This window comes from Delphinapterus leucas, chromosome 11, assembly GCF_059928025.1.
Source record: "Delphinapterus leucas isolate spDelLeu-1000000601 "Yukka" chromosome 11, BTC_Dleu_Yukka2, whole genome shotgun sequence".
Classification (NCBI taxonomy): domain Eukaryota; kingdom Metazoa; phylum Chordata; class Mammalia; order Artiodactyla; family Monodontidae; genus Delphinapterus; species Delphinapterus leucas.
Window position 1 is genome coordinate 44,725,001 of NC_143139.1, and position 247,500 is coordinate 44,972,500.

General features: G+C 53.4%; 14 protein-coding genes across 51 annotated transcripts in view; 6 read left to right on the top strand and 8 right to left on the bottom strand.

Annotated features, from left to right (window-relative positions):
* The first annotated feature begins 1,775 nt into the window (after nucleotides 1–1,775).
* On the top strand, nucleotides 1,776–3,285 carry ACKR5 (atypical chemokine receptor 5). Its single transcript, XM_022571452.3, has one exon. It carries the CDS (start codon nucleotides 1,954–1,956, stop codon nucleotides 3,283–3,285), a length of 1,332 nt encoding a protein of 443 aa, XP_022427160.3. The 5' UTR covers nucleotides 1,776–1,953.
* A 53-nt stretch (nucleotides 3,286–3,338) lies between these two features.
* Nucleotides 3,339–13,465, bottom strand: ZBTB39 (zinc finger and BTB domain containing 39). The gene is made up of 2 exons (XM_022571794.3): nucleotides 13,355–13,465; nucleotides 3,339–11,813 (listed from the first exon to the last, which is right to left on the bottom strand). Exon 2 carries the CDS (start codon nucleotides 11,767–11,769, stop codon nucleotides 9,634–9,636), a length of 2,136 nt encoding a protein of 711 aa, XP_022427502.2. The 5' UTR covers nucleotides 11,770–11,813; nucleotides 13,355–13,465; the 3' UTR covers nucleotides 3,339–9,633.
* Nucleotides 13,245–18,103, top strand: LOC149748018 (uncharacterized). Its single transcript, XM_089920897.1, is given in 2 exon segments — nucleotides 13,245–13,761; nucleotides 13,764–18,103. Coding segments are annotated over 2 exon segments (738 nt in total). The 3' UTR covers nucleotides 13,985–18,103.
* Nucleotides 18,104–21,095: 2,992 nt separating this feature from the next.
* TAC3 (tachykinin precursor 3) lies at nucleotides 21,096–29,836 on the bottom strand. Its single transcript, XM_089920899.1, has 6 exons — nucleotides 27,171–29,836; nucleotides 24,669–24,777; nucleotides 24,447–24,476; nucleotides 23,900–23,953; nucleotides 23,423–23,497; nucleotides 21,096–21,348 (listed from the first exon to the last, which is right to left on the bottom strand). Exons 1-5 carry the CDS (start codon nucleotides 27,483–27,485, stop codon nucleotides 23,424–23,426), a joined length of 582 nt encoding a protein of 193 aa, XP_089777025.1. The 5' UTR covers nucleotides 27,486–29,836; the 3' UTR covers nucleotides 21,096–21,348; nucleotide 23,423.
* Nucleotide 29,837: 1 nt separating this feature from the next.
* Nucleotides 29,838–58,100, bottom strand: MYO1A (myosin IA). The gene is made up of 27 exons (XM_022571793.3): nucleotides 51,466–58,100; nucleotides 51,244–51,359; nucleotides 50,886–50,980; nucleotides 50,588–50,692; nucleotides 50,348–50,394; nucleotides 50,145–50,208; nucleotides 49,845–49,943; nucleotides 47,711–47,814; nucleotides 47,448–47,595; nucleotides 46,854–46,972; nucleotides 46,687–46,773; nucleotides 45,271–45,336; nucleotides 45,023–45,127; nucleotides 42,892–42,954; nucleotides 42,485–42,685; nucleotides 42,085–42,311; nucleotides 41,520–41,720; nucleotides 41,164–41,257; nucleotides 40,558–40,707; nucleotides 40,380–40,448; nucleotides 39,861–39,935; nucleotides 35,461–35,592; nucleotides 34,726–34,832; nucleotides 34,202–34,334; nucleotides 33,935–34,087; nucleotides 33,629–33,756; nucleotides 29,838–33,353 (listed from the first exon to the last, which is right to left on the bottom strand). The coding sequence occupies exons 1-27, from the start codon at nucleotides 51,577–51,579 to the stop codon at nucleotides 33,227–33,229; spliced, it is 3,129 nt and encodes a 1,042-aa protein (XP_022427501.3). The 5' UTR covers nucleotides 51,580–58,100; the 3' UTR covers nucleotides 29,838–33,226.
* Nucleotides 58,101–58,183: 83 nt separating this feature from the next.
* Nucleotides 58,184–78,010, bottom strand: NEMP1 (nuclear envelope integral membrane protein 1). 4 transcript variants are annotated; one of them, XM_089920896.1, is made up of 10 exons: nucleotides 77,828–78,010; nucleotides 72,426–72,511; nucleotides 70,602–70,709; nucleotides 69,183–69,402; nucleotides 67,736–67,808; nucleotides 66,256–66,349; nucleotides 65,670–65,784; nucleotides 64,726–64,951; nucleotides 63,427–63,600; nucleotides 58,184–62,691 (listed from the first exon to the last, which is right to left on the bottom strand). In XM_089920896.1, exons 1-10 carry the CDS (start codon nucleotides 77,964–77,966, stop codon nucleotides 62,508–62,510), a joined length of 1,419 nt encoding a protein of 472 aa, XP_089777022.1. In that variant the 5' UTR covers nucleotides 77,967–78,010; the 3' UTR covers nucleotides 58,184–62,507. The 4 variants fall into 4 exon arrangements, with proteins under 4 accessions (XP_089777022.1, XP_022427500.1, XP_022427499.1 ...); XM_022571792.3 differs by lacking the exon at nucleotides 72,426–72,511 and having other exon boundaries at nucleotides 70,602–70,726; nucleotides 77,840–77,995; XM_022571791.3 differs by lacking the exons at nucleotides 72,426–72,511; nucleotides 77,828–78,010 and adding an exon at nucleotides 77,594–77,808 and having other exon boundaries at nucleotides 70,602–70,726.
* An 8,509-nt stretch (nucleotides 78,011–86,519) lies between these two features.
* NAB2 (NGFI-A binding protein 2) lies at nucleotides 86,520–92,449 on the top strand. The gene is made up of 7 exons (XM_022571788.3): nucleotides 86,520–86,797; nucleotides 88,251–89,124; nucleotides 89,466–89,599; nucleotides 89,936–89,987; nucleotides 90,081–90,213; nucleotides 90,428–90,619; nucleotides 91,589–92,449. Exons 1-7 carry the CDS (start codon nucleotides 86,715–86,717, stop codon nucleotides 91,696–91,698), a joined length of 1,578 nt encoding a protein of 525 aa, XP_022427496.1. The 5' UTR covers nucleotides 86,520–86,714; the 3' UTR covers nucleotides 91,699–92,449.
* On the bottom strand, nucleotides 92,389–106,640 carry STAT6 (signal transducer and activator of transcription 6). Of its 4 annotated transcripts, none has more exons than XM_030763043.2 (24): nucleotides 106,496–106,640; nucleotides 105,715–106,038; nucleotides 102,981–103,117; nucleotides 102,431–102,569; nucleotides 102,052–102,135; nucleotides 101,493–101,631; nucleotides 101,314–101,366; nucleotides 100,993–101,141; nucleotides 100,572–100,826; nucleotides 100,272–100,403; nucleotides 99,962–100,150; nucleotides 99,543–99,630; nucleotides 99,296–99,418; nucleotides 98,606–98,698; nucleotides 97,693–97,899; nucleotides 96,411–96,505; nucleotides 96,178–96,314; nucleotides 95,692–95,838; nucleotides 95,411–95,510; nucleotides 95,194–95,304; nucleotides 94,908–95,000; nucleotides 94,039–94,104; nucleotides 93,806–93,934; nucleotides 92,389–93,727 (listed from the first exon to the last, which is right to left on the bottom strand). In XM_030763043.2, exons 3-24 carry the CDS (start codon nucleotides 103,094–103,096, stop codon nucleotides 93,538–93,540), a joined length of 2,835 nt encoding a protein of 944 aa, XP_030618903.1. In that variant the 5' UTR covers nucleotides 103,097–103,117; nucleotides 105,715–106,038; nucleotides 106,496–106,640; the 3' UTR covers nucleotides 92,389–93,537. The 4 variants fall into 4 exon arrangements, with proteins under 4 accessions (XP_030618903.1, XP_030618904.1, XP_030618905.1 ...); XM_030763044.2 differs by having other exon boundaries at nucleotides 95,411–95,474; nucleotides 106,496–106,635; XM_030763045.2 differs by lacking the exon at nucleotides 100,572–100,826 and having other exon boundaries at nucleotides 106,496–106,631.
* Nucleotides 106,641–120,002: 13,362 nt separating this feature from the next.
* Nucleotides 120,003–199,713, top strand: LRP1 (LDL receptor related protein 1). Of its 5 annotated transcripts, none has more exons than XM_089920890.1 (89): nucleotides 120,003–120,567; nucleotides 128,815–128,937; nucleotides 131,491–131,628; nucleotides 133,699–133,818; nucleotides 135,342–135,470; nucleotides 135,591–135,854; nucleotides 144,915–145,077; nucleotides 145,187–145,409; nucleotides 146,444–146,633; nucleotides 147,101–147,244; nucleotides 148,427–148,663; nucleotides 150,117–150,297; nucleotides 151,167–151,389; nucleotides 152,522–152,723; nucleotides 153,072–153,197; nucleotides 155,280–155,420; nucleotides 155,511–155,636; nucleotides 156,061–156,177; nucleotides 156,639–156,719; nucleotides 158,321–158,488; nucleotides 161,850–162,032; nucleotides 162,446–162,646; nucleotides 163,609–163,854; nucleotides 164,059–164,256; nucleotides 165,562–165,766; nucleotides 165,952–166,116; nucleotides 166,707–166,951; nucleotides 167,162–167,293; nucleotides 167,575–167,802; nucleotides 168,056–168,230; nucleotides 168,317–168,411; nucleotides 168,675–168,824; nucleotides 168,946–169,086; nucleotides 169,371–169,505; nucleotides 170,973–171,104; nucleotides 171,365–171,499; nucleotides 171,691–171,820; nucleotides 171,939–172,065; nucleotides 172,426–172,577; nucleotides 172,669–172,793; nucleotides 173,073–173,450; nucleotides 174,851–175,040; nucleotides 178,306–178,510; nucleotides 178,878–179,070; nucleotides 179,664–179,789; nucleotides 179,997–180,125; nucleotides 180,396–180,515; nucleotides 180,730–180,843; nucleotides 181,069–181,296; nucleotides 181,374–181,496; nucleotides 181,832–181,948; nucleotides 182,111–182,239; nucleotides 182,464–182,586; nucleotides 182,666–182,806; nucleotides 182,904–183,094; nucleotides 183,966–184,149; nucleotides 184,309–184,394; nucleotides 184,756–184,875; nucleotides 185,306–185,493; nucleotides 185,630–185,835; nucleotides 186,379–186,567; nucleotides 187,163–187,311; nucleotides 187,729–187,822; nucleotides 187,937–188,053; nucleotides 188,279–188,398; nucleotides 188,746–188,868; nucleotides 189,024–189,149; nucleotides 189,521–189,637; nucleotides 190,327–190,433; nucleotides 190,537–190,669; nucleotides 191,284–191,403; nucleotides 191,571–191,693; nucleotides 192,028–192,168; nucleotides 192,251–192,385; nucleotides 192,464–192,583; nucleotides 193,604–193,872; nucleotides 194,345–194,523; nucleotides 195,002–195,108; nucleotides 195,356–195,472; nucleotides 195,935–196,111; nucleotides 196,256–196,396; nucleotides 196,516–196,689; nucleotides 196,935–197,096; nucleotides 197,506–197,680; nucleotides 197,828–197,929; nucleotides 198,083–198,147; nucleotides 198,251–198,341; nucleotides 198,408–198,585; nucleotides 198,751–199,713. In XM_089920890.1, exons 1-89 carry the CDS (start codon nucleotides 120,501–120,503, stop codon nucleotides 198,889–198,891), a joined length of 13,746 nt encoding a protein of 4,581 aa, XP_089777016.1. In that variant the 5' UTR covers nucleotides 120,003–120,500; the 3' UTR covers nucleotides 198,892–199,713. The 5 variants fall into 5 exon arrangements, with proteins under 5 accessions (XP_089777016.1, XP_089777017.1, XP_089777019.1 ...); XM_089920891.1 differs by having other exon boundaries at nucleotides 198,441–198,585; XM_089920893.1 differs by having other exon boundaries at nucleotides 180,730–180,840; nucleotides 181,147–181,296.
* A 3,469-nt stretch (nucleotides 199,714–203,182) lies between these two features.
* On the top strand, nucleotides 203,183–213,043 carry NXPH4 (neurexophilin 4). The gene is made up of 2 exons (XM_022571450.2): nucleotides 203,183–203,377; nucleotides 211,083–213,043. The coding sequence occupies exons 1-2, from the start codon at nucleotides 203,321–203,323 to the stop codon at nucleotides 211,944–211,946; spliced, it is 921 nt and encodes a 306-aa protein (XP_022427158.2). The 5' UTR covers nucleotides 203,183–203,320; the 3' UTR covers nucleotides 211,947–213,043.
* Nucleotides 213,044–215,188: 2,145 nt separating this feature from the next.
* SHMT2 (serine hydroxymethyltransferase 2) lies at nucleotides 215,189–220,137 on the top strand. 3 transcript variants are annotated; one of them, XM_089920904.1, is made up of 12 exons: nucleotides 215,189–215,328; nucleotides 216,318–216,515; nucleotides 217,012–217,091; nucleotides 217,272–217,472; nucleotides 217,767–217,848; nucleotides 217,907–218,056; nucleotides 218,183–218,322; nucleotides 218,639–218,804; nucleotides 219,001–219,100; nucleotides 219,185–219,340; nucleotides 219,421–219,528; nucleotides 219,651–220,137. In XM_089920904.1, exons 1-12 carry the CDS (start codon nucleotides 215,296–215,298, stop codon nucleotides 219,776–219,778), a joined length of 1,542 nt encoding a protein of 513 aa, XP_089777030.1. In that variant the 5' UTR covers nucleotides 215,189–215,295; the 3' UTR covers nucleotides 219,779–220,137. The 3 variants fall into 3 exon arrangements, with proteins under 3 accessions (XP_089777030.1, XP_022427487.1, XP_089777031.1); XM_022571779.3 differs by having other exon boundaries at nucleotides 215,192–215,328; nucleotides 217,934–218,056; XM_089920905.1 differs by having other exon boundaries at nucleotides 215,224–215,328; nucleotides 215,552–216,515.
* Nucleotides 220,138–220,310: 173 nt separating this feature from the next.
* COXFA4L2 (cytochrome c oxidase hypoxia associated subunit FA4L2) lies at nucleotides 220,311–223,642 on the bottom strand. Of its 2 annotated transcripts, none has more exons than XM_089920908.1 (4): nucleotides 222,698–223,642; nucleotides 222,038–222,163; nucleotides 221,178–221,238; nucleotides 220,311–221,054 (listed from the first exon to the last, which is right to left on the bottom strand). In XM_089920908.1, the coding sequence occupies exons 1-4, from the start codon at nucleotides 222,802–222,804 to the stop codon at nucleotides 220,998–221,000; spliced, it is 351 nt and encodes a 116-aa protein (XP_089777034.1). In that variant the 5' UTR covers nucleotides 222,805–223,642; the 3' UTR covers nucleotides 220,311–220,997. The 2 variants fall into 2 exon arrangements, with proteins under 2 accessions (XP_089777034.1, XP_022427490.1); XM_022571782.3 differs by lacking the exon at nucleotides 222,698–223,642 and adding an exon at nucleotides 222,489–222,635 and having other exon boundaries at nucleotides 222,038–222,126.
* Nucleotides 223,643–228,633: 4,991 nt separating this feature from the next.
* STAC3 (SH3 and cysteine rich domain 3) lies at nucleotides 228,634–236,857 on the bottom strand. 2 transcript variants are annotated; one of them, XM_022571776.3, is made up of 12 exons: nucleotides 235,239–236,857; nucleotides 234,430–234,490; nucleotides 233,906–234,167; nucleotides 233,565–233,662; nucleotides 233,279–233,351; nucleotides 232,066–232,163; nucleotides 230,635–230,701; nucleotides 230,403–230,452; nucleotides 230,033–230,118; nucleotides 229,812–229,863; nucleotides 229,585–229,722; nucleotides 228,634–229,406 (listed from the first exon to the last, which is right to left on the bottom strand). In XM_022571776.3, the coding sequence occupies exons 2-12, from the start codon at nucleotides 234,487–234,489 to the stop codon at nucleotides 229,308–229,310; spliced, it is 1,083 nt and encodes a 360-aa protein (XP_022427484.1). In that variant the 5' UTR covers nucleotide 234,490; nucleotides 235,239–236,857; the 3' UTR covers nucleotides 228,634–229,307. The 2 variants fall into 2 exon arrangements, with proteins under 2 accessions (XP_022427484.1, XP_089777032.1); XM_089920906.1 differs by lacking the exons at nucleotides 233,565–233,662; nucleotides 233,906–234,167; nucleotides 234,430–234,490; nucleotides 235,239–236,857 and adding an exon at nucleotides 232,375–232,596 and having other exon boundaries at nucleotides 233,279–233,297.
* A 104-nt stretch (nucleotides 236,858–236,961) lies between these two features.
* The window catches only part of R3HDM2 (R3H domain containing 2), a 152,450-nt gene continuing 141,911 nt past the window's right edge, over nucleotides 236,962–247,500 (bottom strand). For all 24 annotated transcript variants that reach the window (XM_022571757.2, XM_022571771.3, XM_022571769.3 and 21 more), the window contains 5 exons: nucleotides 242,316–242,485; nucleotides 241,156–241,303; nucleotides 239,864–239,961; nucleotides 239,429–239,513; nucleotides 236,962–238,526 (listed from right to left, as the gene is read on the bottom strand). In XM_022571757.2, the coding sequence (XP_022427465.1) occupies nucleotides 238,186–238,526; nucleotides 239,429–239,513; nucleotides 239,864–239,961; nucleotides 241,156–241,303; nucleotides 242,316–242,485 (842 nt within the window). In that variant the 3' untranslated portion in view covers nucleotides 236,962–238,185. The remainder of the gene's footprint in view (nucleotides 238,527–239,428; nucleotides 239,514–239,863; nucleotides 239,962–241,155; nucleotides 241,304–242,315; nucleotides 242,486–247,500) is intronic.

A 247,500-nucleotide genomic window follows, 5' to 3' on the forward strand; every position in this document is an offset into this window, starting at 1 on the left:
CAAGGTCCTACTGTACAGCATAGGGAACTATATTCAATATCTTATAATAAACCATGATGGAAAAGAATATGAAAAAGAATATATATATATATATAAACCTGAATCACCTTGCTATACACCAGAAACTAACACAACATTGTAAATCAACTATATTTCAATAAAAAAAAATTTTAACATTATGCTAAGTGAAAAAAAAAACAGACACAAAGGTCACATGCATGACTTGACTGATATTAAATACGCTTAATAGGTAAATCCACAGAGACAGAAAGCAGAAGGGTGGTTACCAGTTGGCTGCCAGGAGCTGAGGGGAGAGGGGACCTGAGACTGCATGCTTAATGGGTGTGGTGTTTTCTTTTGGGGTGATGAAAATATTTTGGAATTAGATAGAAGTGGTGGTTGCTCAACAATGTGAATACTAAATGCCATTGAATTGTAAACTCTAAAATAGTTAATATTGTCATAGGGATCTCACCTCGATTAAATTTAATCCCCTCCAGCCAGCACACCCCTGGCCCTACAGCCTACAAAACATGGGCCCAGCTCCAGGCGGTTCTGCTCTCTTTTTGCTGCTGCTGTGTGGCTTGTGTGAGACAGGCAACGTCTCTGGATAAGGAAGCCCATCCTCCCTCCCCGCAGAGGTACCTCAGGGATCAAATGACTAACTGAGGTGAAAGAGCTCTGAGAAGCAGGATGCTCTGCTGACACGATGCTCACCAACAACACAAATCCAGGGACTCCAAGCTTTCCCCTTGGCTTGGAGGGAGAGAGAAGCCTGGTGTCTGTCTTCTCTCTCTCTCCCTCTCTCTCTCCTCCACACTTGGCCAGAGCAGTATGAGCTGTAGGGGGGAGAGTGCTGTTCTCCTTCCCCTCCCCATCCAGGAGTCTCCCCGAAGCTCAACACAGCCCCTTCCCCACCCACATTCAGTCTACCTCTCTCTCCAGATTCTCACCTCAGATCACAAAGTGAAGGCTGGGGGAACGCAGGGGTGGCCATTCAGCAAAAGAGCCAGAGTGATTACGTCTGAATAATTTTCAGATTTATTTTAGCCCTCCCACTCCCATCCAGTTCTGCTTCAGTAGGTATCAAGACAGACAGGGGAGAGTGGGATGCCAATCCCATTTATCGGGTGGCAAATACATACATACGTAAAGCATTAGCACGTCACTTTGATGGCTCATTTAATTCTCACAGACACCCGTATTAGTAGATACTGTTGCTGTCCCATTTTGCAGAGGAGAGAACTGAGGCTTAAAGAGGTAAATTCACACAGCCACAGGAGTCTGGAATTTAACGCTTGCAGCCTGACTCCTCCCTGTCACCGCTACACTGGATGTTGTGCTGTGACTTCCCCTCTAACTGGATTGGGGGAAGGCAGGAAAAACCCCGACCCTCTCCCACAGAGCCTCAGCCAGTGATACTGCTTCCCGGATGAGAAGGGCGGCCCTGAAGCCCGCAGCAAAGCCAGCCCCACGGCCACGGTCCCTCCAGCCTCCCCGCAGCTCCACAGCAGTCCAGACCTGCCGGCCCTCCAGGACCGGAGGTGCTCCCAACAGGGAAACTCAGGTGAGTGTTGCCCTCTCTCAGGGAAGAAGGCAGTGGAGTTTGGAGACGATTGACTTTCCTGCACGATCCACAGATGTTCCCAGGGATGAACTGGAAGTGTGTGTGTCTGTGTCTGTGTCTGTGTATGTGTGTCCCATACACAAGGCCCAAATAGCAAGACAGAGCAAGAGCCCCTAAGGAAGGCCTGTGTGAAAGGGCCAAAGGGTGAAGCGCCAGGAGAGAAGTGGAGGTTGAGCCCACCTGGGCTGGAGGAGGGCGGGACTGGCCTGGCCGGGGAGAAAGCGTTTGGCCTCTGGTCTCTCCCACCACTGAGACCCCTTAACAATATATTTGTGTTCGTGGGTTAAAGCCGGCAGTGAGTCGTGTGCTATTTATTCACGGTTTGAATGTTACACTTCCCTTTCTTGCCTCTTCAGACGCAGGATCTTTCCCCGAAGCCTCCTGGCCCCTGTGGCCTGCGACCTTGGGAACACCAGGCTGCTTTCGAGGCCTCCTCTCTCTTCCAACCCTCCCTTCTCCCCACTAGGCACTCGCTGGTCCTCATGTCGGCCCCGGGGCCCAGCGTGGCGCCCGCCAGCGAGGCGGGAGAGATCCACAACTGGACGGAACTGCTCCACTTCTTCAACCACACCCTGCCCGAGTGCCACATGGAGCTCAGCGAGAGCACCAAGCGAGTGGCCCTCTTCGTGCTCTACCTGGCTGTCTTCGTGGTCGGGCTGGTGGAGAACCTCCTGGTGATCTGCGTCAACTGGCGCGGGGCGGCCCGCGCAGGGCTGCTGCGCCTCTACGTCCTCAACATGGCCATCGCCGACCTGGGCATCGTCCTGTCCCTGCCCGTGTGGATGCTGGAGGTCACGCTGGACTACACCTGGCTCTGGGGCAGCTTCTCCTGCCGCTTCACTCACTACTTCTACTTTGCCAACATGTACAGCAGCATCTTCTTCCTGGTGTGCCTCAGCATCGACCGCTACGTCACCCTCACCAACGCCTCTCCCTCCTGGCAGCGCCACCAGCATCGAGGGCGGCGGGTCGTGTGCGCCGGGGTCTGGGTCCTCTCGGCCCTCATCCCGCTGCCCGAGGTGGTCCACATCCGGCTGGTGGAGAGCTTTGAGCCCATGTGCCTCTTCATGGCGCCCTTTGAAACGTACAGCACATGGGCCCTGGCGGTGGCCCTGTCCACCACCGTCCTGGGCTTCCTGCTGCCCTTCCCTCTCATTGCGGTCTTCAACGTGCTGACGGCCTGCCGGCTTCGGCGGGCAGGACAGCCTGAGGGCCGGCGCCACTGCCTGCTGGTGTGTGCCTACATTGCCGTCTTTGTCACCTGCTGGCTGCCCTACCATGTGACCCTGCTGCTGACCACACTGCACGGGACCCACATCTCCCTCCACTGCTATCTGGCCCACCTGCTCTACTTCTTCTACGACATCATTGACTGCTTCTCCATGCTCCACTGCGTCGTCAACCCCATCCTGTACAACTTTCTCAGCCCGAGCTTCCGGGGCCGGCTGCTCAACGCTGTGGTCCATTACCTTCCCAAGGTCCAGGCCAGGGAAGGCAGACATGCTTCCTCCTCCTCCTCCTCCACCCAGCATTCCATCGTCATCACCAAGGAGGGCAGCCAGCCCCCTGCAGCCAGCCCCCGCCACCACCCAAGCCTGAACTTCCAGGCAGCAGACACCCCACCCACCTCTGCTCCTCGGGCTCTTACAGCCAGCTGAGGAAGATTCCAGTCTCCTCTACCAGCCAAGTAGAAAGCTGGAAGTGTAGGTGAGAGATTGGGGGGGGTGGGGGGGCAGGGGGAGAGGGTCAGAGCCCTCATGGCCGAATTTTGAGTATGTCTTAAAATATTGAAGTCGGGGGATGGGGTGGGAGGCAGGGAGGGAGAGGGAACGGGTCCTTGGCGTTGTACCATTCGACACGGTCCCTGTGCCGAAGGGAGACACGCAGGGGAAAAGGAGAAATAAAGAATAGAGACAGACATGACTCTGGATCTCTGAAAAAGTCTGCACTGCAAGCTGGGACTGGGAAGGGAGCTGAAGCTAAAGAGATGCTCAGCAGAAACCAGATGCACCCGTTTCAGAAACCACCCTGGCCGGAAAGAGTGAGCTCCACAGGAACCCCACACAACTTTCCTTTTGTGTTTGTGCTTGTTGATCTCCTAGCACACATGTAGGCTACAGGGACAAGAGGCCAGAGGCCAAGGAGCCAGGAGGCCTCAGGAGGCTGTTTCCTAGCAGTGCATCCTCAGTGTGATGATAAATGGAGGGGGTGGGCGGTGGGGACAGCAGGGGCGGGGTGAAGCTGAGGTCTGAGACAGGCACCCTGCAGCTGGGCCAGCTCGAGGATTCTCCACCCCCGCCATGCAGGAAAGGGCTCCATTTCCTTGCTGATACTCTCCCCTTTGTCCATCCTGATCCCCTCCCCCCAAAGCAGAGGAGCTGTCCCAGAGTCCACGCTCCCCGTAGCCCATCTTCCCCCAGCTCTGGGTCTAGCAGGTTTCCAGACTTCTACCCTCAGTCCCTCCCTTTCTCTCCAGATCATAGGAAAATATCAAGACATCCACTCTGGGAGCAGACTTCGGGACAGGCAGCAGCAGGCACTGACAAGTGCTCTGTCCCTCAGCCTTTGCCCCTGCACGGGGTGGGGAGGTGGAAATCTTCCAATTCTGTCACAGGGCAGAGTTCTGGTGTTCTTGTGAGTCAGGTCTCACCCTCAGGCTTCTTTCTTCCTGGCCAAGTCGCCTCATAATTTTCCTGTCCAGCAACTTCTATGAACACTTGTCCTATAGACAGGAAAAGAAGTCCTCTTGTTAACAAGGAGGTCTTCTGGAAAGGGCTCATTTATCAGTTTGGGAAACTAGGACCACGTCCATGAAGCACTCTGACTGAAGTAGAGCCTAAGAGCAGGTCCCAGCCCACCAGTGCCGAACCCTCGGCCTCTCCATCCTGCCTGTGGAGAACGAAAGGTTTGTGGACACAGTCACTGAGACCTTCTGTCCTGCTCAAGTGCTCAGTATGTCAGGAATGTTTAACTTGGAATAACCACTCGCTGACCTAGAGCACCATCTCCTCTGCACTTAGAAATCTGAGCCTGTATTCACCAGATGCATTAAACATGTGCTCCAGCGGTGTATGAACCCGTTTGTCAGGAGCACAGAGGGAAATCTGTCTAACTCCCCCTGCTCATTGGGCCCAAACCTGAAAAAGGGCCTTTTCTTTTCTTTTTTTTAAGAGTCTTAACTCTTCAAACAGCTGCTTGGTGGCACAGACCTGAAACCTTTTTCAGCCAGGGGAGTTTGGGTTGTGACTTGGCGCTGCAGTAAGGGCTGAACCTAACAATGCACAGAATGCATTAGAAAGACTTTCCTCACTTGTGCCCACATAAAAACCCAGGCCAGATCCAATGCCCTTATCACTGACCCCTCCGACTCAGGGTCCAAAAGTTGTCTCAAGGAAACCCAGTTTTACATCTCTGTCACATCCCAGATTACCTGAGGCCACTTTCCCAACATCTTCTCTTCTCATGGACTCCATTTTGGCAACCAGTGACCACCCTGGCAGCACAAATACTTCCTTAGGGCCTGAGAGGAGAACTCGTGTGCTGACAGCAGCAAGGCCCTCTGCTCTACATTTGCAGAGCACTGATGGGGGCCTGGGCCCAAGCAGTGTGCTCTGAGACCAAATGGACCACATCACACCCTAACTTCTAGAGAGGTCTGTCTCTTCTCTGTGGGGGAACATTTGTTACCAACCTCATGAAATCATGCCGAACCTCCGCCCCCTTCTCTGAATCTGCCTCTCTCCACTCTGACATATCACGTCGTGGTGAATTAAATGGCACTGGCAAGACAATCTGCGGCCAAATCTCTGGTCCAACCAGACATTAGCAGAGTCCCACTGCTCTCTCTGGGCCAACAGAAGATTCCCCCAGAGATGGTCCCTCTGAAAAGGTTGGGCCATTGAGTTAATTTTCCACGAAAAGCAGATCAAGTCCGGGGAATTCCAGCTACAGGAAAGGAAAATGTGCACCTGAAAGAATGCTGGCACCTGCTGAGCAGAATACTGCTACTGAAAGGGTGATGGCCCAGATCCTCTCAACCCTGAGGGATGAGCATGATCACAGTAAATGAGAAAAGAATTCCCATTTCAAATTTCCTTTTTTTATTCTAAATAAAAACCACACTTTGTGCCGAACAATGGAATATAAAAGAATCAGATGTACAACGATTTTAGACATCTACTATTTGGGGGAAAAAGTTTACAAAATATACAAAACTTTACAGCAATAGATAGTAAACACTTAAATATTAGGAGGTCAGTACTTATTAATTTAATGGAAGGAGTTAAGACGTCAACAATTTTTCTTGGTTTCAAAAGAGATTTAGCTAGTAGAGGTGGGAGGGGAGGGTGGACTGGACAGGGGAAGGGTGTTAAAGAAACATCCAAGGTAAAAGTTTCCTTTTCATTCTGATGTTAAGTTTACCATGAGTTATCACGTTGAAATCAACGCTGTGTGCCCTGCTTCCTGATTCATTCAGCGCAGGATTTAGGGAAAAGGACACGTGGGGACTCCCACATGGGCAGATTTCTCCACACAGCCCACTTCCATGCCACCAAAATCATGCCCATCTATGAAGGAATTGAAATTCACTTCCTAAATTGAGTAGTCTGGGGACTAGGGCACAGCAGGTGGCCAGAGGAGGAAGAAAATCCACCAGCAGCAAAACCTGACTGGGGAGATGGTATTTAAGCTCAAAGGTTATCCTAGAGACAAAAGGGTACTGACAGAGCAGAAGAAAGTCAGAAAGAATTTTTATCCATTTCCTGACCCCCCACCCCCACCTCCTTTCTTCCCAACTAGCCATGAACTAGTGACTCCACTTAAAATTTAGGACCGAATACCAGGGTACAGCGGAGCTCCCCAGCAGGTGCTGTGGCATCAGTGAGCCGCGGGCGGGCCGGAGGAGCAGCAGGATACGGACCCCGTCCTCCGGCCACAGCAGCTGTCTACAGTGTGCCGTTAGAGTACCACCGTTTTCCCTTAGGAAAAGAGTTGGGGACGGCCTCGTGTTTGCTTTAATGCTCTAGCCGCCATCTTGAGATTCTTAATAATTTTTAAACAAAGGGCTCTGTAAATTATGTAGCTGGTCCTGAGTACAGAACAAGAAAAAGGGAGAAAAGGGAGAAGAAAAGACATTCAAGGATCAAACAGAACTTTGGAACGATACAGCAGGAGACAGTGCTAAACTGGGCTCCAGGGCAGAGAGGGCAACAAAATCCAAAGAACAGTTGAAAAAATTTTAAATTCAAAATACAATTAATACCTTCCACCAGGTATCCTACAGCACCCTTTGCCACAATATAGTGTTTCAAGTAAAACAGTGCAGAAAAGGGTGAGCTGGTGGCAGAGGCAGCAAACATGACTCCAAACAGAGGAAGGGTTGAGGTGCGAACATGGGGGACACGCAGGGGAACAGGGTTTGGTCAATGAGCCTCATGAGCTACTGACCTGCTACATGTCTGACTGCAACCAGCCGGGCCACCCTGGCTGACCACTTTGCCTCAGGAGGATCAGGGGGTGCAGTTTCTTGTTTAGTGTTTCAGGGGCAAAGTTTCAAGGACCTGCTTTTTGGTTTACTGGCGAAAAGGGAAAACTTCACAGTTTCAGGTTAAGTGTACAGACTACCCAGCAACCATGATATCCTCTGTTAAGGAAGAGGGTTTCTCCAGCATATTGATCCATTCTCAGCTACCTGGCTGGGTCCCAGTGAGTATCCCCACTCTCAGTTCCGGCCCTTCAAAACTCAGTCCTCACCAACAATCTGGGAGAAACCACTCAGGCTTGAAAAGCTTAGCAGATAAGTGACTGTAGTCTTTTACACACCTTCCTTCTTAATCGTGTAATGGTCAGCGTGGGAAGAAAGGGAGCAGTCAGTCAGGGAAGAAGTGTCAGCACTGCTTTCTGACAAGAATGTCCCAGGGGAACATTTAACTAGTTGGATTCAGACGCTGAAAGGTGGCCACTTGACAAGTCCCTTCATGTAATGGTCACCCCACCAGATAGCCATGCACACAAACTCAGAGGCTTTATCAGTTTAGGGCTGGGGAGAGAGGCAGCAGGTCCAACAGGGACAGAGCTTTGGTTTACTTGTATGTCTTATTATAGCTTCCCAACTTTAGGAAGGATGAGAAAATATGCAAAAAGGTCCTTCATGTGACTTGATCCCCTCAACCCAGTGCCCAACCTACTCAATCAGAGGACGGAAAGGGGATGGAAGGCCTAGGGATTTAACAAGCCTCAACTTTCTAGAATGTACATCCATTACCTAAATGGTTCCCTGGGTCTATTCTGCAAAAGACTATCTGGAGAGAAAGAAAAGAATTTGCTTGTTTAAAGGCTTGACCTGTTCTCCCCTAGTTTTAGCCCCCGTTTCCCAAATATCTGGCCAGGATTGTCCCCTGGAATATGGCTACTTGCTGGGGAGAAGCTCATTTTCCTGAAGTCTCTTATCCAAGAGATGCTGGGTAATATGTACACAAAAACAAAAATAAATAAATATTAATGTCCAAAAAGGCCTTGTGAGTTAACTAAAACCACTTGCTTGTAAAACAGACTGGGGTGCTGCTGAGTCCCACGAGGGGCTGTATCAGGGCCGAGGCCAGGGACCCCCAGAGCTCGCCTGAGCAGGTGAGGTAGTATGGGTTACTGAGGTGCCACCTTGTGAGATGCGAGATCCGAGGGCCCTCTCCCTCAAGCCTTCTTTGGGTAAGACCCCTCAAAAAGGCAACTAAGAACGGAGCCAATCAGCACCCCAGGACTGGGCAGACCCATTCCCGAGTCACCTAGGGAGGGCCTGAACCAGCTGCTGGTCAATAGCGCCCCCTGGTGGCGACACAATGGCAGATCAGGATAAATTCCAGCAGGTCAAAGGGGAGCTGCCAAAGCTCTGGCCCAGTTAGCACAAAGTATTAACAACAGGTTACCTGACTGGGACAGACAGACACACATCCCGCTACAAACCACCAGTTACTCGGGTCCCTTTAATCCTGCAGGGCTCACAGTCCACCACTCCACCTCATGGGGTCTTCTCATCCACGCTATAGGCCAAACACACTTCTAGGTGGGAGACTGGATGTAAATTAAGGCAAGGCTGCTGCTTCAGAGACATCCCCACCTCTCCACCAGGAAACTCAAGGTCGATGGACGTGGCCAGATGACAGAGGATTACATCAAAGCGGCTCCCTGTCCTTTCTGCCCACAGGGAAGGCCTGACGTCCCGGGCCATCACTCCATAAAATTGTGTTTCTTTGGAATTGAGGAGAAAAGAGAAAACCTCCCTTCCTGTCCATCCAGGCTGCCACTTCCGGCAGCACTGCAGGACACCCCTTCTGGCTGGCAAGGATTCATCCCAAAGCCTTCTGACCTAAACAGAACGCTTTGTCCCCAGTTTGGATCTAGCTGCCAAGAGATTTTACTGTCCAATCAGCAGATTCGAGCCATGGAACAAGCAGGACCCTCCATCCCTGACCCCTTTCCCCTGCTGAGGGCTGGGACTGGCACCTGAGGTGAGCTGCCCTGCTGACCAGTCTTTTCTGAATGACCACATTCCCAAAATCTCTCTCATAGCTGGTTGTCCCGGTTGGAGGTCTGGCAGTAATACCCACGGTGAAAACCTCTCTCCACCTCCTCTGTTCAGTGAGGCTGTTGGTTGGATTCTTAGCAGCATAAAACCTATCAGTAAACTAAAACTCGAGCGGCTGGGGAAGGGGATCTAGTTGACACCAACTGCCTGACGAGATCCCAAAACCAGCCTCAAAAGAATCAAAAACACAGCCCTCCATGGGCAAGAACAGGTAAGGAGGTAAACATGATATAGGGCCGTTGTTCTCAAAAACAGTAACAGTGTTCATGTGCTATTTCTTCTTTCTTCTTTTTTCAACACAGGACAGAACAGAACCCCTAGCAAGGCAAAACTGTAACTTCAGCTGGGGAGGGACCAACAGCCATTAGAAAACCAACGTCCTGGCTGCTGCCTGGGAGCTCCCCCTGGCTCTGCTGTGACCCAGTCAGCTGTCCAGGTTCTTTTCGGCCTCTTTGGAATGGATAATGTACATGAAGGTCTGCTCAATGGTGAAGTCAGGCGGGAGGCTGCCTTTGTGCACGCCGACGTGCTTGCTCATGAGGTTAAGGGTGGAGCTGTAGTGGCCACAGACCGTGCAGCGATACATGAGGGCCCCCGAGTGCGTCTTCAGGTGGCATTTGATGGTCGAGCGGCCTCGGAAGAACTTGTGGCACACCTTACACTGGTACGGCTTCTCGCCCGTGTGGATCCGCCGGTGGTAGTTGAACTCACTCGTGTGGGCAAACCTTTTGCCACACACCTTGCAGCTATACTTGCTATTCCCAGGTTGGCCCTGCAGCACCAGCTCCTCATTCAGGAACTCCTCAGCCGGCAGCTTCCGCTTCTGGAGAGCTGGGTGCTGTAGCCCCAAACCAGGCCGTGCGTCAAGGCCACTGTTGCATTTGTGCTGGCTGACGTGGTAGCGATAGGCAGCCTCCGACTTGAAGCTCTGGCTGCACAAGTGACAGTGGAAGAGGGCGTCTTCCAGGCTTTGGTGCACAGCCATGTGCTTCTCCAGGAGAGGCCAGTCCACAAAGCTGTTCGCACAGACAGAGCAGGAGAAGACTGAGATACCGAGATGGGAGAGTGTGTGCCACATGAGGCTGCAGAGGTTGAGGTGGCGCTGGTCACAGACGCTGCAGGCCTGGCCCTTCAGGTTCAGATGGTCAAGGATGTGGCCCCGGACCACGTGGAAATCTTTGGCCAATGCCTTCCCGCAGGCAGCACACTGCAGCTCTGCGGAGGCTGCCCCTGAAAAGAGACCCAGCTTCCCAGGCAGGGGGTCGTTGGGGTGGACGATGATGTTGTTCTCAAATATTCCATCCCGTCGGTGGAGGGTCAGCTGCCACTGGGTAAAGAACTTAGTTTCACACATGTCGCAGGAGAAGAGGAAAATACCAATGTGGGACAGAACATGGGTCACCCGGGAGTTTCGGTCCTGGAAGTGGGTCTCACAGACCTTGCAGTTGCCAGTCAGCAGGTCCACATGGTCCCGAGCATGCTGTCGGATCAGTTGAATGTTGGGCTCTAGAACTTTCTTGCATACCTGGCAGGGCATGGCCTTATTCTCTCGGTTGTCACTCTCTCCAAAAGTCAGCTCGTCCTCACTGTCATCACTCAACTCAATCACCTCCTCAGCTGTGCCTGTCTCCTCGGTGGGGTCTTCAAACTGCAAGTCATCATCCCCCAGGTCCTCCAGCTGGAGCTCATCCATCTGCCCAAAGCTCGGGTCTTTGGGGTGGTCGCTATTGCTCAGACAGGCGTTGGTCCCAGTGGTGATGTCTATTGCATTGTCGGGGGTGAAGAAACTGTTTTTACTGAAGTCTCCATTGCTCTGGACTTTGTATGGCTGGCAGGACCTTGTGCTGGTTTGGATGCCCATGCTGACAGTGCCTAGGACTGGCTGGGTCACCACACTGGGAACGGACGTGAATGGAGCAGGGGCATCATGGTCTTCTGTCTTTGGCGGCAGTGGCTGCTGCGGCAGAGGCAGGCTATGGTTAGTGTCACTGGTAACGTTTCTCTCTTCCTCTTTATAGTTTCCTCCAGCATCACTAGGCAACGCATAGTTTCGATCAGGACCAAAGTGCTCCCCCCCACCCCTGAGTTCTCCAAGGGGATGGGCTGGTTCTGCTGAGCTACAGCTCAGGGTACTGGAATGGCTCTCACTGGTGCCGGTCAGGGGCTTGGCCACAGCAGTGTTCTCCAGGTCAGGAAAGGTGGAGTGACAGGCCCGGAGAAGATCCTCCATACCCAGTCGCTCAGCTACCTCGTAAATGACCCCAACGTTGATCAGGTCCGTGAAGAGCTCTGACGTGTAGACAAAGCTCAGAATCTTCTCAAAGTTGGCGGGGGTGATGAAGTCTACCACATAGGTCCTGGCAGCATCAAGCCCAGTGTTCAGGAAGAGGTTCTGGAAGTAGCCAGCTGCGCAGGCCAGCACGGCTTTGTGGGCTGGGAAGGAGCGGCTCCCCACTACGATGGTGACATCACACATGGTCTCGGAGAGCCGGCACTTGTTGAGTTCCTTCAGCAGGTTGTTGGGGTGGTTGGTGCTTTGCAGTTTGATCCTCATGCCCATCTTAGCAGCTCCTATGACGTTGCCTCCTTATCAGCACGGTTAATCTGTGGACAGCAAAAGGAAAAGGTGGATGGCCAAACACACCCCTGCCGGTGAGGAGTTCTGCAGGACGAAATGCCACCAGTCTGCACGTTTCCAAGCCCTGGGCGGAGAGCAAGAGTGAATGGACAGACACCTGCTCCATTCTGCTCGGGGCAAGGACAGCAAAAGTGACAGGGCAGTGACCCCTCTCCCTGCATACTCCCAAAGACAAGAGTTGTCACAACAAAATCCAAAACTATTGAAAAAAATCTGATGGGTTGGTCTTTAAGAGTAAGAGAAGCTGTAGGCCTGGGTGGACAGAAGCTAGTGCCTTAAAGCCAAGCCAGAAGCATCCTCTCGACACAATCTTATACTTCATTACCAGAGCAACTGGTTCTAATTTTTCTCATATTAAATGCCTAATTTCTTCCTGAATCCAGGCTTTCCTATCTCACTAAGTATATTCTCTTCGCTTATGATGCCAAATGCCATATACATACTTGAACACAATTATCAAGCTCCATTACCTGTTGGGGACAAGATAAGGATGTTCTACCCTTTAGTTTCCTATCATTGCTGTGATCGTTCAGGCCGTAAAAAAATCTCTTGCTTATTCTTGAGTTCCCATCTCTCCCTACCTATGCTACCTGCCTCCCCTCTTGTCTCTCCATAGCCCAGAGCCATTCAGATACTGCTCTATCACATTCTCTGTATGCTGTGGATGAAGTTAAAACACTCAGACACCAGAGAAGTAAGGCAAAGCAGAACACCACTGTGACATTTAATATTACCTAAATATGCTTCAATTTTTCTTCCCACCCTTTTCAGGATTTATGCTTATGTTGACCAGAAATAAGAGATATACCTGATGCCATAAGAAGGCATCTAATTACATAGGTAAGTCCTAAAGGCTTGCTCAGTACCACTTTTTCCCCTTTTTGAGTCCTGCCCGCCAGAAAGAAGACAAACTAGTTGCCTTCTCTCTCGGCCTCACGACTCGCCCTGGGCAACACAGACCCTTTCTTCACCTCACCACATTCGACTAACTCCCAACTTTTTCTGGGGCCCAGGAAGCTTCTGAGCATTGCTGGGTACCAGCCAAGCATCTCCCGGGCCCTGGTGGCCACACATCAGCGGTCAGTAGGTCCGGACACCGGGAAGCCCAAGCGGGCAGTGGGAGGGGACGGATTCGGAACTTCGGAGAAGGCACCCCAACAATCCCGCGGCGCCGCCGTCTCCCCTCTGGAGGGTCGAATCCGAGAGGAAGGGCGTTGGATCTGGCTGGGGCACTCCATCTGGGAGGCATCGAGCACTTCGGTCCCTCCCCAAACAGCGGGGGAATTCCTCAGGGCGACCTCGGGCGGGGACGGGGGGTGGCGGCGGGGAGCGGGGTCGGATGGGGATCGAGGGGATAGGCGGCGGGGCCGGCCAGGGTCGGCGCGCGGCCGGGGAGGATGGGTCCGGCCGAGGGGAGCGGGCAGGAGGGAGCCAAGCGAGAGCGAGAGAAAGGCCGGGACGGGGGTCGGGCCTCGGCCGGGGCAGCCCTCGGCCGGACCGCGCTTACCCGGCTCCGCGGGGCTCGAGCACCATCGCCGCCGCCGCCTCACACAAAGGCCCCGGCCCGCCGTGCCCGGCCCGACAAGGAGGCGGCGCCGCCGGCCGCGGCCAGACTCTCCATCCGCCGCGCCGCTCGCCGCACCGGCCCGGGCCGCCCCCACCGCCCGGCCCGCAGCGCCCCCCGCCGTCCCGGAGGAGGCAGCGCCCCCCGCCGCTCGGCCGCAGCGCCCCCAGCCGCGCAGGAGGAGGCAGCGCCCCCTCAAGGCGGGGCCGGGCGCGAGGCCAGCGGGCCAAAGCCGCCGAGCCTCCGGCCGCCCTCACCCCTCGCGCCCCCTCCGCTTCCCCGCCCGGCCCTCGCGCTACCTGGGACCCTCGGCCCCACCTCCAACCCCCGCGCGGCCCAGGGACCGCCGCCGCCGGGCCCCGCGGGCAACTGTGAGGACGTTTCCAACACCCCCATCCCCAACCCAGGCCTGGCTTTTCTGAAGCACTGATCCTCCGTCTGCAGGACCACTCCCTCCTCGCGCTGGCACCTGGAGAAGTGAAAAACCCTATCCCAGCTCTAAGCTTGAATCGGCTTCCCTGTTCCACATCTCACATTCCCAGAAGTTTACTCTCAGAACGTCTGCTGTTGTAGTTTTACACGAAGTTGTGAGGCTGTTTGATTAATTTACGTCTCCTCCACCAGGCAGTGACCTTCCTGAAGGCAGGGCGCCGTGGTTCTGCACACTACCGCGTCCCTGCGCTTCCCACACGCTTCTGGTTCATATGATAGGTGCTTAACAAAGCTTGTTTGAATGAATGAACAAGTACTTTTGGGTCCCTGGTGGAGAACCCTCTGGAAGTTCACTGTGGACCCTCCTTCCAGCTAGGTGGGCAAATGAAGGAATTCACAGGATCCTACTGCACCTTGGCAGCACAGGCCTGTTCCCGGCAGCTTGTCCTCCCTGGAGGGGAGCAGAACTTGACACCTCGACATATGCCTCTTTGGCATAAGGATTATTTTTAAGAAGCAGCAGACAGGGGAGAAGCTCTGAAAAGTGAGTAGAAGTTACGCTTTTGTAAAAGATATTTACATTTATAAGGGAAATGTCCATTTGCAAGGTACCTCTCTGTACCAGGAAGAGAAGGGTTACTAAATGTCTAGAAACTCTTAGTTTTTCTGGGTATCTCCCATGTATACAGGAAGTATACATGTTGTTAAACTTCTGTTTCTTTTTTCCTTTTAATCTGTCTTTTATTATTTACTCAGCCAGGAACCTCAAAGGGTGAGGGAGAATTATTTTTCCTCCCCTACTTCCTCAACTCATTTTCAGCTCAGTTTCTCTGCTTCCACCCACCCTTCTCCTTTAGTGCAGCAGTTACCCTCCAAATCTTCTCCCCAGATGCTCCTGCCCAAGAATTGTTATCAAACTGAGACTACTTGAGTTTAACTGAGAGATGTGATCAAAATTTAAGGCATTGGCACCATTACCAGCGATCAGTCTGAAGTTCTCATCACAGCTTTTACTGTGACATTCACAGGTCATGAAGGTTTTTTGGCTGAATCTCTGTGGTATTCACAGGTCACGACTTCAGGCTCACAGTTTTTTAGCTGGTCATATTTTTTATTCCCTTTTTGGTGTTCCAGTCTTAGGGAGATCATTTGCTTGGTGGTTAGCAACTGACAACATGCATTTAAAGCTTTTAAGAGAATACAGGAGGCTTCCTTGGTGGCGCAGTGGTTAAGAATCCGCCTGCCAATGCAGGACACACGGGTTCGAACCCTGGTCCGGGAAGATCCCACGTGCTGCAGAGCAACTAAGCCTGAGTGCCACAACTACTGAGCCTGTGCTCTAGAGCCCGTGAGCCACAACTACTGAAGCCTGTGTGCCTAGAGCCCATGCTCTGCTGCAAGAGAAGCCACTGCAATGAGGAACCTGCACACAGCAAGGAAGAGCAGCCCCCACTCACCGCAACTAGAGAAAGCCTGCGTGCAAGCAACGAACACCCAACACAGCCATAAATAAATGAATTTATTTTTTAAAAAAAGAGAGAGAGAGAATACAGGGCACAAGGAGACTACTATAACGATTATAAGCAGGACAATTCCCAATGTCTAGAGTGCACTTCAGAGCCATGGTCCCCAAGACCCAAAGCAATCAAAATCAAACAAGTCAAAGAAAGACCCCATTAGAGGAGTCACCTTTTTAAGCCAAGTGGCTTGTTCAGTAATCTTATGCAGCTGAGTTTCAACTTCCCCAGAAGTGTTCATTTAGGTACAGTGGGTGGTGGTGGCCATAGCACAGATACCTCCTTGTTCAGCTAAAAGAAAATCAAGAACAACTTTGGCTGGAGAGTCTAAGGATTTTTGTTGGGCAGGCATTAGTTTAGCAGCACATTCAGGAAAATCTTTAAGAGTTAAGGAGAGATTTCTGATCACAACCTCATCTGTACTCACTCCTAACCAGGAGTAGAGGGACCTGCCAAAGGAAGCAAATCCTGAATCACGAAAGCCTCCTGGTAGGTCCTTTCTAATTTGATGATGTAAATTCAGGGAAGTTGACCCAATAAGGTGTCTCAGTTTGTCTGTGAACAGTCAGGGGCACAGTTACATAACCTAAAAGGCATTGCCCAGTTATGCACTAGCCATCCAGGCATTCCTAGGCCCAAGGAGAATGACAACCACCACAGACAAAGATTAATTCTGTCAGGGCACAAACCAGTTCTGCTAAGGTGGCACTATTAATGGTCAGATCAGAGTTTTTATGACAAAACCAGCAGTCTGAAATGTTATCCCCCTTAGCAATGGCCTGGGACATATGGATGATGATGTCATCTTTCCAGACCAATGACAGAGTAAAGGAAAGAAAGAAAAGAAGTAAGGGTTTCAAGTTTAGTTAAAGTAGGAAGTCTTGATCTGATGTCTTGGGTGGAAGAAGTTTACATCAATGTCAGCTACCCCTCTTCTTTGTCAATTTGATTTTGAGGTCTCCAGCTGGTGTGCAGTTCCTAAAATCAGAAGGAGCCCTTTTTAATTAGGAGCTGTGGACCCAACGTTCAAGTTCCTGAAGTTTGGCTGCCATCCGGGTAAGACCTGGTATAGTCCCTTCCAAGGAGTTTCAAGGGCATTCTATTAGTGATTATTAGTGATTATTAGGTTATTAGTGATTCCAAATTAGAAGGGTGGGAGAAAATTGGAAACATTGGTTTGGAGAGTTGTAGCCAGATATTTGAGGAAACTAGAAGAATTCAGGATCTAGTTTAGTTTTCAAGTATATTACAAAACCTCAAAGATAACTAACAGAATTAGAATCTAATATTTACAAAGGTTAAAACATAATTTTTCTTTCTACAATCACCCCATTTCCCCCCAAATATAACACAACAATTTGTTTGAATTTAACTTGGCCTGATTAGTTACATAAGTGCAACAAGAGTAGTGATTGACCATATAAGCTCTTTTTTAAGACTGCTTTACTAGGAGTTTCAGATTGAACTCTTAAAAGCCTCTGAAGCCAGGAAGCCAAGCCAAGGATTGCCATCAGATTTTACCTGAAAAACCTGTAGTTTGGGTGAATTCTCCTCTTCTCAAGGTCCTGAAAATATCCTGGGGTTCCTGGACCTGCTGGGAAATGACCTTCCTTACTTACATGGTAAGACTGCCAGGAACCCTGTAAGTAGAGTACCAAGCCAATTTTTCCAAGGGGCTTTACTGGCCTTATAAAGTCAACCTTAGTTCCTTAAAGCTACCTAGTCATATCTGAGTCTATGCACATTTCTCTTAACTATGACATTTCAGTCAAAGCCTTGATAATGTAGCCAGCGTTTCTAATTGCATCCTGTTACAAGGAGAGCAGATTTTTATTGGACTTATGCAAATAACTAATCATATTGCCCTGAGAAGAATACTCAAGAGCTTCTGAATTCTGACAGGATCAGGTAGGGAGAAAAAGTACATGTTTCATCTTTGTTTACAAAGGTATATGTTACCAAATTGCTGTAAATCATAGATAGCTTAAGAAAAAAAAGGTTTTCTTAAATTTAGAAAAACAAAACATTAAGGGACCAGCAATGTTGCAAACAAAAAAGTCGTAAAATTTTTAATTCTTCTCCTCAGTTATTCAGTCCCATGTAAGTAATACTTGTTCTGCTTGAATCCAGTTTTTCCATTAGTTCTGGAAATTCTTACCTTGTTCAGTTATATGCTCTTAAAGTTATCATAAACCTGTACTTACCAAAGTCCTTTCCATGAATCTTCTTGAAAATGACGTACTTTTGCAGCTGGTGTTGAAGAATTTGCATAAGGCCTTTAAGAACAATCTCTTTTCCAGTGTTTCCATTGATTACAACTGAACATCAATCCCTGGGGCAGCATTTTGATGATGGACACCTAGGAGGATGTAATAGGGGAGGCCTAGGTGTTGTTCTAGATACCTTTTGTGTTTTTAGTAAGATTTTGCCATTTTTGTAGATATTTATAGCTTCTGGAACCATCGTTCTTAGACATAAAATAGGCAGGTATGCCAGAAGGTGGCATGCTTGACTCTTTGGAGCTTAAGGATCCTGTTATATTTTTAGCTAAGATTTTGGGTCTCTTGGAGCCAAACTAATACCTAAGAGGGATGTGCCACTGGGTTGGAGATTGTGTGGTGTTTTACAAGTGTACCTCATTGCATGGAAATTTTATTGAGTTTGGCATCAATCTAACCCATTCTATGACCAAATTATCCTAACATGGGAGTCTTTTGGTTAGGTGAGCACTCTAACAGTTGTTTTTGTTGTTTTGTTTTATTTTTTTCTAACAGCTTTTAAGTGCTCATCAATTTTTGTAACTTTATGGCTTCCAAGATTCCCATTAACAATAGCCTTTATCTACACTAAGCGAGACAAACAAACATGTGCATCTTAACACACCAGCAGTAACCAAGAGATGTTACTGCAGCTTGGCCAAGGAAAGTCCCTGTGTGCACCACCAATAATTCCCATGGAACTGGGGACTGGAAAAAAGATTGAACCAGCAGACCCCAAACAATGGGGATTGCAGACTGGTTCCAAACAAATATGAAACTGCAGACCAAACCACCAGCAGTTCCCTGTGTGGGATCTGGGTACAAACCAGCAGCTGGGATTTTCTGCTCAAGTGGGGGAATTGTGGTCTGAACCACAATTGGGGGGAATTGGGTTCTGGATGGAATCATCTGGTAGCTCAAGCTGACCTGTGCCAGATGGGAAAGTCAATTAGATCAGGAGCTTGACACAGAGAGTGGAGCTCAGAGCTGAGAGGAACTTACTGGTGGCCCTTGGAAACAATGAGAGAGACACAGAACTCAAAAGAGTTTTCAGGGACCATGCCTACGTTTCCCGTTGAGTTGTTAACAAACCCCCTAAAGGTATAGATTAAAGTTTATACTGTTTATACTTGTGATATTGTGATTTATAATAAAATATATATATATGGTCATTACCCCCATTTCTAGCACAGAACTCCTAAAACACTTGGAATTTCCTAAGTGATGAGAGCCATAAAGATATCTTTTGTTATGCTATCGAGTGACTTTGGGACTGCACCTAAAGATGGGGACTGGTCTCCAGGAGAACCAACTTTATGGTTAAAAGGTTGGAACTTTCATTCCTAAGCCCCTGACCTCCAGGGAGGGAAGAGGGCCTGGAGGTTGAATCAATTATCGTTGGTCAATGGTTTAATCAATCATACCTATGTAATAAAACTTCCATAAAGTCCTAAAGGAACTGGGTTTGGAGAGCTTCCAGGTTGGTGAAAATGTAGAGATTCAAGGAGAGGAGGGTGGCATGCTCAGAGAGAGCATGGAAGCTCCACACCCTGTTCCCCATGCCTTGCCTTATGCCTCTCTTCCATCTGGTGTTCCTAAGTTATATCCTTTTATAATAAACTGGTGATCTAGTGAGTAAACAGGTTTCCTGAGTTCTGTGAACCACACTAGCAAATTAATGGAACTCAAGGAGAGGGTTGTGGGAACCTCCAACCTGTAGAGAGTTAACAACCTGGGCTTAAGATTGGATCTGAAGGAGGGGTGGGGGTGGGGGACGTCTTGTAGGACTGAGCCCTCAACCTGTGGAATCTGATACTATCTCCAGGTAGATAATGTTGGAGCACTGCTTGTTGGTGTGGGAAATCTCCCCCTCCACACACTGAATTGGGTCTAGAACCTTTAATACCGAAGTCTTTAAAGTAAATCATCATGTAATAACAATAGCACACATATGCAAAGCTAACTGGAGAAGGGCCAGGAATTCAGCCCAAGGTCTTTTTGACCAGGTCCCCTTAGGCATCAACATCTTTACAACAGGAAGAAGAAGGCCAGGATTCCTTCACACATTCTCCAAGCACAAAAACAGAAATCCAATTTAAGGTTTGTCTTCATTTTGCCTGGAATGCCCAGTACTGCAATTTTCATTAGTCCCACCAGAGAGCAACCTTTCTACACTTATGCTCCTACTTGGCAAGAACAGAACCACCTCGTGAAGCTTTCATGACCCAAATAAATTCCCCAGACTCTGCAAAATTACCCCACTTTTAAACCGTCTAGGTAGATCATTTTGAAAAGCCAACAATATAACGCGTTGGAAAAAGGCTTGAGGATTTGGGGTGAGGGTATTCTTTGACCTCTAGCAATAAACCTGACACCAGAGATACTGAGGTGAGCGCCCGCACCATAGAGCTGTGGGTCCAAAGTTGCCCCAGTCAGGTTCTGGGAAGAGAGCACTTTCACTGGGGTGAAGGACCTGCAGGAACTGGTCTCTGGCTCCATGGCCCTGACTTTACACAGCCTTGGGAGAACTGAGTGTCGACTTTGTATCAGGGTGGTTCAGGGCCATGGCCAAGTCCCCTACACCGGGCTAAGACAGGGAGCCTGAGGACTTCCCAGGCTGTTCCATTAGGGTACAGAACTCCCCTTGGGATCAGTGGGCTGTGATAGCTAGCACATCAGATTAATAAAAGACACCCACACACACCTCATTTAAGTGCCTTATGTACACTGCAGACTACTAGACCAGCATTACAGGGGCTGGTAAGAGTTGCATCACAGAAGAGTAGGAAATAAATGTTTTCCCTTTATAACTGGCCACCACTAAAAAGATCTGCTCTCCTCTTTCTCAGCCCCTATAGTAACTTCCCTGTCTATGCCCCACCCTAGCAAGATCAAGTGCTGTTTGCTTGTCTAAAGCCCTGCTACAATGTAAACTCTGTTTACGGATCACCATCTTATCCACACGACCTGTTGCAGGATCCAAGTTCAATATTCGGTGACAGAAAAATAGTACAGTGCTTGGATGCACCCTCCTCTGGGCTGGATCTTCGCACAGCCTTGACCCCACTTCTCTTCTTTGAGTAGGATTCAGGGACTGATGTCTCCCAGGCCCATCCTGGAAATACAGACAAGCCATTCAGAATATCTGTACTTCTTTATCTAAATCTGGTCTGCGAAAGTCTTTGAGTGCTAGAAACCATCTTCCAAATTCATTTCTCCTTTTAATCACTAAATAAATCTTCTGATACCAATTGTATGAAGCAAGGAGTAAGACACTGTTGGGGAAACCAATATGTGTACAAAATAAAGATACTTCCATTTATATATGATATATGTGTGTGTATCATATATATATATTTGTGTATGTGTGTGTGATGTAGCTGCAAGAGTCAAGAAAGAGGAAAACCCACCCACCAACCCACCAACCAAATACATCACTCTGGGTCATAATATGTAAAAATTCTTTATTGTTGAGGCGTGGAGAGAGACATCATATTTTTAGGATGCTACAGAAACTCCAGGGCAACCTATAGTCAATGCCTGCAGGGACTGGGGCGGCTCACTAGGCAGTTTCTACAGCGGGTGGGGTAGAGGGTTGGAGAAGGGGTCAAAGCCCAGGAGTGTTACAAGGATGTGGGAGAGGAAGGGAAATAGGAGTGCGTGCACCTGGGGATTGGGAGAGGGTGACAGATGTCTTCACGATGCAGCCCAGGAGTCCAGAAGTGGAGTGCTGAGGACCAAAAAAAGAAGAAATCACATCTCTGTCCTGTAAAACTCCCACCAACCACCCACTGGGGAGGTGGGGGAGAAAGGGAGGGGCATCTGTAAGGGAGAAGTAGAGAGAATGGAAGTCTTAACCCTCAGCTATCCCTGTAGTCTTTGAACTAGAGGACCGAAGTCTCCTAGCCACAGGTGCATGCGTCTTCCCAGCTTCCATGTTTATCACGCTATGGTCTGAGGGGCCCATGCAGAAAGAAGTACTGGCAAAGTTCATAGCATCCTGGCATCCCTATGAGCCAGGCATACACACAGCCCTGTCCAATGCACCCTGGCACTAATGCTCCCCTGGCCTCACTCAGTCCCTCCTCCTCTTTCCAGAAACCTCCCAGAGGAAGGACAGGCCCAGGGATCACTTCCTTTTTCAGCAGTTTCACATGAATGAGATAAGATGGCACAATGATCTGTGTTGATCCATCTCATCTAACCTCCTTTAAATGCCAGCCCCCAGGGACCTAAGTGTCTATTCTTCCCAGCACCTAACAGGTTGAGAATGCACCATCAGTGGTGAGATTATGAGGGCTGCAATTATGGGCCTGGTCCCTCTGAAAGAGCCTACGTTCACCAGAAAGCATTACAAGTAGATTTCCACGATGCACTTGTTTCTGCCATTTGTATAAAATACTATGGCAAAATTGCACTGTAGTTATCTTTATGGTTGATGCATAACGTTGGGGAGTGTATATCATCCAGATATAGCCGCCCGTATAATTATCTGACCGTCAGCAGGACTGAAATAACAGTCTAATGACAGCAAAATGATACAGTAAGTACCATGTAATCAGTGAGTTACGGTTATTACGGCTTTTTGTACCCTCTCACCCAACACTGAATGGGGGGCCAGACCCGGTCTCTGGGCCCGGGGAGTCACACATAGGCAGTTTCATTGAGAACCTGCTCCTGGTCCTTGGGGCTCCCTTGAGACCAATGAGTGTGGGTAACAGGGCCACAGAGAGAGGGGCAGGAGTCTCTGTGAAGACTGAGCCTTCCTGATCCCTCTCCTTTCCTCCCCTGACACCTTCAGTGGAAGCCAGTGCAAAGAAAGCCATCAGTGAGCTGCTATTGCTGTGTGTGGGAAGATGGTGTCGAGGCAGACGGTTCCGTGTTTTGACAAGACACTTCCCCGGGGGACTCACGCTTGCATACCAAGTGGAAGAGCTGTCAGCCCACTCGGGCCCAGGGTCCAGCCCAGACAGCTCCAGGCAGACAGACCGGAGCCCGCCAGGGTCAACACTGGGACCTTCCCCACACTTCCCAGACTACAGTCACAATAAAGCCAACACACAGCACTGTGTGCCAGGCACTGTTCTGAACACTTTACCTAGACTCAAAACCACAGCCCTGCAAGGTAATACTATGACCCCTGTTGTTCAGATGAGGAAATTGAGGCACAGAAGGGTTTTGTAACCTGGCCAAGGGACACAGCTAGTGAGTGGCAGGATTCGAACTCAGGCCATGCTCATATTCATTACACTGCACAGAGCGATTAAGATATGGTTTCCAGCTACTCCCCATTAGATTTCAGAGTTTGTTGCATTTCTTGCTAAATCACCCTTGCAAATAACTATATAGTGGACCCAGTAACCCGAGATTCTGAATGATCTGAATGGTTTCAGCCTGCCTGGGAAGCAAAATGCTTCACCTGTGAATAGATGTGGTACCTGTAATTATCAGATGATGGTCTGTCCACCTTTTGCACAAATCACAAGAATGGAGTCCAAACAAGAGAAGCTGCTCATCAAAGAAACCCCAGGGGAAACCCCTCCCTTGCCATTTCCTACCACTCAGCCATAAGCAGGGATCCATGAGACTGGAAAGAGATGAGAAACAGGGTGTGTGTGTGTCTGTGTGTGTGTGATCACAGGCAAGCACACACTTCTAAGTGTCAGGCACTGGTAGTGTATTTAGGCCATTAATTATGAGCATTAATACCCATAGCATCAGAGGAAATGCTCCAATGCTCCTCTGGCAACCTACTCCCCCCACATACACACACACAGCCCCCTCTCCTCTCCCTAAGTACTTACTTCATTCCACATTGGAGGGATACTTGAAGGTGCCAAAGCTGGGGACGTTCTCTTGGTTCACATCAATAGGATTGTCTGTGGTGAAGTAAACAGTGTAGTTAGGAGGGATTTTTTTGCATATGACCTTCACCCTGACCCAATAGCAAAGGGCTGGCTATGAAGGACAGCTTTGGAAGACAGAGTTGGGAAGTAGACGGATGCTCTGTTTGGGAGATGGGGGCGGGGGGCGGGGGAGAAGCAGAGCTTGCCTGACCCCCTCCCAGCTACAGCAGAACTACCTTATAAAGGTCTCCGTCCTGTGCTCCCGGGGAGGGCTGGACTGTGGACCCAAGCCGATTGGGTAGAAGGGGCAGAGGAACCCTCACTGTAGCTAAGAAAAGTCCTGTCTTTCCCTCTGGTGACAAATATGAAGCAGCTGACTTCTGCTACATCTTTGCCAGCACCCTAGCCCTTCCACCGACCTCCACATCTTCCTACCTGGCTGGATGTTCCTCTTGCCCATGAGACCCACAAAGAAGTCATGCATGTCACCTGCAGAAACAGGGCCAACATTTTCAGCGGTGATAGTGAGGGGCTGATACATTTCCCCAGACATGTGTCAAGACTTCTGAGGTTGGGCTTCTGGTCTCTGTTTCAGTGTCTCACCACAGCTTACTCCCCGCAGTTAGCAGGCTGTCCCCTAGGCCCACCCTCTCTGTCTACCTCTCCCTCCCCCACATTTCGAGAACTCTCTGAAATTCTCCCACCCAACAGGTGCCTGGCTTAGAATCTTCACAGCCACCAAGAGATCCTCTTGGTTCCCACTAACCTACCAGTGGAGGGAGACTCCACCGTGCCCCGCACACCTGCTTCCTCTGGCTCTCAGCGGCCTCTCCCGTTCAGGAAAGGCTGGCTGAGCAGTTGCAGCTGGCATGCTGTTTGCGCCAGCTGAGCCGGGGCCAGCCGAAATAGTCACTGTGCCCTGTGCCCATGGAGCTCTAGGCAAGTGGTCAGCAGAGATCAGGAGGGAGAAGAGGCTACTCACGTTTCTGGGGAAGTGACGACTCCTTAGGACCTGTGAAGCAAGAACAAGCATGTAACTGGGGAAAGGAATCTGCAAAGTGATGATTAGAGGGGGTTCAGATCACAGCCCTCAATAATTCACTAAGCCATCTCCAGTCTCCTTCCCACGCGAAGGGGTCTCCCAGGCCTATTTAATCTTCAGAATCCTGCCCCACACGCCCCTCTGCCCGGGGCTGCTTCCTACCCACGCTAGCCTTGCTCAGCATTTTGAGCAATCCATCTAGGGAGACTGAGCGGCTGTCATCGAGTCTCCGGAGCAACGACGGGGGCAGCTGGTAGAGATTCGAGTCCTTCTGGGGAGAGAAACAAAGAGGGCTGAGGAGGAGGCTCACACCCAATCCACTCACTCTTTCCCCACAAGAAATGGCCTCTTCTTGAGCTCATCACAGCTGAACTTAACATCCTATTTCTTTCAGGATTTCCTCTGGTTTACGGTAGAAGCGAAGTAGGCTCTCAAAGTGTGGTCCATGGACCAGCAGCATCGCCGCTGGGAGCTTGTTAAAAATACATAATCTTGGTCTACGCCAGACCTACTGAGACAGAATCTGCATCTTACCCAGGCCCCCAGGTGACTCATAGGCACAGCAAGGTTTGGGAAGCACATGTAAAGGGAACACATTGGGCATCCCTGTAGGCCGACCAACTGTCCCGGTTTGCCCAGGTATGTGGGGCTTTCAGTGTTCAAGCTGGGACAGTCCCCGGAAAGCTGGGAGTTGGTCATGCTATATCCCAAGCTCAAAGGGGGCTGACCCTTGGGGCCCCCTCCCAGCTCCTGCCACCTCTCAGTGAGAAGAGCCATTGGTTCTTTTCTCCCTGGCACACCCGGAACCCGTTTGACCAACGATGTGGTTTCCCCACTAAGTGAATGAGCCAGGAATTCCCGCACTCACAAGAAAGGCTCATCAGACGGAGCTAGTGTCCTCTGGTCTGTGCTCCATGATTGAGTCACAGACAGGACTCGGTCCTGGGGACAGGTGGGGGTAGGCAGTCAGGGCCACCAGCAATCCTGAAATTGCCCCCACTCTTCACTGTGTCCGTGGATGTTTCTCTCCCTGCGTTTCCCACCACCTCGCCCTCTCTTTTCTTCTCCATCAGGTTTCTGCCTCTGTTTTTGTCCCCCTCTCCCCTCTCTCCCCTGGATTTAGAATTTCACGCAGGCAGCACGCTCAGAATGAAGCCTCTTCTTCCCCTCCACAGATGAACCCCATTCTAGACCTGCTGCCAAACAGGGGTTCTTTCTCATCTTGGTGGTTTTTCTTTTTTAGCAACTTGGGCACAGCAGGATGGTTGGTGGGCACACATCACACACCCAGTTTATTGCGGCTGCAGAGAGATAATGACAATTGATCATGTTTGGAGATTTTCACCTTGAATCTCAGCGGTTCCTCTCTCTCCAGAGCCTAGGGGTCCTTGGGCGGCTGAGCACACGCAGATGGGCATTTACCCAGGATGCACCCACACACGTGCCAACCTGGCTGCCCAGGCACACATACATCCTACTCCCGTTCCGTCCCAATTTCCCTCATCCTCTCGGACCTGCAGGGAGAAGGGGCAGGATGGCAATCTCTATTTTGTTGACCAAGAGGGGCAAGGTCTCAAAGCAAGTTTGTCTCAGACCCAGATATTCTGACTGTCTCCAGCTGGAACTTGGGGCTCCAAACACAGTGTCCGGCCCATACCTGGCACTCGCTGTGTGTTTTTTGAACTGGTTCTGGTCTTTTGGAGCTCGTGCAACTACTGCAAGGATGCCAGCCTATCATACCTTGGGACACCTCTCCAGCTGGATGAGGGCTGGTGATCTCTCTCTTTGCCCAGCCCACAACTTCCCACGCAGCCACTTCCCCAAATTGTTCAAATAGTCTGCGCACCTCCTGTAATGAGATGCTGAACAGATCTGAGCTGGAGAGGCAGTTAGACTTCACACACTGAATATGTAGTAAGTTCCACATGTAATCATCTTAAAAACATTCGCACCAGTGTAACTGCTGTCTTGTCAAAACCTTGAGAAGACTTCCTCCCTGCTCTCCCCCAGCACCCCTACCCTGACATCTCCTACTCTTTTTCTTAGATGAACTTTGGAAATTGGGGCCCAACCTGTTTTGTGGGGTCTTTTCCTATCTTGACTAAGCAGAGGCTAGAGGGGGACATGGGAGAGGAGGGAAGAAAGGGTTGGAATGTTAGGAGCACCTGAGGTTATTGGGGCTGGGTGAGCAGGGGATAAGGGAATTTATTTGAATTTTGAAAAAAAAAATACATATAGCTGATAGGTAAAAGAGCACACAAATGACTATTGGGGAGAGAAGTTCTGACTGTGTTTCATACCATCCAGGAAGTGGGGAGGATCTGCCCCCCTGCAAAGGGACAGAACCTGAGCTGGACCATAGGGAACCTGAGACAACGCTATCCTACCCCTCACAGTACCACCCGATCACCAGGTCACCACACAACCAACCAAACAACATATTAGTGCCGCACATTTTATGTACAAGGTGTCAAAGACACGCAGAGGGACAGAGACACTGACAGACATACTGGGAGAACATGAGGCCACTGGAGAGGCTGGGCTGTCCAACCCTCTGATGGGTAACTCCCAACCCGCCCGTCCCACCTTCCTCCCTACCACGGTGGGACAGGCAGAGTGCAGCCTTATGATGCCAGGCTGGGTGAGCCAGAGTGGGTGCCTTACCTTGCTGTGGCTCCCACCAGGCACCACCTGTTCCTGTGACTCCTCACACACTGCCCCCAAACTCCGAGCCAAGCTGAGGGCCAGGATAACTGCAAACAGCAGGGCACTCCTCATGATGCCTAGGAGTGCAGACGGACAGGACAGAGGGAAGGCAAGGAGGAGGAGGACACAACACAGGTGCAAACATGGGAGACATTCATGACTAGCAGCCTGGCTTGACCCTGCTTCCCCAGCCCCCAACTCTCCCGCCCAAGCCTTAGTCTGGGAGAGTCTCTGAGCTGGGAGGCGCTCAGTTTCCCTGCTCCCCCACCACATATTTCCCCAGGATATGCACCTGACAATGAGCAATGGCGCAATAATGTGGGGGACTCTAGCCTCCCAGGGAAGATAATAGATTTATAGGACGTGCATGGGTCAATTTCCTTAGTCGGCTTGAGGAGGGATCCTGGGTGCTATTTTCCAGCCCTAGGTACCCCAAGACTTAGGCAAAAACTTTCTAATATAGGAAGAATCAGTCTGTACCCACAGGCTCCAAACACTACATCAACCCCCATTGACTCCTCTTCACCTTCCCAGTATCCTGCTCCCCGATCAAAGGCTGCCACCTTTATTCCCTCCTGACTCTGCCCCTGTCCTTTGGTGCCAGCTCCTGTCCATCCAACATTCTGCCGCTTGTGCCTACCTGTGGAGCAGCTCTGAGCCTGGGGCAGATGGTCCGGCAGGATCAGGGAGCTGGCCGGGAGCACTGTCCGCTCCCCACACACTCTGCTGGTGCTGCCGTGAAGAGAGAAACAGGGAGTGGAGGGGCTTGGGGAATGTGGCAGGAGCTCTGGCCCAGCTCCCAGATAAAGGCTCTGGGAGGGTCTGGGGGAGCCGGGGGAGGGGCTGAGAATCACCAATCCCAGGGTGGCTGGAGGGGAGGGGGAGGCTGGTGGGGGGAAGAGGGATATAGGCTGCAGCCACACACACACACACACACACACACACACACACACGCACACACCACAAACCCAGCAGTGAACGGCGGTTATCCAGCGGCCCACAGTCCAATAGCCCCTGAGCTGTGCATGCTAAGGGATGATGTTGCATACGGTTTGTCACAAAATTTCCATGCCAGAGCCTACTCAACAGGTGCGGTCCCTGGGCTCTCTCTCCTCCTTGTCCACCCACCAGCTCTTTGCCCTTTAAACTTCCAGCCTCAACTGCCCGGCCAAAACAATTTCCGCCAGGTGCTGCTCTGGCCCTTCTACCACCAGGATGAGCAGGCTCAGGTCCCTGACGATTGAGAGGTGAGTCTGGCACACCCTCCAGTCCTCAGTTCTCCCTCTGTCCTCCTCCCGGCTGGAGCTGACCCATCGCGTTGGTCCTCAGACCAGTAGGGTTGGTACTTCTCCCCACTAGTGAATGCAGAAAACTCCAGGGTCTGCCCCCCTCCACCTCCCCAGTGCCAGAGCCTCTCCCCATGGCCTCCCACCCCACTCTTGACCCCTGAATCAGCCTGACGTAGTTGCATCCTTCCAGGGTTCTGACTTCTATCCTTCCTGCTGTCATCTCTGAAAGGAGGGACAGAGCACCATGGCTGAGCTCTTCCCCTACCCTCACCCCCGCTCCAGCATTGATCTCTTAACTGCTTCTTTTTCTCCTCACAGTTGCATTTTTTTCCACTCTAATCTGTCTCCCTACAGCTCAGGCATCTTCTCCCCTGAACTTTCAAGCCTCTAGTTCACGCCCCACAGTCGAGGGGCCTTATTCTGCTCACTTCACACCCAAGGTAAGAGAATCCCAGGGGAGAGGCAGAGTCAGGATCTGATCCAGATCCAGAGAGAAAAGACCCAGAGAGGAAAACATACTGCTGCAGGAGACGAGAGGAGGGAAAGAGAAAGCCAGCTCCAGAGCAATCATCACTCTTAGCATTTGTAATGGGTGCAGAATTTGAACATTTGCAAGACGCTTCGGCAGAGAGCAATCCAACTGATTCTCATCACCTCCACCGTGTGAGTAGGAAATATTCCTATTTTCAGATGAGAGAACTGAGGCTCAAAAAATTCAGTCACATGCTCTAGGACATATAGCTATTGGAGAACAGCCTCAAATTCAGGTTTTTCTCACTCCAAACTTCCCCTTCATTTTACTGCACTGGTCTGTACTTTGACCAGTAAGGGAACAGTTAAGTCTCCCAGAGGGAGTTGGGGGTCCACCTCTCCAAAAGACCTGGAGATTTGGGACCTTGTGCTCTTCTACATCTTGGGATTGGGAAGAGAATCATAGCTCTGTTGCATATTTACTACAAAGACTTCTGCTCACCAGCACCTTCCCCAATCACCCTATTTAAAATTACTACCACTCCATTCTCCATATCCCTTCATTTCTTTTCTTCATATATTACATCAAACATACTACAATTTTACTTATGGTCTGTCTACCCCACATCCCACCAGAATGTCAGCATTATAAGGGCAAGGACTTCCGTCGCTTTACTGTTGGATTCCTAGCTCTATAGTGCTTGGCATATAATAGGTGCTCAATAAAAATTTATTTATAAAACAAAAAAGCAAGTCTGAGTCCAGCTTCTTGCATTGCGGCCCACAATGTGGATCCTCCACAGAGCCTCTCAAGCACTGCTAGGGTCCTGAAATGTTTGTCTCCCCACCCTACCCACCCTGGGGTTTGGGCCATACTGAGAAGTCATTCCGGCTTCACGGGGCCCCATGTTCATCCCCGAGTGAGGGCAGCAGCTAGGTCTCAAGGCCCCTTAATTATGTGAGAGGCCAATGGGGCCTCAGTAAAGGCTTCCCATTACCCAGCTAATTACAGGGCTCTGTGGGGCAACCATGGCCCAGGACTCAGGGTTGGGAGCCATTAGTGGAATAAAAGGTAGAAGTGGAAGGCTGTTTACATGTTAATGGCATGACTTGTTCATGCCTTTGAGAAGCTCTGATGCTATTCCTAATTGGACCAGGTCACCTCCCACCTCCTCCTCTTCTCCTCCCTCACCAATCTGGAAAAGGAGGTCCAAGCTGGGCAGGCTGGAGGAAATTGGGGGTGCAGTAGGAAGAGTGTGTTAGACTGAGGGCTAAGAACAAAAGCCTCCTGGGTCCCATCTCTACATCAGCCTCCCTCCCCCACCAACCCATCCATCCCTGCCCCCAAGCCCTGGGACTAGGGAAGCAAGGATTCAGCAAAGGTCCGTCATGAATAATCTCCTTTGATGATGAGGCATCTCACAGAGGATGGCAGGAGCCAAGGATGGGGGGAGCAAGGAAATGGCAGGGAGAATTGACCACCTCTTGATCTCTGGGATTAGCAAAGACTTGAAAGAGCTGATGCTAAGTCAGAGAGGTGATGAAGGAGGGAGGCTTTGGAGGGCTAGCGCAGGCTGGGCTTCACTTTGCCCACAAATCATATGCAAATGACATGTAAAGCAGGTGCTGCAGCTACAGAGAACCTAGGTGTGTTTCCTTTGAACACTTACTCTTTGAGCCACACCTCAGACACTAACTGTCACTGGCCTAGTGGAGCAGGATCCCTGGCAGACCATCCCTCTGGAGCCCCCCCCTCTTTATTGCTGGTGCAGGTTGGGGGTGAAGCCAGTACAACACTGAGCTGAGATGCTTTAATCGGCCATTCCCAGGGGTCAAGGTGGAGCACGTGCCTGTGCGCGCGAGCTGGCCTGCATATGTCCACCACATGCACAGCTTGGGCGCGACACGTGGACCCCTTCGACATCCTGGAGGGGTGCTGCGGGCTGCTGAGGGAGGGGGCTGGGCCATATGTGACAACGGGTGGAGATACCAGTGAGGAATGGAAGGATGCCGAGTCCTGTGGCCAGGACACAGTCGGGAGACAACCCACAGCACAAGGAGAAGAGTCCCTCAGAGCCTGGGGAAGAAATGGGCTGAGCCAAGAGGGCTGAGCTAGAGTGGTTTGTGCTGTGAGATGCTCAAATGGCCCCTCTTGGGGGTTAGGGGACTCCAGGATGGCTTGTGCCCCTCAGAGGCTCAAACAGCCTAGACTTTGAGAGAGCTGGACTGGCTGTGAGCAGGGGGGGCAGCAGAACTTCAGCTTCTCCCATCATGATGGAGCCAATTCAAGCCCTATAACACAGGTGGGGAAACTGAGCCCCTATAGGCTTCAGGGAACAAAAACACACACTCCTGAGCTCCAGAAGAGAAGAGAAGCAGAGACAGGAAAGAGGAGGAGGGAGGGAGAGAAGGGAGAGTAAAGAAGAGAGGACCCCCCACACACACCTCCCTCAGCCTACCATCTATCCACATGACTGACGGGGGGAGGACAGGAAAGAGAGCAGGGGCCCCAGCACTCCCCGCTCCTACCATCCCCAGCCCGGAGAGCTGACAGTGCCTTCAGCCCTGGGAAAGGAAAAGCAGGATAGGGAGCAGCAGCTGCATATTCTCCTGAAATTGCTTCTGAAAATGACCAGACACTTCACTGGGAAAGTGACGACAATTTGGGCCCTGGGAGCAGCAGATGAGGCGAGAGCGGGGGCGGTCAGGCTCTGGTCACCACCCCCCTCTCGGCCTGGTTCTGAGAAGTAAAGGACGGGGGAACTGTTGGGGGTGGCGGAAGGGTGGCCAGAGCCCCAACTCTGGACACGGCTCCCCACGACAGCTCTAACCCCTCACCCACTGGGAAGGGCTGCCTCCCTGGGCCCCATCTCAGCTCAGAGCAGGGTGTGCCAGAACACGGGGCTGGCTTGTGCTCTGAGGGCTAGATTAATCGGCAGTCAGAGGATGAGCTAATCAGGTCTCCCGCCAGCATGACTACCTGGGGAGTGAGCTGCCTGCCAGTGGAAGCTGAGGTGGAGGGAGACCCCAGCCTCAAGGCACCGTGAGCTCAGCGGAGACAGGGAAGAGGCAGGGAAGGCAGAGGTCCGAAAGGAGGCAGAGCCGTCCAGACAGAAACAAAAGGCAGCCGTTTGTGTGCTCGCACAGAGCGCAGTCTACATTTTACTGCAAACCCAGGAGATGCTTGTTCCCCAAAGGTAGAGAGCAGAGTGGGAGAGGCTTAGACAAGACAGAATCTATGAGGAAATGGCCATGAAGGAAGTGGGGGAGGGCGATATTTAAAGCATTATACAAACTCTTACGTGTTAACATTAGTCAGAGCCCACAGCAACGGGGACAACGAGATGGTGTGAGACAGTTGGAAACCAAGAAAGAAATAATGACGATGACACATGGAAAATAAATGAAGACGAGAGGGAAGAGGTCAGTCATAGGGATGGGAGAGTCCGGGTGCGGGGGGCGTGTCCCCCTGTCAAGTGCCACCAGCTGCAGGCCCCAGCTGTGGGGCAGTGATTAGTAAGATAACTGTTGGCAGCAGCCTGGCATCTCTGGTGTACGGAAAGGAAAGGGGTGTCAGGGGGCAGGTGTGACAAAACCCAGTGCTGAGCTTGGGGTGGAGGGAGCTATGGAGCCGGGGACCCTGCATTCCCCAGCTCACCTCAGCTCGCATAAGCCCTCCAGCCTTGGGCCTCTTTCCGGGCTAAATCTCCAAAGGATCCCAGTTTCTGCCAAGACAGGAATCCTCACTTCTTCCCTCCAGGGACACACTTAATGAATCAGCTCATTGGCCACCTGCGACCTGAGCCCCATCCCCGACTGCCCCACCCCCACCCCAGTCTCTCCAAACCCCGCCAGAGCTCAGCCGGTCAAGGAGCCCGGAGACAATTTCCCTTCTTTTTCATTCTTATTATCTGCATTAGCTGGCTCCAAGGAGCCTGAGGAGAGGAAAGGGAGGGGGGCGGAGGGTCTAAGTACAAGCCAGTGAAAAGATGGGGGAACAGGGACCCACCCACATGACCATACCTTTGCAAAGCCTCTTGTTTTATTAGTGGGCAAAGAGGCTGAGGGCGGGAGGAAGCTAAGTTTGGAGAGAGGACTGGAAAGGATTGGGAGAAGCAAGGTCCTCTTCAAGGGTTCTGCACTCTCTGAGCCCCACCTCCCATCAGAGGGCTCAGGCACGGGAGCCTCCCACGAAGGTGGGTGGGTGGGAGTAGGGCTGGTGCTGGTCCAGGAAGAAGAAACTGCTGCACCTCCTCACTGCACAGTCACCTCCAGGCAACGACTCCCCTTCTTCTTGCAGCTCAGCTTGCCATTCCCACCACCCCCAGGGCCCTGGATGACCCTGACAGCCAAGCTGCTCTCCTTGAACCTCACTGAGAACCTGGAGGGGGAACAGACAGAAAGACAAAGCTAGTGCCCTCATCCCCTCACCCCTACTCCTGTATTTTCATGGTGGCTTCCCCTCCCCTTCTTGAGGCAAGTACATCCCCCCACCAGCCCCCTATGTCAGAAGACTCAAGGCCGCAGAGAACTTGGGTGGCCCTGACCTGACATAGTACGCTTCACTTTCTGACAGGACAAATTTCCCCGGTCACAATGACCGCCAGCTTGGTCATCTGCCCCAAGCCATCCCGCACCCCCAGCTCATGGCCTTACTCCTCAGTCACGGTGACTGGAAGCTGCCTCTGTGTGGCATCCAGCACAGTCCGGTACATTTTGGTCAGCAGTTCAATCACATGCTCGCTGACCAGCAGGAAGTCCCCCTTGGAGCCCACTGATGATATCTTAGGAAGGAGAGAAACAGCAGGGAAGGGATTCATTTTTTTCTCCTCAGGAGCAGCCTGGGAGATATCAAAGGCCCAGAGTGAGAGGTCTGCTCTCCATGGCCTCCAGCTCGCCCCAGCCCTGTGATGCCCACCACCTTCTCCAGTCTGGGGCCCTGCCCCCACCCAGCTCTGATACCTCACTCAGATGCAAGCTAAAAAGCCCATCCTTGAAGCTGGTGACTGACACCCCGGCCACACTGTTTAGTGCGATGACAATCTTGGCCTGGGAATTCTTGGTGTCTGAGATAATCACATGCCCCTTGGTCAGAAGGAGAATTCGAGAGGAAGTCTAGGGACAGAACAGGAAAGGGTGAGGAAGGGTCGTGATGCGTCCCCACCCTTCCAGCTACCAGCCGAGGCTCTGGATCAGGCTGGGGGAGGAGTTCAGGATATGGGCCTTCACCTTGCCATTGCCACGGTTGACCTTCATCACAGTCTCAGCCACCAGAACAGGCCCTTCCTCCCTGCCCTTCAGCTTCTGTAGCTTGGGGTTTCCTTGCAGCCCAATGTAGTCACCGTGGAATGGAATAGGGACACTGAGGACACACGGGAGGTACGCAGTGGAGATAAGGTCCTTACCTCCGACCTCCAAGGTCCTTGTACCTCCCCCCCCCGGGGTTCCCATCTTGGTCCTCCCGTGCTCCATCCCCCATCCTCCGCCGTACCCTGTGTCTCAGCGGTTCTCAGAGCACGGTCCAGGACTGACATCAGCATCCCCTAGGACCTTGTTAGAAAGGCAAATTCTTTGGCCCCACCCCAGACCTCCTAAAACAGAAACTCTGAGGAGGGCATGCCGCAACCTGGCTGTTATCCAGTCTGCCAGGTGACTCTGAGGTGCACTAAAGTTTGAGAACCACAGCTCTGTTCCACCTGGGGAATCTTCTCTTTGCTATTGATGAAACTGCACAGGGTCTGGGAGGCACTCACCTCTGGGGGTATGAAGCCTTCTTGCCCTTGAACAGTTCGCTGGCACAGAGCTTCTCCCTTAGGACCTCTACCTGCTTTGGGGACAGCTGATCCCGGAATTTCTTGCACTGTGACAGGGGCGGGGAAGGAGGACACTTCAGAGGGGGCAGGGTCTGGAGGAGCACTGGGGAGGGGAAGGGGGACTGAGGGATGCTGGGGGAGGGGGATGGAAACAGTCAAATACAAGCCCCAGGAGGGCTGTGTGCCCACAGCACAGCACAAGGCCTACTCCCAGACAGGTGCTCAAAAGTATTTCTTGAGTAGAAGAACTCTGTGCTAAGTGAAATAAGCCAAAGGACAAATGTGGCATGAGTTCACTTATATGAGGTACCTAGAATAGTTAAATTCATAGAGACAGAAAGTAGATCACACTTTCTGGGGGCTGACGGACAGAGGAATGGGGAGTTATTGCTTAATGTGTACAGAGTTTCAGTCTGGGATGATGAAAAATAGTCTGGAGACAGATGGCAGTGATGGTTGCACAACAACGCGAATGTGCTTAATGCCACTGAACTGTTTACTTAGAAATAGTTAAAATGGTAAATTTTATGTATTACCACAATAAAAAAAAAATTTAAGTGGAAGAGGGAGGCAGAAGAGGAAAATCAGGAGGAGGAGAAAAAAAAAAAAAAAAAAAAAGACAAATGAGAGAGGAGTTGCCTGAGCACCAGGAGAGGCTGCCCAGGCCCCGCTCACCTTCCACTGGTAGAAGAGCTTCTGAAGCTCGTGGTTAGCTGTGTTGAAGTACTTGTAAGGGGCAGCTGGCCACCTTTTGTCCAAGACATTGGTAGGCAAATCGTTCTTCAGCCCCAGGAGGAATTTCCGTGCCTGGGTTGGGAGCAGGGGCGTTGGGAATGGGATGACGAGAAGACCTCCTGACAGGCAAACTGGCACCCAGATCCCACCACTTTGAGGGAGAAGGCCACCCACAGGGAGAAGCAACAAGTGGAGTTGAGGAGATGGAAGGGAGTCCCCTCCTGATCTCTTTCAGTGTGAATGTAGACTTGAGGTTGGGCAGTAACAGCGTGATCAGGAGATGGAGGGGAGAGGAGTAGTTCCAAGCAGATACCTTCTACACAGGGTGGTGAGGTGGGAGGAGCAATATGAAAACTGGCCTTAATATTTTGCTTCTGTAGCTTCCTATTCTCGAGGCTTATAATTGCCTACAGATGGCTGCCCCACTGTCTGTGTTAGCTATTGGACAGGTGCCAAATCTTCCCTCCTCTCTGCTCAGTCAAGGCCAACACCTCAACCTGGCATTCAAAGTCCTCTACTTAGAGCCCAACCTCATGTCACAGGGTCCCCTGCATTATCTAATCCTGGCACACCAACCAGACTGGACTCCCTGACTTGCCCCTGCCCAGCCCACTCATTATCCCTCTGTGCCTTAGCTCATGCTGCTCTCAGCTCAACTCTGCCGACCCAGATTCTACCTATCCTTTGAGATGCAGCTCAAAGCCCTCCCAGATTCCCTGGGCCAGTGGTGTCTCTCCTTTCTTTGAAGCCCCATAGCACTCTGTCTATACATTTGTTTTTGTACTACTGTTATTTGCATGGAAATCTCCCTCTTCTACAGGGTGAGTCTTTGGGAGTCAGGATGCTAGGTCCTGAGTTTTTTCACCATTCAACATCATTGAGCATCTGTTCTGTGCCTGGCACTGTTCTAGGTATGGGGACACAGCAGTGAACAGAGTAAACAAAGCCTCTTCTCACTGAGTTTACATTCTACTGTGGGTGGAGAAGGAGACAGCCCACAAGCAAATAAACATAGACTGTAGCTTCCAATAATTATATACGCTATGATGCAAAAAAAAAGCAGAACAGAGACAGGAATGAGTGGTAGCATATTCCAGACAAGACGGAAAGCCAGTGTGACTGGGCTAAATTGAGCAAGAGAAGAAAAGATCAGAGAGTAGGTTAGCCAAGGAGAGATCATGAAGGGCCTTACTGTAGGCTGTGGTAAGGACATTTGGCTTTATGTGGGGTGAAATGGAACACCTTTAGAGGGTCTTAGAGGAAGAGTGACATAAACTGACTTAAGGTTTTACTTTTTAAAATGTAATACAACTTATTTTCTTATTTTGAAATTTTTTTAATTTGAGTGAAAGCTGAAAACAACATTGCAATGAACATCTGAATAACATATACTTCTCACCTAAATTCACCAGCTGATAATGTTAACATCTTACCCTATCTTTGTGCTCTTTCTAACACACGCACACATAAATACAAATGCGTGTAAGTATATAAATACACGCATATGTACAAATCTTGGCTACTATAGCATCCTAAAGTAGGTTACAGTTATCATGACATTTTCCTCTAAAGCTTAAGCACGCATTGCCCAAGAACCAGGATATTTTCCTACACAATCATGATTCTATCACCATACCTAAGAAAATTAACATTAATTGGACACACTCACCCAACAGTAACGTATATGCAAATCTCTTCTAATGTCCTTTATAAACTTTAAAAATGTACTCTTTGACTTTGTTTTTATTTTTCCTGATCCAGGATCCAATCAAGTTTCACCCGTGGCATCTGACTGTTTAGTCTCCCCCAATCTAGAACAAGGACTCTTAAGTCTTTATATCTCAGGGAGCACCTAGCACCCTGTTTATTTAATGGGATAGAATTACTGAAGGTATAGAAAATGACTTGACCTTGAACACTTCCAAATTTTTGGAATTTTTGTGAAAACTTTTTACTGAGATATTAGGTTAAAAAACTAAAATAGAAAAAGGCAGAACACACAGTACATTGCTGTAACTCTCCAGGAACAATCCAAGCTCTTTGTACCTTCCACTACAAAGATCTAGTGGGCTTGGTCTAATCACCCTGGAGTCCCCAGTCCTTGGCCTGGTTTGATTTAATTCAATAAACATTCCTTAGCATGTCCCATAATCCCATAATCCCCCATGTTCCAACTGATGTGGAGATTCTTTTTTGTTTGTTTTTTTAGATCTAGAAAGTTCTGCTTTTCCCTATGCAGCCCTCCTGCCCACAGGTCTACCCAGAGCCACGGATACCTGGGTTGTCCAGGCCTCTGTGAGTGTGTTGGGAGTGGTGAGGCAGGAAGGGGAGGGGAACAGTCATAGGTGGTGGTTAAAACTAGAGTCAAATAGCTTGTACCCCAGCTCTACCACATACCAGCTATGGAACTCCTACAAGTTATTCAACTTCTCTGGGCCTTAGTTTTTACCAATAAAATGAGGGAAAGAGTATATTTTATTTTTTAAAAGCATATACTTTGAATAACAATTTTCTGAGCATGTTTAACTAACCTAGGTAAGAAAACCATGGTGTTTAATTGTAAATAGATTGATATAAGATTGGACCAATACTTGATGTGTACAATTTTAGTATATAGGGTTTTGTCCTTTTAAAAAGAAAAGGTCGGGACTTCCCTGGTGGTGCAGTGGTTAAGAATCCACCTGCCAATGCAGGCGACACGGGTTCGATCCCTGGTCCAGGAAGATCCCACATGCCGCGGAGCAACTAAGCCTGTGCACCACAACTACTGAGCCCGCTTGCCACAGTTATTGAATCCCACAAGCCTGGAGCCCCGTGCTCTGCAACAAGAGAAGCCACCACAATGAGAAGACAGCGCACCGCAATGAAGAGTAGCCCCTGCTCGCCACAACTAGAGAAAAGCCCACGTGCAGCGATGAAGACCCAAAGCAGCCAAAAAAAAAATTTCAATTAATTAATTAATTATAAAATAAAATGAGGGCAATATAAGGGCCTACCTCAGAGGGTTGTTGAAAGCATTAGAGTTAATGCATGTAAAGGGCTTAGCACATAGTAAGTGAGTTATAGGCAAGGCAATGGCAAAATATGGACTAGTCAGAAACACTGGGGCAATCAATGCCCTGTGGTCCCCTATAAGCAGACTTCCACAGTGGGTTTGATTTATTGAAATACTGGTTTAAAGGCAACAGCTCCTGTGGTGACATTCAGCAGATGCCTGATGATATACAGGTGAAAGAGAAGGTAGACTAGAGGTCATTCAGGAGATAAGAGCAAAATCAGATTACAGGTCTCAGGTGTGCGGCAAGAGAGCACGTACTCTGGTAAGGCAGACACCCTGGAGCCTGCCTGAGGAGAGCCCTGGCAATGGAAGAGGCCTAGGACAATGGAGCTTCCCCGGGGAGGGGGAGGAGGACACAGTGAAGACTCAGGGAGGTGGGAAGAGGCCCAGAGCCCCCATTCCTCAACTTAGCCAAGGGAACAGAGAGGAGCTCCAATGCATCTCGTGTCTTTACGAGCAAAGTCAGTAAGAGTCCTAACAACCATCAAAAATCAAATCAGCCGAGGTGAGTTCTAATTCACTCCAGCCCTCTGTCCAAGATCTCCCGCTCTTCTCTCTGGTCTTTCCCAAGGTTTCAATGGAGTGCTGCTCTCCCCCATCTGGTTTCCCTCCAACACTTCTCAGAAGCACTGTTGCTATCGGATGTATGTCTCTGGAAATCATCCCTCTCTGTCCCTGTTTTCCTCTCACTGGAAACTGTCCATAGTTTGAACGTCCAGACCTGCTCTTGGCTTCTTCCTGCCCACCCTGACCCAAGTCCTCCAGAATTAAGGTCCTTCCTGAGATTCAGTTTCAGCCTGGCCTGCTACAGTGTCAGAAGAGATAGAAGGAAGATATGATTCCTCCACCTTCACCCCCAGCCCTAAAATGAATCTCAGAAGGTTGGGTTACTTAACCCTATGTGTGTCCTCTCTCTGCTCTTCAATGAAGCGCAGCCTCTTCAACTGTTGTTAACCACCTAGTCCCAGTCTCTTCTCCAGCCTACTCACCATGGACTAGTTGGTGGGTGTGCTGGGACCCCTTCCTGCCACAAGGTTGCCTGCAGTGTCTATTCATGCCAAAATGTGCTCTGATTCTGCCCCTAGGTCCCTAGGCGCTGGGGCCCTCCCCATGCAGGCTGCTGCCCCATCCCCTCTGCTCCCAGGGTTTAAGTACATCAGATAGAGGAGGCTCTTGGGGAAAAGCTTTGAGTCACCTCCTCTCAAACCCCACATACTTCCTCTTCCCAACCTGTCCCTCCCTCCTCAATGCCCTGTTTCCACCCTCAATCCCCACCACTTACTATGCTCTTGTAGATGAAATTTGACAAGGTGAGGGCAGCCCCTGACCGGAAGTACTTCCGATAATTCTTGCGAGCCTGGCAGGGACATACAAGAAAAGGGCCAAAGTAAAGATAGAGAGTTATACCTGGAAGATAGAAGACAGGCCTGGAAGAGGTTCTACTATTTTTCAACCACACAAAGAACAGAGTAAGGAAAAGAGCTGAGACTATAGCTGGAGGGAGAGAGTAAAGTCAGACAAGCTGGCAGTCAGGAGGACACTCAAAGCAGAAGGCAGAGCTCTGCTGCTAAGTCAGAAACACACCCAAGCATATACTCAGATCTCCCCAAGATGCATCCACACTCCCAGACACACACAGAGCAGACCCAGAAACACACCAAGGCACAGACATACCATCACACACAGATGTGTCCTGGGTGAGGGCAGGACCTTCTCTCTGCTACTCTTCCCCACCAGCAGCAGCTGGCATGACCCGGAGGAGCCACGTGAGGGGAGGAAGCCACTCTCCCTTCCCCATTACCTTCCAACCTCTCACAAAAGCCTGGATCAACAATGCTGATGCCTTCATCTTCGCATAGCGTTTCTTTTGCTGTAGAAAACAGTGGGCCTGTTAGAAAAACTCCACCTCCTGAACCACCTCTCCGCTTCCCCCTCTCCTATTAGAGTAAGGGGGATAGGACTTTGGGGATAACAGATACCATGTTGCCCCGAAACCAAGAGGAAATGAGGATCTGACTCTTGCGCATCAGTTGGTAGTGGATGCGGCAGCGCCAGCCTCGGTACATCTTCTGTATGAGTGTGGCCAGCTCGTGGATTCGTAGGCGCCTCTTATCTTCCAGGTAGAAAAGCTGTGGAGAGGTGGAAGGGGGGCAGAGAGGGGCTCACTTAGGGGAACCCCACGGCACCAAAGGCTTCCTAGCCAGTGTTTTATTCAATCGTTCCTTAGTCCTCTTATTCATTTATGCATTCATTCATTTAATAAGCAGCTACTGAGCTCTGACTCTTTAGCAGGCATTGTGCTAAGACTTGGAAACTCAGACACACTGACTCTCAAGGAGTCCTGCTTCAGGCAGAGGCGTTCAGACCAGCAATGCAAGCACACCTAATTCCAGGGCTCAAGGCAGGCAGGGCAGGAACCCAAGAACTCAGCTCCCAGGGATAAAGTCCCTGCAGAGAGGAGACTTCCTCATCCACTATCCATTCCAGGTTCTAGAAGCTCCCGTCGCCCAGCCTCTCACTCACGTGGGCTCTCCAACTCTTCCACCTTCCAGCCCCACCAAACACAAGTGCACCCTCCAACTCACAGTCTTGGGGCTTCTGATGAAGATCTTTGTCTTCCCAAAGGCCATCTCCTCTGAGGACACACTCAGCTCCCCCAGGACCTTCTCGACCCCCTCCCTACAGGAGCAGGTGGGGAAAGCTGCCAAAGGGCATCCCAGGGGAGGGTCCTCTCCCACCTGTCCTCTACCCCCCTTCACCTCAGGAGAAGAGTTCAGTGTTCGAACAGACTTCAGAGCCTCTGAGAAGTGATCATTCAATTCATTTCCCCGAGAATCCCTTCACGAGCTTCAGCGATACACATGGCACCACCTAGTCTCTTCCCCCACAGAGGTTCCCTGCACTGCCCTTCCCTTCTCCCCAGTCTCCCACTGAGTCTTACCGGTCTCCACCGTCCCAGTGAGGCCAAGTGCTCCGGCTCAGCAATCGGTACCTTTCCAGGAAGGACCCGTAGGCCTGGCGGTAGGCATAGCCTGCTCGTCGCACCCGCACATTCTCCAGCAGCCCCAGGTACCGAGACTGGACGGCCACCAGCTCCGAGGAGAACTCACCTCGCTTCTGATGCTCATTGGGCTTTATACACCTGGTGGGAGGTAAGGCAAGGCCCGGGCTACAGGAGCTTCACCCTTGCCAGTGTCACCCATCCTGGTCTCTACACCTCTATCCTGTACACATTCCCGTTAGCTGAAAATTTTCAGAGGAAGCAGACACACTGGCCTTCCCAGTTTCACTCACTATAGCATGGTCCCTACTTGACCATGACGCTCTGCCCCTTACAGGACTCTCAGCTCCTCAGCTGGCTCTGTTTTTCATGAGGCAAAGGGAGCTGGTATCCTATTCCAGAGACAGCCACCTCCCCACCCCTGCAAGGACATGTTCTACCATGCATGGACGCTGCAAGTGTCATCACAAATGCAGCATGTTCCCCTATGTGCCCAGCATGTCACCTGATGTAGTTGGGTTTCTTGGAATACAGGTTCTTCATGAGAATGGCCACAGAACCCTTGAACTGGACCCCAGCAGTTGGGGGGCGTTTGAGAGACGCCTGCTTTGGATCACCCTCAGGAAACAAGGACCGAAGGAGGGGGTGCTGGGCCTTCCACATGGCCTGGGACAAGTCCCGGAAGAGTAGGTCGTTATTCTTGTCAATGAAGCTGTTCACGTTGTAGGTCACCTGTACAGGAACAGCACTTGGTCTGGAGAGCCCACCACATTGTCTGTCGTGCGCGTGGCCCTCCCAGTCTCACTGCGAAGTGTTCCTGGTTCTCACCTCCCCCCATTGCCTCCCCCATTGCCTTCAGCCTGTGCCCAGGCCCTAGTCTTCACCCTCCAGCCCCGTGACATCACCTTGCCCGCATAGTGGCAGATGCGGAAGCAGCTGAGGCCCATGCTGTGGTCATACTGGTGCTGGGCGTTCTGGGTGACTTTGCTCTCATAGTGGCCATGCTTGGAGAAGACCTGGTTCAGCTTTGCTAGGAAGGTGGAGTCACTGACCACCCCAGGCCGCAGGCACTCCTCGTCCAGCATGGCCAGGATGCCTCGTTGATTCTGGCCAGGGGAACACGATCAGCCCAACCTAGACCTGGTCCTTCAAGACGTCCACATCCTCACTGCCGCCCCTCTGCCCCCTCATCCTTTGCCCTCTTTACCATCCTTATCAAGTGGGGTCGGGGAGGAGGGGAGAGAGAGACAGGGGAAGGGTGTTCAGGCAGTCTGGAGGGGGAGGTCCCAGAGATGAGAGAAGGATAACTTACATGCTCAATGAGGTTACAGATAATGCCATTATCAAAGTAGTCCACCTTCACCCACGGTATGCCCTGGCAACGGGAGATGACAAATTACATGGAGCAGGTCCAAGACAAGTCTCCAACGGTCTCACCAGAACCAGGCCCCCTTTCACCCACCCCACAAAGGACCATCAGAAAGCCCTATAGTTCAGAGGGGTCCTTGGTGTGGTTTCTATCACGTCCTCATCCCTCCAAGGTTGATGGAGAATTTGTGGGGTGGGTGGACAGACGTGTGGGAGGACCCAGAGCAGTTGTGAGAGAGGGTGAGACAGTGCAGAAAGCCATGTAGGTGCTGTAGGTTGGAGAAGGAAGTGGAATATGTTGGGTGAAGACTGGGATAGGGATTACCCCACTGTGGGAGTGGGGAAGGGTCCTTGAGTATGCAGAAGAGCAAATGGCCATACTGTTCTGGCAACAAGCTATGGAACCAAAGCACATAGGTGAGTTTATCATAAAACAACAAAGCTAATTTGATACATCTTCAAAGACCTTCATCAGTGATTCCCAAACTCAAGTGTGCATCACAGTCACCTGGAGGGCTTGTTAAAATACAGATGGCTGGGCCCCACCCCCAGGTTCTGATTCAGCAGGTCTGGGACAGGGCCCGGGAATCTGTCTTTCCAACATGTTCCCAGGGGATACTGCTGCTGCTGGTCCAGGACCACACTTTCAGAACAACTGATCCACATGATACTTTGGGGCTGTATAATTTGTTTTTTAAAAAAGCAAGAATGGTATAGAAGCAGAAGACCCATAAGACCATGCATCTCTAATTTAGAGCTTTGCTGGGTAACAGGCCTACAGACAGGAGAGCTCTGGACCAGCCAAGGGCCAGACCTCCCAGGCTCAGGCCATTCCCAGGTGTGGTTGGGGAACACGAGCCTTTCTCTTCCTCCTCCCTCACAGGTCTTTAGGGAATGCAGAGTGGAATTAAGCAAAGTTGCCCGCCCACTTCATCCCCCAAATACCTCCCCAACTGGCCAAATGAACGCTCCCCCAGGACCTTCTAGAATGCTTTCCCATTCTATGCAGCTATAGAAAAGCACCTTTATGTGCTGACGCACAAAGGTCTCTTGTTAACTGGTGGAAGCAAGGTGCAGAACAGAGTGTATTCACTGCCACTTGAATAAATTTTGAGGGAAAATATATTTACAGGTTTTTTTGATTACACATAAAAGACCTCTGGAAATAGGCCGACTTCAGTTGCCTCTAGATGCGGGGGGAGAGCTAGGAAGCTGGGATGGGGTGGGAGGGAGACCTTTCTTTATACACCTTTTTAAGCTTTTTGAATCTTGAAGCATGGGAATGTATATCTATTTGCTGATTTAAAATTTTAAAGTAAAAACATACAAAACTAAAAAAACTTTTAGTTGTGACCACATTGCCTGAAATTCTGCCACAGCAGGTTCCTGAGGGCTCACAGGGAACATCCCTGGGAGGGTTTTGATGAGTGAGACTCAGCCATTCACGCTTTGGAGTGAATGAGCTCAAACAGAGAGCTTTTCTAACACTTGGCCATAGGATACTGCGGGGGGGGGGGGGGGGTGGTGGGCGGGCGGGCGGGGGGGGGGGGTGGTGCGGTTTTCGCTGACCAGGGGAAGGAGTGTGGAAACTTTGAGCCACGGGGCACTTCTGGTGAGGAAGTCTGGGTGCTACAAGAGGGGACGGCAACATCAGTCCAGCCCAGAGGAGACAAAAGATTCTGAGACGTCAGAGAAGGGCACTGAAAGGGATGTGGTAGGGTGCCAAGCCCAGGAGAAATGCCCCTTCTAGATTCGGCTCATAGCCTGCCCTGGGCCAAGCACAGCTGTCACTTCACTCTTGTCAGGCCTCTCCCCCACCCCTACCCACCCCAACACCCTTCCATCAATCTGCTCCCTTCCTCTCCTGGCCTGGAGGGCAGGATGGGGAACTGGGGGTGGAAAGCAGAGAATTAGGGCTTCTTGGTAATGCTGGAATATTCAGCTGTGCAAGGGAAACTTTCTGTCCTTAGTGTTCTCATCTGGGGACAACTGGGAGGAAGCTGTGATGAAGGAGAAAGATCTGGCAAACGCCTAGAAGTCATCTGAGAGAGGGGAAGCAGGAAGTTCTCGTTTACCTCTCTCTTATATTCCTCTTGCTCCTCTTTCAGCGTTATCTCTATGAACACCTGCTGTAGCTTCTCATTGCAGTAGTTGATCACAAATTGCTCAAAGCTATTATCCTGTGGTGGGTACACAGGTTAGAGAGTGAGGCCAAGACACTTCCTCTGTCTCAGCCCTACCTCCCCTCTCCCACACCCCCCTTGGAGCCTGCCGCTCCTAACCCTCAGGAAGCAGGGTGCTGAGGTTGCTGAGGCTCTCTCACCTCTAATATTTCAAAGCCATAGATATCCAGGACCCCCATGACCTTCCTTTTCTCCCCCGTGCCCACCTGAAGAGGAGGAAAAGATAAATCTGAGGACCGGCCCTCTACACACAAGGCCAGGCCCCTCTGGGATGGATGTGAGTAAAGCAGGGAGCAAACAGAACTTGGGTGAGCTTGACCAAGCTGGAAAGGAATTGGTGTAATTTTACTCTCCCTCTTCCTCTATATGCTGAAGGACAAGCAAAGAGGGAGGAAAGGAGGAAAAGGAAGATGTAACAGATTCCAGGAAAATGCTCCCATGGTACAAAGTAGAAAGACGTTAAAATCTTCTCGGGAAAATATCCATCCCTTATATTTGTAGAGCATTTTACCAAAAATCCTATGATCTTATTTCATTAATCCATCTATCCCTATAAGGTGTGATTATTCCCATTCTATAGATGAAAAAAAATCGAACTTCAAAAGAGCTAAGCATTTACCCAAATCTAGATTCAAATCCTATATTACCCTGCTGCCTTCTGGTAACAGATTCTAAATTGATGGCACTTTCACATACGAATTTTTAAATAATAGCTCTATTTTGACCTAATTTGCATACCATAAAATTTACCCTTTAAAAGTATACAATTCAGTGGGATTTTTTTTTCAGTATATTCAAAAGGTATACAACCACCACCACTAAATTCCAGAGCATTTTCATCATCCCCAGGTGAAATCTTATACATGTAACCCATTAGCAGTCACTCCGTATTCCCCTGCCAACTGCTGACCTACTTCCCATCCCGATGGATTGCTTACTCTGGACATTTCATATAAATGGAATCATACAAAATGTGACCTTTTGTGTCTGGTTTCTTTCATTCAACATCTTTCCAAGGTTCATCCACGTTGAGCATGTATGAGCACTTCGTGCCTTTTAATGGCCAAATAATATCCCACTGTATGGATATACCACATTTTGTTTATCCATTCATTAGTTGATGTACACTGGGGTTGTTTCCACTTCTTGGCTATTATGAATAATGCCTCTATGAACATTTATGCACAGGTTTTTATGTGGACATCTGTTTTCAGTTCTTTTGGATATATACTTAGGAGTAGAATTGCTGGGTTATATGGTAACCACATACACAATTTCATCTGATCCTCACTAAATCCTGTGAAATGAGTAGGCATTAGCGTGTCTCATTTCCCAAATCGGGAAACTGAGGTTCAGAATCTCTGTGAAACTGAAAGACCACACAGTTGGTAAGTAGGGAACCCAAATAGATGAACTCAAAAAGACAGAGATGTTTCCAAAACACTACATTATCGTGAATAAATAAATACACCCTATCCTCCTTACTCTGTTTATCTCAGAACCCAAGGCATGGGGCGGGCAGAGGAGACTGCTGAGGGAGGAGGGCAGTCTCTCACCTGGATACTCGCATTGATTCGATTCACCAGCCAGGTGAAAAGGCGGCTGTAGACGTTCTTAGCCAGAGCATCCCGAGCGTACTGAGCCTGCAGGGCAGTGCCAGCTGGTTAGTGTGGCAGCCACAGAACAGACTCAAAACTCAGCCTCCTCCCACAGGGCCCCTCACCTGGACGACATTCAGTGCAGTGACCACTTTTTCTTTGGCCGTTTCCATGGTCCTTGAGCACAAAGCTCTCTCTAGTTCCACTGAATTCAAACCCACCATTTCCCCAATCTCTTGAATACCTGGAGAGATGAGGAAATACAACATGGCCTGAGAGAGGGCTGGCTCCCAGGGGAGGGAGGGAGGGCTGAAAAGTGGAACTGCTGAGAGCCTGCTGTTCCTGGGTCTTACTGGGAAAGTCCTTACAGCCAATCCAGAACATGGCTCTGGAGGAATCTCTGGGGAGGAGGAGGAAAGGAAGATCTTGACACTTTGCATGCATTATCTCCTTTAATATGAGAATCTCCTGAAATGAGTGTAATTGTCCCCATTTCTGCAAAGAATCCACTGAGACTCAGAGAGGCCTCAGAACCTAGGTCTACCAAACATCAAAATCTCATTCCAATATGCCTCACAGGGAGTTCTGAATGAGTATGTTTGGGGAAGAACTCCTGAGCAGGCAGAGGGGGACTGAATCAGAGTGAGGTCTATTATGCTGGAGATGGTGGAAGAACAGAAATTGTAGCAGGAGATTCAGGGAGCTGGTTGGGTACAGACCTCTCCCATCACGGATGCCACTTGCTGGTACCCCATTGGCCTGGAACTCGTCTGCCAGTTCCACATTCCCCAGCTTCAACACCAGGGCCACCACCTCTAGCACCTGCCGAATCTCCTCCTTGGAGAACCCAATCACAGTCATCGCACTCTTGGAGAGAAAGGAGAAGTCCAAAGTTGAACTGCGGTGCCAGTCTAACGCCTCCCTTCTCAAAGCCAGAGCCTGGGCTCAGGGCATGGCCTAATGGCCCATCCCAGGTACTCACCTGGAGGGCCTTGAAGTTGGCAGTGTCGTCCATGCCATCCACCCTGGATGCCCCCGGGTTCAGGTAGGCATAGCCATTTGTGTCCCGCTCAAGCTTCAGGGCCTCTGGGAGGGCCAGCATGAGGGAAGAGGGTCAGTACACATGCTTTCTGGAGTCCCCCAGCCTTGACCCTCACGGCCCTTGTCCTAGGTTGGTTCGTTCATTTATTCAGAGGAGCCATTTTTGTTTTAGGTTCTTCCCCTGCCTCTTTTGTTTTGGGATCACTAATTCCTGTGATGATAGACTACATTTTTAAGTGGTATTTAGGGTTTGGGTGTTCATAATTGTTGAGGTTTTCCCCAACTTTTATGAAAGAAAAGTCTCATTCTACTCTTTTCCCCACCCTCAGGGTTCCAAACAATAAAAACAAACAAGAAACCTCTCTGTCCTGCTCAGTTCTCAATGGTTCTCGGCGGATGAAGGTGAGGAAAGAAGGGTGAGCACACATCTGCCACCCACCCCCAGCCTCAAGGCCTCACCCTAGGCCCATGTTGGCGCACCCATTATTTGTTCACAAAGCACCAACCAAGTGACAGATACTATGTTCCCCAACCCTGACTCCCTTCGGGAAGGTTTTCTCTGCGCGTAGCTGAGCCAAATGGCCCTCTTGTGTTCCCCCATTGTGCATCTCTACCCCAGACCACATCACATGGGCTGGGCTTTGGGTTTTTTTCTGTCCCTCCTACCAATGAACAACTTGTGTGTTGGGACTGTGTTTTTCATCTTCATATTCTGTGTGCCTGGCTGGCATGCAGGAACTTTTTTCTTTTTAATAAATGAATCAAGGGAATGATCAAAGCCGTTCACCTGAGATGGGAAGGAATGGGTTAATCATGGAGCTTGAAGGGTATCAGTTATCTGTTATTCAAATGATCTGAGAATCAGGGAGTGACCCTCAAACTAGAGTTTAATGGCAGTTTCCCCTGAGACACAAATTTTGAAATAAGAGCCTGCTAAAGAGGGGTGTCTGGAAGGAGAATGAGTCAGAAAGGCCCTGGGATGATGACACCAGGGAGGGAGGCCCCACCCAGACTCAACTTAAATCAGTGAGTGAGAATCAGCCGGAGCACAACTCTAGTACCTATGATTCAGAAAAACGGAATACAATCAAGACAATTAAGCCAGGAGGGAGGATGAGACCTGTGGGGGCTCTTGAACCATAGAGATCTCCAGGAGGGGGAAAGGAGACAGGCACAAGTCCAGCACAGAATAACCAGAAACCAAAGGGACAGGTTCTTGGAGGCCAAGACACCCACAGTGCCCACAGTTAGAGGGGGGGTTGAGAGGGGAAACTCTGGCAGGGCTTTAAGTCCCATCAGACCCTGCAGTAATGCCCATCCCGAGCCACCTCAGGCCCATCCAGCATCCAGGCTGAGATGGTCTCTTCCCCAAGACAACGTAAGGTGCTCCATGCCTTCTGCCCCTCTAGCCAGCTGCAGAGCCTATTGGCACTGATCACACTGTATTGCGATGTAGCTGTTCATGCATCTGCCATCCCTAGAAGACTATAAGTTCTTCGAGGACAAGGTCTCTTACTCACCTCTGTATCCCTAGAAGCTAGCACAATGTTCAAGCATAGTAGGTGTTCAAGAGATGTTTGATGAATGACTGAATGGAACCTCCACAGAACTATCTAAGAAGAGAAAATCAAGGACAAGGTCCTGGGCAAGGCAGATGTACACCCAGGACAACTTCAGCTAGAGCTCACTGAAAGTTCTTGAACACTTGTAACATCCTGCCTGCTTTCCTGCTGAGCTACAGACAAAGTCCCTTAAATTGAAGATAGGAGAGATGGTAGATGGAAATAAGTGTTCCATTTTTGAAGCCAGCTTGGGGAAAGAGGAATCCAGACAAGACAGAGAAATAAGAGCAGGGAAGAGGTAAGAAGGCTTATTCCTAGCAATAAAACCCCAGAAAAGGAAGAGAACACAGAGGTCAAGGGATTTGTTCCCAACAATGGGTGGATGAGATTCAGGGTGGGGACTGCCCTGAGATTCAAGGGAAGAGGGCTACAGGGATCCAGAGGGGCCCAGGGGTTCTGGGCATTGAATGGAGGCTAGGGATGTTCTGCCATGTGTCGGGGGCAGGCACATACTCAGCAGCTGTGGATCTGCTCCAGCCAGTAGCTGATAGAAGATGTGGAAGTTCCTTTCTCCTTCAAGGTGCTTCACCACGCGGGATTTCTCAAGCAGATCTGGCAGAGAATTTGAAAATCATGTTCTGAGGACCTGGGAGGTACTGCAGCTTCCCTCTAATTCTGCCCTCATCCCTAGTGTTCCTAGTGGTTGGGAAGCCTGGTAGTCTAACATTCCTCCTTCCTACAGCAGCAGATTAGCCAAAAGGAACACCGTGGGGGCAGGTGGGACAGGTGTAAGCGGGATGGGGAGACACGTACAGTTTGTGATGACGCCACCAAGGGGGGATCCCTTGAAGTCAAACTCAACATCCATGTATTTTCCCTTCAGAGACCAGAGAGAGAGAGAGAGAGACTTGGCTTCCTCCTCTTCTCGCCACCCTGTCCAGGAGGGATCTGCGCCTTGTTCCTCCCTCTCAAGGCCCCACACCCTCTTGTCCCAGTCCGGGGAGATGTTCACTCACAAATCGAGAGGAGTTGTTGTTGCGAATGGTCTTGGCATTGCCAAAAGCTGCGGAGATGAGGGGAGGGGGAATACGATGGCTGAGGCGAGAAGACGGACTCCAGAGCAGGGGAAGGGGGAAGGCCCTCCAGCCATGAGGCCGATCTCAGGTTTCTCAGGCTGAGCAAGAACAGCCATGTGGGGAACACTGGGGACGGTAGGGTGGGGTGGGGGTGGATCGGGCAGAGACTGGACTTCTCACCCTCCAGCACTGGATTTGACTGAAGCAGTTGTTCCTTCACAGAGTTCACCCGTTCCCCTTCCCCACAGACAGCCGCCACGTAAGTCATCACTAGCTTACTAGCCTCTGCAAGAGAAACCCTCGCGTGAATCCCCACCAATGCCCTTAACCTCCCTCATCCCAGCACCTCACACCACTCAGAGTCAGAAAAGGCCAGGGAGGAATTTCAGGGGGCGGGGGCAGAACTGGGCCTGGCTTGGAAAGAGACAAGGGGGTAGTTCCAGCAGTGACTCCACGGCTTCCCCGCCGGGCGCCTCACCTGTCTTGCCAGCTCCACTCTCGCCCGTGATGAGGATACACTGGTCTTGGTCCTGGTCCCTCAGTGACTGGTACGCCTCATTTGCCAGTGCATAGCTTGTGTGGAGGAAGTGGGTGGTGACTAGTGTGGGACCAGTCCAGGACAACACCTTTCACTCGACCCCCAACCCCCAGACTCATTCGCCCTCCCCACTTGGACCAGACCAAGGCAAGTGACAGGCCTAGGAAGGGGCCTCCAGAGGGCCAAGGGAGGAAGGGGCAGCTGGAGAACCTCCTTCAGGAGGAAGGAAAGAGGAAATTAGGATGTGTCATCATAGCGAGCCGGGGCCCTGTCACCTTTCCTCGGTCCCTCTACTCACACATGGGGCTTCAGCTCGTAGAAGGTATAGTCCCTGTATCTGGCAATGAACTCTGGGCCATAGATGGGCAGCTGTTGGTAGGGATTCACTGAGACCAACACGTTCCCAATGTAGGTCTGGAGCCAGGGAAGATGAAGGGAATGAGTGAGGGTGGGGGTTAGGGGGAGGCACATGAACTCTCTGGCCACATGGCCACAGGCAGGGGCACCCGTAAGCACTCACATAAATCTCCCTGTTCTCATAGCGCAGCTGGAGGTTCTTGATCAGAGACTCCTGCTCCAGGGGTTCCAGGAGCACAAGGTCTTCCACCCCAATGGACCCTTCCAGGAGAGTCATGTCCAGAGGAGCAACTGATCCTGGGATCAGTTTGTTGATGTCTGCTCAGCTTTAGAGGCCAGTAACTGTTTGAGGGGAGGAAGGCAGAAGGACCTAAGAGAGCTTTCCCCTCCCCCAGTCCTGGCCCTAGAGAGAGCCCCCAACCTGGGAAAGGCCTCTGGGCCAGCCCAAGCTAACAGTGGAGGCTGCAGAAACTCCTGGTGGGAGGCGAGGGAATCCTCTGCTCCCTGAATTAGGGTTGGTGGGGGTGGGACAGGACCACCAGGGTAAAGAAGGCACCCAGTAGGCAGCAGCTGGGGGAGCATCCTTGTGCTTGCAGGGGAGAGGGCTGGGGAGGAAAGGGTAAGCAAACTTCATGCCACAGCCAGGCACCAAAAGCTCCCTCCCTCCTGCACGGAGGCTGAGGCCAGGGTCCAGACTCCCTGACTCTTTGTCCCCCATTCTCCTTCTCAACTCCCCGCCTCTCACAGCCTCCGTTTCAGTCACCCAGCACACCCCATACCCCTTTGAAAACTTGTGCCAGTGTCTTTCCTCCCATCTCACTGCTACAGTGAGATTCATTTTTTAAATGGGGACTGGAAGAGGTGATGAGCTCAAGGACAGAGACGGAAGTTCCTCCGTAAAAGGCTGGAATACCCCAAAGAAAATGAAAATGAGGTTTGTTTCCCCAACAAGCAAGTAGCTGTCAGTACCTCTGGATGTGCCTACATGTCTGTCCCTATATTTCCATGTCCAGATTTTACACCCATGACCATAAGCTTCTGGCATGGACTTTGCCCCAGAGGGACACACCTAGCTTTTTAGTAGCTGGTGGGAATGGGCAGAGTCAGAGGGGCAGGGGACACCGTGCGGCTCGGCCTCCACGCAGTAGGCATATGGCAGGTGCTCCCTAGAGTGGAAGCCCAGCCCTCCTCAGTCTTTCCTGGGGGACTGAGTAGGCAGGGCGACCTGGTGCGGGACGGGACTATTACAATGGTCAATGCCACTCCCTAACAGGAATAAAAGAGCCACATCCTCCTGTGCCGCATTGCTGAAACTGACTGGGGGAAGGGAGGGAAGCAGGAAGGGAAGGTGGGGCAAGAAGGGGGCACGGGCTGCCTTCTCCCTTCACTCTGCCTTCCCCAAGCTTCGGGAAAAGGGAGCACCTGTCACTTCCTGTAAAGTCACAACGGAGGGAGCAATAAGAATAATGACTATCGCAACCTTTAGCAATCAGGTAGTATGTACTACGGGCTAGGCAGGCTCTAAACACTTTACATCCACTAATTCACTTGATGCTAAGAATATCCCCATGAAGTAGATACTATTATCATCCCACATTTTCTAGATTAAAAAATAAAAGTTAAGATTTTAAATAACTTGGCAGGGAAGGGAGAGAAGCAGAAGCAGGGCTGGGAGAAGGCATCTCCTTTGGATTTAGATTTGAAAGGAATGGGAATAAGATTGGTTGGAGGTGGGGAAGAGGGAAAAAAAGCAGCCCCCACATGGGGCACCCAAAGATGTGAAAAGAGTAGTACAGGCAGGTTAAGGAAGGACTCACCCAGTACTGGAACTAGGGTGTAACTTCAGTGTCTCTTGGAGACTGGTGGATGAAATCCCAATTCGACAGGAAGGGGGCATAGGAGTCCCAGGCCCCAAGGCTGGAGAGGTGCCCTCGTCAATGGGAGCTGTCCATGGTGTCACAGAAGACAGGAGATATTCGACCCTCTTCTTCCCAGTGTCCACGATTCTGACCTTCCTCTGTGCAGCCTCCTCCAGCCAGGGCTCCCTGTGCCAGTCAGGCCAGGCGAGCCCTGAGATGGCTGCTCAGCACAAAGTCCGAGGCTGTTCCTGCTGAGGGTGTGGCTCGCTTAACCCTTCACAGGCCTGCAGCCCCAGAGGGAGACACTCAGTCGCATGAGAAAGCCCCCTCTAGGTAAGAAGGGGTATCTGGCTGGCCTTAGCTAAGGGGTTCAAGCAGAGTTCTTGCTCCATTGCCCCCAAAATTTGGAAGTGAGGGCAGAAGGAGCAGACTTTATAGCCAAGGAGAAGCTTTTTCCAAAAGTCAGGAATATTGTCAAAGAGGAAGTTAGGCTGGGGTGTCTTCTAACCAAAGAAGTAGTACCTCCCTCAAACCTACCCTTCCTATCTTGTTCGGAGCCAGGGGGTACTGATGACATTATTGGAAGAACTAAGCAGACAAAATCCCCAAATTTCTCTCCACTTCCCTCCCCCCATGAATCAGACCCCATCACACAGGTCCAAAGATTAAAGTTAGTGTTAACAACTGACATTTCATTCATTCAGTGAACTCCCACCTGTGTCACCTCATTGAATCACACCACCCTGTGAGGTAGGCAGTGCAGACTCACTCCATTAAAAAGGAAAATTAGAGACCAACACCGAGGCTCAGAGAGGTTACACAATGTGCCCCTAGTTCCACAGATGGCACATGGCAGAACCAGGAACAGGAAAATGCAGCTTCCTGACCCTAAGTTGGCCACAGGTTCCAGCCCAAGTCCTGGTATTTCTCATTTTATTCCTTCTTCTGTGCTAGAATACCGAATAAGACCCTGGGATGCTCTTTCCTGGGCACTATCTCAGCCGGAAATAACTCCCTCCAGTGGACAAGAAGCTTTAAAATCCTATTTCCCAGGGTACCCCCTCATCCACCCAGGAAAATTCCTAAACAGCAGGCTCCCTATGCCCACCATCCTCCCTCCCAGGCATGCACAAAGAGCAAATTAGGTCATTACAAACACTTAGCTGAAGTTAGAGACTTGACTCTCCAACTCCCAGCCACAGCTGCTTGGTTCAAGGTCCAAACTCTATTGCTCTCACAGAAGCACTCTGCATAAACCTGGCCCATCAGCAATTCCATTACCAACCTGCCCTTACATAAATTATTGATCTACTAAATATATATATATATATATTTGAAGGGGGTAAAAAGCAAGGGGCGAGAGAGAGAGAGAAAGCTGAGTGGAAGTGACATCAGAACATAATCCCATGTACAGGGAGAGCAGTATCACAGCAGAGGCAGAAATGACTAAAGTTCCCCTATTTTGCAGTGGAGGAAACATACCTAGAGTGAGAAATCACTTTCCTAGGATCACACCGCTGCAAACCTGGCAGCGCCAGGACCAGAACACAGGTCTCCTGTACTCCAGGCCAGGAATCTGCAGCTGCCTACAACTGAGGTTCATTTGTGTCCATCCACAGACTCATTTATCAAGTGCCTGCTATGTGCTCACATGAGAGAAGTGACTCTAAAATGAGATGGCAACCTCAGGCTTAGAAACAATGGCATGAACATCACAGCTAGGGTGACCAACCATCAATGGTTTGTCTGGGACCTGAGATGAGTTTTCTGGACATGGGTATTTGAGTGCTAAAACCAGGAAAGTTCTGGGCAAACGGGGATGAGTGGGTCATTCTAAATTAACAAGGTACAAAATACACATCCAACTCAGCTGGGATTTGAAGATCTGTCAAAGCACTCTTGGGGTGGAGAGGAGGCACAGGGGATGCAGGGTTGTGATCTCCTGCTTCCCAGGCAAAACTGAAGCAACTGGAGCTTGTTGGTCTTCCTCCACTCTGACTCTGAAATTCCCTTCCTTATCCCCCCATTAGAATTTCTAGTCTGCGTAGGGGGAAATGAGGGAACTGTTTTCTTTTTTTTTGCATTGGGTCTTCGTTGCTGCGCGTGGAGTTTCTCTAGTTGTGGAGAGCAGGAGCTACTCTTCGTCGCGGTGCACGGGCTTCTCATTGTGGTGGCTTCTCTTGTTGCAGAGCATGGGCTCTAGGCGCATGGGCTTCAGTAGTTGCAGCACGCGGGCCCTAGAGCGCAGGCTCAGTAGTTGTGGCGCACGGACTTAGTTGCTCCACGGCATGTGGGATCCTCCCGGACCAGGGATTGAACCCGTGTCTTCTGCATTGGCAGGTGGATTCTTAGCCACTGAGCCACCAGGGAAGTCCCATGAGGGAACTTTTTGAGGTGATGGAAATGCTCTATAACGTAACTGTGGTGGTGGTTACACAACTGTCTCCATTTGCCAAAATTCAGCAAGATTTAAGACTGGTGAGCTTTATTGTATTGTACCATTTTATAAATTATACTTCGGTAAAGCTGGCAAAGCAGCACTAGAAGCAGCAGCAGCAATTCTAAGCCCTTCAATGCTGACTTCTGAGAGCTGTGAGGGCGGCAATCTAATTGGTCTCATTCACACTCACTAGTCCTCCCAGGGACATCCACTTTGTAAAAGATGTTACACAATAAAAACACAGGAGTTTTCAGACATGGTGGAGAAGATATTTTGTGGTAGAGGGTCTTTTTGACCCTCACAAACTATCTGGTGTCAATTAGTAACAACATTGATCAAGTACGGTTGACCCTTCAACAACACAGGTTTGAACTCTCTGGTCCACTTAAACTCGATTTTTTTCAATAAGTACTTACTGCTGCTACATGATCCATGGGTGCCTGAATGTGCAGATGTGGAAGCACAGATACAGAGGGCCTTCAACTGTAAAATTATAGGTGGATTTTCCACTGGACAGAGGCTTGGAGACCCTAACCCTCCCCACCCCCGATTTAAGAGTCAGCTGTGCTACTATGTGCCAGGCAACAAGCTAAATGCTATCCAAAGTGAGGTCCACAGACCAGCAGCATCTGAATCACCTGGGAGCTTATTAGAAATGCAGAATCTTGGGCCCCAACCCAGACCTACTGAATCAGAAGTCTGCAGTTTAACAAGCTCCCCAGATGATTCCTATGCATGTTAAAGTTTGAGAAGAACTGCTTTACACACCTTATCTTTTTTTTATCCTCACTAAAACCCTATGATCTTGCAAACCTGGCAATTATGCTTTAAGTTTGTATTAATTCAACCACTGATGATCATCCAATGTCTCTTATTTACCTAGTCTGGTTGTAGAAGGAAGAGGAGAAAAGATGTCATCGGTGTGCATTAATCTACATAAATTTACATATGATCCACACCCTGTTTTCTTCCTATTTCACCAACTGTCTTTGAAAAATGGACAGTGGATTTCCATGTAGTCAAAATAACTCAGAAGAGACAGGTACAGAATTAATGCAAATGCTATAATGGATTCCCAGAGCAAAGAAAATAGCCAAAACATAAAAGAAAATGGAAGGTACCAGACTCCGTCCTAATGCAGAAGCTGGGCCTAGTCATAATTGAAGTTTTTTGTTTGTTTGTTTGTTTGATTTTTGCTGCATTGGGTCTTCATTGCTGCACACTGGCTTTCTCTAGTTGCAGTGAACAGGGGCTACTCTTCGTTGTGGTGCGCAGGCTTCTCACTGCGGCAGCTTCTCTTGCTGCGGAGCATGGGTTCTAGGCGCACAGGCTTCAGTAGTTGCAGCACATGGGCTCAGTAGTTGCGGCATGTGGGCCCTAGAGCACACGGGCTTCAGTAGTTGCGGTGTGTGGGCTCAACAGTTGTGGTGCATGGGCTCAGCAGTTGTGGCGCATGGGCTGTTGCTCCGCGGCATGCAGGATCTTCCTGGACCAGGGATCGAACCTGTGTCCCCTGCACTGGCGGGCGGATTCTTAACCACTGCGCCACCAGGGAAGTCCAAAACTGAAGTTTTTATTCCATGCCCCCTAATACTCACTACAGCCCTGCTCCCTTTCACCCTACATAAAGCTCTTGGCAGGCATCTCACAGCTGGATCAATAGGTCTTCCCCTCACCCCAATTGAGAAACAAAAGAGATACTTTATGCCATTAAAAAAAGAAAAGAACTAAAGTACAGAGTAGCTCCCTGGACCAGGAATAACCTATACATTGTTTTCCTATGAGACAGCACAGTGGTACAACCTTCTGCTCCTGCAAGAATACGCCTTAGAGATCTGGCATCCTGGGAAATCATCCAGTCCAAGGAAGTAGACCAAGACAGACCCAGGATGGGGAGCAGTAGTTAAGAAAAAAAGGAAAATAAACGGCATACAAAACAATCTCATCAGAAAGATGAAACAGAAGAGCTAATTGCTGATTACCTGAAAACAAGAGATCAAGCACGAAAAGTGCATGTTCGGGACTTCCCTGGTGGCGCAGTGGTTAAGAATCCGCCTGCCAATGCAGGGGACACGGGTTCAAGCCCTGGTCCGGGAAGATCCCACATGCCGTGGAGCAACTAAGCCTGCGCGCCACAACTACTGAGCCTGCGCTCTAGAGCCCGCAAGCCACAACTACTGAAGCCCGTGCGCCTACAGCCCGTGCTCCACAACAAGAGAAGCCTCTGCAATAAGAAGCCCGCGCACTGCAATGAAGAGTAGCCCCTGCTCACCGCAACTAGAGAAAGCCTGTGCGCAGCAACGAAGACCCAACACAGACAAAAATAAATAAATTAAATAAATTTTTTTTTTTTAAGTACATGTTCAGGGCTTCGCTGGTGGCGCAGTGGTTGAGAGTCCACCTGCCGATGCAGGGGACACAGATTCGTGCCCCAGTCCGGGAAGATCCCACATGCCGCAGAGCGGCTGGGCCTGTGAGCCATGGCCGCTGGGCTTACGCGTCCGGAGCCTGTGCTCCGCAACGGGAGAGGCCCCAACAGTGAGAGGCCCGCGTACCGCAAAAAAAAAAAAAGTACATGTTCATTAAGAGAAACCACTATATAGTCTATAAAACTTTATTAAAATTGGGATTACTTACAAACTTGTACAATAAAAATAAAAAAATATATAATAAGACGTCGTTGTTTTTCCTTACAGGAAAGAGTGAAAATGAGACCCATGGCAAAGAGTCATCCCTGATCATTTTGTTGCTTTCAAACATTCATGAACTTATTTTAAATATAAATGACAAATCTTTTAAAATAACACTAAGGCATTACCCACAGGCTAAAACTTACCCAGTAACTCCCTATTTCACCATCAATTCTAGAAACTTGATAAAGGGAGGCAACTGCAGGCTGTAACAGTCCTAACACTCACCTTATAAGCTATCTATTATGTTAATAAGAAAAGAATGTTGTCCATGCTGTAGAAAATTTCGGAGAAGGTGGTTTCACCATTTTCAAGTTATTGTCAAGAGTGTGAAAAGGAAGATGAGACACATGGGCGGGGGGTATGGGAGACAAAAGCCCCAAATTTGGGGATACTGTGTGCCATCCCCTTCCCCACTAAAGCTGTGTGTTGACACTGGTGTGAATCCACTCTGTTTATTCCCAGCAGTCTCTGGCTCCCATCATATAAGGCACCAAATTCCCTTTTCAAGGTAATAACTGTCTAGAATCCAACTCAACAGCAACTGAATCCATAAGCTAAGTTACCAAGAGATACCCCTGGAACACCACAATTGCATAGGTTTCCCTAAAAATCAATTTCTGCTACATCAAAACATAAACAAAAGGTTTTAGGTGCGTTTGCCTGTGCAATGGCTATTTTATGTTTATTACTTGGTTTCAGTGCCTATGTAACGTGAAGGCATAATAAATCTGTCAAACTGTCCTCTCCTTGGTTCAGATAAAATTCCTGGCATTTCAATATAGGTTATTATCTCTTATGTCAGACCTGAGTCCAAAGGAATACTAGAAGGACATTTAATTTCCTTTTCTCCTACTTCAACTTTCACTACTCAATTCAGAGAAAAGTTATGAGTACATAGCTAGGAACCATTTTTATGTAGGCATCCATCTGGGCCCATCATTTTTTCTGGAACAACAAAAAGATTGAGGGCAATTGCATAATCCATTCCCAAGCCTTTATGGATATCAGGGCCTGGGGGAACTATCTGGCCTATTTGGGTCCTTTCATTCATCAACTCTCTATTGTATACGTAAAGTGGGGATTGGGTTGAAGGGAACACAGTCAATGAAGAGAAGGCTAGGCCCTAAAATGGGATGTATTAACACAAAATGGAACACTGGGACTCAAAGTCTATCATCAGCAAAATCCCGTAACTAACATAAAGGTCACGAATTTGGGGGAAGAAATAAACTAGTTTTGGTGGGATGAAGTGGCTGATAGGAATTTCTTATTAGAAGATATCAAAGTTGCTAAATTTTCCTTATTATCAGTCATTGGTTCCATGGGTCTTCTGAAAGCAATCTGAGTGGGAAAGTGAAGGGGAAATGTTTTAGGCCAGTTGGCTCTTGTATTCCCATTAATGGGAGTCATGCTCTACACAACTTGGTCAGACCCATTAGGGGCAATAGATTTCTGATGCTGATGGGACCCAGAGCCCTAGGGCCAATGTACAGCTTGATATTTGCCGAGCAAGATGCTGACATGGCAGCAGACATAGCTCCAATGTCCAGCTCACTCCACAGTTATCCCTTCAATCCTTCTTGATGAGATCTGTCTGAGACGAGACTATGCCGAAACTGCAAGAGCTGTAACTGAAAATTAAGTGGGGGCTTCAAGTAGTGACTGAGCCAGCAGACTAAGTGGCCAAAAGGGAGACAAGAACAGCTCCTAAAAAAGGTTTACGAAGTCAAGCAATCTCCAGGCGCACAGAGGCTCTGAAGCATCTGGGGCAGAGCCACACAGGAAGACAGGGCAAGGACACAGCACACCAGAGGCACCGTCCTTCACTGTCTGAGAGCAGCTCTCATGCTGCAGGACCCATTGTCATTGCCAATGCCTACAGCTCAGTTCTCCAACTACCAGACAGGGAGTGATAAACTGAGTTTGATTTTACTCATCCCAAATTCAAACACAGTGAGAAAAACTCATCTTGAGATGGAAACTGTATATCACAAGGGGTTTACTAAACAGAAAAAGACGAGAATCTTTCTCTACTTCACAATGCTTTCTTGCTGAAATAAAGACATGAGTCGGGAAAAGTCACACTGGAGGCAAGCAACCATGTCTCTAAGTAGTTATATGGGGAAGGCACCAAAGTCTCCAGGGAATCCTGAGACCATTTGTACAGCCGAATTATTTTTTCAAATCAGCTTAGGCTCAAACATGCTAAGTCTCGATTTCTATTAATGAGGCAAAAAATAGTAAATTTCAGAGGTCTTAACAGTTCTTTGTAGAGAGATAAAATGTTACCATGTACATAATTCACAAAGATAGAAAGGTTTCCTAATATAAAGCAACTTTAACCCATGGCATCTGTCCAAATACTGCTTATTTTTCACTTTCTGCTATATGTCTATTTGCTGCCAACTGAGGTAGTTGTCACTTTAGGACAGTTTAAAGCTATGGGAAACACCAGCAGAAAAAAATCAACTAGCCACCTGGAGAGGAATCTCAGAACTGACATCTTGGAAGTCTGTAATGGAGTCCAGAACCTTTCAACATGATCTGTTAACGGCTGGTCTGAAGGAGTCATTACAGCTCTTTAAAACATCATCTGCCTTCTCCATGATCACGGTTAAGCCACTCAGTCCAGTGCTGTGCTCCTGCCATCAGTGTCCATCTTCCTGAATAAAGTAATCACAGCTTTTTCCAAGGTACGAGGGTCACAAAGACAGAACCAAGCGAATGACAGAGACTTGGGAATTTGCTCCCTCATAAATGGCACTGCTTGTTTATAAGGGTACTTTGCAATGGCAAAAGAAAGTGAAACCAATGCCACTGTAATAAAAAGCAGCATGAACCTCTGGTCAGAAATGGAACTGCAAATAAGTACAATAAGTTCATAGAACAGTGCATCTGCTCCTGATGGCTGAACAGGCACCCAGAGGCGTAAGGATTATCTGGAGGTCTATCTCCTGACAATGCAAACTGCGGCAGCCACATAGCTACAACGTGTATATTGTATCAAGAACCTTCACAGATAGTTTTAGGCTCACAAATTAGCCAGACTTCCGGTGGGGCGGGATACAGGTGGTACGGAAAGGCTGAAAAGAATAGGTAGAATGGGTAGACAAAGGAAGGCAAGGGAAAAGGAGATAGTTTCTTGATCCCACAGCAATTCAAAGATATGTGACCCACTGACAGGAAAAATGGAGAACCTTAAAAAGCATTTAAATTCCCTAAATAAGATCACTCCTCCTAACCAGCAGAAACAATGCTATTATAAACCAAAGGGAAGACAATATAAGAAATGAAACATGTATATACTTGATGAAACATGTATATACTTAAATGTATATACTTGTATATATAAACATGTATATACTGAAATGTATATACTTCAGAGGTGAGGGAATAGACCCTTCCTGAAAGGGCAAATGGGGCAACGAGGACTTAGAAGGGAAGAATGCAAACCTATTTTTAAAAGAGAATTGAAAGTTAAATATAATAAAAACCCCAACAGACCTCATCTACAGAAAGGCCTGCAGGCAGGACTTAGAATATCATAGGTGTGAGAACTAATCCAAAGCTCAGCACAACACTCCTTGGGCTTTAATGGATAACCCATATTAATAAATACGTAGGGGCCTATTGGGCTTGTCACTCTGGAGCACTTGCTGGCTCTGGAACGAGTTTGTCACATTTTTTTAAAATGTATTCACTTAAAAAACAAGACAGACAAATAATAATCTATTTTCCTCTTAAAACAAGGATTATGCTAAAGTTACTGAAATAAAAGCAGAAGTAAAAGAGGCTTAGATTTGTGGATTTGTCTCTGAAAGATGCAGCCTATAGTCTGAAAGCATTACTTCACATATAACAGTTATCACTTCTGAGTTTGAAATGCCACGACTGAATCAACTTTCAAAGAGGAGCTGGAACGCCATGCTAGCTGTGGCAATCCAGTTTCTTCGGAAATATAAAGGTGGGCCATGAACTTAACCAATGGGACGTGTTGGGAAGCAGTCACTACTTTATCCTCTCTGCTTCCTCGGGACCCCAGAGACCACCAAGACCATTTCCAGAGGGAGGTCTACTCAGGCCTCTAATTTCAGCGGGAGAATTTCAGCACTATCTCACTCAACTTCCAAGATTTGAGAAGCAATTGTGCAACACATGCAACCTGGACCATTGAGGTACCAAGCCAATCCACATAAAAATAACTGACGACCACCTAAGTCAAGAAGCTGTTCTGTTGTGTGATGGGGGGGTACCGAGAATCTAAGTCCTCCTCTTCAGAGGATGTTTCTTCATAGAGTTCATCCTGGGCAATAATGCTCTCTAACCCATACTCCTGCTCATGGACAGAAACCTCATTGGGTGTGAGGTGGAAAGATCCTTCCACAAAGTCAGCAAATCTGAAAAACAGAAGATAATACTCATTAGGAACCTGCCTTCTGTCCTGTTTTCTTTCAAAATAAGAACAAACTGAAACCCTTGATATGCTCTCAGCTCAAATTATATTGAGTCTAGCCAACACCCTTATCCTTACTCTGGCAGGTAAGGAGACTAAAGCAAGAAATAAGAAGAAAAGGAAAGCTGGGATCATAGGCCAACATCTCCTGCAACCCCATCCTGCTTAATAAGCACTTTTAGTTATGGAAGTTTAGTTACCCTTTTTAGTTATGGAAGTGCTAAAGTTCCTTTAGTCATCCGTAATCCTGATAAGATTAAGGGGCATTACACATTTATTTGTGTTTATGGCCCTATAAACTTTATGCCATCAGGATACCAAATTGAAGCTTCACATGTTTCCAAATAAAAAGGATCCCCTCTCCTAAAAAAAAAAAAAAATTAAAAAAAAACACTCAAGAGAGCAGTGCAAAACTATCAAAGGGGAAACTTAATATGGTACTAAAGTCTTCTCATCTCAATGCTAAAATCAAAGCTAGAGTAAATAGTTCTTTGAGGAATCAGAAAACAGGCTACTGCTTAACACGTGATATGAGTACCTTTCTCTTGACTGCTCCTAGATGAACAAGGAAAACAAAGCCACAAATACAAAATGATTACAGAAGCATAATCTCTGTTAAAACTGAAGGTCACAAGCACCCTGACAGACACTTGGCACTTCTGGCAAAGAGTTTATTTACCTTTTTGGAGACTGGATTCGAGAAACAGTCTTCCAAGCCGAGCAGTCTGGACTGTTGCAGTATTCTCTAAGCTTCTCTAAAGCCTTTCGGGTCTCTACCTCTCCTTGTATCCGATATTCTTCTTCTGTCAGAAGACGAGGGGGGACAGCCTTTTCTGTTGCATTACACATCTTTCTGTGCTCACCAAAATAACATCATGAATGATTAATCAGTAATCTACATCCACCCTTATGTCTAACTCCCTTCAGTGGGTCAAGCATACAGCAGAGACCCTGAGCATTAAGAGTCACTGCTCCCAACTTTCTTCTACAGACATCTTTAGTTATAATGTACCCTTGACATGTTAGACTATGAGTGACAAGTCAGAGTAGTCAATATTATTCATTAATGTGAACAAATTCACTTATTTTCCAATAAGTGACAGACAAAATATTTATTTCCCAATAAATGGAAAAACCACAAGAAATGATGGCATAAGACTGTGGTTCATTAACTTGGTTCCCCCCGAACTGAAGACATTACTTTGACTATCTGTAATAGAAAGAACATTGATAACCTCAGAACCTATGACCATTCCACAGTCACCATACAAAGTGACAACATGCTTTGAATTACATCTTAAACTAAGAATAGGACTCCCAGGGGGCTTCCCTGGTTGTGCAGTGGTTGAGAATCTGCCTGCCAGTGCAGGGGACACGGGTTCGAGCCCTGGCCTGGGAGGATCCCACGTGCCGTGGAGCAACTAGGCCCGTGAGCTACAACTACTGAGCCTGCGCGTCTGGAGCCTGTGCTCCACAACAAGAGAGGCCGCGATAGTGAGAGGCCTGCGCACCGCGATGAAGCGTGGCCCCCGCTTGCCACAACTAGAGAAAGCCCTCGCACAGAAACGAAGACCCAACACAGCCAAAAATAAATTTAAAAAAAAAAAAAAAAAGACTGGGGGAAAAAAAAAATAGGACTCCCAGAGCAATCTGAGAGCCAGTGTGAAATAATCTGAAACCAGGTGACCTGAGGCATGCGGTATAAAGGTGATATACTTTGCATCACCTAGTGGTAACAAGAACACATGACACTTTACTAGATGTTTTTATTTTATATATAAAATAACCAGAATTTATAAATTCTATAAAAATACCTACAGAGAATCTAAAAAGAAAGACTTGAAGGAAATAAAAGTGAAGCATAATACCATAAATTTGCATTAACAAAGAGGCTCCCAGGTCAACACCTGTCTCCTTTTGCTGCAACTGCATCCCACATTGCATGTTTCAGTACAAAGTTACACTGCCTTTCAGTCACCTGTAGGTGATGTACAGCCAGTGAATAGGGTACTCCAGGCTCTTAGTACACAGTGCAGTGATGATAATGGCAAGGGCAATGTGTGGTATCTGGATACTGGAATACATGAAACATAAGCCCATCAGCTGCAAGGTCCAAGTCAGCAGGTTGATACTTCGTTCATTCTCCAAGGGCCCATACTTGTAACAGACTGCAAAACTCATGAATCCAACTGCAAGGACATAGCCTATGAGAAGAGTTATCAGAAGACATTCTTTTTAATCTACAGTTGGTAAAAATAATCTGTGTGGGGAGCAGCAGTAAATTCACTATGTAGCGCCTAATGAACCAGGGAAATAGGTAAGATCTTTACTCAATTATTCACACTTTTTTCATTATTCATATATATTAATCTCTTTAAGCTTCTATCCTTTCTACTATCCTGAATTTATTTAATTCTCAAATAGAGAATTAAACCTACATGTTGAACAACTCTAAAATAGTCTGTTTAAAAAACCTAATATATGAAAATCCAGATTAACCTGCTCTCAAAGGATAGATTAAGAGTTACTATCTTTATAACCAAAAGATTCTCGCTTTGTAGATAAGGTTCACTGTAGAGTCCTTTACTTCTTAAGGTCCTCAAGTGTATTTAAAATATGATTATATTCATAAAGTCAATCTACGGCTTTTCAGAAAGATGGCTATTGTGTAAAGAGAGATGTATTTATAAACACCAAGAAATTAAAGTCTTCTCCCTAGCAGCATCATTTTAATTTAAGAGAAGGTGACAACTGTATAGAGGGGTTAGAAATAAGTAAAGAACTATGATTCTTACAAGTTAACAAAATGGCATAGACTATTAAACTCCTGTAAGCAGTAAGCAAGCAACATCTTTTCATGATCAAATTAACTAAAGCAGCCTATAAACATATAAAAAGTAAAGCAAAACCAACAACACTTACTTAAAAGATACTGCCAGTAACATCTCCAGATCTCTTGTAAATTTTTAAAAACTAGCTGAATGAGGTACAGAGAAAAGGACCAGCCTCCTACCAGGATGATGTAAATGGGACTTTTCTAAGAAAGAGTAGAAGTGAAAGCAAAAAGTTACAATGGGCTTTCCATACATAAAAGAAACAAAATAGAACTGTGATTTAAAAAAAAAAAAATTCAACCTACTAAAAATGCACAAAACACATCTCTTAAAAAGATGTCCTTTATATTTTAAATGGTACAGTCTGCAAAGAAAACTGGGAAAATGAGATGCTAAATAACTTAAAAGCCTGGCTATATAATCTATGTAATTAACAAACAGGAAGAAGACTTTAATCACCCCCACTGTATACAGGATTTCAAATAAAAAGGGAGAGATTGTATGTAATGAGGCTCTAAGTTTCATCATGGAAAGTACCTTTCTGAATCAAGGAAAGAGTAGGACATTTACTTATCAGCCATCAATGCAAATTTTCAGTGCTGTAAGATTATCCAAAAACAATCCTTCAACTATCCAAGCTCATACTAACTGCATGTGAGGATTCTGCTCCTTACCTTGGGCATAAACTTGGACAGCATAAAAATGATGATTAGTAAAGAGGCCACAATTCCCACACTCATCCCAGTGGAATAGTAGAAGATTTGACTTCTGCAGAGAGAAAATTCATTTCATAACTACGTGTGTATTCATATATGGCACTGTTCAAACTAGACAACTAACCCAGCCAAAAGACAGAATAAAGGTACATGGTGAGAGCAGGTATTTGCCCAACACTTGAGATGAGAAAACTGAAGAGACTAGTACAATGTAGTTGCTGCCAGATTATGAAGATTAGTATCAATAAGGGCCCCTCAAATATATCCCAGTAATAAACCTCTGCTTAGTCTCCCGCTCCCATCCCCAGTACCTCTCCCCACGCAATTTCTAATGAGAATCTTTCTTCTGGGAACTGCACAGCTTCTCTAGGGAGAAGGAAGAGCCCCAGTAGACACTGGAAACTAGAACTGAACTGATCACCCAGAAGGATAAACCAAACACAGGGCACAGAACAGAGAGCTCCTCTTCCTCTTCTAGGTTCTTTCTACCAGATATCCCTCCCTCACTTTGAGTTTCTCTCAGGATCCCCAAAATAAGGAACAACTTCCACCAACCTTGCTCCAGCTGAACTTCAATTGGTAAGCTTTCATTCACTATTCCACAAATATTCTCCTTGTGTTCAAAGTTAATGTTAATTCTACCTTTGTTCAATGTTTGTTATCTATATGTTTTCTTTATATTTGTACATGTCTGTTTCATCTAGCTAGTAGGTTCCTAAAGGCAGGAAATGAGTAAGTGGTTGATATCTGTTTCTTTACTTCTGAACAGCATTAAACTCATCAACACACAGCCCTGTAAAAATGAGGGCTAAACATTTCTAACGGTGGAAAGGGTGGTGCTGTATTGGCTAAATCCCACACATGATGGGTAACCTAATGGGGGAATTTCATTATTACCAATCTTATTAATACAAGAAAATAATTATAACACATATTATTTTTTTTAATTATTGAAGCAGGCAATGGCCTAGCCATCCATAAAGGTCCTAGAAAAGGGAATGGCAGCACTTCAAGTCTTTATGATAAAAGTCAAGCAGGGTTGGACTTCCCTGGTGGCGCAGTGGTTAAGAATCTGCCTGCCAATGCAGGGGACATGGGTTTGAGCCCTGGTCTGGGAAGATCCCACATGCCACAGAGCAACTAAGCCTGTGCGCCACAACTACTGAGCCTGTGCTCTAGAGCCCGCGAACCATGACTACTGAGCCCATGTGCCACAACTACTGAAGCCCACACGCCTAGAGCCCGTGCTCCGCAACAAGAGAAGCCACCACAGTGAGAAGCCCGTGCACTGCAACGAAGAGTAGCCCCCACTCGCCGCAACTAGAGAAAGCCCGTGCACAGCAATGAAGACTCAACGCAGCCAAGAATGAATGAAAAAAAAAAGTCAAGCAGGGTAGGTCTGAGCCTCCTCATTCTGCCCGCTAGCCTTGGAACCTACCTGCTCAGCAAGTCACCACAAAAAAATAGAATAAGTCCAAGGAGAAAAATGAGGAAGAGTTTGGGGTCAAATCCTGAAATAAATAAAAGACTTCTGCTTAATAGGGGAACAAAACAATTTAAGGCATTACAGAATAAAAGACAATGTTGGCATCATTGGTCAGCTAATAAAATATATGCAAACAGCCCACCTAAACAGCATTTTAAATTCCACACAAAGCCTGGGCACCCTTCCAAAGAGAAAGTATAATTAGGTCTCTGTCTAACCTGTACTTCCCTCAAGAGTTTATTTTTATTTTGGCTACTAAGCTAAGGCTAAAAGAAGCTAAGTTTTGCTTTGGATGGAGCCATAGTGCCATCAGCGCTTCATGCAGTCGCCCACAAGGGGTCTCCACCACTCTGGTTTTCGGGCCTTAAGTCACACACGCTCAGATTCAGATTAGCCCAGAACTTGGGGTCAGGGCCCTCTGCTGTTCTCTAACTGTTGGTCTCTGCTTGACCAACACCACCACCTACTTCTCTTCACTACACAAGCACTGTGTTGGAAAAGCCTATACTCAAAACACATCTCACCCAAAACCAGGGGGCCCAAGCATAGACCCCTTACTGGCATACCAGACACTCCCACAGCTTTCACATTCAAGAGCTCTTGAGTCTAGGGGAAGTCCACAAACAGAACAGGAGTGAGAGGGATCAGTAAATGCAAAAGGAACACCAAAAAACAGGCTGATCCTGTTCAACCAAAGAACTGTGGAACCCTAGGACAGTTAGAAGGGCACAACGTATTTCGTAGCAAAACCCAGGAACATTTCTACTACTTAAAACATTACTCTCCTAAGACAGTAGTTACCAAGGAGAGACCAAAAGTCACAGAGAATCCAACAGGATAATGATCCACCTCTTCTGTGAAACTTTCTCAGACACATTCAGAGAAGGGAAAACTCCCAATTAGACTGAATAAGCCTGAAACTGCAGTGATCTTCATATTTATTTATGGTTCCACATATATTCTTCTGTTTGTGAAGTATTCAGTTCTACCCTTCTTTAGTTTTTATTGTTAACCATTCATGTCTTCAAATGTAGACCTGTACATTTCAAGACATCTATCTTTGTCTATAAGTGCCCAGAAGGCAAGGAATACATCTATCTTACTCTGAAGAATACTAGGCATATCAGCTCAGAGCCATTGGAAGTATTAGAAATACAAGTCTTCACAATTCCAGGTAAGGAAGTACTCAGAATGACTTATGGTAAAGTCTCAAATCTAGGCCTAAAGGGTTTTATGAGGGGTGGAGGCTCTCTGAACTGTTTGGAGCAGTGGTATATTCAGGTTATAATCAGAACCAAAATGGAGCTGTCTTGGGCTGACTTTTCTCACTAATTACATCCTTGAAAGCTCAGTCCCTTCTCACCATAGAATCCATCAGAAAAACAGAGGTAAGACTTACTCCGGGTCACAGTGACACTGTACTTGGTGTCTTCCTCTATAATCTCAACTTTGAGGCAGGTTTTTGTGCTGTATAGACCCACGTTAACATAGGTGTCATTCAATTTCTCTTTTAAAAAGGAGGAAAAAAAGTTCCAGATACTAAACTGCTCTAGCTCCTTCAGTTTCTCCTCATTCTCCACCTGGGTGACTCGGACCAGTTTGGAACTATTTACCCGAATCTGTAACACAAGTAAAATCAGGATGAGAAAGAAGAAAGAAGGAATTTAAAATTTTCCCAAATATAATTAAAAAAAAAAAAAACAACCTTTAGAGTAAATAACTAAATCAATAATGGCACCAGCTTTCCACAGGCTTATGAGAAATACAGAGATACAGCAGCTAAAAGATAACTGGGCAAATAACACTGTACATGGTACAGAGAGGCAGCTGTTAGAATGTTTTATTGTTAACATGATCTGAATCTAGTATTAGGCCAGAACATAGGGGGAAAAAAAAGACTTCCAAGCTGAAAGAGTTACCAATACAGCTATTTATGAGAGATCATGCAAAGCAAAGGTCTAGAATATTAAGAAAACTGCCAGGCATAAACAGCACCAAAAATGTTTCCCATAATGACAAGCTGAAAAGTTCAACCCTTTGTCACAAATCACTGATTATGGGTAAATGTTGGTTATAATGTGCTCCAGATGGAATATGATCTTTATATCAGACAATGAAAAAAGAGAATTTTTTTTGAAAAACCCACGAGCCCACCTTATGTTTTTGATGTGAACAAATCCCTTATCAGTAACTATGCTTATAGCAGCAGAAACATTTCCAAGGACTCATTTTGTTCAATCATTACAGCCAGACACTCTGGCTCAACAGTGTTATGAAATAAATGAGACCAAAGTCATTCTATCAAGGGGAAACTTCAGCTCAGGGCATTTATGCAACACCTTGTGTAGAATCAAAATAGAATAGGAGCAGCAAGGCGAGAGTTTACATCCTGATAGGCATGCAACAGTTTCCAGCCCAAAGAAGGCCTAAGACCTTTAAAAAGAGAGGTCTATATGTGTGTGTGTGTGTGTGTGTGTCTCTATGAGTGTAAAAGGAGTGAGGGGAAGAGAAGGAAGTAGTCTCTTGGGGAAAAGGAGGAAGGAAGTTTATCTCAGGCCACTTAAAGAAACAGAGAGAGAAACACAAAATAGGCATAAATGCTTTACTGATGAAAACACTGATGAGATTAAGAATAATCATAATCTTATCAAGGTTGTTAATTTTACACACACACACACACACACACACACACATATATATATATATATATTTTTTTTAACTGCATATGAGAAGGGAAGAAAGTGTCAACGTACTCACTAATCACAGACAGACAGATATTCACAGAAACTGCCCCTGCCAGGAGCCTCCAAATCATTACCTGTATCTGTGTCCATATATCATGCCACTTTGGGATAAGCACATTTTTATAACAGGATTGTTGACTGGTATTCATATAATAAACTTTGGATTCCTGAAGCATGACCACGTTTAAATCAATTCCGGCTTTATGCAAAGAAAGAAAATAACAATTAAGTATAATAACAGAACAAGCTAGTAACTATAACTCATTTCATAAAAAGAATTAAACTGACCACTTTCTTAAAGCTGGGGTTAAAAATATCAGCGACTAAGACACAAAGAAGAAAACTGAGATGAGAGAAGAAATAAGGCAGTCTTATTCCTGCCAAATGTAATTAGTTAAATATTACAAATAGTCACTAATCCAGGATAAGTAGTAATAAAAGCCACTATTACGTGTTTATTAAGACAGACAGTATGTTGTCTGTCTCACTGAGCCCTCCCACAACGCTGTGAGGTTGGCACTCTCATAACCCCCATTTTACAAATGAGGAAACTGATGCTTAGGAAAGATTAAGTAATTTGTCCAAAGTCTCACAGCTAGTAAACAGCTTAACTGAGATTCACACCCAGGTCCTGTTTCTCTTATAAAGGCATAGCTAAAGTAACCCCATCTGGTGACTTTCTCTCTATCCATATCCTGAGTAGGATGAACAGAATTAGCAACACTTTTTGTATTTAGAGTACTTTAAGCAGATACTAAAAGACTGCAAAGTTGCTTTTTTCCAGCTGTTTTGTTTCATTCAAGTTTTAAGAGCAGCCAATGAACATATGCAGTCCCTCTGATTTTACCAAAACAGATCTCCCCTGAGGAACTTATATTCAATCTCAGCTAATTTAAGGTTTACAAGTGACCATTATCATATCTTCCCACCCAAGTTTGCACAAGTTACCTTCTTTACCACAAAACATTTCAATATCTTCTTCCTTGCTCTACACTGTACTTACCAACTCATTTAGTGCTACTCTAAGGGGAAATTTAGTTAACTCTTTGGTTCTTAGTATAAAGGTGGGTAGATTTAAATAAACAAAACACCCCAAAACACAAAAACCTCAAACAAACCTTAGAAAGCCAAAGTTACACACACAAAAAAGGTAATGACACCCATCAGTTCAAAATGGTTTTAGAGTGAAGCTCAAACTAATTTTGAAGTTAAATTCGGTCTTAAACCTAAATATTGGTCTTCCCTGGTGGTGCAGTGGTTGAGAGTCCGCCTGCCGATGCAGGGGACATGGGTTCGTGCCCCGGTCTGGGAAGATCCCACATGCCGCGGAGCGGTTGGGCCCGTGAGCCATGGCCGCTGAGCCTGCGCGTCCGGAGCTTGTGCTCCGCAACGGGAGAGGCCACAACAGTGAGAGGCCCGCGTACAGCAAAACAAACAAAAAAACAAAAAAAAACAAAAAAAACAAAAAAACCTAAATGTTGAGAACGAAAACTAAAAAACTCTTAGAAGAAGAAAACAGGTGTGTAAACCTTTGTGACCTTGGATTTGACAATGGTTTCAAAATTTTTAAACTTTTGTGTTTCTATGGCCACTATCAAGAAAGTGAAAAGATGACCCACAAAGTGGGAGGAAATACTTGCAAATCATATATCTGATAAGGGTCTAATATCCAGAATATATAAAGAACTACTACAATTCAACAATAAAAAGAGAAATAACCCAATGTTTAGAATGCATAAAGGATTTGAATAGACATTTCTCCAAAGAAGATATACAAATGGCCAATAAGCACAATGAAGAGATTCAACATCATTAGCCATTATGGAAATGCAAGTCAAAACCACAATGAAATACCACTTCACATTCATTAGGATGGCTATAATCAAAAAGAGGACAATAACCACGTGTTGGCAAGGATGTGCAGAAACTGGAACCCTCAAACATTGCTGGTGGGAATGTAAAATGGTACAGGCTCTCTGGAAAACAGCTTGGCAGTTCCTCAAAAACTAAAACACGATTATTACATGACACAGCAATTCCACTCCTATGTATACACCCAAGAGAAGTGAAAACATGTTCACACCAAAACCTGTACACAAATGTTCACTGCAGCAATATCCATAATAACCAAAAAGTGGAAACACCCCAAATGTCCATCAGCTGATCAACGGATAAGCAAAATGTGGTATTATTGATACAATGGAATATTATTCAGCCATAAAAGTACTGATACATACTACAACATGAACCTTAAAAACTTTATGTTGAATGAAAGCCAGTCAAGAAAAAGTCCACATATTAAATGATTCCATTTATATAAATATCCAGAATAAGCAAATGTGCAGAAAGTAGATTAGTGGTTGTCAGGGGCTAGGAGAAGGGAATGGGGAGAGACCTTTAAGGGGTATGGGGCCTCATTTTGGAGTAATAAAAATATTCTGGGGATCCCTGGTGCTGCAGTAGTTAAGAATCTGTCAATGCAGGGGACACAGGTTCGAGCCCTGGTCCTGGAAGATCCCACATGCCGTGCAGCAACTAAGCCCGTGTGCCACAACTACCGAAGCCTGCGCACCTAGAGCCCATGCTCCGCAACGAGAAGCCTCCGCAATAAGCCCTCGCACCGCAACGAAGAGTAGCCCCCCCTCGCAGCAACTAGAGAAAGTCCGCGCACAGCAACGGAAGACCCAACGCAGCCAATAAATAAATAAATAAAATCTATTAAAAAAAATTCTGTAATTCGTCAGTGGTGATGGTTGCACAATACTGTGAATACAGCTGCCCCATGGACGACCATGGTTAGGGATGCCACCTCTCTGCTCAGTCAAAAATCAGCATATAACTTTAGTTAGCCCTCTGGATCCACAGTTCCGCATCTGTGGATTCAACCAACCAAAGATCAGGTAGTACTATAGTATGTATTTATTCAAAATAAAAATCCACGTATAAGTGGACCCATGCAATTCAAATCCGTGTTGTTCAAGGATCAACTGTATACTGAAGACCAATGAAAGGGTGGATTTTATGGTATGTGAATTATATCTCAATATTTTAAAATTCAGTCTTGATATTGTAGGGGAGGAAAAGTTTTCCTTGACTGTCTTGGGTCCCTGGCTGGGTCCAAAAATTAAACTGACAAAGACATATTAACAGGAGAAAAGCATACAAATTTATTTCATATCTTTTATGTGACATGAAAACCTCTAAGGAAATAAAGACCCAAAGAAACAGACCCACGTACTTTTATGCTAGGTTTGACGAAAAGTGGACATTCGCAGAGGAACGATAGGTTGAGTATGAGGTAAGTGTAGTAAACTGGGGGAAACTGAGCAAGGCCTGTTTATTAGGATTCTTCTTCATGCCCCTTTGTCTTCGAAGATAAGGATGCTCCTTTCCTCCAGGTATAGGGAGGACACCTCTCACATGAGGATTTTATGGCCTATTTCAAGGAAGGAGGGCAAAGTGCGGGAAGTCAGAGTGACTTTTCAGCTTTGCTGTTTTCTCAAACTCCCTCAGCTTAAAATATTCAATATGCCAAGGTGCCATATTTGTAGTATGTCCTGAACCTCATCTATCAATCTCTCACTAGGGTTTAATTCAATAGTAATTTGGATTTCCTCCAAGCCTATTTTTCATAAAATGAAACCCTTTCAAAATCCTATTGACATTTGTTTCACTAGCAAGCCCAAATATACTGAAAGAACACCCACTCACAAATATGGATCAAGAGTTTATTTTCTTCTGGAGACTGTAAGAGAGTAAGATTATGTGAAGCTTAAAACTAGTGTATTTACAAATAAATTAAAAAAAACCCAAGAGTCACACTTTATTAACTCCTTTCTCCCACAGCACCAAGTAATATAACACAACATCTCTTTAAGCCCATTATTATTTTCAAGAGGGTAGTAAGATACAAATAATATGTCAATAGCACAGGAGATTTGAAAAACTTAATGCCAAGAAAAGACATCAGTATTTTTAAACCAATTTTAAAATTCTTCAATGCCATTTTCCTAAAGAAATAAAACTTTTATAAAAAGCAACATTTTGGGGGTAATTCCCTGGCGGTCCAGTGGTTAGGACTCCCGTGCTTCCACTGTAGGGGGCACAGGTTCTATCCCTGGTCAGGGAACTAAGATCCCACGGACAAATAAATAAATAATTTAACAAGCAACATTTTCTTAAACCTAGTTCTTCCTTTACCCAAGTTCCACACCATTCAAAGGAAAGCACTGTAAATAAACAAACAAACCTCTCTAACACCAACCTCCTACAGAAATCAGCACCTTGGCCAGCCATATCTTTGGAAATTCATTGAGGGAAAATACACCAAATCAGCCTAAGGGGATAATCTGTGCAAACAATCACCACTCCAGCTATAGCTTAAATTATTAGAAAAACATAGAACTAAACCAATTACCTTCAATATATACAAGCTGTCAAAATGCTCATGTTACAATCTTGTGCTTCCCATAGCAAAAGGACATACACAACACTTTCCTTCCCCTCCCCAAAGTGAGTTAGCCAGCATGTTAAAAAGCACAATGAATTAAACATTTAAAAAATGTCTTCTGAGCCCAAAGATCTAGTTCTTCTTGGAAAATGCCTCCTTGGAATTTAGTGAATCACAACTTGCTTATTGTATTTACCCATAAACCAGGTACTTAAAAGTTAGTAACTTCGTATTTACTTATATTCATCAATCAACAACACTGATCATTTAACATCTACTGGTAGAAGGTAATGAAAATGATTCATAGTATGTGAGGACCAGAAAAGACTCTAAAAATTTATGAAAAACCACCTCTTCTAATTCTTAAGTAGCCTCTATTCATTTCTGTCAAGAGGTAATCCAGTTCATACTTAAAAGCATCTTAAAATGCTCCTTAAAAACTAGCATCTTAAATTAGTGGGCTTAGCAAAGGATTATTCAATGTGATGCTGGTACAACTGACTGGTTATTTGGAAAATAAAATCTATCTAGATACTCACCTCACACCAAATACTAACATTAACCGCTGATTAAAAAGTAAAATGAAAAATAATTAAATTGTACCACAAAATATACATATACAAAAATTTAATTTTGGAGGACTCTTCAAGTACAAAAGCAATGGAAATAAATCTAAAGAATAAAATCAAGTGATCACATAAAAAATATAAATCTATTTAAAAAGATAAAGGGGGCAAATTAAAGTTCTGTAATAAATAATAAACAAATAGACTATAAAAATACACATCCTTAATATATTAAAAAGTTCATCAACTGATTTTAAAAGTACACAAACATCCCAATAAACAGTAATCACAATAAATAGGCCAAGAGCAAAGGACACACTCTCCAAAAAATGTAAACTCTAAACAGAAAATTAAATAACTAATTAATATTTGAAAGATGCTTCCTCACAAATAACGCAAGAAATGCAAAGTAAATTAAGATGCCACTTTCAATCTATCAAATTAGCAAAGGTGTTTCTGTCTGGAATATTCAATGCTGGCAAGGGTATGGGTCACAAGCAAATATAGCTGCTAATCGTATAAACCGGCACACCTTTTCAGAAAAATATTTTAGCAAGATGTTTCAAGGGTCTTAAATATATTTTCACTTTTGATTGAATAAATCCATTTCTGAGAATCTATCCAAAAAAAAAAAAATCTGTCCACAGGATGAAACTAAAAATAACATTTATGAAGAATTTTAAATGACATAGGAAAATGTTTATGCTACAAAACCAAATGAGAAAACTATCTCTGGCAGCAACTGGTGGCCTCCAGGGAAGAGAACTGAAGTGCTGACAGGTTTATGAATATATTATCAATTCAAAAAAAATTTTTAATTAAAAATACGTGGAAACAGACCAGAAGAAAGTGTGCTTTAAGGGACTGCCTCTGAATGGAATAAACAGTAAGTGATTTTTCTACTTCCTTATAATTAATTGTACTTGCCAAATGGTCTAAAAGAACTCCCTGCCTTTTCAAGTACTCCATTCTCTCTTTAGGTAGCTCCCACTTTTAGAAAGTTCTACTCTATTACATGATTGTCTCCTTGTAGCTGCCACCTACATGATCTATTAGGCCACAAAGAACACGTATCCCAAGTTTACCCTTCTCCAAGCCAAAAAGTCCCCATTCCTCTCCTTATTAAAGAAACTTTGAGCCTGCTGATTGAGCACGGACTACGTGGGAGCATTTTGATATAAATATTCTCTTTCATTTCCACAATACACAGCCTCTAAGGTTAAACATCTGGTCAAAGTTCATTCAGATCATATGTAGCCCTTCAAATGTTACTCTGGGCCCTGCCCCTGGAAAAGTACCTTCTTGGTTACCTATTCCCCTCTCCCTATAAAAACCGTTTCAGAAGGACGCTGCAGTTTGAAACCAGTTCTATGGATCCTGAGATAACCTTAAAGCTGCATAAGGATAATCATAAGTGACAGCAAGAGATAGGCAGCAAACGACGGAAAGGTGAGAGAGCATATGTGTTTACAAGATACGATTCTCCTTAGCCCCATGAGTCTCTACTCCCTCCAGTGGAAGCTTGGAAACATCGCTTATCTTTCTGTTGTGCACTTAACAAGGGTAGAAGGAGGTTTTTTTACAAACACACTCTAGGTTTTCTGAATTAGAGCGTTAAAGGAAAACAATTTCATCCCAGTCCAGAGCCAATTATGCAGTAGCAGGCATCAAGAAAGTCTGCTTGAGGAATGAATAAATTTCCAAAAGAAAACTACTCGATGCTGACTAGCGTTTTTGGAAACGGGAATTTAACGGCTCCAGGTCGGTTCTATAGGGCCGGTTGGAGCCAGGATCTTACAAGGGCGTAAGATACTGAAAGAGATCACTGCATTTCAGTGAGCTATAATTATCTGTTCAGCCACCCATGCCGAGTCCTGACAGCATACGTTCAGGTGTTGCTAATTTTCTGAATGAACGGTATGCTCCCTTCCCAGTGGCAGCTCTGCCTGTCCATTCGGTCCTCGGGTCACCTTCCTTTGAACAAAAACAAAACAAAAAAAAAATCGAGGAGGCCCATGCAGCAGGACGCAGCCCCCAGGACGCTTCTCACCCAGTGCAGGCCTCCCCGTCTCCGCCAAAAGGGCTTCAAGCTCCTCCCCACTCTGGGTAGCTCCCGCAGGCCACCCCAGGGCCCTGGTCCCTCAGTGCCGGCGCCCGTTCGCCAAGGATGAAGCTTCTTCCTTCGCACCACGCCCGCGCCCGTCAGAATAACGGCCCACGCCCTGGGGACGCTCCCCACTTTTCTAAATATAACCCCTCGGTACCCGCTCCCTCGGCTGCTGCTGCCGGGCGGTACCTGAGCCGCAGACCAAGCAGCCGGAGAGGACCAGGAGCAGTCGCACTGCACCACCGCCCCCGGCCCCCCAGCTCCAGGGCCCGGCACCAACTGCAGATAAGACCGCCACTTTCATTCCTCCCGCCATGGTCTCCTCACGCCACCTCCTCCTCACGTGCCTCTCCCCAGCAACTAACCCGGAACTGGCAGGGCCAGCAGCCTATCCGCTACAAGACCCGCCCCCTACCAACCAATCGGACGGGTGAGGCTTCGAGCCTTCAGTCCTTTATGGACCCTATAGTCCCGCCTCTTAGCAACTGATGCGCGAGGGCGGAAAGAAGCAGCTTTCAGCCTATTAGAAAACTGGTTCTCATATTAGCAATGGCGACAGGAAGATCCCACCCCTTGACAACATGCTTCCGTCTCCAGTTTATTTACAACTGGAGCGATTGATGGTAAGCTTAACCAATAGAAAATCAAAATTTTTCGGTACGCGGGCCTCTCACTGTTGTGGCCTTTCCCATTGCGGAGCACAGGCTCCGGGCGCGCAGGCTTAGCGGCCATGCCTCACGAGCTTAGCCGCTCTGCGGGATGTCATCTTCCTAGATCGGGGCTCGAACCCGTATCCCCTACATCAGAAGGCGGACTCTCAACCATTGCGCCACCAGGGAAGCCCCGGAGCAAACTATTTTTTTACCAAACTTGATATTTCCATCGAAATTGGCTCAGGTTCCCTCTGTTTCCTTTCTTTCCTTTTCACCACGATCTTGTCACTGTGGGAAACTTAAGACATTGTGTCCTCCAAAATCCTAAATGATTTAGAAGGGAAGTGACAAAAAGTTGTGTTGACAGTTTTATAAGGAATAAACATTAACGTTTAAAAATGTGGTTATACGGGGCTTCCCTGGTGGCGCAGTGGTTGAGAATCTGCCCGCCAATGCAGGGGACACGGGTTTGAGCCCTGCTCTGGGAAGATCCCACGTGCCGCGGAGCAACTAGGCCCGTGAGCCACAACTACTGAGCCTGCGCGTCTGGAGGCTGTGCCCCGCAACGAGAGGCCGCGACAGTGAAAGGTACCGCGATGAAGAGTGGCCCCCCGCTTGCCGCAACTAGAGAAAGCCCTTGCACAAAAATGAAGACCGAACACAGCCATAAATAAATAAATAAATAAATAAAAAGCAGTTTCTTTAAAAAAAAAAAAAGAGTAGCCCCCGCTTGCCGCAATTAGAGAAAGCCCGCGCAGCAACGAAGACCCAACACAGCCAAAATAAATTAATTTTAAAATGCGGTCATAGGGTAGTTTTTGTTGGAAGCAAAATGCATGTGAATATTAAGAGAAACTTTTTTATTCCTCACAACATCCTGTGAGATAAATAGCTTCATTTATGAAGAAGCCAAGGCTAAGACAGGCAAAGGAACCTGCCTAAGATTGCATAGTTCGTTGGGCTGGGCTGTGGTTCCAACCCAAGTCTTACCCCAAAGCCTGGGTTCTTTCTATGCATCAGGCGCTTCCCATTAAATGATTTACACAGTGAGGGCCTAGCAGAATGCCTAGCACATAGCAGGTGTTCAGTAAATGTTAGTCGAAATTGAAGCATCTTATTTTTTAGAGGATCTGATAGTGGTGGGTAGGAATACTAGAGATAATGGAGGCTAGTGAGTTAAGGGGGAAGTCATGGAAGGAGGTAACTGCTGGGGAAGGTTCAAGGTTTCAAAACAAAGGATTTTTTTTAAGAGTCAAAATGCGGTTGAGCCATGGGCAAGAGAAGAAATTTCATCCTCAGAAAAGTCAAGGCCACCCCTGGCTGCAGTGGTCATCCTATGTCTCTCATATACATACACCACACACTCCCCTAGCTGACCTAAAGAGGTCAGTTATCAACAAAAATTAAGCTCGTTGCTACTATGTACCCTTGATATTGTATGAAGAAAATCGTATTTCTGTGGTTTTCCTCCCCAAAACCCCTAAAACTAATCTAAGTATGAGATAAACATTAAAAAATTCAAATAAAGAGGCAACCTAGGGAATTCCCTGGCAGTCCAGTGGTTAGGACTCGGCACTTCCACTGCCGAGGACAGGAGTTCAATCCCTGGGTGGGGAACTAAGATCCCGCAAGCCGTGTGCGGCATGGCCAAAAAAAAGAGAGAGGCAACCTACAAAATACCTGACCAGTATGCCTCGTGGTCATCATAAACAAGGAAAATCTGAGACACTAACAGCCAAGAGGAGCCTAAGGAGACATGGAAACCAAATGTAATATGGTATCATGTATGGGATCCTGGAACAGAAAAAAATTAGGTAAAAACTAAGGAAATCTGAGTAAACTATAGACTTTTAGTTAATAATAATGTATCAGGGACTTCCCTAGTGGCACAGTGGTTAAGAATCCGCCTGACAGTGCAGAGGACACGGGTTTGAGCCCTGCTCCAGGAAGATCCTACAGGCCACAGAGCAACTAAGCCCGTGCGCCAAGACTACTGAGCCTGCGCTCTAGAGCCCGTGAGCCACAACTACTGAGCCTACGTGCCACAACTACTGAAGCCCGCACGCCTAGAGCCCGTGCTCCACAAGAGAAGCCACCGCAATGAGAAGCCTGCGCACCGCAACAGAGTAGCCCCCACTTGCTGCAACTAGAGAAAGCCTGCACGCAGCAACAAAGACCCAACGCAGCCAAAAGTAAATTAATAAAATAAATAATTAAAAAAAATAATGTATCAACACTGGTTCATTAAGGTGGCAAATGCACCATACTAATATATGATAATAATAGGGGAAACTAGATGTGGGGTACATAGAAACTCTCTGTACTACTCAATTTTTCTGCAAGTCTAAAACTGTTTTAAAAAATAATTTATACACCCACACACCCACCCACAGCCACACCCACACCCATACACACACTTCATTTTCCACCAGGTCCCAAATTCTCAGCATTTAGAGCTTGCTATTTGGTTTTGAACAAAGTCCAGAGAACAAGGGAACTAATTCCAGAGGATCACTGACCACTGTTTTGTTTTGTTTTGGTTTGGTTTGGTTTTGGTTTTGGCTGTGCTGCGTGGCTTGCGGGATCTTAGTTCCCCCACCGGGACTGAACCCGGGATCTGGCAGTGAAAGCACTGAGTCCTAACCACTGGACTGCCACTGACTATTCAAATGTGTAAACAAAGTGTACAGTAAAGAGACTGGTTGTCCATAAACACATCACACCTTATCATCCAAATGAGGTCTGTCACTTCCAGGTAGACACTCAAGAAGCTTTTAGCCTTGTTTTAATAATAAGGACACTGCTCAAAACACTTTGAGAATCATCTTCAGACTCCATAGCACACAATGCAATGATTATTCATTACCTGCAGGCGGATCTGATTTATGCAAATAGCCAAAAGAACTCAGGCCAAGACTGATGAGTAAATGGGGTGGAAAATCTGGATAGTAAATGTGTTTCAGAATTTTGGATTTTAGAAATGTAATATGATACATATACAATATATAAGGCAGCAATCCTAATGGGGTCTGGGACAGCACCTCATAAACAAATTAATATTTCTGCAATAAGAGATATGAAGATCCACACTGGTATAAATGAAAGTGGGAGAAATGAAACTGTAAATAACCTCATGTAAGTTTAGGTGGTCTGCCACAAAATAAGTTCAGGTCAGATTAGGTTCTGTGGTCAAATGAGAAATTAAAAATTTTGGTTTTCATAACTTTCTCAATTTAGGAAAAAGACTGCAGATGGTAAATATTTGAAGATGCTCCATTCCATTTACTCAATCACCCAAGCTAGAAGCCCAAGAGTCACCCTAAACTCTTCTCTTCCCCCAACCCTTTAGCCAATCATCAAGTCCTATTGATTTTACCTGCTGACTATCCTTTGAATCTGTCCTTTCCTCTCCATCCCACGCCAGTGATTTAGTCTAGCACCTTACCATTGCTCTCTTGGACCACTTTAGTTTCCTTCAAGCTGGCCTCCTTGCTGTTTTTGCAGCCATAAAACCCTTCCTCTACACTACTCCTAAATGCATATCTGACCATGTCACTCCCATGTTACCAAGTCTTTATTTTTCCATGGTATGTCCTGTGATGAAGTCTATTGCCCTTATATGACCTAAAACATAAACAAATTTTAACTACAACAGTGCTACTCAAAGTTTGTGACCAATCTGCAATGAAACAATTTCAGAAATTAAGTGTAGGTATTTAGAAACTTTGATAGGAATTTGACAGAGAAATTTTATATTTATTGAATTTAATAAAAATGGGATTTTATTTCATCTTTTTCAAATAATTCACTTTTAGTGTATTTTATAGAGTAGTGGACTCTACCGTGATTGGAAATTGTTGGGGTTTTTTAAAATAAATTTTTATTTATTTATTATTTTTTTAAATTTTTGGCTGCCTTGGGTCTTTGTCGCTGCACGCGGGCTTTTCTCTAGTTGCTGAGAGCGGGGGCTACTCTTCCTTGCGGTTCCTGGGTTTCTCATGAGGTGGCTTCTCTTGTTGAGAGCACAGGCTCTAGGTGTGTGGGCTTCAGTAGTTGTGGCACTCCGGCTCAGTAGTTGTGGCTCATGGACTCTAGAGCGCAGGCTCAGTAGTTTGTGGTGCACGAGCTTAGCTGCTCCGCAGCATGCGGGATCTTCCCGGACCAGGGATTGAACCCGTGTCCTCTGCACTGGCAGGTGGATTCCTAACCACTGCGCCACCAGAGAAGTCCCTGGAAATTGTTTTAAAAATTGGTCCTTTACTATAGTTTGAGAAGCACTGGTCTCTAATATTCTTAATGAAATGGCCTTGTACACCTCCCTGGGCTCTAGAACCTAGAACAATTTCTAGGTTCTCAAACATATCATTCTGTTTCATACTTCCACGTAAATTTAAATTCTGCTCTCTCTGATTTGACTGTCCCGTCTTCCTGGAAATCTATTTACACTTCAAAATCCTAGGCTGCATCATCACCTCCTTTGGATGCCTGTTTAAACCTGTCCCTCACAACTCCAAGCAGAAGACATCAGTTGCCCCCTATACTTCTATCATTGTTTGTACTCCTATTATGGCACTACATTGTAATCGTGTCTACCTCCCCTACTAGTCTATGAGTTCCTTAAAGGCAGAAGTCAGGATTATTTGTCTTTGAGAGGTGAAGCATCCCTGGCAAGATGACAAAACTGAAGTACAGTACTCCTCCGAAGACTACAATTCTAACATGTTAACGAAAGAGAAAAAAAAAGAGGATCATTACTTTATATTCATATTTTTCTGTTACCAGCAAGGATTTCAGTTTTACCTTTAGCACCTGGGTATGAATTAATTTACCAGAGTAGTGGACATTTTAGAAGGCCAAGGAACCAGACTTGTGAGACCCACTGGAAACTTTAAGCTTAAAGGAAGGAGACACGGAAAACAATTGTCTCCACTTGAACAGTTCTGCCCAGGTTCAGCCCCCTCTGGAGTAAAATCTGTGTCAATTGCCCTTTTCAAAGCTGCTCAGGCCTGGAAATAGCATCATCAACTCACTAATTTCAGAGGGCCCACCAGAGGCCAGATTAGGAGAGGTCCCAGGCTAAAGGTGAAACAAGCAACTATAATTGAAACGTATACAAAGAGCCATGGGGCCACTGAGGGATGGGAGAAATTAATTCTGCCTAGAGGAGGTACAAGAAGGAGAGGGACCAGGAAGGTGACATTTGAGCCAGATCTTGCTGTATGAGCTGGATTTGGTCTGGTGAAAACTTGGGGTGGGGGGTCAGTGAGCAGTGCAATCTGCTGGATGAAAATCTACTCATGCCTAGGAATGACAATCCCTCTGGTTGGCAATTTCTTCACTCCTCTTCCACCCACTTTCTTCACAATCTTTTCCTCTGTTCTTGGAAAATGGGGACTGAGGATCGTTTCCCTTCCTGGAAGTGATCAGTGTAGCATTAAACTAATCCTTGATTAAATGGGATCCGTTGCTCAGCTCTGTGAGCCTCTGAGAACACCGACGTGGAAGGAGAGGGGAGGGAAGCAGGTGAGTCAGGTAGGGAAGTGGGCTTGAGCCACACTGGGGAAAACGGGGCTCAAGGAGAAAAAGAAGAAATTAAGATTCTTAATTTGCCGCACCCCCTCGTTGTCAGCCTCTCCCCCACCTGTCTCTTATCTTTATTGTTTTTCCGTAGTTTCTCATAGTCTTCGTCTCTTTGTCTCTGTTTCTCTCCATTTGCTAAAGGCTGGAAATTCCTTGCTGTCAACGGAAGGGAGTAGGAGGGGAGTTGGAGGTGGTAGGAGTGGGAGGGAAGCGAAGAACAGACATCTCAGCAGCTCCGGCTGCGGGGGCGTCTCGGCCTCTGGTGGGGCTTGACAAGTCAATGATTTTTTAAATGTACATATTTTTAAATCCACACAGAGGGGCTCACAAACCTAGAGAGAGACAGAGACACACACAACTAGATGTAAAGAAACGTATAAATACATAATCTCAGGGTACAGAGGCACAAACTGGCAATAGCGTCTTAAATCTGCTTATTAACATTCCACAATTTACAAAGTTTTCATATACACCCTCTCATTTGAACCTCACGACAACCCTGAGGAACAAAGATACAAACAGTCGGGAGTTTCACTCTCCGATACACGTTCGCACCCAGATTCCTTCTGACCCCTAGGGGAGTGGGCTGGCCCAGTGCGTGGGATTTTTCTCTCCTTGTCCCTCTCTGGCCTAGTACCGGCCCCAGTACCGTGGAGCTGAGGCCCCAGATTTGGCTCCTCCACCGTTCTCTTTCCTGGGCCGGGACCCAATTGCCTTGAGCCCAGTTGGTTACCGCCCCCTTGCTTCACGCCCTATTCCGCCCTCTTCCCTGGGCGGGCCAGCGTCTCCCTCCGGATCCTGGGGCTCAGCACCACCCCAAGGGGGCCCGGGTGGGAGGGAGGGGGGCACCTCGAGCAGAGGCTGCGTGGGCGGAGGATGTGCGTCACGGGGAGCGTGGGCAGAGGTAGGGCGGAGGCACGTGGAAACCCGGGGCCAGCCGCTGGCAGCCAAGGCTCTAAAATAACCGGAGAAGAGAGGGGGGAGGGGCGCCCACACACTTAAGAGGGGTCGGGAGTGCCCCCGGGGAGTGCGCCCGAAGGGACCCCGTGTAGCCGCACCCTCCAGTTTCGGGACCGAGGACTCAGCTCATTTCTATCACTCCCCACCCCCGTGTTTGGGGCTTAATGGCATGGAGAAGAGAATCTTGGCTACCGAAATTCCCCCCAGTGATGCACCCCCTCCTCTCCGGTTCCCACCGGAGGCCTAACGGTCCCCCTCACCAGGCCGGAATGTATAACCAACCCTGGCCCACGCCACCCACTCAGAAGTGCGGAATGGCGGGCGGGGGTGAGGTTTCGGACTAGGGGGAACCTTGCTTCTGGCCAGTCCGCTCGCTTCCCGCCGCCTCTCCCCCAACCTCCTTCATTTCCTCGGGGCCTAGAGCCACAGGGCCGGGCGCTCAGAGCCCCCGCCCGTCCGCCCTCCCAGGCGTGGGCGGGAGTGTAATGGGAACCAGATGGGGCTGGGAGAAACAAAGCGGGGAGGGGGGTGGGTTGCGGGGAGGGGGGTGGGTTGCGGGGAGGGGCTAGGCTCCTCGAAGGAGCTCCTCCCTCCTACTCTGTAGGGAGCCACGTTGGATGCAGCCGGCCCTTGCCCATCTTCCACTAGACTCTTGCGGGCAAAGTGCCCTAATAGACATCCCTAGAAAGGGTATCTTCTTTCTCCCAGGCTTGCCACACAATTCCCCAGGAGCAGGTCCCTGGGGCCTCAGCAAATAGGGTGCGACGAGTAGAGGAAGGCGGGGTACCCCTCCCACCCCAGCCTGACCTAAGCGCTAACAAAACCCGACGCGACTAATCGCTGCGTGTCTAAGTGGTAGCTTCTAGTAAGCCCCGCCCAGTCCTTTTCGCCAAACTTCGACGGGAACTTAGGGCAGGGATGCGAGGACGCCTGGGTTTCCGAGAACGGTCTCTTCAAATAACTCCTTTTGGGGCTGGGGAACAGCGCGAGGATATGTAAAAGATTCCTGCAGAGCCCCACGCTCACAGACCTGCCTGAAGTGCACACCCTATGGGAATCACATGCACGCGCGAAAGGAGCCGTGCACTCCGAGTCTCCAACAACTTTTACGGGCTCGCTCCTAACATTCACAAGTACAGCACCGCGAAGCCTGAGTGTCTGCAGGCAGGCGTCCACATAGTTTAGACGCCTGTGCCCGTCCGTGCGCTTCTGGGTCTTTGTGTACCTGTGCGTGGTTGTGAAATTCCGCTCTCCGCTCGGAGGGGAAGGGGGGTGGGAGTAAGAATGTCGCCGGCTGGGCTCTCACGTGGGTACGTGGGCGCGGAGAAGGCCGGCTGTGCATCCGGCGTGGGCGGCACGGAGCGACCTCGCCCCGCCCGCCGGATCCCCAAGCCCGCCTTCTACAGCCCAGCATCGGTCACCTCAGTCCCCAACTCGGCGCCCAGGCTCCGAGTCCCCGCCCCCGCCTCCTGCTCCACACCCCCTCCCCCCAGTCTCCGCCTCTCTCAGTCTCTCCGCCGCGGCGTCCTGAGGCCCGCGGAGAGGCCCGGGCGCCCGCCCCCCGCCCCCGGCCTCCGCCCCCGGCTCGGCCCACGCCCTCCGCCCGCCAGGCAGCCAGAGCTGCGCCGGGCCTCGCTCCCCGTGCGTCCTGCGGGGGCGGAGGCGCGGAGAGGCGGCAAGCGCAGCCGGGGAGGTGGGGGGGGGCAGAGGCACAGACAGAGGCGCGGAGGCTCGAAGAGAGGAGACGTGGAGGGAGGGACGGAGCCCGGACAGCGGCGGACACGGCCTCGCGCGCCCGGAAGAGAGCAGCGCGCGGCAGGCGCTGAGCTCTGGGCACCGAGAGGGGCAACCCCGGTGGTCTGCAGCCGTCCATGCACAGAGCTCCCTCCCCCACAGCCGAGCAGCCGCCGGGCGGAGGGGACAGCGCCCGCCGGACCCCGCAGCCCAGACTCAAGTTAGTGGGCAAAGGGAAGCGCCGGGGAGTGGAGATGGGTGGAGCTGGACTCGGGAAAGGGGTCCGGAGGGCGGAGGTCGAGCAGAGGACGAGGGGAAGCGGGACGGGGGTGGGGGGTGGAGACTGACGGAAAGGGGGTGCGTCTTCGAATTAGGGGCCCTGGGAGCAGGCAGGAAGCTGATGAAGCTGGATGTGAAAGAGCAGTACCTAATTCTCCATCGCCCGTTTATTTTGTGCGCATGACCTGGCATGTGAGCCCCCTGCAAAGAATGTGGAGGCTCCCAAGCGCTAGGGGAAGCCCTGGAGCTTTAGCTGGCAACAGTGCCGGGGGAGGGCCACTCAGCTGGCTCAGTCCGTCGTCGGCACGGAGCGCGCGGCTCCGGGGTCCGGGAGAAGCCGGCGCCTTTGAACCAACAGAGCATCAAAGGAGCTCTGCAGAAGCGGGGCATGCCTTAGGCGTCTCTTTCCATTTCTGTGGCTTGCGAGGGGGTTTCGTTGTGCGGCCCCTCCCTCAAGGGGTCTTGAGTCGCACCCACACAACCCTTGAAGACGAGGGTGGAAAATGAGGGAGAGAAGGATAGGCGGGAGCCCCCCGGCGGTGTTCGCCCACAGACGGTAGCACTGTGGGAGTGTGTGGGGGCGGACCGGGCCCCGAAGCAGAACAATTGAGGCACTCCTCCTCTCTCCCGTGCCCGAGCTGAAGGGATGGGCTTACCTATGGGGCAGGTGGGAAGGTCACTGCTGGGAGAGGGGCCAACTGAGGTGCACTGGGCAGTCTGGAAGGCAGGGGAGGTCCTGGGGAGAGAGCGCAAGAATGGGCAAAGAATGCCTAATCCGTGGGAAAAGCTGAGCAGGGGTGGGAAAAGGAGAGCAGAGGATGTTCTGCCTAGCTCACTGAGTGGAAAAGGGCAGGGGTAGGGGCCACACCCCTGTCTCTCAACCACATGAGCAGGATGCCACCAGGGAATAAAGCTGGCCCATAGTGGTCCTAGGTGTCCACTGCAGGGAGGATGGGGGTCCTGCATTCACCTCAGTGTGCGAAGTTAACTTGTGTAATGTTGAGACTGCTGGGTGTTTAGGGTGGAAGGTGAGGACTGTGTTCTGGAAGAGAGGTTGGTCCAGCCATCCCAGGGGTGTGCTGGCTGGCCTCGGTGCTCAAGGTCTCCTTGCCCCAGGCCAGAAAAGTAAAAGCTGAGGATGGGGGCTTGGAGCCTTTGACTTCGGCAAAAACTGATCTGGCTTTTGGTACTTGCGGCCAGTCTGGGATAGCGCTGGCATGGCTATGCCTCTGAGCAGTGCCTGATTCTCCTAGTCTGTGTTCAGGTCTGGGTAGAGAGAGCATTCAAAAGAGGGGAAGAGAAACAGGAAAGAGAAAACAGTTGTGAGTGTGGGTTGGTACCCAGCAAGGGAACTTGCACTGACTGCCCCCCACCTTTGTGCGCCTCCTTCTCAGGCCCAGTGCCCGAGCCATGGCCCTGCCTCGGACACTGGGGGAGCTGCAGCTGTACCGGGTCCTGCAGCGCGCCAATCTCCTTTCCTACTATGAGACCTTCATCCAGCAGGGAGGGGACGACGTGCAGCAACTGTGTGAGGCGGGTGAGGAGGAGTTCCTGGAGATCATGGCACTCGTGGGCATGGCCACCAAGCCCCTCCATGTCCGACGCCTACAGAAGGCACTGAGAGAGTGGGCCACCAATCCAGGGCTCTTCAGCCAGCCAGTGCCTGCCGTGCCCGTTTCCAGCATTCCACTCTTCAAGATCTCTGAAACTGCAGGGACCCGGAAAGGGAGCATGAGCAATGGGCATGGCAGCCCAGGGGAAAAGGCGGGCAGTGCCCGCAGTTTTAGCCCTAAGAGCCCCCTTGAACTCGGAGAGAAGCTGTCGCCATTGTCTGGGGGACCTGGGGCAGGGGACCCCCGGATCTGGCCAGGCCGGAGCACTCCAGAGTCTGATGTTGGGGCAGGAGGAGAAGAGGAGGCTGGCTCACCCCCGTTCTCCCCACCTGCAGGGGGAGGAGTCCCTGAGGGGACTGGGGCTGGGGGGCTGGCAGCAGCTGGGGCTGGTGGTGGTCCGGATCGACTGGAGCCAGAGATGGTACGCATGGTGGTGGAGAGCGTGGAGAGGATCTTCCGAAGCTTCCCAAGGGGGGATGCTGGGGAGGTAACTTCCTTGCTGAAGCTGAACAAGAAGCTGGCACGGAGCGTGGGCCACATCTTTGAGATGGACGATAATGACAGCCAGAAGGAAGAGGAGATACGCAAATACAGCATCATCTATGGCCGCTTTGACTCCAAGCGGCGGGAGGGCAAGCAGCTGAGCCTGCATGAGGTGAGGACCCCAGGCCCTGATCCCCTCCCCTACCAACTTCAGTTGTTGCAGTGCTTCCCTCAACTAAGGGGGAAGCAGAGACACAGGCAAGAGCCCAGCTGTCCAGCCCCACGCCACTCAGGACGCCCCAGGAGTGGAGGAGGCCCCAGGCATTCCTAGGAAGCTGTGGGTGCTGACCTCTGTTTTCCTTCCTCAGAAAGCTCCTTCCTGCATGATGTCAAAACCCAAGCAAACATCTGATGGATGAGCCTCATTTGTCTGGTGGTGAAGGGGAGTGAGGAGGTCTGGGCAAGGTGGTGGGCCAGTTAGGATTCTGACTGCTCTGGCGGTCCTCTCCACAGCTGACCATCAACGAGGCTGCTGCCCAGTTTTGCATGAGGGACAACACTCTTTTACTGCGGAGGGTGGAACTCTTCTCCCTGTCCCGCCAAGTGGCCCGAGAGAGCACCTACCTGTCCTCCTTGAAGGGCTCCAGGTGAGACCCCCTTCTCCAGGTTCTCCCTAGATCAGAATCCCGCCAAGGAGATGGGTCACGTCCTGACCTCCAGTTCAGGTGCCTGTAGGCCTGCTTCCCACCCGCCTGCGTGTCCCTGCTTTTGGCCAAGTCCACTTGCCTAGGTCTGGCCCCACCTCCCATCCCTCTCAGGTCCCTTCTGCCCCCCACAACAATAGTGCTTGAGCTGGGGACTGCTGCTTACCCTTCAGCTTTCCAGATCCTGGGAATAATGCATGTTCCCCATCAGATTCTGTGTCCTGTCCACCATGTGTCCCTCCCCAGCCTCACCCTCCTTGTTTCTCTCCATCTTTGCAGGCTCCACCCTGAAGAACTGGGAGGCCCCCCACTGAAGAAACTGAAACAAGAGGTAGGTTTGCTAGGGTACATATAGGAAGTTAGGGCAGTCTTCCCCAGCCCTCTCTCTTGCCAGTCCTCATTTCCCCATTTGGGGCATCCACAGGTTGGAGAACAAAGTCACTCTGAAATCCAGCAGCCTCCCCCAGGCCCTGAGTCCTATGCACACCCATACCGCCCCAGCCTGGAGGAAGACAGCGCCAGCCTGTCCGGGGAGAGCCTGGATGGACACTTGCAGGGTGAGTGTGCGTCAGAGCGCTTCTCACTGAGGGGGCGGGGGGGAGGGGGGGAAGGTGTGGGAGGAGGGCGCCAGGAGGCCACTGCCTGGCACAGGGCTGGGAGGCCTGGCTGGGCGGGAGCGAATGGGCCTGGGCCCGTGGGGCTGGCTGTGTGGTTGAGGGTGAGGGTTCCGTTGACTGCGGCCCCCTACCTGACCCGTGCCCCTGCCCACAGCTGTGGGGTCGTGCCCAAGGCTGACGCCGCCCCCTGCTGACCTGCCTCTGGCGTTGCCAGCCCATGGGCTGTGGAGCCGCCACATCCTGCAGCAGACGCTGATGGATGAGGGGCTGCGGCTAGCCCGCCTCGTCTCCCACGACCGCGTGGGCCGCCTCAGCCCCTGTGTGCCCGCAAAGCCACCTCTCGCAGGTGAGGCAGCCAGCAGTGCCATCCCCAAGCACCCCTGCCACCCAGGCCCCGCACAGCAGTCCTGGTGTCCTCGGGGCAGTAGCATGGTGGGGCTCCAGCTAACCAGGCCTTGGGTTGAGGAGGGGGGACCCCTGCAGGGCTGTTCCCAGTGGGGAGGGTCTAACCCCAAGTGGACGTCTGTGAATGGCGAGCTTGGGGAGCAGGGGGGACAGAGAATGGGGAACGAAGGGGAACAGGAAGAGGAGAGCCACCAAGAAGGGAAGTTTGGATGGAACTTCTACCGATGCAGGAGGGTGGAGCAGGCCAGGAGTTGGGGTAGGGTTGCCAGCTTGGAATTGGAGGAGCCCAGAGGGGGATGCTTTGTGTGTGGATGGGGGAAGCGGGAGTAGGCAAGGAGGCCGGCAGAGGGCCGGGCATCGGCTGGGCTCAGAGTGACGCAGCAGACAAAGCCACCAACCCTAGCTTGGTATTTTTAAACTGTGTGTGGGTGGGAACTGGGGGCGGGGACTGACAGGGGGGCTCTTCTTGGGGGAGGATCTGGGAGGCTGGCTTCCTGTGTCCCCCCTGTTTTGGCTTCTAAGAACCCTGGGGGGCATGGTAGGGTTGGGGGGGTGCCCTGGGAGGAGGCCAGGGATAAGCGGGGGCAGCAGAGCCTGGGAAGGGGGGAGGGGGAGAGGTCAGAGCCAAGCCGCCCCCACAGCTCCTGACAGAACCAGAAATTCCAGCAGAACGGAGGCGGGAGAGACAGAAAGAGAGAGACACATCCAGAGACAGAGAGCTACACACAGCCAGCAAGGGGAGGGGGGCGCACACACTTGGGTATGGAACCGCCCCCTAGACCAGAGGTGGGCAGGAGGCAGGAAATCAAGCTCATCTTCGCAGCCTTCTCTACCCCTGCCTCTGTTCTCAGCCCCCCTCTGTCTGCAGCGTCCATCCCGCAGCCTCCTAACCTACCCCTTCTCCCTGCAGAGTTCGAGGAGGGGCTGCTGGACCGATGCCCTGGCCCAGGACCCCATCCTGCTCTGGTGGAAGGTCGAAGGAGCAGCGTGAAAGTGGAGGCTGAGGCCAGCCGGCAGTGAGGGGGGGACTGGCGTCCTCAGACCCAGGGCGCCAGGCTTCTGGCTCACACAGACCCCTCCACTCTCCATCCCTGGCATCTAGTCACAACCCTGGATCCTTCCGCTGCCCTTCTCCTGCCTCCCCACCTGCCCCATGGGCATAGAACTATGGGGCTTCAAGCAATAACAAGCAGGGGCCTGGCGAGAGGACACAAGGAGGGTGCATGGTGCCCCCTCATCCTTGCCCAGAGCGAGGAGGCAAGAACTCTGCCTCCAGGGCATTTGGGATTCTCCCCTCCCTTACACAGCACACTCCCATCCTCTCTAGTTAGAGTCAGTGACATGAGCAGTTGGACTCAGTTTGGACATGGGGGAAAGGGGGACTTCCTTGGGAGGGTCCAGCAGCTAAAAATGGAAACGGTTTCCCCCCAGATCTGGGGGCCTGGGAACACTGGACCTGCTCCTCCCCTCTGCTCCTCCATTTTTGTGCTTCTAGTTTGTTTCTTTAATTTAACAAGTGCTGCAGTTCGCCCACCCATCCCCATCTTCCCCCCAAGTCCTCAGCGGTTCTCTCCCTCTTGCCCTCTCTAGGGGGGTGTGGGGTCCCCTTCACCGGCCCCCTCGGGAGGCCTGGGTGGACTCAGGGTCTCCCTCAGCTGGGATCTGGGCCGCAGCACCTGTCTGAGCAGTTAGAGCGTCTTTCTTTTCAGATCGTGTACAGTAGATTATTTATTTTGTTATTTTGGAATAAAATTTATTTTATGGCTTAGGATCTATGACCCCCAAGATGGAGAAAGGGTGGCATGGGGTTGGGGAGTGGAGGGAAGCTGGCGGTGGGTGGGGAAATAGAAAAGAAGAAGCGGGTAGGGCCCCCAATACACCATGAGGACCACACACCTGAGTCTGGACCCCAGGCTCAGCCTCTGCCTCTGGGCAGGATTGGAGGTGTTGAGCCACCGAAGCTACAGCCACATAGACTCAACTTGGGCACAGTCATACTCAAAGCTTAGTACATTTGGGTTAGCATACATCAGAGAGGCTAGTATACTCGCTGGTGTCTTTTGAGCAGTGTCTCACACTTCCAAACGTGTTGTCACACAGGCAAAATCAGAGAGGTGCGTGTTCTATGTGGCCATAAAACTAACATGTGACATCTATATATTAACACGTCTCAGGTCCACACACTTTCACACAGCTATACGCAAACTCAGCCCTTATACTTCTGCACAATCTCATACACATATCCAGAAGCCTGCATCTGACTGACAGGAATTTGGAGCTGACTGGGATTTGTTTTTTAATCTGGGCAAAACCCACATCAGCAACCAAATGTGTACAGACCCCCCTCTCTCGCAGGATCTCCTGAACTGTTTCCCATGCCCCCAGGGCTGGGACCCAAGCCCATACTTCCATCCCTAGCCTCTGAAGCAGATGTGTGCACGTGTCTGTGTGTTTCCACATGTGTGTCCGGAGCCCCGGCTCAGGGCAAGCAGAGAAGCCCTCCGTGCCCTCACCTGTGCTCTGGCCCAGCCCCCTTCCTGCTCAGCCACATCTTCTAAGGAGAGGGTGTGTGTGTGTGTTCTGCATGTGCAGGCGTTTTGGGGCGTGTCTCACTTGGAACCTGAATTTCCCTTCCAGTATTTGGAAAGTGGAGCGCAGGGGTGTGTGGTGGGAAGGAAGGAGTAGATATGTTCCACCCACTGTACATTCTCCTGGCAAAGTCTTTTCCTCCTGACCAGGGAGTAGGTGGGGATAGGAGGACACCCTCCCCAGCTGCTGCTTGGCAGGAGCACAGGCAGGTGTTCAGAGCAGGTCCATGGGGGCAGGAGAGCTGTCTCTGGGCTCCCCCTCCAGCTGGGATCACCAAGTGGGGTTAGCCCTTATGTCCAGGTGGGACATTGAGATCCCAGACTGCCCATAGCAGGAGGGCTGCAGGAGGGGTTGGGCTCCCAAGGACCCTCCCTCTGACTCTCCTTGCCCCTCCAGGAGAAGCTTGGTGAGGTCCTGTTCAGTGGGAGGCAGCAAGGGCGGGAGCATGTCTTCACGGACCCTGCAGGGAGGAAGGAGGGAAGCAGTGAGATAGGCATGGCACCCACTCCTCAGCCTCCACCCCCAGGCTGACACTCACCAGGTGCCTTGAGGGAACCCTCCCACCGGCTGCCTCAGGCAGCTGTCTTCCGCCATGGTCACATCTGAGCAGAGCAAGGGCTTGGAGCTGGACACGGCATGCTCCTGAGGCTGGCACGGCAGCAGGCCCCTGCCGGGCCCAGAGAAGTAAGTGAGGTGGTGGCGGGGGTCGGGGGGTTGAGGCTGGGGATGAATGAGGAGCATGAGCTCAGGATGGGGGTGGGCGTCACTCACTGCGGGTGAGGTTGGTCAAAGGGCAGGCCCATCTGACTCAGGCTGGGCGGCATCTGCAGGTGAGGTCTGGAATCAGGAAGGAGGGCACAGTCAGAAAGAAAAGCTGGCAAGGGCAGGGTGTTGCAAAGTCAAGACCACTGAGTGAGGAAACAGTATTTCCAGCTCCTTATCCTGACGGCAAGCACTGGGCAAGCCATTTCCACCTGTGAGCTTGGACTTCTCATCTGTATAAATGTGTATGCATTGGCGACTGGGGGCAGGAGACAGAGGAGGGCTAGATTAGCTAATTTTTGATGTTTCTTTGGACTTTGAACTTTGCTGGCTCTAAGTACCCCTGTCCCCACCCCTACCTCAACTCCTGGGAGGGGAGATGTCATGCCTCGACTGAGAGTAAGCACCTGAGTGCTACCTGGAGAACAAGTGTCTATGCCACTTCAGGCCCAAAAAGATAAATAAATAAAAATCAAGACAGCAGATAAGTGACAGTAGATTTCAGGGGCGGGAGAGATAATACTAATACTTACATAGCTCTTCCTGTGAGCCAGGTACTGTGTTTAGCTTTACACATACTATTAACTCAATTAACCTTCACAATAACCCTGTGAGGTAGGTATTGTTATTATCATTATTCCCTATTTTACAGATGACACATCAGAGTTAAGTAACTTGCCCAAAGTCAGCAAGTGGTGGAGCTGGAATTCGAACCTGGATCTTAACCACTAACACCTCAGTGGAATGGACAGAAGAGACCCAGGTGTTGGCTTTTTGCCACCCCGTTCTCACAGAAGAGACTTCCCTAACAAATGCAAGTGCCCAGGCCCGTTGCAGGTGGGTATCCCACCCCGTTCCCCAGAGGGGGCCCCACTTACTCCTGGAAGGCTGGCAGCACATTGACCGATTCTTCCCGGGGAAGGGCTGGATATGAGGGGATGGAGTGAGAGCGTGGTGGGTACCCCTGGGGCCTGGGGAAAGAAAGCAGACCCCTGATGCCAGCCCTTCTCCTGGACACCCCAAATCCCTGCCTCAAGATGGGGAATCCCTTTCAAGGGAAGGAAATTCCCTACTTCAGCCCCCAGTGCCAGCTCCCCCAGTTGCCCACGCTGAAACAGCCTGCTAGTACAGACCACTCCCAGTTCCGCCTCTCAAGCTTCTTACGCCATATCTGGGCCGAGCTGCATGTTCATGGAGCAGTCAGGGACCATTCCAAGATCGTAAGAGGGCATCATGGTAGGCGTTTGGGCCTCAGGGGTGGTAAGTGGCTGGTCCCTGGAGGAGGGGAGGAGGCATGTGTGACTGACCAGGGGCTGATGCCACCACCCCTTCCCCCAGGTAAGTACTGGGCCCCACCCTCCATCCATACCAGCACACTCACCTCTCCACAGTCATCTTGATTGTAGCTGGGACATAACCCCTGCCGTCCTTACCCATCTGCTCAGCTGTTGTGGGGAGGAAAGGAGAGCCATGGAGTGCTTCTGGTTTAGGGAGGAAGGGAGGTGGAAAAGGTGAGCATGGCTGATGGGCAGGTAGCAGAAGCAGGGAGATGAAAATGGAGAGAGAAGTCAGGGATGACACACAGCAGGCAGGGAGGGGGCAGCTGGGAGCAGGGAGAAGGTGGACAACAGGAAGGAGTCAGAACTGCCAGCCCCAGCTCACGCTTGTAGTGGCTCCGGAAAGCCTCGTCCTTGGGTTTCTTGGGGTAGAGGTTTTTGAGCTGAGCGAGGTCCCGGATTCGGTCACCAAGTGAGCGAATGGACAGGTCTTTGGCAGAGAATGGCTGGATGTTCTCTATCTGTGGGGAGCCTACAATAGGAATGAGACCTTGAGTCCCCTCTGTCCAGACTTTATTCACCTTCCCCAACCTCCTCCCACTATTGGACTCATTGTCAATCTACCAAGGTGAGGAGGAGAGGAGCTAGGGTGAGGGTCCTGAGGGAGGGAGACCCACCAGTCTCCATTCCCACAGAACTCACAGTGAGAAGGTAGACGTTTAGACCACAGAAGGAGGAAGAGAAGTTGGACCGAAGGAAGAACTTCTTGAAGACCAGGGTTGGCCTCAAGGAAGGCCAGGATGTTTCCTCCCCAGAAGAAACCCCAGAGGGCACAGGCACAGAGGCAGAGGACTGGCTGGGGTGACCTCACCATCCTGGCCCCGGATGACATGGGCAATGGTGATGCCCCCAATCTCTGAGTCACTGAACCGAAGGAGGAATGTTCCATCAGGCTCGTTGAGAAGAAGGCTAGTGACGTATTGTTTGCTGATGAAGCCAATGATCAACCTGGCCAGGATGAGGGAGAGGATGTGGGTGGGGTCGCAGGGTGTGGAGTGGGAGCTGGAGGTACAGCTGCTCAGGCCACCTGGGGCGGGGACTCACCGATCTGACCAGTAGCTCCGGAGACAGCGTTTGGTGAGGTCCAGGACGCCATCAAACCACTGCCAAAAGGTGAAGCCACGACCCAGCAGGATCTCCTGTGGGGAGAGGGGAGTTGGTGGGAGCACAGGAGCCTAGTTAGGGCAGGCATTGGGCTGTGAGTACCTACACGACAGAGTCACAGGACTGAGGGAACCACATTGGACCTGAGACCCCATCCATGACAGTGGCCAACACTCAGGCTTACCACGTGCCGGGCACTATTCCGTGCTCTTTTCATAAATTAATGTATCTGATCTTTACAAGCCTAGGGAGGTAGGTCCTGTGAGTATCCCATCTTACAGATGAAGAAATGGAAGCCTAGAAAGGTCAAATAACTTGCTTATCACACAGCTGGTGAGAAGCAGAGCTGGGATTCAGCCCAGGAAGTCTGGGCTGGGCCCCCTCTTAACCACTGTGCTCCACGCCCTCCTGAATGAGGCCTGGAGGAAGTGGTGTCCAGAGAAGACAGCTTGCAGGGTGTGAGTGTCCTGCTCCCTTTGCTAACACATCCTCTGGTCGTGTGGGCTTTTCTTTCTTCCTTTTTTAAAAAAGAGATCAGTGCGTGACTGCATTTACCCAGCTGGTCCTCAACCAAGACACCCAGACCTCCTTTTTCCCCTGTTCTTGTAACAGATCCAGTCCTGAGCCACCTTATTTTGGAGGCAGTAAAATGTAGTCGCTAAGAACAAGAGTCAGAAATACGGTGTTCCATCCCAGACATGCCACTCACTTGCTGGGAGGCCTTGGACAAACCACTTAACCCCTCTGAGCGGGTTCATCCTCTGTAAAATGGGGGTAATAGCACCTACCTCAAAGGGATGTTGGGATGATAGCATACATGAACTGCTGAAGCACAGTGCCTGGGTATAGTAAGCTGTCAACACATGGTAGCTGGTATTATTGCATATGTCCCTGTGGGATTTCGTCCCTGTTTTTGCAATAAGACCTATTTTCCCAATGGGTCAAAGTCATTTTGAACCAAAGCTGTGTTTACACACAATCTGGGTGAGTCATGCAGATCACTGGCAAAGAGGGAGGACGGAGGGCCCCCAGACCAAAACGGGGGGATGCCAGAGACCTGAGGGGTTTTCCTGCCTGGGCCATGACAGAGGCCTTCCTGATGAACGTGGTGGGGCATTGTGAAGATCCCAGCGGTTGATCCCTGGGCAGACGTTGGGGAAGCCCTGAGTGCCCCAGGGATGAAGAGCTTGGGGGTGGGAAGTCCGAAGCGCAGGGGAATGACCTTGTTGAACTGTGACCAGGACACAGAACGGTGCTGGAAGGCCTCCATGCTGAGGCTGTTGTCGGTGAAGATCTTCTGGGCCAGGAAGAGGAAGTGCTCTGGGAGTAACCCCCGGTTGGTCCCCACCTCAGCCATGAACTTGAGGTTAAGAGTTTCACACATCTTCTCCCAGGGCACCCGCTCAGCCACCACAAAGGGCACGCGGTCCTGGGGGGAGGAGAGAAGGAAAGGGAGCCTCAGGCTGACATCCCCATCCCTCCTCAGGAGGACCTTCGCCTTTCCCACTTCCCCAAGCCTGCCGCTCCCCAGCCTTGTCCCCCTGAACTTGCTCAACAAAGATGGTGCTTTTCCAAAGGAGTCTAAGGTGCTACTGCAGGATAGCTGTTAAGATTGGCATGAAAACGGGACTTCCCTGGTGGTGTAGTGGTTAAGAATCCGCCTGCCAATGCAGGGGACACGGGTTCGAGCCCTGCTCCGGGAAGATCCCACATGCTGCGGAGCAGCTAAGCCCGTGCACCACAACTACTGAGCCTGCACTCTAGAGCCTCCAAGCCACAACAACTGAGCCCAGTGCCACAACTACTGAAGCCCACGCGCCTACAGCCCATATTCTGCAACAAAGAGAAGGCACCGCAATGAGAAGTCCACACACTGCAACGAGAGTAGCCCCCGCTCACCGCAACTAGAGAAAAGCCTGCACGCAGCAGCGAAGACCCAAGGCAGCCAAAAAATAAATGAGTAAATAAATTAATAACATAAAAAATGAAGTATGAAAAAAATTGGCACGAAAAGAGGTCAGGAGTACGAAAAGGAGTTAAGGTCACTCTCTTTTGAACATGCTTGCCAGCCTGCACCCCACCTCCCAGGTAAGAGCCCCCCACCCCACCCCCGCCAACTCCAGGTCTTTCATCACCATCTCAGAGAAGGCGTTGTCCCACAGAATGGTGGCTTTGGCATTGTTGTCTTGGTTGCCGTGGACGATGACCACCAGGGGCAGAGACAGGGCCTGAAGGGGGTGAGGAGAGGGGGTTCTTCTTACTGGGGCAAGGGGCTTCCACAGAGGGCTGGCTCTGAGGGTGCCGGGGAGCTACTGGACTCACACAACATGGTTAAAAACTCATGGTATGGTATCGAGTGCTTTCTGAAGCTCAATTAGGGCCTTACTGCAGAGAAGTGGTTACAAGTCAGTGCTATAGAATCCCCAGGTTTCCAATGCCAGCTCCAACATTCAGTAGCTGTGTGACCTGGGTTAATTACTCAATGTCTCTGTGTCTCAATGTCCTCATCTATAAAATGAGGCTAGTAATAATACATACCTCACAATGTTATTGTGAAAACCACGCGTGTGTGTGCACGTGTGTGACTTAAAACAGTGTCCTGGTCTATGAAAAGTGCGTAAGTGCCAGTTGCTCCTACGCTGTCATTCCCTGGGGTGTGCACTCTGGTTCTGGCTACTCCCCACTCACCCGGGGCCCCAGCATGCACAAATCCCAAACACACAGGGTATGGGGCAGTCATGAAGAGTGAGGATGCAGGGCCCCAGTGTGTGGCCGGGAGGGGCACCTGGGGCCCCGCCTTGGGCGGGGCTGGGGCCTCGGTTCACCTGGAGCTGGATAGGGAGTTTGTTGGGGCTGAGCGTGAAGCTGGTGGAAAAGAGCACGGCACACTTCTCCTCGGTGACAGACTCTGTGCCCTTCCGTTCACACCGCTTGATTTTCTTGAGAAGCTGCGGGTGGGGCGAGGGAGAGGAGGGTGAGGGCAGCAACTGCTTCTCCTGGGCTCCCAACACCCTCTCCAAGGAGAATGTCCTGGCCTGAGGACCCCCGCCCACTGCTCCCCGAAGGCCTCACCAGGTTCTTGAACAGGGCAGAGCAGCAATTCCCGGGAATGCTGTTCTCCAGGGGCACGGTGTTGTTAATGATTTCCCCAGTGCTTTCTCTGCCAGGCAAGTCAGAGAGTGGCTCATCCCAACTGGGCCAGGAGTGGCAGGGGCTTGAGTCCACCGGCTAATGGCCTGGACTACTGGCCCCTAATCTCCATCTCCCCGCTTGAGTTCTTAAGGGAGAAGTCCCCATCTTAGCCAAATCATGATGCTCCCACCCCATTCCAGCACTGATGGGTCCCTCCCCTTCCGCTGCCTTGACTATCATACAGGGTCCCCACATCCCATGGCCCGCCCTCCCTGTCATCACCCTGTTCTTCGTGGTGCTAGTCCCCCAGGCTCCTCTGGCCTCCACCACCCTCCAGCCCCTCTCCAGCCCCAGCTTACACTCCAGCCCCGGGCCCCTGGGGCATGCTCAGCTCCCTCGCCTGCTTCTCGGTTACCATGTCGGCCCTGACCATCAGAGGCTTGGCTGGGGCCGCCAGGAACCGCAGGCCCAGCAGGAATCGAACCCCGGCCTGGAACTTGGTCTGAGTCTTCAGAACCTGGGGGGGCTGCTTTTCCACCAGGAAAGAGCTGGGAGGAGTGAGGAGGACACAAGGGAGGTTAGCAGCTGGGTCCCTCCTGGTGCCCTCCCCACAGCTCTGACCCTCTTCCTTCCTTGGGGTCTGCTCTAGGCCAGGCTGGGGTCTCATACCTGGTGATGAGGGTTCGCAGGACTTCATCCAGCCGGCTAAGCAGCGCTGCCCGGGTCTTGGGCTCAAGCTCTCCACCAGCCGCCCCCACCTCCTGCTGCAGCTGGGAGTAAATGTCCACCAGGCTCTCACACCTGGGGCCGGGACAGTGGTTAGGGGGCACAGGGTTTAGGCTGCCTGCTCCCCGCCCAGACCCCCCACCCCTAAACCCAGGAAGATAGCAGGAGAGTGTGTGTGGAGGGGTGGGATGAGCAGTGGGCGTGGCTGCAAGGCACCTGGGCTAACCGAGTTGTGGGACATGCCTTGGCTCTGGGGAGGAAGGTTCCTTCTCAGTGCCTGGAAGCTCTGTGGAAACCCAGCTGCCTCTTCCCCAGGGCTCTGGTACCCAGGTCAGCTGCCAGCACATACGATGCTTTTGTGCATTTTCAAAGGTGCCCCGCCCAATAGACCAAATAGACTTCCCATTCCTCTGGGCACGGGGCTTGAAGAGAGAATTGTGGGCTGGAAGAACTCCTGCTTGTGCCCCGTCCGCCGGGTGCACGTGTACAGGACACAACCTGGACAACAGTGTGCATGGCTCTGCTGGAACGGGCTTCTCTGAGTCTTGACTCACCCCAAGACCCTTTGGCCTGGTTTTCTCTCTCACACCTGTGGGTGCTCCAGCAGGGACAGCAGGCGTCCACCCCCAGCACCCCCACCCTTCCCTGTCAGCCCTGCCCCAACCTCTCCTGTAGTGGGGCCAGGCTCTCCTCAAAGGGTGCGCCATTCCCTGCCAGCTGCTGCTGCCGTTTCCAAATCTGGATCCTCTTCAGCACCAGGGCCTGGGCAGCCTCCAGCTCCCCGACAGTCTCCTGCAGGAACGTGGCGAGGGCCTGTGGGAAGAAAGGGCCTGAGCCAGGGCCACACGCTTCCTCCTCACCCAGCTCTGGAGGGTAGGGCTCTCTTTCTCACCTCTCTGAGGTCTAATCTCCATCCCTCCACAGATTTGAGACCCTCAGAGTCTGCCCTTGGAGCTCAATCTCCATGTCCCAGTCCATTACTCACCTCACTTGGCCCGGTCCCATTGGCAGGAGTTTCTATCAGGCTGTGCAAAGACACTGAGGGTAGGGGCAGAAATCAGGGGTGCAGATAGATTTGAGGTTCAGTCAAGGTTGAGATCCAAGAGGGGATCACTCCCACACACTCCTCAGGACCCTCTTAGGGCTCTAGGCCCAGGCTCCCACCTTGGCCTCCCTCAGCCCCAGGCTGCAGGGCTTTGCGGAGAAGGCAGGTCTCCCCCACTCGGTGCTGCAGCCTCCGCAGGACTGTGTTAAACTTGAGTTCCTCTTGCTTCCAGTGGAAGGGCATTGGCAGGTGGCGGAACTGCACAGGAAGGAGAGATGCCAGGAGGTGAGACATTCTGCTCAGCCCTTTCCCTTCGGCCTCCACTCCCTAAAGGGGTGCAACTGCCATGCTCTGCAGAAAACAGGCCACTTCCCTTGTCTGCCTCCCTTCTCTCCCTTGACAGTCCTTCCTGGCCTTTTGGAATTTCCTGATGATAAGACCTCTCTCCTGGCAGAATCAGCTCCTTATCACTTGCTCTCTCCTTCCTAGGCCTCACTACCCTCAGTCCCTCATTGCAAGCTTCTCTGAGCTTAACTTGGGGCTCACTTTGACTCCTTTGGTCATCCTGGGCCTAGAACACTGAACTTTTCCTGAAGTTCAAATTCCTTCTAGTGTCTCATGGCTCAGGCTAAAGTCCCAGGGAGTTGAGTTGGGGTGGGAGGTGGGGTACCACAGTACCTGTTCCATAATGGCTTTTTTTTCCCCTTGAAGTATGTGTCTGAAAGTGGCCACCAGCTTCAGGGGGTCCCTCTGATATATGCTCTATAGAAATGAAGGGTGGTAGACAGGGTTAGCCTGGCTCTTACCCATGTCTTTCTCCCATTCCAATCCCCAGCCCCCCCATTTACGCATGCACTGAAAGGCAGCACAGCTGTAGGCTCCAGAAGTTTTCATGCGTTTGCATGGTTTTAAAATCTAATTTGCACGCTAGCTAACAGCTAGCCACAGGAACACCGATTTGCTTCCAGCATCCAACCAATTTTCTTCCAGCATCCAATGCTCACCCCAGCTCCATTCCAGGCCCCACCCAGCCTTGTCCCCTCCCCTCCTGCCCCACCTCCAGGGTGCTGATGTGTTGCAGGATGGTGCTCCCCTCCCCCTGTTCTCCAGCTGAGGCCTGAAGACACTGGACAGTGGCAGAAAGTAGGGCGCTGGCCATGTTGCAGCAGAAGGCGTCTGAGCCGACAAGGAATTCCCTGCAGGAAGATCAAGGATGAGGCAGCCTCGGGTCAGGGCTTCCTCTGCTCTACTGTCCCTTTACCCCACAGCAATCAGCTCAGCGGCTCCTTCCTCCTCTTATCCTCCATCCAAGCCCTCTGTAGCCCTCAGCCCCGTCCCTTATTCCCCAGTTTTCCAGCTGTTGTGGGTGGTGCCCTTACCCCAGCTCTGACCTCCCTCCTCTTTGGCTCAGCCTCCTAAGGGGGTGGGGGACTCCACGTATCAACATGCATAGTCTGGTTGATGAGGTACAGACTCCCAGCTAAATCTGGACCACCGCACATGGAATAACGAGTCCCAAGTCTTGAAATGGGATGAAGAAAATCTAATGAAAGGGAAGGTGGGTGGGGGAGGATCTGGGGGACCAACATGGGGCAGCCAGGACTCACCAGGGCTGGTTCTCCAGCCAGTCACCCAGGAGATGCCGCAGGTGTTGAGGGAAGTCAACATAGAGCCGCTGCAGTTTTTCTGGGGGCATTTTGGAGACCAGACCCCACAGAGACATGATCTGGGGTTTGGAGGGTGCCTGGAGAAAAGGAACAAGGCTACTTGGGCACTCTGCCCAAGAAAGTTGGCTTTTGTTTGGGGGCAGCCAGGGACCTCCCGTAGACAGCCCTCCCAGAGACCATCCCCACCACCACTCACAGCCAGACCACCTCAAACCAGGGACATCCCTGGCCAATGCCTCAGACAAGGTAATTCCTTCAACGGTAGACACAGGGGTGATGGGGTGGGAAGAGCTGAGCTGCAGTCAGAGGGCGGGGTGGGAGACAGGGGCGATGGGACAGTAGGGAAAGCTCTCTGAGAGAAGACAGAGGATGTGGGTTGTAGCTCTAGGCCTGGCTCTGGTTCTGTAGGCAAGAAACCTCCCCTCTGTGGACCTCAATCTTCTCATCTATAAAATATGAGGCTTGCATAAACTGCAGAACTTTCCAAACTTTTTAAAGCAGTGGACAATTTTAGTTTTAATCTGTGGAATCCCAATTATATAAAATTGGAGTTTCTCTGTTGAAAGCAAGTGTGGTAGGCCTGGAATTCTACTGCTTCTTACTTCCTTCTCCCCACCTCCTGACCCCAAAGGTGTCCCTGGAGAAAACCCTCAAAATTCCAGGCTTCCGTGAGAGAATCTGAAAACTACCTGGCTAGATGATGAAGAGCATGGCAGAGTAATAATGGCTACCATTTATTAAGCACTTACTATGTATGAGGCATTATACTGAGCTCATTACCTCATTAAAATCTTGCAACAATTTTTAAAATATAGAATTATCCCCTTTCACAGGTAGAGAAACCGAGCTCAAGGAGGTTCTCCAACTTGCCGAGGCCACTCAGCAAGCGATTTGAACCCGAGAGGGGATTAACCACCACGTTGTACTGTTAGGATGCCCTCCAGATCCAAATCCCATAATCCTAAGGGGGGGGGCATGGGAGGAGAATTGAAAAAGAGGAGACTGAGCGAAAGGGAAAGTAGAGAGAACTCAGGAAGATGGTGAGAGATTAGAGAAAAAAGTGGGGTTAATAAGCCTTCAATGAAAAGCCTAGAAGAGGGGCAAGGAGGCTAGGGCTACAACGAAGGGAAGAAAAGGGGGCAAGAGGAAAGGAGATGGGAGGGTAGGGGAGAGGGCTGCCTCCCCATTTCTGGGTGGGCCACAGGGTGGGGTGGGTAAACCAGTGGTTTCCCAGGGGTCTCTCAGTTTCCAGTTTCTCAAAATATCCCTCTTCCCAGAGATGACAGAAAGGATGGGGATGGAAACTCCCTGGGTCGCCCCCAACCTGGTAACCCCAAGTCTTCCTGCTGCACTTTTAGCCCCTCCTCTCTCCCAGGACTCCCAGAGGGACGGAGAACAGAGGGGCCCCTTTTCTGGAAGTTCCTGCCTTTCCCCCCAGTCCCTATCCCCTTGAGCTCTTTTCTCCCAAAGGCAGAATCCTCCCCCAATCCTGCTCAGGGTCCTATAATAGACCTTTCTCTACACCCACCTTGGGGTGGGGCCCCTTTTGGTTTGTGTTTCAAACTCAGGGGAGGACTCCATCTCTCTCTTCCCTCTTCCTCTCCTGTGTCTCACGGTGCTCAGACCTTTGACCTCTCTCCCTACCCTATTGGGGACTGAGGCGATCCCTAAGCCATAGGCAGCCCCCCTTTCTTCTACATGCCCCTGTTGAGTGACCAGCTTCCTGGCCTGGTCCTGGCTTCAGATCTTCCCCACTCCATCCTCAGGCAGCAGGGGGCCAGGCTTTCCCCCAGCCACACCCAGTAACCAGGCTGGGTCAATCGGCCGGCCAGGCCAGGGGCACCTTCTGCTGTAGGCCCCCAACACCGGCAGGGAGGGAGGAGCCACGGCCTGAGGGGGCGGGGCCAGTGTTCCCTTCCCAACCGGGAAGGGAAACCCAACGTCCAGGATCTTCATCAGCCCTCTTCGTGGCCTAAACCTCACCTCAACCCTTACATTCCCGAGCCCTTTGACCGTGGGACCACAGGATCAAGAGTCAAACGAGCTTCTCTGAGTTGCCCAGTGTGTGTCTGCGGCGGCGGGGGCGGGGCGGGGGGCCGGGAGGCGGAGCCAGTTCAGCAAGAGTAGGGTTAACTGCGTGACTTGGCCGCGCCAAAAGTGGAGCAGTTTTGAGGGGGGAAATTCCCTCTCCTTTGGGACACCATGAGGTCTGCGTCTGGGGCTCGCTCACCCCTTAGCCACACCCTTGAACAGGAACCTTTTTGGGGGGCCCGGATACGGGTTTGTCTAGGACCTACTGCCCTCTGGTATCAGCCTTCTAGGGAGGGGCGGCCACCTCCCCCCAACCCAGAGGGCAGAGGGGCACCTCCTTGCCCTCCTTTCCCTGCCTTTACATGTCCCTGGAGGTGCGGGGGACGGGGTGTATGGAAAAAGTGACCCACGGTGGGGAGGGGGGGAGGGGAAGTGCTGGGCCTGTACTCACCCCAGATTCTTCTGACACTTCGAAACTGCCAAAACTCAGTACCACCAACCACCAACCCCAGCTGAAACAATCTCTTGGGGACCATCCACTCTGCCGAGGGAGGACCCTGAGAGGCACTGCCCGCAATCCACCGCCCCACATATTCACAGTCAGAGGCCCCCCACCCTCCCCTCCTTGGAGGCATCCCCTCACCTTGCCAACCCCTCTGCTGTCTTCTCCCTCTCTCAGCGGGCACTGCCAGGCCCCATGGGTCTGTAGTTCTGTCCAGCGGGTTCAGGGCTGGCCCTGCTAGCACCCCCCCTCCACCTCCAGCACCAAAAAGAAAAAAAATACACACACACACACGCACACGCACACACACACACGCACGCACACACACACGCACACACACGCACACTCCTCTCCCGTCCTTCCTCTTCAGCGTAAGCAGTGGCTGCCCCAGCCTGCTGTTTCCGGCTTCTCCGACTACCCAGGTCCCTCCCTGGAGCTCTGACGACACAGACAAGGGAAAGTGGGCTGGAGGAGGAAGAGGAAGAAAGTGGGGTGAGCGTGTGTGCCTCCGATACCGGGTAGGGGAGCATGGCGTGGTGGGGAGCCAGGACTGGGGCTTGGGGGCCCTGGGGCCAGGCTGGAGGGGATGCTGATCCCCACTTACTCTGTCCCCCCTCAAAAGCAATCAACTTTCCTCCAGAAAGTCACCCAATATCAAGCCAGAGACGTGCCGCCCCGAACTGCCGCTCCCATACTCAAACTTTCGCAGGGGCCGGGGGTTTGGGCTCGCAAGGGACTGGGCTCCCCTGTGGCCTCTGGAAAAAGAAATCTCTCTGGGGCTCTGCGCTCCCTCCAGTGGAGGACCCTGAAAGCGGCCAGGGAGCTGGAACTCCTAGGTCCTCCTTCCTTCTTGGTGGGGAACGCCTTAGAGGTCTCGTGACCGCTGATAGGAGGGAGTGGGGGAGGGGAGGCTGAAGCTCACAATTCTGTAGGACTCCAGGGGTCCCTCGGACTGAAAATCGTTTCTGCCCCGTCCTCACAGGGTACTACTCCTCAAACCCAGGTGGGAGCCGGCACGAGTTGGAGTTGCCGCCTGTAGATTCCCAAGGGACAAGTTTGCGTGTGAATCTGCGGTGCAGCTTTGGTGAAGTTCCTATCTGTTTCTGGGGTAAACACTGAGACACACCCAGAAATAAACACACACATACTCAACTTCCCCAGCCAGAAGGATACCCCCTCCCACACACACATGCTTACACACACGTGCAGGCAGGCTCACAGACGTGTCAGCACTCAGAGCCACATGCAGTCGCAAGGAGACACACACTCACATACACAAGGCTTGCTCAGCTTCTGAGTCACCATCTAGTTATCTAGTGGATGGTTTCTGCAGCTTTTGCTGCAGGAGGAGCTGGAGCTGGCCTAGGGACCCAGAGAGCCCTTCAAGCCCAAAAACCTGAGAGAGGGGTATGGGGAAATGGTGGTCTCTGGGGGGTGGTGGAAGGTGGGAGGAGGCTTCTATTTCCCTCCTTTCTTCCCAAACAGGGCTGGGCTCAGGGGCCAAAGCCAGGCCTATGCTGCCCCCTGGTGTCTGAACTGATTCCCAGAGCCCAGCTCCTTCCCCTCCCCTCCACGTGGATGGGCAAGTGTGTGCAGGGGCGCACCCAGCCAGGCCGCAGAGGGTAGCAGTTAAGAACTTGGCCTCTGCGGACAGGCTGCATGGGTTCAGAGCCTGCCAACGTTGCTAACTGCACAACTCTGGGCAGTTTACTATTTGTGCTTCAGTTTTGTCATCTGTAAAATGGAGCAAATAATGGTCTTAACTTATAAAGTTGTGAGAGTGAAATGCAATAATACATGTGAAGGCTTAGAACAATACCTGGCACATAGTAAACGTTAGGCACTATTTTTATGTCCCAGAATTAGCCAGACAGGAGGAAGACAGAAGGGCCTCCATCCTACATAGGGTCCCCGGATTTGAGGGTAATATTACTGCCACAAAGGCAGAGGCTATTGGAGGTATGTTTATGTATTTATTGTGTCTGGAAGGCAGCCAGTTGAAAAGGAGGGAGAGCCGGGGTGGAGATGGCAGGCAGGCAACCTGTCCATGGGTTTAAACAGCTAGTATCGCAGCATGCGCACAAAGGCACTCACGACACTTGCACTTCGTGTGTGCTCCCGGGTGCCCACTCTGCCTGCAGACATCCACAGACATTGGCTGAATTCAGGCTTTGCCATCTAAGGGTCTCCGGAGGGCCAAGTCCTTCAGAACTTTGGCAAGAGGAGGAGAGGAGTGAACTTTGGCTCTTTTTGGGGGGTAGGAAGGCGAGGAGCACGTACTGGAGGTAAAACAATATTTATTATCATCTTCTCTAACTTATTGCCCTGATGGGGACACTGTGATGTCATCAAAGGAATTTAGAGGCATACCTGACACGGGTCTGACTCCACTTAAAAGCTTTGTGACTGTGTGTCAACCCCTCAAATGGAGACAAAAGCTATACCTACTTGACCTGGCCTAGGCCAGGGTGAGGTGTCGAGGGTGCCAAATTGGAGAAGGCACTCATCTTCAGGTGGTGCAAGTGAGTGGTTGGCTAGACTACTGGTAATGACACCCCCATTTGCATGACCCTGAGAGTGAGCGCTTTGCTTGCCTCACCCTCCTCCGGGTCCCACCACCCCTCCACTTTCTGTAAGGATCGCATGAGGGAAAGCAGAGGAAAAAACCATTTTGTAGCCTATGAACTGCATGTTGCAACCCAATAGTGAGTCACAAAATCAGTTTGGTGAGTGTATTCGTTTGCTAGGGCTGCCATAACAAAGCACCACAGCTGGGGGTGGGGGTGGGGGATGGCTTAGACCACAGAAGGAATTCATTGTGTCATAGTACCAGAGACCGGAAGTCCAAGGTCAAGGTGTTGGCAGGGTTGGTCCCCTCTGAGGGCTGAGAGAGAGAATCCGTTCCAGGCCCCTCTCCTCGGCTTGTAGATGGCCATATCTTCCTATTAACATGGTATTCTCCCTATACGCAAGTCTGTCTCCAAGTTTCCACCATTTTTTGCTGCACCACGCAGCTTGCGGGATCTTAGTTCCCCGACCAGAGATCAAACCTGGGGCCCCGGCGGCAATGAAAGCACTGAGTCCTAACCACCAGGCAATTCCCAAGTTTCCCCTTTTTATAAGGATACCAGTCATATTGGATTAGGGCCCACCCTAAGGACCTCATTTTAACTTGATTACCTTTGTAAAGACCCTATCTCCAAATAAGGTCACATTCTGAGGTACTGGGGGTACCTCATATGAATATGAACTTTTGAGGGATATATGAATTCAATGTATTAATATACAAATTTTCGAGAGACACAGTTCAACCGATAACAGTGAGCCTTGACCATCACTATTTTTTTAATGAATTTATTTATTTATTCATTTATTTATGGCTGTGTCAGGTCTTCACTGCTGCGCGGGGGCGTTCTCTAGTTGCAGAGCGCGGGGACTACTCTTCATTGCGGTGCACGGGCTTCTCATTGCAGTGGCTTCTCTTGTTGCGGAGCACCGGCTCTAGGCGCGCAGGCTTCAGTAGTTGTAGCACGCAGGCTCAGTGGTGGCTCGCGGGCTCCTGAGCACAGGCTCAGTAGTTGTGGCTCATGCGCCTTAGTTGCTCCACGGCATGTGGGATCTTCCTGGACCAGGGATTGAACCCCTGTCCCCTGCACTGGCAGGCGGATTCTTAACCACTGCGCCATCAGGGAAGTCCACTGACCATCACTTTTTTAAAACAAAGCATGATAGAATAGAAAATATCAGAATGCATCACACAAAGTGAGGATAAGTGGTGTCTAATGAAATTTGTTTCTGTTTTATATATTTATCTGAGTTCTAGGTCTTCATGTAAAAGATACTTTTCAGTGCTGGTTGTGATCAAAAACAAAGCACCATTTGGATGTTGGTAACCATCACATATCACTTTGCATTGCTTTTTAATTATGGGTACATCCTTCTCCGACAAGGACATAAGCTCCCAGAGGGCGGGGACACATATCATCCTGTAAACTCTGCTATGCAGCTAGAAAAAAACAAAATTCATCCTCACTAGTGAATACAAAAACTACCATTTACTGAGTGCTTACTGTGTACCTGTTGCTGGGCTGTTTTACATACACTCTCTTATATGAGGACTAAACAGTGATGGATTGATGGCAGGAGCTTAGTATATTTCACAGACAAGGTGAATGCGCGCCACATTCAGGAGCACTGGGCAGCAGCCTGGGATTTGTGGAGGATTGAGGGATAGAAGGAAAATTTCACAGAAGAAGTGTGGGAAGGTGCTGTGGGCCCCTAGGCAGCTCTGTCTCCCAGGTCTTTTCTATTCTCCCCAAATTTCCATCCACCTTGATACCAACTCACCATTTAGATTAGAGGAAATGGAGGCTATCAGTTGGAAACTCCTCCAGTTTCCTGCTGTCTGCCAACAGACATTTCATCAGCACCTGCACTATCCCTTCAGGCTCAGAGCAGAGGGTGTCTCTGTCCCTGCCCCTGCCCAAAGTATGTTTCTCCACCTGTGCTCAGGGCTTCTCCTTCTGCCTCCCCAGGCACTGTTCCATTAATTGTCCCCTCCATCCTCCAAATCTCCAGCCTCTCAGTTGCTAATTATTACAGCTCTTTTTTTTTTCTGGCCGTGCTTTGAGTCTTGCGGGATCTTAGTTGCCCGACCAGGGATTGAACCCGGACCATGGCAGTGAAAGTGCCAAGTTCTAACCACTGGACCACCATGGAATTCCCTATTACAGCTCTTTACCCTCAGCATATAAACATGTTCAAATCCCTCCACCTTTAAAAAAGTGAATCAGGGCTTCCCTGGTGGTGCAGTAGTTGGGAGTCCGCCTGCCAGTGCAGGGGACACGGGTTCGAGCCCTGGTCCGGGAGGATCCCACATGCTGCGGAGCGGCTAGGCATGCGCCACAACTGCTGAGCCTGTGCTCTAGAGCCCGCGAGCCACAACTGCTGGGCCCGTGTGCCGCAACTGCTGAGGCCCGCACACGTGGAGCCCATGCTCCGCAACAAGAGTGGCCCCCGCTCGCTGCAACTAGAGAAAGCCCGCTTGCAGCAACAAAAACCCAATGCAGACAAAAATAAAAATAAATTAATTTTTTTAAAAAAGTGAATCAAACTGATAGCAAGCAAACAAAAGCCATCCTCCCAGAATCTGTGTCCAGTTAATTCAATAAAAAATTTGTTGGGTGTCTGTTCTTAGGCTCTTATAGCTGAGAGGGGGAGTCAGATTTGTCAACAACGATACAACAGCATAATTGGGGCTGTGATTCCAGTGAAGCACAGGGTGCTGTGAGAGCATGTGGGAGGGGCACCTAAACTAGGTAGGGGTTAGGAGAGATCAGGGAGGTGATGCCGGAACTGAATCTTAAAGGAAATTAAGACTCAGGAGTTACCGAGGCAAAGAACAGGAGGAGAGTTAAACCAGGAAGGGGATCTAGCATGTGCAAAAGCATGGATACTGTGGGAGCAAGGTACCTTCTGGAAATGGTAGTAGTTGGCAATAGGGAACATTAGAGGATTTAGGGCAGGTGAGTAATATGATGAGATTTAGTAGAGAGACCACCCTGGCTGCAGCTTGGAAGATGGATTTAAAGAGTAAGTCTGAAGCCAGGAGAACTGTTCAGAAGGTTAATAATAATGAAGAAGGAGACCATGTGATGGAGGAGGAGAAGTGAAGCATTGTGGAATTGAGGCCGGTTAGGAAGAGAAGTAAAGACATGAGGAGCCAGTGGGAAAGGCAAGAACAGAGTCAAGGAACTGGAAGTCTCAACCAACCTAAAGATCAGCCTTCCTGGGAGCAAGGGAAAGAAGGAACTGAAGGGCTGGTCGGAGACAAGGGGGTGAGATTTCCGAGTTCTGGGAGGGTGTGGCAGAGGTCACGGCTATGGGAGTGAGTGGCTATGGCAACATGGAGGTGAGCACTGGAGTTGAGGAGGTCAAGAACCAAGAGGCCAGGGTGCTGCTAGACTACCTGCATGAACACTGAAGCCACCTGGATTTGCTAAAGACCTGAGGTGGCCAGGAAGACGGTGAGTCATATGCCAAAGTCTTTCTTCAAGGAGAGCGGGCAAATGACCCATCAGCAGATGGCAGCAAAAGTAATAACGTTTAGTGAGGGTTCATGTGTTACTTTCATTCCTACTTTTTATATAATATAAGTACTGTACATTTTATCCTACAACAATACTGTGAAATAGAACTATGTGCCCAATGTGGTAGTCACTAGCCATATATGACTTTAATTTTTTTTTTTTTTTGGCTGCACCATGTGGGATCTTAGTTCCCCAATTAGGGATCAAACCCATGCCCCCTGCATTTGGAGTAGGGAGTCTTAACCACTGGACCGCCAAAGAAGTCCCTGTGATTCTCTAATTTTAATTGAAAAACTCAGTTCCTCAGGTGCGCTAGTCTCATTTCAAATGCTCAGCAGCCACGGATGACCAATGGCTACTTTATTAGCACGGGCGTGGGACATTTCCATCATCACAGTAAGTTCTGTTGGATGGTGCTGATAGCACCCGTTTTACAGATGAGGCAACTGCAGTGTGGAAAGTTTAAGTAATCTGCCCAAGGCCAAAGAGCTGGCAAGTAAGCTGGGATTTGTACCCAGTTAGTCTGGCATAAGCACTGTTGCCCTTAAGCAGTATGCTACACATCTTCTCAATGGAAGGTGAAATAGCTGGCCCTTAAAAGGAAGAGGAATTTGTATGACTATCGGGGCAAACACTGATGATGCCTGCTCAGCAGTGTGTCTTTCTCCCTTGTTGGCAAAATCTGGATTTTATACAGATGTTCCCTTCCCATGCACTTAGGGGATGAATCTCATCGGTCTTGTCAATCATGGTATTTCCATTGTCCTGGCCAGTAGGACTTTGGGAGGATCTTGGAAAATATTTTGTTTTTCTTCAATGTCAAGTCCACATGTTATGTCTGGAATAGCTGCAACTATGTTGCAACTGTGAGGAAAGAGACCATCAACCACTGAAGACAGAGTATCAGCGTGAAGTGGTAGAAAACTCTTGATGAATCAACCAGCCCTGGATCTGTTCTAAAACTCTTTATTCAATCTCCTTTAATTGGGTTTTCTGGTCCTTGCTGCTCGATGCATCCCTAACTGAGACTTTGGTGGAGCCACATTGACTATAAGAAATGGAGAGCACAGAGCAGGCTGACTGCCCTTGCTCCCACCACCACCTAACTTGTCCACTTGGGAGAATAAGTGATATCTCTTTAAAAAAAAAAAAAGTGTCCTCAGGGAAGAGCCATGTTTCAGACAAGCAAAGAGGGGCAAGGATAATCTGAGCCAAGGGTGACCCAGTGCCTTGTGCAAGGAAGGGATTGGGGAGCAGTGCAAGGGTGGTCAGGAAGAGGAATCACTAGGCTGAGTGGAGAAGGGTGAACGCCCATTGAGGCCTGCCAAGGATGACAGGATGTGAGCAATGGTGGGGTCAGCTGATCTCAAGGTCCCAAATGTCAAGGTCCCTGCGGCTGTCAGGGGCTTACTGTGGCCAACAGACCTTCACCTCACAGAAGGACAATTAGCAGCCCTGGTGGGTGGGTGAAAGCAGGCATCTCTGGATGGAGCCAACTGTGATCAGGATTGAGCCTCTGCAAGGAAATTCCAGCCCTCTAACTAGCACTCTAATTACTGTCTTGCCTTTCCCTCTTCCCCGGTACAGCCAAGCTTCTTGGGAACGTTATTCACGTTCCCTGTCTTCCCTTCCTCACCTCCTCAGTACACTGCCAGCTGGCTACTGCCCCCACCAGTCCAAAGAAACTGTTCTGACCCATGTCACACATGCCCTCCTAGAATGATGACCTGTCCCTTTTCTGTCTGGACGGCTCAGCAGCATTCAACACTGTTAGCCACTCTTGAATAAGCTCTTCCCCCACTGGGTTTCATGGTCCCTGTCTCCTAGTCTTCCTCGTACCTGTCTGGGTGCTCCTTTCTCGGTCTCCTGTCTTCACAGGCTACACTTCCTTGTAACCTCATCCACACTCAAGGCTGCAGCATACGAGGGGCAAAGCAATGTAACGTGGTTAAAACCATGGCCTCTGGGGCCAGGCCAACCTGGGTTCAAATCCTTGCCCTACCACTTGGTCGCTGTATAACATCTACATCCCTACCAAGATGTAGGTCATTTTCCTCACCCCACCCCCTGGGGGAGCCACTGTTCTAATTTTTTCCACAGTAGCTTTGTTTTGTCTGTTCTAGAATTCATATAAATGGAATAAAACAGGATGTGCTTTGGAGGGAGAGGGATGGACTGGGAGTTTGGGGTTGGTAGATGCAAACTATTACATTTAGAATGGATAAACAAGGTCCTAATGTATAGCACAGGGAGCTATATTCCATATCCTGTGATAAACCATAATGGAAAATAATATAAAAAATGAATGTCTATATGTGTATAACTGAGTCACTTTGCTGTACAGCAGAGATTGGCACACATTGTAAATCAACTATACTTCAATTAAAAACAAAACAAAAACCAGGATGTGCTTTTATGTCTGGCTTCTTTTACTCACCATGTCTTGAGATTTATCGTGTTGTTGTGTGTATCCATAGTGTGTCCATTTTTATTACTAAGTAGTATCCCATGGTACAGATATACCATAGTTTGTTTATCCTTTTGTAAAAAAATGATAGCTACCTGGGCCATAGCCAGTTTTTGGCTATTATGAAGAAAATTACTATGAACATTCTTTTTTTTTTAATTTTATTTATTTATTTATTTATGGCTGTATTGGGTCTTCTTTGCTGCGCGCGGGCTTTCTTTAGTTGTGGGGAGCGGGGGCTACCGTTGAGGTGCGCAGGCTTCTCATTGTGATGGCTTCTCTTGTTGGGGAGCGTGGGCTCTAGAGCACAGGCTCAGTAGTTGTGGCGCATGGGCATAGCTGCTCCGCGGCATGTGGGATCTTCCCGGACCAGGGCTCGAACCCGTGTCCCCTGCATTGGCAGGCAGATTCTTAACCACTGCTCCACCAGGGAAGCCCTAGGAACATTCTTTGAATCTTTGTGTGACCATACGTTTTGATTTCTCTTGAATAAATAACTAGGAGTATAATTGCTGGGTTATGGGGTAGATATGTGCTTAGTTATATAAGAAACTGCTACATATTTTTCCAAATTTATAGTACATTTTACATTCCCAACACTGTATGAGAGTTCCAGTTGCTGTACATTCTCACTAGCATTTGGTATTGTCAGTTTTTTAAAGTTTAACCATTTTGGTGAGTATGGAGAATTCTCTCACTGGTTTTAATTTGCATTTTCTTGATGACTAGAGATACTGAGCACTTTTCATGTGCTTATTGGGCATTCATACATGTTCTTTTGTGATGTATCTGTTCAAATCTTTTGTCCATCTTTTTAAAATGGGGTGTCTTTTTATTACTGTGTTATAGGAACTTTTTTATGTATCCTGGATACCTGTTTTTTTTTTTTTTAATTTTATTTTTTGGCTGCACCGCATGGCATGTGGGATCTTAGTTCCCTGGTCAGGGATTGAACCCACGCCCCCTGCAATGGAAGTGTGGAGTCTTACCACTGGACCGCCAGGAAAGTCCCAATACCAGTTCTTTGTGAGATCAATATTTTGCTTACCTTTTGGCTTACTTATTCATTTTTCTTAATGGTGTCTTTTGATGAGCATCAATTTTGATATTTATCAATTTTTTTTGTTTTATGGTTATTGCTTTCTATAACATAAGAAATTTTTGCCTACTTCCAAGTCATGAAGATATTCTGTGTCTTCGCCTAAAAACCTTATAATTTAGCTTGTATGGCTAAGGTCTATCATTAACCTTTTTTTTTTTATCATTAATCTTGAATCAATTTTTGCACATGGTGTGAGGTAGGGATCATGATTTACTTATTTCTCCCATATGGATATTCAGTTGTTCCAGCACAATTTGTTAGAAAGATATTCCTTTTCCCAGTAGATTGCTTTGACATCTTCATCAAAATTAAATGACCTTTAAGTGTGAGTCATTTCTGGCCCTCTATTCTATCCCACGGATCTGTTTGTCAGTCCTTATGCCAGTACCATAGTGTCTTGATTACAGTAGCTTATAAGTCTTGAAGTCAAGTAGTACAAGTTCTCTGGCACTGAGAATTTTTTTTGTCAGCATTGGGATTTTAAAACTCCCTGGGTGATTCTAATGTGCTGCCAAAATCTGAGAAGTTGAGAACATTCTAATGTGAGCCACAGTTTCTAGACTCAGCTTTCCCTGTCACTATCCTCTAGGCCAACATGATAAACTAATTAATATACTTGATCCTACCTCTTTACCTGGAATCCTCTTCCTCTTCAGTTCTGTGCCTTGTGCGTTAAGGACTTCATCAATTTCTCACCTGGCTTCCCATTACTTCTAGAAAAAAATTCTAAGTCCTTAGTGTGGCTAAAAGCACCCTTTTGATTATGATCCCTGATACTTCATCCATTATCTTCCCCAATAAGCTTCAGTCATACCATAATTGCCTCAAATGTTTTAAACTTCTTCATGCCTCCATGCCTTTGCCTGTCCTCCAGCCTAAAACACACTTTCCTTCTGTCATTGTTTATCATCTCCTTCCTCTCTTTCAACACATAGCCTGGTATCATCTACTCTGCCCTGCTTTGACCCTCTTATCTGGAATAGGTATCCTGCCCTGGTTCCCTCTGTGCCATGTACCTTTATCACAGGCATTAAGGTACTTTGTTGTAATTGTCAGTGATTTAGTTGCACAACCCCACTAACCTGTACACTTCTTGAAGGCTGAGACTGTGTGTTTCCATCTCTCGTCCCTAGTGCTTACCAATGTAACTGGCACATATGAGGTACCTAATAAATATTTATTAAATGAAAGAAAACTGGGCTCCAATCTGCACTGTGCTTTGGGGCAGATTCCTTAATTTTTCTGAGACTCTATTTCCTTATCTACAAACTGAAAAGAACACTTATGCCACAAGGCGGTTATAAGACTTAAATGAGCTAATCCATGTAAAATCCACTGCATGGACTTAGTATATGGTAAGTACTCAGTAAATCTTGGTTCTCTTCCCACTTTCCACCAGACCCTTCAGACACTCTTCCTGTTTACACTTCTTTAGCTGACCGCTAGGTGGTGTCAGTCTCTGGCCTGACATTCAATCCCAGAGCTGCCCCCTTAATGCCCCATCTCAAGTGCCTGTTACAGTCGACAGGAAAGGGAGATGTTTAATAATCTGCTGGGAGATCCGAAATAAGGGGATATCCTCCCCACCAATTTCTTTGCCCACTGTCACCATTCTTGATATCCCGATCATGGATTGCAGAGAATTCCTCCTTGGTTTCCTCTATCTGGTTACAATTCCGACCCAAGGGTTTGAAGATGGAAAAAGCTTCTTTGAATAGAAGTGGGGAGAAAGAGAAGAAGCTGAGGGAGAGAGGGACTATATAACGGGTGCTATAGGAGAAATACGGAGAAAATGCTTCCAGTCACATCCCGTTCGATGGTACTTAGTTACGATTGTCTCCTCTACCAGCGCAGACTCCCCTAGTCCTAACGCTCCTGTCAGGTTACCCACTGAACAATCAAGAGGTCCTAACACTGGGTGGATACAAGAAGTAAAAGGCGTGTTACTTGCCCTTAGGGACCACCTTATGGTCTGATGGTGGACACAGAACCCTCGAAATTAAGTGCTAAGTTCTCGGTACTGAGGCTATCTTGAGAGCAAGTTGATGTGGGACAGGAGAGATGGGCAGAGTGAGAATAACAGGAGAGCCTTGCTGATGAGGGTAGGAAGCAGCTGAGAGAAGAGTATAATTAAAGGCTCAAGCAGAAATATGCATTCTCTTGTCTTATAGAGACAACCTCAGCACTTCACACATTGGAAATAACCCAAGGGCCCAACAATCCCAGTAGACTGTGGAGTATCCAAGCAAGGAGATTCCAAGTAGCCAATACAAAGAGTGAGCTAGATGTGTGTGTACAATGTGGAAAGGGATCAAGACGAGTTAACTGAAAAAAAAGCAAGTTCCAGAACAGTATATACTGTATGAGCTCATTTGTGGTTTTAAAAGATGTTTATATTTGTTTATCGTTTTTTTTTTTTGGCCACACCAAGTGGCTTGTGGGGTCTTAGTTCCCTGACCAAGGATTGTACCTGGGATTGTACCTGGGCCCCTGACAGTGAAAGCACCGAGTCCTAACCACTGGACCACCAAGGAATTCCCTGTTTATCATGTCAAAAAAAAACCTCTTGGAAGGAGACCCAAGGAACTCTTAGTAGTGGTTATTCTGAGGGTGGGACTGAAGAATGGGAGTATGGAGAGTAGTGGCAAGTTTACTTTTCATCTTGTACCTTCCTATACTCTGAGTTTTGCAACCACTAAGTATTACCATTTTTACAATATAACGTTCATAAAAATAAACACACATTCACATTCAGGAGATAGCAGGGGTTGGGACGTAGCAAACGAGAAGTGTCGATATGCTGGCTGAGGCCAGATATTGGGAGGCCAGGACTGGGAGAAGAGTCCACATTTGATTCCATTGTCTATAGACACCCAGTAGAGGTTTGCCAGCCAGGAAGAGACACAGGGAAAGCAGTTTCAGGAAGATTCACCTGCATGAGACAGGTATCAGGGAGAGGAATGGGGCTGCCCCCTCATAACCCTCTTGGGCTACGTATGGTCACTCCAGCTAGCTTTTTCCTTGCAAAGCCGTCTGAAGTCTGTTTCAATCTGACTTCACTTGGATGACAACAAGGAGAGAGGGTCCTGGGAGAAGAAGGAACCTAGTAGGAGTTCATTAAAAAGTTAGTAAGTCGCTGCCATGTGACCACCACTGTGTTAGCCCATGAGGTCTGGATGAAAGGATGAATAAGACCCCACCCCTGCCCAGAGAAACTCCAGCAGTGGAAACGGAGGAAATCTGAACTCTATTTCAAAGGAAAAAAATGACAAATCTTGAGCACAGGTTTCCAAGATTGGTATAGGAGAGAAAGGCCCAGAAGACAAGTTGGCAGTAAGTCTGAGGTTTCTGGCCTGGGAGACTAAAGGCAGGTGGCCTTGGCCTTGGCCTTGAGCAACGTGAGCAAGGAGGAAGCTCTGGTTTGGTGAAAAGGTCTAGCTCCTTCTGGATTCCTCTCTTGCTCTCACTGCCATCAATAGACAAGTCCTCCATGCTGCTCCACTTTCTGCCAGGGCCAGGCTGGCGTGAGGATTTGGGGCCTTTCCTTGAACAGAACTTTAAAAGGGAGAAGGATGGTGCAAGCCTCCCTCATCTCTAATGTGAATTTCTGGCGTCGCCTGCTGTCTCCCTGAACTCTGACTTCCAGACACCAGAAAGTCAGACACCTAAGGTACAGCCTTAAAACACCGCCCAGAAGGGGGCAGTGGCCAGAAGCACATTCACTGGGCTCTGGGAACCGCCCGGCGCCCTGTGGACTCAAAGCAGCATTCCCTTACGGGCTCAGGCTGGGACAAAGGTCCGGCACTCAGCAGACACCTCCTTAGAACTCGAGGCCTGGAAACAGAGGTCCAGAGTCCCTCATCTTATTCCAAATCCCTGTTGCTCGGAATCTAAAACCCCGACTTGGTGGGAAGCCAGTCAGAAGGTATAAAAAAACAAAACACCAAACAAAAAAATAAATGAGCCCCGACCTCTTGGGGCGAAGGTGGGTGGAACTTACTTAACCCCACCCGCTGGTGACTCACCTCCCTCCAAACCAGGGCCTGCCCCTCCCGGTGCCAGGCAAGCAGGGCGGGGCGGGCACTAAGGTGGGCTCCATCCCCAAGCCCTAGGCGGGCGGACAAGCTCCGGCGTGTCCCGGCGGGTGTCCCTGTTTACTCCAAGTCCGGGAGCGAGGTTGGGGCAGGCCGTCTCGGCCCCTCCCCCACCCCGCCCCCCTCCGCCGCAGGCCCCAATCCCCGTCCAGGTTTTACAAAGTCTCCAAATCAAAGCTCAGCTTCTCCCCGCATCTTCCCCGCGGACTGGCAGCCCCCGACCCCACCCCAGTCATGGGAAGGCACAGTCAGGGTTCCCCCAGGAGATCAGGCCTCGGTCCAGACCTCCCGGTCTTGGATCCGCAGACGGGGCCTGAAATTCTAGGGCAAGACACCGAGTTTCAAAGAAAAGCCGCTCAGCTCTCCTCAACCCCCCCTGCCCAACCCCCCTCGCCCCTTCAGCTCCCGAGCGCAAGGGAGAAAGGCCCAGTCACGGGAATGGGCGCTCCAGGCCCAAAGCCAGCCAGCGGGACCCCGGGAACCCCCCGCTCTCGGACCGGTAGCCAGAGATCCAGATCTGGTCGCCGCTCTGACTCCCCCTCCCCAGGGCAGCGCGCCAAATCGGCGCATGCGCACTCACAGGATTGCCGCGTAGCTCTTTCTCCCCCCCCCTTTTTTTCTTTCCCCGCCCCTTCTCTCCCTCCCTCCTCTCCCGGTCCCCTCCCTCTCCCCCCCCCCCAGCCCGCCCCGCGGCACCTCAGTCCGGGGAACAGTGGTGCGAGCTCCAGGCCCGTGCACTGAGGAGGCGGAAACGAGGGGAGACCCCATAGCTCCATCAGGCCCCTTCCGAAGGCTCCCCCACCCGGTCCACGCCCCCCACTCCCCCACCCCGCCTCCTCCCAATTGTGCATTTTTGCAGCCGGAGGCGGCTCGGAGATGGGGCTGTGAGCTTCGCCCGGGAGGGGGAAAAAGAGGAACGAAGAGAAAAGCCGGGGGTGAAGGGTTTGGATTTGGGGGCAGAGGGTGCACCCCCGTCTGCAGGCCCTCCCCAAGGGGCTCCGAACTCTACCTCTTCACCCAGACCCCTGGTGAGCTTTGCTGAAGGATAGGATAAGAATAGAGGAGGAGAAGGGAGGAAGGAGGAAAAGGGGGGACCCCCCAATTGGGGGGGGCGGCGACGGCGAAAAGTAACAGGACCAGAGGGCAGGGGGCTGCTGCTTGCATCAGCCCACACCATGTTGACCCCGCCGCTGCTGCTGTTGCTGCCCCTGCTCTCAGCTCTGGTCGCGGCCGCTGTCGATGGTGAGTGAGATTCCGCGGCCCCCTTGGACCCCTGGGGACACCCACTCCCCAGCCCCCACTCCTGCGTTCGGATGGGAAAGGGAGACGCGGGAGGGGGTGCCTTTTGTTATCCCAGTCCAGCTGACACAGCAGCGGCCTGACTGGGGGTGGGGATGGGGGTCCAATTTGGAGGATAGGGGCCCCGGGCAAATGATGCTTCTGGGACCCCCCCAGCCCAAACAAAGACCAGAGGCCTGGGAAGGGAGAGGAGGGATCCCCTTTTTTCTGATCCTGACATCTAGAGGCCTTCTTTTCCTATCTCTGGTGGGGGAGGGCCTCTGCCTCCCCTACATCCTCCACCCCCCCACACAACACATCTGAATTGTAAAGGAATCCGGATTTGCTGTTTACTGGCTGCAAAAGGGGGCGGGGGTCCTTTTGCAGTGGCCTCTGCATCTGGAAGGGTAGCCGGGTCAGGGGTGCCCCGCTGGGCAGAGGGCAGGCAGGACAGGGGGGATGGCTGTGGTGGGGAGAGAGAGGGCCACGGGAGGGCCCCCTGCTTGGGTGTGGAATCTGGGCCCTTGGAGACCGGGCTTGAAGGCCTGGGTCCAGGATCCAGCGGGCTGCCAGCCTGGGTTCCGAAATGAGCACTTCCCCCTCTCAGGGCCTCTGTCAGTAGCCTGGAAAGGGCTGTGTTGGGGGGTGTAGCGGGTGGGGGAAGGCGAAGCTATATGACTTTGAATTTTCCTTCTTAATTCCTGGGAGCTTTGAGATGAAAAACGTTAGATGTCATCATTGGGGAAGGGGACTGGAGAATGGCCTGGAATGCTGAGGTGGGAGGGTGGAGGAAGGCTGCTTTCTCCCTGACTTCTGGTCTGATCACAGTTTGTACTGGAAGGAGAGTTGGAGGCTGGATGGGGTTATGGCTATGCCCCCACCCCCTAATTCCCTGCTCCTTTGGTAGATGTGTTTATTTCTCTCCAGCATTTCCCCTCCTCCCCTCATACGCACACACTTTGTAGACTGCAGTTAGGTTTGGGCTAGAGCCGTGTCCTTTTGGAGAAATGGGGGGCCCTCTTGCCTTTCTTTAATGTCAGCGATTTTCCCTCTTACTTGTGAGTCACTGGTTCAAGTCTTGCTCAAGCTTTGAGCTGGGGTCATGGGGTTGGGCTGGGCTGGGCCCCTGATTTGGAAGGGGTGGGATCTCATCCCTTCCCGTCATTTTAGTCCTCTCATCCAGAGAAAAATCTGGACCCAATACCATCATGCACCCCTCCTCCATCTTCTAAATTTTGCCAGATTGTGATTGGGAAAGTTTTTCTCTGAAACCAGACTATCTCTCTCTCTCTCTCTCTTCCCCACCCCACAACTTGCTTCAGTTGGGGGAGGGAGGTTAAGGGGTCAGGAAGTAGCTGTGCCCAGAAAGACAATATATTCAGTAGCTCTCAGTTATGCCGTCTTGGGGACTCTGTCTGCCTACCCCCCATCCCACATCAATTATCTGCCCAAGAGGAGCAAAGAGGCTCTGCTCTGAATACCCTTCAGACCAGCCCTTGCCCATGACTTCCTCAGTTATGCATGTTGTTTCCTCTTGTTCTCAGCCCTGTGAAGTGAGAGGGGAAACTGAGGCAGAGAGATTTGGGTACAGCGACTTCTGGGAGGGATAGAAAAAAATTTTGAGAGAGAGTGACCCATCAAGAGCCCCACGATGGAAAGCAGAGGGAAAAGGGGGGTCTCTGTGGAGAGCAGAAAAAGTCCCCAGCCTGGTCAGGAATGGCCCCAGGGAGCTTCACCCCCAGGGTTCCAAAGTGGTTCTATCTGCCACACCAAGTTGGTGGGTGGTGAGTGGAAGAGGGAGACTGGATGTGTTTTCCTTAATGGTCTCCCACGCTTTTGTAAGTTTCCACCCAGTCCACAGCTGTAACCCCAGCTCAAACCAAACTCTATCCAAAGTCCTGGAGAGAGGACCCCTCCCCAAACACCCATGCTGTGCTCACCTTAAGAATGGGAATAGTGAATCATCGGTTCTACCCCATTCTGGGGAGTGGGAAAGGGAAACTGCACAGACCTGTAGGGCCAATGTTGTCCAGGACAGCCTACGGATTCCTCTATCCCCACCCCTGCCCTCATGTCTCAGGCCCACAGACACGGAACTTTCTCCTTCGTTTTCTGGAGAAGGACACGTCCTGGCTCCAGCTTACCTGACTCAATGTCTAACCTTCCTTTCTGCTGCTATCACAGACCTTGCTGCTTTCCCTCCAGGGGAGCAGCCCTAGGGTCCTTCTCCACCATTTCTGCCTTCTCTGCTATGCCTGAACCCAATTCCCAGGGTCCCCTTCTCTTTGGGGAGCAATGTCACTCCCTGCTAGTAGACAGAATTGAGTATACTTGCTACCTGGGAGGATGGAGAAACAGATGGAATGGGGAATGGGAAGAGGAGTTATTGAGGTTCCTGCTGAGATTAGGAACATTTTGTAGTGGAGAGGGCTGGCTGCCTCCCTCTCTCCTACCCATCTCCACGTACCCCCTCGAGCCAGTGTATTACCATTTATCAGACAAGCTGGACAGTTAAGTGAGTTATGAGACTGAGTTGTTTGCCTTCTGGCTCTCTGAGAGATGGTTCCAAACTCCTTTCTCCCCTGGTCAGACTCAGATCTTGGACATCTCCCCTCACCCTCGTCTTTCAAACCAGGGATGTGTGGGATGTTGATTTGGGGATGGAGGGATATTTTGATGTTTGAGGCTGCTTCTCAAGACTTCCTTTTCTCCTCATCTTGCTCCCCCTTCCTCCATTTTCTCTATATTTTTTTGCCCCCAACCACTCCCCATCACTGGGCCTCTTAAGGATGTCAGCAGGGGCTCTGGCCAGAGCCAGATCCTGTCCAAATCCCCGGAACTTTACAAAACTCCTTCCTTACCTTTGGGAAGCCCTTCCTTACCTTTGGGAAGCCCTTCCTTACCAAGTCTAACTTTCTTTCCTCTTGCTGTAGTCTCAGCCTTTGCATATCAAAACCCCAAACCTAAGGCTTATTCCCCTCAGTAGTTTCCTCTCAGGGCACCGCCCCCCTCCCCAACCCTCTATGAACTCTCCAGCATTCAAGTCCTCCAACTCCGGATGGGGGCTCCTCGCCCTTTGGGAATCTGAGTGCAGTTGAGTGGGACCATGCAAGCTGTCCCTGACCTGGTGGAGCTGGGTGCTGGGTGTGGGTGTTTGAAGAACCTAGACCCATGCCCCTGTGTTCAGTCCCAGATTTCAGCCTGGTTAGCAGGATCCTGCATTGTTTGGAGAAGGAAGCAGTTGGCTCCAGATTGCTTCCGGTGCGGTGGCCCCAGGCCCCAGTGTAAAACCTCCCTGAGAAAGAGGTGAGGGACAGTGAGGGGGGGTATTTATCCCTCTTGCACCCCCAGGGAAAATGAGAATCTCCTGGAGGCCTTGGCTTCCCTGTTGAAGAGCTTCAGTCTTCCTTCCTCCCACCCTCCCAATTCTGTGGGAGGCAGCGGCCCCTATTCTGAGTCTCCCTTGGGTCAGGCACTGCTAGGGCAGAGACTCTCTTTGTCCAAGTCAAGGTATATGCTTCCCCACCCTGAGTCTCAGGGATGTTATTCTCCGGGGTCATCCCAAGACAACTGTGTCGTTGTCTTGGCAACCTCTCGGCTGAGACCCCTTCCCTGGTTTTTGCCTCTGTCTGTGTATCATTGGTGTGTGCTCTCTTGGCCTCAAAGAACCTCTGTCTCTCATCCTCTCATCTCTCTTACCTCATCCTTTGTGACATTCTTTGTCCTGTCTCTCTCAGTCTCTGTATCTTGCTTTGTCTCTGTCTGTCTCCATCCACCTCCATCCAGGCCTCTTGGTATCTTGAAAGCTACCTGGGAGCAGAAGTCTCTCCTGGGCTTTCCCACGTGCTCGCCATTTTGGAGTTATTCTTCCCCTCCCAGGCCAAGCTTGGAGTATCCAGTTCGGCAGTGAAAGTTCTCCCTCCACTTTCCTCCAAGTTCCTCTCTCTTCTTCCCCCTCCACTAATTTTGGAGAGAATGTTTCTGGAAGAAGGGAACTTGATACCCTTTGTGGGTTGAGTAAGAGAGGGAGTGCCGATAATTCAGAAAGGAGGAGGGAGGTTAGACTTCTGGCAGAACTTCCTCATAACCTGAGGACTGGAGAAAGGTGTGAGGAATGGGTCAGGAGCTTAGAGCTTTTCCTTCTGCAGCGCATAAGCTGTGTGTGTGTGTTGGGGGGTAGGTGGGAAGGCCTTCTAAAGGCCTGGTGAGAGATATGCTGACCTCTGGAGACATTCAAAGGGTCTGATTTTACTTGTGGGGAAAGGAAAAGATGGTGGGGAGGTCAGGCTAATGTCCTGCTGAGTCAATATTGACTCAGGATGGAGGGGGAGACCCTTCCCCTCCCCCAGCAGCCCAAGCCATCCTGTCTGTCTGTCCAGGCCGCAAAGCAGAGGCCCAGACTCAGGAATGACAAAAATGTGTCTGAGCCTCGTTGAGCTGCGGGGAAGGAGCCACCGGGTAACACCCAAAATACATAAAATTCAGTGAAAAGCTCTTGGTTAGGGTCTGGGAGGCCCCTGCTGTCCCACCCCCATATGTTTGAAAGTTTAGATTCCTGCAGGCTCTGTCCCCCACCCCCTGGCCACCCCCTGGCTCCTCTGTTCCCTTAGATATATCATGTGGCTCCTTTCAGAAAACATCCCCTGATACACAGCCTATCTCTCCCTCTGCTGTGTCTGCTCTTGAAAAGGGTCTCAGGGGTCTCTTTCATGCTTACCCTGTCTCAGGTCTCCTGGGTCTTTAGGAAATCTCACCATCTCTCTTCCTCTCCATCTCTGCTCCCAAGGGGATCAACAGATGGGTCCCCTTCTCTGGAGAAGACTCCCTCAGGGCTGTACTTCCCTGTCACTCTCTCTACTCTGGTCAGGCCCTCTCACCGCCCTTCCCCACCCTGCCCCCAAGGTCCCAGAATGGGACAGGATGACAGCCAAGGCTTAAGCAGGGCAGCGGGGTCCGTGTTGTGTCTGGATGCACACCCAACCCTACACCTCCTGTTCTGGCTCCATCTTGGTGGCCCTGGGGGCCATGGCTGGGCTGGGTGCCTGGGTTTGAGGGGGGGCAGGGGTGTTGGCCAGAGTTAGCATGGCGGTCACATTCATCTCTGGGCAAAGCTGAGAACAGACGGCCCCTGTGTCCTGGCGTTCTCTCTGCAACCTCGCTCGCTCTCCCTCCGTAGTCCTCTCCTTCTTCTCCCTTCTCTCTTCCCTCTTCTGTCCCGTTCTTGTCCCTTTCCGTCTTCTCCACCTTCTCCCCTCCTCTCTGAGGAGCCCTGAAGGCCACTGCCACCTCCTGTAATCCCTGTCCCCACTCCCAGCGCCAGAGGACCCTGCCGTTTCCCTTCTTCATCCTTCTTCATGTGGCTCCATCATCGTGGCCAGTGAGGAACTGCCGGTTCGGTCACTAATCGCTCTGTACCTCAGTTCCCTCATCTGTATGATGGGGATTGCAACAGGACCCATGTCGCAGGGTTTGAGGATCCAAATGAGTTAATGTGTACAAAGTGTTTCAGCTCAGCGGCTGACACAGAGTGACCATGTTGAAAAATGTTAGTTCATATCCTTATAAAGCCCCAAGTCTCATGAGGGGCAGGAGGCAGGGGAGGCCACTAGTTACTCCTGAACTTAGGGCCGTGTTGTTCCCTCATCTAAGGCCACAGAGGTGGGTTTCCTGGGTGCTGGCATCAGAAGCGGAAGGCGCAGCTGAGGGCAGTGGGGTTGGCTGCTGGCTCTAAGCAGATTACAAGTTTCCTACCCCACCGCACTGCAGCTCCCTCTGCCTCCAAGTGAGGCTTCCCTTGGCTGTGTAGACTGCCCCGAAGTAGGTTATTTGTTTCTTTCCTCCCCTCTTCCCCCTGAAGGAAATCACAGACAGGCCTCAGCCTTCACACTTGAGATTCCTAGGGCTTTCTCCACCATCCCTGATGGAAAGGAAGTTCTTTCACATCTCTCGAGATCCTTGTGCTGCCCTGACCTGTGGGAGACGTGCACCTCCAGTCCCCCTGCCCCGGCCCAAAGGGATGCTGCTGTGGGACAGGGGCCCTGAGCGCTCCTCTTCCTTTCACTCCCATCCCCCGCTCCCTTCCCTCTGCGAGAGCACATCTGGTTTGTGAATCTCTCTCATTCCAGCTTTCGGAGTTTGCCAGCTGCTGTTTCCTCTGTCGAGTTCAGGCCAAAAATGGGGGTGGGGGACAGCGCGGGGGACAAAGTGAGGGCCAAAGGAGGAGGGGATCATGGCTGGGACTCGGAATGGAGGGGAGATTGGAGTGACCAACCGGTGACCTCAGGCCTGGGCTGTGAGTTCTACCCTGGGGAGGAGAGGGGGCGTGGACTAAAAGTCCAGGTGGAGGCAGGGGTGGCATGGGGGCCTTTCTGGGCTCCAAACAGCCCATCTGCCTCTGAGTCCCCTTCCAGCCCCCTCTACCCGCCCCGCCACCAGCCGGTCTCGGCTGGCCAGGGGAAGAGGACCGTTCTCTGGCATGCTAACTAGGCTGGCGGGCTGTTTCCCCGGGAAGACCTCACAGCTGGCCCAGTGGGGCAATGAACTCAGCATTATCCACCTCCTCAAGGGGCCTTTATTCCCTGCTCAGGGTGGGGGGGAGGGGAGGGGGACCCCGGGGCCGGGGGCCTAGCCAGGCCATCCTTGATGTGTTTCCTGAACTCGGCTCTCATCCTGGCCGGGGGCCTGAGTGCTGTCCCCTCTGCCAGAGATGGGGGTTAGGGAGGGAGGACGTCTTCTCAGTGTGGCTCCCCTCACACTCCATCCCTCCCTGCTCAGAGCCCTGACATACTTTCCTTCTGCTCTGTCCCAGCCCTGAGCTCACTCTGCCCTGCCGTCTTCCCAGGGTGCTGTGGCTCCTGAGGGGCCATCTCGCCCCTCCCTGGCACCCCAGTGCCTAGTGCGGTGCCTGGCACAGAGCTGGTTTCCAGTGCACGGCAGCCGAAGAGAAATGGGATTGACGCAGACCAAGGAAGAGGCGATGAAGGGCTGGGAGACTGGCTGGGGGTGAAGGAGGGGGGTACTTTTCTTCCCGTGGAGGGCATGGTGACGGGATCGGGAGGAACAACTCCTGAGAGCCTCTCAGTGAGAATGGGGAGACTGGTGTGCACTGGTTGGTTAAAAGCTTAGAGTCAGCTCAACTGGTATGAGTCCTGATTTTGTCACTTGCCTGCTGTGTGAACCCACCTTCTCTGAGGCTTGGTTTCCTCATCTAGGAAATGGTGGTATTAGTAGTACCTACTTTGTCATATTGTGGAGAGGATTAAATGAGATGATACGTGGAAAGAACTAGTGTACCACATTTCCTGGCACATACTGAGGTAACAATGAGGGTTAGCGTTACCGTCTTTAATTCATCCCCGGAGAATGAGGTAAGAGAATGGGGCAGGAGCAGAGGGAAGCTGGTGGGGGTGAGGGTTTAGGGCAAAGAGGTCCCGGATATAGGACCTTAACAGGTCGGCTGGGCTGAAACCAGCTCCTACAGGTCACCCCAGCCATCCCCCTGCCTCAGCTCTCCAACTCTGTCATCCTGGGCAATCTTAGGTGCTTCTTACCTCTGAGGGCATCTGCTGAAAGTCTAACCAGCAAGGGAGGCTGTGTCTTTAGAGAATGCAGGTGGAGGCAGGGCTCCTCTGCTGATGCCATCTCCAAGCCACCACTGTGCCAAGGGCACCCCAGACACACATCCCATCTGGGGGCCTGGTGGTTAAGAGTTGGAGATGGGCAGGATGATGGGTCCCAGGGACCAAAAGTGTCCCAGAGGGCGAAGGAGCAGAGAGGTTAGAAAAGACCAGCTCTGGACCTCTAGTGAGACAGGGAGGAAGATAAAGAGAAAACACGCCAATGGCTAAATGCCCCATCACTCTCAGTCAGCAAAATGGGGTTGCTGGTGTCTGACCAGAGTAACAGAGAACAGCAAGGGCTTTGACCCTGAGGACTGGGGGAGGGCACACCGAACAGGCAGTCTTCGGGACTGAGTGGGGGGCAATAAAACGTGCTCCCTGCATCCTTCCCCTCCCACCGTCGCAGGTACGCGGTGTTCTGGGAGTGAACCCCAGCCACATGCCCACCCCCCCCAACACATGGACCGTGGGTCAGAGTCTGGGCCAGATGGAGACTGATGCTGGGGGAGGAGGAGGCGCCCTAGAGCGCTTAAGGCCATAGAGTTGGCCTGTATCCCTCATTCACACCCCTGTTTTCTTCCCTTGACCCCAGTCCCTAAGACTTGCAGCCCAAAGCAGTTTGCCTGCAGAGACCAGATCACCTGTATCTCAAAGGGCTGGCGCTGTGATGGTGAGAGGGACTGCCCCGACGGATCTGACGAGGCTCCCGAGATTTGTAAGTGCCTTTTCTGGATCCCTCCCCCACACCACCGATTTATGCCTTTTCCTTTTGGCCCAGGCAGTTTGGGATGAGGACAGCTGAGCTCTAGTCTGGCGTGGACCTTGCTCTATGATTGTTTGTACATGACACAGCTAAAACTGTCCTCTCCCCCTCTTCAAAGAGCCCGGCATGGTGCTTGGTGTGCTCAGAAATGAGCTCCCTCAGCTGCTATACCCCCAAGCCAGCCAGAGATTGTGTTCTCTGGGCTGACAGATTTCCTGGAAGGAGAGGGCCCAGGCTCCCCTCCCTTCTGGCTCATCCCTCTTCTTCCCACCTCTGAACCTCCTGATCCTTGATGAGTGCCCCCAGGTCTTGCTGGGTCCCCTTCCTGTCCTCAGGCTCCCAGGCCAAAGGCCACTGGCCCCTTGCTAAGTCTCTGTCCCAGAAACCCCGCCCCTGCGCATTTCCCGCCCTCCCCCGCTCCCCCTGCCCTCCGTAAGAGGCACAGCTGTTTAAACTGGGAGACAGGTCCCCACCCAGGCTTTACCCTGCCAGTGGCGGGAGTGGAGGACTTTCTGGCGGGACCCTAGAGTCCTGGGCAGCTGGCAGAGTCTCTCCTCTGCGGGGCTAATCTGGGCTGGGGTCTAGGGGATCCTGCGTTCCTAGGTCTGTCTCCGTTCTCTCTCCGGCTTTATCCTGTCCCAGCCCCATCTCCACACCCTCACCCATAATTATTAGGGGTAATTTTAGGGCCAGAAAGGGAGCGACCAGTTCTGTCTGCCTCACCCTCATACCCTGCCCTGGAGGTGTGGGAGCCAGGGATATTCTGCAAGTGTTTGTACGGGGGGGTGGCTCAGCCTGGAGCATCTTCTTGTCTGATGCCGTCTTTATGCCCCACATTTCTGACCCCAATGCTTGGCGTTAGGGATAAAGAAAGCCATGCAGAAGGTCCAGATCTGGCTCTTTTTATCCTCCTCCCTTTAATTCAATGTAAACCCCACCTTATACACATCCCCACACTGTCCCCACTCATGCACAGTCCTGGGCCCATCACACCCATGCTGAGTCCCTCCCGGGCACTGACTCACTCCCCTCCACCCTCCCCGACACACACGGACAGAGGCAGATGCTGGCACAGACATGCTCTCACAGCAGCGCAGAGTCAACACTCGGAAATGGGGATGCAGAGACACAGCCTGCACTCAGACAGATGCTCCCAGACACGCACACACAAACCCAGATTCGCTCCCAAAAGGACATGGAAATGCACATACCAAGGCCAGAAGCACCAGCACATGTGGCTTGTGGGATGTTAGTTCCCCGACCAGGGATTGGATCCAGGGCCATGGATTCACCCTCACTCCACACCACTCTGCTCCACCGTACACGCCTCCCTCACCTGTGCATGTGGACTCCTACCAGGCACAGGCGGACAGGTGCACCCATACACAGACACTCTCTCACACCCTGTCCAGGCTTGGGAGCCAATGGGCAGTGGTCTGTCTACCAGCCCACCGGTTTAGCCAGCGTCCTAGGTCACCTGGCCTCCTTAGAATCCCCTCAGGAGCTCTGCCCTGCCCTTCCCCCAGCCCATCTTCTTGGGTAACAAAGGAGGTACCAAGACACCATCAGCGGGCCACAGCCTTTGACCGTTTCCAAAGCCTTGCATCAGGCAAGCTGCTCTGGGGCTGGGGGTCTGTAACAGTGCATCCAACAGAAATATAATGCAAGCCATGTACACAATTGCGAAATTTTCTAGTTGCCCCATTCAAAAAGGTAAAAATAATCAGGTGAAATTAATTTCAACTTTATTTTACCCAATGTATCCAAACTATTATCATTTCAGTATATTATTTGTTTAAAAGTATTAATGAGATCTTTTGCATTCTTTTTTGTGGCTGTGGTATTAAGTCTTCAAAAGCCAGTGTGCATTTTATTTTATTTATTCATTTATTTGTTTGTTTGTTTGTTTTCAGCCATGCCATGTGGCTTGCGGGATGTTAGTTCCCCGACCAGGGATTGAATCCAGGGCCATGGTAGTGAAAGCACCGAGTCCTAACCACTGGGCCACCAGGGAACTCCCATTGTTTTTTGTTTGTTTTTGCCAGTGTGCATCTTATACTTACAGTTGGAACTAGTCACATTTCAAATGCTCAGTAGCCACGTATGATGCTGCATATTGGGAAGTGCAGTTCTAGAAGACTTGGTCCAGCTCTCAGCTCCAGGCTCTGTGACCTGGGGAGCTATAGGAGGGAGGTGTACTTTGTCTCCTGAGTGTAGAATGTGAGGCATTGGGGTCCACAGCGTGGGGCATTTGGGGAGTGGACTCTTTGCTAAAACCTAGTTCTCCCCTCCACCTGGCGGCTCCCAGGTGTGTAGCTGCTGTTGGGAATGGCATAGGAGAGCTCGAGGTTGAAGAGTCTATCCAGGCCCTAGGCCTCCTGAGATCTAAAAAGTGCAGGTGCCTGTAACCCCAGTCTCAGTTCCCCACCCCCTCCCCCAGTGAACAACTAGGCAGACAGCCTCTGTAGCCAGTGCGGTCATGCTGGCCTTTCCATCTGCCCCCAGGTCCACAGAGTAAGACCCAGCGATGTCAGCCGAACGAGCACAATTGCCTGGGCACCGAGCTGTGTATTCTCATGTCCCGCCTCTGCAACGGGGTCCAGGACTGCACAGATGGGTCGGACGAGGGGCCCCACTGCCGAGGTAAGGGCTCTTCCACCTCTCCTGTCCCAGGTGGATGCAGTGAGTTCTCAGGTGGGCACCTGACAGGTTTGGAGGCCCGCCATCCAAGGACTGTCCTCGCACCTTTGTGGGGGATGAGGCCTTGTCCTGCTCCCCTGTGCCCCGGGCACTTCTCTGTGTGTGCTTGGACATGTCACTACCCCTCTCCAGTCCCCAGTTTCCCACCTGTGAAATGAGAGCTTTATACTAGATCAGCGTTTTTGTACTTTTTATTTCTGTAAACAGCGGGGTCTTTTCTTCAAATCGTTTCTTACATGAGTATGAACAGAGAGGAGCAGGTGCTGTGATTGAAGCTGGGGTCGGGGGGTTCTGGAGTTTTGTCCCCCTGCCTCCACTTCCAGGGCCCCAAAGGCGTCCCCCAGGAAGTGCAGATCTTTGAGGCTCTGTGAAGTTGCTTGATGGGAAAGTCACCCAGGCTGAAGAGGGAACTATGATAGGTCAGACTTCCTTCCCACCTGCAGCTCAGGTCACCAGCTCTGCAGTTCTCCCCCTGGAGGCCCCCATGACCCAGGGAGAGTCTGGATCCCACGTGAGCAATGGGAGAGATTCTTTGGGGGCAGGGGGGGACAGGCAGGGCCTCAGGCCTGTGAGTCAGGGAATGGGGACTTCTCCTACTGCCCTCAAGGTCTGGGCCTGGAGCAGAAGCCTGGCTTTGTGAGTCCCTAGGCAAGCCCCTGGGTGTGGGGCAATCTTCCCTGGGGGGTGGGGACCGTGTCCTGTGCCTGTAACGCGTGTCAGAAAACAGCTGCCTGTGGGAAGAGACACATCTGGATCCTGTTCATTGAGGGCAGGGAGTGTGGAGCAAGGGAGTTTGTGGAAGATTTTTATCCTTTCCTTTGGTTGATTCTGCATGTTTTTCTCTGAAGCTCCTGGAATGGGATGCAGAGTGTGGGCCTAGGGGCTGACTTCAATTACCAAGCACGTCCCATCTTATCGGATGGCGTGTGTTCAAGTTTGCTTGATTTTGTATACCTGGTCAGTTTCAAAAACAACCAAGAACCTCGAAAACCTAGGGTTTGGACTTCCTTCTCTGATATTACAGAAGTTGGACCTCATCATCCTCCCACCCCATATCCAGAAGAGAAACTCTTTTCCAGCTTTTCCGGAACAAACACTATTTCCCCCCTGTGTTGGGGGGAGGCTGGACAGGGCAGCACACTCGGGCTCTCGGGCAGAGATGGGAAGGAGAAGGAAGAACCGGGGCCCGGCCCCCGATCCTAGCTCCTCCTGGCAGGCTTAGTGCCTCTAAACGTCTTAGCATCTCAGGCAGTGCTCTCTCCTAGGTGGGAGGGGGGGAGCAGGGGTGTGAGGCAGCTGGACAAAGGGGTCTTTGTGGCCAGGCCGCCTGGCCTCATGCAAGACCATTAATTGGGTCGCTGGTCTGGGGGGGCAGCTGCTCTCCCACCTCTTCCCCCTCCTGTCTCATTCCCTTCTGTCTCCCCTGTGGAAGTGGGTCAGTGGCAGGAGGAAGATTAGAGAAGGATCCCAGGGGAGCCAGTTTTGCTCCTCCTCCTATCCTCTACCTGGACCTTGGGCCTTCTCTCTGAGGCCTCTAGGGCTCAAGGGATGGGTTGCAGGGGTGCTTCTAGACAAGAGCTAGGGTGCTGCACAGAAAGATTCAATTCCATGCCAGCTCTTCACCCTCAGCCCCAAAGCCAACATTGCAGTCCTCGGGCAGTGCAGGCAAGAGGTATGTGAAGGGGATGAGAATCACTGTCCCCACTTCCTGTTGACGCCAACAAACTACCAGAACCCCTCTCCATGGGGACAGAGGGAGTTCAGAGCAGCCAGAGCAGGGAGATGTGGGTTCTAAATCATAATGGGCTGTGTGACCTTGGACCTATCTTATACCCACCCTTGGTCTCGGTTTCCTCGCTGACACTATATTTTTAGGGTCGATGCTTCGTAAGCCCCTTCATCTCTGACACTGCAGGCAGCAGAAGTGGTTTCTGAAGGGTTGGGGGAAGGTTGCAGTCTGGGTACAGCTGCCAGGTCTGGAGTCCTGAGTATGTGTCACCTGCTCCCACACAGAGCAGCGAGGACAGTGTTCTCATCTGGGCTGCCAGCACCACTGTGTCCCTACACTCAACGGGCCCACCTGCTACTGCAACAACAGCTTTCAACTTCAGGCAGACGGCAAGACCTGCAAAGGTAAGTGTGCCCACCGTGTGTGCTGGAGGTGAGGGGTAGTGGGCCGGGCTGGGGAGGAGAAAGCAGATGGAAGGTGCAAGACAGGAGGCGGGGCTACAGGCTTTACAGCCTCAGGGCATGACTGTGGGCCCTAACTACTTGCTTCCACCAGACTTCTTTTTTTTTGCGGTACGCGGGCCTCTCACTGTTGTGGCCTCTCCCGTTGCGGAGCACAGGCTCCGGACGCGCAGGCTCAGTGGCCATGGCTCACGGGCCCAGCCGCTCCGCGGCATGTGGGATCTTCCTGGACCAGGGCACGATCCCGCGTCCCCTGCATCGGCAGGCGGACTCTCAACCACTGCGCCACCAGGGAAGCCCTCCACCAGACTTCTTAAAAGTCGTCTTAAAAATTATATGAGTCAGGGACTTCCCTGATGGTCCAGTGGTTAAGACTCCACGCTTCCAGTGCAGGGGGCGTGCATTCGATCCCTGGTCAGGGAGCTGAGATCCCACATGCTGTGTGGTGCAGCCAAAAAAAAAAAAATTATATAGGTCATATGTGAGTTTTCTTGTAAAAAAAAAAAATTAAAGCATTATAGATAAAACCAAAGTCCCCTTTGACAAATCCTCTTCAGTTCTGGTCCCTTCCCCATCTCTCTGGAGGTCAACCCTGTTACCAGTTTGCTACTTCTCTGACCAGGCCTTTTTCTGTCCATGTATACATGTACTCATGGAGAATCTAATTGAAAGTACTGTTTATGTGCATGTGATTTTTTTTTTACATAAATATCATACTGTACATATGCTTTTTTCAGTTTTTTCACCCAGTATGTTCTAGAGATTTTTCCATGTTAATATGTAGAGGTCTACCTCATTCTTTTAAAAACCACTGTGATGTATGACTGTTACCACAGTTTACTTGGCCATCTCCCTTTTGATGCGTAAGATGTTCCCAGTTTCTTCTGTTACACACAATGCAAACTTTTCTGTTTTAAATTTACCTCCCTGGGGTCGTTGCACAAATGCCACCTTCTCAGTGAGGCCATCCCTACCTCCCTAAAATCCCACCCCCAGCGCCGGCATTCTCTGCCCCCTTTCTCTGCTTAATATTTTTCCATAGCGCCAGCCACTTTCCATTGCACTAGTTCCTCTAACATGCCGTTTACCTTTGTGTCATATTATCGTAGGAACAGTATTTCATTTATTATTGGAATTTAAGTTTTATGAGGGCAGCAATTTGAATCTGTTTTATTCACTGATGTATCCCCTGAGCCTAGAACAGTACCTGGCACATAGTAGGTACTCAAGGAATCTTTTCTGAGCAAATGGATAATATGCACGTGTGTGGATATTTCTCCAGGGTAGATTCCAAGTCTGGATTCTCTAGGTGATAAAGTTTCCGCATTTCTTATTGTAATAGATTCTGCCAAACTGTCCTCCGAAGTAGCCGTAGGCTTGGACACATCCCTGGTGGTGTCTGAGGGCACTCCCTTCCCTGCCCTCGGCACGCTGGAAGTGACGGCGCTCTCTCCTTTTCCCGGCAGACTTTGACGAGTGCTCGGTTTATGGCATCTGCAGCCAGCTGTGCACCAACACAGATGGTTCCTTCACGTGCGGCTGCGTGGAAGGGTACCTGCTGCAGCCAGACAACCGCTCCTGCAAGGCCAAGAACGGTAGGTGGGGTCACCTGTGGCCGTACAGCTAGGCGCCCTCAGTGTTGTTCCCTGATGGGGAGTGGCCAGAGAGGTCTCAGGGCCACTTGCTGCATTGACCCTTCTCTCCTCCACCTACAGAGCCGGTAGACCGACCCCCTGTGCTGCTGATTGCCAACTCACAGAACATCCTGGCTACATACCTGAGTGGGGCCCAGGTCTCTACCATCACACCCACTAGCACACGGCAGACCACAGCCATGGACTTCAGCTATGCCAACGAGACGGTGTGCTGGGTGCACGTTGGGGACAGTGCTGCCCAGACACAGCTCAAGTGTGCCCGCATGCCGGGCCTGAAGGGCTTCGTGGATGAGCACACCATCAACATCTCCCTCAGCCTGCACCGTGAGTCACCTGTTCCAGCTTGGAGGGCAGGGGAGATGGGCAAGACAGAGCCTGCCCGGGACAGAGTCAGAGGGATATTCGGGGTGACCCCTGTCCGGGGCAGGAGCCTAAACAAAAGCCGCTGGCGGAGGCCGAGGCAGGGGGTCTCACATGATGAAGACACTTGTTTGGAGCCGGGGCAGAGCTGTGGCTGTGCTTCCTCCCCTCTCTGAGCTGAGTCTCTGATGGCTCCTGCGTTCCTGGCTCAGGGCAGAGAAGGGCCTCCCAGAAGAGGTGCTCGATGGGGGCAATAACTGGTCAGCCTCCAGAGACCAGGGGCTGTCCCTTTTCAGAGAGAGGAGTGTTGATAAATCCACAGAGGGGCTTTCCCACACAGCGAGAGCCAGAGCAAGGGAAAGAAGAGGCCTGGAACCAGAGGAGCCTGGCTAAGTTGTAGCTGAGGGCAAAGGAGCCGCGGCCAGGCTGGGTCCAATCTCCTCTTCCATTATTTCTCTTGGGGACATCTCCAGAACGGACTCCCTGCTGCAGCATGGCTGTAGGGGTCCTGAGGCTGTTTCTAGGGGGCTTTGTGGCAGGAATGAGCCCAGAGGAGGAGCCGTGAGCGCTGGGGCCACGTGAGCGTTCTCAGATATCCTGGATGTCCCCCTTTGGGGCTCCCTCCCAGGCCATACTTTGCTGTCTCAGAGGTGGCAGATGGGCTGTCACTGGGGATGGGGCCAGGGCATAGATCCACTGCCTGGAGCCGTCCTGCTCATCTCAGATGCTGCTACATAAACAAACAAAACATCTGGCATCATCACATTTCCAGGAAATGCACCACAGGGCTGAGGGGGGAGGTCTGGCCTATGGTTGATCTCTCCCGCAGGAGAGAGGGTAACTTGATCTGTGACCTTGAGTAAACCAGAACTCCCTGTCTCTGCTTTGATTTCCTAATCTGCATAATGGGTTTGAGCCTGTCTGGGGAGATCAGATAAATTGCAGGGAAAGCCAGAAGTAACTAGAGGCCAGTGCACACAAGGTTTAGGATGGTAAACCTGGGTCCTGTCTAGAAGATCTTGAAGTTCCTTCTCTGGGTCCCCATGTGATGATCCCCACAGAAGACCAAAATCCCAGGAGGACACAAGGGCTTAGTTTTTGAGGGAGCAGGGGTTCCTCCAAGAGCCCTCGCCCTCTTGCAGCCCCATTGTGTGGTCCACACCTCAGCTGCGGCCCTTCCACAGCATCCCAATAGCTGTTGGTGACCAAGGCTCACCTGTGATAGACCTGTCCTCCTTGGAGTGCTGGGCTGGGGGCTGCTACGCCTGGTCGGCTGAGCTCTTGAGGGGCGGGCAGTCGTGGTAGGTAGGGTAGTATTAGGGTGAGACCCCATGAGACAGTTGCCCTCTCCCTGTTCCTTGTTGACGGTCCCACCCAACAGGCTGTCTGGGCAAACAGCTCCAGCATTTCCCTCCCTGGCCCTGCCTCAGGGCGGCCAATGGGCTGATGAGCTTGTGGATAGGTGGCTGGCAGGGGTGCCCTGATGGGAACATTTTTTGTTCTGGCCTGGCCCCTCTCCTGCCTTTCTCCCCAGGAGAAGCAGGAAATAACCTCAGGTGGGTGCCCCTCCTTTGGCAAACAGAGCCTTGCCTTCAAAGTCTGCTAGATTCGTTGGGCCCCTCTGGGGCAGAGTCCAGGAGGCCAGAAGAGACCGGAAGGTTCTGGGGAGAAATGCTGCTGGGGCAAATGAATGGGTTCCTCTTGCCCCAGCCTCTGTCCCTTCCTCCTGCCCTACCCCCACCCCATGCCCCATGCCGCCTGAATGTCTGGCTGTCACCCTGAGGATGGTTGTTTTGCTCTCATCCCACAAACTAATTATGGGCCCTGAGCTGAGGATGTCGGAAGTGTCTCTCCCCAGCACCCTCCCCCCGCCCCCAGTTCATCCCCCTTCCCAGGAGAGGCTGATGGCCTGCCCTGGTGTGCAGCGTGGCTGGTCCCAGGCACTCACCTGGGCAGTGGGCTACTGGCCTGTAATTAGCTCCCCCAGGGGCAGGAATAAGAAAGGCTGCTGCTTTCTCCTGCTTTCTCTCTGCCCTCTGGGGGAGCCCTCCCTGCAATCGTGCCATTCTTGGCTGACCCTGACCTCCGTCGGACCCCTGGCCTGAGCCCCATGCCGGGGTGGGGGGGGTTGGGGGGGGAAGTCTGACAAGGGAGAGGTGCTGGAGCCCAGAGCCCAGAGGCTGAGAAGCCCGCCTGCTGGTGTGGGAAGAAGGGGGAGCCTGCCCTGGAGAAAACTCTGGAAACAGAAATAGAATAGAAAGAAGGAAGGAGGCCAGGAAGTGAGCCTGTTTCACATGGGTCCTTGGGCGTTTGTGAGCCAGGCCTGCTCTGACTCCTAAGGCCTTGGAGGGCCCCTCCCAGGCCCCACAGTGGTTGGTGCGGCTTCATGACTGGCTCCGTGGAATAGGCTTAGGGCCGAAGTCCGGCCTTTTCCTGTCTGAGCCCAGCTCCTTCCCCCTGTTTCTACTCAAGAGTGGGGAGAGACCTACTGACCGCATCCTCACTCGTTCTGACAGGTGTGTGTGCGTGTGCGTGCGTGCGTGCCTGCGTGTGTGTGTGTGTGTCTGTGTGTGTGTGTGTGTGTGTGTTTTCATCCCTTAACAGGCTGGGCTGCCAGCGCTTCCTCCCCCAGCCTGTGTCTTGCATTGGCCTGGGTTGGAGGGTGGGTCTTAGAAATCAGTCCTCATCTCTTCTCCTCCCTCCTGGGATGTAATTCCACGGTCCATCCTCCGCTCTGCCGCTGCCCCAGCAGGACGGGGATGTCTCTGAGGACTCTGATCCCATGACTAGAGAACATGATGGGGTGAGCCAGGAGACCCTCAGGGAAGACCGTGTCCCACCCCTCAGGGTTTACTACTGCCTTTCCCAAAGCCGGAGTGCCTTGATTTTTAGGTCGTGTATGGATGTGCGTTTTTTATTGTTACAGTCATGTTTTTATGTAACGCCCGTTAGAAACTCCTACAGCCAGCACATCAAACCTACGGCTTCATAGATTGTTCAGGATGCAGCAAAATAAGAAAAGTGAGTTGATGTAAAGAAACGGCAGAGCAGGCTGTGCATAAACATGGGAAGCATTTTGAAAGTGACAGACAAAAGACTGAAGTTCTGGAGACCGAGGCCCAGAGGGGTCGACAGGCCTGGCCTGCCCACCCTACCCCCCGCTTCTGACCACCCTCTCAAGGAACCTCAGGCCCTGTCCAGCCCCCTGCAGGGCCGCCCCTGGGCAGGGCTGGGGGTCAAGTCTGCTTGACCCCCAGCCCAGCCCGGCCCTGCATTGTCTAGGCTTCACTCCTCTGACCTGTCCTCCCTGAGCTTTGAGGATGTTTCTGCTGTAGAAAGAAAGAGCACAGACTGCAGGAGCGGGGCCCTGGGAAGATGTGTGTGTGTGGTGAGGGGAGGTTCTGAGGTTGCAGATAGAGGCCTTGAAGGACATAAGGTTTGCTGAAGTCACTTCATTCGGGGCTGTGTATGAGGGAATGCTCTGGAGGGGCCCTTGGGGGTCCTAGGGTTTCTTCTCTGTACCATGCTGCATGGGGAAGGAGGAGATTGGAGGGGAGGCCCAGAAAAGTCCTCCTAGGCTGCAGGCTGCAAGGTTGCGAAATGGGTCCCCAAGTCCAGCTGGCCAGCTTCACTTTTCCCTCCCTCTCGTGTGTGTGTGTGTGTGTGTGTGTGTGTGTGTGTGTGCGTGTGTGTGTTTAAAATCACAACAGGAAATAGGGCAGTGATTTGTCTAGAGAAGGGGCACAGAAAGAGAGAATATCTCCTCTGAGTCTGATGAACTGGCTTCCCTGCTGGAAGGGGAGCCATGCTCCCACTGAGCTGGGCACCCAAGGCCCTCTCAGCCCTCACCCCAGCCTACAGAACACTTCCAGTGTCACAGATGAAAACTGGCCACCTGCTTCTTTGGCCTTTCCACCCATTGGGTGTCAGAATATTGGGGGGCTCTCGCCAGCCTGCTCTTGGCCTTGGGCCCCCCGCATTCTGGTGCTTTTGCTTCCCATTCCCATTCCAAGTTTCCTAATCATTTAATGGCCCTTCTCTCCTCTTCCTGGCCAGGCCAGCCCTGTGTCTCCCGGCACAGCTCCAGCCCAGTCCTCTCCTCCCCCGCTGTCTCCTTGAAGTTGCCTCTCCACCCAGCCTGCGCCCAACAACCCCCTCCCTGTTTTCAAGCCAAAGGAAGTAACTTAAGCAAGAGAGATGTGTTTTAGAGCCCAGCAAGAATTTCTCAATAGTGGGAAGACCCTTGTTCTGATTCTGAATCAGAGTTGCAGAGTCCACGCATCCCATCCCCGGGACCCAGGACTGAGAGCCTGTGTGGACCTGGGCCACTCAGGGGAGGGGAGCGGGGCTGGAAGTACAAGCGGGGCAGGAAGGGAGCCCAGGGACAGAGCTGACCCAGTGTGGCTGATCCCCGGACCTGCTGGTGGAACAAGAAGAGCTGAAATCAGGACCCAGCACGAAACAGGAGTGTGAGCACATGCCATTTAGCAAAACTTCTGCCAGGCCTGCCCGGTGGTCTCCTCCCTACCTGCAAAGGCCCCGGGCTCCCAAGCATCTCCCCCAGCCCTTGGGTGAGATCCCAGAGTGGCTCTAACAAGCAAGAACGTTGCGTGACAGACGTCTTGTCCCACTGTCTTAGGCATCCTCAGGCCAGAAAAGGAGGATCCTGGCAATAGAAGGGAAGGAAAAAATTAAGTCCCAGCTCTAGGACAACAGAGTGAGCACTCAGCATTCACCAAATATTTGTTGAATGAATCAGTACGTGTGTGTCAGGCGCTGGGGACAAAAATGAAGGACCTGCCCTGCCCTCACAATATTTGTAATCAGGTAAGCAGGCTGTGATAAAAGGGGCTTATGGAAGCCTGCAATACAGAAATTTTCCTTCTGAGGGCCTGAACTATCTTGAAGAATAAATAGTAGGTGTCAGCCCCAAACTGCCCACCTGCAGGGCCTACCTTCAGTCAGGAGGCCACAGGGCTCTGGCTGGAGGGACAGATGGAAAAGGGAAGGAAGGATGGGGTTGAGGTGAGGGAGGATCATGCAGTGGTATGAACAACAGCTCCCATTTGTGGAGCGTTTATCATGTGCCAGGCCTCGTGCTAAGTGCTGTTAATGCACCATCCCATCCCAGATCCGCAGACTGAGACTCAGAGACATCAGGTGACTTGCCCATAGTTCCACAGTTGGAAGGTGACAGGACTAGGCTTCACACCCAGGCTGTCAGTGTCTGGAGGCTGTCTGGGCCCAGGGCAGAGTGATGGGAGAGGCAGGGAAGTTTTCTGGAACAAGGGCAAGAACTTGGTGTCTTCACTGGGGATGTAGTTAAGGTGGAAATGGCATTTTCCTTCCTCGCCCAGGGACCTGGTACCCTATTCTGCAATCCTTGGGTGTATGGATGTGTTGGGGGATATTTCCTCAAGGCATAGAGACTCTCCTCCTTCCCCAGAATTATTTTAGGAAGAGTGACTAGAATCCTGCGGCTGAAGTTAGGGTCTTCTTGGGAATGGGCTGGGGCTGTTGTTTTTGGAAAAGCAGCCACCAGTTTAGGGAGACGCCTCTTGAATGACGTGAAGGAGGGCGACGTCGAGGAAAGCTGGAGTGGTGGCGAGTGCCGAGTGCTGAGCATCAGCGTTGGGGCACAGGGAGGGCTCAGCAGTTACAAACACACAGCCCAGGTCTATTCTGGGGCCTGGAACTGAAAGTCCTTTGTGATATCACAGGCAGGCTGTGGTCTATCCTGTGTCTTATTACCCTCCCTCACAGGCAGGCTGTGGTCTATCCTCTGTCTTATTACCCTCCCAGCTTCCTGGCCTCCTTCTCTACCCTGGCATCCCTAACCCCTCAGCCTCCAGACCAGCCCCACACTCCTCCCATCACCACACAGCATCCCACCCCTTGGGTTTACAGGATTCTCCCGTCTTCAGGATCTCTGGGGCCTTTGGCCAGAGAGCCCTTGTGGAGGGTGCCATGAGGTGGATCAGTCCCGAGAAGGCTGGGCCACGAGGGGCCAGCTGCCCTCTGGGTGTGTGGAGACAGAATGTCAGGTCCTGCAGGCCGAAGCCCAGGACTCCAGTTGCCCCCTCCACGCCCCGGGACAGGGGGCAGTGGCCCAGACACTGCCTGCGGGGAGCCCGGGAGGGAAGGTGCCCTCTCCCAATCTGAGCCCGTCTCACTACACTTGCAATGGGAAGATTGGCCAAGCGTGTGTGTGCGTGTGAGTGTGTGCATGTGTGTGAGTGTATGTGGTGGGGTGTGCAGAGGAGTCTGGACTTGAGAAGAGAGGAAGATAATGTGGTGGAGGGGTTGGATAACAAAGGAGTTTTGCTTGCAACTAATAGTCTCCAGCTGCAAAAATACCAAAGGGGAGCCCAGGCCGGGCTGGGGACTCCAGTTCTTGCCAACTCCTCACCGGCCTGCTGAGTGGGGCCCTGCCTGGCCTTTGGGAGGTGGAAGAGGAGACGAGCCAAGGGTAAACATCTGAGAGAAGGACGATCCCTCTGCCTTCCTTCCCAGGCCAGCAGGGAGGCTCGAAGGTCGGCCATCCTGAGGCTGCAGGGGAGGACGTGGAACTGCATCTGGGATGGGGGGGCATCAGATCCCTTCAGGTTTCTTCCTCCTCCCCTCTTGCCGAGGGAGGGTGGATCGGGGAGCAGGGGAAGGGTGTTGCCAGCCTTGGAGCTGGGCAGTGACTCAGGGAAGCCTCAGGAGGTTGGAGGGAAGGACGCAGCTGCCCCAGCTGGTGCTGGGAAACAGCTTTGAGTGATGAGGTTCGCCTACATGCCAGCATCCCCCGGACCCCCACCGTGCCCACCAAGTAAAGGGCACACAGCCCTGTTTGCCTTTCACCCACCCTGCTGGCTGCCTGCGACTGCGGCAGGGTCCACCCCTCCCCCCCCCCCCCCCCCGCCCCGGCCCCAGCTTGGGACCTTGGTTTCCTCTGGATGGGGTCCAGCAGCGTTCATTTTCATCTGTTTTCTCTGTGGTCACAGTGTGGGGTAGTTTGCTCGCCTAACCCCTGCGCTGGGCCCTCTTCCTACCCGGCCTGGGATCCACGCGCCCAGGCTGCTCTGCCCCCTCTCTTTGACCTTGTCAGGAGGGGACAGTACTGGGGCTCATAGGAGAGAGTTGCTGGGTTTAGGGACACATCAGCAGTCACAGGGGTAACACCTCATCCTTGTGACCTCTTTCTCCAGGCATCTTGGGGTGGGGTTCAACAGGGGGGACCTGAAGAGGAAACTAGTTTGGTGAGAGTCTCAGACTGGCTCTTTCCCTTCCTCCCTCAGCCTAAGTCGTGTGACTGTGAGTCAGTGTCAGGGCCTGGCCAAGTTCCTTGGGAGCCGTGTTCCTGTTCCCTGTGCCCCCCACCCCTACCCACTGTTAGGAAACAGCCCCTGAATCCCTGTGAGGGAGGGGGGAGGATTAGGGAGGGCTGAGCAGAAAGCCTAGTCATTATACCTGTAGCTGTGTAGGGATTGAATAATCCTTACCAGGTTGAGTGTGGCTAGTGGGGATTTCAGTAAAAAATAAATAAATAAATAAATAAGTTTCAGCCAAAGACAGGTGGTCCAAAGACTCCTTTACCTGCTGAGGAAATTGGTGGAAGTGGAGTGCAAGGCAGGGGTCCCAGGGAGTCATTGTCTTGGAAACTTCCCTGCTTGCAAGAGGTATCACCTCTGATAGTGGTAGTTGGAGGGGGCAGTGGGTGGATGGGAGCCAGTGGGTCCTGGAGAGAAGGAGCCACACCGCCCCCCAGGAGGCCAGCAGGGGGTCCCCAGACTTCCTGCCTCCTAGACTTCCTGCTGCCCTTGCCCCACCCCTGATCTCTTAGGCCCTTTTTGCCATAGACTGAGTATGGGCACCTGGTCTCCATCCTCTTCCCCCACTCCCACCCTTCTGAAGCTCCCCCTCTTTCTGAGCCATGCCTCAGTTTACCTTCAGAGTCCTTTGATGGCTCTCCTCCTCTGCACTCTCTCCTCCAGCCCTATATCTTTTTTTTTTTTTTTTTTTTTTTTTTGCGGTACGCGGGCCTCTCACCCTCGTGGCCTCTCCCGTTGCGGAGCACAGGCTCCGACGTGCAGGCCCAGCGGCCATGGCTCACGGGCCCAGCCGCTCCGCGGCATGTGGGATCCTCCTGGACCGGGGCATGAACCCGCGTCCCCTGCGTCGGCAGGCGGACTCTCAACCACTGCGCCACCAGGGAAGCCCTCCAGCCCTCTATCTTATTCCCTGCTCCTTCCCACCCTCCCGAGGACTGGAGGAAATTGAGCCGTAGAGACATTGAAGAAACAGGGGAATGGGAATGAGTACTGGAAGTTTGGCCCATGCCACTGGTTCTAACCTTTTGCCACCATGGACCTTCCCTTTTCCATCTCTGTGGGCCCCATATTTGGACATTCTCTTCTCTCAGAGTGGATTTATTGATGGATGCCCTGCTTTTCCACTTTTAAAAGTCATGCAGCACGTACAGCTTCCAGTCTGTGCTCCTAGCTAGTGCGATATAACTCGACTTACCATACAAAGAGGATGAAAGTCCAGCCAAAAGCAGAGATGTGTGATGTTTTATTAGCCTGAGTGCTCTTATCTAAAGTAAAAGCAGATTTAAAAAATTCTGGAATGAGCTAGTAGACCTATGCTCACTGCCTTTTGGAACCCCAAGAAGTTGGTCCCATTCAAGCAGGGGCTAGAGTTGGGAAACCTGTCAGTCAGCCAACCAGCCACCAATTATCCAGTGCCCCTGTGTGCCCACCCTGAGCTCGGCATGGGGAGCAACGCTGTGTGGGAGGATACTCAGAGACTTCTCTTTGGAGAGACCCTGTAGGTGAAGGGTGGCCAAGAGCACAAGGCAAAATGTGCCACTGCCAGTAGCTCCCGTAAGAGCTCAGGGAGGAGAGACAGCCGTGGCATGGGTGGTGAAGGAGGGCACCCCAGAGGAGGTGGGCTTCCCACGGTAGGTTCTGCACCAGCAGAGGGTGGGCATGTCTGTGGGAGGACCTCCCCCATAGCCCTTTCATTCACACTCTCCAGACGTGGAACAGATGGCCATCGACTGGCTGACAGGCAACTTCTACTTTGTGGATGACATCGATGATAGGATCTTTGTCTGCAACCGAAACGGGGACACGTGTGTCACTTTGCTAGACCTGGAGCTCTACAACCCCAAGGGCATTGCACTGGACCCTGCCATGGGGTGAGCGGGGCAGGCAGGGGCACTGGCCCTGGAACAGGGAGGCAGAGGCTGTGGTAGAAGGGAGGGTGCCCAGTGTCCAGACCCCATTTAACATGCCATCTGCTCACAGGAAGGTGTTCTTCACTGACTACGGGCAGATCCCCAAAGTGGAGCGCTGTGATATGGACGGGCAGAACCGCACCAAGCTGGTCGACAGCAAGATTGTGTTTCCTCACGGCATCACGCTGGACCTGGTCAGCCGCCTCGTCTACTGGGCCGATGCCTACCTGGACTACATTGAGGTGGTGGATTACGAGGGCAAGGGCCGGCAGACCATCATCCAGGGCATCCTGGTGAGGAGGAAGTCTTGGCCGGGAAACCCTTCTCTGGGCCTCTTGGGAGGGCGGGGGACAGAATGGGAGCGTGGTTGCCCTGAGCCCTCTGGTAGGGAGGGGGTGGGCACGAGCATCTGGGGGAAAGGACAGAATATGGCTTCCACTCGGACGGCCACAGTCATTTTAGAGACCACCTTTTACTTCCCTTTTCTCATTTGAGTTGGGTTCTTACAACAAGCCCCTGGAAAATGAGCGGTCAGGTGTCTCAGTTCCCTTTTGGCAGCTGAAAAAAGGCAGGATTCAAAGAGGTTAAGTGATTTGCTTGAGGTTACACAGCTGGGAAATAGCACTTGAACCTAGTCTAGAAGCCCTTCCAGTTCAGAGATGACATCTCTCTTCTGGGATAATTAGGGGGACCCTCCATCCCGATTCGCCTGAGACTGTCCCAGTGTCAGCCCTGAAAGTCCCCTGGGCCAGTCTTGGACAAACTGGGACAGTTGGTTACCTTAGATACATTATGCAGGTAGCAGAGGCTGTTATCAGGCTTGCTTGGGGCCAGTCTGTTCTCTCAACCTTCCCAAAAGCTGGGAGCTAGAGGCGGACTAAGAATGTTCCCTGTGGACAGAGTGTAGGGCCCAACTCTACTTCAGTGCAAAATCATCCCATCATTGAATGTGTGCCTGGTTCTGAGAGGGATATGGTTCCTGCCCTCAAGGGGTTTGAGCCGAGTGGGTAGAGTAAACCCACAGATCACCGGACAGTGGATTACAGCCAGAAATGGAGTGTGGAAGGAGAGACTGTCCTCTCTGGTTAGAAGATTCCAGAAGCCCTTCAAAGAGATGCTCTGTGAAGGGTGGATGGGATTTGACAAGCATATCTCAAGAACAGGATAGTCCAGAGGAGACAGGAGTAAAGCACGGAGTCAGACAACTGTGGAATGAGTTTGGGGATGCAAGTTATGGAGTCTGGAAGAGAAGCTGAGGGGCTCACCAGGGGCAGAGGGAGGATTCTCTTCTCCTCTCATGTTGACCGTTCCTGCCTGCCCATCTCAGATCGAGCACCTGTATGGCCTGACCGTGTTTGAGAATTATCTCTACGCCACCAACTCAGACAATGCCAACGCCCAGCAGAAGACAAGCGTGATCCGCGTGAACCGCTTCAACAGCACCGACTACCAGGTCGTCACCCGTGTGGACAAGGGAGGTGCCCTCCACATCTACCACCAGCGGCGTCAGCCCCGAGGTGAGCGGGGTTCCACAGCCCCGCTAGGGACACCCCTGATTCTCTTGTGGCATGACTGCTTCTCCTAGCCATCCACCCCAGACTACCTCCTCTCCACCGTCTTCTTCCCCTGCTGCCCCTTCCTGCCCGTCAGCCTCCAGATCCCACCCCCAGGGAGCCCCTTGCCCCTATTCTGCTCAGGACGTAGATCACCCCTCCCAGTTCCCAGGCTGGTCTAGAGTAGAAGCGCCTGGCTGTGGGCAACAGTGTGACTCTGTCCCCTGACCACAGAGGTCCCCACCCAAGAGTCTGAAGGCTGGGTGGTGTCAGAGCAGAGGAATGCCAGTCCTGTGGCTTCCGAATCCCCAGAGGGGACAACAGGCACAAAGACCTTAGCAGGAGGGAGAGTGGTCAGACTGCAGGAAGCCTTCTCAAGGCCTGGCACAGGGGCTTCGAGGGGTCCTGACCAGCTCTCCACCCTGCCCCAGTGAGGAGCCACGCCTGCGAGAATGACCAGTACGGGAAGCCAGGAGGCTGCTCCGACATCTGTCTGCTGGCCAACAGTCACAAGGCGCGGACCTGCCGCTGCCGCTCCGGCTTCAGCCTGGGCAGTGATGGGAAGTCGTGCAAGAGTGAGTGACAGGGAAGGGCTTGTGTGCCTGCTGGGGTGGGACGGGAGGGGTCCTTACCTGCCTCCCATAGCCCAGCTGCATCTGTCTGAGATGCAGAAAGATGGAGGGGCTTACCCAAAGTTTCGCCCTGGTGAGGGACAGGGATGCGACTTGCACTCCCATCCGAGAGCAGGGCTTATCCCGCTACCCAACTCAGGCTCCGGAGAACACTGTCAACTGGCCCATTCATCCCTTCATTCCTTCCTTCATTCAACAAGTATCTAGTGAGCACACGCTATGTCTGGCACTGTCCTGGCAGTGAGGGTTCAGCAGTAAACAAGATAGACGTTGTCTCTGGCCTCATGGAGCTTATAGTCTGGCAGGGGAGGCAGACAAACACATAAATAACTTGAGGTGAGGGTAGGTGTTAGGAAGAAAATAAAGTGCAGCTTAGAGTTAATGACAGCGAAGGCTCCAGTTTAGACAGCAATCAGGGAAGGCTTCTCTGCGGAGGTGATATTAACGTCAAGCGCTCTGTGAAATGAGGAAGTGAATCATGTGAATCATGTACCTGAAAGGAGAGCGTTTCCGGCAGAGGGAATCTGTAGTGCCGAGGCTCAGAGGCCAGCGTGAGCTTGGTGTGCCGGAGAGCAGAGAGGCGGCAGGGGGACGGGAGCGGGGCAGCGCGTGAGTGAGGGGAGATGAGGAAGGGTGTTGGATTATATTCTAACTGGAATGAGAAGCTCTGGGTGGCTTAACAGATTTGATTCACGTTGGTAAAAATGATCATGCTAGCTGCTGGGTGGAGGACGGGCAGCAGGGAAGTGGCAGGATGCTGTTTTTGCGGTGTAGGCAAGAAGTGATATGGCTTAGACTAGGATGAACAGAGGAAGTGGTCAAAAGGGACCTGATTCCAACATATTTGGGCCACTAATTTCACTACTCAACAGAGGGCACTTACTGAAGACATGCTACTTTCACCCCATTTCTCACCCCTAGAGTGTATAGGAGAAACCCCCCAGGGCGTTGTTCCCTGGACCTTACGTGCTTATGTGTCTGTCCATGTGGTTCAGACCCCCTGCTGTCCCCACACCCTTGACCCAGTACAGCCGGGGCATTGGCTGGGTGGTGGTCGTGTGTGTGTGTGTGTGTGTGTGTGTGTGTGTGTGTCTGACTTTGTGCCCCTCCTTGTGCCTGCCTTAGAGCCGGAACACGAGCTATTCCTCGTGTATGGCAAGGGCCGGCCAGGCATCATCCGGGGCATGGATATGGGGGCCAAGGTCCCCGACGAGCACATGATCCCCATCGAGAACCTCATGAACCCCCGGGCCCTGGACTTCCATGCTGAGACCGGCTTCATCTACTTTGCCGACACCACCAGCTACCTCATTGGCCGCCAGAAGATCGATGGCACTGAGCGGGAGACCATCCTGAAGGATGGTAAGGGCCCCAAAGTGGGAGGTGTGTGGATGGGACCCCCAAGGCACGCGCCCACCTGAGGCAGGAAGTGATTTGGGGCCTGGGCATCTCTCTCCTGGTGCCCTTCCAGCGTGGAGAGTCCCCACCTGACTGGCTAGCTGGGCTGGTTGGCATGGAGATGAGGGGATAGACAGATTGACCCCTGGGTGACCCCCTTCTTGGCTGAGCCGGAAAGAGGCCGGAGGATGGATGGCTAAGGCAGTGTGGGCCGTCCTTGCCAGCCCTTGGGAAAACTCAGGGTCTCTCTGCCATTGGCTCAGAGCCCTGGAGCTTCATGCAGTGCACAGCCGGGGAGAGGCCTGAGGCTCTGAATCGGCGCAGACACACCGGCACACGTGTGTACACACAGGGTCTGTGCAGCCAGACCTCACGGCCGCCAAGAGCTGCATGCTTACATGTCCTGAGGAAATTGTGTTTTGTGAATGGAATCCAGTTTTTCCCTCTGAGCTGCCCCAGCAGGTCAGCAGTGCACTGCCTTCTGAATATCCATCGGCGAGGAGGCTCTGAGCCTCCGAGCGAGCGCTGCACCATGCCTCCCGGGTGTTAGGAACTCCCAAACCTGCACTCGGGCCCCCAGGACAGGGCTTCCTAACCAGTTAGTCTGGCTGGTGCTGGTTACCACCCCTTGGCCTGCTCTCCATCCCCCACCTCGGCTCAGAGAACCTCAGCCGTCAGCAATCATAAGACTTCGGGGAAATCAAAAGTAACTCCTCATCAGGAGAGGACTGGGGTTCCCTGTACCAGGGATGCTATTTAGCTTGAGATGAAGCCTGTGGCTAAGTGAAAAATCACTTCCTAACTTATTCATTTTGTTAGCTCAGGAGTTTTAGGCCTGGGATGTGGCGTCGCACTTGTGCCCAGAGCCACATGCCTATTGCTTCAGCTGTCCACCCCAGCTCAGGCCCTGACATGCCTTCTCAAGTGAGCCCACGTGTGCCACGTAGGTTTTCTTGCTGCCACGTGCAGCTTTTTTTTTTTTTTGCGGTACGCGGGCCTCTCACTGTTGTGGCCTCTCCCGTTGCTGAGCACAGGCTCCGGACGCGCAGGCTCAGCGGCCATGGCTCACGGGCCCAGCCGCTCCGCGGCCTGTGGGATCCTCCCGGACCGGGGCATGAACCCGTGTCCCCTGTATCGGCAGGCGGACTCTCAACCACTGCGCCACCAGGGAAGCCCTGCCATGTGCAGCTTTGAGAGACCCCGACTCAACACAGATGTGGCAGCACAAACGACCTCCCAGGCTCCTTCCTCCAACCTCTCATTCCATCCCCTCCCAGCCACTGTCTAGGGCACAGGAGTCTCCCTGCATTCCCCACTAGCCAAGTGCTCCAAGGTGCAGGTATCTTAAGAGCCAGAGGCAGGCAGATTTGAGCCTCCTTTGAGGCTCTCCCTCCTTGCTCCGCCCCGCCCACTGCAGGCATACACAATGTGGAGGGCGTAGCTGTGGACTGGATGGGGGACAATTTGTACTGGACGGATGATGGGCCCAAGAAGACCATCAGTGTGGCCAGGCTGGAGAAAGCTGCTCAGACCCGCAAGACCTTAATCGAGGGCAAAATGACACACCCCAGGGCCATTGTGGTGGATCCGCTCAATGGGTGAGTCCTCCCACGACCTTGGGAGGGGAGGAGCCAGGGACTGCGTGGGCCTCAGGACTGGGGGATAAGAGAGAGAGTGGACAGGGGAGGGCAGCCGAGGTGGGATGCTTCGGTGAGAATTGGGCTGAAAGGGGAAAAGGTGTCCCCACCTACAGGGCAATAGGAGTGATGCTCTAAACACATGCATAGAAATCTGGTCCTGTCACTCCCAGCGGGCCCTCCCCTGGCTCCCCTTGCCCTTATCAGCCCCGGGGTCCTACAGGGTCTGCCTGCAGCTCGTTTGACCTCATCTGCACCTCACATCCTGCATTTGCAAGTTCTGTCCCCACTGCCTGCTGTCCGTTCCTTAAACCAGCACTCCAGCTCTTCCTACCTCAGGGCTTTTGCTCTTGGAGTTGCCCTGCCTGGGACTCCCAAGTATTTGCATATGTGGCTCCTCAGCATTCACATCTCAGCTCAAATGCCACTTCCTCAGAGAGGCCTTCCCCACCGGCTGCCCGGGCACTCTCCATGCCATGCCCCTGCTTCGAGTCCCTCCTGACTCCTATTGCTCTGCGTTGTGTGTGACCCTCTCGACTGACTTGTTTCTTGTCTGTGTCCTGGGTGGGACATATCCGTACAAGAGCAGGGGCTTTGGCTGCTTTGGTCTCTGCTGGGTCCTCCAGCGCCAGAACTGTGCCCAGCTCAGTAGGCATTCAACAAATATTTGTTGAATGGAGGAATGAATGAATGAAATATGTGGGCTAAGGGTGAGCAGGGCAGGAAGACCCCTGTGAGAAGCTCTGGGATGGCCCATCTGGATTGGGATCACAGGGGAGGATGTTGATGGCAGGGGTGGCTATGTGGTGCTGACCAGTAGCTGCCCACAGGTGGATGTACTGGACTGACTGGGAGGAGGACCCCAAGGACAGTCGGCGAGGGCGGCTGGAGAGGGCCTGGATGGACGGCTCACACCGAGACATCTTTGTCACCTCCAAGACAGTACTTTGGCCCAATGGGCTGAGCCTGGACATCCCAGCTGGGCGCCTCTACTGGGTGGACGCTTTCTATGATCGCATCGAGACCATCCTGCTCAATGGCACGGACCGGAAGGTGGGCAGGCGTGCACCTGTGTGTGGGTGCTCATGTGTGCATTGCTGGACCACATTTCTGTGCGGGTGAGGCTGTGTGTCTGAATGTGTGGGCGTCTGTGTGTGTCCGGGCCTGTGTGCTTCATGTGTGTTTACCTGTGAGCCTGTGGGTGTGTCCCTCTGTGTGCTTGTGTGCCTATGTCTTACGTTGTTTGAGGATTAGCTTCTATCGGAGTATCTCTGTGACCATGCACATGGTCTGTGGGCCTGACCACCCATGTGAACACCTGAGCATACACCTCGTGTGCACCTCTGCCTGGTTGTGCACACGCAGGCAGCACACACTGGCGTGTGCCTGCACTGTGTGTCCCTGTACAGGTGCGAGATGCCTAGAGACGGTGTAGACGCACGCTCGTTCATTCCGGGGGCTACGTGCTTCATCCATGAGCCCCGTGCAAGTCTAGGCGTGTGGACCGAGCTCTTTCATGGTATATAAGGCCCTTTGTGGTGTGGCCCCTGACCGTCTCTGTGGTCCTCTTTCACCCTCTGCTCCCTGCGTCCCGGCACTTGGAACAGCAGCACTAGACAGCTTTCGAGTCCAGCACACGTCAGGGTGCTGCCCTCTGCTGCCTCCACCCAGCTCCTCCGCAACTGGCACAGCACTCAGGGGCGGGCCGCCTCCTCTGGGGTGTTGTCTCCAGACCCCTCTCCGCCGTGGACAGCCTTGTGTGCCTTTCCTGAGACAATAGGCAGCTCCAGCGAAGGGATCCCGTCTTTTCCATTTCTTAGTGCTACCTTAATAGATCCTGGCAAATGTGTGGTGGATGAAGAAACGAATGTATGGATCCTGGCTGTCTGCTCACTACTCTGTGTGTGCACGCGTGCGTGCGCACGTGCGCCTGTGTCGGAGGGATATGAATGAACAAGAATCAGCCCGAGAGAGGACTGTGGGCAAGCTCCCCATCCGCGCTCTGCTGGGTTCAGGGTCTGGCACTTCACGGTGTGCACACTTGGGGGCTTCTAGGCTGATGGGGGAGACAAGTCCCACACCCAGGCCATGGACATATGAGTGTACAGAACACTGACCCCCCGGGCCTCCCTGAGGCACCCCCACTTGTCTCCCAGCTCCTTGGTAACCTCTTCTCCATTCCTAGATTGTGTACGAGGGTCCTGAGCTGAACCACGCCTTTGGCCTGTGTCACCACGGCAACTACCTCTTCTGGACCGAGTACCGGAGTGGCAGTGTCTACCGCTTGGAACGGGGCACAGGAGGCGCGCCCCCCATCGTGACCCTTCTGCGCAGCGAGCGGCCCCCCATTTTTGAGATCCGCATGTATGATGCCCAGCAGCAGCAAGGTACCCCTGGGCTGGGACTTGGGTCTGGGGTGGGACCTAGATCGGGGGGTGAGGCTCCTGTGGTGGGTGAGGGCACTCCCCAGGGATCCTAGGCTCTAACTTTGGAGACTCTCGAGAAGAGAGGCCCCCACCCCAATCTGACCTTCTGTGTTCCCCATCTCCCCCCTGCCCCATGACTGCATCTCCTCTTCTTCAACCCCTCCATATTTCCTCTTTCTGTCTCCTCCTTTTAATGCGTCTCCTCCCCCGGCCTCTCATCTCCCCTCTCTGGCCTTTCCTGACCCTGCTGCAACCCATCCCCTGTCCTCCCCCTCCTTCCTTCTCCCATCTGTGACCCCTCCTTCACAGTGGGTACCAACAAGTGCCGGGTGAACAATGGCGGCTGCAGCAGCCTGTGCCTGGCCACCCCTGGGAGCCGCCAGTGTGCCTGTGCTGAGGACCAGGTGTTGGACACAGACGGTGTCACTTGTTTGGGTACGAGGGGCCCAGCTGGGGTGGGAGGTGGGGGAGCAGACCCCAGCAGGAGGAGGCCACGGTGTCCCCGTCGGAGACGAAGGAGGCAAAGAGGGCCCTGGGGGCAATAGGAGGTGAGGGATGGGGTGAGAGAAGAAGGCTCTGAGGGCTGGAGGGTGTTTAGGGGTGACCAGGGGGTGGGAGGTTTGGGAAGGCATGAAAATCAGGGAAACCAAGTGAGGAGCAGGACAGCTATGGAAAGAGAAAACCATTAACTTCTTTTACATTTATTTCCGCATTATTAAATTTATACAATAGTTCAGAATATTGGAAATTAGAGGAGAGAAAAAGAGCCCAGTCTCACCAGCAAACACCACTATATTGTTAGTATTGTGGTAAAGGCACACCATCCTTTTTTCCTTAGGTGGGTTTTCACATGGTTGGAATATACTGTATATAAATGTTTTCTGCCCCTTTTGGCTCATATATGTCACAAATTTTCTGAGTTATTATTGCATTATTTTAAATAGCCCCATTTTTTAATAAAAGCGGGTCGTGCTCATTGTAAAAATAAATGAACAGTATAGAAAAATACAAAAGAGAAAGTACAAATCATCCCAAATTCCACCACCCATAGATTGCACCGTTACCATTTCAGTGAACAACCTCCCAATTTCTCTATATATTTACTTTTGCTGTTCTGTTTCCTGCATTTGTCATTTGACAGTTCGTCATGAATACATCAGCAGAATTTCTAATGGCCAATATGTATTTAATTGGGTAAACATCCCATAATTTACTGAACCATTTCTCTACTGTTGGATGTTTAGGTTGTTTCCAGTTTTTTGTTGTAATCACAGCCAGCATTTATTGAACATGGACTATGTACTACACGTGGTTATAAGCAGTCCTCATGCAGTAACTCATTTACTCCTTAAAATATTCCTGTAGGGAAGGTATCTTTATTACCCCAATTTATAGATGAAGAAATTGAGGCCCAAAGTTAGAGCAGGGGTTTGAACCCAGGAACCCTGACCCAGAGTCTGTTTATTAATCACCTCCTCTGCTATTTCTTATAGCTTCATGCCTTCCCATATTCTGGATGATTTCCTTAGGATAGAATCCCAGAAGTGAAAATGGGTCAGTGGGCCATAGTGCACACCTAAGAGTGAGCGACTGAGGCCAGGTGCAGGGCAAGAGGATTGGTGAAGAGGAGCTTAGAAACTGAGGGGCCAGCATTATGGAAGAGTCACCTGTGTGCACATTGAAATCACCAAGAATAAAGAGGGAGTGATTCTGGAGAAAGTGACCCTGAACCAGGAGCTAAAAACCCTTAAGGATGCGGGGGACTAGCCTGGGGTCCTTTGAAGTAGGGGTTCATATATAGTCTAATAACGTGAAAGTCAATACTGATTTTTCAGAGGGGAGAGAGGGAGAATGGTCTGGAAGCACAGGTGAGGAGCAAGGTGGACACATACAGCCTCCAGGTCCAGTGGTCCTTGGGACCCACAGGATTAGAGGGGGTGAGAGATGGGTCAGAAAGGCATGCACAGAGCAGTGGGGGCCAGGGCCAGGGACTGACATGGGCGTCCTGGGCTTCCTGAGCTTACCCTGTGCAAACACAAAGGACGAAGTGATTTCACTGCTGATAGCCAAAGGCAGACGGTGGTGGTGAGGTGTGAGCTTTCACTCCTGCCGGTAGAGTTGATGCATTTGTGAAGGAAAAAGTCCAGGGACCACAGCAGGGGCCGAGGGTCCTGGAGATGACTTCCAAGGGGCAGTTCATGGAGATGGCAGGGAGGGGCAAGGGGCGGGCTGCTCGGTGGGGACAAAAGGATGGGGGGCTCTAGGCTCTCTTGGAAGCTCCTTTATTCTCAGACCACATTGAGGTACTGGAAGCAGCAGAGCAAACATCACCCTTGTGGCCTGAGAAAGAGTTGCAGTTTCCACCCAGATAATTTCTTCACGAAGAACTATGCACTAGGAAAGATGACTGTGTATATTATTTTAAAATCATAAAACAAGCCAACAGAGGACAGGGGGCTCAGCACCTGTCCGTGACCTGGGTCTGACTTTCCCCCTCACGCCTCGTGGTGCCCACAGCAAACCCGTCCTACGTGCCCCCACCCCAGTGCCAGCCAGGCGAGTTCGCCTGCTCAAACAGCCGCTGCATCCAGGAACGCTGGAAGTGCGATGGGGACAACGACTGCCTGGACAACAGCGACGAGGCCCCCGCCCTCTGCCGTGAGTCCCTGCTGCACAGCCGGCCCTTGGGCAACAGCTGGAGAGCTGGGGGCCCCTCCCTCCGGCTGACCCCTGACCTCTCCTACTCAGATCAGCACACCTGCCCTTCGGACCGGTTCAAGTGCGAGAACAACCGTTGCATCCCCAACCGCTGGCTCTGTGACGGGGACAATGACTGCGGGAACAGCGAAGACGAGTCCAATGCCACTTGCTCAGGTGTGGGAAGGGCGTGACCACACCGGCACCCCTCAGTCACCAGGGCAGGGCAGGCGGGGCAGCCAGGATTGGGAAGACAGAGGGGCCTCAGGGAGAGAAAGGAGCACGGGGCACCCAGGGCAGAGGGGAAGGGAGGACAGGGTTGGCTGGGAGGCCCGTGCTTTCAGGGGACAGAGCACAGCTCTAGGTTGGGGATGACAAGCAAGGCGGGTGGATCTTCTCCTTGGAGGACACCAGCGACCCCTCGAGAGACGGGGTGAAGCGTCCGGTGTGAGACCACGTAGGTGATTTTGAATGATGTCTCTAAGAAGAATAGCTTTGAGGTCCTTGGGGAGACTTCCAGAGAGGCAGAGAATAATAGCAAAGCAAGTGAAATTAAAGAGGGGACTCAGCTGTGAGCACTCACGCCCATCCCTGTCCCCAGCTCGCACCTGCCCACCCAACCAGTTCTCCTGTGCCAGTGGCCGCTGCATCCCCATCTCCTGGACGTGCGACCTGGATGACGATTGTGGGGACCGCTCCGATGAGTCAGCCTCGTGTGGTGAGCAAGACAGCAGGAAGGCCAGGCTGGCACGGGGAGGGAGGGCCCACGAGAGCATGCCCTGGGGCGGGGGTGCTGGAGAGACCCTGCAACTTAGTACCTGGGTGGCCTTGGGCAAGTTGCTCGATCTCCGTGGGCCCCTGTGAGTTTCATCTGCAGAGTGGGGATAATACTGGCATCCACGTCACAGCATTGATGTAGGGGTTCAGTGAGATCATGCGCGGAGAGCACTCAGCGCACGGCCTGCGTTTGGTAATTAGTTGCTTAGAAAAAAGGATGCTTAGAGGGGTAGGAGTGAATGGGCAGAGTTCCAGGCCAAGGCACCTCCACTTAGCCTTCCCTCCCCCATCTGGCTGGGCTGAGGGCTGCTGGTTATGGGAAGGACCCAGCGCCCACCTGCTTGGTGCTATGATGCTAAATAATCTTGAGGACCCTGCTCAGCTACTCTTTCTCCCTGACAGCCTATCCCACCTGCTTCCCCCTGACTCAGTTTACCTGCAACAACGGCAGATGCATCAACATCAACTGGAGATGTGACAATGGTAAGAGCTTGTTTCCCTTCACCTGCCCTGATTCCTAGGCAAGCTAGAAGCCACAGCCAGGCCCTGGGTGGCAGGTGAAGGGGTTTTAGAATCAAGCCGGGGCCTTCCTCCAGTTCACAGAAGTCCCCCTGGGTTGTCCGGGAGAAATAAGGACAAGCTAGAAACACTGTGGGGGAACCAAGATGGACCCAGGGGATACCTCGCCCATCACCTGTCAGTGCCATTCCTCCCCGGGCAGGGCCTGAGCTGCCCATCCTCTGGCAGAGGCTCAGGGGCCAGGGAGAGATGAGCAAGGAGAGCCCATGCCCAATGCCATTCTCCCTGCAAACCCCGTCTCCTGGGGTCCCTCCAGGCTCTGGCTCCAGACTCGGGAGCCCACCTGGCGGTCAACCCTGGACCAGGTGATGTCAGCCGTGGGGGCCAGTGGATTGTTGTGTCTGTGCCGTCTTGGGGCTCTGGTCGTGTCTGGTGTGGTGTTGTGATGTGTTGCAGCAGTGGCTCGAGCCCTGGCTAATGTGTGTGAGGATGTATTGGGTCAGCCCCATGTTGCCCCTCATCTTTGCCGTGTCTCGTGTGCCAATGGTTGCCTTGGCGGTTTCTGTGTTTCAGAGAAGGATTGTGGGGACGGCTCTGATGAAAAGACCTGTCCTGAGCCTGCCGGTCAGTGCATAGAAGCACATGCACCATCTCCCTTAGAGCCCCAGCTGGCCTTGGGCCTCCTCCCAGGAGCCCCATGCAGCTCCCCACCCCAGAGCTCCTAGGATGTGAAGGAAAAGCAAGGAGAGAAAAGAGAGAGGAAATGACAGAGGGAGAAAGAAAACAGTGAAAGGGAAAGCAGAGAGGGCAGAAGGAGCCTTTCACAGGAGAGATGACAGAGAGGCAGGGACAAGAAGACCAAGACATGGGGGAAGGAGAGCGTCAGAGATGCAGAGGCAGCTGGAGAAGAGGCAGGAACACAACCCAAGGGGTCGGCCAAACTCGTCTTCTCAGGCGTCTTGAAAATGTGAAGGGAAGTCTGGTGCCCCCCCGCTCCACGAGGCCCAGAAAGCAAGACATTGGCTCAGTCAGCCTCAGATGCCTTCAGGAGGGGGCCCCCCCCGGCCTTCCCAGCTTCAGGCAGTGCCCCTCATGAGCCGGGAGCCCAGAGCTTGGGGCTGGTGATGCCCACGCTCAGGGCGGGGCCTGATTAACACCTTCCCTCCCCAGCAGAGAGGCCTCACCTCTACTCCGCCCACCTTTGTCCCGCCAGAGCCAGAGAAATCCCTGCCTTTCCCCCAAAGCAAGCGGACCCCTGTTCCCACACCCTGCTGAAAGGGGAAATGAATGAGTCCCAGCCCCAGCCCCAGCCTTCCGAGATTCAGGGAAGGGCCCTCCTGGAGCCTGCCCTGCCTCTCTCTCCCTGCCCCCATCACGTGGGCCATGGTGCATGCTGCAGTCTATGCAGTTTCTGTGTCTTTTCTGTTTTTTATTTTCTCAGTGGGAGGGATGGGGTGGGTCGAGGGTGGGAATGGGGAGGTGGGAGTGGGGGCCCCATGCTGGGGTCATAGAGAAGGCCACTTGCTGACCCCCTGCCCTCCTCTTCCCTTCTTGCCTCCCCCCAGACAATGACTGTGGGGACAACAGTGACGAGGCCGGCTGCAGCCACTCCTGCTCTAGCACCCAGTTCAAGTGTAACAGCGGGCGCTGCATCCCCGAGCACTGGACCTGCGATGGGGACAACGACTGCGGGGACTACAGCGATGAGACACACGCCAACTGCACCAACCAGGGTGGGCACCTAGGGACCAGTGGGGTGGGGACCAAACCATTCCACCATCCATCCACCCTCCCCACAGCGTGCTGCCACCATCGGGGAACCAGAGATAACCCAGACGTGGCTCTTATCCTTCAGCAGTTTCCAGTCCTGTGGGAGAGGGAGGTTGTCGACAAATCACTGTCACACGCTGTTAAGATCTCAGGCTTTGCAGTTGGGTGGCCTTGGGTTTGAGCTCCATCTCTGCAGCTTACTATCTGGGCGGCCTCGAGCAAGTTACTTAATCTCCGTGGGCCCCTGTGAGTTTCATCTGCAAGGTGGGGATGATAATAGCACGGGCATCATCATGTTGGTGTGAGGTTTCAGTGAGATGGTACGCGGAAGGCACACAGCTCGTTTTTGGTAGCTGGTAGCATGAAAAAGGGATGCTCAGAGGGGTAGGGGTGAATGAGCCCAGTGGGGACCAAAGGAGAGAAGGGTTGGCTCTGTGGGGTCCCCAGTGCCGAGGCCTCCAGGACCTAGCGTCTGTGGGATCCCCCGTGGAGGCGAGGGTTACTGGAAGGCACAGACCTCCTCAAGGGGTGTTGGTTTCTCATCCCTGGCCGATGGTTACCATGGAAGAATGCAGACCCGAGATTGCCCTGACCTCAAGAGAAGTCAGAAATGCAGATTTATATGTGAAATCTACCCATTTTAAAGCACTGGTATATTAGTTTCCTAGAGCTGCTGTAACAAAGTACCACAAACTAAGTAGCTTAAACAATAGAAATTTATTGTCTCACAGTTCTGGAGGCTAGAAGTCCAAGACCAAAATGTTGGCAGGGTTGGTTCCTTCTAAGGGTTATGGGGGAGAATCTATTCCAGGCTTCTCTCCTAGCTTCTGGCGTTCGATGGCAATATTTGGCGTTCCTTGGCTTTTGCATGCTTCACCCCGATCCCTGCCTCCATCTTTCATGGCGTTCTCGCTGGGTGCGTGTCTGTCTCTGTGTCCAGGTTGCCTCTTTATATAAGGACGCAGTCATATTGGATTAGGGCCCACCCTAATGACCTCATCTTAAGTTGATCGTCTGCAAAGGAAGACCTATTTCCAAATAAGGTCATGTTCACAGGTACTGTGAATTAGGACTTCAGCATCTTTTTAGGGAGAGCAAATCAACCCATACAACTGGAAATTGATTTGAAAAGTTTTAAAAACATGGCAGACCAAAATCTCTCTGTAGGCCTCATCTGGCCCCTGGACCACCAGCTTACAACCTCTGCCTTGTAGAATTAAGGTGTGCATAGTGGGGACAGTACTGAAAGCACTGAGTACCCACTGCAGGCCCAGCACTAAGAGGGAGGATGGGGAGGGTCTCCCGAGGCCCAGGAAACAGTCACTGAGCCTCGAGGGCCGTCTCTGAGAAGGGTCGGGTGAGTGGGACGGGTAATAGTGCCTTGGGATTCTGAGAAGAGGACCCCTGGAGCCCCGTGAAGTGGTGAGGTGGGAAGAGCTCTCTGCCCCTCACAAGCTGGGTGAACTCGGACAAGTTGCTTCCTCTGAGCCTTGGCTTCCTCCTCTGTGAAGTGAGAGGAGGTGTGCGGGGGCCTGGCCCGTGGGAGCAGAGATGTCATGATTGGTAGCAGTTGTTAACTATAGTTGTGAGCTGGAATGGTCTGGGACCATTCCGGCGGAGGTGGGATTTGAACTGGGCCCCGAAGAGGGATTAGGCTGTGGGTAAATGGACAAGAGAGAGGGTCTTTTTTTTTTTTTTTTAATTTTTATTGGGGTATAGTTGATTTACAATGTTGTGTTAGTTTCGGGTATACAGCAAAGTGAATCTGCTATACATATACCTAGATCCACTCTTTTTTAGATTCTTTTCCCATATAGGCCATTACAGAGTATTGATTAGAGTTCCCTGTGCTCTACAGTAGATCCTTACTAGTCATCTATCTTATATATAGTAGTGTGTAGGTGTCAATCCCAGTCTTCCATTTTATCCTTCCCCCCCGTACCCCCGGTAACTAGAGGAAGGGTCTTTAGATGGAGGGTGGGAGTGGCCTGGAGAACCCAGCAGTAAGACTTCGAAGGTGAAACTGCGTACTGCTGCAGGGGCCAGTGGGGCTGCGTGGGGCCCCTCAGACTAGAGGGGACAGCAGGGAATGAGGCAGTGCCTGGAGGGGGTAGATTACAACAGCAGGTGAAAGCAGGTCAGGCACTGGGGACCTTCAAAGGATCTCAAAGCTGGAAGGTGATAAGATGTAGGAAATGCTTTCAGAAGACGATCCTGGAAGGGCATTAGATTGGAAAGAGGTTCGGGGCCCTGAGGAAGGAAACTCGGCTCGGAGGTTGCTGCTGAAGTCCAGGCATGAGATGAGCGCGTCGACCGTGTTCCTGGTGGGGCAGGTCGGGGGAGCGGGAGTGTGAGGTGAGGCTCGTGCACAGTCACCTGTGCCTCGGGTGCTGCTTCCGCTCCTTCCCCAGACTCCTGAGTCAGATCTCACCAGAGCAGCCAGTGTGATCCTACAGAACATGTCAGATCTCTCCCCGGCCCTGCCCTCAAGCCTGCACTGGCTCCCTGTACACTTTGAATTCCTGCTGAGTCCCGCTCCATGGCCTGCTGGACTCCCCCAACCTATCTGACCTGCATTCCTGCCACTCATCTCCTCCTTCACTCTGCTCCAACTGTGCAGCCTTAAATATGCCCTGGGCATTTTTCCAATATGCCCTGCATGGTCCTACCTCAGAGACTTTGCACTAGCTGTTCCCTCTTCCTGGAATGCAACTCCAGTTAATCTCATGGCTCACGTCATTCAGGCCTCGGCTCAAACGTCTCCTGCTTAAGGGCCTTTCCTGACTGTCTTGTCTCAAGTAGCATCCCATCCTCCCTGACCTTGACCTGGCTTTGTCTGCATAGCCTTGATCACTACCTGCAGTTCCATTCTGGATTTTTGTGTCATGTCTTCACTGTTTCTCTTGCCTGCTAGGACTTCAGCTCTATGAGGGTAAGGACTTTGTCTTGTTCATGCTGGCACCTGAAACAGTGCCTGGCACACAGTAGGTGCTCAATAAGTGTTTGTGAAGTGAATGAATGAAACGGAGGCTAGGCTGAGGTGGGGGCATTTGAGCTCTGGCTTATTAGCAAATTGCTTATCCAGTCAAGCTCTCGTGTGTAAAATAGGGAGATTAGACGAGGTGATTTCTGAGTCCTGGAAGGTGTAATAGCCCTGACTCTGAGTTAGCGCTTTTGAGGGGTGTCAGCAGGACTCAGAGAACTCTCCATCCCTGCCTCAGCTCATAGCCCCAGGCTGGGTGTAGCAGGAGGGGGTTGAGAAGGTAGAGATGGGAACAGCTGACCTGGAGCCCTCAACCCCCCCGTGCCCCTGTCCCCCTGCAGCCACAAGGCCTCCTGGCGGCTGCCACAATGATGAGTTCCAGTGCCGGCTGGATGGTCTGTGCATCCCCCTGCGGTGGCGCTGTGATGGGGACACTGACTGCATGGACTCCAGTGACGAGAAGAGCTGTGAGGGAGTGACCCACGTCTGTGACCCCAATGTCAAGTTTGGCTGCAAAGACTCTGGTAAAAAGGACTGAAGGGAAACGGCATGGACAGGAGGAGACCCTGCTGAGAGCAGAGCAGTGGCAAGGGAGACAGCACTGTGCTGTGAGGAGTGGGGTGGGGACATTGTGAGGCAAAAGGCTGCACAGAAAAAGCTTGTGCCTGATGCAAGGGGGAAGGCATGCAGGGGCCAGGGCCTGCACTAAGGGCCCTGGGAGCCAAAACCCTCACCAGTGTTGAGCTTCAACACCTCCTACAGATTCCTACCTTCTTTGTTGCCCATGTGAATTTGACAGAAAAAGCCTCAAGGTTCCTAGTGGACCCCAAGGCCTTGTAGTCGTGACCCTGTTAGAGAAGCCCACTGGGTCTGGGAAGAAGGGCACGGAGAGCCCTGCTGCCCAGGCCTGGCCCCTCATGCTCTACCCATCCCCCAGCTCGGTGCATCAGCAAAGCGTGGGTGTGCGATGGCGACAGCGACTGTGAGGACAACTCGGATGAGGAGAACTGTGAGTCCCTGGCCTGCAGGCCACCCTCACACCCCTGTGCCAACAACACCTCGGTCTGCCTGCCCCCTGACAAGCTGTGTGACGGCAACGATGACTGTGGAGATGGCTCGGATGAGGGAGAGCTCTGCGGTGAGGCCTGGGCCTACGAGAGGCCCCAGCAGAGGAGTGGGCAGGGGGGCTGGATAAGGAGTCTGGGCCAGGCCAGGGCAGTGGAACAGGACAAGCTCTGTGGGGAGAGGCCTCAGACTGGAAAAGGACAGCTGTGGCAGCTGGGCAAGTAGTACCCAGAGCAATTAACAAACACCCGTGTCGATTTAGGACTCACTTTGCCAAGAGGCTGTGCTAAGCGTCACACTGTTAAAGCATTTAATCCATAAAGGAGCTCTGTGAGGCAGATATGATCCTCACCCCCATCTTACAGATGAGAAAACTGAGGCTCAGAGAGGTTAAGTAACTGGCCCAAGGTCACACTGCTCGCGAGGTGCTGTGGAGACAGTGCAGCGCAGCCCCACCCTGCAGGCTCAGCCCACTCAGCCACGGCTCATGCTGCAGAGCAGTGCAGAGCAGCCTTATCTCCTCTGAGCCAAGCAGAGTCAGGTTCTCGGAGGAGAAGAGTAGGAGATAAGGACTGGCCCTGAGAACTGCTGACGGGTCATCCTTCAGGGCTGGCAGGTCCCAGGGCGTGTCAGAGGACCCAGAGCAGGACACTCCCTACCACAACCCCTCCAAATCACACCTACATCAGGAGAGAGAGAGGAAAGGGGACCCTCCCAGAAAGAGGCGAAAGGCTGGGGCCCCCACGGTGGGCTCAAGAAGGGGCAGGGAAATAGAGGCCAGAGAGAGATGCAGCCACAATGGACGGGTGCTCCTCAGGGGAAGGAGAGGGTTGGTCCTACGTGGTGGGTGCCAGGGTCCCAACCCTGGTCCCGAGGGAGCCTGGGAAGCAGTGGGACAGAGGAATGGAAAGGACGCCACAGGCAGGGTGCCAGGGTGCCGTCTCGGCTACTGGGGACTTGGGGCCCAGCCAGGCCACGGTCCTGCCTCCTTCCGGATCCTGACCCTGGTCCTGTCCCTCGCTCCCCACCCCCCAGACCAGTGCTCTCTGAACAACGGTGGCTGCAGCCACAACTGCTCGGTGGCACCTGGCGAAGGCATAGTGTGCTCGTGTCCTCTGGGCATGGAGCTGGGGCCTGACAACCACACGTGCCAGATCCAGAGCTACTGCGCCAAGCACCTCAAGTGCAGCCAGAAGTGCGACCAGAACAAGTTCAGTGTGAAGTGCTCCTGCTATGAGGGCTGGGTGCTGGAGCCGGACGGCGAGAGCTGCCGCAGCCTGGGTGAGACGTGGGTCGGGGTGGCCGGGCAGCTGGGCAGGCCGGGCAGGCCCCTGAGCTGCAGTAGGCTGGACTCGGGCGGCCGAATGCCAGAGGCTGAGCTTTCCATCCAGGCCCGGTGCCAGGGCCCATGGAGACCCTGCCTTCCCCTGGACAGGGTGGCTCGGAGGCAACAGGCCCCTTGTGACCCAGCACACTCCTCCTCAGACCCTTTCAAGCCGTTTATCATCTTCTCCAACCGCCATGAGATCCGGCGCATCGACCTTCACAAAGGGGACTACAGCGTCCTGGTGCCCGGCCTGCGCAACACCATCGCCCTGGACTTCCACCTCAGCCAGAGCGCCCTCTACTGGACCGACGTGGTGGAGGACAAGATCTACCGCGGGAAGCTGCTGGACAACGGAGGTGACCACCGCCTGCCCAGGACCGACGCGAGGCCCAGTGCACCCAGACCGGGCCCTTGGGCACTCAGAACCGTGGGACCAGATGCAGGCTGCCAGGAGCCGAGGCCCTTAGCTCCCCTGTCCCCCACACTCTTGTTAATTGGGTTAGATTTTGCTGTGGGTCTCAGTGCCTGACGCCCCGTAATTATTGTCAGCAGAGCTGCCAGACTGATAATTAACAAAATGATCAGCCTTTCTTTGAAATGGCCAGAATTGCAGGCTTGCAAGAAAAAAGGCATTTGGGGGGGGGGTACCTGAACCCTGCCTGCTGTCCAAGGCGGCCTGACCCATCACAGATTTCCTTCACTAACAATACACATTCCTGGGACTTCCCTGGTGGTCCAGTGGTTCAGACTCCACGCTTCCACTGCAGGGGGCGCAGGTTTGATCCCTGGTCGGGGAACTAAGATCCCGCATGCCCCTCGGCGCGGCCAAAACAAAAAACCAAAAAACCCCACATTCCTGAGCCCCTGCTACACACACCGGGCCCAGGGGAGACAGCAGGGAGCAAACAGGCCAAAATGTCTGCCCTCATGGAGCTTACACACCAGTGGGAACGTCAGATATAAGCACAGCAAATGAGTGCGACATGGACTGTGACAGAGCGGGTAGCGCTGTGGATAAAAAGAAAGGAGGCAAGGTGGGTAGGGAGAATGGGGGTGGTATTTGAATAGGATGGTCAAGGAAGGCCCCCTGAGAAGCTGACGTCTGAGCAAAGACTTAGAAGAAGCCCAGTTTACTAGAGGAGTTGGTATTGTTGGTCATAGAGAAACCCTGGAACCACCTCAAATATCCATCAACAAGAGGATGGCTTAGTAGACTGTGAAAATGTTCACACTATGTAATGGTTTCTAAATTAATGACATATATATACATATATATGTACACACATATATGTATATAAAACCATTGAAAAACCTCTAGAAAGTTCTGTCTGCCTCATATTGGGTCTAGGTCTGTTCCCCAAAGCTCTCACCCTCTGCTCTGACCTCCTACCAGGGATTAGCCCTTCAGAGAGTTGCAGGCAGAAGATAGCTGCCACTTCCCCTTCTCCAGTGTTCTGGAAGCCAGGCTTCTACTTGACCTCCTGGGGCAGGGGGCCTGGGTGAGGAGAGCGGGGGCTCTGGGAACCCCAGTCAAATCTGGAGCACACCAGAGGTGTTTGCAGAGGTGTCAGGGTTGAGGGTGGGCCATCCAGGGTTCCTAGGATATCGTGAATTCACCCCACCCCAGGCGATTCTAACCTCCTGCAACCTCTCTTCTCCAGCCCTGACCAGTTTCGAGGTGGTGATTCAGTATGGCCTAGCCACACCCGAGGGCCTGGCTGTAGACTGGATCGCAGGCAACATCTACTGGGTGGAGAGTAACCTGGACCAGATTGAGGTGGCCAAGCTGGATGGGACCCTTCGGACCACGCTGCTGGCCGGTGACATTGAGCACCCAAGGGCGATTGCACTGGATCCCCGGGATGGGTGAGGACCCCGCCCAGCCCTGTTCTGGCCTCATGACCCCCCTGAAGCCTCGTTCGGCCGGGCCGGGCCAGGCGTAGCTGCCTCCTCAATGCTATTTGCTCCCTCCGGCCTTCACCAAGGATCCTAGCAGAGCCCCTTCCCCGGGCCTCGACCTTGGCCATCCTGACTCCCTCCCCGCTCCCCAGGATCTTGTTTTGGACGGACTGGGATGCCAGCCTGCCCCGCATCGAGGCAGCCTCCATGAGTGGGGCTGGGCGCCGCACCATCCACCGGGAGACGGGCTCTGGGGGCTGGCCCAACGGGCTCACCGTGGATTACCTGGAGAAGCGCATCCTCTGGATCGACGCCAGGTCGGCACCAGCGCCTCATCCAGGAGGCCTCCATCCTCCCCTCCTCCTTAGGGACAGGGTGGAGCCAAGGGTCCCAGGACCTGGCAGCCATGAGGGTGGTGAGAAGACCCCGGGGAGCTGGAGCCAGAGCCACACGGCCAAGGGACCAGGAAGAGGACTGAGTGAGAGGAGAGTCTGGGCTGGGGAAGAGGAGCAGATGGAAGAGGGTAGAGGCAGGGCTGCCCCCTGCACGGGAGTGCCCGCCGAGGGCCGAAGTGCAACGCCATCCTCACACATCTGTGTGCTCTCCTAGGGACTCTGTCTGCCCAGGGAGAGGGGAGACTTTTTCTAGGTGGTGTCCCCAAAGCGGGTCCCTTTTTCTAGTCTTCACCACAGCCCTGTGTGCTAACAGCAGCCTTGGGGAGAAGCAAGCTGAAAGACCTGGGTCAGGGGAATTGGGGTCAGAGCTGGGATCCCAGACCTCGAGCCACGTGGTTCCTGCTCCACAGGGTGCCGTGGGCTGGGGCATGGAGGGTGGGAGCCCCAGGCCACGTGCCCCGAGGTCTGAGGTCCCCACCCGGCTCCTCACTCTGCCCCGACCACGCTCTCAGGTCAGACGCCATTTACTCAGCCCGTTACGACGGCTCCGGTCACATGGAGGTGCTTCGGGGACACGAGTTCCTGTCGCACCCGTTTGCAGTGACACTGTATGGTGGCGAGGTGTACTGGACGGACTGGCGGACAAACACGCTGGCCAAGGCCAACAAGTGGACCGGCCACAATGTCACCGTGGTACAGAGGACCAACACCCAGCCCTTCGACCTGCAGGTGTATCACCCCTCCCGGCAGCCCATGGGTAAGGGACCAGAAAGGAGCCAGCAGCCTCTGTAGAAGCTTCCAAGAGAGGAGGGGTCTATGCTGGGGCGGTGGGGGTGAGCCAGCCTGCTGACAGAGGTGGGCCTGGCAGCAGCGATGCTGGGACAGGAAGGGGAGTGGAGAGGGTGAAGACCAGGTGAGCAGGGCCAGTAGGGTCACTGGATGCTCTTGCTTTCCCCTGCCCTCCCAGCTCCCAACCCCTGTGAGGCCAATGGGGGCCGGGGCCCCTGCTCCCACCTGTGCCTCATCAACTACAACCGGACGGTTTCCTGCGCCTGCCCGCACCTCATGAAGCTCCACAAGGACAGCACCACCTGCTATGGTAGGAGGCCCCCCCTCCAAGGCTGAAGGGGAAAGGGTCAGGTACCCAAGCTCCAGGTTCTAAGTGAAGGTCGGCAGTCTCAGCTGGGAGCATCCTGAACGGAGAGGCTCCAGAGACAGCTGCTGTAGGAAGAGGCTGGCACTCCGGCAGGAAGGTTATGCCCAACAGGGTCTCCCTGATAGCCAAGGGCCAGCAGCAAACAGAAGGAACCAGGAGAATCCGGGGGGGTGGGAAGCGTGGAGGCAGGGGGCCGCCGTCAGTGACCTGCCCCGTGCCCACAGAGTTTAAGAAGTTCCTGCTGTACGCACGTCAGATGGAGATCCGGGGCGTGGACCTGGACGCCCCCTACTACAACTACATCATCTCCTTCACGGTGCCTGATATCGACAACGTCACGGTGCTGGACTACGATGCCCGAGAGCAGCGCGTTTACTGGTCCGACGTGCGGACCCAGGCCATCAAGCGGGCCTTCATCAATGGCACAGGCGTGGAGACGGTTGTCTCTGCAGGTTCTGTCCTGGCCCTGGAACCCCTACTGGGCATGGGTACCCCCCAACCCCGCCCTCGCTCCCAACCCTGGTCCTAGCCCCACTACCTGGTCCCCTTGGTCCTGATGTTCCTTCTCCAAATTCTTTTCCCTCTCTGGCTCCAGTCCTGGTTTCATGATCCCTGTTCCCCCAGAAACCAGGCTGGCCCCTCCCCGCGAGCCTCCTGACCTGTGTCCTGAAAACACCCAATCACAACTCCCCACTGTGTCCCCAGACTTGCCAAATGCCCATGGGCTGGCTGTCGACTGGGTGTCCCGAAACCTGTTCTGGACAAGCTACGACACCAACAAGAAGCAGATCAACGTGGCCCGGCTGGACGGCTCCTTCAAGAATGCGGTGGTGCAGGGCTTGGAGCAGCCCCACGGCCTGGTTGTCCACCCGCTGCGTGGGTAGGTCCAGGGCCCAGGGTTGGGGAGCATGGGGTGTGGAGTGGGGGGAGAAGAGGACTCTGACCCTCCCCTCCTGGCGCCCCCAGGAAGCTCTACTGGACGGACGGTGACAACATCAGCATGGCCAACATGGACGGCAGCAACCGCACCCTGCTCTTCAGTGGCCAGAGGGGCCCTGTGGGTACGAGCTCACCCTGCTGCCCTGCAGCCCTGCCTCCCCTAATTCCTCCACCAGGAGGTGCTCTCAGTGTTCTCCCCAGCTGTCGCTCCATCTCCCCAAACTTCTGGCTTAGTACTTGCTCTCACCACCCTCCTCCCAAAACCACACACATACTCTGTACCTCACTCTGTATCCCCAGACGTGAGAGGCCCAGCTGGGTCAGGCTCCTGGATCCCGGCCCTGGTGCCATGCTCTCTGGCAGTGACACCCCCCTCCTCTTCCAGGCCTGGCTATCGACTTCCCTGAAAGCAAACTCTACTGGATCAGCTCCAAGAACCATACCATCAACCGCTGCAACCTGGACGGGAGTGGGCTAGAGGTCATCGACGCCATGCGGAACCAGCTGGGCAAGGCCACCGCCCTGGCCATCATGGGTGAGGGCCCCTGGGTGGGAGCAGGGACCAGAGCAGAGCAGGCGGGCCAGACTGGCCAGGAGACAGGTCTGGCCTGGGGGCGGGGCCTTCCCCAGGGTCTCATCTCCTCCTGCCACCACAGGGGACAAGCTGTGGTGGGCAGATCAGGTGTCAGAGAAGATGGGCACGTGCAACAAGGCTGACGGCTCGGGCGCCGTGGTCCTGCGGAACAGCACCACCCTGGTGATGCACATGAAGGTCTACGATGAGAGCATCCAGCTGGGTGAGGCGGGGGGCGAGGGGCAGGGGCAGTGGGATGGGGGTCACAGAGGTTGGGGCTGTGGCCAGGAGGGGCTGCAGGAACCCCTGGGCAAGTAAGCAAATGGGAGTGAAAATGGGTTAGGCTCTGCTCACCACCCAAGGGCCAGGGGCCCTGCAGGACAGAAGACCTGAGAGCGGGGTTGGGTGGTGACCCCCACAGGGTCCAGGGTAAAGGGGTGTGAGCCTGACACCGCGGTCCCGAGGAGAGCCACTAACCCTTTCTCTCTGCCTCCCACCTGACCCCAGACCACGAGGGCACCAACCCCTGCAGCGTCAACAACGGCGACTGCTCCCAGCTCTGCCTGCCCACGTCGGAGTCCACCCGCTCCTGCATGTGCACAGCTGGCTACAGCCTCCGGAGTGGCCAGCAGGCCTGCGAGGGTCAGTGCCCCTGCCCCTGCTCCCCGCCTTGACCCTGGTCCCCAACCCAACCCGACCCTTCCTACTCTGCAGCCCACCTTCCTCTCCTCACCTTGGGGACAGGACCGAGTTCATGGTGTATTGAGTGTTCTCTGGGTTAGATGCTTAGTCAGCGCCCACTGTGCTCCCTGCCGTGGAGGAAGCCAGGGGGCAGAAGCCCCTGTCCCTGTGCTCTGCAGCCTTAACCAGGAGGGGCGACCAGCGCGAAGTGGCTCTGACTTCAGTAGGATTTTGGAGAAATAGACATCGGAGGGGGCGCCAGGGCCACTTCACGCCAGAGGTGTGCTGGCTGCTGGGTTTTATAGGGCACGTAGGATTTGAGTGTGTGGTTTGAAGAAGGGACGATACGCAAGGCAAGGGGTCCAGAGCAATAGGAGGGTGTGTGCAGGGCCCTGAGGTGCCAACCCGCATGGCGCAGGGTGTGGGGAGCCATGGGTGAGGCTGTGGGGTAGGCGGGGCTTCACGGGTTCTCAGCCAGGAGCACCTGGAAGGTGGTGTTTGGGGCAGATTAACCTGGCGGCAGAGAGCCGGCTGAGTGGGGGAGGGAGAAACTAAGGCAGTCAGACCAGTCAGGGGGCTGTTGGCCTGGGCTGGGGCTTAGCAGCTGGATTGAAGAGAAGGGACGAAACTCAGAGACATTTCACAAGAACTTGCCGAATGATTTACAAGCCTGCCCCAGGACAGCATTTCCCGAAGTGCACTCCTGGGAACCTCCCGCTTTGATGTGATAGATGTTATAGAAAGAAACACTGGGTTGAACAAAGTTTAAGTGTTTTTCTGCTGCACAGAATTTTCCACGGGACGACTCTAGTGTTTGCCGCCCCCCAAACTCACTCGACCATGAGTCCTTTTCTTCGGGGAGCCTGAGCAACCAGGACCCATTTAGGGGATTCATTTGAGGACAGGCTGTGTGAGGGGATAAAGGCAAGGGAGGATTCTAGGGTGCATGGAGAGTGGCGCCTGGTAAGAAATGGGAAACTGGGAAGGAGACTGGCTCAGGAGCGAGGTGTCAGAGACAGGGGTGTGACACAGACCAGGTGGATGAGGACAAAGAGGAAATTAAGGTGGAAACCTAGAGTTGGGAGTCACCCAGTCCTACTGTCCTCCCCAGATTCTCCCTAACACCTTTGGGGGTGCAGGGCTGTGTGGATTGAAGTGGGATTGGAGGGCAGAGCGCAGCGAGAAAGTCAGGTCTCTGCTGCCCTCTAGTGGGAACTATAGGTCTCACAGGTGGTTCCCCAGAGCTGCATGCTCCCTTGCTCTCTCTCCCAGCCAGGTGACCTCCCTGCCCAAGCCCCCAGGCTAGAGTATGTGTTGAGGGGGAAGGTGTGATGGCTGGGAGAAGGTATCAAAAGGGTTTGAGGGTGACAGAAGCCAAGCTTAAGGGGTGTCAGCAAAGCCCATGCCCAAAGTGTCCTTGTGTTGCAGGTGTGGGCTCCTTTCTCCTGTACTCTGTGCATGAGGGAATCCGGGGAATCCCCCTGGATCCCAATGACAAGTCAGACGCCCTGGTCCCAGTGTCGGGGACCTCCCTGGCTGTCGGCATCGACTTCCATGCTGGTGAGACATTTGGTGGCAGGAGGGGGTGGGACATGACCTTCCCTTTGGGGTGGTGTGCTCTGGGGCTCCAGGGAGAGGCTGCCTGACCGCAGCTGGAAGGGGCGACGCTTACCACAGCTGCCCCTGCCCCGCTATGTCCGCTTCCAAGCCCCTGGTCCCCCCAGCTCTCAGTCACCTCTATCCTTATCCCCTCGTGATTTTGACCTCCCACCTTCCCCCTACCTTGCTGAGCGTCCCCACGTTGGCTCCTCCACCTCCAGAAAATGACACCATCTACTGGGTGGACATGGGCCTAAGTACCATCAGCCGGGCTAAGCGAGACCAGACGTGGCGTGAGGACGTGGTGACCAATGGCATTGGCCGCGTGGAGGGCATCGCAGTGGACTGGATCGCAGGTGAGTTGCGGAAGGGCTGAGGGGCTGCAGGTGAGGCAGAGGACTGGGGAAGTGGGATCTCAGAAGGAAGGGTCTGAGAAGAAGGGGTAGGCAGGAACAGATGGGGAGAAGCAGGGGTATCAGGGGGCTGGAGGGAACCAGGTACCTCCATCCCCAGCCGACCCCTGAGCTCCCCCTTACTCCCTCCTCAGGCAACATCTACTGGACAGACCAGGGCTTTGACGTCATCGAGGTCGCCCGGCTCAATGGCTCTTTCCGCTACGTGGTCATCTCCCAGGGTCTGGACAAGCCCCGGGCAATCACTGTCCACCCGGAGAAGGGGTGAGGAGCTGGACAGGCTGACCACTCCTGGCTCTGGCCTGGCCCGGTCCCTCTGGCCACAGGCCCCCTCTCCTCCATGTTCTGGGGACTGACCCCCCCTCTTCCGCCTCCACCCCAGGTACTTGTTCTGGACTGAGTGGGGCCAGTATCCGCGTATTGAGCGGTCTCGCCTGGACGGCGCTGAGCGAGTGGTGCTGGTTAACGTCAGCATCAGCTGGCCCAACGGCATTTCAGTGGACTATCAGGTTTGGATGCAGGCTTGGCCCTGGGGCCGATGGGATGCACCCCGTACCCTGGGGGGCATCTCCCCTTACCCTGTGCCCTGCTCCCCATTGAGTCTCGTGTGATGTGCCCATTGGTGGGTAGATGCGGACCCAAGGAGTCGTGGGGTCCTCTGGCCCAGCGACCCACCCAGAGTAGGATTCCACGACCCCAGAAATGGCGGAGGGGGTCACTCAGAAGCGGGCACTGGAAGAATGCCGAGAGGTCGGCAGATCGGCATTTCAGGGAGCGGGAAGATGTGGAGGAAGGAGGGGAGAGACGAGAGAGGCAGGAGTGAGTGGGACGTGGGGACTGGCAGTGAAGCGGGTGCCTCCGGCCCGCAGGATGGGAAGCTGTACTGGTGCGACGCCCGGACCGACAAGATCGAGCGGATCGACCTGGAGACGGGCGAGGACCGTGAGGTAGTTCTGTCCAGCAACAACATGGACATGTTCTCGGTGTCCGTGTTTGAGGAGTTCATCTACTGGAGTGACAGGTGGGCCACTGTCCTGGCCTTCCCCTGGGCCGTCCGTTCCCTCCCCCCGGCCCCGGATGACGTCCTGCTCGTGGCCCTTGCCTTCCCCCAGGACTCACGCCAACGGCTCCATCAAGCGCGGGAGCAAGGACAACGCCACAGACTCCGTGCCCCTGCGAACGGGCATCGGCGTCCAGCTCAAAGACATCAAAGTCTTCAACCGGGACCGACAGAAAGGTGAGGCTGGGGCTCCGGGCTGGGCAGGAGAGGCCGGAGGGCCCCACCTGGGAGCCCAGAGTGAGAAGGGCTGGGAGAGAACTTAGACCCACAGGGCACCCTCTAGGGTCCCACGAGGCTGAGGAGTTGAGCACAGGGGCCTGGAGGGTTGTCTGAACTGGGGATACCGAGGCAGAGCCGGGCGCCAACCAGAGTTTCCACCTCGGCTGAGATGACAGAGGCACCAAGGTGGCCCTGCCCTCTGTAACCTCTGCCTTCCCGGTTTCCTCCCACCCCCAGGCACCAATGTGTGTGCGGTGGCCAACGGCGGGTGCCAGCAGCTGTGCCTGTACCGGGGGGGCGGGCAGCGGGCCTGCGCCTGCGCCCACGGGATGCTGGCTGAAGATGGGGCGTCGTGCCGTGAGTACGCAGGCTACCTGCTCTACTCGGAGCGCACCATCCTCAAGAGCATCCACCTGTCGGATGAGCGCAACCTCAACGCGCCGGTGCAGCCCTTCGAGGACCCTGAGCACATGAAGAACGTCATCGCTCTGGCCTTCGACTACCGAGCAGGCACCTCCCCGGGCACCCCCAACCGCATCTTCTTCAGCGACATCCACTTTGGGAACATCCAGCAGATCAATGACGATGGCTCGGGCAGGACCACCATTGTGGAGAGTGAGCCCAGACTTCCATTCTTCCCAGCAAGTGGAGGGGGGCAGTGCAGGGAGGGTCAGCACAGACTCAGGGTAGAGGAGCCGCAGACACCAGCCAGCCCACCCCTGCCCCGGATCGGAATCCCACCTGCCTCGGTGTCCCTGACATACGGCCACCGAATCACACGGCACCCATTGCAGTTACTTGAAAGTCTCTCCTCAACTGGAGGCAGAGTTGGCCCCCTCTGGTCCTGGTTCTGCCCCCAGGCTACACAGAATAAGCCGAAGCTCTCCTCTGTGTGTCCGCTGCTCACAGAACAGGTTGCAGAGATGGGGCGGGTGTAACCCCAGACACAGAATTTTAGTCACTTGGGCGAGTTTTCTGTGCTCTCTCAGCCTCAGATTGCTCGCCAGTGCACAGAGACAGGATGACCTGAGACGACAGGTGGGAGAGCTTAGCTCGGCGCAGGGCACATTGTGTGAGCTCCATAAAGGGTGGGGGAGTTAGAGCTGTCATCCTAGGACAGCCTTTCAGCTCTTTGAAAACTGCTATTTTATTCCACTAGTTTTCTCTTCTCCGGGCTGGATGCTCCTAGGTCCTTTGACTCATTCATTTGTTCATGCATTTATCACTCCTGTCCGTAAAGACCTGCCAGGCGCGGAACTAGGTGCCGGGTATACAGTGGTGATAAAAACAGACCTGTCTTTCAACCTCCTTGGCCCTTTTCTGCCTCACAGAATCCAGTCCCCACATCTGTCTAAAAATGTAGTGTCCAAAGCTAAACTCGATACTCTGTAATCGTAGCTTGATCGGGAGAGACTGGCAGAAGTGTCCCCTCTCTCCGGGCCATTGTTTGGGCTACAATACTTCTATTAATACAGCTTTCTGGCAACCACATCGCCAGACAGCTTGAAGTCACTGAAACCCCTGAGGCTTTTTCTTTTAACCTAAGTTCTGCTACGTCTCTTTCATCATGCACTTAGTTCTTAACCTGAGCCTAAGATGTCTACCAGACAATTCAGTTCAGGGTCTTTTTAAGTAGGAAGCTCCCCAGTACAGCCCATGTGGGATCTGATTTACTGAAATCCAGTTTGCGCCCAACTTGGTAGAACTTTAGCTCCAGGAAGTGTGACCACAGCATAAAGCCAAATCTATCCAGCCGTGGGAGGACACAGAAAGAAGGGTTAGGGGGATGGACCATGGATCATTTGGGTGGGAAATAGGGGGGTGCAGAAGGGGCTGGGGGCACCGAGGGCCACACACACACACACTCCCCAGCTCCCACACTTCCCATCCAACCCCACATACGCCAAGGGAGAGGGTGCCCCAGGCCATCCCCTTAGCGTGGGGATGCCCAGGCTGCCCCTTCGCTCTGCTCTCTGGCCCTGTCCTGACCCATCGCTGCTCCTGTCTCCTCGCAGACGTGGGCTCCGTGGAAGGCCTGGCCTATCACCGTGGCTGGGATACTCTCTACTGGACAAGCTACACGACATCCACCATCACCCGCCACACGGTGGACCAGACCCGCCCAGGGGCCTTCGAGCGTGAGACGGTCATCACCATGTCTGGAGACGACCACCCAAGGGCCTTTGTGCTGGATGAGTGCCAGAAGTGAGCTGCGGGCCCAGGGCATGGGGACAGTGGGCCACAGGGTGGCAGGAACTGCCCCTAGGCAGACCAGGAAAGGGGATGCAGGAGCAGGAGAGGCTGGCTCTAACCTGAGCTCAGCCACTTCCTTGCTGTGTGACCTTAGACCAGCTGCGTGACCTCTCTGAGCTTTGGTTTCCTCATCTGTAATATGAGGACAATAGCATTTCAGGTGCCTCATCAAGGGCAGGATGAGAGAGCTGTGGAGGACCCTCTGGCTTGGTGATTAATTGATTCATCAGAGAGCCATGTTCAAGGCACATAGTGGGTCCTCTGTGTTTCTGGGTCTCCAAGCTTCAAGCAAAGGTTGTTCACTGAACGCCTGTTGTGTGGAAGCCTTGAGCTGGGCCCATTCAAGCCACCTAGCTGGGGAGAGAAACCACTGGTGGGAAACTGCTGACCGCACAGGGCTGGATGCGATGACCAAGAGGCAGCACGGGGGCAGTGGGTTGGCACAGGGCCTGGAATTGCAAAGGCCAGGGAAGGGCAGCCCGGATAAGAGCTTTGAGCAAGCGCCACAGGAGGGAGGGCTCCAGGCAGGGAAGGACTGCGAGGGGCCTCAGCCACGCCCAGCCCAGTTGAGGTGCTGGGGCTGGGGGTGCGGGGGGGTGCCGGGGGGTTGGTGGGGGACAGGCTTGAGGAAGCCCAGGAGGCTGGGCTAAGGTTGCCAAGGGAGAATTTGGGAGGAAACCCCCCGGCATGGTACACACCCCCAGCCTCCACCCACTCTGCTCTCCTGCAGGGGCAGCCCCCGGCCCCATCACGTGGACCTCTAGTGAGCCCCCAGCCTCACCTTAGGACTGCTGGCCCACATTCTAGCAAAACTTTTTTCCCCTGGATTTAGCAGCGCTTGGAATGTTTTCCCAAAGCTTTACTAGGAAACTAAGGAACAAACAAAACCCAAAAGCAGCTACGTAGAAACAGTGAGTGCACCAAACCTAGATTCCTTACCCTGATGTAACTCACGCCTGGCCCAAAGCCGGCCTGCCTGACACCGCCAACCAGCTCGCTCGAGGGTCCTTCCTGCCTCAGTCCTGTCCCCCACGTACGCGGCTCATGACGGAGATCCCGTCTTCCCCGCTGTGACCCTCGGCAGCTTCACCTGCCTGGGCCTGGCCCCCCGGGCCCGTCCCTCGTGAGCCTGGAGCCTCCATGGAGGGGCCGTGCTCTGGGCCCCCCGGCCTGCCTCTCATGTTTGATTCAGAGCCCACTAATTTCCTTTGCTCTGAGCTCCGGGGACTCAGTCCTTCACTCAGCAAATGGGTTTTGAGAGCCAGCGACGTGCTGAGGATCCGATGGGGAGCAGGGTTGTGTCAGCCCTTTGTCGGCATATTTGATTCTTGCCCTCACGAGGCTGCAGGGAGCTCCATGAGTGGGTGACGAGGACCTGACCCAGGCTGGAAGTCAGGGAATGTATTCTCAAGGGGGCAATGCATGAGCCAGGTCTGCGAGACGACAGGGTGAACTGAAGCCGGGCAGGGCACAGGAGAAAGAGCCGAACTGTCTGGGAGAGGCCCTCCCTTGGCCAGAAGGGGCGAGCGCTTTGGAGGAACGGGAGGGAGCCAGTGTGGAGGGGGCAGCGGCCTCCCCCAGCCCGGTTAGAAAGTCACCGCAACCCTGGGTGCTGACTGCCTGCCCCTCAGGAAAGCCTCTCCACCACTCCCCACGGCCCTTTCCCGGGGAGTGGTTTTACCAAAGTTGGAATCCACAGTGACAGCACGGATTGTTCTGCCACGTGGAGCAGTTTATAATGATAGGAGGAAAGCCGCTTCCCAGCACAGAGTGTGCTGTACCTGAGGGTGTGGGTGTCCCTGATGGGGAGGAAGATGACACTAGCAGCTGCCTTGGGACACCCGCTTTCTCTTGTGGAGGCCAGAGGGAGATGCCTGCATCTGCGCCCATCCTGATTCCAGGAACCACCAGAACCCCACCCATTCCCCTGATGAGGCCTTTAAAACCAGAGCTGTATCCTCATGGGCTCAGGAGCAGCCAGCACCTCCCTAATGGGAGGGAAGCATCCTTTTCCTACCTGAGCACAGTGGCAGGATGGAGAGACGGGGGAGGGGGAGTGTTCAAAAGAGTGAGACCTGGAGAGGTTTGAGGAGATAAGTCCAGCAGCTCTGCAAGACACCTCTGTAGCCAGAACAGCAGAAGGATGAGGGACACAGGGGCCTGGGGGTTGGGAGGCAGAGGGCAGGTCCTGTGAGGGAACTGAAAAGCGGATCTGGCTTTGGTGTAGCTCAATGCTTTCCAAAGTCCAGGGTGCACGAGGGTGGCCTGGGGAGCGCTGGCAAGTCTGGTTCCCTGGCCTCACGCTACCCTAACTGCACGTGAATCTCCAGGACAAAGACCCAGGAATCGCCATCCAATGCAGGTGGTCTGAGGACCACACTCACACCGGTGTAGTGCTTGACCAGCCCGGGGGTCTTCCACACCCACCTCTGGGGCCTCGCCACCACCCCCACCCGAGAAGCACGGCATGGCTGGGCGTTCCCACCACCTCCTTCACTGAAAGGAAGCCGAGGCTCAGAGGGGCCAAGAGGGATGCTTAGGTCAGAGCTAGTAAGGGGCAAAGCTGAGGCTCAGATCCCAAATATGCAAAGGCCTTAAATTATGGAGAAGGCGATTCTTGGGAACTTGATGGTAGAATCCATGCATCCCCAGGACCTAGGACACACTAGACACTCAACGGTTTCCTGAATGCCAGGAGAAGAGAGAAATGAAGGAAAAAGTAATAGAAAATCCTCACATAGAACACACAGCTGTCGTTTAATCCTCAGACCACTCTATGGGGCAGGTAGTAGTAGTATTCCTATTTCATAGAGTGGGAAACTGAGGCACACAGGGGTTAAGTAACTTGCTAAGGTTCCTAGATGGTCAGTGCTGGAGCCGGGATTGGAACCCCAGAGGCTGACTCACTTGGCTATGCTCTCTCAGTAAACGCAGGTGGCCGTTTCACAGACACTGAGAAGCACTTGTGCACATACACACACACACACACACACACATACACACACACACATGCAAGCTGTCTGTGTGGCAGCCCTTCCCAGGCACTGGGGCTGTGTTGGCCTTGGTGGCTCTGAGGTTGCCTGTGGTGCAACCTCAGGTGTCTAGTTGACACTCTGGCCGACCCCCGGGTCTGGCTGTCTGCACGCCCGGGCCTGGTCCCTCCATGGCGGACTCGCTGGCTTTGAGTCCTGATCTCCGTGGCCCTCTCTCCCCCCAGCCTGATGTTCTGGACCAATTGGAACGAGCAGCACCCCAGCATCATGCGGGCAGCCCTGTCAGGAGCCAACGTCCTGACTCTCATCGAGAAGGACATCCGCACCCCCAATGGCCTGGCCATCGACCACCGGGCCGAGAAGCTCTACTTCTCCGACGCCACCCTAGACAAGATTGAGCGGTGCGAGTATGACGGCTCCCATCGCTATGTGAGTCTCCGGGGCAGGCGGGACGGGCGGCACGAGGGGGCTGACGCTGGGGTACTGCCGGTCAGCCAGGGAGGAGATTGCCCAGGCACGGAGCAGGAGAAAGGGAGGCCACCTGACATGGTGGGAAGAGCCAGGGGAACAGTGGGGAGTCCCAGTCAGACCCTGACCTTGCCACTTCGCCATCCTCAGCCTTCCAGGCTTGGTTTCCTCAGCAGTTAAATGAGGAAGGTGATCACAGGTCTCTGCAAATCCTGCCCCTTCTGCGACTGTGTCTAAGGAGCCGGGCCCCTGGTCCCTGGAGCCAGCTGCAGGGGGTGGAGGTGGGGGCGAGAGTGATCCCTTTGACGGGCTGATGCTGTCTCCCCAGGTGATCCTGAAGTCAGAGCCCGTCCACCCCTTCGGGTTGGCTGTGTATGGGGAGCACATCTTCTGGACCGACTGGGTGCGGCGGGCCGTGCAACGGGCCAACAAGTACGTGGGCAGTGACATGAAGCTGCTGCGCGTGGACATCCCCCAGCAGCCCATGGGCATCATCGCCGTGGCCAATGATACCAACAGCTGTGAGTGGGGCCGCTGCCACCAGCCTTGCTCTCCTGCCCACTGTGCCAGCATGTACACACACACACGCACACGCACACACACACAACTGGTCTGATTCACATCTTTGGACACCCCCAGCACACGCTCTAGCCATTCCTCCCGCTCAGAACCACACCTACCCGCCAGAACCTGATCTCGCACCCATCCCAGGTGCTGCCTACTCCACTCTCTGTGTGCACGTGCACAGACACGGTCCCACACTGGCTTGACGACCAAGGGTCCCACACACAGATCTGCAGCTGTCCCGGCCTCTCACACACTCCTCACACGTGCCCCGGGGTGCCCACCACTACACACACGACCTTAGGCTTGACTCTCCCCAGAGTACGGCTCAGAGCCCCAATCACCCCACCTAAGAGCACACACATCCTCAACCTCAGGCTCACCCAAACGCTCCCACCCGGCCTTCCCACGGCAGCCCCCGCCCCAGCCGTGAGCCACCGTGTCACAGGTGGTGCCAGGAAGCTCAGCGACGCTGTTGGGGGTAGGGGGGCGTTCTGCATGTGCACAGCAGAGGACGCGCTTAGCCCACTGTCCTCCATCCCTGCCTCAGGCGAACTCTCCCCTTGTCGCATCAACAACGGGGGCTGCCAGGACCTGTGTCTGCTCACTCACCAAGGCCATGTCAACTGCTCCTGCCGAGGGGGCCGCATCCTCCAGGACGACCTCAGCTGCCAGGGTGAGAGGGGGAGGAGGGAGGAGGGCACTGATGGGGGGCCCTGGGCGTAGATGGGGACCGTCTCCTCCCAGACTCTCCAGCAGCCCAGCCCCACAAAGCCTTTCATCATGGTGCGACAGGATGGCCTCAGTTCCTGGGGGGAGAGGCGTACGGGCACTCAGAGCCCGAAGGCCCTGCCTCAGGAAGCTCCCCCACCTTCCTCCCCAGCGGTGAATTCCTCGTGCCGAGCTCAAGATGAGTTCGAGTGTGCCAATGGCGAGTGCATCAACTTCAGCCTGACGTGCGACGGCGTCTCCCACTGCAAGGACAAGTCTGACGAGAAGCCGTCTTACTGCAGTAAGGAGCCTCCTCCAGCCCCAGAGCCCCCGCCCGCGCCCCCAGGCCCCCACCTCCTGAGTCACCAGCCTCAGCCTGCAGCAGGGCGGGGCGTGGGAGTGAGAGGAGCAAAAGCCGCCCCCCACAACCCCGACCGGAGAAGGAGTCGAGCCCCATGCCAGCCCGTAGCAAAGCCTCAAGTTTGTCAAGGGAGCAAACGCAGGACGTTTCATCAGAGGCAGCCCCTCCCCTGTAGCTGCTGCTGAATGTGGCCTGCTCCCCGCTCCGCAGATACACGCCGCTGCAAGAAGACTTTCCGCCAGTGCAACAATGGGCGCTGTGTGTCCAACATGCTGTGGTGCAACGGAGCAGACGACTGCGGGGACGGTTCTGATGAGATTCCCTGCAACAGTGAGTGCGACCCGTGCCGGGCCTCGGACCGCCCCCAAGCCTGCCCCCCCCCCCCACCCTTGCTGATCTTTGGTCCCCAGGCCCCAAGGAGTCTGGTTCAGGGCACTATATGATGGGGCTGGACAGGCGCTTTGGGCCGGGACCCCTGGCCTGGGCCTGCCTGGCCCCCGCAGGGAGGACCCCGCCTGATGGCACCGGGTGGGTGCTCTTCTAGAGACGGCCTGTGGCACGGGCGAATTCCGCTGCTGGGACGGCACCTGCATTGGGAACTCCAGTCGCTGCAACCAGTTTGTGGACTGTGAGGATGCCTCGGACGAGATGAACTGCAGTGAGCGATGCCCCTTTCCTGGGTGCCTCCTCGGGTGCCCTGCCCTCCTGCCCGGGCTCCTCTGCCTTCCCTCTGGCCCACGTGGCAGCCTCAGTCCCCTCCCAGTCTGCCCCAGGCCTGGGCTCCCTGAGACTCAGGGAGGGGCAGGGAGTGGAAAGTGTGGGCAGAGCACCCCCCACCACCCCCCACCGAACAACACGGTTCAACTTTCTAAAACGCTTGAAGGCTCCGTACGGGCCAGCAGCTCTAAGGGAGGGTGTTTGGAGGGAAGCTGGTGTCACCCCTCATCCTCGCCGTCGCCAGGCGCCACCGACTGCAGCAGCTACTTCCGCCTGGGGGTGAAGGGCGGGCGCTTCCAGCCCTGTGAGCGGACCTCCCTCTGCTACGCGCCCAGCTGGGTGTGCGATGGTGCGAACGACTGCGGGGACTACAGCGACGAGCGCGACTGCCCAGGTCCGACCAGTGGGCAGGTGTGCGGTGGGCAGCGGACCCCCGAGGTGGCTGTGCCTTCATGCCTCCCTCGCCCCCAGGTGTGAAGCGCCCCAGATGCCCCCTGAACTACTTCGCCTGCCCTAGTGGGCGCTGCATCCCCATGAGTTGGACGTGTGACAAGGAGGACGACTGTGAGCACGGCGAGGATGAGACCCACTGCAGTGAGTGACCGCAAGCACCCACTCACCTGAGCTAGGCACCCAGAGGACCTGTAGGGTTGGGGCTTCGCCTTAGCCACTGAGACCCTGTCCAGGCCCCACCTCTTGGTTCCCTCGCAGGAAATGCCCTCCTTTGAGAAGGGCACCCAGGGCTTCACCCTGTGCCCCTAACCCAGACCCTCAGGCTCTGAGATGGGGGCTGTCTCTCCAGCCCCTGCTGAGCCCCCCACAGGGGGTGCCATGGGGGTGTCTCTCCCATCCGTCCTCTGGCATCTACCTGCCGAGCTGAGTGACCCACCATCCCTCCCCTATCTAACTGTGGCTTCCGACTGCCCCAGACAAGTTCTGCTCAGAGGCCCAGTTTGAGTGCCAGAACCATCGCTGCATCTCCAAGCAGTGGCTGTGTGATGGCAGCGATGACTGCGGGGACGGCTCGGACGAGGCCGCTCACTGTGGTGAGAGGGGCCTGGGGTCTGGCTGGGGAGGTGGCCCCGGGAAGGGAAGGGCCCCCCACGCACCCCACCAGCGACAGCACAGCAGTGGGCACGTCACCCCAGCTGCCTGGCCCTGCTCCTTCCGCTCTTGCGTCTCTCAGTGGCTCCCTGTTCCCTCCACAGAAGGCAAGACGTGCGGCCCCAGCTCCTTCTCCTGCCCGGGCACCCACGTGTGCGTCCCCGAGCGCTGGCTCTGTGACGGTGACAAGGACTGTGCTGACGGTGCTGACGAGAGCGTCACAGCCGGCTGCTGTGAGTGGTGGGGCCGTGGTCTCACTTTGCAGGAGGGGAGACCGAGGTCCAGGGAAGGAAGTGTTTCCGCGGGGGGTCACTCAGGTGGTCAGTGGCAGAGCCCTGTCTACAGCCCCGTCCAGCGCTCTGCCCATTCTACCACTCAGACCACAGGAAGGTCGGGGGGAGACAGTCAGCAGCCGGGCGGGCGGGGGCTGAGGGGCCGTGTCCGCCTTTGTCCGCAGTGTACAACAGCACCTGTGAGGACCGCGAGTTCATGTGTCAGAACCGCCAGTGCATCCCCAAGCACTTCATGTGTGACCACGACCGGGACTGCGCCGACGGCTCTGACGAGTCCCCCGAGTGTGGTGAGCCCAGGGCCGCGGTGGGAGGGGCCCCGCCCTCCATGCACAGGCCGCCAGCCTCACCTGCCCCCTCCCACCGCAGAGTACCCGACCTGCGGCCCCAACGAGTTCCGCTGCGCCAACGGGCGCTGCCTGAGCTCCCGCCAGTGGGAGTGCGATGGTGAAAATGACTGCCACGACCAGAGCGACGAGGCCCCCAAGAACCCGCACTGCACCAGCCCAGGTGGGCCCCACGCGTGGCTCCCTCCCCACTCTCGGCCCCTGGCCCCGTCCCCCAGACTGCCCAGGACCCGGCTGACCCGCCACCTCCGTCCCCCCAGAGCACAAGTGCAACGCCTCCTCGCAGTTCCTGTGCAGCATCGGGCGCTGCGTGGCCGAGGCGCTGCTTTGCGACGGTCAGGACGACTGCGGCGACGGCTCGGATGAGCGCGGCTGCCACGTCAACGAGTGCCTCAGCCGCAAGCTCAGCGGCTGCAGCCAGGACTGCGAGGACCTCAAGATTGGCTTCAAGGTGTGCTGTGCCCCGGGTGGGAGCCTCCACGCTCCCGAGCCTGGCTGGGACTCCTTTCTCCATCCCTCATTCATTTATTCATTGGTTCATTCATCCAACGGGGGCTAACTCAGCTCCTATCCTGCCAGGCAGTGTTCTAGGCACTGGGGACCCAGCATTGAGCACAACAGAAATCTCTGCTTAGTTGGTTCTGCATCTGTTTGGGAGGTAGAGCCAGCAGGCTTTGCTGGCAGATGAGGTCAGGGGCACGAGAGAAGGAGGGGCGCGCAGATGTCAAACAGGCGCCAGATGCGCAGGCCTGCCGTCCAAGGGGGAGGCCAGGCAGGAGAGAGAGGCTGGGAGCTGTCACCATAGAGACGGCATTTAAGTCCTGAGTCTGGATAAGATCCCGAAGCGGGCCAGTGTAGATGAAAACGAGGGCGGTCCGAGGCCTGAGCCCTGTACTCAGCCACACTGAGGGCAGTGAGGTGAGGGGGGAGCGGCAGAGAAGCCTGAGCAGGGGCAGCCTTGGGGGCAGGAGAGCAGCCAAGCGAAGAAAGTGCTGGAGGAGGAGGTGATGGACTCTGTCGGATGAGGCTCGCGGGTCACGTGAGAGGAGGCCTGAGCCTCAACCTCGGGACGCAGAGTCGTGGCAGTCACTGGGGACTCACGCCAGTGGTTTGGGTGGGGGTGAGAGCCAGACGGCTGGCGTGGGCCAGCTCAGTGCCTGTGCGCTGCCTGCTTCCCTTGGTGAGGCTGGGCTTCCCCGTCAACAGCCAGCCACCCAGGGTGGAGGGGGCTTCTGACCCTCGGTCTCGAGGTGAGAGGCCTGCAGTTCCTGGGGCGGCCCAGACCCCTGCCCGTGCCCACCCCAGGCTCCCTGTGCCCGCAGTGCCGCTGCCGCCCTGGCTTCCGCCTGAAGGACGACGGCCGGACGTGCGCTGACGTGGACGAGTGCAGCACCACCTTCCCCTGCAGCCAGCGCTGCATCAACACCCATGGCAGCTACAAGTGTCTGTGCGTGGAGGGCTACGCCCCCCGCGGCGGAGACCCACATAGCTGCAAAGCTGTGACTGGTGAGACGGGGGCTTAGAGGGCGTGCCGTTGGCCCTGGCAGGCAGCCAGGGGCTGTGGCGGGCGGGCTGACGGCTGGGCTGAAGGCAGGCTGGGGACGGGGGTGTGTGCTAGAATGCGCCCCCGCCAGCAGCAGCTGAGCCGGCCTCCTCTGCCTCCAGACGAGGAGCCGTTTCTGATCTTCGCCAACCGGTACTACCTGCGCAAGCTCAACCTGGACGGCTCCGATTACACGCTGCTTAAGCAGGTGCCAGACCCGCCCTCCTCGCCCCAGACCCGCCCTCCTCGCCCCACTGCCTCCCAGACCCGCCCTCCTCGCCCCACTGCCTCCCAGACCCGCCCTCCTCGCCCCAGACCCGCCCTCCTCGCCCCACTGCCTCCCAGACCCGCCCTCCTCGCCCCACTGCCTCCCAGACCCGCCCTCCTCGCCCCACTGCCTCCCAGACCCGCCCTCCTTGCCCCACTGCCTCCCAGACCCGCCGCTACGCCCCTCACCCAGTACAGCCCCCCAGTCTCCGCGCTCGGGCCCATGGCCACCCCCCACCGACTTCTCCCGCCGTCCCCTTCCCGACTCCTCGGTCACCCCTCTGCTCACCCCCCAAACCAAGGGCCTGAACAACGCTGTCGCCTTGGACTTTGACTACCGAGAGCAAATGATTTACTGGACAGACGTGACAACCCAGGGCAGCATGATCCGAAGGATGCACCTTAACGGGAGCAACGTACAGGTGAGGCCGGGGGCAGAGAGTCAGCCCATGTCCCTGCCCGGCGGGCCCTCTCCGTTTCAAGGCCATCTCCCCTTCTTCTCACCCACCCCACTGAATTATTCCTTTTCCCCGCTCCACACTGAGTCGCCGCAGGACTCTGCTTGTCCCTACTCCTCTCTCCCCTAAGCCCAGCGAGCGAGGTCTAGGAGATCCCTGTCTCTCTTTCCCTAATTAGCAGTAAGTTCCCCTTCTGTCTGACCTCCCTTAAACCTGTGCTCCCAGGCCCTGTGGGGTTTGGGTTGTGTTCTCTCTCATCCAGAGACCCCTATCCTCGAGCCTGGGCTGACACCATGCCCGGGGCTGGGCCTTTTTCCTTCCACTGTGCTCCTAGAGCGGCTGAGAGTCCTGCCCCAACTCACCCAGGGCCCTTCCTCCCTGCCCCTGCCCGCAGGTGCTGCACAGGACGGGCCTCAGCAATCCCGACGGGCTGGCTGTGGATTGGGTCGGCGGCAACCTGTACTGGTGTGACAAAGGCCGGGACACCATCGAAGTGTCCAAGCTCAACGGGGCCTATCGCACGGTGTTGGTCAGCTCTGGCCTCCGTGAGCCCAGGGCTCTGGTGGTGGACGTGCAGAATGGGTACGTGGGCGAGGAGGGTTGGGGGAGCCTCTGAAAGCAGCTGGTACACTCGGGCGTCCAGGCCCAGCCTCCCTGCAGGCTCCTGGTGGGACCAGTTGCTGGATATCTCAGGGCTGACTGCTCACCCACCTGACAGGTACCTGTACTGGACAGACTGGGGGGACCACTCACTGATCGGCCGGATCGGCATGGATGGGTCTGGCCGCAGTGTCATCGTGGACACCAAGATCACGTGGCCCAACGGCCTGACGCTGGACTACGTCACCGAGCGCATCTACTGGGCCGACGCCCGTGAGGACTACATTGAGTTTGCCAGCCTGGATGGCTCCAATCGTCACGTCGGTCAGTGTGCCAGTGAGGCTGCCCAGGCACAGCCGAACTAGTGGGGATGGGGGTTCTGAAGCTACAGGGGATCAGGCCTTTGGGGCAAGAGTAGGCTTAAAAGCCAGAGGGCGTGGTCTGAGGGCACCACCCACCGGGGGTCTGGGGGTTCAGAGCACCCCAGGGTATGCCCCCTGGATCCGCCCAGGCATGAGGCCACCACCAGCTCCCTCGGGAAGGAGAGAGAGAGGCACCTTCCCACGCACAGTTTCAGATGACAGGCCCTGAGGAAGCTGGGAGCAGAAGGGCTGGGGCTGGCGTACCCAGGACGCCCCCACTCCCTCCCAGGGAACCGTAGAGTGTATTTGGGCAGGAACCCGTTGTCAGGCCAGGAGTTGCGTTTCAGCTCTGCCACTTACCAGCTGTGCGGCCAGGGGCTGGAGCTGGGCTAGTGCCCACCTCACAGGGCTGCTGTGGGGTTAAGGGCCCAGTAGGGAAGGCGCCCAGTACTACTCGGTGCTGACCGGCCGCCCGGCCTGTCCCCCGGCCCCCTGCCGCCCTCAGTGCTGAGCCAGGACATACCGCACATCTTCGCCCTGACCCTGTTCGAGGACTACGTCTACTGGACCGACTGGGAGACAAAGTCCATCAACAGAGCCCACAAGACCACGGGCACCAACAAGACACTTCTCATTAGCACGCTGCACCGGCCCATGGACCTGCACGTCTTCCATGCCCTGCGCCAGCCGGACGGTAAGCGGCCGGGCACCGAGAGCCGACCCCCGATGAGCCAGGCACGAGGGGCCCCCGAGGTGGGATGGGGTCCCACTGTCTCAGCAGGGCTGCCAGGCCACCCCTTCCCCAGCACTGACCAAGCAGTGCCTGCAGACACCAGGAGATTTGGAGGCCTATAGACAGGCTATGTTCTGGCTCTCAGGAGCTACAGCCCAGCTGGGGTCCAGCCCTAGAATCTTGTAGCAGCGAGGCCCTGAGGCCGTCCAGTAGAGCAGGTCTGGGTGGAGACCACCAAGGCCAGACCCCGAAGGCAGGCAGGCCAGAGCTGAGGGGGAGAGCACAGGGGAGGCAGCATGTGGGGTTCGGGTCCAGCCTGATCCTGGGACCTCAGCAGAGTCCTCTCCTATCTCTGGCTTCAGCTCCCTCCTGAAAGAGCAGGATCTGGACCCATCCTGCCTCTGCCCAGGATAGATGGGCCAGGCAGCCTTTGAAAGACCAGAAAACGTGTTACCAGTGAGCACTGCCCTCGCCCCGCCAGAGGCCGGCGGCCCAGGGGGCAGTGGTCCATACACTGGGCCAGTCCGCCACCCTCTAACCACATTTCCTCCGGCAGTGCCCAACCACCCCTGCAAGGTCAACAATGGCGGCTGCAGCAACCTTTGCCTGCTGTCCCCCGGGGGCGGCCACAAGTGTGCCTGTCCCACCAACTTCTACCTGGGCGGTGACGGGCGCAACTGTGTGTCCAACTGCACAGCCAGCCAGGTGAGGTTCTTCCCCAGACCCCGCTCCCCATGCCTCGTTCCCCGATCTCCCACACCACTACCTGCACTCCTCCTGGGACCCCAGCACCCGCCCTACTGTCCTCACACATCTGGTTTTCCCACGCTAACACCCCCGCATTTCTTGCCTACCTCTTGTCTCCCCACAGCAATACTTTTACACCCGTCACCTCACACAAACACCCCACCCCCTAACCCTGGCTCCCCCCACCGACCTCCACACAGATGCCCCCTCGCCTGGCCTTCCTGCGCTCACCACACCCCAACCTCCCATCCAGCTCAACCTCCCCCCAAGATACCTGACACCCCTGCTTCTTTGAGACATCCCGGTCCCTCGAAAGAAAACCTCCTGAGTTCCCCAGACCCCCACCAACCCCTCTCGCCCCCACCTGCCCTCCAGTTTGTGTGCAAGAACGACAAGTGCATCCCCTTCTGGTGGAAGTGTGACACGGAGGACGACTGCGGGGACCACTCGGACGAGCCCCCGGACTGTCGTGAGTGCCCGGGCGGGGTGGCAAGAGGGTCCTGCGTCAGGGCCGCCCGACTCCCGAGGCCCCGAGTGGCCCACCCCCCCGGCCCTGCTGACGCTGAGTCTCCCCTCCCGGCAGCCGAGTTCAAGTGCCGCCCAGGACAGTTCCAGTGCTCGACGGGCATCTGCACGAACCCTGCCTTCATCTGTGACGGGGACAACGACTGCCAGGACAACAGTGACGAGGCCAACTGCGGTAAAGGGCCGCCCTCCCGCCCCGCCTTGTCCTCCCCGGGATTTGGGGGTTTGGTAACTGCGCTCCCAGGGCAAGGAGGCCCAGCCCACAGCGGCCACCTCTCCAGGCTGGACTCCTGCTTCTCCAGCCCTGGGCCTGCGCTCTCCCCCCGAGGCAGTGGGACCCCCGCCCCTCCCGAGTCCTGCACCCACCGTTAGTTACCCTCCCCTCCTGCCACCCCCACAGACATCCACGTCTGCTTGCCCAGTCAGTTCAAGTGCACCAACACCAACCGCTGTATTCCCGGCATCTTCCGTTGCAACGGGCAGGACAACTGCGGAGATGGGGAGGACGAGAGGGACTGCCGTGAGTGCCCCGGGCGGTGGCAAATGGGCACGGAAACACGACTCACATTGAAACCTAGCCCCCACTTCTTCTAGGGGTCATGCTGCTCTCAAGTAATGTTACTAGATGAGCAACATAAATTATATGGGGTGTGACTTGGTTTGCTCGTAAAATCATCATGCACATCGTAGAGATGTGCGGACCCAGAAGACAAAATCACCAAAGTTGAAGATAATTTTCCTTCCTCCCAAGAAATTGCTGGCAGGACCAGGACAAGGCCAGGCCTTGGAAGAGGGAGGAGATGGGGATCTTGAACTGTGCGGGGGAGGTGGAATGGGCAGGCCCTCATTCTCTCCCCAACCCCGCAGCCGAGGTGACCTGTGCCCCCAACCAGTTCCAGTGCTCCATCACCAAGCGCTGTATCCCCCGAGTCTGGGTCTGTGACCGGGACAACGACTGTGTGGACGGCAGTGACGAGCCCGCCAACTGCAGTGAGTCTCCTGGAGCCCACCCTCCCTCCACAGCGTCTGCTGCTCCCACCACCCCCACGTGTGGCCCCCTCGGTGGCCGCTCCCACCCAGGCCGCACCCTCACAGTGCATTCCTGAAAGGAGCCTCCCCCTCATCACTGGGCCACCCCCTTGCAGCCCAGATGACCTGTGGAGTGGATGAATTCCGCTGCAAGGACTCGGGCCGCTGTATCCCGGCACGCTGGAAGTGTGATGGAGAGGACGACTGCGGGGACGGCTCGGATGAGCCCAAAGAAGAGTGTGGTGAGCTTCCCCAGCCCTGCTCCAGGGAAAGGCACCTGACGGGGAGGGCTGGGGCTGCCTGCCGCCTGGGTCCCCCTCCTGTCTAATTCCCGTCCCCACTCCTGCCAGCACCTCATCGGCACACACCTGGCCACCCTATGGGATCTGTCGATCCCCTCCCCAGAGCAGCTCCATCCTTTCGTGTCCCTCCTGCCCCAGAAGTCCCCATAGACTCCACATCTCAGAACACGGCCTGGACTCCCACTGCTGACCTTTTTGTCAGGCTGGAATGCCCACTCTCCCGCTCCTGGCCATCCTGACCACACCTTCCGGGGCCCTGACGTCTGCCCCCCACTCTATCCCTGACTGCCCCTCAATCTTGCCTCTTCTAGACGAGCGTACCTGTGAGCCCTACCAGTTCCGCTGCAAGAACAACCGCTGTGTGCCGGGCCGTTGGCAGTGCGATTACGACAATGACTGTGGCGACAACTCCGATGAGGAGAGCTGCAGTATGTCCCCTACCCCGTCCCACCCGGCCCAGCAGGTGTCCTCCCCCAGGAGACCTCCCCGCTCAGTACCCCTGCCCCACTGCCACCAGGCTACACTAGAGCAGGTGGCTGCTTCCCAGGGCTGGGGGTCAGGAGCTCCCTCCCGCCTCACCCCACCCCACCCCGCTCCATGTTGTGTATTTGAGTTTGTGCCATTTCACCTCATCTCATGTTTCTCTCCATTTTCACACTGTCCTCTTGGGGTTGCAGAGGTAGGTGTCTCTGATGTGCCCGTGCTCCTACCACATCCCCCTGCTGCTGCCCCAGAGCCCACCTGTCCCCGTGCTGTGCCAGCCCATCCTCCTTTACTGGCCTCTCCCTAAACCCTGGTGCTTGTCTTAGTGGTCTTGCCCCTCCCTTCCCCTCCCCACACACAGTCTGTCCTGAGGGCAGGGCCAGGGACCCGTGCCCTCTCTCATGTGTCTGCCCCAGACGGGTAAGTGTGAGTGCCCTCTGGGCCTGACCGGTCCTATGAGGGCAGCCAGTTGGCTTGCCCGGGATTAGTTGAGCATCTTGGTCATTATGCCAGTCAACTGTGGCCTTCAGGGACTCAGGGATGGGTGATATTGCTCTGCAAGGGCTGGAGATGCTCTCGAGCTGAGTCCATATGCCCACCCTTCTGGGGCCTGTCTCTCCCCTGCCCTTCCCAGCCCCTCGGCCCTGCTCTGAGAGTGAGTTCTCCTGTGCCAATGGCCGATGCATCGCTGGGCGCTGGAAATGTGATGGGGATCATGACTGTGCAGATGGCTCAGACGAGGTGGGCAGGGAGACCAGAAGGAGGGAGGGATGGCCTTAGAAGAGTCAGGGCAGGCCTGCAGGGGTGCCCAGGTCTGACCAGGATGCTGCTCCTGCGCCCACAGAAAGACTGTACCCCCCGCTGTGACATGGACCAGTTCCAGTGCAAGAGTGGTCACTGCATCCCCCTGCGCTGGCGCTGTGATGCAGACGCTGACTGCATGGACGGCAGTGACGAGGAAGCCTGCGGCACTGGCGGTGAGCCCCTCTAGCTCGGCTCCCCAGCCCTCCCACCCTACCGCCACCCCGCAATAGCACTTAATCAGGAGCCAGTTGGGTTGAAATCCAGCAGAAACCTGTGGGCTGTGTCCACCCAGGCCCCATCCCACAAGTTCCGACACAGCAGTCAGCTGCCCTGAGAAGTAAAGTGCCTGCTCACTTTCCCTTCCTGGGGCAGTGGTCAGGCCGGGTGAGAGAAGGTTGGCGCTTGGAGCAGTGAGGGCAGATATCCTAGCTCTGCGCTGGTGGGCTAAGGACAGGGATCGGAACCTAGGTCTCCTGACTCCCAGCTGCGTGTACCTGCCATTGAACTACAGTAGGCCCCGGAGCCCTGCCACACCACCAGAGAAAGAGGGCTCTCTGGACTCCTCTGGACACTTCCCCAAAAATGCCTCTTCTCCCCTAAATACCAGAGGAGGCTTACCCGGCTGGTAGAAAATTAGGAAACTCGGGTTCGATCCGGTGGTACCACCGCTTTCCCCGTGTTCCCTCTAGGTCTCTGCCCCTGGAGGGAGGGGTCTGGGCAAGACCCGGCTGCCAGCAGCCTGGGGCTCAGGGCTCATTCTTTACTCTTTGCTCCTCCTGACGCCCAGTGCGGACCTGCCCCCTGGACGAGTTCCAGTGCAACAACACTCTGTGCAAGCCGCTAGCATGGAAGTGCGACGGCGAGGACGACTGCGGGGACAACTCGGACGAGAACCCAGAGGAGTGCGGTGAGGCTCATGGGTGGGGGCGCGGCTTCGGACAGGGCGGGGCTCCCAGGCGGGGGCGGGGCTTCTGTCGGGACGTGGGCGGGGTTCTGACGCACCCTGATGGCCCTCGGCCCGCCCCCGCCCCCCCCCCCAGGCTGATTCTGACTTGCCTCCTCTCGCCGCTGCAGCCAGGTTCGTGTGCCCTCCAAACCGGCCCTTCCGTTGCAAGAACGACCGCGTCTGCCTGTGGATCGGGCGCCAGTGCGACGGCACGGACAACTGCGGGGATGGGACTGATGAGGAGGACTGCGGTGAGCAGGGGGCCAGTAAGGGGGAGCCTGGGGCGCCTAGAGTGGGGGTGCTGCAGGCAGGGGGGCTGGGCCAGGGGGGCTCATCATCTATTGAGCCGACTGACCGGGAGGGGCGGGTCCACTGCCGGGAGCCTGGAGGCCCTGTCTTGTTGGGAAAGAAGCCCCTGAGGAAGGTGTTGAGGTGGAGACTGAGAATCTGGATGTTTAACCAGCTTCCCCTGAAGCTTGACAGCCAGGCTTGGGACCCCCTCTACCCGTGACTGACTGGGGGTTCCAGTGGGAAGAGGGGGCAGGGTGGTAAATACCCAGGACCTCAAGCCCCGCCCTCCCCCAGAGCCGCCCACAGCCCAGACCCCCCACTGCAAAGACAAGAAGGAGTTTCTGTGCCGGAACCAGCACTGCCTCTCCTCCTCGCTGCGCTGCAACATGTTCGATGACTGCGGGGATGGCTCTGACGAGGAGGGCTGCAGCATCGGTGAGACCCGGCGTGCTGGGGCGGGGTTTGGCCGGGAGGGGCTGAGAGCCGAAGCCCAGGCCTAGACTCTCTGTCTTTGCAGACCCCAAGCTGACCAGCTGCGCCGCCAACGCCAGCATCTGCGGGGATGAGGCACGCTGCGTGCGCACCGAGAAAGCCGCGTACTGTGCCTGCCGCTCTGGCTTCCACACGGTGCCAGGCCAGCCTGGATGCCAGGGTAGGAAGGTGGGGCCCAGCGGGGAGGGCAGAAGCCCCAGACGCAAGACTTTCCGTGACCCTCCTGTGTAACCCCCAGACATCAACGAATGCCTGCGCTTCGGCACCTGCTCACAGCTCTGCAACAACACCAAGGGCGGCCACCTGTGCAGCTGCGCACGCAACTTCATGAAGACGCACAACACCTGCAAGGCGGAAGGTGGGAGCTGGGAGAGGACGGAGAGAGGGGGCGGGGCATACAATGCCAGGATAAGAAACGGGACCTGCAATGCTGTGTTTTCCTCCAAGCACCCTTGCCCAAGCTTGAAATTCCAGACCCTCAGTACAGCTTTCTGCACTCCGTTCTGGCAGCCATGCAGGGGCCCGAGGTCCTGGGGCTGAGGAAGTTTGGGGGCAGAGCACGCAGGCGGCATCACCACACTTACAGAGCCAAGTGTACCCCACCTGCATATTCCCATTATGCTTTTTTCATGTTTATTGAGGTATAATTGACAAAATTGTAAGATATTTAATGTGTGCAAGGTGATGATTTGATGTACATACGCCTTGTGAAAGGATTCCCCCCGCATCGAGTTAACACATCTATCAGTTCACGTATTTACTTTTCTTTTTTTTTTTTTTGGTGAGAACATGTAAGTTCTACACCCACATATGCTTTGACACACACCTGCACCTTCCTCATGCCTGTATACAAACATACCCCACATCCATGTATGCACACCCAGGCACACACACACACTGTGCACACACAACCCCACCACACGTGCCCAAGTGCACTCGGATGCCCATGCACACCTGCCCCCCTCCGTGGCCATGCTCACACACCCCCACATGTGTGTGCACCTGCAAGCAGATATCAGTGTGGAGCAGGGACCGTGGTGATGCTAGCAGAAGCCACGAGGAGGCAGAAGTCCATGAGGCTGGAGGAGGAGGGTCAGCAGGTCACACTAGATCACCTCAGGAGAGGAGAGGAGGGGCGGGAGGGGAGGGGAGGGGAGTTCCAGGGGCTGAGGCTGGAGTCCTCAAGCCTGGCTCTGGGGCAGGATGACAGAGGCTTCTGACTGGGTCAGATGGTTTGATTAGGAGAAGAGACATTGTTAGTGTGAAAGGCGCTGGGCTGGGTGGGGAGCACGTTACGGCGGCTCCTTCCAGCACCAGGCCCAACAGCCCCCAGTCCCACCTTTCACCCCCACCAACATCTGGTCTCTTGTCCCTCCAGGCTCTGAGTATCAGGTCCTGTACATTGCTGATGACAATGAGATCCGAAGCCTGTTCCCCAGTCACCCCCATTCGGCTTATGAGCAGGCCTTCCAGGGTGACGAGAGTGTCCGCATCGATGCCATGGATGTCCATGTCAAGGCTGGCCGCGTCTACTGGACCAATTGGCACACGGGCACCATCTCCTACCGCAGCCTGCCACCTGCTGCGCCTCCCACCACTTCCAATCGCCACCGGCGACAGATTGACCGGGGTGTCACCCACCTTAATGTGAGCACCCAGCCTGGGGTGGGACCTACGTGGAGGCACGGGCTGGGTGGGAAGACTCCAAAAAGCAGACTGTTCAGAGCAGAGTTTGCAGAGGACAGAGGAAGGGCCAAAGGGTGAGACTGGCATGCAGGGCAGACTCCAGATTACGTCATGAGGCACGGACAGCAGGTAGACAGAGCAGCACCATCGTCAGTAGGTGTTTCTGCCGCATGGCAGCCCCAGGCTACAGGGCACAGGGGGCACCTGGCCAGCAGCATCAGAGCCACGTTCAGTTCCTGATCGTCACAGCCAGCCCACTAACTAACCTATTCCATCTTACTAACCTATTTCGTCTCTTTGGGCTTTACTCTGTTCCTCAATAAATCAAGGTCGCGATATCTAGCAGGGACAGGCTGACCGGGTGTCGGGGGGCTGGACAATGGGCAGGAAGACAAAAGGTGGAAGCCTCTGAAACTGTAACCCCCTCATCCAGATTTCAGGGCTCAAGATGCCAAGGGGCATCGCCATCGACTGGGTTGCCGGGAACGTGTATTGGACCGACTCGGGCCGAGATGTGATTGAAGTGGCACAGATGAAGGGCGAGAACCGCAAGACGCTCATCTCCGGCATGATTGACGAGCCCCATGCCATTGTGGTGGACCCGCTGAGGGGGTGGGCAGGGGTCCTGGGGGGAGGCATCTGGGCTGGGGCTAGGAAGCCCCTGGGTTGGAGGTGGGTGCCCAGCATCCCCCGGCTTGTCCTTCCTCTCCCAGACCAGCCTGAGGTCAGAGTCCTCCGCAGGCCCCTGGGTCTTCCAGGCTGCGCCCAGCCCTGGCCCTCCCTGGGGTCCTGCTGGCCTGCTGAGGTGGGGCCTGACCTCCACTTGGCTGGCTGTCGCTTCTGGGCTTCTCCTCTGCTCCAGGGGGCAGCTCTGCCTCCTTAGACGACTCTGGAGCAGCACACTGTGGTTTTAGAGTATAAGATCTTTAACCTGGTCAGGAAGTTGACTCCCCCCACTTCTCTCTGGAGGAGGTGGACAAGAACACCCTCCTCTCTGTGCACCCAGCAGTCTCTGTGCCCTGTGCCCACCTTGAGTGGCCTCCTGTGGGAGCCCAGGTCCTAGCCACACTCACTCCTTCTCCCTCCCCAGCACCATGTACTGGTCAGACTGGGGGAACCACCCCAAGATTGAAACAGCAGCCATGGATGGGACCCTTCGGGAGACACTGGTACAGGACAACATCCAATGGCCCACAGGTCCGTGCAGAAGTGGGCAGGGGATGTGGGAGGGGTAGGCTCGCTGAGCCCGGGGCCACACAAAAGTTAGGGGAAGGGGCTTGGACTGGGATGGGACAGATGGGTTGTGGAGGCTTTTCCCAGAAGAGGTGATTGGGAGTGATCATGGGAACAGGGTGGAACTGTCCCAAACATGGAGACAGTCCTGCTTGCTCCTCCAGGCCGGGGCAGGGGGGCTGGGCCGTCACAGTGCTCTCTGGTCCCCCAGGCCTGGCCGTGGATTACCACAATGAACGTCTGTACTGGGCGGATGCCAAGCTCTCAGTCATCGGCAGCATCCGGCTCAACGGCACTGACCCCATCGTGGCTGCTGACAGCAAACGAGGTCAGAGTCCACCAGCAGCCTCGGGCCCTTGTCCTCCCCTCTGAGCCCAAGGCCTCACCTAGCACCTACCATCCTCCTCAGCCTGGCCCTCAACAATCTTGCAGTGCCTTTCAGGCCCCTCCCAACCAGACACCCCCTGCACCAGTCCTGCAGGCCTGAGGCCCACCCTGACCCTCTGGGCCACTTTTCCATTCATTCATTCTACCAATGAGTATTGAGCTGTGTGGAGGCAATATGGGTAATAATAGGAACATAGCCAATGTGAGAAGAGGGAGCAGAAGTTGACCCTGACCCCAGACGTCTAGGGCTGATGGGACCTTTTGCCAGTAGTGGCCACAGCAGGAGGAACAGGTTGAGGAGAGTTTGCTTTGGGATGTTTGAGTTAGAGGTACCTGGGAGCCTTGGGGCCCACTGTCCTGGAGAGTGTGACCAGGGCCTGAGTCCCCTCTGACCCCTCCGCAGGCCTAAGTCACCCCTTCAGCATCGATGTCTTTGAGGATTACATCTATGGCGTCACCTACATCAATAATCGTGTCTTCAAGATCCATAAGTTTGGACATAGCCCATTGATCAACCTGACGGGGGGCCTGAGCCACGCCTCGGATGTGGTCCTGTACCACCAGCACAAGCAGCCTGAAGGTGAGTGGAGACAGAGAGCCCAGGCTGGCGCAGGGAAGGCCAGGGGGCGCTGAGTCTCCAAGCTGCAGCCTCAGGTCCCGGTGGGCAGGGGAGGTTCTGGGTCCACAGGGCTCAGCATCCTCCCACCCCTGCCCTCACCTGCAGTGACCAACCCTTGTGACCGCAAGAAGTGCGAGTGGCTCTGCCTGCTGAGCCCCAGTGGGCCTGTCTGCACCTGTCCCAACGGGAAGCGACTAGACAATGGCACCTGTGTGGCTGTGCCCTCGCCAACGCCCCCGCCGGACGGTATGCTCACGCCCCTCTCTGGTCCCCCGTCCCATGCTCCAGAGCCCTCCTCCCCACAGCCCCTGAATTCCCCTCACCACCCCCCGGCTCTCCACCCCCCGCCATGATCCTTCCTGCAGCTCCTCGGCCCGGAACCTGTAACCTGCAGTGCTTCAATGGTGGCAGCTGCTTCCTCAATGCACGGAGACAGCCCAAGTGCCGCTGCCAGCCCCGCTACACGGGCGACAAGTGTGAGCTGGACCAGTGCTGGGAGCACTGTCGCAATGGGGGCACCTGTGCTGCCTCCCCCTCCGGTACGGCCTTCAGTTCTCCTGCCAGGACTGCTCCCGGTCCCTGGGCCCCCAGCCCCTCCAGCAAGCCGCCTCCGCTCAGACAAATCCCCAGCCCCTGCCCGGCCTTACTTCACCCCTGCCCCCAACCCCGTCTCGCTTTCCTCTGCCGTCTGCCCTCCGCCCAGGCCCTCCCAGCCCTGTTCCCCTGCAGCAGGGCAGGGCGGCTCAGTGGGCCACAGCCCCGCTCACACATCCTCTCCCGCCAGGCATGCCCACGTGCCGGTGCCCCACAGGCTTCACGGGCCCCAAATGCACCCAGCAGGTGTGTGCGGGGTACTGTGCCAACAACAGCACCTGCACCGTCAACCAGGGCAACCAGCCCCAGTGCCGATGCCTGCCTGGCTTCCTGGGCGACCGCTGCCAGTACCGTGAGTGAGCCGTCCCTGGGCCCTGGGGCAGGGCATGGTGGAGCTGGGGGTCTGAGAGCGTAGGTTGATGTCACAGGTGCGAGTCCTCTGGAGAGAGGCCGTTTGTGGCCCAGCCAGGCCCAAGTTGCCAGTGCTCCCCTGTGGAGGGGTCAGCACACTCCCCACCGAGGTAGTGAGCCCTCTGGCATCAGGATTATTCAAGCAAAAGCAGTGCCCTGTCAGGATGCTCCGGGACATCTTTGTATCCTGGAGCCTGTGACGTGGGGGCAGCCAGGGGCTCAGGAGGAGGCGGGAGTCACCCAAAAGGCCTGGGGGTCCCCTCAGGTGGGCAGCTGCCCCCCACAACCTCTGGGGGACCCTCCTGAGGGTGGCGTTCGAGGCACCTCCTCTCCCACCCCCCAAACCACAGGGCAGTGCTCTGGCTACTGTGAGAACTTTGGCACGTGCCAGATGGCTGCTGACGGCTCCCGGCAGTGCCGCTGCACCGCCTACTTCGAGGGGCCCAGGTGTGAGGTGAACAAGTGTAGCCGCTGTCTCGACGGGGCCTGCGTGGTCAACAAGCAGAGCGGGGATGTCACCTGCAAGTGAGTGGGGCCCCGCCCCGCAGTCTGCCCTGCCAGACCCTGCCCTGTCCCACCTGCGGCCCACTCCTCCCAGCCCCGCCCCGCCCCTTCCCCAGCACCTCAGACGCCCTCCGTCAGCCCTGCCCAGCCTCTCACTCCTTCCTGCAGCTGCTCTGATGGCCGGGTGGCCCCCAGCTGTCTGACCTGCGTTGGCCACTGCAGCAATGGCGGTTCCTGCACCATGAACAGCAAAATGATGCCCGAGTGCCAGTGAGTTGGGCCTGCGCCTCACTGAGGCCTAGATTATCCCTCCCTCCCCCATGTCTGAGCCGGACCAGTAGAATCCTGCGGTCCCTCCCAGTTTCCCCGGCAGCCACGGTTGTGGACAACATGCCCCCTCAGCTCTGCCTCTCCCGTCTGCAGGTGCCCACCCCACATGGCGGGACCCCGGTGTGAGGAGCACGTGGTCGGCCAAGAGCAGCCTGGACGTAGGTGGCAGCGGTTGGGGAGGCAGGGCTGCCGGGACCTGGGACAGAGGGCTTTGTGCCTCCTAGGCCTTTCAGACTGAGCTTCCCACCTCCTCCCCTCTAGATATGGCCTCCATCCTAATCCCTTTGCTCTTGCTGCTGCTGCTGCTTCTGGTAGCGGGAGTGGTGTTCTGGTACAAGCGGCGAGTCCGAGGGTGAGTTATGGGGAGCCTGGAAAATTGTGGCCATGATTTTACCACCCTATAGCCATATCCCCCTAGAATCCCTGCCCCCAACCTCCTTCTTCCTCCCAGGGCTAAGGGCTTCCAGCATCAGCGGATGACCAACGGGGCCATGAACGTGGAGATTGGGAACCCCACGTATAAGATGTACGAAGGCGGGGAGCCTGATGATGTAGGGGGCCTACTGGATGCCGACTTCGCCCTGGACCCTGACAAGGTGGGCTGGGAGGACAGGGGAGGAGGCTTCCAGGACAGGGAGAAAGGGCTGTGGGTGGGGTGACCAAGGGTATTGGGCTGGATGATGGAATGGAGGTGGGGATGGGGTACCCGGGCCACAGAGCCCAGCCCCTGAGCCCCACCTGACCGCTCTGTCGCCTTGCAGCCCACCAACTTCACCAACCCCGTGTACGCCACACTCTATATGGGTGGTCATGGCAGCCGCCACTCCTTGGCCAGCACGGATGAGAAGCGAGAACTCCTGGGCCGGGGCCCTGAGGACGAGATAGGGGACCCCTTGGCATAGGGTCCTGCACCATCGGACTTCTGCAGAGAGCCTCCTGCCCCCTGCCAGAGAAGTCCTTCAAGGAGCCCCCATCCTACCCCGCCAACCCCTCCCCAGCCTTGCTGGGATGTATAAATGTAAAAATGAAGGAATTACTTTTTATATGTGAGCGAGCAAGTGGGCACAGTATTATCTCTTTCCGTTCTCCTTCCTGCCTGCTCCTCAGCACCCCGCCCAATGCTGCCTTCCGGGAGGGGGCGCAGGAAGGGGGCCCCTGCAACTTACCGGTATAAGGGGGCCCTGCCTCCCACCTTCCCACCAGAAACGCAGCCCCACTGGGAGAGCTGGTGGTGCTGCCTCCCCCTCCCTGTACAAGACACTTCGTCAAGGCTCTCCCCCCTCATCGCCCCCACCCCTCCCAGCTCCCTGAGGGCTGACTCTGGGATTCTGGGGCGGGTGAGTCCTTTGCTGCCCTTGTCTGGAAGACTTGGCTCCGGCTGAGGTAGGAAGGAAAGGATGGAGTTTTTTAGTTCTTCTTGGGGGAGGCCATCCCATGCCCCAGCCCCTACTCTAGGGGCACCTCTGAGATGGCCACACTCAGTATCCCTACCAGACAGGCCCTCCCCCTCTCCAGTGCCCCCACTGTGGCTCCCAGGGCTGGAGACTTTCTTTGGTAAACACTCCCCCAGGCTCCCCTCCCCTGGGGATGAGGAGGAAGTGGGGCACACCAAGGAAGGGCAAGCGGGCAGCCCCGTTTTGGGGATATGAACGTTTTAATAATTTTTGCTGAATTCCTTTACAACTAAATAACACAGATATTGTTATAAATAAAACTGTAAAAAAAAAAAAAAGAAAAAGAAAAAAAGCCGTTTGTGTCTACCTGAGTGTGAGACTCTGGGAGCTGGCCTGTGCTTTCATGCTCCAGCCACCAGAGGGAGCCATGCTCTGTGCTGGAGGGAGGCTTGAGCATCGGGTCTTCAGTGCCCTTCTGGAGCTCCATCCCCCTTCATTGGGCTGTGGCAGGGAAGTGGGTGGCACTGGACTTGACCAGAAAGACCTGCTTCTCCTGGATGTGTGAACTTGAACCAGTGACTTCACCTCTCTGGATCATGTGTTCTGTCTGGCTCTAGGACACTAACTCCAAGATCTGTTTCTCTGTATTGTCACTTTTATGGGACAACACTGCCACCCCTACCCAAAATTATCTCCCACAGTGAGAAATCCCACAATAAGAAATGAACACACTGGGGTTGTGAACGGCTTTCTAATCCTTCAGGGTGGTCCCATACAGTTCTCTCTAAGTTTGCTCTTGAAGCACTGACATCTCACACTTAATGGAGGGTAATTAATCAGATGCCAAGAGTCAGAACCCCGGATTCAGGAGGGGGGCCCCTGAAGCTAAAGCTGGGAAGACCAGTTTTCCAGGCCCCACGGTCCACCAACAGACACATCTCACATCCCAGGGGTTGACAGGAAAGGACTGCTACAACCAAAGGGGGTACCAGGTCTACTTCAGCCCCTGGTCAGAGAAGGGAACCTCTTGCAGAAGGTCACGCCGCTTTACATGGTCCAAGATTGAGAAAGGGTTAGGGCTCCGCTCTCCCCACAGTAGCAAATATGCTCAGAGATGGCAGCTTTAAACGTCTGAAGGGCCCTTGCCAAGCCCAAGGGGGGAGTGCTGCCTTTCATTCCCCCTGCCTCCCTGGTTTAACCTTCTCAGCCTATTCCTCCTTTCCTGAGGAAGCTATGGGTCCAAGCACCTCTAGAAACAGGAGCCCTCCCCTTCCCTCTTAGGCCTGAGATGCCATCTCCAGCCTCAGCTTCCAAGCCAGTTCTGCTATCCTCCACTGCCTCCCGGGCTCCCTAGGGCCCCAGGGCAGAGCGATCCTGCTGGAGAAAGGGGGCGTCCTTGTTGATCGCTTAGAGGGAGGCTTGTGTCCTCATCTGTCCACCAGGTGGCGTACGCACTCCTGCAGCGCAGCTCATCCTCAAGCCCAGCACAGCCCCCTCCCCAGTACACTAATTATGCACCTCCAGGCGGACCCCAGCCCAGCCTCTCACTTCCTTCCCTTGGGCTATTCTGCCACACCCCCTCTACCCTCCTCCAGCCGGCTTCTCTCCCTCCCCCAGCGCCTGCCTACTACCCACCACCACCAGCCCCACCCCCTCACTCCCTCCTTCTGCCAGCCGCGCATCTGGCGCCCCCGGGGAGCCACTGATTCTCTGCCTGTCGCCTCAAGATCCTGGGCAGAACGAGAGGGGCCCCCAGCTGCGGCTTGGAACACACACCCTCCAGTCAGCATCCTCCCTCTGCCCGCCAGGATGGCCAGGAGAGGGTCTACCAGGAGGCAGTCCTCAAAAACTCCTCACCTGCCAAGGATGGCAGAGAGACCTAAGATAGAGATGGAGAAGAGACGGGCAGAACCAGAGGCAGAGGCTGATACAGACGGAATGAGAGACAGAGACACAGAGATGGAGACAGGGAGTGGGGTGTGTGTGTGTGTAGCTGGAGACAGAAAGCAGTGACCTGAGACTAGGGAAAGGAGGAGAGATGGGGTGGGTAGGACTCCAGAAAACCAGGACTCTAGTGAAGAGCTTCTGTCCTGGGTGCCCTGAGCCTGAGTGTGCCTACTTCCCCCACCGCCCACTACCATTTCAGCAGCCCTTGTGCTTGGCCAGGTGCAGGATTCTGGATGGAGCCTCTTGGCCTTGGGCCTTCTACCCCTTCCCGCCTCCCTCTCTGCCCCGCCTGCACCCAGGTTCCTGCCTCCTGGCTTCTGTCTGTCTGGGTGTCTCTGTGTCTGCCTCATCTTCTCAGCATTCCTAATCCTTGTTTTGTGTCTGTCACATCCCTATATCTGTCTTTGTGCGTTCCTGGGCTTGTCTTTCGGACTGCCAGTGCCGGCGTACACCTGAGTGCGTGTCCATCTACATATGTGGATATTTGCCTCTCTGCCAAGGCAAGGAAGGTGGGGTCGGTCGTCGGCTCTGAGTACCTGGCTGGGTATGCTTGTCTCTTGGTGAAAGTGTGCATTTGTCTCTCTGTCTCTGTGTGCTTCTGTGTGTGTGTAAACCGAGTGTGTCCATCTGTGTGGATCAGTGCCTCGAGGTGTGTACCTGTCTGTATGTGTGTGCTGCTCTCTGTGTGAATGTGTTTCTCTCTGCCTGTATGTTCACCTCTACAGAGTGGCCTGCCCCTGTGATGTACCTGCGTGCATGCCTGGGGGCACGTGCTGGTGTCTCCGGGTATGTGTCTGTCTCTCTGTCTGTCTTTGCTTGTCCCTATCTCTCGCTGTCAAGGTGTCGGCCATACCACAATCTCAGCCACAGCCTCAGTGCATAGCAACAGCTGACAGGTGAAGACTCCTTGGGCAGGAGAGAGAGAGAGAGACTAGTGGGAGGAGGGAGGGATGAAGAAACAGCCAAGAGGATAGGAACAGAGACAGGGCCAGGCTGGAGACAGAGACAAGGACAGAGACAGAGGCGGAAGGGGAGAAGGATCTAGAGGAGCTGATGGTGAAAGATGGGACACTGGGAGAAAAGGGATGGAGGCTGCACCAAGAGGCCGGACAGGCGGCGCGGCTCCTGCCCAACCCCCCAAAGCGGGGATGCTCTGGGACGTGTTGAGGGGTCGGCGGTGGGGGGCGAGGGGCAAAGGTGAACGGCGGATCTAGCGGAGGGGTCTTGAGACCGCAGAGGTGCCTTGAAGGCGGGGGTTGGGGGGACGGCGGGCGTCGTTTGTCAGCCCTATTGAAAGACGTGATGGGGTTTCCTTCCGTGATCAATGATTCTCATCTCCGGGCCGAATGAGCCGCGGGGCGCCCATCCATCCCCGTCAGAGCCGCGCAGCGGCAGGCGCCCGGGGCCCCGCCCGCCCTCACCTCGGCCCCTGCCCTGCCTCTGCCCTGGGACCCTCCAGGGCCCGGAGCATCGAAGGGGCCCGGAGCTCCGAAGGACCCTGGTCTTGCTGGGCCGCTGAGCCTCCCCAGGCCCCTGCTCCACCGTGCCCCGCTTCAGGAACAAGGTCCCGGAGCCTCGAGCCCCACTCCCGGCCCTATTCCTCAGCGGTGCACAGACCCAGCCTCTCGGGTACAGGGTGCCCGAACCCCTCAGCTCTCTCCCCTTAGCACCTGGGCCGGGGGCGTGTCTGGGGCGTGTCGGGGTGAAAGTCACCTTCGGTGCCCCCAGCTGGGCGGGAGGGGGCGCGCGGGGCGCGGCCGGGATTGGAGCTCCGCGGAGCCCCGCCCCCCAGCCCGCCCGAGTCAGACCCAACTTTCTCCCCCGCCCGCGCCCCGCCCCCAGCGCCGCTCTCCGCTCCTCTCGCAGCTCAGTCCGCGGGCCGCGCCGCCCGCTCCCGCCGCTTCGGCAGCCACCCCGCGCCTTCGACCTCAGGCCCGGCTCCCGTTTGCCTGGGACCCGCCCCGCCCGCCCCGCCCGGCCTCCCGGGAAGATGCGGCTGCTCCCGGAATGGCTTCTCTTGCTCTTTGGCCCGTGGCTCTTGAGGAAGGTAAGGGCTGCCCTGCGGTAGCGCGAGCGCTGGGGTCCGGGACGCAAAGGTCCCAGAGTGCGAGGGGCTCCGTACGCCCGCCCCGCCTCCCGCTCGGAGCTTCCGAACTTTGCGCGGCGTGGGGGACGCGGACAGACAGATTCCCGATTCAGGATAGGCACTCTCCCAGCTCAAGTTGGCTGAGGGTCCGGGGGGCTGGTGCCAGGGTGGAGGCCTGACTCGGATCCCGCTCCAGGCGCGGCGCGGGAGGGGACGAAGCCCGACCCGCGAGTGCGCCAGACGGAGCGGGAGTGCGAGACAGACAGACAAGCCAGCAGGGTGTCAGCCTTGCCGTCTTTCCGCGCCAACCTCGCTCGCCTTCCTCGCTGTCTGTCCTTCCGCCCATCCACCCCCGCCTTCTCATTTCTCTTCTCTGCCCTTGTCACAATGCCAGGTGGGCACTGTGTTCCGAGGATACACAGCTCGGACACACGCGCGCACACACGGACTCACACAGATACCGCCGAACTTGGCTACAGTCTCCCATCACATTTCCCGCGGAGACACCATCTCCCCTGCACAACCTCACAGACACACCCCTCTCTCACGCCCGGCGGGTAGGGGGTAAGGGCTGTCTGGAAAGAGTCTCTCCTCCTGTCCTGTCCTCGCCCGCATCTCCCTAGGCTGCCTCCTTCCCTGAGGCTCCAGGGCGAAGACAGAGGCTAAAGGGGCCCCGACTTGATCTGCCTCCCTCCCGACTTGTAGGCTTCGATTTGTGTACACGGCGCGCTCGTGTGTGCTGGTGTGGAGTGCAGGGGTCAGCGTGTGCACCTGTGTGCGTGCCTGTGTCCGGGGCAGCCAGGCTTGGGTGTCTAGTGCTGGGGTCCAGGGTGCGTGTCTGCTGGTGTGGCGTGTGGTGTTGGCTCTGAAGGGGTGAGTGCAAGTGTGCCTGCTTCACAGGGCAGCCATCTGTGCCCCGCCGTGAGTCCCATAATGGGGGCCTAGGCCCAGGACCCCTATCTTCTTCCATCAGCTCCCCTGTCTCTGACTTTCCTGTTTCCCACCCTAAGTGTGACCTACCCAGTTTGGGGCAGACAGGTGGCTACCTAAACCCCTACTCGCTGCACCCCAACTCCCAGACCCTGCAGAATCTGGAAGGGGTGTAGTTCTCCCCACACACCTGGACCCCCACCTGCTCAGCCAGATCGCACTCAGCAGCTCCAGCAGGGCAGGGGCTGCCCTAGTGACGCTGGTGATGGAGCTCCCTGATTCTCCCAAACCCGCCTGGTGACCTTGAGCCGGAAGGTGGGCAGAGGAGCCCCCTCCACAAAAACTGCTTCCACTGGCAGGAGCTTCTTTTGGACCTGCTGCCTAGTTCTGCCCATAGAGCTGCCTGTGGGAGGGGGTCTGTGTCCCACAACCGACCCAGGTGTGAAGGCCCCGGGTGAGAGGTGGTGGGGATGGATGGTACTCCCCTGCCCCTCCTTTCTAATTCCTCCCCACTCTCCTCTCCCCTCTCCCCATCAAATAAACTCCCCTGTGGACCTATCTGGTTTAATTTCCTTTGCCCCCTGAAGGGGAATGAAACATCTGGTGAAGACTTGAGGGAGAGTAAGCGTGAGGATGTGAGCGATGGGGATGTATCTGAGTGTGCTAGAGCTGCCGCTGTGGGCCTCCGTGTTGGAGTCCGTGGGGGAGAGTGTATCTACCATTTAGTCCAGCTTGTGTGCGTGTGAGAAGCTGTGCTTACATGTACGTACAGACCGTGGGTGTGTGAATATGTATAACTGCGTGCGGGAGTGTGTGTAGGAAAGTGTGTGTCTGAGTATCTGTGTGCGCTTGTGTGCACTCGTGAGTATGGGGTGTGCTCATGTGTTTACCCCGAGGTGTGTCTCTGGTGGATATATGTGTGTTGGGGTGCATGTGTTGTCTCTATGTGAGTCTCCGAGGCTTGTGAGTGTGATCTGCTTTCTTGTCATTTTGAGTGCATTTGAGTGTGAGCCTCAGGATGTGTTCATGTATCTGAGTGTGGCGTGTGTGTGTGTGTGTGTGTGTGTGTGCGTGTGCTCAGGGCTGTCTCAGTGCCAGAGCTGGCACTGGGTTGACACTGGGTAAGAGGCTGGTGGGGCACAGTTTACAGGGAAACCCTAATTGTCCAACATTAACACCCCTGCCGGGCTCACTTGCCCGTCCTTCAGGAGCTCTCTCCCTCCTTCCTCCTTGCTCCAGGCTCCCGGTCTCCTTTCGGGGCCTGCGACTCCTGGCTTCCACTGGCCCTGGGGCTCTGGCCCAGGTCTCCTTCAGGATCTTTCTAACACTGTCTTTGACTCCTCTCTCTTTCTCTGGTCTTCCCCACCCCTTGCCAAAGCAGCCGCCTCCTGGGAGAAGCAGCAGGCGATCAATAGTCACTAATCACTAATCACTAATTACTAATTAGCTGGGGGAGGGCAGGGGCGGGGCCCTGTGGGACCTTCCAGCTCTATCATGCCTCAGGGAAGGATTAGGCTGAATGGAGTCTCTCGGCACTGGCTGGCCCCAGCCCCGCATCTAGCCACCCCCTCCTGCCTCCGTGTTCCCCTCTAGTCCCCCAGCTAATCTCTGGCTGGGCCACTTAGGCACATACAGCCTGGGCCAGGGCCCAGAGCTGTCCGCAGGGATTTGGGGGTAATCAGGGGCCGCAGCTGGGCCACGGACACAGGCGAGGTGGGCGCTGTGATAGCTCCCTTGGGCCAGGGCCTGCGCGTATGGGAGGGGCACCCGTGGAAAGAAGAATTTAAATGGTCTTAGGTTTGGGGTGGGGGAGGAGCTGGAGGTCCAGGACAGGGTGGCTGGGGAAGAGGTGAGGTACTTGGGGGACAGAAACAACGTAAAGAAGGGTCACTGGGGTCAGAGACAGGGTCTTTGGGAAGGGGCGAGATAAACGTTCAGAGAGACCAGGTAAGTGGAGGGGGCATCCTAGGGGTCAGAGATGAAGTCATCGTCGAGGAGATGCGGAACTTTGGACCGAGCCCTGGAACTCCACATGGGCGGGGGCCAGGACGGGGGACAGGGTAACAGAGAGAGGGCAGGGTCGGTCATAGGGGAGGGTCCCAGGGCTCAAGGGTGGCTGGCCGCAGTGGGGAGTCGCGGGGCTCGGGGTGGGAACGAGCTGCGGGGCGGGGATGGGGAGCAGGGAGCGCTGCCTTGAGCGCTGGAAATTGGCGAGTCTCCCCCTCTCCCTCGCCTACCCCTCCTCCACCTCCACCCCGCCCACTCCCCCTCCGGCTCCAGCTTCGGGAAATTACATCCCAGCTCCGCGGCTCCCACCCCCCCACCGCGCCCCGGAGCCCGCGCCTTTATAGGCACATTTATTGCAATAATAAAGTGAGGCGCAGGGCGGGGGGCGGGGGGCGGCCGTTCCCGGGGGGACTGCGCCGGCTCTGGGAAGCAGGGAAATAAAATAAAATAAAATAAAATCAAAATTCAGATAACGGTGAGCCTTGCGCTGCAGGCCACGAGCAGGCGGGCAGGCGGGGCTGAGGGGGAGGAGGCGCCCTGCCCAAGGGCAGAGCCCGCCCCACCGGCGATCCCCGCCCCCTCACGCTATAGATATAGTAGGGTCTGGAAGGAGGTATCTTCGCCTCCACCTGCCTGGCCCCCTCCCATAGCCTGATCCTGCCGGTCTTCTGCCTTTTCCTCTGACTTGTCTCCCATACCTGTCCTCAGCTCCTGTCTCCCTGTCTCTTATCTCCTTCCTTGTCCCCCATTCCCCATTCTAGTCCCCATTCACATTGCCCATCCCCAACTCCATCCCCTGGGTCCCTACATCCCTCAGTATCCCTGTCTCTGCCCAATAACCATTTCCCATCCCCCGTTTCTGTTCCCACCCCCATCTCCCGGTCCCTACCCCACTCTCATCTTCCCCAATGCCCATCCCTCATCCACCATCCCTGTCTTCCTCCATCCCCATTTTAGTTCCCACCTTGTTCTGTTCCCCCATCTTCATTCTCCTGGCCCCTATCCCATCTGCATCCTAGTCTCTGCCCAATGCCTGTCCACCATTTCTGATCTCTTCATCCCTGTTCCAGTGCCTGTCCTTGTTCCATCCTTATCTCTGCACCATATACTTGTGCCTGCTCAGTCCCCTCCATCTCTGTCCCAGTCTTCACCCCAGCCTGTCCAGTCCACCCCACCTCTGTCCTCACCCCCGTCTCTATCCGTGGTTCCCAGCCAGACCCTGGCTATTTCACCCGCCCTGACTGTGGTGCCCGCACCTCTTTCTAGGTGCAAGGGTTCAGTACGTTGTTCCCTCTCCTTCCCCAGCCCAGGCCTGGAGCACTCCACCTCCCCAACCACAGGGTGCCATCCCCTCCCCCAGTCAGAATCCTGAGCCACCCCGCCTGACCCACACAGCAGGAGAGAAGCCACCGACAGGTCTGGAGGCCTGGGGGAGGTGTGCCCTGCAATGCGGCTGGGGGGCCGACAGCCTGATCCTCCCGCATTCCCAGCGGTCCCGTCCCAAAAGAGCCCCCACCCCCACCCCAGTGGAGTTTGTTCAGCAGCAAAAGGCAGCCTCAACTCCCCTCCGATGCGTGGGCTCGCTGCCTTGGGGGCAAAGCACTCCTGGCTCGGCTCCCGCCCCGCCAGGGCCCGGAGGCGTCTGGTGAAGCGCACCCCCATCCTCACCCTCCCACTCCCTCCTGCCCCCCTAAGCCGACAACCAGGCTAGCCTCTCCCCTCCGCAAATGTCACTGCACCCAATTATCTTAATTAAACCAGCTCTGAAGTGAGGGGGACCCTTCCTCAGACGACACCCTGCTCCCACCCTCATTCGTAGAGGGGGAGGGACAGCACCATGGATTCTAGGCAAAGACGGACTCCCCTGTCACCTTGCTTTCCCCTCCCTCCCAACCCCACCCACGGTTGGAGACAATCTGAAGGATAGAGGGAAAGTACCACAGTTAGACAGACAGAGAGAAAACCAGAATCACAGAAGGAGAAAATTAGAGACAGAGTGAGGAAGAGACAGAGACAAAAAGAGACTGAGAGAGGGAGAGAGAGAGAGATGGAAAAACAGTGAGAGGGAGAGGGAGAGCAAGAGAGGGAGAGCGAGCGTGCGGGCAAGGAAGCCAGAGGGAGGATTTGATTTGATTTGATTCCATGTTCCCATTTCTCGGCTCGTTTCCTCGAAGACTCTCGCCCCTCCCTGGCTGAGCTCTCCGCGCAGGGTGGCTTCGGCCGCCCACCGCCCCAGCCCCGCACCTCTTGCCTTTGATCTTGGCTGTGTGCAGCAGCGGGTGGGGGGCGCGGGCGCCCAAAGCCCAGGGATTTGCCAGGATCAGAGAAGCGCAGGCAGCACTTTGGGATCAGAGTGGGGGGACACCTGGTACCCCTCACAGCCCAGCCAAAGCGCCTTGCCTCTCCCAGCCCCTGCCTGGGAGGAGTCGCTGGACTGAAGAAGTCGACAGGTCCTGCACTGGGTGCAGGACGTCTGGTGCTGCTGGAGTGTGCTGGGAGGGGATAGCTCAGAGGCATTCGGGGTCATAAAAGCAGGCTTGGGGGCCGCTGGATGCCCTGGAAAGAGCTAGTGGTTGGGCCCAGAGGGGTGAGGAGATTAGGTGTCAGAGTTCAAACGACACGCCCCCAACCATTCTTTGACTTCCCCTGGAAGCTTCACACACTCCCTCCTCCAGGGCTCAGGCCCTGCCCTCTCTAAGCCCACCTCCTGGGGCCTTGCTCCGTCCTCCTGGAAGGCCCTCTCCCCCTCCCCCGTGGCCCTGGACCCCTTCCCCTCAGCCCCTCTCAGGCCCACCCTCCGGGGGTGAGCCGCCTGCTCAAGCTTGTCAGTCTGAGTCAATCACTCTTGACGCTCCCGCCCCCCTCACCTGAGCTGGGAGGAGAGATGGACGGGAGGAGGAATGAGGGGGGCGATAAATATGTATGATGAGCGGGTGGCGGCGGCATTAATAACCCGGGATCGCAGAGCTGCGGGAATGGGGACCAGGCGGTGGAGATTCTAGCCCAGCAGCTTGACTCTGCCATTCCTGTCCCTTGTGGACACATGGTGTATGCAAACAGAGGGGGACACCCATGCTGCCTGGCCTCTTTACCTACCCAAAGCTCACCCTGCAGGCCAGTGGGGGACACCCCGTCCCCAGACCATTCATATACAGCTCACACATATGCACCCCCCAGGGGGGCAGAATGAGACCACGGTTGTTATATCATCGTGGACACACTGACACACACCCTTGAAGAAGAGCTTGACACATGCACAGAGGATGATAGGAGCTCACACAGGGAAAGTGACACCCTCAGTGAATCACACACAGCCACCCTTAGATATACAGCCAATCCAGGTATACAACTACACCAGCCACACAGATGCAACTGCCACAAACTGAAACACAGCCTCACTCAGACCAACACACACGGACAGGCAGACACAGCCAACCCAAGCACATATGCAACCCGGACACCTATACATAGCCATCACAGACGAGTACAACAGACATTCGGCCACCACAAGCAGGCAGACACACATAACACAGCCTCCTCAGACTGATACACAGGGGCATACAGATACACACAGACACACACACACAACCACCATGCACAGGCAGACACATACACACCCATCAGCATAGGTTGAGACGAGCACACGCACGCGCACGCACACACACACACAGAGTCATCACTCCAGGCAGGCAGGCACATATGTACAACCCTCTCAGGCTAACAGAAATACAACCACCCCAGACTGACACACGCAGTACTCCCTGCCCCCCAAGCCGAACCCACACGCAGTAAGGGCCACACTGAATGGCCACAGCTAGCACAGTCTGACTGACACACTCTGACATGCACAGCTCCTCTCCCTCTCCTCACTGGAGCAGCATCTCCATATTTCTTCCTCTCGCTCTCTCGCGTCTCCTTCGCTCCCTCGCGTCTCCTTCACTCCCGGCCACCACCCCACACACCCACACACACCCCCTCTCCGCCCCAGATAATTGATGGCCCGGGCCTGCCCGGGCAGCTCTCGCCTCTGGATCCATCTTGTACTCCCCCATGCTGTCTCCCAGATCCGTGGCCACCTGAGACACACGGAGACGGGTAGGGGCAGGCAGGGGGTAGTCTTCCAGCACGCTCCCAGCCCAGGGAGACCACCAGGCGGCCTCCCCCACAGCAGGAGTGCTGGAGGCAGAGAGGGGTGCCCACGTAGCTCCCAAGCCTCAACCAGAGCACCCGGACTCTCCGCTGCTCTCTACAGCTCCATTGGTTTCCCTTGCTTCTCCACACAAGGGAGTAGAGGCTGAGGCCCGGGTGAGGACCCTGGTCTTGGCAAAAGTGTCGGGAGGTCTCACTCTTTCTTGATGCTGGACGTTGACAGTGGTCATGGCCTCCCTTTGCCGGAGTCCAGCTTCTCCCTGGCCCATTACTCCCAACCAAGCCCGAGTCCACAGCTCCACTCCCTATTCAAACCCACATTGGCTTTGGCCTTTTTGGCTTTCTCAGCCCTCATCAGAGTTCTGAGAACACAAGGATTCTCAGTGTCATTTCACAGATGTAGAAATTGAGGCGAGACCACACAGCTTGAAAGGGCTGCAGGCCCACTCAAATGCGCACTCCCTGAGCAACTGCTCCGGGCGGCCCGATTCCATTTGGTTTCCTAGAGGGACTGGCGTGGCCCTGGCGGGTGGCCCCAGACAACCCCAGCGGCTCTCTTTTCCTCTTTCTTCGTCCACAGGCCGTCAGTGCCCAGATATCAGAGTCCGGGAGGCCGCAGTACCTGGAGCTGGGCCCGGCCGCGGCGGGAGAGGGAGCCCCTGGCCATCGGCTCCCGGCGCCGCCGAGGTCCTCCGACGGCCTGGGCACCGCCCGTGCCTGGAGCTGGGCCTGGCCGGCTAACCACACCCGGACACTGGCCCGGGCTGGGGTGGCGGGGGCCCCCGTGCAGCGCACCAAGAGAAAGCCGTCTATCAAAGCGGCCCGCGCCAAAAAGATTTTCGGCTGGGGGGACTTCTACTTCCGGGTGCACACTCTCAAGTTCTCGCTGCTGGTGACGGGTAAGATAGTTGACCATGTGAACGGTACCTTCAGCGTGTACTTCCGCCACAACTCGTCCAGCCTGGGCAACCTCAGCGTCAGCATCGTGCCGCCCTCCAAGCGTGTCGAGTTTGGGGGCGTCTGGCTGCCGGGGCCCGCCCCCCACCCTCTGCAGTCTACGCTGGCCCTGGAGGGGGTGCTCCCTGGGCTAGGGCCCCCGCTGGGGCTAGCGGCCGCGGGGTCGGGGCTAGGGGGCACCCTCGGGGGCGCGCTGGCGGGTCCGCTTGGGGGCGCGCTGGGAGTGCCCGGGACCAAAGAGTCACGCGCTTTCAATTGCCACGTGGAGTATGAGAAGACGAACCGCGCTCGCAAGCACCGCCCGTGCCTGTACGACCCATCGCAGGTGTGCTTCACCGAGCATACGCAGAGCCAGGCCGCCTGGCTCTGTGCCAAGCCCTTCAAAGTCATCTGCATTTTCGTCTCCTTCCTCAGCTTTGACTACAAACTGGTGCAGAAGGTGTGCCCAGACTATAACTTCCAGAGCGAGCACCCCTACTTTGGATAGCGCGCCCCGCCCTCGCCCGGGCCGTGAGCTTCCCGCGAAATCCCGGACTCCCTAAGTGGGACCTCTCCCCGTACCCCGCAGCTCCTGTGGCCGCGTCCACCCTTTCCACTCTGGGGCGGAGAGGAACAGCCCTCCCGGGGACCATCAGTCTGCGCGGGTCCCCTTTTCCTTACTGGGAGTGCCCACGAGGCTGGGGGTAGCCCCCTTGGCTACCGCCCAAAGTGGAGGAGCAAGAGCGCAGCCCCAGAATAGGCGGGGCTTGGAGGCGGTCCCAGCGTCTCCTGCGTCCACATTGGGTCCTCTTTACGCCCTGGCGCTGGGCTGGATACTCCCCTTGTCCGCAGCTTTAATAACGCCTGGCCCGGCCCCCTCATCCCACCCTGACTTTCTTACCCCCAGGTACTTGTCCTCCACCCTGTACCCACGTAAAGACCATAAATGCCTATAAACCGTGGCCTATTCCCATCCCCTCTGCTTGCCGTATGCCTGTCCCCCTTTCCCCGAAACCCCAATAATTAGGGTAGCGGAAGCAGAACTCCTGGGCATAGGCGATCGACCCGGCCCCTGCCCTCCGCCCGCCTCCCTCCGGTCCTTGCCATCCTGCTCCACCTTTCCGGCTGCTTCCTCTCGGTGATGTTTTTTTTTTTTTTCCTACACCAAAACAGACGGGAAAGGGAACAAAATAAAGTGAAATCCAATACGCGTCTGTGTGAGACCTTTGTAGGGAAGTGGGTGGTGGTGGTGTGGGTTTATGTCTGGCAGAGACCTGGCCAGGGCCTCCTTCCTCGGCGGCTCGTGGGGAAACTGAGGCAAATATTGACGGAGCTAGCACCTTGGAGGTCATCCAAGACCAGATCAGATACAGATGAGGACGACCCTTGGGGTTGGAGCCCTGCCTGAGGTGGGAATTTTCCTCCCAGAGGTGGGCGAAGTGAAGCTGCCGAAAATAGGATGGGGATTAGACCTGACAGCGGACCACCAGCGGGCTATTTTGGGGGAGGAGGTATAAGGCCTTGAATGGGATGGAGATGTAAGGGACAGCGTAGGCAGAGCGCTGACAACCTGCTAAGCTCCGCGGGGCTGGCGGGAGGCGGCAGGTGGGGCGGGGGGAGGGGGAACGGTGTTTTCGGCATCTGGAGTCATCGATCTTCCTTTTCCTTCCTAATTCCGTGGGCGCTGAGTTTGCAGACGGTTGGGGGAGGGAGGCCTGAGACGAGGGGGTGGGGGAAGGGACGAGCGCGAGTTTGGAGAGCCCAGCAGCGTCGCTGCTGCTTGTCGTCTGCAAACGCAAACAAGGGCCCCTTCAGCCAGCTGCCCACCCTCCCCACCCACCCCTCCTCCAGCTCACTCCTGTCGACACAGCTGCTAATTTTATCCGCCCCCAGCCCTGGCCCGGGCGTTAATTGGCTGCGGCTTCATTAGCAGTTCTCAAGCTCAGCCCCACCACCCCCCGCCTCCCCTCGGGACCCCTGACTGGGGCGAGGGAGGAGGTACAGACTAGCTGAGGCACAGAACGACATCTCGTCCTCAGCCTTCCTTCGCCTTGAGTCCTGGGTCAAGGTAAGACTGGAAGAGAGCAGTGTTATCCGGAGGATTGCCCACTGGCTCCAGCGGGAAACTGAGTCGGAGGTGAGTCTCACCCAGACACACCTGGGAGTGAAAAGTCAGTATGGGGAAAATAAATAGGTGATGGATGGATGGATAACAGGATCAACTGAAAGAGGAAGGTGGGAAGTGGTTCTGGGTCAGAGATTATAAGAAGGAGGGGAACCCAGCAGACTCCCAACACCAAGCTTATTACTGGAAAAAGCTGAAAGCACCTGAGGCTAGAGTGGGAGGGAAGGAGGTTAGAGCTAACTAAGGGGGACATCTGAGGCCTGATATGAGAACCAAGTGGGAATGACTGGAATTAGCAAGTTAGCCCATCTGGGCCTCAGTTTCCTCCCTTGTAAAGCAATAATAAAATAGAGTGTTCTGGAGGTTAAATGAGACTTTGCAAGTGAATAGGCTTTGTGACGGATTGTCCTCCCCCTCTTTGACTCACAAACCTATCTCCTCCAATCGCCATCCTCTCCTCTTCCTCCCCCTGCTCTTAGGACATCTGGGCATCTGGGAGCAGAGTAAGGTGCCTCTGCCTGTAATTGCATTTGTTGTTCACCTCTTGATGGACCGGCAGTCAGTGACCTATTCTGATATTTCCACAGCTATGGCATGCCTAGCATGGTGAAGGGGCGCAATGTGTCTGCTGAATGAATGAATGAATGAATTGTAATGTTGTAAGGCAGTGGTTCTCAAATTCACTGCTTATTAGAATCACTAAGGAGAGGTTTTGTTGTGTTTCAGCGTGAGTGGGCAAATGCCCATTCTTTAAGATCCATTGAATTAGAACCTCTGAGGAAAGGCTCCCCACTCATATATTTATATCACATTTCCGAGCCAATTCTGATGTCCAGGTTTGGGAACCTACTCCTGGAGGGATCGATGAGTCCCTCCCCTAAAGGATGAGTCCAGATGAAGTCAGGCTACAAGGAAGATCCCTTCCAGCTCCAAGGATCTATAGCCCTAGGATACAAAGAGAGCTCCGTGATTGCTGGAGCAGCAAGAATGAATTGGTAACAAAATTCAACAAGTGCAAGGAAAGGAGGGAGCACCTCAGTCAGCTCCCGGATGTCCCAGGGAAAGAGGAGACGGTCACGGAGGAGGCAGGTTTGTGAGGATGGGGGGGGGGGGATGATCCATCCAAGAGCATGTTTACATACAGCCTCATATAATTCCCACATGTTATTTTATTATTGATTTATAAGTGAGGAAAATGCAGCTCAAATAGGCTAATTTGCTAGTTAGTCCCAGAGCTGGAACTTGAACTTGGGTCTCTCACTCTTCCAAACCAGGGTGCTTCCCAGTGCAACAGGGCTCTTCAGCTTGTATAGGAGTCGTTGTATTTCCCAGACAGCCTAATAATGCTAGGTTCACTCAGTAGACACCCAATAAATTGTTGCTGTCTGGACAACAGACAGGAAAAAAAGAAAGAAAGAAAGAAAGAAAACCTTGAAGAGCTTCAGGACAACGAGGAGATGGGGCGGCACTGGATCTCTTTTCTTTCAGGCAAAAGCTTCTGACCCTGGGGCTACAGACGGGAAACGAAAGTGAAGAAGAGGGAAAAAAAAACTACAATTCCCAAAAGACCATAAAGCGTCCACCTTACGCATGCGTAGGCCCCGCCCTAATTCTGTGGCTTCCCAGCAGCTCTTTTCGCGCATGCGCTCTCCGATCAGTCTTCTTCCAGCCCCTCGTTTTCCCCGGCCGGAGTTGGTGCCTGGACCTGCTGCGACCTTCATCTCCGGTTGCGATGTTGCTCTTCTCTTTGCTCTGGGCGACTCGGGTAAGAATGGGGCTCCGGAGGCTGGGTGACTAGTAGGAAGTAAGCTCCCCTCCTATCCTAGTTAACTATTCACAAACTTGGGTTCTCTTGGCTTTTAAACGCACGTGGTCTGGGTCCTCCGGGAGGGGAGAGCGGGAGGGGAGAGAGAATGTGCAACTAGGGGGTCCCTGAGACCCCCGGCGCACGCGGGGTGATTGGGGCCCCTCTCCATTCCGGTAACCAGATGCCCCAAGGCCTTGTGACCGCCCATTTGACGTGGCATTAGGGAAGAGAACTGTGGACCCTGTGCTGACCAGCGAGCGGGGTTCCTGGCCTGGACCGGCGAGCTAAGTCTTTCCTGCGAGCTCTGAGCCATGCAAATGATGCAGCTGGTCACCCTTGCTTGTATCAGGGGTCCCGCGGCTCTGTGGGCTGGAAGGAGGTGGAAAGAGTGGGGAGCACAAAAGACAAGATGTGGGTTTTGGCTTCCCTGCCAGCAGTCCACCCCCAACCCCGTACACACACCTCTTCCCCAGGGGCTGCTGAAGGTCTACCCTGGCACCTCCGTTGCTCAGGAAGCCACCAGCTCGTTGCCCTAACTCTTGCCAGTTTGGTTGCCTCCCACCCTGACTGGGGTATCACTTTGTGAAGGCTCTGCAGGAAGACCATGTGTTTCTGTGGGTGGGGACTGCCCCTGAGCTCCAGAGACATAGGCTTCTAGAGGACAGACTTTGCCCGAGGCTTTGCAGAGTGGTTCAAGGGCAGAGGTGGAGGGAGAGTCTGAGGTGAGGTGAATGGACCGAATCAGAACCACCCCCTGGACATTGATCTCAACCTTGGCTCTAGAACTGGCTTTTGAAGGTGGAGGTGGGAGTGGTGAGAACTGGAACAGACCGACGAGACAACTGGCTGCTGGATATGGAGCCTGAGGTCCTGATAAGCGTGGCTGAGGGTTGTTGACTGTTTTTGTCTGGGCACTTTTTCTTTGACCCTGTCTTTTCCTCCCCCAGCCTCTGCGGAGATGTGGTCGGCTGGTCAGGATGGCCATACGGTGCCAGCACAGCGAGGCAGCCCAGACCCAGACTGGAGAAGCAACCAAGGGCTGGTCAGGCCAGGAGAGTCTATCGGACAGTGACCCTGAGATGTGGGAGCTGCTACGGAGAGAGAAGGACAGGCAGTGTCGTGGCCTGGAGCTCATTGCTTCAGAGGTGGGGCCTGGGAGAGGGGCCAGGGCTTAGGCCACCGTGGGTGCTGCAAGTAACAGGTCATCTTCCTGCTATTTCTCCAGCTCTCCCTTTCAGACTCAGGGCCTTCCTGCTGGACCTCATCTTCCTCTCTTCTTACTGACCTCTGAAGCAAAGGCAGGGCCAGTCTGGCTTATGGGATGGGGCATTAGAAAGCTTCCAGAGCCTCCCGGGGCTCCTATAGTTTAGTCTGGTCCCTTTTGCATCCCAAGAGGAAAGAGAAGCTTGGAAGCACAGGTTCAACTGGACAGGTGGCCTTGCTGGAGACACCTATCACAGCAGCTGGGTTTCTGAGGATGCTGCTCTGGGCCTGCCCCAGGCCTGGCACGGAATCCTAAATGAACAGAGCTTTCTGTAGAACCCAGCTCCTCCCTGCAGCCTGGGCTCTGGCACGATGGGGCTGTGGGATCCAGGGAAGGGGGCTCAATACCTTCTGACATTGCCCCCTCCCCCACCCCAGAACTTCTGCAGCCGAGCTGCGCTGGAGGCCCTGGGGTCCTGTCTGAACAACAAGTACTCGGAGGGTTATCCTGGCAAGAGGTGAGGGCTAGGCACCAGAAGGCTGGAGGACAGCCTCAGGGATGGTGATCCCAGTGGGGGACACCTGCCTGTACCTTCCTAGTGTGCATAGAGAAGTGGCCTTCCCAGTCCTTTGCTGCTGGTCCAGGGGGATGGTGGAACCCTTTCTCTGTGCCCTGATCTACTCCCCTCCCGTTGCAGGTACTATGGAGGAGCAGAGGTAGTGGATGAAATCGAGCTGCTGTGTCAGCGCCGGGCCTTGGAGGCCTTTGACCTGAATCCTGCTCAGTGGGGAGTCAATGTCCAGCCTTACTCGGGGTCCCCAGCCAACCTGGCTGCCTACACAGCCCTTCTGCAGCCTCATGACCGAATCATGGGGCTGGACCTGCCTGATGGGGGCCAGTGAGTATAGATGGGGTGGGTGATGGGCTTGTAGGCAGTATGGGCGTGGGAGAAGATAATCTGTTGAACACCTACCGTGTTCCATGCGGATGAAACAGGGCTCTCCCAGTCCTGCAAGTTCCAGGGAATGAGGAAGATAAGACCCCAGAAAGCGGTGCCCAGAGCCGTGAGGGTGGTGCCTGCTAGGAGCAGTGTTCCAGAGACCCCGGCCTTTGGAGTGGGGCAGGAAGGGAGCGGCTAAGTCTGAGTTATTCCACTCTGAACCTGCCTCTGCTTCCTCTCCTCCCCTCCCAGTCTCACCCATGGCTACATGTCTGATGTTAAGCGGATCTCAGCTACATCCATCTTCTTCGAGTCTATGCCCTATAAGCTGAATGTGAGTGCTCTAGGGTGTGGGGAGGGAGCTGTGAGGAGCTGCCCTGCTTTCTTCTTAGGGCTTTAGTTTTTTTCTGTCTGTCCAGCCCAAAACCGGCCTCATTGACTATGACCAGCTGGCACTCACTGCTCGGCTCTTCCGACCTCGACTCATCATAGCTGGTACCAGTGCCTATGCTCGCCTCATCGACTATGCCCGCATGCGAGAGGTGAGTGGAGGGCTGGAGTACCCGCCCCTCCCTAAGGGCTGGTGGGGAGATTTTGGAGGAGGGGCAGCCTTGGGCAGGCCTGTCTGGGCCCTCCCCAGGCTGAGGCCTGTCTCTGTACCTGCCCAGGTGTGTGATGAGGTCAAGGCACACCTGCTGGCGGACATGGCCCACATCAGTGGCCTGGTGGCTGCCAAGGTGATCCCCTCACCTTTCGAGCACGCGGATGTTGTCACCACCACCACTCACAAGACCCTTCGAGGGGCCAGGTCAGGCCTTGCCCCTCACTGCCCCTCACTGCCTTCACTCCTGGGGCGTTGTTGGGCTGGATCTGAGGAATTCATTCCCACCAGAAGCCCAGTCTATGACAGTTCTCCTTCTCTTGCCCGTGGAGGCAGTTCCCCGGCAGGGGGTTTGGGGGTGGAGGTGAGGGCTGCTCCCCTCAGCCCCTGGAGTCTTGCACACAGAGCACAACTGTGCTGGACTCTAGAGCCTGCGGGGCTGGGCGAGCCAGCTTCCTCTGTTCTCCCCACCCCCTTGCCCTTTCTTTTCGGCTTAGCTTCTGACCGCCTACCTCCTGCACAGGTCAGGACTCATCTTCTACCGGAAGGGGGTGCGGGCTGTGGACCCCAAGACGGGCCGGGAGATCCCTTACACGTTTGAGGACAGAATCAACTTTGCTGTGTTCCCGTCCCTGCAGGGGGGCCCCCACAACCATGCCATTGCTGCGGTGGCTGTAGCCCTAAAGCAGGTTGGGGAGCCTATTCTTGTGGGGTGGGTGGGGCATGGCCTACAGGTTCAGACCCTGCACCTTGCCAACTGAAGTTGGAGCTGATGGAAGGGAGGTGCCAGGATGGGAGGGGGTTGGGATGGGGTCACACTATGCTGGGGGTGGAGGGGCAGAAGGGGCAGGGCTTAAGGTGACAGTGCTGCTATCTCATCTCCAGGCCTGCACCCCCATGTTCCGGGAGTACTCCCTGCAGGTTCTGAAGAACGCTCGGGCCATGGCTGATGCCCTGCTAGAGCGAGGCTACTCACTGGTGTCTGGTGAGCCAGGGGGTAGGTGAAAGCCTCTGTACCCTCAGGCAGAGGCCCAGGACTCAGTACTTCCTGCTTACTGTCCCCCCTCAGGTGGCACTGACAACCACCTAGTGCTGGTGGACCTGCGGCCCAAGGGCCTGGATGGAGCTCGAGCTGAACGGGTGTTGGAACTCGTATCCATCACGGCCAACAAGAACACCTGTCCTGGAGATCGAAGTGCCACCACACCTGGGGGCCTGCGGCTGGGTGAGACCTGGGTTCCAGCAGGGAAGGGTGGCTGCCAGGTGGGCCTGGGCCATGCTGATCCTCTCCTGCCTCTCTCCCAGGGGCCCCAGCCTTGACTTCTCGACAGTTCCGTGAGGATGACTTCCGGAAAGTTGTGGGCTTTATAGATGAAGGCGTCAACATCGGCTTGGAGGTGAAGAGCAAGACCGGTGAGTGGGCAAGCCCTCCCCTGCCCCCACCCAGTTTACATTCACTGTCTCCCCCCTCCTTCAACTGATCGAATGGCCTTCCCCAGAGCTCTGACCACTTTTCTTTTCTCCCCCATCTCTAGCCAAACTCCAGGATTTCAAATCCTTCCTGCTCAAAGACCCAGAAACAAGTCATCGGCTGGCTGACCTCAGGCAACGGGTGGAGCAGTTTGCCAAGGCCTTCCCCATGCCTGGTTTTGATGAGCACTGAAGGCACCTAAGAAATGAAGCGCACAGACTGACGTTTATTCCTCTTGCCCCTACCTGGACAAGTTAGGGGTGGGGGTAACTGCCTATCTTCCAATTTTTTGCTGGAGGAGGGGAAGGCCGCCCACTTAAGGGAAAAAGCGGGTATAGTTCCCCTTCCCAGGATTTGTAGCTGAGAAGGTTTCTTCTTGTAACAAGACTTAGAAGGAAGAGGCTTGGGGCTTTCTGCCCTAACCTCTCTCATTATCTCAGTGTTATAGACTCCCTGCCCTCTCTTGAGGAGGGGGAGTTGCCCTTGTGAGCCAGAGGAAGGAGTGGGTAGGCACCCTTCTTTCATTTTTATCTAATAAAATGCTGACCTGCCCTGAGCTTCTGTTACTGTGGGAGGGGTCCCCTGGGCCAGGTGGTGATTTGTCTCCCTCAGCATGTCCCTCCCTTCCCTCCCACCACTACCATGAGGACCCCTGGGGCTGCAGTCTCCTCTCCCTCTGATCAGAGCTGACACCAGACGTGATTAGCAGGCGCAGCAAATTCAATTTGTTAAATGAAATTGTATTTTGCCCACGGCTGCTTCTGTTTGATCCCAGGGGACGGAGGGGAGCAGGGAGGGGTGGGGAAGGCAGGGGGAGGCCCAGGTGCGAGGCAGGAGGGGGTGCCCATTGGCACGGGAAGCGGGGGGCTTGGGCACTGGGAGGAGCGAGCTTCACCTCCTTGGGCGTAGGTGCCTCATCACAGGCTGGCTGGGCTGTCGGTAACGAGCCTGGTGGAACCCAGTTCAGCCAAAGTAGCACCGCCCCTGGGCTGGTGCCCAGAGCCTGGGCGAACGTGGGGCCCGCCACGTCACTTGGCACTAAGGCCTCTGCTTGGTCTTGGCTCTCACGTAGGCCATGCTCCACACGTAGTGTGCACCACACCCTGTGAGGCCCGCGGGGCAGGGGGGCTGGCATGGGCCTTTTGGGTTGCCCAGGCTACTGCCTACCCTCCTAACTCCCCCTTTCCTCCCCCCTCGTGGGACTGAAGCTGAGGGTCAGAGGTGCTTCCGCTGCTGGGAGCAAGGGAAGAGGGTAGGGGTGGAGCTGCCTCTCCTCCTCGTGGGAACTGGCCTGTGTAAGCAGGAGCTGGACAGGGTGGCTAGAGTGGTGCCCTGGGGTGGACGGTCGAGAGCTGAAGAAATGAGTAGGCTGGCTGGTGGTGGTTTACATCGACGTGCTCTGCAGCCAGGCTTAGAAGTCTGGCCGGTCTTTCTTCAGTTTCTTATAGTCAGTGGAAACTGCAAGGAACTACAGGAGAGAAAGGAGGGTTGCACCGAGTGCCCCAGGCCTCCCTTTGCTGGGGTGGGAGGTGCCAGCTGGGATCAAGAGATGAGCGGACGGAGGTGCAACCCTGAAGCCACTGGGAGTTACCTTGTACTGGTCATTGGGGCTCAGGCGGTTCCAGGGCTCCGGGTTGTTCTTTCGGTCCCAGCTGTGGAGAGGGAGGGGGAGGGTTAGGGTTTCCTCTTTGGGAGCTAGGACTCTGTAGCCTCAGGGCACCCGCAGGGTCTGCGCCCCCGCCCCAGCACGCCCCCTCTTCCGCGGAGGTGGGGGGCATTTCCCAGAGATTGAGAGGGGAGGGGTCACGTTAGCGGGTGCTGACAAGTGAGACAAGAAGGCTGTCAGCATTGTCAGCCTGGGGCCAGGTGACAGACGTGACAACCCGGCCCAGGGACTCCCGCCTGCTCCTTGTCACCCCAGGTTAGCCCCATAGAGCAGAGCGGTGGGAATCAGGCAGAAATCCCGAGGCGCTGGGGTTGTAGTGATGTGCCTCGAATTCAGACAACGCCGTGGGTGCTCCTGCGTGCTGAAGGACCCTACACTCCCGCCGCCTCTGGCGGGGCTTGCGGTCTCCGCGCCGCCCCGGCCCCAAAGGCGCCCCCAGCAGCTCACCCGGCCACACCCCCAGCGCTTGGGCGGCGAGACAGAGGTACCAGAAGGCCACCGGCGGCCAGCAGAGCGGCGTCACCATGGCAACGCGGCCGGGAGCGGTGCTAGTTCCGCAGCCCAAAGCGGGCCGAGTCGCCAGCCACTGAGGAGTGAGCTGTCTGGTGGGCCCGAGCGAAGGCGGGGGCCTCGCAGGTCAGGAGCGGGCTCCAGCCCCGAGATACCACTTGCCTAGGGATTCTCGCGAGGACCCCTCATTCCCACCATTCCTGGGAGGCCTGTGCGTCCCTGTCTCATCTTGCCCCAGCCAGGACCCCTTCCTGCGTCCCAAGCCCGGCCTTTACCAGACGTCGGGGCTGCGCACCGCGAGTCGCAGCAAGTAGAGCGTAGCGCTGCCCATGCCCAGGCCAATGAAGCCGATCATCGGGATGAGCTGCGGGAAGACAGAGGGAACTTTCAGGGGCAGCCCCCTCCCAGTCGCCCTTTACAAGCTTTTCTGCTCGGCCCGCCCGCTCCCCCACTCCGGGTCCGGCGCCCCCTCCCTTCCGTGAGGGAGGACCGGCAGCCTCCCACACCACATTTTTGCCGTAGTCTCCCTCAACCTACTGCGAGTCTGTCTGAGGTGGATTCAAGGGACACGGAGGGCATATTGCAGGGATGGACTGAGGGCACCCTGAAGAAATATTAGGAGCTTTGGGGGAACTAGGCAAGAGGCAGGGTACTGGGAGATTTGGGGGTTGCCAGGGCAGCTAGAGAGTTAGAAGGTAGAATCATGGCTCCTGAGACCAAACTCACCCCGGGATGTCTCTTGATCTGCCGGTAGAAGCGGGCTCCGAGGCTGGTTCCTGCCATGTCGCCTCTTCAGTGTCTGGTCCTCTCCAGCCTCCCTGCTCCCTTGCTCCTCCTGGGGTCCCGCCCCTCTCTGGGGAGGGGTCAGCCCAGCCCAGCCTGGCCCAGCTCGGCCGCTTCATCAGACTTTCCCCGCCCCCAATCTCTCTCCCTACGGCAGTTCCAGGCTCGCTGGGAAGAGAACTGTTGGGGAACAGGGGCATTTCTGCTCATCCATTCTCCACTCCAAGGGGTCAGAACCTGGCCCATGGGACATCATCATGCTTTGGGCTTTGGGCTGGTCCAAGGGAGAGGCCTCTCAGACTCTGACTCACAGACTGATTGAGGGGGATCCCGAAGTGGGAGGAAGGACTCACCATGGGACAGGCAGACAGACCTCCAGCAAAGTGCAGGTGGGAGTGTTCACAGGTGGGACCAGGAGGGGCCAGGAAAGAATGAGGACATCTGTAATGCTTCCCTGACACCCCTAGAGCCACCCAGGAGCTGGCAGGTCTTGGGGGCCCTGGTTCTGTTTCCCTCCACAGTATAGTGGGAACAGGAGGGGGACAGATAGACCAACAGCACTAAAGCTGCCCCAGCCGCTCTAGTCCTGGGTGGTTTCTTCAAGTTGCTTTCTCCAAGTTGTGTTGTGATTAGCCTGGAACAGTGTCTGGAGGCCAGGGAAGCCGGGCATTATCTTACACCTGACTCAGAATAGAATAAATCAGTTGGTTAAGTTTGGGGGCTAGAGAGACTTCCTTCCCCTGCCTACCTGGGTTAGCCATCCAAGGAAGCCACGTTCTGTCTCTGGCTGTGATGGAGAGAAAGAGAATGGAGTAAAGGAAACAGCTGAGGAAAGACAAAAAAGATGTTGAAGGAGAAAAGAGAAAAAGACACAGACAGAAGCGTCGTAGAGCGATTGCCTCCCTTTACGCGACCAACTGGGGTATATGAACTCGCGTGTATGCTATGTTGTCAGGGTGGGAAAGCTCACTGCCACCATCTTCGGGAAACTGGGGTCCTAGGGACCCAGGAGCGCAGCCCTAACCACCTCTCCCCACTCCACGCTAACCTCCATCCTCCCTGCCTCCCCCACTGCTGCCCTGGCAGCCCATCCTACAGAGGTCTCTCACTTCTCCCCTCCAGAGCCTCGTGGTGCCCAGGCAGGGGCGAGCTGTGCACCCACCGCTGTGCCCCTCAGAGCACCGAGAGGGAGAAGTCCCTTTCTGGGGGCCCTCCTGCTTTCGCCCCGAGCTGATACCTCCCCAGCCTCCTGCGCTGACAAGCGCGGCTGTAATTAGGCTGCGGGGTCCTGAGCTCTCCGCCTCCCTCCGGCGGATAATGAGATAAAGTGTCAGAGACACGGCGAGAACAAAGAGACAGAGACTCAGTGCTTACGTGTGTGGGGGACGGCGGAGGGCGACTGACGGGATGTCAGAGCCTGGAGCAGCGCAGAGCCCGGCCCTTCCTGAGGACCCGCACCTCCAGGGCTGGGTCAGGGGCTGGGGTGTCCTGTCACCAGTGCCCCTTAGCCCTCCAGTCTCTGGGACTAAAAATCACTCCTGGAGCTCGAGCTCGAGGGCCGCACAGCTGGGCTGCACATCGGGCTCTTGTGGCACAACTGGGGCTCCAGGATGCCGATAGGTATGTCTGGCCCCTGTACCGCGCCCCTTTGCTTCTTGGGCCCTCGCCCTCCTTCCGGTGCCCTTTCTTGTGAGTTCCAGTGACCCGGGCCTAGCGCATTCAGGACCCTCTGACCCACTTCTTTCCTTGGAGCCGCCGTTGATCCTCCTGCCTTGGGCCTCCGCCAGAGTTCCTTATTACATTACTGCTTTCGCGCTTGCCTCTCCGGGGCTCCTTGACCCTTCACCTGCTTCTGGTACTTGTCTCTGACCCCTTGTCGGTGACCCTATTTCTAAGGCCCCGCCCATCTCTGGATCGTGGTCTCTGGGGCCAAGCTGAGACACAGAACTCCTTGGGTTCCACATCGCATTTCTTCCCACCTCCCCGCATTTTCCTACCAGAAGGACTCAGGCCACGCTGACCGAGCCGACAGAGGTCATTAGCTGCGGATTAGGCGTGGCCAGGGGCGGGCTGGGTTCCCGCTGGGATCTGACTCTGAACCCTAAACCTTACAGACACTAATCCGCGCTCTGGTGGAGCCGAACGTCAAAAGCAGCTGGACTCCGCGGAACAAGTTGCCAGCGGGGCCGTGGGTGCGGGCGCCCCCTGGAGGCGGAGCTGCTCTCAAGCTCTTAGGGGGCGATGCCTCAGGCGCCCCCTATCGGGCTGCGCTGGCCCTGCGCCCCGCGGCTTTTGAGCAGGTAAATTAGTGCCAGGAGTGTCGGTCCGGCTGGCAGGTCAGCCGTTCCTGCCACTTCCACCGCCAAGGCAGTGGGTCCCTCAACTTCCACTCTTCTGTTGTGAGGTGGGGCCGAGTGAAGGGAAGGAGAGGGGACGAGGAAGCTCCCACTTCGCCAGCTGCGGGCACCTCAGGTTCAGGCCAGTTTCTCTCGCCAGGCTGGGCTGCCCCAGATGCCCGGGGCTCCGCCTCCGCCCCGAGACTGTTCTCTGCCCTCTGACCCTACCTGCCCCAGTCTCTGGCTGCCCATTTTTTCTGGGTCTGCTTCAGACCCTATCACTGTCTCTCTGTTCCTTCTCATTGTCTCTCCCTCTGCAGCTCTCTTTACCTGGCTGTGTCCCCCTGCATCTGTTTCTGTGTCTCCCTCCGTTCGTCTCTCCTTCCCTCTACATTGCTCTACCTCGCTGTGCCTCTCTTTACAAATGCCTCTCTCTGTCACTGTCTTTCTCCCCCCTCCCATTCCCTGGTTCTATTCCTATTCTCTGCCTTGCTGCCCCTGGGGTTCTGCAGCAGTCAAACGGGACAGCCTGGGGACACCTCGGGGCACTGCCCAGGGTCCCCTTCCCGGTCACCTCCACACGCCCGTCACCTTGGCGCGGGCTCCTTCTTCCCTCTGCAGCAGTGCGGCGTGGAGGGGGCGCCAGGGTTGGAAGACACAGTGCCCAGCATCTGCTCGGGAGCCCCGGGGCCCCTGACCCCCTCTGCCGCTATTAAGGACGCCGGGTCCCGAGGCTCTGAGATGATCATGATTGCATCAGCCAGACAGCCGCGGAGCCGGGAGCCGCGCAGCGAACGAACCAGCGAGACAAAGACGCCTGCGCCATCTGTTTATGCAAAGTGCTCTCCGCCCGGGACCCCGGCGTTCCGGTGCCTGGCCCAGCTCTGGACACAGGGTCATGAGTCAGCTACTGCCCGGCGCACCCGCCGCGCTGCGGCTCCCCCACTCCCCAGCACCCAGAGGGGCCGCGGGGCGAGCGGAACTGAGGGGGGCGGGGGGTGTTGATGTGATTGGAGCGGACGCGGCTCTTTCTTCAATAATGGATGGAGATGATGCGGACGATGCGGACGTTGGAGCCAAGCCCGCCCGGAGAGGAGAGAGGAATAGAAATGGGGAGAGGAAGGGGCGGGGGCGGGAGACTCACCCTGGCAAGCACACACGCGCGCGCGCGCACACACACACACACACATACACGAGCGTGCGTGCGTGCGTCACACTGTCATTCGAATATACGCCGCCGCGCGGCTCACACCCAGGCACACGCCCACGCACTGTCACTGAGGCACACACACCTGCAGGCAGAGACGCCCGAACAACACACACTCACCAGAAGCTTTTCCTGGTTCTCACACATACACGGTCCTACAGGCAGAAGCGCATGTAAATGCCCACACGCGGGGCACACGCAGCAGTGAAGAATGCACAGACACGAAGACCGTCAAAGCACATATGTACATCTGACACCCAGGGTCTAAGACAGCCAAAAATCTTAAGAGGTTGGGGGTGGGGCTGATCGGGGACAAGACACATACTCAGCGGCACAGGCTCACACCAGGGGCACACATACCAGGGGTCCACACATATACACAAACACAACACCTGAGACTCTTGATAGACACACCTCACACATTCAGGGCACAGACACACACACACACTACAGAGCAGGGACACAGACACCCATAATCAGCAGGGGCACAGAGAAATCCCCTTCCCCCCTCCCCCCACACACTCAGAGTTTCACACCCACACATGCCAGAGCTGCTGCCTGTGCCCTGCGGTGGCGAAGTGTGGCAGAGAGGTCACTGGGATCCCTGAAGCAGGCCTTGCTAGTCTAGCCATATAATGAGGTTCTGATGATAGGAGATTCCTGGGGCTGTGGACCCTGCGCCCCTGCTTGACTGCACACAAACTTCCTTTCTTGGCCCCCAGGGCCAGTGGTGTAGACCTTAGGCCTCTCTGGCCACAGCCGACCCTGCCAGCCTCAACCCGGGTAGCTGGGGGAGAGGTGGGAAAGCCATAGAGGGATATTAGCAACCGCATAGGGAGACTCCCAGCACAGCCAGGAGGCAGGCTCATCCCTGGTGCTGCTCAATCTTCGGACGTCAAGGGGCACTTTCTTTGCTAAGAGCCGGGTGGGCACTGGGGAGGGGTAGGATGTGGGTTGTGTTCTGGACCCTAGTAACCCGGCCCCTCCTTCAGTCTGTTTTCAATTCAGTCAGCTCCTTGGCCTAGACTTATGACCTTTGCAGTGTGAGGCAGCATCATCTATCACCCAGGCGGCTGCTGGCAGGGGTGGGGGGCGTTGGGGGCTCACACAGGGTCGCTGTCCCTCCTGCCTCCCTCTCCTGAGACCTGCTCTCTGCCCACAGGCCAGGGCCCACGGGCGGGACAAGTACTGGGGGGAGGGTGTGACCAAGGGGCTCAATTGCTATAACTGGGCCTTGTGTCCCTCACCCCTGACACCCCAGCACCCGTCCTTCGAACTCGGCACAGTCAGCCTCCCCGCTCTTCCCACCCTCCCTCTCTCGGGCCCTTTGCTTAATTTCCTATTAACTGCTGATAAATCCAATTAAACCGCCGCTCTAATTAGGGACAGCTGCCGGCTCCGGGAGGCGGGGGAGGAGGGTGCCCCCCGAGTGTAGGGGGAGAGAACAGCAGCTCTTTCTGTTTCTCGGTACCCCTACACCAGCACTGCCGCCCAATGAGCCAGTAAATTGGTTTTGTTTCAGCATTTTGTGTGTGTGGGGCGCTCTCGAGAATCTTGGGAGGCTCTGGTTTTGAGTCCCTTTGATCGCTTGATGAAGAATTGCGACCCAAGCCCTATCCGTCCCTGCCCCCCGCTTTGGTGGTAGGTGGATCGTGAGGAGGGATGGGGGCAAAGGTTTGATTTGTGTGCGGCGGTGGAGGGGGGGCCTGCGATCTGATATTCCAGCCCAAGCGTGATTCGAGGGGGCTGCCTGAGCTTCCCTTTATGACCCCGCCGCCGCCCCGAGGCGTCCGGATCAGTCAAGGGCAAAGGGAACAGGAAACCGAACCAGGTTCTGAGGCGAGTCTTCTCGTGTGCTTCCCTACCCCCAACACACCTCAGCTTTCTGGAAGGAAGGGGGGCGCTCCCGTCCCGGGCCCTCCTCTTCCCCAGCCCAGCTGAGACTCTGCCCTCCCCCCGCCAGCAGCAGATGGTGCCCGGGCTCCCGCTGCCAACCTTGCTAGGCGGTGCCAACCTCAGGCCTGGCTGACAACCGGCAGAAGAGAAGAGGATCTCTTGACTGGCCAGGCTGACCCTCCCCCACCCGCCATCTAGCTCAAGACCCTCAGCCAGCCCCATTCCAGCGGCCACCCCAGGCTGCCGCTCACTGGTCCGCTCCCAGGTCCCTAAACTCCTCGTCTCCTTCAGCTCCCTTTCCTACACCTTCCCGCTCCCCGCCACCTGCCACCGCGACCTGGGCTGGTACATTTGCATATTTGCATATGCAAATATAATTTACATACGGCGCACCGCAGGGGGGGTCTCCGCTTGAGCTGCTTAGCTGTCTGCCCCGCGCCCTCTCACTTGGTACCTGTCGCAAAGGGCTGGGGCGGGGGCCGCGCGGGAGGGGTCAGGCCCCCCCCCCCGTCTCGCTCGCTCAGTTCCCGGAGGACTTGAGGAAGTGTTGCCATGGAGACGGCACGCACCCCACCCCCTTCCAGGACCAGGGTCTCAGGCTTGGTGTCTCTGGTTCTCTCCTCTCCCCCCGCCCCCCCCCCCCCGTCCCTCGCACTTCAACCGAGATCTTGCATCGCCCCCTGGCGGCCTAGCTCGGAACTGAGCCAGGTTCGGAAATGCAAGGGGCTGCCCACGGCGAAATCACTAAGAGCTTGTGGGACCTACCCTGCTACCCGATCCTGCTCCCAGCAGCAGGGGCGCGGGGGCCGTGACCCCAGTCCAGCTCCCCTTTCTTCATTGACGACAGAGGCCTTGCCTGGCGGACGCATCTGTCTCCCCACCTCGCACCATGGTAGTGAGGGGAGAGCTGGGGAAGATTCGCCACCCCTTCCTAGGCCCTCTCTCCTCCCTCTCCCCTCGGCCCCCAGTTAAACGGTAAACTTTTCTAACTTTTGTCAAAACTTTAATAAATTCGCAGCATTCGATGGTTCGCCTCAATGCCCCCTCCCGTCTCCCTAGTGGAGACGCGTTCTTTTTCCAGATCTCAAAGGCTGGACCTGAGGGGCTGCGAGTGAGGCTGCTCCCGGCACCAAGTATCCGACGCCCTCGGCGGGGGAGGGGGACGGGAACCAGTCCCTTCCCGGAAGCACCGTCACGTTCCGGCGGGCCTTCCCATCTCCCCCACCCAGCAGTATAGTTGCTTTCGCCCCTTTTCTCCCCAACCTCCACTGGGCCTGCCCAGAATGGGGTTTGGTTATCTCCCGCCAGCAGGCGTCTTCACGCCTAAATCTCCTCCAGGAAGTCGGTGGGAAACAGCCCCACCTTGCGGCCGGTGTAGACCTTGACGTAGCCACCGGCTTCATCTCCTTTCTGCACCACAATCTAAAGGATTAAGGGACGAGGGAGGAGGGGAATCAAGAGAAAACAGTAGAAGAGCTGAGCAGGGGAGTCCAGAGTTATGGAGGCCCAATCTAGCCCCATTAATGGGTTAAGATCTGCAAGAAGTGTAGTTTGCAGAGAAGCCTCTGGGCCTGGGGTTGAGTTGGGGCACCAGAGCTACCTGGTCCTTCTTGAGAGTGATCTGCCCTATCTCGCGGTTCCCCACGAAGGATCTCGTTACGCGGTGCACACGCTCTCCAGACCGGACCCGAATGATGAAGTTTGGAGGGAAAAATCCGACCTTCTCCCCTATTTTCCCCTAAAGGAGATGGTAGGGGTAATTAATCTCACAATCTCTGGTTCTAAACTCAACCCATGTCCCACCCGAGTCTCAGACATTTCTCTTACCCGCCACCACTCCTCATTGGAGTCATCAATGACTGTGATCTTCTCTCCAGGCCTGGGAGAGGAAGGAAGGGGCCTCTGAGATTTAGGAGCCTTGGCTGTGCCCAGGTCCAGCCCCAAATAGGCTCCATGCCTGAGTCCCCCCTTTTCCTTTCCCACAGGGAGCTGGGGCTCTCCCCTCTCCACTCCCAGTACACCGCCACCCCAATCCTAAGGCCTCTCACGGGAAATCCAGATCGTCCTTCTCCAGGGCTTTGAATCGATAGAGAGCCACAAAGTAATGAGACTGCTGGAAGCCAGGCTGCTTGTGCTGGGGGTGAAAGGGGGTGATGAGTCTCAGGGCACCTCTGTCCCAGACTGAGAGGCAGGAGGCAAGGCCAGGGGTATTTTCTAGACACACTACATTCCACCTCTCTTTCATGTCCCTGAACTAAGACGAATGTGTTGGCTGTGTGAGGTGGTGGAGAAGACAGGTTAATGATTGGAACCCATGGAATAAGTGTGAGCTTCTGCTGAGGCCGTAAGTGGCGTGAGTGGTGTCAGACCTAGGTTGGGGAGAGGACTGGGGTCCCCGTAGGGAGAAAATATTCTCACTTTGTCATCAGGTGTCTTCTTTTCAGCTTTCTTATCCCCTTCAGCGTTTCCTGGAATGGGAAACACCGACAAATTGTCTCTGGCTTCTGGAGTGCAGCCCTCAATCCCTTACCTTTCTGTTCCAGGGCCTCTTACCTCCAAACCTGGCATGCTCTTTGGCCCTCCATCTCCTGTGCCACAGCTGAGCCCTGACCCTCCTCCATCTCTATGGATGGAGGTGGGTGTTACTCACCATCCTGGGGTTTGCCTTCCTGTAGTCTGGCAGACTCTGGCTCCTCTTCCATCATGGCTGCTAGAGACTGGAGAGGGCACTAGAGTTAGGAAGATGCTGTCCTGGAAACCCATGCTTGCCCTGGCTCTCAAGTCAGGCCAGAGAACTAGAGAATAGGATCTCAGTGTTGGAAGGAGCCTTGGAAGAAGTATCTAGTCAACCACCTTCCTAATGGAGGGACTTCCTCTGAAACAACATGGCAGGTGACCACCCACTTTGTGCTTGAATGTAGTTGACAGGAAGCTCACTACCTTGCAAAATCCATGTCCTTTACTATAATGTCTGCCCTTAAAAATACTACAGTGTGTAAGAGAAAAATGGGCAGCACAATTTTTAGAATTCCCTTAAGAGAATAGAACCCGAGTGGGCTAGCCTTTCTGGAAGCAGTCAGATCACATTGATAGTGCCTTATAAGTCATAGCTCACTCCAAGAAATCCCTAATTTGCACCCAACTTCCATATCAACTACTTTGAGGCCAGATCTCTAGTTCTGTTTTTGTGCAGTTGATTTTCATTTTTTGATCCAAGAACAGTTAGGTATTTTTCCTTACACAATTTTGAATGATTAGTTCTTGGTCTTTCTTCGAGTCTGTAAGATTTTTGAATATATTATTCAGTGTATGAGTTTTCCCTCCTAGGTTTCCCACAAACTTAATGGGATATATCATTTATATCTTCATCTGTATCAGTGAAAAAATGTCCATAGGTGAGGACTAAGGACTAAATCATGTCATAAAGCATCAGAAATCTCCCTCTAGTTGGAAACTCCCTAAAGGACCAGAATCCTTTGTGTGCTGTCATTCAACCAATTTTAGGAATCCATCTAACTGTAACCATTATCCACATTAGTCCATCCTTGTTGTCCAGAAAGATATAAGGATATGCTAACAAATTCCTTGCTGAACTGAATACGTCTATTGTATTACCAATCTAGTAACCTATTACAAAAGGAAATGAAGGTGCTCTTGGCCACAAGCTTTGTGCCTCAGTTTCCTCATCTATAGGATAATTGGGTCAGACCAGATTATCTTCATGGACCCTTGGGGGGGCTCTAGAATTCTCTGATTAGTTGGCATGACAAGCTCTCCTCTCCAAATCCAAAAGCATAGCTTTTCCTCTGTTGCCTGGCAATGCCAGGGCCCTGGGGCCTAGCCTTTAGTTAGTTATGGTGGTTTATCTGAGAATTTCAGAAGGGAGTTCCTGGAGTAAACACATGCTATGGCAGGAGTTGTTAAACTGAGGCCTTTTAAAATTGCGTGCAAAAATTTGTCTGTTGGGTTATGTGCAATTTTAGGGGAAGAGGATCCCTACTTCTGTCAGCTTTCCAGAGAGGAGACAGGACCTACTCCATGGGGTCTCTGGAAGGCCTCAGTAGGAAAACTGGGTGCTCACATTTTTTTTATCTGCCTGTCCCTTCTTCCGTTCCTTGTTTGCCATGATCACCCCACTGCGAAGGGTTTCAAACACAGGGTCATTGCGATTGGCAGCAGCTGGTTGGAATGGGAGAAGAAAGGAGACATTACTGGGGAGGCAGAAAAAGGCTTAGAGGAAAGAGAGACCTCTTAAGTAAGGGAGAGATGGGACTGAGTAGGTGCGTGTGTGTTTAAAATTAGCAAAATGTCAGCTGGGTATACCTAGGGTCATCAATTTATAAAGAGCTCTAAAGACATCACTGGAAATGTGATGGAGAAAAATATTTACCAGCACTCCTTCCAGGCAGAGCATTATATGATGTTGGAAAGACAACTCTGCTAATGAGTTGCTTGGGAGTTGGGGAATGCTCAGAATCACTATTTTCCTTTTAAGGAGAGTGGTCCTTTAACTGCTGGCTTTTGTTCCGCTGAGTGGCATGTGCAAGCTGGGGTACTACCACCAGTGGGTTCTTCTTTCTCCATCCATGCTCCTCACAGAGTTCAGCCTCTCCTCCAAATAAATGTTGAGCAAATTGTCAACAAATACACTTTTTTTTTTTTTTTTTTTTTTTTTTTTTGCGATACACGGGCCTCTCATTGTTGTGGCCTCTCCCGTTGCAGAGCACGGGCTCCGGACGCGCAGGCTCAGCGGCCGTGGCTCACGGGCCCAGCCGCTCCACGGCATGTGGGATCCTCCCGGACCGGGGCACGAACCCGTGTCCCCTGCATCGGTAGGCGGACTCTCAACCACTCCGCCACCAGGGAAGCCCTCAACAAATACACTTTTAAGGGTTGCCAAATTATGAATCTGCCCAGGATGCCCACAGCTCTTGGTCTGGCCCTGAGTCTGGCACTATGCTCTAACAAGGATGAGGACAGTCTGCTTCATGCTTAGAAATGGTTTTGCATATGAAGAGCAGAATTTGAAGTCAGGCAGATGAAGGTTTCAGTCTTGGTTCTGCCTCTTTCTTATCTGTCTCTTTCTTACTGTACAAAGCCCGTGCTAAATCTTATCTCCCTCTGTTATAAAACAGGGGAATACTGACTCTGCATCCAAGATGGCTAAAATATTAGATTGAGCGAAAACCATGGGAAATAGAGTCTGTTTCAGAATTTGGCTTCTCAATCTGGAGATCGTGCTGAAACCATCTCTAGGCTTGCCCATTCCCTCAGGTCCCGTATGGGGCACTTACAGAGATCTTTGACACAAGCGTACTGCTGGTTGCTGTAGAGAGGGGAGCTATAGGCCCGACGGAAACCAGGGGGCTGTAGGATTGGATGGGAGAAAGCATTAGAGATAACAAGGTAGGGCCCAGAACCCATCTCTCCCGTGAGTATTCACCCCTTCTTAAAGTAAGAGATGGGTTGAGGAAAAAAAAGCGGGGAAATGGGTGGGATGATTTGAGGAGGGACTGGCAAGGAGGTAGCTGGCAACACGTCCCCTCCCTTCTACTTTCTTGCTCCCCAGAGCCTACTCACGATCTTGCCGAAGCATCTCTGCATCTCCACATAGGACTGACAGTGTTCGTGGATGTTAGTTTTGCAGTTCTTACAGCGAAGCCCAAATTTGTTGTTGACTTGGGAGGTGGGGAGAACATCTGGGTGAGGTTCCTGATTTCCCTTCCCCTTTGTACCATTGCTGCTACTCTAGCTCTTAGGTCCTTTTTTTGTCTGGGACCCAACACTCTCAGTCTGGAATAGTATTTTCTTAAAGCCAAATCTTACCACAGCCTGTCTGATATACAAATACTCCTTTCCTAAACCCTTTCCCCCACCCCCTGCCTTCGACATCACACTCTCCACTTCCCTTCATGACTCACGCACAATCATCCGGGCACAGACATCACAGAACTTGGGCTTCCTGAAGAAATGATCTTTGAATTTGTGGGGCTTATCATTAACAAGCTTAGGAGGTTCTGGGGGTGGCTCCTCCTCCTCTTCTTCCTCCTCTTCCTCATAGATGTAGTAGATGGGCCCACCCCCAGCTCCCACTGCCTCCCCATTGGCCTGGGGCTCTGGGGGAAGCTCCATCTCCTTTGTCCCTGTAGACTCCTTCCTGAATAATTGCTTCAGCCGCTGTAGCTGAGGGAGGGAGTGAAGGAGACCCAATGTTAAAAGAACTGTCTTGCTTTCTAGAGTAGGTAAGGCTGAAGCTAACTACATTTTTCTAGCCTGGGGCAAGGGGCACACCCCAGGATTAGGGGGTATTGGGGGCTGTGGGTGCTAGCTAGCGTTTTAACAATAAATTAGTCATATACAAGTGAGATCAATTCAAGCACTTTTCTTCAAGGGCTGCAGCGGTTTCCCAGCTCCCCCCACCCAGTGGTCAGAAGCCCAGACTCACCCCACTTTGCCGAGTCTCTGCTGGGAAGGAGGAGGACTCCAGCACCTCCTTTTCTGTCATCCTGCAAGAGGTTGGACCCCACTGTGAAATCTAATACCTGACTGCCATTCTTCCCGCCCATATTCCTGTCCCTTGCAGTGGGGTGGTCCTTGAAGGGGAGGCTTTGGGAGAAATTTGGTTAAACAAAGATCCTTCCATAAGGCTTATGAGCAGAAAGATTCCATGCAAGTCCAGAGAAAAGCCCAACAGACTACAGACCTTCCCAACCAGTTCCTCAAACCAATAACCATACTTCTACCATGAGGGGCAACCCCAGAGTTTACACCCCCAAGACAGTGCACAAGGCTGTGTGGTTTAGGGATTTTCCTACAGGTACTCTGTTTCTCTTGGGAATCTGTGGGCAATAGAAATGTGACACACACCTTCCCAGATCCCCTTTCAAGAGGTTTAATGTGTGTGTCCACAAGCATGCGAGGAGGGATGGGCTGGGGACATTTGTTCTCCTCTACCTCTCTCTTGAGCCCTGGGGGCCCAGTGCCTAGTTCCCAGCCTGCCTCAGGCCTCAGCTATTTTAAGTTTTCTGAGTAATATGAGCCTTTCCTTCCCTTACTACTCCATTCCCCTGATCCCACCCCCACCCCACCCTCTAATCCTAGCTCTTGTCCTGGAGTAGAATAATAATAATTTTACTCCTAAAACCCAAACTACTCACAGACAAGCAGAGAAATGAGGCAGCGGAATAGACTATGGATTGGGGAAGCTTGGGTGAGCAGTCCTGGAAACGGAAAGAGGATGAAGAGGCAACTTACGTTTGGAATTCCCTAAGTCAGTCCACAGCCTGTGGAGGAAAGAGGGAGCCCCTGGGATCTTGACGGTGGTGCTGGGGGAGGGCTGGTCTTCTTCCTTGGGGGCTAAGCCCCCCCAGTACTCTCTGTACTCACACCAGCTACCCAGACGGTGTTTGTAGACCTCCTAGCCTCTCGCCTTGGTGTCAGAGCTGCAATGACAGGGCTGGAGGAAAGTGGACAGCTGAGCGACAACAGCTGACACAGAGAAATTGGACACGGGGAGGGCTGGACCCTAACTCCTCCCATCCCCCCAGAGCTGCTGTTGCCTGGTTTTTCATCTATGGTGTGCAGGTCAGAACTGGCTAAATTCAGGAAGGGACATGCCGCATACTCATATGGGTGATTTTTTTTTTTTTTGGTCACACTCTGTGTGTGTGGCTTGTGGGATCTTAGTTCCGCGTCCAGGGATGGAACCTGGGCCCTCGGCAGTGAAAGCGCGGAGTCCTAACCACAGGACCGCCAGGGAATTCCTTCATGTGGGTGATTTTAAATGACTAAAGGTGAAGATGAATTATAAACAGGCTTCTCCATCCTTTTCCCAAGGTCCAAACATCTCTCCAATTCTACCCTCCCTGGATCTACTTTAGGAACTAGCCTTCGACTTCTCAGCCACCATCTTCTTGTGGCCATGTTTTTTTTTTTTACCCTCAAGCATCGATCTAGCCTCCAATCTTTAGGAAGGAAAGGGCTTGGAAACTGGTGAAGAAAGGAACATTTGAATTTTCAGAGCTCTCCTATCAGCCAAACTAGATTGCTTTCTTATCCAAGGGTAGTTAGAAGGGTACCTTGCTGCTATCCTGTAAGGGAGTGAAGAACATGTAGTACTGCTTTGTTCCCTCCAGCTGCCCCCAGAGATATCTTTCCCCTATTCCTCTAAAATCTTGTCTGCAGGGTGAAAGGAATTCTAAGAGCTATTAAAAAAGGCCAGGCTGGGACTTCCATCTGAGGGGTTCTGGGGGAGTGAGGGTCTAATGATCACGTACAGATTGTTTTGTTAATATTGGACAGAAGGCAATAGCTGTCACACATGGAGTTTTTATCATCTGTAAGTAACGTCCCCTTTCCCATGGGAACTGCAGACTCTTGGAGGTAGGATGGCCAAGCCTCAAGCTTCCTTTATCATTCTGATTCCCTGATTCCATCTCTTTCCTCTGATGCATATGATCTGATGGGTCAATGAGGTATCTGGCATTATCTCACAGGGATGCAGTCTTTTCCTAGTCTGAGCTGTGACATGGCTGAAAAAGGAGATACTCCCATCTCAGAGCAGAGCAATTTGGAGGTGGTAATGTCATGCTGCTTTATCCCTTGTATCTGTAAGAAGTAAAGGATTATGTTGGAGGTTGGGCCAGACAAGCTTCAGAGGAGGCTGGCTAGAGAGATACTGCTACCCAGACACAAGGGATTTCCAGGGCAATGTGCTATGTCATTTCTGCCTACTGTTCTTTTTTCCTTAAGGGGTGGGTGACATTTTTCAGCAGGGGCTGCTGGATGGTTCTGGGTCAACAGGCTCTTTAATGGCCCTCGTCTGACAGGCTGCACAACAACAGGGCTAGCTTTGGGAAGACAGAGGAAAGCTCTATTATCTTACAGGCAAGTGACTTCTGCTCTTCACCTTTCTTCAGCTGCACAGGACAGGGACTGCTAAGCACACCTGGATAGTATGACATCTTGGCACAGCAAGTTCAATTGATGTAGCTTTTATTGTAAGAAACATGCGGTTCTGTTCCTGCCAGGTAGAACCCAATCCTCTGGCTTCGGGATTAAAGAAAGGCCCAAGTCCTCCATCCCTGAAGAGTTTTCAGAATATGAGATGGACAGGTATGAAGCAAGCATCTCGACCCAGTTTGGGACGTCACTCACACTCCTCTGGCTTAGCTACCAGGGCCCTAAATGTGTATCACAGAATTAACAGGGTGGAAGGAACCTCGGAGGTCGCCTAGTCAGTCCAAGTCTCTTATTTTACTGGTAAGAACTCAGAGGTCCAGAGTTGAGAGTGATGTGCTTGGTAAACCACAGTTAGTGGCAGAGTCCCATTACAGACCCAGCCATTTATCAGAATTATTTGTAAGGAGTAGGACAGGATGCAGGGAATAGTGTTAGGAAGATATGTGTGCATATGCCAGAGAAAGCCATCCCAGCCCGCATCAAATCCCTCCGACCCCACCCATACCAGGGTGGCAACAGAAAACGGACTGATGTCCAGTGACAGATTTTCTTTTTATATTTAAAAACAAAATCAACCCCCCCCGAAGAACCCCCCAACAAACAAAAAATCAGATTAAATAAAATTTACAGTGAATATACCCAGCAAACATCTGTATGTGCAATTAAATACTGTGTCTGTTACTGCAGCACAAACCTCAAACAAACAATATACAAGTGTTCTGGGGGGGTGGAGGGAGGCCCAAGTTTTAACTCTGTGGGGTTTGGGGAGATAAGATGGGGTGGGAGAAAGGGGAAATCAATTTTATTTTTCTTAATTCTGTCCATATAAATATATTCATAAGGACCAAAAAAGAAAAGGGAGCTTGGGATGGTGAGGAAATAGGAGAACATGGGAGTATAGGACCCTCCCAATTCTACCTGACCAAAAAATATGAAAGAATTAATTTCATGGTGAGAGAAGAGATAAAAAATCATAGAAGAGGATGGGAAGGAGAGGGAAGCAGACATGGGGCCAACCAGGGAAAAAGAGGGACCCTTGGCAGGGGAGTGAGAAAGAGTTCAGTGCCAGTGTGAGTGTCTGTCTCTGTTTCCATCTTCATCGCTACTGTCTTAGGCTCCAGTTTAGTGTCTGTCTGTGGACCTTACCTTACCTTCTGCCTCTGTCTGTGGTCTGACAGGACCCCCTGACCCCCTCTACCCTGCCCCACCCCTGCCATGCTGGTCCCTTCTTCTCCTCCATTTATTGGGAGCTGGCTCGCTCCAGGATCCTCAGGTCATAGTTCTTTTTGGCCACTCGAAGTTTGAAGCGACTCACAGAGTTGTTGAGGCGAAGGGAGGCATTTTGGGCAGCCAGAGGGCTGGGGAACACAGCCACGATGGTGTACAAGGCAGCAAGGTCCGAGTGGCGGCCATTCTCAGCAGTCCCACCGTTGTCCCCCACACCCCCACCAGGCAGCCCCTGAGCATCCTTGAGCCACTGGATCTTGGCGCCAGACATGGCAAGCTGAGTGAAGAGTTTGTCCGCCTCGGTACGGGTGATGCCCTCAGGGAGATCTGTCACCTCCAGCACCCGTCCCAGGACTGGAAGGGGAGGAGACAGGACATGGTTGTAAGAGGTATAGAGTAGGAAGGACTGGCCAGCAGCCCAGCAGAGGAGCATCCAGCTGACCAAGTCTGTATACAATGTCCTCAAAAGCCCAGCCTTTCTCACTTGGCCCTTTCCTCCCTCCCCAAATCAACCCAACTCCCTACCATCCAGACTCTGATCAGGGCAACTAGGAGACACAAAGGAAACTTTCTCTTCTCCTAGCCTAGAGATGTAGGCAAGAGGAGACTGGGAATCAGAATCCCAGATTTAAGATCTGGAAACCTATACCTCAGTTCTCTCACAGGGTGCAATTACTGTGAAGGAAGTGTGGCTTTTGGTTATGTTATTTCACAAAGTTAATAGCTCAGTCTGAAATATGTTCCATTCCCTTCCCAGAGGCTGGTCCAGGTAGATTCCTCTTTCTTATCATCTAGGGAAGTCAGTTTCCCTTCCTTACCTTGTTTAGCAAACTGCTTCAGTAGGCGAAACCCCAAGAGATCTTGTTATGCCTAGTATGGAAGGCCTGCAGGAGGAGAGTTACTCCCCCATATTCTCTTATCAAGCCTCTCCTAAACTGGGTCTAGAACTACCAAAGGTAGACATCCTAGATCAGCGTCAGGACCACTTCCACAAGACTGTCTGTTAATAGCAGGCTCAACAAGCCCCATCATTGTGTTATTCCAAATTTTCACCCTCATCTTCCCTAGGACTTGGAATGGCTTGGTAAGGAGGACTGAGACACCTCACTTCTCCAGCTTCTCCTTGCTCTTGAGTACGAAAAGGTCCTCTTTTGACTCCCTACCCTAAGCTGGCTTTTCTCACCATCCTGGGCTGGTAATGCAAGGCTGGAGGGGTTAAGCACCTTCTTTTGGGAATTCAGCATCCTGTCACTCACCAACGTCTGTTGTCCCCAGGTCAGTGGAGGCAGATTTGAGTGCTTGTCTCTTGCTCCGGTTTCCATGCTTCAATCCACTCTGTCCCTTCAATATTCGAAAGATAACTCTCATTCCAGGTAAACAATGACTGCCTTACATCCCAGTCTGTCTGAGAGATTAAGGAGCAGTACCCAACCCTGAGGACCCCATCCCACCAGGCAGTCAGATTGGCCAGAGAGTGGCCACTGAGAAACAAAGAGCCTCTCCCTCTTGGCACTGGGGAAGGGGTGAGAGGAATGAGTACAGGAGTGGGGTAAAGGCTCTTCCCACTTCGTCCATTCTCTCTGTGTTGTCTCTCTTGTCCACCCAGCTAGTTGAGGTGGATGGCTCAGAAGCAGGGGCCTGGATGAGAAGGGGACTCTGATGGCCCTAAGGCTGATAGGAGACACCCTTACCTGGTGCACCGTGTAAGTTGACTGGCCATGGAGCAAGGGAGGGCAGATGGACAGATTGTACTGTAATGGCTGGCCCAAGAGGGAGTAGTGACCATCACCTAGGGAGGAAGAGCAGATGGTTTTCTGAAAGTTTGAACTACATGGTATGACTTTTATGAGACTTCATGGGGCTTTGGAGATGGACAGCAACAATGCATACTATTCCTACTTCATCTATGATAGGAGTGCCCATGTCACTGATTTAAGAGTTTTCTCTCTTCCTAAACCCCTTGGCTCTCAGCTGTAGCTCAGACAAAAGGAGTTATTAGGTTCTTGCACCTTTGAAGAAGGGCTCTGTCCATTGAAGACAAAAGGCCCTGGAGGAAACCTACAGACCCTTATGACTGTCTTTTATTTCTCATACAGTTTCTTTTCACCTTAAACCCAGGGCTCAAGTTTCTGACTCACATGAGAGGCAATACAATGCAGTGGAGAAGAACACAGACTTACAGCCAGACTGCCTAGGTTCAAATCCTGGCTCTGTTACTGAAAATGGGATGTTGGGTATGTTTTCCTCTCATTAGCACTGCTGAGGTTAAATGACTGTAAGACACTTATAGCACCTATAAAGTAAAGTACTTATAAGTAAAGCACTTATAGCAATGCTTGATACATATTAAGTACCATGTGTTACCTATTATTGGTGATAAATACTATATTTCAGAGCACTCTGAAGTTTTAATCCATATTTTCATCTTATTTTTATACTGCTTTTGATAGCCACGGCAGAAAGCAGATAAGATTATTTCCATCTTATGTGTGATTACCTCATTTTATATATTAGGAAACTGAGGTCCCATTTTAAGTAACATGTTCAACATCACAAAGCTAGTTAGTTGTAGAACTAGAATTTGAACCCAAGTCTTTTAACTCAAATCCAGTATTCCCTCTTCTAAAACCATAACGTTTCTGACAAATACCGTTTCTGACACCACCCCATATTCCCAACCCTCAGACTCAGTACTGATGGATTAAACTCTTGGTTGTTCATTAGAAAGTTCAGTGAACTTCTTTTCCCTGGCTCATAGTCACCAGGGACTTGGAAGTAAATACTAAAAATCTAACGGAGATCTAGAGTAAATTAACTATGGGCAGCACTAAAGAGGGGCAGGTGTCTTTGGTCTGAACAGGGCCAGAGTTGGATGACCAGCCACACCGCTTCCCTGCCTGTTGCTGCCCTCTCGATCTCCCCACTTGGGAATGGGATGCGAATGGTGAATTTGACAGCAACCAGCCCTTATCTAACCCCTTACCCTGTGCTGGACCCCCAGGACGGGGGAACTGTGTGAGGACAGGAAGGGGACTGAGTCCTGTGCAGACGTTGCTGAGGCTGGTGACAGGAGAGGGTGCTGGAGACTGAGTAGGAGATGTGACAGGGCTGCTGCTCATTTGTGTGTTGGCCTGTGGGAGAGAGAGGAGTACACATCATACATACACCAAACATTACCCTCTGGGTATTCCTGTGGCTTGGCTTAAAAGTCACCTCTCTCATGGGCTTCCCTGGTGGCGCAGTGGTTGAGAGTCCGCCTGCTGATGCAGGGGACACGGGTTTGTGCCCCGGTCTGGGAAGATCCCACATGCCGTGGAGCAGCTGGGCCCGTGAGCCATGGCCGCTGAGCCTGCGCGTCCGGAGCCTGTGCTCCGCAACGGGAGAGGCCACAACAGTGAGAGGCCCGCGTACCACACACACACACACACACACACACAAAAGTCACCTCTCTCAAAACAACAAAAAAAGTCACCTCTCTCAGGAAACTTCTCTTGCTGAACTCTGTCAAAGTCAGACTGCTCCTTCAAACTAGCCCTAGTCCCTAATTAGTTTGTGTTATTATTATTTTAAATTTTATTTTATTTTTGGCTGCGTTGGGTCTTCACTGCTGCGTGGGGGCTTTCTCTAGTTGCGGCGAGCGGGGGCTACTCTTCATTGCGGTGCGCAGGCTTCTCATGGCGGGGGCTCTAGGCGCGTAGGCTTCAGGAGTTGTGGCACGTGTGCTCCGTAGTTGTGGCTCACGGCTCTAGAGCGCAGGCTCAGGAGTTGTGGCGCACAGGCTTAGTTGCTCCGTGGCATGTGGGATCTTCCTGGACCAGGGCTCGAACCCGTGTCCCCTGCACTGGCAGGCGGATTCTTAACCACTGCGCCACCAGGGAAGCCCAGTTTGTATTATTTTAACATCCACTTTTTGACATACTGTTTTAAGTATTCCCTTAGCATTTTCAAGCATGTGTCCCATCTGCTACCTTAAATCTTAGGTTCCTTGAAAGAAGATGCTCTCCTCTATTTCTTGTGTTTCTTCCCAAAAAGTGCCCAGGGAAAGACAAGTAACAGAGGTTGCTCAGTCAATGGCAAAGATTACTTCCTGAGAAGAATCTGGTTACCTCCCTGCTAAGACAAAGCTGGGTTGCAGGGACTCACCTGGGGGCTACTGTCAGGACTGTACAAGTCTCCAGGTTTCTGCCCCCGCTGGTCCATGCTGTAATATTTACAGTGACTCCACTGGACCATGGACGGGTTCTGGGGGTGCTGGGGTCCATTAGGGACATTCAGCTGCATGACCACCACACCTGGTCCAGAAGGTGACACTCCTGGGTGGCAGGAAAAAAGCAGTTGGTTGTGCATTCAAACTACATTTTAGGCCTGTCAGCTAACCCTAAGTGGGAAAGCCAGTAAGCAAATCCACCTACTGGCTTCAGGGTCACTTAAACTGTGTCCTGCCAGGAATCTGAGATAGTTGCTGATTTGGTCTCTGACCCTCTCTCAGACCAGTGGAAACTTCGAACCAGTGGAAGTTTGAGTGGAAGATGCCAATGCCCTCCTGGCCTTCACCTGGTGGGGGGTACTTTGGTATGATTGGCAGAAAACTACTTCATTTCTGTCAAAGTTCCCAGGTCAGACTGCTCAAATGTCTGGGCATGGTACAGGTCCCAGTCTGGGGCCTGGGCCAGGGCTGCAGGCACGTGCAGGCTTTTCTGGTAATGGCTGCAGATAAGTCAGCGATCTCTGGTTGTTCTGGAGAAGATAAATGTGCAGGATATAATTCTTGGGCAAGGGTTGGGTGAATTGGGAGCATTTCAAGTAGAGGGAATGGCATAGAGATGTATGTCATGCTCAGGAAATGACAAATAATTCAAGGTGCTAAGGCACAGGGGCTATGTAGGGGAAGTAGCAGGAGATGAGATACATTTATTCATTTATTCAACAAATGTTTATTGAACATTTGTCTATGTGCCAGTTCCGATGCTGGGCACTGGGTATACAAAACAAACAAACAAACAAACAAAAAAGACTGGTCTCTACCCCCATGGAATGAACAGTCTATTAGGGAGTCAGACATTAAATAAATAGCTGGTGTCAGAGTCTGAAGCACATTCTGGTAAGGGTCGTATCCTGTAGGTGTTGGGAACAGGACTTGTGTTTCAGAGAGCTAACCCAAGTGGCCGAATGCAAGATGGCTAAAGGGAGGGAGAGACTAGTGACCAGAAGACTAGTTAGGAGGCTACTGAAACAAAACAAAGTGATTATGAATTAGAGCAGTGACAGCAGAAATGGAGTGGGAGGGTGAGACTCTCTGAAGGTTTTACTGACAGGTTCAAGGTGACTGACTGGATGCAGCCCTGAGGTTTTAGCCCAGGCAACCATAGATATGGTCTTACCCTCTCACAGTCTGGGGGAAGGAAAGGGCTCAATGAGGAGGAACATTAAGTCCTGACTCTTCCTCATGGTGAAAAGCAAGGTAAGGGGTCAGGGAGAAGCAGTTTGATAGACAGTTTCTGCTGGGAGAGATGAGCAGGAGCTCTGCTTCCCCACGGGGGACTGTCCAGCATGAGGCTTTGCCCTTGACCCTCCAGACTATATTTCTGTGGATGGACAGGCTGAGTTCATGTGTGTGTCTGGTGGTAGAGAAATGGGACTGAGGGTCGCTAGCTCGAAAACCTGCTGCAATGCTGCTGCCTTCATGGCTCAGTGCTCTGGGGCTGCCACTGCTGCCGCCATCGCACTGCTTCCTGTGCTGGGAAATGTTGCAGCCTCTGCCCTGGGCACCAGTCATGCTGGGAAGTGAGCGTGATTGCTTTTCTCAGGTAGCATCGGTCAAAGGAAAGGAAAAGAAACAGTGGGAGGTCTGAGAGAACAGCTCAGGAGACACAGCATCTGTTGTACCCTATTCCCCAGTTTGTGCCCACCCCCATCCTCTAGGGCTCATATAATCAGACAGCACAAATACTCAGAGTGACAGGCTCGACAGGCTCACCTCTCCCCTTCCCCTGCCAAAGAGGACAGGGTATTCATCAGCATGGCTCGTAAAAGGGCCATAGGAAAACTGTACAGTTGTGAGGTGGCAGGCATTTAACAACTCCCCCTTTACTATAGTTGCTCTGGGCATTGTACTTCCCCACCCTAAGAGCTGCACCTGCTCCCATGTTCTTTACCCACAAAACTGCAACTGATCTTATTCAGACAACTCACTGCTACCTGAGGGGGCCAACGTAAAAATAATCGAATGTATAGCTTTTCTGGAAGGCAGCTTATAACCTGAGCCTATTGCCCTGGGCCAGGAAAAGGTAGAGGATGTGTGAGTATGTAGGGTGTGGGCATAAGCAAGGCAGTAGAAGTTCTTTCTAATACCAACATGTAGCCGTAAGGAGCTATTAGGGGGCTAAAGTGGAGGGGGAAAGAGAACAAAGTCCTCATATTATTTTCTCTGATCGCAAGGAAAGCAAAGGCAGGGTTCCTAGTTGCAGCCTCATTCCTGAGCTCCTTCCCTCACTGAGTCCTCTCCCGCTGGCCTGGAGTGTTGTACCTTCACTCAGCTGAGGACAGAGAGCACTACTCTGCTGATGAGATGACCTTTATGCTTCTCTTCCTCAAGCCAGAAGCTGGTGGCATCCGTTAGCAGCTGAACTGTGGCTACTTCTTAATGCACGTGGCAAAAAATCCCCCAAATCTCCCAAAACGAAAACCCCCCACGGCACTGCCCAGTGACAGCGCTTCCACATAATCACGCTGGGGGAAGGAGCCTGGGTTGGAGTGGGAAGGGGGAGAAGGGAGTTGAATAAGGAAATCAATTTCAGCTTGAAAGCTCTGAAAGGAGAGGGAACGTGTGAATGGCTTTTTAAGTGGCATCATTAAACCTGGGCAGAAAGGTCGATTGGGCAGAGCAAACCGCATAAATATAAACAGATGACATTTATGTCTGCCAGAATTGCTTTTGTTTAGTTTTTGCTTTGTTTTTAAATCGCTGAGGTAGAAAACTGATAAGGCTTCTTCCTTACCATCTGAAATGAAATCTATGGAAAGGAATGTCCAGAGAAATAAAATCCCACAGGCATCTTTCCCAAATTACAGGACAGAATCCTACAGTATCTTCGTAGTTTTCCATTATTTTTGGTGGGGGAGAGGGTTATCTTCAGGGATTGGGGATTGAAAAGAGTTAGTCTCAGCTTTGGAAAGCCCTCAGCTACAAAATGAGCCAGTAAATAGGTGAGAAGCTATTTCTGTATGTACCTCACTCTGGCCCTGCTGCTGTGTCACTGTGAGTTGAGAGTCTGTGCATAGGTTTCACTGCCATTTCATGTCTGTGTGCCTCTTCCCCAGACAAGCATCCCTGTAGAAACCTCAAGGGACCTGCAAGTCACTATTTTAGTGGGAAGAAAAGTATTTCCTGAGGTTATGGTTATATCTAATATCATAGTGGAGGAATTAACGTCCAGGCCTGGGGGTAAACTGGGCAACTACAAAAATGTATTAAGAAACTGGAACAATTGCTCTAGGAACAGCCAATCCTAACCCCTACCTTTATTTTTGGAAAAGTGACCATGTTGCTACATGGAAGAAGGGCGGGTGACTGCCCTCTGAAGGTGACATAGCAGCCCTTGTGGGGAGTGCCAGCCTTCTATCTTTCCAGTAAAGGGAAAACTGGAAAGGAAGGTGTAAGAAGCACTTTTTCTTTTCTTCCACTTCCTCTTAGATTCCCATGAGCAGGGATTGAAGACTTTTAAGATTGATGCTATGGTGAATAGGTCTCTTAGATGATGTGGGTGGAAGAGAGGGTCCCATCATCTAGGAAAAGTACAAGGGGTCAGTCAGAAGCCTAGGGTCAATCAGGTAGCCAGAAGGAAAGGAAATAAAACAGAAAATTCTAAAGCAGCAAGGAAATTAGATGATGGAGAGGGTTTTGTCTATTTCTATTAATTTGGGAAGAGCCTAGATTATCTCCTTCCAATCCCAGTCCAGATCTCTAGTGCTGCCAACTTTCAGAACAATAGCTGTTTCAGTTTACTTAATTAACCCAGCACTAGGTCCAGAGTAGGTACTGAAAAATTATTTTCACTTGATTTGTTTCTAATTCATCTTGTATTTGCAGACGAAGAGACATAACTGCGGAGACCCAACAGATATACCGATATACCACTAAGGATATATACAAAAATTCACATACAAGTATACCCATATGCACACGCACACACTTATTTTAACAAACAGGAGAGAAAATGCCCTGAGGTGCCAAGCACCACCACAGGCTACAGCAGTTCTTGGAGCTGGTTTCTATAATTTCCATACCCCGCTGGGAATTTCAAGGTCAAGTGCCCCTGGCGGACACTAGGAGAAACAGCTAGAGAGACCAATAATGTAATAAAGGGTAGTAAAGGTTGGTGAATTTTAAAACCTCATCCTGTAAGAGATCCATGGTTGGTCTGGATAAAGGAAGAAGTCATTACATTGAAGGTAAGAACTAATCATGTCTTGTGAGCAAGCTTAATTCTGGAATCTACTCCAGAGCACCTAACATAGAGTACAGAAAATCTTATGTGAAAAATATTCCATTTCTAAAATGAGAAAAATTGGCAATATACCTCCTTCTCACCAGAAGAGGGAACCCTGACATTCCCACAATAGAGCTGCATGGGGATGGCTGGAGGCTACCTTAACCTCCTCCCCCCCAGAACCCGTGAAGTCTACTTAACTACAGCATAATGATATGTCAGGGTCGGGTGAAAGGGAAACAAACAGGAGCAGTTGTACTTGGTGTATTGGGGGAGCTCTTGGCAACGACAGATAGTGAGAGGCTGCAAGGCATAAGTCTATTCACCTGGGATAACTGGCCCCTCCAAAGAAGGCCTTTAGCTATTTAACATGATATCCATTTATTTCCTACTGGAGGGAAACGAATAGAGGACAGAAACCTGTTGAAAATGTGTTACTGAGGATGTAGCATGGGTTATAGAAAGTGAAAAGACCCAAGTTCAAGCTCTAGGACTGTGATCTTAGGCAAGTCATTTATTCTCTTTGAGTCTTAAATTTCCTCTTCACTAAGTTGTGGTGAGAATGAAAATGACACAGTATATGCGAGCACATATGAAAAACCACTAAACAAATCTAAGATATGATTTTAAAAGCATTTTATGATAAAATGCTGATTTTATCAGCATTTTAAAAGCATTTTATCAGCCTCCTTCCTTGTTTTCTCCCAAGAGAAAAGAAAAGCTGTTTACAGGAAGAATGAGTGCAACAGACAGAAGTAAGCACTCTGTGTTTCAAAGGCATGTGAGTGGTGAGCGTAGTGCTGGATTCAGCAAAGAGGGAGAGGGGGAGGGGGAGGGGG

Bases quoted from the DNA above. Each gene is read 5' to 3' on its own strand.
- ACKR5 (XM_022571452.3), top strand. From the start codon at position 1,954: ATGTTACACTTCCCTTTCTTGCCTCTTCAGACGCAGGATCTTTCCCCG.
- ZBTB39 (XM_022571794.3), bottom strand. From the start codon at position 11,769: ATGGGCATGAGGATCAAACTGCAAAGCACCAACCACCCCAACAACCTG.
- TAC3 (XM_089920899.1), bottom strand. From the start codon at position 27,485: ATGTGGTGGGGGAGCAGGGAAACTGAGCGCCTCCCAGCTCAGAGACTC. The intron at 24,778-27,170 runs GTAAGGCACCCA...TTCTCTCCCCAG, and splicing joins CTGGTGGGAGCCACAGCAAG to AAGGACTCGAATCTCTACCA. The intron at 23,954-24,446 runs GTGAGTAGCCTC...CTGTTTCTGCAG, and splicing joins GTCGTCACTTCCCCAGAAAC to GTGACATGCATGACTTCTTT.
- MYO1A (XM_022571793.3), bottom strand. From the start codon at position 51,579: ATGACTCTCCTGGAAGGGTCCATTGGGGTGGAAGACCTTGTGCTCCTG. The intron at 50,395-50,587 runs GTGAGAAGTCCA...TCATCTCCGCAG, and splicing joins GTCAAATCCAGTGCTGGAGG to CTTTTGGCAATGCCAAGACC. The intron at 47,815-49,844 runs GTATGTGCCTGC...TGGCCCTCCCAG, and splicing joins AGCAGATCCACAGCTGCTGA to AGGCCCTGAAGCTTGAGCGG.
- NEMP1 (XM_089920896.1), bottom strand. From the start codon at position 77,966: ATGGCGGGAGGAATGAAAGTGGCGGTCTTATCTGCAGTTGGTGCCGGG. The intron at 69,403-70,601 runs GTAATGATTTGG...CTTGTGTTACAG, and splicing joins ATATATGGACACAGATACAG to ATTCGGGTAAATAGTTCCAA. The intron at 67,809-69,182 runs GTAAGTCTTACC...TATTTATTTCAG, and splicing joins CAGTGTCACTGTGACCCGGA to GATTTGACCCCAAACTCTTC.
- NAB2 (XM_022571788.3), top strand. From the start codon at position 86,715: ATGCACAGAGCTCCCTCCCCCACAGCCGAGCAGCCGCCGGGCGGAGGG. The intron at 89,600-89,935 runs GTGAGACCCCCT...CCATCTTTGCAG, and splicing joins TCCTCCTTGAAGGGCTCCAG to GCTCCACCCTGAAGAACTGG. The intron at 89,988-90,080 runs GTAGGTTTGCTA...GGGCATCCACAG, and splicing joins TGAAGAAACTGAAACAAGAG to GTTGGAGAACAAAGTCACTC.
- STAT6 (XM_030763043.2), bottom strand. From the start codon at position 103,096: ATGTCTCTGTGGGGTCTGGTCTCCAAAATGCCCCCAGAAAAACTGCAG. The intron at 97,900-98,605 runs GTGATGAAAGAC...TCCTCCCCCCAG, and splicing joins ACAACGCCTTCTCTGAGATG to GACCGCGTGCCCTTTGTGGT. The intron at 95,001-95,193 runs GTAAGAAGCTTG...TTCTTTCCCCAG, and splicing joins CAGCTCGGCCCAGATATGGC to GCCCCAGGGGTACCCACCAC.
- LRP1 (XM_089920890.1), top strand. From the start codon at position 120,501: ATGTTGACCCCGCCGCTGCTGCTGTTGCTGCCCCTGCTCTCAGCTCTG. The intron at 162,647-163,608 runs GTGAGGCCTGGG...CCCACCCCCCAG, and splicing joins GGATGAGGGAGAGCTCTGCG to ACCAGTGCTCTCTGAACAAC. The intron at 188,054-188,278 runs GTAAAGGGCCGC...CCACCCCCACAG, and splicing joins CAGTGACGAGGCCAACTGCG to ACATCCACGTCTGCTTGCCC.
- NXPH4 (XM_022571450.2), top strand. From the start codon at position 203,321: ATGCGGCTGCTCCCGGAATGGCTTCTCTTGCTCTTTGGCCCGTGGCTC. The intron at 203,378-211,082 runs GTAAGGGCTGCC...CTTCGTCCACAG, and splicing joins GCCCGTGGCTCTTGAGGAAG to GCCGTCAGTGCCCAGATATC.
- SHMT2 (XM_089920904.1), top strand. From the start codon at position 215,296: ATGTTGCTCTTCTCTTTGCTCTGGGCGACTCGG. The intron at 217,849-217,906 runs GTGAGTGCTCTA...CTTTCTTCTTAG, and splicing joins CTATGCCCTATAAGCTGAAT to GGCTTTAGTTTTTTTCTGTC. The intron at 219,341-219,420 runs GTGAGACCTGGG...CCTCTCTCCCAG, and splicing joins ACCTGGGGGCCTGCGGCTGG to GGGCCCCAGCCTTGACTTCT.
- COXFA4L2 (XM_089920908.1), bottom strand. From the start codon at position 222,804: ATGATGATGTCCCATGGGCCAGGTTCTGACCCCTTGGAGTGGAGAATG. The intron at 221,239-222,037 runs GTAAAGGCCGGG...CCCTCTCCACAG, and splicing joins GTGCGCAGCCCCGACGTCTG to CTGGGACCGAAAGAACAACC. The intron at 221,055-221,177 runs GTAACTCCCAGT...TCTCTCCTGTAG, and splicing joins GCCCCAATGACCAGTACAAG to TTCCTTGCAGTTTCCACTGA.
- STAC3 (XM_022571776.3), bottom strand. From the start codon at position 234,489: ATGACAGAAAAGGAGGTGCTGGAGTCCTCCTCCTTCCCAGCAGAGACT. The intron at 233,663-233,905 runs GTGAGTCATGAA...CCACCTCCCAAG, and splicing joins CTGTGCCCGGATGATTGTGC to TCAACAACAAATTTGGGCTT. The intron at 229,864-230,032 runs GTGAGAGGCCTT...TTCCTCTCCCAG, and splicing joins AAGGACGATCTGGATTTCCC to GCCTGGAGAGAAGATCACAG.